The sequence below is a fragment of the Tenrec ecaudatus genome, chromosome 10 (assembly GCF_050624435.1).
Source record: "Tenrec ecaudatus isolate mTenEca1 chromosome 10, mTenEca1.hap1, whole genome shotgun sequence".
Classification (NCBI taxonomy): Eukaryota; Metazoa; Chordata; class Mammalia; order Afrosoricida; family Tenrecidae; genus Tenrec; species Tenrec ecaudatus.
The window spans coordinates 79,319,820-79,556,400 of NC_134539.1; the positions used below are offsets into that span (position 1 = coordinate 79,319,820).

General features: G+C 52.0%; 7 protein-coding genes, 1 non-coding gene and 2 pseudogenes across 10 annotated transcripts; 5 read left to right on the forward strand and 5 right to left on the reverse strand.

Moving 5' to 3' along the window:
- Positions 1-19,382: 19,382 nt before the first annotated feature.
- CDK9 (cyclin dependent kinase 9) lies at positions 19,383-23,956 on the reverse strand. Its single transcript, XM_075560750.1, has 7 exons — positions 23,392-23,956; positions 22,857-22,938; positions 21,812-21,902; positions 21,237-21,403; positions 20,957-21,128; positions 20,661-20,809; positions 19,383-20,259 (listed from the first exon to the last, which is right to left on the reverse strand). Exons 1-7 carry the CDS (start codon positions 23,829-23,831, stop codon positions 19,894-19,896), a joined length of 1,467 nt encoding a protein of 488 aa, XP_075416865.1. The 5' UTR covers positions 23,832-23,956; the 3' UTR covers positions 19,383-19,893.
- A 6,498-nt stretch (positions 23,957-30,454) lies between these two features.
- Positions 30,455-61,323, forward strand: SH2D3C (SH2 domain containing 3C). Its single transcript, XM_075559099.1, has 12 exons — positions 30,455-30,689; positions 32,506-32,980; positions 44,477-44,516; positions 51,662-51,790; positions 52,762-53,216; positions 54,681-54,805; positions 56,215-56,750; positions 57,527-57,642; positions 58,061-58,232; positions 58,882-58,993; positions 59,225-59,431; positions 60,715-61,323. Exons 1-12 carry the CDS (start codon positions 30,653-30,655, stop codon positions 60,888-60,890), a joined length of 2,580 nt encoding a protein of 859 aa, XP_075415214.1. The 5' UTR covers positions 30,455-30,652; the 3' UTR covers positions 60,891-61,323.
- A 2,601-nt stretch (positions 61,324-63,924) lies between these two features.
- Positions 63,925-69,150, forward strand: TOR2A (torsin family 2 member A). 2 transcript variants are annotated; one of them, XM_075560753.1, is made up of 5 exons: positions 63,927-64,137; positions 64,841-65,106; positions 66,134-66,309; positions 68,035-68,162; positions 68,428-68,819. In XM_075560753.1, the coding sequence occupies exons 1-5, from the start codon at positions 63,987-63,989 to the stop codon at positions 68,670-68,672; spliced, it is 966 nt and encodes a 321-aa protein (XP_075416868.1). In that variant the 5' UTR covers positions 63,927-63,986; the 3' UTR covers positions 68,673-68,819. The 2 variants fall into 2 exon arrangements, with proteins under 2 accessions (XP_075416869.1, XP_075416868.1); XM_075560754.1 differs by lacking the exon at positions 68,035-68,162 and having other exon boundaries at positions 63,925-64,137; positions 68,428-69,150.
- TTC16 (tetratricopeptide repeat domain 16) lies at positions 68,606-87,603 on the reverse strand. Its single transcript, XM_075559557.1, has 14 exons — positions 87,247-87,603; positions 86,134-86,306; positions 85,154-85,244; positions 84,849-84,992; positions 82,808-82,908; positions 82,597-82,726; positions 80,371-80,585; positions 79,065-79,309; positions 78,541-78,682; positions 73,352-73,517; positions 72,257-72,399; positions 71,906-72,144; positions 70,947-71,105; positions 68,606-70,047 (listed from the first exon to the last, which is right to left on the reverse strand). Exons 1-14 carry the CDS (start codon positions 87,268-87,270, stop codon positions 69,230-69,232), a joined length of 2,790 nt encoding a protein of 929 aa, XP_075415672.1. The 5' UTR covers positions 87,271-87,603; the 3' UTR covers positions 68,606-69,229.
- Positions 87,604-87,726: 123 nt separating this feature from the next.
- PTRH1 (peptidyl-tRNA hydrolase 1 homolog) lies at positions 87,727-91,986 on the forward strand. Its single transcript, XM_075560755.1, has 5 exons — positions 87,727-87,880; positions 88,205-88,424; positions 88,831-88,930; positions 89,060-89,105; positions 89,226-91,986. Exons 1-5 carry the CDS (start codon positions 87,785-87,787, stop codon positions 89,409-89,411), a joined length of 648 nt encoding a protein of 215 aa, XP_075416870.1. The 5' UTR covers positions 87,727-87,784; the 3' UTR covers positions 89,412-91,986.
- Positions 89,624-95,164, reverse strand: CFAP157 (cilia and flagella associated protein 157). The gene is made up of 9 exons (XM_075560751.1): positions 95,001-95,164; positions 92,788-93,059; positions 92,206-92,359; positions 91,536-91,803; positions 91,035-91,165; positions 90,694-90,841; positions 90,250-90,416; positions 89,892-90,092; positions 89,624-89,669 (listed from the first exon to the last, which is right to left on the reverse strand). The coding sequence occupies exons 1-9, from the start codon at positions 95,162-95,164 to the stop codon at positions 89,624-89,626; spliced, it is 1,551 nt and encodes a 516-aa protein (XP_075416866.1).
- A 10,348-nt stretch (positions 95,165-105,512) lies between these two features.
- LOC142460650 (small nucleolar RNA SNORA79) lies at positions 105,513-105,651 on the forward strand. Its single transcript, XR_012786818.1, has one exon. It is a non-coding gene; the product is annotated as a small nucleolar RNA SNORA79 (small nucleolar RNA).
- Positions 105,652-112,481: 6,830 nt separating this feature from the next.
- Positions 112,482-196,843, reverse strand: STXBP1 (syntaxin binding protein 1). Of its 2 annotated transcripts, XM_075560756.1 has the most exons (19): positions 196,662-196,842; positions 145,244-145,293; positions 143,141-143,222; positions 141,287-141,363; positions 140,235-140,313; positions 139,047-139,150; positions 137,604-137,752; positions 135,934-136,018; positions 135,396-135,526; positions 133,879-133,986; positions 132,582-132,642; positions 131,264-131,329; positions 130,369-130,449; positions 128,122-128,260; positions 127,352-127,461; positions 126,295-126,396; positions 124,801-124,886; positions 121,586-121,740; positions 112,482-114,314 (listed from the first exon to the last, which is right to left on the reverse strand). In XM_075560756.1, the coding sequence occupies exons 1-19, from the start codon at positions 196,696-196,698 to the stop codon at positions 114,232-114,234; spliced, it is 1,785 nt and encodes a 594-aa protein (XP_075416871.1). In that variant the 5' UTR covers positions 196,699-196,842; the 3' UTR covers positions 112,482-114,231. The 2 variants fall into 2 exon arrangements, with proteins under 2 accessions (XP_075416871.1, XP_075416873.1); XM_075560758.1 differs by lacking the exon at positions 121,586-121,740 and having other exon boundaries at positions 196,662-196,843.
- LOC142458040 (tRNA (cytidine(32)/guanosine(34)-2'-O)-methyltransferase pseudogene) lies at positions 169,247-170,047 on the reverse strand (annotated as a pseudogene).
- A 24,480-nt stretch (positions 196,844-221,323) lies between the features above and the next one.
- On the forward strand, positions 221,324-222,233 carry LOC142458572 (small ribosomal subunit protein uS5 pseudogene; annotated as a pseudogene).
- The last annotated feature ends 14,348 nt before the right edge of the window (positions 222,234-236,581 follow it).

Consider the following 236,581-nt stretch of genomic DNA (forward strand, 5'->3'; position numbering starts at 1 on the left):
AAGGGAAAGGATGCTGTCTATTCATTCATCCCATGAAAAATGTCTCCATGCCAGACCCTGTACTGGGCGCCAGGAACATTATGGGAAACAGATGGCCAGTCCCTGCCCGTGGAGGGCCTGGTCAAGCTGACGAGAGCGCTGCCAAGCCGTAAACTCACCAAAGGCACCACAGCCTGCACCCCCTGATCAGAAGCAGGACACTGAGGTCCAGCGACCAACTGGGGTCACACAGTGAGTCCTCCGAGTTGGCTTCCTACACTCAGGCTGGTCCCAGGTACTGCCCAGCTCCCTCCAACACGCCCTCGAGATAAATAAAGCCCTGATGAAAAATATAAAAAATAATAAAGCCCTGATGTCCACCAGGGCCTAGCCCATGCTCACCTCCTGACTCACCCACCTCCACCTCCGTAGGGACGGGATTGGCCAGGGCCCCTCCCACCTCCAAACTTTTGCTGACAACTTAAGCCTCTGCAGACAACACCCTTTTCCTCTTTCTTTGCTTTTCTGGGTATGTGTTTGCATTGTGGTGAGATATACTGAGGCCGCAGTGTGTTCTTTTGAGCATTTTAAAGTGGCATCAAGTACCTTCACCCTGCTGTGCCCCCCTCGCTGCTGTTTGGGTATGGGTGGATTGCTTTTTTTTTTTTTTTAAACATTTTATTAGGGACTCATACAACTCTTATCACAAGCCATACGGTGGATTGCTTTTAGCGCCCCTTTAGTCCAGCAAGCATCCCTGTGCTTTTCATCCTCACGAGAACACGGTGTGAATTAGATGAACCCCATTCCACACGGGGATAAGTGCAGGCTCAGAGAGGGCAAGGGACTCACCCGGGGTGACCCCGCGGGAAGTTTGCTCACTCGGAAATATGCTGTTCTCACCTAATCGTTCCCCAAGGGGAAAAGTAACCTGTGGAACTGGTCCTGCAGAGGTTCCAGCCTAGAAAACCCTGGTGGGGCGGTCCCACTGTGTCCCAGGCGTGACTGGGCGTTCTACTCAATAGCACCAAGCCACAGCCAGAGCCAAGCCTGCGCCCACCTACTCCTTAGCACCACTTGCTCTCAGACACCAGAACAACTTGTTTCACCTCTCTGACCTGCAGAGTCCCTCTCAGTGGTGTGAGGGTCGACACGAATCATACCTCTGGTGATCTCTAAGGGACTCTTAAGGGAGGGCAACCGTCCCCGAAGGCCACCATGCCTGGAAGACCCAGAGCTAGATGGGCCCAGCTTATCGATGGTGTGTGGAGACCAGAAACCAGTTTGTGAAGAAGCCCGTCATGTGGGATGAGACCCATTTCTGGTGGCCATTTGGGAGCTCTCACCCTGCGATGCAGACGAGGACTCTTTCCCCCTAAATAGGTGTTTGCGCCCAGTGACCCACACAAAAACACTTGTCTGAAATTGGGCCAGAAGACAGGGGATCTCGGGGCTGAGGGATGCGGGGTGGTGGAGGGGTCTCTCGCTCCGTCTCACTGTGATCCAGGTGGTGCCTACTCATAGTGAGCCTGTCACACAGGGTAGAACCGTCCCTGTGGGTTTCCAAGACGTACTCTTTAAACACGTGTTTTTGTAAGAACAGCATTTTCATTGCTCGCAGACTTCTCACTGGCCATGACATGCTTGTGGCTGCACTACTTTCCGTCTTCAGGGGGTACAGAGAGCCCCGGATCCCGAAGTCAGTAAGCAAAATACAGACTGGGGAAGGAGAAAAATAACCTTCATAGAGAAAGTCCTGGCAACATAAACTTGGGAACGGAATTCAGTTATTTCATGCTAGAGATTCAAATCATAGAACTTCCCCGACATCTTTCCTGCTGATAACAGATGGGGGGCAATTCTGACCAGTTGCAACATGTAACCTCAGTTGTTCTCATACATGTTTCTTTGCGGAGCACCTGGATATATTAACTTTATCACAAGTTATTTCAGACAAATGTCAAAAATGCTGTCAACAAATCTAAACATATCCCAATCCCAAACCACTTCTAAGTGTCACTTTAAGATAAACAAAAATAAAGCCATCAATGTTGTTTCTAGACTCCAGAAGTTGAAATAGGATAAACACTAAAAATCATCATGGTTCTGCGGGTCTTTCTTTTACCACTTGATTCATATAGGACAATTTCAAAGTTAACTTTTCAGACTAATTTGAATTTGAATCATGAATTATTCATGATGGTCATACAAACAATTTAGTTGCTAAGTTACTAAAGAAATTAATTTGGGGAGGGTTTCCTGCTTAGCGGAGGCCAGGGCATGTAGACCAACATGCGTAAAATTCCTTAAGTAGTCGATGAAGATGATGACATTAAGATGCTGGGTGTAAGGTTTGCCAGCTATAAATTTTGAAATTTTTAAAATATGAAAGCATGACTTGGTGACATGACGTGAGTAATGTTACATGTCAGCAGAGAAAATAGACGAACTGGCAAACAATGTTTTTTCATAAATGTTGGGTCTTTTGAAAATCATATACTATTTTTGGTCTTTGTTTAAATGTTGACTAATTAGCCACATAGTAAACAAGGCTTTTTTTTCCCTTTTAGCTCATTTCAATTCAGCCTCACATGGCATTAATTCCTTATATATCCTTTCCTGGTGGTACATGGTCCCATTCCCACGGTAGCCTGCTGCTTAGTTTTCCACTGGAAGGTTAACAATTGTTGAACGAACCGGCAGCTTCTGATTCTAACAAGACCTGCAGAATGCAATCAGAGCTTTGCTCCGTGACCCACGTGCTGGTGATTGCCCTCAGTCTCATGTGGCAGGTGACGTGTGGCTGGTGACATCTGCTCTCAGACACCCTTTCTTCTCTGGATATCCAGACCCCTCTCTCTCCAGGTCCCCCTCCTCCCTGTGGCTGTACCTTCTCCCCAGCATTCCCTCCGACACTGGCAGGGCCCAGGCTCATGCCTCTCTGCAGGTCAGCCACCTGCCATCTGACGACTGTGACCATGTCTGACTTCAGATGTGCCTTTGTGCTCTGGGCCCTTCCCCCCGCCCCCTGAGCTGCTACAGACACAGCATCTGATGGCCTCCTGGCCTCCCCTTGCCCCAGGATGACCCACACACACACACACACACACACACACACACACACAACACTGCCACCAAGTCAAGGCCAACTCCTAACGACCTTATAGGCCAGGTGTGGCAGCCACTTAATCTGGTGTCACTCTGGAGCTAGCCAATGAGACCTCTGTGTGGGCCTGGTCTTCTCCTGAGAATTCTGGGAAATCCAGTGTTCCTTCTTGGAGGTGGGAGACCCAGTCTCTCTGTCACTTCACTCCCTTGGAGACTCTACTGACAAGGCTGACTTTCCTGGGAGACACTGCAGCTGACAGGACACATGGAACTACCCGAGTACCCTGAGCTGGAGGAGCCACATGGACCTGCCCTGATGCCACCAGACCTCTCAAGCCGGAGGAACCACACAGAGGCCCCTGCCAGCGCTGAGATACTTACAACGCCACTGGATCCAAAGACTTTCTACCCACTGGCTTGTGATCGTCCTGAATTTGGCTTCGTTGCATGTGTTTCACGAGTTTGAAGAGGACTTTATAAATTGGTATTGGACCTATGGGCTAATATCAGACTTATGGCCTTGAACTGGGCTGGGTTGGGATGTTTTCTTAATGTACAATTGCTCTTTTATATAAGCCTCTTCCTTATACACATGTGTGTGTCCATGGATTTGTTTCTTAGTCTACCCAGACTCACACACCAGGGTAGACCGGTTCCCGTGGGTTTCTGATACTGTAACTCTACTTGAGTAGAAAGCCCTGGCTTTCTCCCTGGCTTCAAACTGCTGACCTTGCCCTTAGCAGCCCAACTCGTAACCACTAGGCCACCAGGGCTCCCTCCTCACAGGCGTCCTAGACTGCCCACGTCCACAAGTATTTTCCTGAGCCCCCGCCCTGAAATCAGCTCAGGAAATGGCTCCATCCTCCCATGTAGCTACCCCAGTTTGCAGTGAGGCCTCTCCCTGGGGTGCCCTTTGCCTCACAGCACATGCACCCACCCACCCATGCTACCCCCAAACTCTGCGGCAGCCCTCCCTGCTCTCCAGGAGACGCTGGTCCAGGCCACCATTGCCGGCCCACCTTACTGTCGACTCCTCCGGCCATTTCCCTCATTTAAAGCAACGCGGACGTTGTTGCTCTTCTGCTCCACACCCACCAGGCCGTCCCATCGCAGGCAGGATGAAATGTGAACACTTGGCCACAGTCGGCCAGGTCCCTGTGTGGTGGTCTGTTCTGTCACATGAGCTCACTGTGAGCTAGAAGGGACTCAGTGCACCTGACCTGGATGGGGACACAGCGCCACACAACACACTGATGGGGAAATGGAGGCACACAGGTGACATGCATGACAGAGCCTCCGGGGCTTGGCCTGGGCTGGCACACCCCTCCCCCACTCTGCTCACGTGTCATCATCTCACCGTGTTATTGTCACCTTTGGAATCGGGGACCACGTGGTTTCACCAACATTTCAAAACACATATTTAAAAACAAAAACACAAGTGACTTGAATCACAACATGTAAAACGGTGGGGGTGGGGAAGATACATTCTATTTTAGAAAATAGGCCGGAAGTTAGTCCCTAAGTGGTAACTGTGTGGCGAGAACTAGGGGTAGCTTCGATCTTTTTCGCTCACTTGTATCCTATCACCCTCCCCCTTCGATCATAATTATGAGAAAACGAATGAACTGATTCCTACCCCATTGACCAAGGCAGACTGGTGGTGCAGGCATGAGGCTGCTAACCTCCAGGTGGACAGTTCAAACCTACCAGGCGATCTGTGGGGGAAGGTGACGCTGTTTGCTCCTATAAAGACTGATTTGGGGAGAGATGAATCAGAATCGACTCCGCAGAGGTGGGTGTGGGTGTGGGTCTAGTCTGTGGTGCAGTGGAGGCCTCTGAGCCCTTCTTGACCAGCAATGGAAGCATGGAAGGCCGAATAAAGGACCAAGGGGCCAGAACTGACATGGAGCCGGGCACGGCCCCCTAGGCTCGGGCTCAAGGGCTTCCTCAGGTGGCCAGACCACAGAGACCTTGCTTCAGTTCTGCCTCTCTTGCTGGGGGCCTGAATGGCCTTGGAACTCATGGAGGCTTCTCTGCCAAAACTAGGAAGCAGCTCTTGCTAGTTTCCAGAGAGAAAAAGAAAGGTGTCATTTTGTTTTATTGATTTTTTCCCCTAGTTTTTAAAATCACACTATAACCATGGACCTCCTTTGGCCCCTGAACCTGGAGCTAAGATGTACGGATGCTTGGGTGGTAGGTGCTGTGCTGGGCCCCAGGAAGGAGCGGCAGGCACCATTACCCCCATTGTACAGGTGAGGAAACCAAGGACCAGAGGAGGGATGTCACTTACTAAGGTCACCACCTAGCAAGAAGCAGAGCAAAGATTCTGTTCAAACCAGCCCCAGTGGATTCGATCCTCACCACAACCCGCAGAGTGCTATGCAGATTGGAAACTGAAGCTTGACTTAGAAGATGACCGATTTTGGTTGTGTGGTGCGCTCCGGTGGCACGGTGGTTACGCACCAGATCAACTGCTAACCACCAGATCAGCAGTTCGAAACCACCAGCTGCTCTGAGGGAGAAAGGCAGGGCTTTGCACATGCGTAAAGAGTTACGAGTTACAGTCTCAGAAGCTCATGAGGGCAGGTCTACCCTCTCCTATGGGGTCGCTAGAAATCTCCGCAGTGGGAAGCAGTGAGTCTCGCCTGGTGACTGTGGTGGGTTGGTATGTGTGTGCCAGAGACAGAGACAGAGAGAGAGAGAAAGAGAGAGAGAGAGAGAGAGAGAGAGAGAGAGAGAGAGAGAGAGAGAGAGAGAGAGAGAGAGAGAGAGAGAGATCAGATGTGGATGCTGACGGAGTTCCCCGATTTGGGAAATCCTGGCTACTCTTTTAAGGCGTGCTGACAGTGTGGTGGGCTACCTGTAGACCTGCTCAACTCCAGGTTGACGGTTCAAACCTAACAGCTGCCCCAAGAAAGAAAGACGAGGCTCCGTTCCCCTGAAGGTTTATAGTCTTGGAAACGCACATAGCAGCTCTGCTCTTCCCTCCGGGGTCGCTCTGAGTTGGGATTGAGGCAATCGCAGGGGGGTTGTTGTGTTTTCGCTTTGGTTTTCTTAACCAAGGGTTAACCTAAGTTCTTTCTAGACCTCAGCATTGCGCCAAGACTCAACTTAAACTGTGTCCTTTCATTTCACCCCACAACCACACCGCGGGAAGCCCAGCACGCCACTCCTGAGGCCCGTCTGATTAATGGCCAGGTCAGTCACCCAGTCGCTGCTACTAGTCTGAATGCTGCCACGCATATCCCCAGGTCAGGTCTGCTCTCATCTTCCTGTAAACATGTCTCGAATCAGCCCATTGGTCACCTACCTGGCTGCTCCAAGATCCAGGGGGCCACAGGTAGTAATCAGGTGGGCGACGTTGGCCTGATCGTGTTGTTATAAAAGTAGGGACAATGGTGTGCATAGTCTTGCTATCACACGAGAGCATTGTAAAGCTCATGGGGGCAGGTGTCGCTGGGTAACATGCAGTCCTCTTGCAATTCGATCTCCCCTTTGACCCTTCTTAAAGTGAGCTCAGTTTCTCATATTTTCGGCTTTCCTTTCGATGGAAGTTCTTCCTACTCTGTGCACTCACGGTTGCTGGGTGTTGGTTTGCTTTGTGCAGTGCTGAATCCCTGTGTTTGGAAGATTGTCTGTCTATGAGACCCAGGATCGGCAGGTAGATCTGTGGAGGCGGGGACTGGATGGGGTGCAAATGGGGCGCTAATGGCAATGAGTGGTGGGGGGGAGAAAATGGTCTGAAATGGATTACAGCTATGACTGAACAACTCTTCCTAATGGGATCGAGAGATTCAACTGTGTGAACTGGGAAGCATATGCCAATAAGACTATTGAAAAAAACCAAAGTGGGGCTAACAACCCCTCTTAGGGACTGGCGGGCAGGCAGTCCTGAGAGTTAACTTAGACAAAGGCTGACCTGCCACAGAAAGACCCCTGGGTGACCTCCGCCACCTCCCACTCCTGCTCTCAAGACCCCTCCTCAAGGAATTCCCCAACCACACTGGACAGGGGCTTCTGACGGGTGGGACCCTTTGAGCCACCTCAGGCCTCTGCAGCAAGCCTGCTGGCTTATTCGGCCTTTCTCTTGAAGCCCCACAAATGCATGGGGTTCTTACCATCACTGAAGGCCTTTGAATCCCCTAGAGATTATTCACACCCGCTGTACGAAAGAGAAAAGAAACTGAGGCTCTGAGAGAGGAGGTCACCCATCAAAGGTCACTCGGTTCTCCTACCTGGAAGGAGGCAGTGTTAGCCCTGAGAGGACACCCTGGTGGGCCCTGCCGGGCCATGCTGGCTTCCCACCGGAACCTCTCAGCCGCTGGCCGGGCGGTGGCCAAAGACCTGCCACCTCTCATCCCCAGGCTTCCTGCTCTTCCCCAGGCGGGCCTGCGGGGACTCAGGACCCAGCTCCTCTGCCCAGCCAGGTGGGTCCTGGGCTTCATGCTGGGCCAGGGAGGGGAGGGAGAGCTGGGGGAGGTTCCCAAGGCCTGGCCTTCCGCCCTGACAGGGACCCTGGGGCAAAGTCCTAACCTCCCATTGCAGGAAGGAAGATCTTACCTAATAGGTGCCCGCCCCCATCCTGGTACGCCCAGGGACCTCTTGGCCCTTTCCCTGGCAGGTTTCCGACTGCAAGTCTAGGCAGAGCTGCCCTCTGGAGTTAAATAACAACTGAGCCAAGGTGAAAGGTGGGCTGGCAGGGGCGTATTTGGGAAGTGTCCAGTCCTTGGGGCAGATTTCCTGGCAGGCAGGGCTGGCTTTCTCTGGCCTCTCTTCCAGCTTCCCTTTTCCCGCCCCTCCCCCGACAGGTGAGGTGGGGGTGGAGGTGTTAGGGGTCCTGGAGTTGCTCATAGCAACTGGAAGGCACAACAGAACATCTCCTCCCCATGATCCTTCTGTAAGGGGATCTCCAGTGGCCTACAAATGGGCTTTGGGTCCCCAATCCGCACTCACCCCCTCATTGATGTGATAAGAGTTGTATGAGCCCCTAATAAAACAATATAAAAAAATAAAAAAACAATTCATTAAAGTGAAAAAAAAGTTACTTGCATTTACAAAAGTGCTTCCGCCCCGTGCATTCTTTCAGGGTTGAGGAGCAAGAACCGGGGAGCCGCCCCAGAAAGCTAACACATGTATGAATTGGCAAAGCAGCAGGACTTTTTAAAGTGGCCACATATTTGATAGCTTCTTCTTGTCCCTTGGGAGGAAGATGAGGTGCTCGCGCTCTTAAAGATGTGCGATCCTGTGAAATCTACGTAGGGTCGCTGTGAGTCGGCATGGATTTGACAGCAGTCGGTTTGGGGCTTTCTCTCCACCGGTTCCATCAAAGAATGTCTTTCTCAGAAAATCAAGCTAAGACCAGGGGAGGGGAGCATCGACCTCTCAAAGGAGACACAGACAGTTCTGCTGGCGAGGCTGGTGGGTGATGGGGGAGAAGTGTGGGAAACTGGGACATGCCCTGCTTCCAGCACTCAGGGCTGCAGGGCTTGGCACCCGACCCTAGTGCGAGGTACACCGCCACAGTGCACACATTCCAGGAAGGGTGTTTCTCCATGTCACATCGATGCATGCTAATATAACGAGGTCTCCTGCAGGAGCCTGGCTCCCCCGAACACCGTTCAAGGCCACTTCTCTAAGCATTCTTACCTTCAACAGCGGTTTGCACTTCTGTCTCTTGCATGCCTGGTACTCCCTTTGAAGCATCCCCCTTGAGGGCTTGGAATAGTCTAGATTGATTAGTACATTGCCCATGTGTTTGATGTGTGTGTTTGACAAGAGGCTTGCATGCCTCAAGACCAGCGGTTCTCAACCTGTGGGTCGTGACCCTTTGGGGTCAAATGACCCTTTTGGGGTCAAATGACCCTTTCACAGGGGTCGCCCGATTCATAACAGTAGCAAAATGACAGTGATGAAATATTTTTTGTCTTCTTTAATTGCTCACATCACTGCAGGACCATTTGACTGTGGGGTTGGACCCCGCAGAGAAGTAACCTCACATCAGAAAGAGATGCTAAACAATGATTGTAGGGGACCTAGGGGCACAATGGACAATATTTTATGTTCCTGGGTAGATACTTTTCTACCCAACCTTGGTGAACCACACCATGGACTAAGCACCATGATGACCTTGGAGGCAGCAGGGCATAACTCAGGGGCTACACCAGAAGGACTTACCATCGAGGTCCGGCTGAATGAGCTGAGCCCTGCCCCAAAGTTGCCTGTACCATTGGACTGAGGACGGGGATAATCGGATGGAAGAGGAAACAGAGTGGGCGCCCCAGGACAGTGGCAGTGGCAGTCACTGGATCTTAGAGTGGGGATCCCCAGGCTTGGTGGGTGTCCAGTGTAAAGGGGCCCAGAATCACCCTGTACTTAGTGCCTAGATGCCCCCCTCACAGTGACGCAATGGGTTTTTGATCTGTCGGGCTGGGTCTGCACTTGACATAATTGATCCAGGAAGTTTCCCTGGCACCAACCCCATTCGTAAGGGTAAACAGAGCTCAATCGAGAGGCGATCCGACTGTGTAGGCCATTCACTCAGGGGTTGCAGCTCATGGTGAAATTGAACTTGCATAGACTCCTCCTCCTGCCAGTGTCCAGAGTGCTGTGTCATTGAACAAATTGATGAGGTTATCCGTGCAATCACCTTATACCCCAGGGGGGTGATTGAGCAGGTTTTACTCAGCCAAAGAGACCTGAGTGGTGCATGTCCCATGGACAAGCAGATGGATTCTGGACTCCCACTTGACTCTAGTCCAGCGGTTTTCAATCTGTGGGTCTTGGCCCCCTTGCGGGTGGAGCGAACCTTTCACACATATTTCCGATGGTCTTAGGAACCGAGAGGGCGAGTTCGCCGCATTGCAGTTACGCCCACATAAGGACACCGGTGTGAAGACTGTTATCCACGCTACACTGTGCTTCAAGACAAAAAGGGGCCATGGCCCACAGGTTGAGAACCTGCTCTAGACCCAACCTGCCTTTGTTCTAGGTGGCAGGGTCTCTTGCTCGATCCTGGCTTTGGGGATATTGAAGGACGTCTCTTTCTGCTCACGTCGGTCGTCGTTTTATCTCTATATTGCTATTGCTTTGTCCTGACCCCTTCATTTTGGTCTGTTCTCCATTGTTTGTGTTGTGAAGCAAAGAAGGAGTGGCTGCGTAGAGATCAGAACTGATGCGAGGAGCGAGGATCGGTAGGGGATGCAGGGTGGGTAGGGGAGATGAGGGGATCGCAGGGAGTAAACGGTGAGGGGAGGGCGCACTAGAGCTGAATGCAATTACACAGCTCATTGTAAAGGTGATTTAGTCATGAGAGGAAAAAAAGAGAAAATGTTCTGAAACTGACAGTGGTGATGATTGTACAATTCTTCTTGATGTGATTAAACGATCGAGTGTATGATGCGGATTATATGCCAATAAACTGAAAAAAATTAACAAGTACTATGCAATGAAATCGGAGCTAGAACAGATGCACTAAATATGTTATGAGGCCTATTAACTGAGATGTACCATGAAGCCAGACCCTCAACCTCTAAACCAGCAGTTCTCAACCTGTGGGCTGTGACCCCTTTGGAGGTTGAATGACCCTTTCACAGGGGTCGCCCAATTCATAACAGCAGCAAAATTAAAGTTATGAAGTAGCAACAAAAATAATTTTATGGTTGGGGGGGTCACCACCCCATGAGGAAGGGTATGACAGGGTCGCAGTGGCATCAGGAAGGTGGGAACCACTGTTCTGACCAAGGAGCCAAATGCATGAGACATTTGGCCGTGCAGATAGGAGCCTCGGCAGTTTCTTTTCTTTTTCATGTCACTGCTATAAATACGCTGCACTGGTGCCAGTTCAACTTGTTATAGGTGTGCACGTTATTGACAGCAGTTACCATAGGCAATGGGGAAACATAACATTTTCCATCAAGGTTGACCCCACCCCCCTCTGCCCTCCCCTCCCCATACCCTGCAGCCACTATTAAACTTTGCTCTGTGTACATTTACCTTTTCTTGTCTTTTTATGTAAGTGAGGTCATACAATATTTGTTCTTTTATAATCGGCTAAGTTTTGCTCAGCGTGATGTCTTTAAGTGTCAAGACTTCATTTAGACATGGACAGGGATTACCATCAAGATGTTTTTCAACTTAAACTTCTTCAATTGGGTGACTCAAGCATGATTTGTCCCAGTAGGAACAACAACCGCTCACATAAGTGATTCCTGTTTGGTGTCAGGCCAGAGAGGCTGGTGCTTGCTCCAGAATAACGAGGCTCAAGGGAGTCCTTTGATCCCCAGGAAGAAGTCGAGTACTGCTCCTTGTAGCACAGGGCACGGAGACATGATCTCCCGGAGCAGCACCGGCAAGACCAGCTGTCTACTGAGTAATGCCCTACAACCGCCTGGCACGTTCTTCATGTTCCTTTCCCAGACCTGCCCGTTCTTTTGCTTCTGGAATTTATTTTTAATCATTTTATTGGGGCTCACACAGCTCTCATCACAATCTATACATCCATTGTGTGAAGCACATTTGGACATATGTTGTCATCATCATTCTCAAAACATTTTCTTGGGGAGGAGAAGAGCCAGTCAGGGTGAGATGTAGCAACAATTAAACATACACCTTTCCTCTAGTTCCTAAATGCTTCCTCCTCCCCCACTATCATGACCCCAATTCTACCTTACAAATCTGGCTAGATCAGAGGACGGACACTGGTACAGATAGCAACTGAAACACAGGGAATCCAGGGAAGATGATTCCTTCAGGACCAGTGGCGATACTGGGAGGGTAGAGGGAAGGTAGGTTGGAAAGGGGGAACTGATTACAAGGATCTACATATAACCTCCTCCCTGGGGGATGGACAACAGAAAAGTGGGTGAAGGAGACGTCGGACAGTGCAAGCTATGACAAAATAATAATTTATAAATTATCAAGGGTTCATGAGGGAGGGGAGAGTAAGGAGGGAGGGGGAAAATGAGGAGCTTATGCCAGAGCCTTAATGTGGAGAGCAAATGTTTTGAGGATGATGAGGGCAATCAATGTACAAATGTGCTTTACACAATGGATGTATGTATGGATTGTGATGAGTTATATGAGCCCCTAATAAAATTATTTAAAAATTTTTTTTCTTTCTCCTTGAGCCCTTGGTATCACCTTATTTCCCCCCTCCCCCTCCCTCCCTCATGAACCCTTGATAATTAATTTTTTTTCATGTCTTACACTGGCCGATGTCTCCCTTCACTCACTTTTTTGTTGTCTGTCCCCCTGGGAAGGGGTTCTATGTCGATCATTTGATCGGTTCTCCCCGTCTCCCCACTGCTTTCGCTACTCTCATGATTGGTCCTGGGGGGTTTAGCTGTCCTGGATTGCCTGTGTTCCCAGCTCTGATCTGCACCTGCTCTGGTCTAGCTGGGTTTGTAGGTAGCAACGGGGTCATTTTTTGAAGTAGATAACAATCCTCTCCTGTTTCCTTTGGGAAGACAGTCACAGGAGTGCTCTTCTTGTGCCCGTGGGTCATGAATTTGGCCATGAGACTTCCTCCTTACCCAGAGCCGAGGGAGAGCATTTGGGCTTAGCTTCGGCAGAGAGCCGGTTTTTCCAGCTCCCTTATCTCCTACCAGGTTAATCTTTCATTGTATGAAGGCACCACCGTTTTTTTACCCAGCGATAGGCATTAGGTTGTTTCCACCTCTGGTCCTTTGAGCAGGCTGCTTTGCACTGTGCTGAGCACGGTCAGTGAGCAGTCTTTCTCTTCTTCTCACTCTCCCGTCAAGGACTGGGGCACATGCCTCAGAGTGGAGGGGGTTCCTGTTTTGCATACTGTTTTGCACAGTGGCTGTAGCATTTTGTCTTTCTGCCAGAAATGGCTAAGGGTTCTAATTTCTTCATATCCTCCCCAACATTTGTTACTTTCTGTTTGTTTAATCCTAGCTATTCAAGTGGGAATGAAATTGTATCTCATCGAAGTTTTTGTTTGCACCTCTGATAAGCACCTGCAATGTGTGTGGAACCCACCAGCCACGCTGTGGGAGGAAGACGAGGCTGTCTGCTCCGTCATGGGTGATAGCGCCAGACACCTTACACAGGGTCCCTGTTAGAATCTACTTGATGCCAGTGGGTGGGGTGGGCCATGACGCTGTGCCCATCTGAATGTCCTCTTTGGTGAAATGTATATTCAAGTCGTTTTCCCCTTTTATGATGGAGTTGTCTTTAAGTTGAAGTTCTGTTTAATTATATATTTTTGGTTACTAGATTCTTGTCAAATATACGAGGGGTCTTCAAAAAGTTCATCAAGTGTATTGTGAAAAACCTCGGCAGGGATTTAAAATGTTTGTACCAAAAGAACTTGGACTAACTTTCCATGTGTGACCAGGACCCAGTCCGAGGCACTAGGAGGACATGGCATCAGTGGGCAAAGAGCCCTCATGAGGGGCACAGATTCTGCTAAACGTGAAGCCAGAACCAGTTTCACGTGTGTACGCAAGCTTGAGGGGAGAGACAGTGACATCGTGTGTAAGACGCTTCTGGGGGCAAGGTCCGGAACAAATCCACGGTTTCCATGGGGATGACTTCTCTTAAGAAGGGGTGATGCTGAAAATGAAGCCCAGTGGAAGACCCCTCGCATCAATTTGTGCTTTGTTGCAGACAACTGACGAGGATAGGAGACATGACAGGAACACTGCCAGACACCACAAATGGTTCCACGTACATAGATTCTCACTGGAAAGTTAAAGTTGAGGTAACATGCCACGCACGACCTGTGCAAACTTTTGCTCACAGATGAGCTTGCAGGTTTTCCACGGAGACTTTGACCAAGGGAAACAAGATCGCAAGCATCTCCTTGAAGAATTATAACAGGAATCAGGAGAAAGGGGAGGAGACATGGCTTTAGCAGTGCGATCCTGAAGACAAACACAATGACAGCAATGGCCACCACGCGGTAGGAGTGGCCCAGTCACAGCAAACGCAGACTGCTCAGGAACAAGGGGATTACTGGCCTTGGGGAGTTTGGACGCTCGCGCCCCTTTGCTTATTGGTTGCCGGAGGGCCACAGTAGGACATCCTCTGTTGAGGCTCCTCTTCCTCCCGCAGTGTGGCTGGTGGGTTCAAAGTGACCCTGTGGCTCGCAGCGAGCTGCGGGTTCAACTGTGGCTCATCACGCTGTCAGGGCTCCTTACAAACAAAAAATGTGCCTGCTCCCCCTCGCCCTTCTCTTCCATTGGTTGCAGCCGTGTGGAGCCTTTTGCTTTTCGGTAATGGAGCACTGCTGGTGCTGGGGGCTCGGCACTGGGCTGCTGGCTGTAAGGTCAGCCAGCAGCCCAAACCAGCAGCCATGCCGCAGGAGAAAGAGGATGCTTTCTGCGAGGCGTCTCAAGCTGATGCCCAAGTAGCACCCACAGGACACGCTGCAGAGACCAGCAGAGAGGGCCACAGGAAGGGGTACATGGTATGTGAATCTGTATCAGGAAAACTTTCTGTTTCTTAAAGAAAGACGAGGCTTTCTCCTCCTGCGAGATTTGGTCTCACCCCTGTATTGGCTGCTGGGGGTTGTAGTCAGCTCCGTGGCAGCGGCTTCCTTGGGTTTACCTTTCCTTTTTAAAAATCATGTTATTGGGGCTTGTACAGCTCCTACCACAATCCATCCATCCTTCCACTGTACCAAGCACACTTATACCTTTGTTGCCATCATCACTCTCAAAACATTTGCTTTCTACCTGAGCCCTTGATATCAGCTCATTTTCCCCCTCATGAACATTTGATAATTTATAGATTATTAACACTGACCTATGTCTCCCTTCACCCACTTTTCTGTTGCCCATCCCCCAGGGAGGTTATATGTACATCCTCATAATCGGCTCCTCCTTTCTACCCCACCCTCCCTCCACCCTCCAGGTATTGCCACTCTCAGCACTGGTCCTGAAGGGATCATCTGTCCTGGATTCCCTGTGTTTCCAGTTCCTATCTGTATCAGTGTGCATCCTCTGGTCTAGCCAGATTTGTAAGGTAGAATTGGGATCATGATAGTGGGGGGGGGGGAGTGAGAAGCATTTAAGAAATAGAGGAAAGTTGTATGCTTCATCATTGTTACCTTGCACCCTGACTGGCTCGTCAACTCCCCACGACCCAATTGTAAGGGAATGTCCAGTTGCCTACAGATGGGCTTTGGGTCTCCACTCTGCACTCACCCTCATTCACAATGATATGATTTTTTTGTTCTTTGATGTCTGATACCTGGTCCGTTCTACACCTCATGGTCACACAGGCTGGTGTGCTCCTTCCATGTGGGCTCTGTTGTTTCTGAACTAGATGGCCGCTTGTTTACCTGAAAGCCTTTAAGACCCCAGATGCTATATCTTTTGATAGCCAGGCACCATTAGCTTTCTTCACCTCATTTGCTTATGCACACATTTGTCTTCAGTGATCGTGTTGGGAAGGTGAGCATCATGGACTGCCAATTTAATAGAACAAAGTGTTCTTATATTAAGTACTTGAGTGGAGGTCCAAGGTCCATCTGCTGCCTTAATACTAAACCTATAAATATATGCACGTAGATCTATTTCCCCACCATCCTGTAGAAATATATTTACAAATGTACATGGCTGTATTTAGACCTCTATAAATGCCCTTTGCCTCCTAGTTCTTTCCTCTATTTCCTCTTGTCCCACTATCATGCTCAGCCTTCATTTGGGTTACATTGCTCTTGCTGAGTTCCTACCAGGCCTCTCACACCCTCCTTGCCACTAATTTTTGGATCACTTGTCCCTGGGTTGGTCAATACCACCTCCTTTATCCCTACCTCCCCCTCTCCCATGTCCCCCTGGAATCATCAGTCCCGCTGTTTTCTTCTCCAGCCTGCTCATCCAGTCTACCTTATCTAGACAGATCTACAGAGATAATACTATGCACCAAAAAACAAGGCATTGGAAGACAAAGTGACAAAAGAGAACACAACGATGACAAAAAAAAGAAAACCACTGACCCAGAAAAGAATAATTAAAATCGATCAAGGTCTGACTTTTGACCTCTAGGCATGTCCTCCAGTCGAGTGCGATGGGGTGCCATGCTCTGGCCCCAAAGTCTATTCTTTGCACTCCCTCGGGAGCTCCCTGCTCTGCTCCCCCTGTAGCTCTGCCACAAGCCCTTGGTTTACCTTTTCATACAAAGTCGAGAATTTGGTTTTGTTTCTGCAGTAAAACTTAGAATTCTGACCAGGCCGGTTCAGGGCATGAACGTGGCTCATCTTTCCACTTAGTTGCTCTCTTTCAGCAGCGTTTTGAAGTTTTCTTTGTGTAAGTCTTCTACGTCCCTAGTTGGATTCATTCCTGGGGATGTTATGCTGAGGTGCTACTGTAAGTGCAATTGCCTTTCTAATTTCCCTTTCAGAATCCTCATGTACAGGTGAGTACACAGAAACCCCACGGATTTTTGTGTGATCTTGTACCTGCAACTTCTCTAAACTCCTCCATCGGCGCTAGACTCTCTGGGACCCTTCCTCTATACAGGATCCTATCATCCACAAAGAGAAATCTTTTTTTTTGAAATCATCATACCTGGACAATGTGTTCTCTTTTTGCTTGCTCTAGTGAAACCCAAGAATTGGTGAAAGCAGGAGCCCTGTCTTATCCCCGGCTTCAAGGGGCAAGTTCCAAAGCCTGCGGCACAATGCTGGCTGTCTGGTGCGCACACGCCTTTGATCATGTTGGAGGGCTTCCATTCTAGTCCAATCTCCTCTTGGATTTTAAGAAAGGGTCTGAATCTTGCCCAAGGCCTTTTCTGCATGGGCTGATCCCTTCGTCCTCCGACTAGATTATGTCGACTGGTTTTGTTAAGCCCTTCCTGCATCCCTAGAATGAATCCCACTTGGTCATGATGTGGTTTTCTTTTACCAAATTGCTGGGATCACACACTAGCATTTTGTTGAGGATTTTCACATCACTACCCTAGAGATACAGGCCCTGGTCTGTCTGGCTTCGTAAAATTTATCGGTGAGTAGTCCTCCTGTATCTCTTGGAAACATTTATATGGTATTAAAGACTTATCTAAATGTTTGGTAGAATCCCCCAGTGAAGTCTTCCGGCTCCCTGAGAGGTTGTTAACCACTGACTAGATCTACTTGTTATGGGTCCTTAAGACTTTTGATTTCCTCCTGAGTGTATTAGAACCTCCAACCTTTAGGTTATAGTTGAGACAGCCAAGTACACATGCTACCTAAGAGCTTTAAAACATTGTTGGCAACTACCAAAGATGTCTGCAACTCTTAACTTTGGGGCCCATACACACTCCCAATTAAACATGGGTGCCCCTCTGGCTCCTGAAACCCAACCCATCCACGAAGCCAAGCCCAAGCCAACGGCAGCCTTCCTCTTACGAGGGGAGGCCAAGCCCTTTCTCCTTTCACCATTTCAACTCCTAAGTCCTCTCCTTCATAGCGCACACGCCCGCAGCAAGCCTAAGCTGCTGTCGGTTGACCTCGACTCGCTGCTGTAATGCAGAACTGTTCCATAAAGCTTTCAACGCCGCGACCTTGTGTAAGCAGGTTGGCATCTTTCAATCACAGCACTTCCAGGTGGGTCCCAATTGCTGGTCATGGTAACTAGTCAAGCACTTAACCATGATGTTGGCATGCAACTTGAAAGGTTGCCCTCCGCTTGTCCATTAATGCCAACCCCCGCCCCAGCCAGCACCACCACTGCCAGCTCAGCCTAGCCCATCGCCATCGCACACCAGGAAGACTGCAACGGCCTCTACTGAGGTTGTGCTTCCCGTCACACGAGACGCGCGGTTCATGAAAGCCATCAGATTACGTCCCTTCTCTGCACAAAACAGAAGGCGTCCTCACTCTAGAGCTTAGCCCCCGTCCTTGACTCCCCACACAGCCATACTCCTTCCTTGGTCCACTGGCTCCGAGCTGAGAGCTGGCGTTCCACAGGGCTGCGTGGGCCTCGGTTTCAGCTTGCGGACATAGCGCATCTGGGACATCTGATAAACACAGTGTGTCCACATGAAGTCATCAAGTTTTACTAGGGATTCAGTGAGATAGCACACTGCACTGCCCGAGCCCTCGTAAAGACATTTCTGTATGGGGAATTGTTGGGTCAAAGAACATTAACCTTTGGGATATGTTTTAAATCCTTCAGGACAAAAACCCTTTTTAACAGGCTATCTATGTAGTTTTCCCATCAGGTATTTGCCAGCCATTCCAACCACAATGTTGTTTAACCTAGATTTGATTACGAATGGGACCGGGTTGAAGCGGCCTCCAAAGTTCATGTCTAACGGGAGCCTGAGCAGGGAACCTCATTTGGAAATAGGATCTTTGTGAAAGTCATGAATTATGATGAGGGGATGCTGGGTTAGGGCGGGCCCGAAACCCAATGATGGGTGTCCTTCTCTCTGTCTCTCTCTCTCACGGAAGAGGACTGAGCGAAGACAGATGGAGACGATGTACCCACAAGTCTAGGGACACCAAACAAGATCAATTCCACCCTACCTACAGAGCTTGGATTACCACTCCCATGCCTCTAGACTAGAAGAGAATCGATTTCTGTTTGGTGTAAACTTTATCCTTCACAGCAGCCCAATAAACACACTACTTTTGAGTTTTTGTAAAGTTGCGATCCGGGGCAACATTCTCCAACGAAGAGCAGCAGTTCCCGTAGATGATGCCAGCCTTCCCTCTGGCCCCTTTGATAAGGGGCTCTGCCTGTCACAGAACATAGACCCTTCCCCTCCAACGTGCCTGGTTCTGACTTCAGGGCCCTAGGAAATGGACCCATTAGAACGTGCTGCTCAGAGCCCCAGCTGGGCCTCTGCTGACCACACCACCAGGACCCAAGCTACTGTCCCCAGCCTAGTCTCCCCCTCCCGCAGCCACGTCCTGGTCCTCCTCTGCACCCAGCAGCCTGAGGGACGTTCCTAAGACACCTCTTTCCTCATCGTCGCTAAGGCCCATCTGCAGTGTCCCTAGTTACACTCACACGTGTACTGACCCTTGTCAGGCAGTGGACCGTTCCCCTCTGGGTCACCGTGGCAGACCTTCCCAGCCACCGCCTCACCTGACCTGCCTTCCCTCGCCTCCGAGACTGATCAGACGCAAGATAGGGAGAGTGAGTGTGTAAAAGGTCCCCAATTTGAGGGGGAAAGACCACAGCGCCCTGCAACAGTGGAAGGGAACACGAATAGGGATAAAGAAGAGAATCAGGGCCACCAGTGATGTGACAAAAATCAAAGCACAGCCGTCATGCCCAACCTGCTGGCTGCAGGGAGATGAGCTTGGGATCCGAAGGCAAAACACTTGAGCAGAAGCGGTTAAAAAAAACTACAGCCAACTTTTAATTGTAACTGACCAAATTCTGTCTAGAAATGTCCCCAAGTGAACAAACCAACTGAACAGAAGAAACATGATATAAAGTCTTGTACTGAAGAAACCAAGAGCTTTCCCCAACCCCATGCTTCTGAGGATCAGGCCAAGAACCGCCCACTCCCAAGGTGGGTTCTGTTCCCTGTACAAGTTTCTCATCCCAAGACCAGCGTTGGGATGGGCCAAGGACCGCCCTCTCCTCCCATTCTGGGAACTCTCAGAAAGCCATTGGTGGGGTGAGACCTCCCTCCCACCCCTTATCCTGTCCTAAGGGAAATGGAGGCCCCCAAGGGGCCATCCAGAAAGTCAGGAGAGTGGAGGGAGGCAGCCGCAGGGCCCTCGACCAAACTTTGTCCTGTCTGCTCAGCCGGGTGTGCCCAAGGTAGACATGAAACTGTGCACTAGCGAGAAACCTCTGCAGTGCAAGTCACACAGCGCAAGTCCCCACGCAAGCCCGGCCCTCAGAAGACACGCTCGAACTCCGTCTGGTTGGTGGTGGCTGGGTTGCGGCTCTGGTTGGTGGTCTGCTGGGTGATTTGGCTGCCCTTCCGGCGTGGCGGCGCCAGGTACTCGAACATGGACGTCAGGTGGGTGGACAGCATGTTCTTCAAGTCTGAGGGCATGGGGTCGGACCAGAAGAAGTCGTGGTTGAGAGCGTCGTCGCTGTCGATGCGCTGCGTGGGGTCCAGCACCAGCAGCTTGTCGATGAGGTCCAGCGCGTAGGGGTCACGCACGTAGGCCTTCAGCCTGTCTTTCACCTTTCGCTTCTGGCCCTTGGGCAGGTCCACCTTCTCAAACAGCTCGTACTTGTCCACATTGGGCCACACCTTGGGAAGGAGGAACAGTCCAATGGGATGGCCTTAGTGTAGCTTAGTGGCTATGTGACTTTTCTGTTACTCAGGCGTCTCCAAGCACCTGCTACTCGAGTGCCCCTCACACAGGCCTGGGGGGACACTCACCTTCCCGAGGTCAAGGGGGATGTTTGCAGCTAGCACCAAGAACTCAGGGACCGGTGCCAGACTCTATCCAAATCACCTCAAGTTCAAGTTGTGCCAAACCCGACAGGCCTGCCTTTGTTTTACAGAAACAACAGCTCTTAGATGAGCGGTTCAAATGGCTTGCCCAGGACTCCAGAGTTAACAAGCTCCAGGGTCAGGTCTCGAACACAGGCTGTGTGGCTCTTGCCCTCTTACTGCCTGCCTCTTCAGGGGAGTTTTTGGCTACGTACCTCAGGGGTGATGGAGCCACAGAGCTGGCTGATGAGGGCAAGCTGGTGCTGTTCGGTGTTGCCCTGCATGATAGGGCTGCGGGTCCACATCTCTGCCATGATGCACCCAGCACCCCACAGATCAATGGGGGGGCCGTAGTCTCGCTCCCCTGAGAACACACCGGGAGGGCCCGAGTCAGAGGGCCCCTGAGATTCACGGTCCTGGGGTCAACGGCTCAGGAAGCCCTAGCAGGGGAGGTTGGGGTGGGGAAGGTGCCTGGATCCCAGCCCACCCCGGCCCGCTTGGGAATCCTCACCAAGCAACAGCTCCGGGGGCCTGTACCAGAGTGTCACCACACGGTTGGTATAGCGGTTGGGCTGGCTATTTTTGGCCAAACTGAAGGCCCGGGCCAGCCCAAAGTCAGCCAGCTTCAGGACCCCGTCGCGGGTGATGAGCACGTTGGCTGCCTTCATGTCCCTGTGCAGGATCTATAGGCAGGGCAGGAGTCAGGGCTCAACCAGGCTCCTGTGGACCCCCTGGCCATGCCCAGCCTGCAGCGGGCACCGAGGCCAGCCCAAGTCGTCTCCGGCCCCTACCTTGTTCCTGTGGATGTAGTACAGGCCATTAAGCAGCATCTGCATGACCTTCTTGATCTCCGACAGGGTGAACTTGACTAAGACATTACTCAGCAGCCCAGCAAGGTCATGCTCGCAGAAGTCAAACACCAGGTATATACTGCCCTTGCAGCGGTTATAGGGGGACGCTGAGGAGGGAAGGCCGGGAAGGAAAGATAAGGAAAATTCCCCACATAACCCACTTTCCCACCATCCACTCCAAACCCCTCTAATCCATGTGCCACCCATGCCCTCCCCTCCACTGTGTCCACTTCCTGTTCTTTCACTGGTAAAATACGTCCTGGGTGTCTAGCTCGTGCCCTCACGTGGATTCCCACTCACAGCGACCCTGGCGGGCAGAGTAAAGGACTCTGTTACTTAGGTGTCTAATCCGTCAAAGGAGTAGAAATATCACCTTTCCTGAGGAACGATCCTGCGGTTAGCGGCCCCAACAATCGGCCTCCAGCCATTTAAGTTTCACCAGTTCCAACTTTGCCATGCACCCATTTTCTAGGCATCTGAAAGCGGGAGACAAAGTCCCCAAACTGAAGACTTACCTTTGGTTCGGCAGATCTCAATCAAGTTGACCACATTCTCATGTTTTAGAAGCTGGAGGATCTTGATTTCCCGTAAGGCAGTGATGGGAAACTGTGTGGAGTGAAAGACCGAGAGGGTCAAAAGTGGGTGTGAGGGCCGCAGACCAAGGGATCCAGACTATGGCACACAGGCTGGGAGAGAGAGTAAGGACAAGCAAAACCAAACTGAGGCCAATGCCGCCAGGTGGATTCCGACTGCTAGGGCCCCTAGGGGACAGAACGGAACTGCTCCCTAGTGCTTCCAAGACCGTATATCCAATGACAGCAGACAGCCTCATCTTTCTCCCGGGGAGCAGCTGGGCACATGAACTGCAGCCCAAAGCTGAAGCCACTCCACCTTTGGACTAAGCTGCCTCGGGTCCCTCAAGCTGCATAAGGTCTCCAATAGAGAAACTATCATTGTAGCCTGTACACCTCAGAGTTGGGTCCAGACAATGACTGGCCAGCTTTACTCATCACAAAGTTGTTACTATTATCATACACTACAGGCTCCGCTTTCCATCAACCTTCAAATCGAAGCTCTACACCTTTGCTAACTTGCTGTGTGGCAACAAAGACGTTTAAATGTCCTTACTAAGAAATAGCTGTCCAGAGAGCTGGAGTCGAGCTATAGAGTGGGCTAGGGGGAGGGCCTGTTTCTCTTCAATGCAACCTCTTGAACCTTATTCACTTCCTAAAGCCCTGGGCATGCATCTATTTATTTATTTTTACGTAAGAAGATGACATGCTGAACCATGCCATTTTAAAGGACTGCTACAGCTGTGACCGGGAGTGCATTTGGTGCGGTCAGGAGGAATAAAGTCATGTCAGTTACAAGACTTTGGGAGCCAACTACCCTCACTCACTGCCACGGAATCAATTCAGACTCATTCTCACCCTAATACCCTGGAAGGTGGGGATTCCAAGGGGACAACCAAGAAACGGGTAACCTCGCGGAGTCAGACTCCTAGGAAAAGCACTGGGTGCCCAGGGCAGCTGCTGGGCCTGCCCCGTGACCCATACTTACCCCCTCTTTCTCGTTTTCCATCAGCACCTTCTTCAGAGCCACCTTCTTGCCCGTCTTGCGGTGCTTAGCCTTAAAGACTTCCCTAGAGACGGAGAGGGGACCCGTGAGGGCGCAGGAGGCCGTTTTCGCCAGGCTCGCCCCTCCCCCACCACGGGAGGCGGAGCAGGAAAGCAGAGACTCCCGGGAGGGGCTCGGCCGGGTACCGGGGCACTCGGCCACTTCACCACCCTGGGTCTTCCGTCCCACTCTAGGGGCCTCTGCTTCCTTCGCTCTCAGTTCCTCCTCTGCACTCAGGAGTCTCACTGTCCTCCTCAGCTTCCCTGCAATCTCTCCCCATCCCTACCACAGGCCTCAGGCTCCTCCCCGCCACCAGCTCCTTCAGGCCCCGGCGGGATGCAACGCGCCCTTGCGAGACTAGGGGACACGCCCGGGGCCCGGCAGCTTCCCTGCGCCTTGGGGCCGGCTCCGGACGCTCCGACGTCGGCTTTGGAGGCTGCAGGCCCAGAGACTCCAGCCCCTCGGGGCCCAGTCTTACCCAAAGGTGCCTTGGCCGATCTTGGCGAGCTTCTCATATTTGGTCACCTCATCACAAAAGGGACATTCCACTGAGTCGTACTGCTTTGCCATGGCCGCCTCCAGCGCGCCTCCGCCTCCACCACCGCCAGCCGCCGCTGCTCCTGCTCCCGGTCCCGCTGCCGTGCTCCAAGCTCCTCCGCGGCCGCGCCACTTCCGCCTCCAAGGCCACTTCCGGCCCCGAGGCGCCGATCCCGCCTCTTCCGCCCGCCGCCCGCCGCTAGGCCCCCTGGGACTTGTAGTTCCCGGGAGGCCAGAGGGAGCCGGAGCTGCAGAGGCGCCTCCGCCGCCGCCACTGGCCCCGCCGCCGCCGCCGCCGCCACTGCCGCCGGCGGCCCCGATCGGGGGCGCGGGGAGCCGGGGCGCCGAGGCTGAGGTTCGGGGCGGTGCGTCCCGCTGCATCTGCCCGGACTGCCGCTGCTGCCGAAGCTGCTTGACGCTCTGGCGCCCGATCCCGGGCCAGCCGCAGTGCCCTGCTCCTCCTCCTCCGACGGCACCGCCTCCGCCGGGCTGCGCGGGGCCGTGAGCGGGGGGGGGGCGGGGGGGCGGTCCCCGAGTCGCGGCCTGGGGGCTCCCTGGCCGGGCCCCGGCCGGGGGCGTCCGGGTTAGGGGGCGAGACGGGAAGATCCGACACGGCGGCGGCCCGAGAGCCCGGGAGGGGGCGCGTTATAAAGGGGGAGGTGCCCGGCCTCGCCCTCCCTTCCCCCTCCGCCTCCCCCCTCCCTCCTCCCTCCCACCCTCAGCGGCCGCACCTGCCGCCGCCGCCGCTGTCGCCGCCCGCCGGCCCGCGGCCCGCCGGCCGCCCTCGGCGCGTCACCGCCCGCGGCCCCTCCCCCGCCTTCGGAGGTGGGGCTCGGCGCCCGGCACCTGGCCGCGGGGCGCCCCGCTGCGTGCCTCAGTTTACCACCCCGGCCGACTGCAGCGGCGAGGCCCTTCCTCCGCTGCGCAGAGGTCCCCGCCAGAGGCGAAGGCGGGCGGCGCCGAGGGAGCAGCCTCCGGCCCTGGGAGGAGAGAACGGCCCCGCCGCCTCCCCCGGTCCCCTCCACCCGTCGTTGACATGGCAACCGACGGCCGCCAGGGGGCGCGGCGACACTGGAGGCAGTGAGCCAGCAACGTCCGGGCCTCGGGCGGCCGCGGACCCCGGCTTTTGGAAGCCTGGGACGGGAATCACAGCGCCGGCACACCCCTCTGCACAGCGCCCCAGCCGATGGTTGGACCCTTGGAAATAGCTAACATTTGCCAAGCCCTCCCTTTGTGCCCCAGAACGGCCGGGCGCGCCCTCTGAATCCTCAAAACAGGCCCCCAAACCCATTTTACAGATGCGGAGGCTGGGGGGTCGGTGAGGTCATTTGCTCAAGGTCAAAGCTGGGACTTGAACGGGGGCCTTTCTGAATCTACAGAGGATTCTTGTGGCTCAGTCCGCTCAGGGCACGAGTGTCCTTGTGGCCTGCTGTCCTTGTGGCAACCACTGGGCCCCTTAGTCACCCACCATCTCCCTCCAGGCAACTCCCACCTCCCCATCCACCTGTGCCTTTCCCAACATTTTCCTGGTGTTAACTTCCTTGTTTCCCATCTGCCCACCTGCTGAGAATCTGGGTCCTCCACCCCCCTGCCCAGGAGCCCCGGAGCCTGGTGGCTCAGTGGATTTCCCGTTGGGCTACTTAACCTCAAAGTCTACAGTTTGAAACCTCCAGCTATTGGGTGGGAGAAAGATGAGGCTTTCCACTTCTGTAAGGAATTTGTCTCAGAAGCCCACAGGGGCAGCCCTGCCTTACATCAGGACAGTGAGAGTTTCCACACTCCTTCAAACCCCACCCCCTGCCCCCTGCCCCCCTCTGCAGAGGAGTCGAGTCCTGGCCCACCCCATCTGGCCTCTCTGCAAGCTCCTCACAGAACCCACCAGCTTGTTCTAAAGTGGGTTCTGGATGTATTACTTGCCTTCCCGAACCCCTCCACTGTCTTGCGACATTTGAGGCTCTTTCCTGCTTACCTCCCCAGATTGTGGTCACAGGAATCTCCTGCCATTTCCTAACTTCAGGGCTGTGCCCCCTGCTCCTATCACCTTGACACCCCCCCAGTGCCCGCTATGCCTGCAGAAAGCCCTCTGGACTATTCCTCAGATCTTACTGCGGGCCTTGAAGCCTCTTTGTGGCAGGCAGGAGTAGGTTTGCTGATTCTGGTGCACCAAGAAGCCCCGTTGTGGCACAAGGCCTTGTCAGAGAGGGCCTTCAGGGGCAGTGAGGGTGGAGAGGCCGCACTTGAAGCCGGTGTGGCCAGCCTGTCAAGGGTTTTAGGCAGTCAAGGGATGTTTCAGGGAGTGATGGGCCAACATTGGAAGCAGGGAGCCCATTGGCTAATTTGAGGGTGGAGGAGGGCAGGGAGGGCAAAGATAATAATTATAGTAATTACCATTTATTGAGGGAAAATAAGTGGGCCAAGCCCTACACTTAGCACTATGTGAGAGCCCTGTCCATTCTCACACACCAGATGAAGTGCGGACTCTTCAATGCCACCGCACACACTAGGACACAGAGGTGACATCACTGACCAGGGTCAAACAACTGGCCAGTGACCAAGCTGGTATCTGACCCAGGCCTATGTGGCTTAAAGGCCAAGTCCTTTGCCATGGCAGAGCCTAGCCATCAGAATCAGAGCAAAGCCCAGACACAGGCAAGCTGGCCGGGAGGGAGGCCAAGAGGTGGGGCACGCGGCACACGGGGAGGTCTGCATGGGTGCCTGCCACCCTCAGACGTTTCACGGTCCACCTTCTGTTTCCCACGAGGCCAGCCCTGCACCACGTCCTGTGGGCAGAGTATCCGGTAGTGTCATCACCTCGTCGTCCCTAGCCCGAACCCCAACATCCGCCAGCTACTTCCCCTTAGAGCTTTGAGCCTGCATGAGCTCCCGGGGGGAGGAAGGTGGGCAAGTGGGTGGAAGGTACCACAAGTGATTGACTTTAACCAAACTCTGTTCTCTCAGAGTTCAGGGAGCTGGACATCTGCATTCAGGGCACAGCGCGGGGGAGGTTTTACTGTCAGTAGCAAGGTCCTTATCTACTTGGAACGTTTGTGGGCTCAGGGTCCCTCAGAGGTCTCCATGCATCCTGGCAACAATCTTCTGAGTCTAGACGATCCTCAGGATCAGAGCCCTGGGTCCAAGGAGTCACCTTGCTCCCACTGACTCCCCTCAGCTCCCCCAGACTTCTGCTGGTTTGTTTAATCTCCTGTCTCAAAAGAGATAGACTCAAAATACAATTGAATCCTGTAGATTGTAGCCTGCCTCATGACCCTCATAGAAGTTAGGATTTAGAGCACAAAGGATAATCACGTCAGATCACAAAAGAAATGGAGGCTGGTTACAGGATACGGAGACTAGTGGCCTGGCCTAGCTGCTGCTTATCCGGGCCGTGGCAGTGCGTGGCAGGGAGTCAAAGCCCTTCTGAAGGCTGTAGCCCATTACAGCAGGCAAACCCAGGTAGAAGGAGAAGAAATTAGGTTCCAGCTGATTCCAGCGGACCTTGGCTTCGATGTTGCTGGCTTCCTGCATCCCGCGGATAGGCTAAGCTGGCAAGACTGAGCATGTGGCTGGTACCCAATAACAGTCTGCTGGCTGACCTGTTGACCAGGCTCTGAGAGGGTCCCTGGCCTTAACAGTTTGGGCGATGGTTTGGGAAACACTGGCCAACTGTGTGACCTTGGCCTGGGCCCTCTGTTTCCCACCCCGGAGCAGGCAGAGGGTGGAGCTATGTGGAAGGAAAGAAAAGAGGCTCCGGGGCCAGCTGCTTTGGGCTGCTTGTGGGGCCAGGAAGACAAGGGGTGCCTGGGTCGAGAGACAGGACAGAGAGTGGCCGGTGATGTCCACAGCCCTGCAGGACCATAGCACTACATAGCACCTCTCTTGGGAAGGACTCTTATTGGGCCCAGGTGACAGAAGAGGAAACGGTCTGAGGCGTGACGTGGCCTTCCCCAAGACCACTCAGCCAGGAAGCAGTCGAGCTGGGCTTCAAAGCCAGGCCTCTGTGCTCTTCAAGCCCAGGGTCTATACCGCTCCCAATACCAGGACAACGAGGCCAGCACAGGGCCAAAGCCTCACTGAGTGCCGATGGTGCAGGAAGCTCGAGTTCCATGTGGAACATGCAAATGAAGACACGGGGGATGTAGCAAGAAGGATGACCTCAGAATTGGAGTTTTGTTTCACAGTCACGAGATCATGTTGCATTTGCTCCAGTCAATGAAGGGGACACAGAGGCTCAGGCATGGCTGGCCCAAGGTCACACAGGTGGGGACTTATCCTTTTGGTGACAGGTGGGGTTTACCAAATTCTAATATCTTTGACTATAAAGTTTTAAGTCTCCAATTCCTGGCCAGCCATTGACTCATCAAGGGGCAAGGAAAGGGGACAGTGCTCAGAGCAGGGCTCCTGGGGCTTGGGCCGGCCCTGGAGGGTCTTACTTCCTGCCAGGGAGTCAATGCCAACTCACAGTGACTTGATAGGACAGAGTTGAACTGCCCCTCTGGGCTTCCCAGAGTGTCACTACGGGAGTGGAAAACCTGTCTCCCAAGGATTGGCTGGTGGCTTTGAACTGCTGAGCCCCATCCATAACCATGACCCCATTAGGGCTCCCCCAGGAAGGGACTTGAAGGGTGCAAATGCCTGGGCCAGTGGAAAGGGCAGCAGGTCTAGGCGTGGGGCCAGGCTGAGCAAAGGATTGGAGGCTAGAGAGCAGTCAGTTTGTGTGTTTAGAGCTTCAAAGTGTGAAGCAGGCTGGCCTCCAACGGACTGAGGAGGGCCTGTGGGACAGCCACCCGCCAGCAGGTCCCCAGTCACACTCCCAACGGCCACTCAAGGCAGCACAAAGGGGGCTCTGAGCCTGGCGGAGCCACCACAGTGGGCTCCATTCATTCAGAGACACCAGCAACGGTCGGTCGGCCCTGGTGCTGAGGCACCTCTGCCAAGGCTACACACCCCTTAGAGGCTCACCCCCCCACGCACACATACCCAGGGTTTTCCTGGCCCGTGCCAAGGTGTTCCCCGCCTGACTCCCCCAATGTCGCAATAAAACAGCCAGCCATGCTGAGCCCCACAGCAGCCTAGCACTTGCTAGCCCCCCATCCTCCTGACAGCCCCCAGTGGTGGGACTTAGGGTGACCTTGTGGCTGGAGGCCCAGGGCAGGAAGTCACAGAGCAAGTCAGGAGTAGACTGAGCTGGGATGTCAACACCGGCTGCTGCCACAGCCTGGCAGTAAGCCCAGGCCATGGTGGAACGGAGCCGAGGGCCCTGCCAGCAAGACCTCCAGGCTTCTGCCAAGGCAGGGGCCCTTCTCCATCTTCTGAAATCAACTTGAGACAGGAAGGGCAGCTGGCCCCCGGAAGGACAGATGCCTGGATGACGGTGTCTCTCACCTGTGCTCGTCCTCAGCTTCAGTCTCCTCATCTGTGCACTGTGGACGGTCCCAGGATAGGCCTCAGGTCTGCGGCAAAGATTCACAAAGACGTACACCTGGCACGCTGACGGTGCTCTGTGGAAGGCGCTGGAAAGGCTCTTTCTTCTCAGAAGCACCTTTTCAGTTGGTCTCAGGACTGTCATAAACAGGCCCCTGCGGCCTGAGCCTTGTGGGCTTTGCCCCTGGCCCTGTCAGGGCCCCCGTTCACCCTCACACCATCAAGAAGCTCCACCCAGGCCCTGCTCCCACCAAGGCCATGGCCAAGCTGACACAGTCGGGGAGGGGACAGGCCAAGGTCCCAACAGTTAATGACTCAGGCTCTGTCTGAGGCTGGACCAAGCAGGTTCCCTTCCAGAGAACATCACTTCTCTGGGCCTCTGTTTCCAGGTTGGCTGAAGGGGACACAGCAATACCATGGCCGTGTGAGGGTGCAGGCCTGCAGCCTGGGCTGGGATAGAGCAGGTGAGGAGGAAACACGCGTGTCCGCCATTGCTGTTATGGAGAATGCAAGCACTACTCCCAGCTGGCCTCGGCCGCTCCGCCCCCTCCCAAGTCCTGGTGGGCAGCCTGGGCCCAGAGCAGCCGCAAGCAGTGCCAGAACCTCCCAGTGCTGACGCTGTGGCCCGCCCCCTCATTAGGGATGAGATGAATCTTGGGAGCCCTGGTGGTGGTGCTGGGGGCTCGCTGTTGGGCCACCAAGTGCAAGTTTGGTGGTTCAAATCCACTAGCCACTCCATAGGAGCAAGGGGAGGCTGTGGGCTCCTATGAAGGTTCACGGTCTTGGAAAAACCCTACATAGGGCTGCCACGAGCCAGGGCAGACTGGGGCACAGCCAGAGGTTTCAGCGGTATGGCTGCGGCGCTGGAGGTAGAAGTAACCCTCTGCACGTGCAGAGCTGAGATCTGAAAGTCCTGCGTTTGCTGGGGCCCCAATCCGAGCAGGTGCCGGGCTTCCTCATCCCTGTTCTGCTCACGGGCAAAGGCACCAGGCTCCGGTTAAGGGGCCCAGAAGGGCAAATTGGAACCCAATCTGTGCCCCTACCAATTGAATGGCCAGAGTAATCCCCCTGCTGCCCTGTCCCTTGGTTTCCCCACTGCGTACAGCAGCGACGGTGGACCAAGTCCTGCCATGTCCCTGCCAGCTTAAAAACAAGTCAGGCTCTGTGCCAAGCTGTGGACCCTGAAGGGTGAGTGATGCTCACAGAGAGGGGGCAGGCTCAGGGAATGGACACCCCAGACCAAATCACTGGCCAGCCAAGAGTTGACCTTTGGTCCCAGTGAGCCCAGAGCCACCAGGCCGGGCTGCAGACCTTCCCACCACAGCTGCCAGTCCATCACTGGGGAACCCAAACCCCTAACAACTGCCCTGCACTCAGACCTCATTCCACATACCCTCCCGTCCCTCTGGCCAGGCCCCCTGAGAGCTGCCGGAGGCCCCCAGAGGCCCCCTGGCCCATTGGGCTCCGTTCCCAGAACCTGTGGTTGGCGGCCCAGACCTTCCAGGTCCTATGGGTTTTCAGCCCCCCCACCTGCCCTCTGCTGCTGAGGCCAAGGAGGAGACCCCGAGGGGCCCGGCGGGGGGAGGCCGCAGGCCCCCGCCCCCTGCGGAGAGGATGGGGAGGGTGGGGCTGTGGGAGTTTCGCTGGTTTAAAAATACACAGAGGAAGCCAGTGAGGGCCTGAGAAAGGGGAAGGGAGGTGGGGAGGCACCTCCTTATCGATGTCCACGGCCTCGACCGGTCACTAGCCGCTGCCCCGGGGGCTCTGCAGGACTCGCCAGGATGACGGAGGGGCCGAAGAAAACCAGCAAAAAGTTCAGTGAGTGAAGGAGCCACCTGCCTCCATCCATCCCTCCGACTGTCCGTCTGTCTGCCTGCCCACCTGGGCTGCACACTGCCTGTTTCTTTGTCTCCCTTCGCGTCCAGCCATGTCTTCCTCTGCTTCTGGGCCTCCGAGCTGTGCTGGCCGGGTCGCTCCCGCCCTGTGCAGTGGAACTCCACCTCTGTGCCACTCTTTGCCCGCCCGACACTGCCACCCCGCCTCTTGGCTCTTGGCTCTTGGCTCTCCATCTCTCCATCCCTCCCCGTCTCTGGGTGGTTCTGGCTGTCTGACTCCATGCTGGGCAGGGGGACGGGTCAGGCCAGCCTGGGTCCACACGGATCTCAAGTTGGGGCTGAGTGAGGCAGCAGGGCCCACGGTGCTGTTGAGACCCAGCGCTTGGTCGGGACTGAGCCCAGAGGGACTAACTAGTCTTTGGGGGCCCGGGGCCACACCTACCCTTCCCTCTGCTGGCACAGCTGGATCCCCCTCCTGGTCTCCATGAGCTTTTCTACCTGACAGCAGCAGGCTTCGAGGTGGGAATACTGAGGCTCAGAGAGAGCCAGACCTGCCTGCGCTGCTACTAGGGAGTACAGAGCCCGACTAGAGCCTGTACCCCTTGACTCTGGGCCTCAGTTTCCCTCCGAGCCAACATGCCTGTCTCTGCCCCAAGACAGGACACAAGCACATCATGCTGTAGGGGGATAGGTGGTGGCTGTCTTGCAGCCAGGAGCCCAATTTCTGCCTGGGCTGCAGCTGGCTGAGCTCAGAGTATCTGAAGGCAGCGTGGAGGTCGGGGTGGGGGGTGGGCAGGGCAGGGAGGGAAGCTCTGTCCCAGGGATCTAGAGCCTGAGTCTCAGTCTCCCTCAGCCATGGCCTTGCTGTGTGACCCTGGGTACATCTCTTCCCCTTTGTGCTCTTCCTGTTGAGGGGGGTGTCTTGCCTCTTTACCTCTATGGGGACCGGAGGGGGTGGGCGTGGCCCCTTGCTCCATTTGGCTTCTCGAAGGGCTACAGGGAACTCAGATGGTGGAGGCTGAGGGGAGGGGTAGCCCCTCAGCATTGGGGGGGGGGTTTGAGGAGGAGGGAGCTCATACATACCCCTGCGGAAGTGGGGAGATGGTATCACCCGAACTTTGCCAAATGAGTCAGAAATGAAGGCTCAGCTGACAGGAAGCAGAAAACCACAGAATGCGACCCTTGGCCTTGTCCCCCCGCCATGCCCCCCTCGAGCTATCCCCCGCCCCCCCACACACACTCGTGTGCCCACTTTCTCTCTCTCTCTCACACACACACTCACACACACACACACACAAGCACACACTTCACCTGGTGACTGAGCGACCTGGTCTGGAAAATGGGGCTCAGGTCAGCGGGTGGTGCTGTGGATTCAGCATGCAGCCTGCTCAGCAGAGACCCAGCCTTTTGTCACAAGAACGAGCACTGTCAGCAGCCCAGGCCAGTGGCCCATCATGCTCTGCACTTCACGCGGTCCCCTGGGACTGGTGTTTGCATGCTTTTCATCTGTCCTCCCATCGCCCTTAGGGTGGAGGTAAGTACTGTTAAGTCCCATTTTAATGATGTGGAGAATGAGGCTCAGCAAAGTCGGGTGACTTGCCTGAGGTCACACAGTCAGAAGTGGAAGAGCAGGGATTCGAACCCAGGGTCATGAGGCTCCAAAGTCAGAGCACTAGACCCCCTCCTGGGTGACTGATCACCCTCCACCTCTTAGGTCCTCAGCAAGCCGTGTGTATATTTGATTGCTACCATTTCATTCTCGCTAATCCCTTCCCATCACTTCCTCCCACCTCCTCCAGAATTCTTCAAGTTCAAAGGCTTTGGGAGTCTCTCCAACATTTCTCGGTCCTTCACTCTGAGACGGTCCTCAACCTTCATAAGTACTCAATCCCATCTGGAGCACACCTTCCAAGCCACCCAAGATGACATGGAGACAATCCCCAAGAGCCCTCCGGCCTATGCCCGCTCAAGTGACATGTACAGCCACATGGGCACCATGCCTCGTCCCACTGTCAAGAGGGCTCAAGACCGACAGGCTGCCCGGCAGGCCCGGCAGCAGTCCAAGCCTCACCTGGCATCCCGAAGTCTACCAGAACCCCCGGGTTTGGAGTCAGCCAAGAAGGAGGTGGTGCAGGCCGATGTCCCCCTGGAGGATGACACCCTAACAGTGGGCCCCCCTCCTCCAGCAGTGGAGGCAGACCCCACGAGAAAGCCTGACGATCCTGGCACACACATGGAAGAGGAGAGAGCTCCCAGGGATATGCCCTTAGAAAGGTAGGTGCCCCAGGTGTGGGTGGAATGGGGCATGGTCTCCAGCTTCCTGCCCATATAACTCAACCCACCAGTGTCCACATAAGAATTCACTTCCACATGACAGATTCGGGAGCCCTGGTGGAGTAGTGGTTACGAGTTGGGCCAGGTCTGCAAGGTCAGCAGTTTGAGATCACCAGCCATGACGGGAGGGTGGCAGAGCTTTCTACCTCTGTGAGGAATCACCGTCTCATAAACTCACGGGGCTAGGTCTACCCTATCCTACAGGACCATTATGACTCGGCACCGACTTGATGGCAGGGAGTTTGTTTTGGTTTATTACTATTTCTTAATGACAGATCCAGAAACTGAGACTCAGAGAGGGGAAGTCACCTTCCCTAAGCAGGCTGGATGCATGCCGAGCCAATGACCAGGCTAGAATTTGAACGGAAGCCCATCGGACTGCATAGTCATCAGTGGCCCCAGCACAGGCCTTCAGTCCATGGTCAGGCCTAAAGCTACTCACTGGATGCCTCTCAGCCCCAGGCCCAGCTTCCACACACTGGACTCACCAGCTTTAGTTCTACTAGAAAAGACGACATCATTTCTAATGAACACAAGGACTTGTGCACTTAATTTGGTTTTACAGTGTATCTGTTACGTAGGACTGCAGTGGTACACTCCCAGCATGGGTGGCTGAGAGGGACAAGAATGCACAGCTTCACAGTCTGCAGAGGGTCATCAGGTGCTGAGGGCTGTGTGCGAGTGTAATCAGGGTGTCAGTCGTGCTGATGGCTGTGTGCGAGTGTAATCAGGGCGTCAGTCGTGCTGATGGCTGTGTGCGAGTGTACTCAGGGCATCAGTCGTGTTGATGGCTGTGTGTGAGTGTAATCAGGGCGTCAGTCATGCTGATGGCTGTGTGCGAGTGTACTCAGGGCATCAGCCGTGTTGATGGCTGTGTGTGAGTGTAATCAGGGTGTCAGTCGTGCTGATGGCTGTGTGCGAGTGTACTCAGGGCATCAGCCATGTTGATGGCTGTGTGTGAGTGTAATCAGGGTGTCAGTCGTGCTGATGGCTGTGTGTGAGTGAAATCAGGGTATCAGTCGTGTTGATGGCTGTGTGCAAGTGTACTCAGGGCATCAGCCGTGTTGATGGCTGTGTGTGAGTGTAATCAGGGCATCAGTCGTGCTGATGGATGTGTGCGAGTGTAATCAGCTCATCAGTCGTGTTGATGGCTGTGTGCGAGTGTAATCAGGGCATCAGTCGTGCTGATGGCTGTGTGCGAGTGTAATCAGGGCGTCAGTTGTGTTGATGGCTGTGTGTGAGTATAATCAGGTGCTGATGGCTGTGTGCAAGTGTAATCAGGGCGTCAGTCGTGCTGATGGCTGTGTGCGAGTGAACTCAGGGCATCAGTCATGTTGATGGCTGTGTGTGAGTGTAATCAGGGTGTCAGTTGTGCTGATGGCTGTGTGCGAGTGTACTCAGGGCATCAGCTGTGTTGATGGCTGTGTGCGAGTGTAATCAGGGCGTCAGTTGTGTTGATGGCTGTGTGTGAGTGTAATCAGCGTGTCAGTCGTGCTGATGGCTGTGTGTGAGTGTACTCAGGGCATCAGCCGTGTTGATGGCTGTGTGTGAGTGTAATCAGGGTGTCAGTCGTGCTGATGGCTGTGTGCGAGTGTACTCAGGGCATCAGCTGTGTTGATGGCTGTGTGCGAGTGTAATCAGGGCGTCAGTCGTGCTGATGGATGTGTGTGAGTGTACTCAGGGCATCAGCCGTGTTGATGGCTGTGTGCGAGTGTAATCAGGGCATCAGTCGTGCTGATGGCTGTGTGCGAGTGTAATCAGGGAGTCAGTTGTGTTGATGGCTGTGTGTGAGTGTAATCAGGTGCTGATGGCTGTGTGCAAGTGTAATCAGGGCGTCAGTCGTGCTGATGGCTGTGTACGAGTGTAATCAGGGCATCAGTCATGTTGATGGATGTGTGTGAGTGTAACGGGGTATCAGTCGTGCTGATGGATGTGTGCGAGTGTAATCAGGGTGTTAGGTGTGTTGATGGCTGTATGTGAGTGCAATGAGGGTGTCAGTCATGGTTATGGCTGTGTGTGAGTGCAATCAGGGTGTCAGTTGTGTTGATGGCTGTGTGCGTATGTAATCAGGGCATCAGTTGTGTTGATGGCTGTGTGTGAGTGTAATCAGGTGTCAGTTGTGTTGATGGGCTAATCCACCGCAGTCAAAGTGCTTGACGAAATGAGGGAAACCCTGAGCTAAGCAAAGGTCACACGCGGGGATGGTCTTTTGAGTGGGTTTCCCAAGACATCAGACGGCTTTTTTGTACTGGGCTGTAGTCCACTTCGGTGGGGAGCAGAATCTCGTCCACAGCTCGACAGTGTATGCAGTTTACTCTCTTCCTCTCACTGATGTTCAACTGACTTCTCTCTTAGCCTGTCTCCTCATATAGAAAATGGGCATACTAGTATCAACTATCTCGTAGGGCTGTGGTGAAGAAGATCCAATGATAATATACCTCCAAATCCTAGCATGGTGCCTGGCATGCCCAGAAGCTCAGTACATGAGAATGCTGATGATTAAGAAACAAAACGATCCCTGGTGCCCTGACTACCCCAGTTGCTATTCTCCTGCCAAACCCCAAACCCGCTGCCATTCCGATTCACAGCCACCCTGTAGGGCCCAGTAAAACTGCTCCTTGGCGTTTCTGAGGCTCACAATCTTTAGGGGAGCAGCGGATGGCTTGGTTCAGAGAGCTCCCAACCCAATGCTTAGCTTACTGCACCACCAGGGATTCTTCCCTCGTCTACTCTCCAGAATCCGGCGCATCTGGGCGTGGAGGAGCGAACCTTGTGCATTTAGACTACATTTTGGAGTGATCTGAGGTAACCCCAGGTCTGAGAAGTGCCCTGGGAGCCCAGGTCCGCCCACCCAGGAACGCCTACTGCCTGGAGCGAGCGGGGCGGGGCGGGGCAGGAAGGAGGGGCGTGTCCTCCCGCCCCGCCCACCCCGACGTCCCTGCACACTGTTGCGGCGGGGCGGAGCGAGGCGGGGGGCGTGTGTGAGGGTTTACGATTTGGGGGCGTGGCTTTCACACGGGTTGTGGGCGGAGCCACCTGGAGGCCGAGGGGCGTGTTCGGGGCGCGGCCTTCTCTGCTGAGTGGCGGGCGGTAGAGCGGAACCCTGCAGAGGGGTGTGTTGTGGGCGTGGCCCACACGGGCCACACCCCCAGGAGCCGGGCTCACACTCCGAAGCGGGGTGGCCAGAGAAAGGCGGGAGCCGCCTGGCTGAGGAGGTCCCCGGTGCTGCTGGCGGCGACCTGGGGGAATCATGACTGCCGTGGGCAGGAGATGCCCCACGCTGAGGCCCCGAGGGTAAGTGACCAGTCGGGCCGGAGGAGAGCCCGAGGGAATGGTCTGAGGGGGGAATCAGAGTCCCTAGGACAACTGACAAACCCAGGGACCAGTTGAGCATGGGTGAGTTTTCTAAGCCGTATTTCTTTGAATGTAACCCGGTCCCCGTTCTGCTCTGGCGCCCATTGGACATTAGCTGGTCTATTGGCAAAGGCCCTAGGAGAGGTACTATCACCATTCCCATTTTATAGTTGAGTGGTCAGTTTCACGCAGTTGCTGACAGGCTGTATCGTCAGTGCCTGGGCAGCACTGCTTCCTTGCCCAGGGTCAGGTCCTATGAGAAGCCAGCCTGGAGAAACCTTGAGCAGGCCAAGCTTGGACCCAACCCAGGCCTTCTCCCCTCTTGAGCAGGGGCTGGGAGAGCCACTGGCCTGGAGCTGACTGCTGACCGTGGTAATGGAGAGACCGCCTCACCCTGTGTCACCCTGAGTGTACAGGCACCCTGAGAGTGGTTGGCTTAGCAGGACTAGAGACCCAGGGTCTCACCTGCCCTCCAAGCCAGGCACTTCCTGGAGCCCCTGAGCCTCAGGCCTGCTCCCAGGAATGGCCTCCTCTCAGCCTTGTCCTGCCATTCTGTCCTCAGTCTCCTCAGCTTTCAGAGGGGTCTGATAGGGTCTCTGAAGATCCAGCCAGCTCAGGGAAAAGGGCTTTGTGAGAATCCCCCCTGAGCAAGAATGGGGGTCCCCTTTCCTGATGACCTGAGAGGTCATCCTAGTGGCCACTCAGGGAGCCACCCAAGCTGAGAGAGATGATGTCATCCTCCCTATCCCCTGGGAAGCAGGGTGCACCTGGAGCCACAGGAAGGAAGGGGAAGGGGAAGAGGTGAAGCTGCAGAAGTTTCCTGGTGCCCCACTCCCTGATGAGGTCATGGGGGATGGGGAGGAGGAAGAGGGAAAGAGGAGGGGCCAACAGCACAAGGATGAAGGGCCTTTAGCTAAGAAAAAGGAGAGCACCCCCCCTTGAGCTCCCTGACCTTCAAGCTCCCTCAGCCTTCTTAGGGAAATGGTGAGAGCCACCCCCAGACTCCCTGCTAGTCCGTGCCAGAGGAGGACACAGAAACCCAGAGAGGGAAGGGAGGTCCCTCAAGTTGTACCCCTGCAGGGACCAGGCCTCACTCAGAGATGGCCAGCCTACCCAGAATGCACTGCCTGACACATGGCCCCTGGCCACTCCTGTGAGGTGGGGGCCTTTGTTCCTCCACTACCAGTGAGGAAACTGAGGCTCAGAAAGGGGAAGGGACTTTCCTGGGGCCACAGAGCAATTGAGTGTCAGAGCCTGAATCTGATCCCACTTGTCCCACTTCCATGTCCAAGCTGATAACTTTCTGCGTGTTAAAAATCCCAAAGCTCTTTCTATCATTACTTCAAGCGACTTCCCCTGTCTGGGAAGGAGGTGATAGGGGCCCCACTCGCCGATGAAATCATTGGCGTTTTGCGATGTTAACAACTGGCTTGATATTACATAAGTGACCTGGAATTTCATCCCAAAGAGATGCAGCTATGTAGCCCCAGGCACCATTCTAGGCCCCGGGGAGACAGCCGTGAACAAGACAGACAAAACCCTGCCCTCGTGGGGCCCCATCCCAGTGTGGAGGAGACAGATGAGGAGCAGGATATAGGCAACTGGGAGGGAAAGCCCACGGAGCAACAAATGCAAGTTAAATGGAGGGTGGGTCATGCCAGGACGAGAGGGCTGGTGGGGCTTTCGGAAAGTAAGCCAGGGGAAAGAGACTCCCCGAGAAAGTGACCCTGGGGCGAAGGAGAAAATCAAACCAAATGCACTGCCACCGACCGAGTTAATGGCAACCCTTAGCGACTCTGTAAGACAGGGTGAAACTGCCCTTGTGGGCTTCCGAGACTCTCACTCTTTACAGGAGCAGAGAGCCTCCTCTTTCTCCTGCGGGGTGACAGGTGGTTTCAAACTGCTGATCTTTACGTTAGAGCCTGACACCTAACCACCACACCACCAGGACGAAGGAGAGGAGTGAATAAATCCTCTTTGCTATCTGGGGATGTGTGTGCCCGGCTGAGCAACAGCATGTGCCAAGGCACTGAGGCGGGGCCTCCTTGGGGTGCGTAAGGATCTGCCGAGAGCAGGTGGTGGATAGGAGGTGAGCACAGAGAAGAAATGGACTCAGACAATGTGGGCCTGGAAGGCCCCGTAAGGCCCTGGCTTCTCCTCAGAGTGAGGCTAGAGTCCTGCTCTGACTTGGGTTTGAAGAGACCTCTCCTTTTGGGAGAATCTGAACCCAATTCTGTTCACACCCAGGAGTCTTGCCCACGTGTGCTCTGTCTCCCACAAGAGACTCAGGTCCCTCCCCACGTGCTGTCTCGCTGTTTGGAAGAAAGCTGGAACTTGGAGATGACGGGGGGGGGGGTGGGGGGGCCACCTGTGTTGCCACTGCTCCAGCCCTGCTACAAGGCACTCGGAAGAGGCTCTGAGCCCCCTCCCATTTTTCCTGGAATGTTGACACTGGTCCAAGAACTCCCAACTCTCCCCAGAGTCCCACGACCCTCTTGGCCCCACAGAGTGACGTCAGCTGCTGGGCATCTGGTAGCGATTACACACCAGGGGAGGGGGCTGCATTGGGCTCCCCCGTTCGGTCTTCCCAGGCTCCAGGCAGCTGGTCCTTGTCTTCAGAGGGGGGCCAGCTGCTCCTGGCTCTCATTTCCTGTGAAGACTTTCTCACAGTCCCCAAGACCCCTGGATGCCTTGGGCTGTGGGAACTGAGCAGGCTGGGGGTGGAGGGATGGACTAGTTTTTCTCCTCAGTTGGAGCCACAGGGACCCCCAAACCTGCAGGGACCCTATTGGCCTCATTGGAGCTGCCTCTTTCACCTGCGTGGGCTGAGGGCTGAGGAGGACAGAGCTAAGGTACACCTACGCACGCTGTGTGTCCCCTCCTCTGGGAGCCTTGCTTTTCCCATCTGTAAATTGGGGTCAGTGATGCACCAGCTTCACATGGTGGCTGTGAGGACTGGATGGGATGCAGCAGATGGAAAATGTACCCAAGGTGGCTACGTGATGGTGCGGTGGTTCCACATTGGACTGCGATCTGCATGCGCGGCAGTTCGAAACCACAGGCAGCTCCAAGGGAGAGAGATTGAGCTTTCTACTCCCGTAAAGAGTTACCATCTCAGAAACCCACAGGGGGTCGCTGGTCAGCACTGACTGGCTGGCAGTGAGTTTGGGGTCCAAAAGAAGCCCACACAAGTAGGAGCTGCCCCTGGGGTTAGCCCCCCCCCCAAGTTCTAGAAGGTTCTGAGGCTGCACTAGGGGAGGCTGGTTCCCAGCCAAGGGCTCTCTCCAGAGCCCCAGAGGGGCTTCTCTGTTTCCAGTCACCCACTCCACTTTCTCTCCTTGTCATTGGTTCCCAGCCTGGGGTCTTCTTTCTCTTGGCATCCCCCTCCCCAGCTTCTCCCCTACATCCCTACATAGAAGCAGGGCCCATTTTCTTTGGTGCCCCACACCAAGGAGCCGAGCATGACTCTGATGTCAGGCCAACCTGGGGGAGCAGCTTCATGCCCTTGGGCCAGTCATCAGGCTGTCTTCCCCCCTGTGGAGTGGGGCTTGGAGATAACAGCCATTCAGCTGGCACTCAGGAAATGCTCTTCCCGGAGAGGGTTTGAGCCAGCACTCCGCTCTGCCCACTCCTCACAGGATGCAGTTTCCTGAGCTTCTTCCTACTGACCAGCTCACCCCAGCAGGAAGGCTGAAGCCTAGCAGGTGGAGAGTGAACAGGGGTGTCTCCCGGACAAGGGGGACCCAGCTTAAAGGGGGTGAGCAGGACAGGAGCTAAAGCCAAGAGCCTTCCCCGCAGGGAGTCCCCCAGGCTCTGTCTCTGGAGAGAAAGGGCTCTCTAGCCCAGTTTTTCTCTAACTCAGAGCAGGCGCTGGGAGTTTCTCTGCTGAGTGGGTGAAGGAAGCGAAGAAGCTTCAGCCCCTGAAGGGCAGGATAGGAATCTTCTTGGAGGGGTGGGATGCTAAGGTTATCGAGGAAAAGCCCACACAGGTTATGGAACCCGGCACTCCCTCCTTCCATCCCGTCTGGGGAGATGGTTGTAATATCGCAGGCCTTCAGAACGTTTGTGGGGAAACACTTAAATGGCAATGGAAATTTCCGTGGGATTTTGAAAGCCTGGGATTCCCACTTCCCGGATAGGGAAGTTGAGCCTCAGAGAGGGGAAGCCTGCTGGAGAGCAGGAGAACTAAGGAGCAGGGGGAATAACTTTGGGGAGGTCTCCCATGAAAGTTACACGGCCAGACCGTGAAGTCCAAGGGGAACAAATTTGGTTGAGGACAGAGAGAGGACAGGCTTCAGCCCGCATGAGGCCCAAAGTGGGATCCAACAGTAGCCTCACCCTCTCCTCTAGGAAGCCCACCCCTTCTTTCTGAGCCAGGATCGAGACCCTGAAGGTAAAGCTCAGATTTAAATATGCACTGGGGAAAGTAAGGTTAATGGGTTCTAATTACTGCTCATTAATCCAATTAATTAAGCTAATGTATGCAGTAAGTGGTAACACTTATCAGAACGAATCAGCGAACACATACAATTAAAGGGGTTGACTATTTAAATAATTAATGCAGCTGATTAAAGGGACTGATTTAGCTGAACTGTCACGACTAGTTATTAATTGATTTTACCATTGATATTAGAGAGAAAGTCCAGAAAATAAGGGATACATGGAGCTGAGGGTTTGGTTTCCGGATCTGATCATCATGATGAAAGGGAGAATTTTCTAGCACTCTCCCAGCAAATGGAGTATTGAGATCTGAAGACCGAGTAGGAATGGTCATAAGGGAGAGAGAAGATTCCAGACAGGGAACAGCCTGGACAGAGGCTGGAGGGCGTGCCAGTGGCCAGAGCAAATGGAGGGAGAGGAATGACCTTAGCAGAGGGCCAAAGACAAGAAGACTCGACTTTGTCCTCAGAATGTCAGGGGACCACAGTAGTGGCCATTTGTTCAAAAAGCACTTAGGGAGTTGCTCGGTGGCAGAGTGGGTTATGCATTGAGATGCTAGCCATCAGGTTGGTGGTTCAAAGCCACCTGCCGCTCCTCAAGGGAGAATAGGCAGAGCTTTTTCTAAAGAGTTAAGGTCTCAGAACCCCCAGGGGAAGTTCTACTTGGTCCTAGCGGGCTACTATGAGCCAGAATTGACTTGATGGCGGTGTGGTTTGGAGTCCTGGTGACTAGTGGATTAAGCATCAAGCGGCTAACCGAAAGGTGGGAAGTTCTAAGCCACCAACTGCTCTGTGGGAGAAAGAGGGAGCAGTCTGCTTCTGTAAAGACTCACCGTCTCAGAAATCCTAAGAAACCAGTTCCACTCGGTTCTAGCAGGTTGCTAAAGTGGAAACAGAAAATGTAAAGAGCCCTGTGTGTGTGTGTGTGGGGGGGGGTTAACAGCAAAAAGTCCAGCCTGCCAGGAGCAGCGAGAGGGAGGGGGATGGACGGCGAGGCGGTGAGGGCCCAGTGTGCACAGGCTGCGAGGAGGACTTCGGCTCTTACTGGGCTGCGTGACATGGGTACCGCCCCCGTGGGTTTTGAGCTGAGGAAGGATGTCATCTGACTTTCATTTGAACAGAACCGCTTTGGCTACTGAGGCCAGAGCAGGCTATAGGGAGCTGGCTCGGGGGGAGGGAGGCCAGTGATGGCGTAGTGGCAGTAGTCCAGATGAATGACCGCAGTGGCTTGTAGGTGGTCACGGTCATCTCACGTCTCAGGAAGCACCCCAAGAGTTGTAGGGGGAAACGTTGTAGGGTGCTCTGCTTACCCCATCCCACCCCGACCTGATTTGTGTTGCAGCCAACCCTTCCCCAAGGCTCTGCTTCTGCTCTGGGAGCCCAAAGGGAAGTGGACAGGAAGCCAGAGGAAGTACTGGGACGATCCCAGGACCCTGGCCAATCTGTTCCCATCATTGGGAGGATTTCCTGGCCTAAATGGCCGGAAACGCTGGGATGGGTCACCCCACCCGGGAAGAATAGGTAGAGATGGGCAGAGGGAGGGTCCCCACTCCACCCCTCCCGCATAGCTCTTTCACTGAGAGAAGCTCAGTGTGGTTAGGGGGCACTAAAGGCTTTCCAGGTGAGAAGGGGAGCAGCAATGGCCGTGGATGTCAGAACCAGGAAGTCTGTCAGCTAGCTTCCCAATGGAAAACGCCTGGTCTCAGGAGCTTGGGGGCTTCCAGGTGGAATTCTGCCCTAAGAATACATGCCTTACTCATTTATTTTTTTATCTCAACTCTCTTTGGTTTTAAATATTGGGCTTCCGTATTCAAAGAATCAATTCCCCATGCATTCTAAGCTCCCTTCCCGTGTTTTGCAGCTGGGAAGACTACGGGCTGTCTTGGCTAGAGAACCAGGCCCCAGCCTAGACAGAATGATTGATCTTGGTAGTGGTTAATAGCACTTGAGTGTCTGCTGTCTGTGCATTCATTTAAGCAGTATGGACTGGGTTCTTAACGGTGTACCAGGCACTGTGCCTGGTGCATAGGTGTTTGATGGTGGATGAGACAAAGTCTCATGGAGGCATCAGGTAACAGTACATAAACAGACGTGCGGTGGTCATTCCAGGTGCAGGTAAGCAACATTAGAGAAAATAAAGCAGGTCTTTTTGTAAGGAAGAGGGAGGGGCTATTAGAGGCAGGGTGGTCCGAGAAAGCTTCTCAGAGGAATGGTACGACGCAGAGCCTTGACTGAAGCGATTCAATGCGTGACCGTTCACTGAGAGACAGGCTGTCTGAGCCCTCCAGAGAAGAGGTGGGTCTTGGAACCGGCTGAGTTTCCTTGCTCTGTCTGACGGGGTACTGTGAGTTTGAATGAGGTGGGAGAAGGGACTGATGTCTGGGTGGAAAGCATTCCAGGCAGAGGGAACCGGACGTTGGAAGGGTCTGGGGCAGGAATAAGCAAATCAAGAAAGCCCAGCATGGCTCAGGAAGGGGGAGCAGGACGCGTTGGGGAATGGCAGGCTGTTACGCATGGAGCATACCCGTGCTGTATACCTGTCATGGCGTGACAGTAATGACAGCCTAGTTCCTGACCAGGAGAGAACAACGCCGCTTTGGCAGGCCAGGCACATGACCAGTCATTTGCAGGCCGTGGAAAGCTTGGAAGCCCCTGGCAGGTTGGGATGTGTGGGCCGTGAGTGACCTCTCAGGCTTTGGTCTTAGGCACAGTTTGGCTGGAGCTCGGCAGAGCAGACGCAGGGAGCCTGCTGGGCTCCAAGGGGTAGCTGGGATGGCTGACACTTGGAGAGGAGTGGTCAGGATCTACTCTGAAAGCCCAGCAGCGAGACTCCCTGGTGGTTTGGATGTGGAAGGTGAGCCAGAGAAAGGAGGAAAGGAGGACCACGAGGCTTCGGGCCTGAGTGATCGGAAGGATGATGCTGACATCCATGGAGATGGGGAGACAGTGTAGGGGTGGGGACGTGGGCCTAGGAAGATGGACATTCCTGTCTTCAACACACACGGCAGGCTCAAGGGTCAGGAGCAGGCTGTGTCAGAGTCAATGACGTTGAAGACCATGTCGTATGAAGTAGCTCACAGAACCCACACACCTGGAGAATGATATATGTTTGGCATGTATTCTGGGGGAACAGAGAAGGTGGCTGGCAGCAGCCACCTCTCAGGCTTCCCCGGCTTCAATTCTAGCCCTTCTGCAGGCAGAGGACCATTCCCAATCTCCCTAAGCAGCGGTGGCTTCCACCCTGTGCTCTGGGAATACTGAGCCCCAGCCTGGAGCCCTCCAGAAACAGGGAGAGGAAGGGGAGTGGGAAGGCAGAGGGAACACAGGAAGGAGAGCCTGGAACCCTGAAGGCAGGTGAAGATCCAGGAAGCAGGTGCCAGGTGAAGCGTGAAGCCCACATTCACTGGTTCCCCAAGTCCTGGTCCCCTGCTGAAACTTCCAGTGACTCTCAGATGAGGGAATGGGAAGGGCTTTCCAGGAGGCCCACAGCTAGAGCGTGGAGGAGCAGGGGCCACCTGGACTAGCCCACTCTGAAAAGCTGCAGTGCCCAGAGGACCAGCAGTGGCCCCAGGCAGGTGGGCAGGGGCTGGCAGCCAGGGAGCCAGCTGGGCTGAGGACACTCACGCCTCCTCTCTCCTTGCAGGGCTGCTGGGGAGCCAGAGACTGGCGGGGACTATGTGAAGGTAAGATGGGCTGGGCTGGGAGTGGGGCTTGGTCTGGCAGCACTACAGGGTTTGGTGTTTTGGGGGACCTTGTTAAGAAGACCTTGTTAAGAGGCAGACCCCACTGCTTGTTCCCAAGAGGAGAGGGTCTAGGGGCTTGGGCAGTGCTGGGGTCTGGCTCTCCCCTAGCCTGTGATCTGTCTCTCCACTCCAATCAAGGGTGTCCACCTACAGCAGCTGTGACCCTCGAATCCCGCCCAGTCCTTGCCCACTTGCCTTGTGCTGGAGGTTGGGACTTGGGAGCAGGTAGGGAGGGATGAGTTTTTCACCGACAGCTGTCATCAGCTCATACCCAGCTCACATTCATTGAAAGCCAGATGCTTCCTTGGCAGTGGGAAGGTTGAAAAGGTGGTCTGGGAATAACATTGATCACCACAGTGATCCTGTCACATTTCGAGTGTCTGCCAGGTACAGAAGCAGCCTCGGTGGCACCATGCTTAAGCCATTTGCTGCTAACTGAAATTTCTGTCAGTACTTGGAATGCTCCAGCCACCCCCCAGGCCCAGTGGCTTCCTGGGGGAATGACCTGATGATTCGTTTCCATAAAGACTCCAGCCTTGGAAACCCTGTGGGGCAGTTCTACTCTGTCCTAAATGAGCTGAAATGGGCACTGGGGCACACAGCAAGCCTGTATGCAGAGCTCGCTGCTGGCTGCTGGGCATTGGAGGGACACTCTAAACTTTCCATGACTTTGTCACTTACCAGTTGGCATGCGAGGTGTGCTGATGTGGATTTACAGATGGGAAACTTTGCTGATGGCTGTTGCTCCTTTGGTGTTGTGTGGTTGGCTCTTCCTGGCAGCGCCTGTCTCACTGGCATTATTGTTTACTCCATAACAAAACCCACTGCTGTCGAGTCGATTCTGACTTATCGTGGCCCTGTAGGGCAGGGTAGAAATGCTCCATAGGGTTCTGCGACTGTAAATCTTTATAGGAGCAGACGACCTCATCTGTCTCCCAAGCAGTAGGGAGTGGTTTTGAACCATCAACCTTAGCAGTCCAACACAACCCACGGCACCATTCAGGCTCTTTGTTTCTGCCATAGACCAGCCTGAGAGATGGCCTCTAGGAATGCCTTCTTCTCCACATTAGCAGGTGACTTAGGCCATCCTGTCCCGGGTACCTCCCACCCCTTATCGGATCAGGAAGTCTGGTCTTTTGTATGAATTTGACTTTGGGTCTACATTTTTCTCTCATCCTAACCAGGATCAGAATGGTCAGTAGAGGCAGCTAGGCACCATCTAGTGTTCTGGTCTCAGGCTAAAGGAGGTCATGGTTTATGTGGGCCAGCAGTCTTCTGGACGAATTGCTTCCTTGAGACTTTGGTTTTCCTCCCTTCCTTGACTCCGGGTGCAAAGACACCCACCATTATATCTTAGATGGCTAATCACTTTTTAGGACCCTAGATGGGTACCATTAAAAAAAACATTATAAAAGAACTAAAACCACTGAAGTGGATTCAAGTCACCCCCCCCAACAAACGACAAAGACCTTGTTTGTTTGAGTTTGAAGCCTCAGATGGAATTTGGAATCAAAACTCAGTTCCCAAAAGTCCATCCTTGCCCTCCAGTACTCATCTTTGAAGAATCCCACACTCCAGGATTCTAGGATCAGGATGTGAATCCTTTTGATTCAAAGGCAAAGATTCTAGAATTCCAAGGCTCTAAAATTCCAAGCTCCATGCTTATAGGTAGTTACAGAGAAAAGAAAGAAAAGCAACAACAACAAACAAACAAAAAACAACAACCCTTGTGAGACCCCAAATGGTGGCTGCATCTGCTTGAGGTCATACACAGTCTGTGAGAAGCATCTGCCCAGACCAATGCACAGTCCACAGCCCTGGTGTTGCGGTGGGTTAGGTATTAAACTACTAGCCACAAGATCAGCAGTTCAAATTCACAAGCCCCTTCTCAGGAGAAAGATGAGGCTGTCTGTTTCCATGAAGACGTATGAGCTTCAGAAACAGCAAATCACACGCAGGCCACCCTGAGTCTGAATGGACTCAGTGGTAGTGGGCTTGGTTCTTTGGTTTAACACAAAGTCAGGTTGGCTCCTATTGTATTGAAAAGCCCATGATACTTGGGTGGAAATAAAAATTCACAATCTCAGACAGTAGATAATGTTGCTTTCTTTTTGCTCACTGCCATCGTGGCAATGCTGACTCATAGTGACCCCGTGTGGGTTTCCTAGGCTGTAGCTGTAACTATTGATGGCAGTAGAAAACCCAGTCTTTCTCCCGCAGAGCTGCTGGTGGTTTTGAACTACCAACCATGTGGACCTCACCCCAACTCTGTAACCACGACACCACGTAGATAGCAAGAGCTTGTGTTTATTGAGGATGTACTTTATGTCTGGCAACTGGCATGCACCAGCCATCCAACCTGCCCTCCTAAGGTCCTATGAGGTCATCTCAGGTAGTCGCTGCATTTCTCTGGCAGGCTTCTCACATGAGGACGTTGGGGCTCCAGTAGAAGAGATTGGGGCGGGGGTGGGGCTAGTTCGTGGGAGAAGCCCAGCGGTCCATCCTAGTGGCCTTCCGTCAGCAGTGAGCTTACCGACTCCTGGTCTGTCCGAGGAACATCTGCACCATCTCGAGATCCCAGCAGAGCCCCGATTCCACGTCACGGATGAGAAATATTAGGCTCTGGGTGATGTTGGGAGACCACAAAGGATTTGGTCACACACACACCAGGGTTGCTCAGCTTCAGACGCGATTTAATTCCAAACTCTCGCCCGTTGCTGTTCAGTGAGGGGCGCAGTGAATGGGGGAGGAAAGTCCACCCTGGCCGGTTCAGGGGTCCCCACCCCTCCCCATCCCACCGCTCCACAAGACGACCCCTTTTGCAGGGTCTTCTCTGCGTGCCCACCGCCTGGGGCAGCGGGAGCGCCTGGTGCAGGAGCGTGGGGGGCAGGGGGCGGGGAGGGGGGCGGGCAGAGGGAGGAACAATGGCCCCCTCCCCTCCCCGGCCGGCTGGAGGGTGGGGTCTCCCCGCCCCGCCTCCCCGCTCCTCCCCTGACAAGGCGATGAGGTAATCGCGCCGCCAAGAGGCACGCGCAGCCGGTGCCCAGCCTGGTCGGTCCCGCGCCCCTGTCCCGTCCCGCGGCCCCCGGCCCCGGTCTCGCGGCCCCACCATGACAGAGCGGTGCAGCCTGTGGAGCGCCCTGTCCGCCGCCGCCTGCTGCTTCTACCGCGGCTCCTTCGTACAGGTGCAGGTGAGGGGGCGGCGCGGCCACCACCGCGCGTGCCACTCGGACCCCTGGCCGCTGGGCTCGGGTCTGCGGGCCAGGGAACCGCAACCCCGCCGGTGCTCGGCGGGGTGGGTCGGGCCAGGGCGGCGGGCAGAGGCAGGGGGCGGGGTCGCCCCGGCTTCACCTGAGGGCGCCCGGACGCCCCGCAGGCTGAGGGTCCAGCTGCCACTCCCGGACTCGGGGTGTCCGGGTGGGGGGTGCCGTTCTGGTACCACCTCGCTGGCAGGCGGGAGCTGTGCGGGGGTCCTGAGTGCGGAGAGATGGGTCCCCGGCATCCTGCCGGTCCTTCAACTAGCACGCCAGCCCCTGCCGCTGACCCGGGCAGCCGGGACGCCCATTGTACCGGGGTCTCTGGGCTGGGATCTGAGACTGAGTGAGGCTGGGCGATGAGGGCATGACACAGGGGCCATGACTGGGACCACAGCGCCCTCCACCCCCTCGCCCCCTAGGTGGGCTCGGGCACACCTGGGGCGCCGGTTCCACAGCCCAGCTGGCCAGGCACTGCAGAACGGCCCGTGGTGGTGAGAGGGTTAAACGGAAGGGGGTGGAGGGGAGGACCCGGACCCCGCCTCTCTGCGGAGCGTCCACTGAAGGTGGCTTTGCTTGGGGTAAGGATGCCAGGGGGCCGAGCGGGGACTTGCCGGTCTCAGAGTGGTGGGAAGGGGTTAAGACCTTGTTCGGGGGTCTGGTCGCTTTTGCCTCCCGAGCTCCCCGGGGGACGCCGGGCGCGTCACCTCTGCGCTCCCGGGGCTCACAGACACGCTCCGAGCCCGCCTGAAAGACGGCCCCGCCGGCGGAGCGCAGCATCCCCACACTGGCCAATCAGGCGTGCGCAGGCCGGGAGGCGGTGAGATCATCTCTGGCCAATAGCAGCGCGCTGAGCGCAGGGATGCTGCATTAGCGCCCCAGCCCCCTTCCCCTCCCCACTCCTGGGACCTGGGGACCCTCGGACAAGGGTGAGGAGGAGGAGGGCACAAGGACCCTGGGGTTTCCCATCCTCCTAGCCCTCTGAAGCGCTGGACTGAGTCTGGAGGCCAAGTTGGTCCCCCTCCCCAATTTCTCTGATCCTTGCTGAGGGCTGGGGCAAAAAGCCCAAATCCCTCCTCTCCTTAGCGGAGAAGGTTACCCAGGTCGGAGAGGCGAAGTGACTGACTCACTGTCCTACAGTGGCAAACTCTTGGGGCCTAGTTCTTTCCCACACAGCCCCCACCCCTTCTCTGCCCCATGCCCCTCTTGCCCCTAGCTGTGGAACTGGTGGGGGTTCTAAGATGCTTGCTGTTTGTCAGGAAGGACTCAAGGGACCACCCTTTTCCCTGTGACACCTTCCATCCTCCCTTCCCAGGGCTGGTGTGATGTGGAGTCAAGGAGGTCCCGGGGCTATGGAGACCAGGGATTCCCCAAGAACAGGGGCTCCTTGGAGAAGTGCAGCTATAAAAACGACAACGACAATAACAACTCAACCCACAGCCACTGGATAGCTAAGAAGTCCCAAATGTCAGCCCAGCTGGCCCTCCCTACCATCAGTTTCTACCTCTGAATACCCACCCCAACTCCTACCTTACCCTGATCACCTCCCCTCACCCCTAGATGTCTGCATCTCCCTCCCTCCACCTGGGCCCAGAGCCCCTGCAGACCTCACACAGCCCACTTTTCTTGGGCTCACTACTAAGCTGCTCCTGCCCCAGCCCTGCCCAGCTCAGACAAAGTCTCCCCACCCCAGGATCGCAACCTGGGAGTGCTCCCTAACCTCTAAATCCTCTCTCCTCCCCAAGCTAATCAATACTCATCTGAATGCCCTGCTCCCTATCTCATGACTTGCCCTGCCCGATCATTGCCTGGGAAGCATTGCACACTCAATACAGAGCAAATCGAACTCTGCCCTCAACACTTAAGAACCTTCTGCCACTCTGTTCTAGTCCCCTGGGTAAATCCCAGTTCCCCATAGCAGGCAGCCTCCCTCAAGCGCTGCCACACCTGCCCCTGCCATCCCTCCTCCCTGCCCCTTTGAAACTTCCAACCCACCTATCTCCTTCCCCCCTGACTGTCTGCCCTGGCCAGGCTCAGGCTTTGTCAGGGCCCTCCCAGAGCTCTTCACAGCCTTCTCTCCTCACCCCCCATGAGGTTCCTGGGCTAGTCCCCCTTCTGGCCTCAGCAGGAATGTCATAGCCCTCCCTGGCCCTGCCTCCTGGTTAAGTGGGGGCAGGAGGCAGAAGGGCGTTCTAAGCTGGGTACCTCAGGCCTCTCCAAAAATCTGGAGTTGCTTGTGAGTATGTGTCCTGCTCTTGCACGAGGCACCTTGGGGGCCTGGTCACTAGCAGAGGACCTGTCTCTGATTCTGGATTGCCCTGAAGCTAGAATCCGAGGATCTTGGGGCACACTGAGGCAGGATGTGAGCAGAGGGGGGAGGGAGGGAGCTACAGAATTGGGACCTGAGATTTGTGGATGAGCTGAGGAGGCAGGGACTAGACCAAAGGACCCCCAGACTCTGGGGACTCTGGAGAGAATGGCTACGTGGGCTGAAATTGGTCTCTTTACTCCTTGCTCAATCTGTATAGCCTCCTGACCAGCTCTGAGATCTGCCTGTCCTGGGTAGCCCAGAGTGGGTTCGGTCCAGGTTGAGTACTCTTTGGAAACCTGAGGTGGACAGAGGAGAAGAAGGATAGATGTTTGCATGCTAGGCTGCGAGAACCAGGAAATGAGAAATAGCCCCTCTTGGGCTGATGAGTGGGTGAAGCCCTGGATTCTCCCTAGTGGGTCCAGTCCCTGCCTGAGATGGCAAAACAGCAGGAGCCTGGAGAATCGTGAAGGCCAATGCAGATGACATTTGACTGGGCTGAGGGACCTCTGTGGTCCTCCCCACCTCTACCGTGTACTTCACCTTCCCAGAAGAACAATTGTGAGGCTGGTGTAGGAATGGGCATGCATGGGGCCGCTAGGAGGAGGGACCGTGTCCATAGCACCTAACAACAGACCGTATCCTTGTCCACCCAGCCCATGCCCTGCTGCCCTGCTGCTCAGTCCACCTCTAGGAATCCTCCCCACTCTGCTTTCAAGATCAGTTATGGAGGTGGTGGCCCTGGTACACAGGGAAATGCTATTCCCACCTCCTGGAGGACGTCTTTCCTCACCCCTCCACCACCTCAAGACTTTGGCTGCTGCTTCTTAAAGCAGCAGTTCTCAACCTCTGGGTCGCGACCCCTTTGGGGGAGTTGAGTGACCCTTTCACAGGGGTCGCCTAAGACCATCGGAAAACACAAATATTTCACAATATAGAATTACATATTGTTTTGTGATTAATCACTATGCTTCAATTTTTAACAATGTAAATACATCCTGCATATCAGATATTTACATGACGATTTATAACCGTAGCAAAATTACAGTTGTGAAGTAGCAGCGAAAATAATTTTATGGTTGGGGGGGTCACCACATGAGGAACTGTATAAAAGGGTTGCGGCATGAGGAAGGTTGAGAACCAGTCTTAAAGGGACCCTGCTCTTCTTTGCCGCTGTCCAGTGCTGTGGTGCTGACGTCAGCCTGTCTGACGCTGAAGTCAGCCTTGCCTACTTTCTGAACAATGAAGTGTTGCTTGAGGCCAGGGTCTGGGCTTATTTACAGCACAGGGCCTGGCATCTTGTGGGCACCGTGGGTCGCCATGCCTATTTCTTTCCTCCTGCTTGTCTAGGGAGCCAGGAGAGCAGGGTCTCAACAAGCCATTGAGTGAGGGCCTTGCTGGCACCTGTGCCCCAGGGTCCCTAGAGACCTGAGGTGGAAGGCATTCACTTGAGAGGGTGAGGTAATGAAGGGGAAAAGGAGGGACCTCTGATTGGATGCCAACTCTCACTGCCTCCCCCCCAGTTCTCCAAGGAGAAGTACATTCTGGACTCCTCGCCAGAGAAACTGCACAAGGAGCTGGAGGAGGAACTCAAACTCAGCAGTACAGACCTCCGCAGCCATGCCTGGTACCACGGCCGAATCCCCCGGGAGGTGAGTGGGCCCCGAGCTGGGCCTCAGGACGACCTTCCACCTGGCCCTAGCTACCACGGGGTTTTGGCCTATTGCTCAGAAGGTCCAGTCATTATAAACTCTGCCATCTACTGACCGTGAACAAGTCATCTCTCTGAACCTCAACGTCCTCCTCTGTAAAATGGGTGCATTTGGGGTACCTTTGACGATGTCAACGTGCTTCACATAAGGCCTGACCTCCAAAAAGCTCAAGTGAATGTTGGCCTGTGCTGTTTTGTTGTTTCCAGTCCGAGCCTCATTCTCTTGTGTTTGTCCAGGGAGTTTGGGTCCTTGGGCTACTCCTGTTCTGATGAAGTTGAGTGTTCCGAGGGAAGTGACTGCACAGGTGCAGACTTGGACCAGTGGCTTACACCACCTCTTCACTTATTCACACAGCAAACCTTGGTCAAGTGGTCACTCTGGGCAGGCCCCCTGTTGGGCAAGAGGATAGAGAGAGGAAAGGTTTCATGGTTCCTTGGAGGCCTTGTGGGTCAGGGTGGGAGCTGACCGCAGGCCTGAAAGGGGCACAAAGGAGGGGGCCCAGGAGAGTCAGAAAGGAGCTGGTGTGGGGGGTGGGGCAGGAAGGGCTCTTTAGGCACAGAGGACACCAGAGGATATGCAGGTTCCGAGGCAGCCAGAGTCCCTGGGGATAGGAAATGTGGAGTCTGCACTGCCCAATGGGAGTCTGGAAGAAGTGGGGCTGAGACATGGGTCTCAGATCCCAGAGACACCCCATCTCCACCCAGACTCCCTGGGACCCCTTCCCAAGATATTGATGTCTTCCCATTCTGGACCTTCTGGCTGAGGTGCCTCTGGGAATCTGAGTCGCCATTTCCCTCTCAGGTCTCAGAGGTCTCTCAGTACCCCTGGGTCACTGTGTCCCCAGGCCTGGCTCCCTGGTCCCCCCTGCGCCTGCCCTACCCCAGCCTCACCAGGCCACGCCCCCTTTCCAGGTCTCTGAGACCCTGGTGCAGCGCAACGGTGATTTCCTCATCCGGGACTCGCTCACCAGCCTGGGTGACTACGTGCTCACGTGCCGGTGGCGCAACCAGGCCCTGCACTTCAAGATCAACAAGGTGGTGGTGAAGGCCGGTGAAAGCTACACCCACATCCAGTACCTGTTCGAGCAGGAGAGCTTTGACCACGTGCCCGCCCTGGTGCGTTACCACGTGGGCAGCCGCAAGGCCGTGTCGGAGCAGAGCGGCGCCATCATCTACTGCCCAGTCAACCGGACCTTCCCCCTGCGCTACCTGGAGGCCAGCTACGGCCTGAGCCAGGGCGGTGGCAAGGCGGGCAGCCCTGCCAGCCCCTCGGGCGCCAAGGGTAGCCACATGAAGCGACGCAGCGTCACCATGACCGATGGACTCACCACGGACAAGCTCACCCGTGGTGACAGCTGCCCCACCAGGTAAGCCAGGAGCCCGCACTTGGCTTGTGCTCCCTGGGGGTGAAGTGAGGGTATTGGGAACTTGAGCGGTGGTGAAAAAGGGGAGCCCCCATTCACTCTGAATGGGGGGTATGAAGCTATTCTTTGGGGACATCTGTGTGGGGAAGCACGGACGGTCAGGAACTGAGGCAAGAAGTCCCTTTGACTGTCCCTTCTACTCGCTGACCCTCATGCTCTTATTGGTAAAGGGCTCTCCCTCCAGCAGCCCTCCCTGTCTTAGGGGGCTGCTGTGCTAGTCTCCGAGGGACCCTGGGCCCTGCCACCCATCTCCACCCAACCCGCTCTAGTCGGCAGTGTGGAATGCATGTTCTCTGCAGCGCTGAAAGAGATGAGCACCCAGTAGCGGAGTGCGACCAGGGCGTCAGAGGCCAGGCTGTGCTGAGAGCTTTTCACGCCTGGTCTTAGCTACTCTCTCCTTCTGCCCTGGAAGGGAGGGGGAGGGCCCACCACTACCACTCTCATAGATAGGTCAGCAGGTGAATGGAGGGAAATGCACTTGCTGCAGAATGACATGACCAAGATTCAGACTTGGAAGTCTGGGCCCTAGTTGTATGGGCCCCTCTGCCCAGCTCTTTGCAGAGAGACCCCACGACCTGTGCCTCCCAGACCTGGGGAAGCCCCCACAGCCCCATCTCCCTGGACCTCGGCTGGCTATTGTCGCCGGCAGCAGAAGAATTGATGGACATTGGCCAGCAGCCACTTGGTCTGTGGTTTGGAACCAGTGGCTGTGATGATGCCAGGCGCCACAGCCATGTGTGCACAAGGTGTCCTGAGCATGTGTGCAAGCAGAGGGGAGGGCCCGGGCGAGCCAGCCACTAGCTAGCTGTTGACCCCAGGCAGGGAAGGGAACAGGTGTGCAGGTTGTGGACTATACAAGAGATTGTTGCCCAGGGACAGAACAGAGCTGAAACCCAGCCCACCCACCTGTTCATCAAGCCGGGGCACCAGAGGACAGTGTCATGGACTCATCTGCACGAAAGCACCAATGTGGGCTAGTCAGGTTGCTGGCTGTCACCCTGTACCTCTGGGGATGCTGTGCTGAACCGCAGACTCTCAGACTTCCATGTCCCTCCTGCCCAGGGCATCCCCAGACAAGCTTCTTAGGCTGCTCTCAGCCTTCTAGGAGAGAAATGCTTGCAGGGGGCAGGTGGCGTTGGGGGTGGGGGTGTGCCGGACCAAAGAGACAACAGGTGAGTGAAAGCAAACACTAGACCATGCCGGCTTAAGGCCTGCTGGGTTCCCACCTCTGCTCTGAACTTGCCGGGGGCCTCAGTTAAGCCCTTCCTCCTTTTTGTTTTTTCACCTGCCAGTTGCAAGGTAGGACTTGGTGTCCTCATTCCTTCCTGGCTCCAAAGTTCACGGGATTGAGGTTCTCCCTGCCCCGCCCTGCTCCCCACTCATGAAGGTGTCTGCTCTGCTCCACAGCACGTCACTGCCCCACCCCCGGGAATCCATCCGCAACTGTGCCCTCAGCATGGACCAGATCCCAGACCTGCACTCGCCCATGTCCCCCATCTCCGAGAGCCCCAGCTCCCCTGCCTACAGCACTGGTATGGCCCAGGGAGTGGGGAAGGGCAGGGCGGGCTTGTTCAGGTGCACAGGCAGGTGTGCATGTGTGCGTGTGTGCCCTTTGATGACTTCTGTAGCTGGTGTGACGCAGTGGTTTTGCAGTGGGCTGCTAACCCCAAGGTCAGCAGTCAGAAACCATAAGCCGCTGCTCTGAAGTAGAAAGATGAGGCCCATAAAGAGTGACGGTCTCAGAAACCCACAGGAGACCTTCTACACCGCCTGACAGGGTCGCTCTGAGTCAGAATCGACTCCATGGCAGTGAGTCTTATTAGCTGGTGCATGGTAATTTTGTGGCCCAACTTCATCATGCCCTACAAGAATCTATTAGCAATCAGCTCGTGGAACTCTTGTCAAGCTGGAGCGATCCCTGAGCCTTGTTCATTCCGCCCTGCCTTGCTGAGCTCTTTTGGGTACCAGGCACTGTGAGTTCCGTGTGTGCTCTAGAATGCGGCCAGGCTGGAGCCGGAGCCCGGTGCTGCCAGCCTGCACTCAGATGTGGTGCATTTCACCTGTGTAACTAACCTCCGCCCCCATCGATCAGGCTCTGACTGAGCGCAGGCTCCTGGCAGGGCCCTGCATTGGCTGGGATGCCAGCGACACGGCTTCATGGGTCCACAAGACCAGCTCAGGCCAAATGAGTTGGGCTGTGCTTTTATTGTCATTTTTGTTTAATTACGATACGTTTCTATTGTAGAAACAAACCACTCGCTCACTGCTGGGGAAAAAAGAAAATGGTTCTCCACCAGCCATCTTGCCCCGTGGCAGGCAAAGTGCCTCCCGAGAGGGGGGACCCCAAGGCCACCGTTCTGTTGCAATGGTGTTGCCACAAATCCTTCTCTGGACGTAGGGCCCCAAACTCAGACAAAACTACAGCCATGCCCTCAAAGCAGCCAGCCCCCTGATGGTGACACACTTGGCAGGCATTATTAATTTCTAAGCAATGTGGGCTAACAAAGGAGCCCGGCTGGCCTAGTGGTAACGCAGGGTCAGCAGTTTGAAGCTACCAGCCTGCTCCTTGGGAGAAAGACCACGCTTTCTTCTCCCGTTATGAGTTACAGCCACAAAAACTCCCAGGGGAAGTTCCACCCTGTCTTTCCAGGGTCGCTATGAGTCAGCATTGGCTCGATGGCAGTTAGTTTGGTTTCCTTTGACGGGATACTAACAGAGCTCTTACCTGCTGTGAAACCTCAGCTCCACCACTTGCTGTGGGGCCCAAGTTATCCTGGACTATCACTATTGTCCAGTTGATTTGCCAGCGGCAGGCTTGGCGCCTACCTTCTTTCTGAGGGGAGCAGGGGTGCTCCCGTGTAAAGGTGGAACTTGTCTTTTGGGGGCTTGGGGACCTCATGAATGAGAAGCCCAATAACCAATTTCCTCCCTCTCTGTGCAGTGACCCGTGTCCATGCCACTCCCGTGGCCCCCTCTGCCACAGCACTTCCTGCCTCGCCTGTCACCCGCCGATCCAGCGAGCCCCAACTGTGCCCCGGAAGTGCCCCAAAGCCTCATGGGGAGTTGGACAAGGGCCCCCATGCCAGCCCCTCTCACAGCCTCTGCAAGGCTTCCCCATCGCCATCACTCAGCAGCTACAGTGACCCGGACTCTGGCCATTACTGCCAGCTCCAGCCGCCCAGCCAGGGGAGCCGAGAGTGGGCAATGGCGGAGGCCTCCAGCCGGCAGGCCCGGAGCTATGGAGAGAAGCTGAAGGACCTGTCAGAAAGTGGGGTTCCCGAAGGGGACTGGGGCAGGACCTTCACAGCCCCCATAGTGGAAGTCACATCTTCCTTCAACCCAGCCACCTTCCAGTCCCTTCTGATCCCCAAGGACAACCGGCCACTAGAGGTGGGCCTCCTTCGCAAGGTCAAGGAGCTGCTGGCGGAGGTGGATGCCCGGACGCTGGCCCGGCATGTCACCAAGGTGGACTGCCTGGTACGTGTTGGGTGCACTGAGTAGGGAGGGGCAGCTCTCTGGGGGGCTTTGGGACAGGAGTCAGAGTGATGAGGGGCTGACCTGAGCCACATTGCCTGAGTCACTTTGCCTCTCTGGGCCGCCATTTTCTCCTTTCTAAAAGCAAAATACGAGAAAGTCTTGGTTCCTCCTTGTTCCTCCCATGGACACTCTTGGGGTACTTCCCTGGGCATCTCAGAACGTAACTGCTGAGAGCAAGTCATGGGGACCAGATGAGGGCCGACTGCCCGCCCCCACGCCCCCTAGTGGGGCGATAAGGAAATACGACTTGGGTCCCGCATGACTGTGCCATTGCTTTTGTGTGCGTCTTTGGCATCCAAGGAGCCCAACCAACCCTTGCCTCAGTTTCTGCCTTGTGGCCCGGGAGTGCTGGTTTCCTGGTCTCGAAGACCCCAGGGTGCAAGAAACAAGAGGCAGGGTAGACACGCTGCTTCGCGAGCCCTTTCTCTCCCTGGTCCTCGCGTTTGCCTTAGGGAACAAGGGTGCTTTGGACCTTACCCTAAGTGGGTATTTCACTTGCCTGGCACTGCTAGGCATTTCCCCATTTATGTCCTATTCACAGGTGGGAAAACTGAGGCTCACTCAGAGAGGTAGAATCCCTTGTCGGCGGGTTGGCAGCGGAGATGAGATTGAAACCATACCTTCCAGGGGGTTGTCCTTGAAAATAAACTCTGACTCCCAGACGGCTTGGACCATTCCTGACAGGTTATTAATCAGCCCTCTGGGCGTCCTTGCAGGTTGCTAGGATACTGGGCGTTACCAAGGAGATGCAGACCCTAATGGGTGTCCGCTGGGGCATGGAGCTGCTCACCCTCCCCCACGGCCGGCAGCTGCGCTTAGACCTGCTGGAAAGGTAAGGCAAACAGCAGCACGTGGAGACCCGCAGGGAACCCCCGCAGGCTCCCCCACTTCCCTTTTGCTGTGGCTGGGTGACCAATCACAGTCCCTCAGCCCGCCTCCCAGGGCGCTGACCCCGCCTCCTAATTACATCGACCAATCACAACTTCTCAATAGCCGACCCTCCGCGACCTGGTTTCCCAAAGGGAATCCTCCCCAGTTATTTTGTATCTCTTTAACCAGTCGCAGCCCATCCGCCCCGCCCCTTAGGCTTGCGGAATAGTAGGGCATCATCACAGGCCCCGCCCCTGGATCGCACGGACCAATCATGAACTCTCAGGGCCCCGGCCACCCTTTCGCCTTTTGGCTTTGCACCGCCCAACAACGAGAAGGGCCCGCCCCCGGCCCCGCCCCCTGACGGTTCGCTCCAACAGGTTCCACACCATGTCCATCATGCTGGCCGTGGACATCCTGGGCTGCACGGGCTCCGCCGAGGAGCGGGCGGCGCTGCTGCACAAGACCATCCAGTTGGCGGCCGAGCTGCGGGGGACCATGGGCAACATGTTCAGCTTCGCTGCCGTCATGGGCGCTCTGGACATGGCCCAGGTACTGACTGGGGGGCCGCGTGAGCGGGGAGGGCATCCAACCTGGGATGCGTGCCTTTGCGGTCTAGCGAGTGGGGGGTAGCTTTGTGCTTTTCTCGACAGCATTGGGCAACTGGACAAACCACGTCCTTTCCTCCTCTGGCCCTCTCCCTCCTCCTGGGTGACAAGAAAGAGGAACATTACGGACATTTTGAGAGGAAAACTAGCAGGAGCATTGTTACCACCTGCTAGATGCTAACCTCAGCCATCCCTCCAAACACCTTCTCAGGAGCTGCTTCTTTGTCCCCATTTTCCAGTTGGAGGCACTGAAGACAGTAACTTGCCAAAAGAGTTAGACACGGAGCCAAGTGTTTACTTGAGTCTGAACCTTACCCACACGACACGGACGCTCCAATGCCTAATGAATAGTAACAGGATCCCAGACACCGTGCCTTGGGTTCCACATCCAGCAGGCTACTCCTTAGTTTCCTCATCTGTCAAATGGGGTGTTCTGAGGGCATCCTGGGATGCATTTGGAAAGCAGCCAGCCACCTGTCTGGTGCCTGAGTGGGGACCACAAGAATGAGGGCTCGGGTGCTGGCTTTCCACGCAGTGGAGTTGCAGGCGCCCCAGTGGCCCCTGGCTGCCTGCTCACAGTCCGGTTTTTCCAGATCACCCGGCTGGAGCAGACCTGGGTGACCCTGCGGCAGCGCCACACAGAGGGCGCCATCCTGTACGAGAAGAAGCTCAAGCCATTCCTCAAAAGCCTCAACGAGGGCAAAGGTACGCTCCCCATCTGGCTGGGTGACTGGGTGGCTGGCAGCCCTCTCTGTGGGTGGCGGAGATATGGGCTGGACTGGCACATGGGTACACAGAGCCCCAGGGAAGGGTTGTTCCAGGAGTCAGGAGCGCTGGAAGCTCGCTGGGGGCCTTTTGAAGGGCCCCTTCTCCTCCCACGTCTTGCTTCTGGGGCCCTTGAAGCCCTCTAAGCACCTGTTGTCTCCCGCCCTGCAGAAGGCCCTCCGCTAAGTAACACCACGGTTCCCCACGTGCTTCCCCTCCTCACCCTCCTGGAGTGGGACTCCGCCCCAGCGGAGGGGCCTGAGCCCTGGGGCAGCACGGAACATGGCGTGGAGGTGGTGCTGGCGCATCTAGAGGCCGCCCGCACGGTGGCGCATCATGGAGGCCTGTACCACACCAATGCTGAGGTCAAGCTGCAGGGTGAGTGACGACGGGTCACATCTGGCAGGAGGTGGGAAGAAGGGGGAAGAAGTCACTGATCCCGGGGTCTGGGCTTCTCTCCACCTGACTTGCTGCCCCCACCCCACCCCCACTTCCTTTTCTCCATATGCCCACCCGCATCTCCCCACTCCTCTTTCCCAGCCTGCCGCCCATCTCCTTTCTCTCCTCCTCTCCCTTCACTCCCTGGTTAGTTCACCAGCGTCTAGGAGTGGCAGGCGCCATGCTGGGGTGGGGGGCACACAGAGGGTTCCGAGAGCACCTCAGTTGTGTCTTGGTTTCCCTGAGCCTCCAATTCCTCTTGTACCCGCTTGTCGGCAAAGCATGTGGGGACCCGGTGCACAGACCAATCTCCCCTGTCTCAAAACTCCGGGATGTGAGTCGATGCCGCCTGAAAGCAGCCCTAAGGGACAGGGCGGCACTGCCCCTGGGGGTTTCGGAGACTGCCCCTCTCTCTGGAAGTGGAAAGCCTCAGCCTCCCCATGGACCCTGGCTAGTCCAAAGGGGGACCATCCCCTCATGAAAGAAGCAGAGAGAGCCCGGGCTTCAGACAGTCCTCTGTTGCCCTAGAATGCTTACGTCCTAACAACCACGCCGGACACACTGGAAGTTACAGCCGAGCAAACACGTGGTTACAAAAAAAAAGCTACTCACAATGTAATTACCCAGAAGCAAATGCGTAAATGATCTGAGCATTCTGCTCTGCGTCCTTTTGCCTTTCCCCAGAGGGTGGGAGTTTTTAACACTTATTGGCATCGTTGATACATTTTAAAAATCATAACCCATAGGAAAATACTATGAAAAGAAAAACCACCCACGATGTCAGAAAAATTGTTAACATTACCATTTAATTTTCTAGTCATTTTGAAAGGCTATGTTCTAAATAGTAGGTCTGCAAAAGCCACAGCCGAGTCAAGCTCTCTGCCGCCTAGGGACTCCTGTGCCCAGAGCTGAACTGCCCCCGAGGTTTCCTAGGCGCTGGTGTTTAGGGGCGCGGGTCCCCAGGTCTTCTGTCCCAAGCAGAGGCTGTGGGATTCGAACCAGAAACCTTTGATTAACAGCCGAATGCTTAACCACTGTGCCCCAGGGCTCCTCAGGCCAGAGGGCAAGTGCTAAGCAATGCAGTTATGCTCATTCAACACCTTCTGGGAACCCTGAAGGGGCTGGGGAAAGTTCTTGGAAAAGGAGGCCTGAGGGACTTGGTGGTTCGGGACAGGTGCCGGTGCCGGTGGTGGGCCTCTGACCTTTGTGCCCTCTCCCTGCAGGGTTCCAAGCCCGGCCCGAGCTCCTGGAGGTGTTCAGTACCGAGTTCCAGATGCGCCTCCTCTGGGGCAGCCAGGGCGCCAGCAGCAGCCAGGCCCGGCGCTATGAGAAGTTCGACAAGGTGCTCTCGGCCTTGTCCCACAGACTGGAGCCTGCCGTCCGCTCCAGCGAGCTGTGACCTCCAGGGACCTCCCTGCTCTGCAGCTGCGGGCAGCACCAGGGGCAGAGAGGGGCACTGACTTTCACAGCACCCCCCAGGACACTGTGACCAGTGAGAGAATACGCTGGGTTCAATTCCAAGGCCCCCCTTGCACCCCCAGGGCCCTGCATGGATGCTGGGCTCTGTTCCACCGCCTACAAAGCTCATCACGTCTTCCTCCAGGAAGAACCAGAGTCTCCGATCCTCCCCACAGCCTCTGCTTCACTTCCTGCCCAAGTTCCCTTCTTTGAGCCATGTGAGGCTCCACGCCTCCTCACACCTGTCCAGGCATCTGCTCCCTCATCCATCCCACTGCCACCAAGGCCTCCATCATGCTGTAAATAACTTGTTCTGTAAATAAGCTGTACAGAAGCCATGGTTTTTTTTCATATAATAAACTTTTATGACTCTTTCTCTATCTCACGGAGGGCCCTTGGGTGGAAGGACACAACTTAGGTGAAAAGCAGAAATAATTATTCAGCAAGTATTTATTTAGCACCTGAGGCATTTCTGGCTGCCAGGATCCAGGATTCCAGCAAGTACTAAAATCTCAAGGAGCTCACAGACCAGCTGGGGAGGTAAAACAAGCAGGTACAACCCAGAGGGAGAGACGCCGGCCTGACTCCTCATTCCTACCCCGTCCCTTGTCCCTGGAAGCCACACTGACAGTTTCCACAAAAGCACCACCGAGCAACTGAGATGTCTCTGGTAGAAGGGCTCTTTGAAAACCAAGGACTGCAGGGGAGAGGGGGAAACACTGAAGTTCTTCCAGTTTCTCTCCTCCATCCTGTGAGCTGTTGCCATCTTTCCAGCCTTTGAAATGTGGCCCTGGAAGTCTGTGTGTGTTTACAGGCATGAGGATGAAGGAGGAATTTCTGAAGTGGGCTAAGAAGACAGTCGTCTTTTAGGGGAGTAGGTAACTCAATCCCAGAACAGGGGAGAGGCATGAGGAACCAGTTCACTGACTTTTAAATCTCTAAGGCTCTTTGTTTACAAGTACTTTGACCAAGATAGACTGGAGAACATAACTTGTATTCGATCTTTGCTGGCAACGAGACCTGGGTTCCATTCCATTCATTAGCTGTGACTTTGGATAGAGGTTTACCTCGTTACTCCCCAATTTCCTCAGTAAAATGGGCACACAGCACAGATCTCCTAAGGTTGATTTTAAAGCACTTGGCACAGAGTTGCAGCCAGATTTTTTTCATACGCATGGGTTGGCAGTGAATATTTTTGTTACCTTTTGAGGCCGAACACTAATTGAAATAGCGCCATTTCTCTGCATGGCAGGTACCATATACATACATAGGGCACACCATACACTCCAGGCACCTAATGCTAACAGTGAGGCCCTGGTGGCACTAGTGGTTAAGCACGGGAGAGCTAGGGAACTGTGAAATCCCAGGGGCTGAGAGGGATCCCTGAGTAGGACCTCGGGCCCCAGGGCCCAAGCAGGAAAGAATCCCAACCAGCCAAGCAACGCCTCAGAGAGAGAGAGAGAGAGAGAGAGAGAGAGAGAGAGAGAGAGAGAGAGAGAGAGAGAGAGAGAGAGAGATGAACTACTTTTACTCCTACTGGCTGGGGAGGTGTGGGTGATCCTAACACTGAGTTTAAGCCCACCTGTATGATGTCATGACTGGGCCTAGTCCTTGCGCCCAGGTGGACCTCCCACCTGGGCCCAAGGGGCTTGTGTGTGAGCATGCTCAGTTTGGATCTTTCCCTAGGTGTCTAATGGGTGCATGGTTTCTTTCCAACCCCTATGCGGGCATTGGGGAGACAACCCCCCTTAGTCCCTCTTCTGGCTGCCTAGCACTATGAGTCAGAATCCACCAGATGTCGGTGAGTGAGTAATGGAGATCAGTTCTCCTCCTTATGAGTCAGAATAAACTCCATGGGAACCAGCAAACATTACCGTGTTTTCCGGAAAATAAAACAATCCCATACAATAAGCCGTAGCAGGATTTCTAAGCATTTGTGCAATATAAGCCATTCCCCAAGAATAAGATGTTTAGTGAAAGGTGTGGCTCTGAGCGTACTGGTGAGGAGTGGTCACAAAGATGGGCATCCCTTCTCATCTGCCCCATCGTGACAGCTGCTGTCTCGGAGGTGACGGGACAGGTGCGGGCAGTCCCATCCACAAGGTCGGCTCCCCTGTCCGGTCGCGGTCGTTCTGTGCAAGCTGCAAGCTGAGGCAGAGAGGGAGACATGGACAGTGAGAGTCAGTCTCCGTGAAGTGAGAAGCAGGACGCTCTGCTTTAGGTGTTACTGTCCTCAGGGGGAAGAAGGAAAGCTGTGGCTGCAGTTTGACTCAGCACTGTGGGTTGGTGTTCCAGAAGACTATAATTGAGTAAATGTAGACTGTTGTACCATACTTAATAAAAATAAGGCATCCCCTGAAAATAAGCCATAGTGTGTCTTCTTCTTGAGGAAATATAAGGCAGTGTCTTATTTTCGGGGAAATGCAGTAATAGCAGTAGTAGGTCCTCAGAGGCCTCGTTGTGTTGTGGTTACACGTTGGGCTGCTGGCTCCAAGGTCATCAGTTCGAAACCACTGCTTTCTACGCCGGTGACGTTACAGTCTCAGAAACCCACCGGGGCAGTCCTACCCTGCCCTATAGGGTTGCTACCAGTATGGTGAGGTGTTTTTGTTTTTGTTTTTGTTTTTGGGGGGGTTGTTTGAAGTAGGTGCTCAACAAAGCTATTAGTGAGCACTTCTTTGTTTAGGGAAAAAGAAGCAAGAAAAAGGCGTTTTGCACGCTATAAAGTGCCGCACACGTTTTTGCTATAATTGTTATGTCACCTTTTGCGGTCCAATCCTCCATTACGTCAGAGCGACTGCGCTGGCCTCCTAGTTACTGTCGCTATGGAAACGCGGTCCGCAGCCCATGATTGGACGATTCCAGGGCTCCCCCTGGAGGCTGCCTTCCGGTTGCGGCGGGGCTAAGGGGCGGGCCTTAGAGCAAGAGGGTCGCCGGGAATTGTAGGCCGTGGCTGCCGTGGAGCGATGTACGCCGGGAGTTGTAGTTTTCGGGAGACGCGGTTGGTGGCCCTGGACCAAGTTGGGGCTTCACCTGGATGGCGGCTGCCACGCGCGGCTGCTGGCCTTGGGGCTCGTTCCTCGGGCTACTCGGGTTGGTCTCGGCGGCAGTCGCCGCCTGGGACTTAGCTTCTCTGCGCTGCAACTTCGGCGACTTCTGCGATTGCGACTTCCGGCCCGACTTCCCGGGTAAGCAGCGCTGGAGTCCCGATCCGAGGGGCTGCCCCAGGCGAGAGCACGGCCCCGGCGTCCGGGACAGCTGTGGCCCCTGAGAGAAGGACCGCCAGGGCCAGGTCTCCAGACCTGAGAGCTAGCGTGAGAGCTTGGGGTGACATGCTGGGGTCTGAGCCGAGCCCGGCCAGCCTGCAGCCCTGCTGTTGTTGCCTTGGACAACGTAGCGCTTGAGGGATGCTCTAGGCCAACTTGCAGTGGACTGCTCCTCAAGAGAGTAGCCTGGCTTGGGGATGGGCAGGGGCCTGGGGCCAGTCGGTGGACATCGCAAACCGGGCTGATTGCAAACCGAATCCCTGGTTGGTAGGGCCGCTGCCCGGCTGATCCAGGTCCTGAAGGTGGTCCTGTAGCCCCAACCTCTAAAAGACCACACTTCCAAAATGAGCTGATTCCAGGAACCCAAGCGGAAGGTGAATTTTGAGAATGATGAGGGCAACGAATGTATAAGGGTGCTTTACTCAATTGATGTATGTATGGATTGTGATAAGAGTTGTATGAGCCCCAGTAAAATGATTTTTAAAAAAGACCCCACTTCCTTTCTATAAACAACACGTGAAATAAAGCCCCAGAATGTAGGAGTACCTAGACCAGGCTGCCCCGTGAAAACCTCTTCCTTGGTGAAGGTGTGCTCATGGCTGATTCTGCCCTTCTGTGGCCCTAGGTCTGGAGTGTGATCTGGCCCAGCATCTGGCCGGCCAGCACCTAGCCAAGGCACTGGTGGTGAAGGCGCTGAAGGCGTTCGCTCGGGACCCGGCCCCTACCAAGCCTCTGGTCCTCTCCCTGCATGGCTGGACAGGCACTGGCAAGTCCTATGTCAGCTCCCTGCTGGCACACTACCTCTTCCGGGGCGGCCTCCGCAGCCCCCACGTACACCATTTTTCCCCGGTCATCCACTTCCCCCATCCCGGCCACATTGACCGTTACAAGGTAGGCTGGGTGGTCTGGTACCACCATTCCTCCCTACTTTGGGTTACAGATTCTAGAGTGGGCCCCGAGCCTGGGGGAGGGATTGGGAGGCGGGGGGTGGGGTGGTGGTGGTGGGAAGGGTGGGGGGGGGGGAGCCTCTTGCTTCAGTCCGCATAGCCAGTTGGAGGCTCAGCCCTCAGGACCCACCCTGAGCACCATTCTACCTGGATGCTCGCTGTTTCATTTCGGGAGGTAAATAATGATATCAGTGTGTAGTACTGGAAAGGCACTTGTAATTCCTATGAAGGCATCGTGTATCTTGCACTTCCGTGTGCCAGTCTGCTTTGGCCTGCCCTGGAAATCACTTGGCCCCATTGTGGCCCAGTAACCACTCAGATTGCATTAGCTCCGGTCATCGGTCGGTCTGTTTCAACTGCCCACATCATGAGGATGGTTTATGGGCAGGGAAGCACTTTCCCCTTTGGTTGAAAGTAATAGGTGCCCTGCGAGGAGCCCTGAACATGGAGATGGGAGTCCTGGTTTTGAACCCTGTTCTCCTGTGACCTTGGGCAAGTTCCTGCCCTTCTCTGGGCCACCACGAAAGGGTTGGTACTTTCTAGAACAGCGGTTCTCAACTTGTGGGTCGCGACCCCTTGGGGGGTGGTCATACAATCCTTTCACAGGGGTCGCTGAAGACCATTGGAAAACTCATAAATATTTCACAATATATAATTACATATTGTTTTTGTGATTAATCACTATGCTTTAATGATGTTCAATTTGTAACAATGAAAATACATCCTGCATATCAGATATTTCCACGATGATTCATCACAGTAGCAACATTACAGTTATGAAGTAGCAACGAAAATAATTTTATGGTTGGGAGTCACCACAACATGAGGAACTGTATTCCAGGGTCGTGGCATTAGGAAGGTTGAGAACCACTGCTCTAGAAGAACATCGCTGTGTGAAGGCTTAGTTCTTGTCTTGGGAAGAAGTCGGGTACTGTCTCCCGCCCCCTTCAGCTCCTATTTCTACCTCACAGAAGGATCTTAAGAGCTGGGTCCAGGGCAACCTGACCGCCTGTGGCCGCTCTCTCTTCCTCTTCGATGAGATGGACAAGCTGCCTCCCGGCCTGATGCAGGTCCTGCGGCCTTTCCTGGGCCCCTCCTGGGTTGTGTATGGGACCAACTATCGCAAAGCCATCTTCATCTTCATCAGGTGAGGCCCCACTTGGCAGAGGGCACAGTTGGAAGGGCACTCTTTAGAAGTCCCAACTCCATTCTTGGCCTGTGGTCCCACAATGGAAACACTGCCCCCTTGGGCCCAGTCGGGGGTTCCCAAGACTCCTCACATTCTTGCTGGTGGCATGGCCATTTGTAGTGGTTGGGGTCCCCCTTGACCATTTTTAAAAGATACTCTTTTATTTCTATTTAAATTGGATGTGCAAGTATAAGCTCTCTCTACTACCAACTTTTGCTGATAACTACAGTTTTGCTTCACATTAACAAAGATAGCTTGATGAAGATCTAATTACAATAGCAATGTATTATTTTTCTTAAAAAGCCTGAGTGTAGCGAGTGCATTTTTAGTTATAAGAATGTTTATCAGCTATAAATCTTAAAAAAAATAAACCATTTCACTGGGGGCTCTTAAAAAAAAAAAGAATGTTTATCATGCTGCCCCAAGTTCGACTTCATAATTGTCTTTCCTTGAGGATTATGTGTGATTTTGAGGAGCTGCGTACAGGCAAGGGGTGGAATGTGTTGGTCTGTGCGGTATGTCATCCTGCTGTGCTTCCCAGTGGCTTGGCAGCGATCTAACGATGTAGTCATCCTCTAGTTTGTGATCACCCGGGAGGAATAAGGAGGCCTAGTGGCACTGAGAGCTAAGTGTTGGGCCGCTAACTCCAAGGTCAGTGGTTCAAACCCACCAGGAGAAAGATGGGGCTGGCTGCTCCCTAAGAACTAACACTTGGAAGTCCTACCTAGGTTAAGTTGACATCAACTGGAGGGCTGTGGGTTTCCTCAGTAGCATAGTGTGCTGTGATCTGATCACCACTCAGCTGTCTGGGAGGTTCCCCAGGGGTGTGTCCTGTACATACATACACACACACGCACACATACACACACACACACACACACCCTTTAGCAGTGTGTGTGCTTGCTGGCTTTGGGGCCTGCACTTCCCTCATTCTCCTCTGATTGCCTGCCTTTGGGAGCCACCTGCTGATAAAGCCCTGTGGGTGTCCCTTCTTTTGCGGCCAGGAGATCACAGGCCTGGGGAAAGGACAAGGGATCTCATCCCAGCCTCCAGGCATCTTGGCTATTTCCTCAGGCCATCACTTCCCGTCTCTTGGGAGCTTCAGCGCACTCTTCTGAGTAATTCCCCCTCTCCAGAGCCCTGGGGCCACAGTTCAACCCCAGCCAGGGGTTCCACATTAGGAAGACCTGTGACCCACCCATAAGGATCATGGCTCTCTTAGTCCAAAGCAACTTGATGGCACCTGACTGCATCCCTCAGGGCTGGGAGGGAAAGCCAGCACAGGGGCAGCAGGGGTTTTGTGAGCCCTCAGCGGGCCACGTGGTCGCTGTGAGTTACAGTGCTGAGAGAGGTGTGGTTCCCAGGGAGTCCTCAGTGGCTTTGACTCCTGCGGGCACTGTGCTGGGCCTGGGCCTGGGCCTGGGCCTGGGCCTGGCTGTGTTTCGATGGCACCAGGGCAAAGAAACAAACGAAACAAACACAACTCAATCCCTGCCGTCTGGTCGAACTTTTAGGACGGGCAGAACTGTGGGGTAGAAAGTTCTTTTTCCTCCCGAGGAGCAACTGGTGGTTTTGAACTTAGCAGCCCAGTGTGCCACCCGGGTTCCTCATGTGCCAGGGCAACATCCTGTGCCCCATTAGGCCCAGTCTGAGTCCCGCCCCCCTTCCCCACTTGCGCTTTAGCAACACTGGTGGTGAGCAGATCAATCAGGTCGTGTTGGAGGCGTGGCGCAGCCGGCGGGACCGTGAGGACATCCGCCTGCAGGAGCTGGAGCCGGCCATCTCTCGGGCTGTGCTGGACAACCCGCACCGTGAGTGTTCCACCCGCGAGCCCCCTCCCAAGGGCAGCTTCACTCAGGCCGCAGGGGCCAGGCTCCCCAGTATCTCCCGGGGCCTAACTCTCTGCCCGCTGACCAGGTAGTTCATCACTCAGACTCGGGGCTCCCTACTTAACGACCTGGGGCAAATCACACCACTCCCCTGAGCCAGAACCCTCCAAAGCTCACCCCCCACAGCTGAGGGCCGGGGAGCCTGGGCTTTTGCCCTCGTGACCCGGGGACCTCTCCCTGCCTGCAGATGGCTTCTGGCGCTCGGGCATCGTGGAAGAGCACCTCCTGGACGCCGTGGTGCCCTTCCTCCCGCTGCAGCGGCACCACGTGCGGCACTGCGTGCTCAACGAGCTGGCGCAGCTGGGCCTGGAGCCCCGGGAGGAGGTGGTACAGGCCGTGCTGGACAGCAGCACCTTCTTCCCCGAGGACGAGCTGCTCTTTTCCTCCAACGGCTGCAAGACCGTGGCCTCCCGGATCGCTTTCTTCCTCTGAGCCTCGGCGGCCCTTTTGCTCTCTGCCACAGGACTGGGCCGCCTGGGAGAGCCCGCCCCCCGCTTCCTGGACTGTGGGGCCCAGAGCCCAGTGGGAGAAGACCCAGACCAGTGTGGGCTAGGCCACGGCCCAGGACCAGGGTGGGCCCCGGCTCTCAGCTGCTTTTCAGGGCATCTTGACCTTCCTTCTCCCCCAAGTATACCTCTGGTCAGCGCAGAACCTCACTGAGACCTGACCCTTGCCCGTGAGCCTGTCTGTGAACTGTCTGTCACTCAGGGACTGTGGCTGTGGCTGCATCCTCCCGAGTGGGGTTATATCCCCTCCCCCCACCCCACCTGCATCGTGGAAGCAGGCTGGGACTGCTCAGCCCCCCACAGATAAAGTCACTCAAGCGGCCCTTCGGACCTGGTTTGTAAAGTTTTTAACGTTGTCAAAGAAGAGAACAAGTTGAAATAAACTTGGCCTTGGAGCCAGAGAAACGGCACGGGTGTCTGACCCTTGGCCCAGTGGGCGGGCATTTCTCTTCCACAGCAGGCTGTGTGCGGGCCGGTGGCCTGTCAGGGAGCAGGCTTCCTGCTGGCACTGCGGCCCTGGTCCATCTTGGTGGTGCTGGGGCTCTGGTTGCGGGGCTGGGAAGACGTGTTCTTGAGGGGCTGGCTTGGACTCTGCAAGGGCTCCGTCTTGCTGGGGCTTTGGGTAACCTTCGTCTTACCAGCACTTTGGCTCCGGCTCTGGGTAGACTCAGTTCTCTGGGGACTCTGGCTGGGGCCAGATGTGACCTCGGTCCTGCTGAGGCTTGGGCTTCGTCCCTGGGCAGCTTTCTCCTTGCCAGACTTCTGAGTGAACACCTTTCTCTCGCTGGGAATTAGACTTTGTTTCCCACTCTGGTCCTGGGCGGCACTGACCACCAGGGGCCTCTGACTGAGGTCACAGAAATCTTTGGTCTTGCTGGAGCTTCGACTCAGCCCCCAGCTCCGGCCCTGGGCAGGGAGCTTGCTTCGCCCCCAGCTCCGGCTCTGGACAGCCTTGGCCTTCCTGAGCCTCCGCCTTGGGGCCTTGGGGCCCTTGGTCTTGCTGGGCCTCTGACCTGAGGCCTGGGGATCTTCGGTCTTGGTGGCCCTCGAGGCCTGCGGGGCCCTAGTTTTGCTGGGCCTCTGATGTGGGCCCTTGGAGTCCTTACTCGGACCGAGGCTCTGGTTCTGTCCCGGGGCGGGCTTGGTTTTGCTAGCATTCTGCTGTAGACTTGCGTCCTTGTTGACCTCAGAATCTGAGAGTGGACTCTTGGGCAGTGAGGAGTCAGAGGACGTCAGGGCAGTGGACGAAATGCTCCTATAGATGGTGGATGTCTCTGTCTCTGAGAGGGATGTAGCCGTGACTGGAGGGAGGGAGTGCCAAGAGCTCCTGTCAGGTGTGTCTCAGAGTTCAAGGCCCGCCCCTGCTGCCCCTGGACACCTCCGGGAGAAGCAGACCCCAGAACTCATCCTTGCTTTCCTTTGCCTCCCTCCCCATAAGCCAAGGAGCAAGCCTGCCGGGACACACCAGCCCCATCCCACTTCCCTGGGTCACCTGAGCCAAGGGACCCAGGCCCCTCCCCGCCAGTCCCCTGCCCTCGCCTGCCTGGCTTCTAGCTTGTGCACCCCCTAGACTCTTGGCCCTTGCCTGCAGCAGCTCCCCTCGCTTCCCAACTTCCCACATTGACTAACGCCTTTCGAAGCCTCCTTCCTAGACGCCATAAAGCCTCTGGTCTGTCCTCTCTCACACCAGGGGGTTCAGAAAGTTTGGGAAAATGGAACTAAAGGAGGATGGAATTTTCCCGTGAACTTTTTGAAGCCCCTCAGATGTGCTGTCCTTTTGCCCGAGGGCCGGCCTCGCTGTCACTGGCACAGGCCTGGCCAGCACCACTCCCTCCGAGGACAGACACTGAAGGGAGGGAGGAGGCAGGGAGCTGCCCACTGTCCCTGCCATGGACTGCTCTCACCGGCCTGGGGGTCTGCGGAGCCACCTCCCTGAGCCTGGGTCCCCTGGCGTCCTAGACGGGGTGAGGATAAAAGCCCTTATTTTCGTGCCCAGAAGGCGGCAGCCTCTGGGAAGCTTTGGTTCTGCACTGGGCATGGTCTCCCTGGGCCCTCACCATGACCTCCACAGCGAGGACAGGACGATTCTTTGCACAACTACAAGTGGCAGCGCCCGTGTTCGCGCCCACGTGCACGCCCAGCTCAAGCCCGGGCCACTAGCCTTTCCCTCTCTGGCCTGAAAGGGGCACCGGAGACTTACAGCCAAAGATGGAGCCCGAGGAGGTCCGGTCGAGGTAGCCACTGGACAGGGAGGTCTTCCTCTTGGGGGGCAGCGTGGTTCCCTCCTCCTGTGGCAGCAGACAGGCTGGGGGGACTCTGGGCCAGTGGCCACAGCCCTGAAGGACCCTGGGGCCCTCTTCTAGTCATTCCTCAAACTGGGGGTTCCGCAAGGATGAGGCTCGGATGGGGACGGGGAGATGCACCACCACAGGAAGGAGAGTGGCCAGTCCAGCAGGCCTGGGCCTCAGTCTCCCGATCAGCAAAATGAAAATTAGAGCCCCAGCCCTTATGCACCCTGTAAAGTGCTGTGTCCTGGTGAGTGTTGTGAGCAACTGCCGGGTGGCCACCTGCTCTACCGGCCTTCCCCCAGCTTGTCCACGGGGCCTCCTGCTCTGCCCGGGGCACAGGTCAGGAGAGCAGGGCTCTGAGTGCTTACACCGCCTGCTCAAGGTCACTCAGCCAAGGAGAAAGGTTGGCCAGACTCTCAGGGCCACCCTCCCCAGCTGAGTCTCACCCCTGGGGCCCTGCGGGATGCATAGGGGTTAGAGGGCAGGGAGGCAGAGCTCCTGAGGACCAATGTCTTTAATCCTTAGCACACGGATTAGCTTTGTAAAGTGGGCAGTAAGGTGGGGGAGGGTCCCCTGGGATCTGAGACTTGTGGATAAAGGTGTCAGGCTCTAGTCAGCTTGTAAAACTGCACTTTCCTGATCTAGGTTACATTTAACCCAAAGGTAACAGATGAATTTCAGAAGAAATTTCTAGCACAAGTGGCCAGTACGAGACAGCAGAGCATGCAAAGGTGAGTGTGGGCAAGGTGTAGGGAGGCCTTTCTCCCCAGGGTGCCTTTCTCCCCACCGGCTCCTGCACCCTCCCCCAGGGAAGCCCCTTGGTGTTCCCATCTTTATCTCATCTCGTAGCAGGATGTCCCCAACCCATCACCTATGTGAAAGGGGGCTGAGCTGGGGCCTCTCTCTGCACAGCCCTGGGCCCTGAGGGCACGTGGCCCACTCACCTTTCCCTCCTCCTCCTCCTCTTGGGCCTCAGCTCCTTCCTCGGGGCTATTAAGCAGAGCCTGGCCGGTGTCAGCTGGCTCTTTGGAGGGAGGTGGCTGCTCCAGCATCCACGCTTGATGTATGGCACGAGCCTTCTGGCGCTCCGCTTCCCGCTCCCTGAGCAACCTGCAAGCCAGGGCCCCGAGTGCCAGCGACTGCACAGTGGCTCACTCACAGAGGCCTTGGGGGCCACAGGAGCCTTAGGGCCCAGTCGCTGGCCCCTGCCCAGGCAGCTTACCCCACAATGCCTTTTGGGATCCTGAACTGTTGATTGGTCTCCAGCAACTGCTGCAGCTGTAACCTGGCCAGTTGGGCCACCTGGCTACTAAGCACTTCTTCTACCGACATGCCCGGGAAGAGGTTGGTCACCAGTGGGAGCAGCTGCCAAGAAAGGGGGTAACCCAGAGCCAGGCATGGGCACTGGCGGCAGGGGTGCTGCTGCCTCACCCACCTGGATTCCTCCCTTCTCAGAAATAAAGAAGGAAACTAAAAAGAAGACAAAACCAAAAGGCCAAACTCACTACCCGCTAGGACAGGGCAGAACTGCCCCTCTGAGTTTCCCAGACTGTCACTGTTGAAGCGAGTGGAAGTCCCTGCTCTCTCCCACGGAGCTGATGGTGTAGTTGAACTACTAGCTTCACGGTGAGCAGCCTGCTGCGCGATAACCACGCCCCCATCAAAAGAGGGAGGAAGGGATTTGAAAACTGTTTCTAAAGAGCTCGACCCTCTTGCTCCGGAACTGGCAGGGGGCTGGGAGACAGAATTATGATCGCAGGAGGAAGTCTCCGGCTCTGGAGGCAGGTACTGAGGGTTTGACCTCGAAACTGTCACATGAGGCCGGGGAACTGCTTTCTCTGAGCCTGCCTTTTCTTCTTGCAGATGATGAGCAACAGTATTACCTGTCTTTTGGGCAGAGGCCCTGGTGGCCTAGTGCTTATGACATTGCTAGGCTTCTAGCCACAAGGCCAGCAGTTTGAGGCCACCGGTCTCTCCAGAGGAGAAAGGTGAGGCTGTCAGCTCCCTTACGGAGTTAAGCCTCCTACGGGGATGGCTCTGCCCTGCCCGACAGGGTTGCAGTGAGTCCGATGGGCTTGGATGGCATGGAGTGGGTTTCGGGTGGGTCTTTTGGGTGCTGTGGAGGGGAAATAGACTGATGCCAGTGGGAGTGGTTAGAGCAGTCTCTGGCACACACATATAATTCTAGCAGTAGCAGTTCTTGGAGCAATCAGACCAGATTTCTTTGAGGAACAAAGAGCCTCTTTAGGTGACCTCGGGGTCTTGCTCCTGGAGCCCACCCTCGGAGCAAGGCCCACCTGACCCTGCAGGAACCCACCTGTGGTTGGTGAGGTTCAAGGATCAGGGCAGTGGCGACATCCTGGCGGGCTCCAAAAAGCTTCTGCAGCAGCTGTCGGCTCTTGGCCCGCTGTATGTAGTAGCGGCTTTGCTTGGGATTGTGCTCGATGGCCGTTGTGAAGTGGCTCTCTGCCTTATGGAACTGCCTGCAGAAGAGAGCAGGCCCCCCGCTGCCATGCGCTGGCCCACCTGGGGAGTCAGGAAAAGCCAGGCTGGACCCTGGTCCCCTTCTCCACCATGTCTACAACTCTCTCACCACACCAAGGAGAATGTAGGACCCTGGGACCAGGGAGGCCTTTCTGAGACCATCGTCAACCCATCTGTACAAATAACAAGAGAGTAATTTGACTACAAGGTCCAAGTTACTTACTAGCAAAAAACACCCAAAGAGAAGAGGTTCACAGGGAAAATGTATCTACACAGAATTTTTTATATTTAGACTCATGTTCCTAGCCTATAAGAAGTTTTTTTGGGGGGGAGACTAATTAAAACAACTATTCTTCACATTTATGCACCAACCTGTAAAGCCAGTGATAAAGGAATTGAAGCATTCTACCAACTTCTTGAGTCAAAAATGGATGAACCTTGCGATCAAGATGCACTGATGATCAGTGGGGACTGGAATGAAACGCTGGAAACAAAGAAGGACCAAGACTGGAAGATGTGGCCTGGGTGGCAGACACGAAGGTGGGGGTCCCGTGACAGAATTTTGCAAGACCAACAGCAACGTCATCGCAAATACCTTTTCCCGCAGCGACATCCACAGGCACTCTACATGTGGACCTTGTCAGATGGAACACACGGGAATCTGTGGGAGGACATGATGGAGCTCAGTGTCCTTACCCCACGCAAAGCCAGGGGCCAACTTTGGAACAGACCGCAGCTGCACACGTGCTGAAACCAGAGACAGTGAAAGCAAGTCCACAGAACCGAAGCGTGACCTTCAGTACTTCCCACCCGAATGTAGAGACCACTTCAAGGGCAGGTTTGATGCTAGGAACACTCATGACGCAGAAGAGTTGTGGGATGACATCACGAAATCAGGCTCGGGAAGACAAACAAAAACCTCCTCCATGAAGAAAGCGAAAGAAAAGACCAAAGAGGATGTCAGAAGAGACTGCGAAGTGCTCTAACAACAGAAGGATGATGTGAAAGAGCTAAAAGTGGAAAATTTCAGAAGGCAGCTCAAGAAAATGAAGCGTTATAAAGAAACGTGCAAAGGACTGGGGTTCGAAACCTCAAAGGAAGAACACGTTCAGCGCATCCTAAGCTGAAAGACCGAAGGAAAAGCTCCAGCCTTCAGTTGTAGAACTGATGCTTCTATGGGCCAGGGAGACACAGAACGGCTGTACCCCAAAGAATCGGGCGGTGTGCAGCCATTACTGAAGTAAAGATTCAAGCTGCACTACAGGCACCAGCAAAGACGAGGCTCCATGGATTGAAGGAAAGCCTACTGAAGCGTCTCACCAAACGGATGCAGCACTCGAACCCCTCGCGTGTCCGTGCCAAGAAATCTGGGAGACCATCTGGCCAGGAGACTGCAAGAGATCCATATCTGTGCCCATTCCAAAGAAGGGTGACCCAACAGAGAGCACAACTTATTGAACAATATCACTGATATCACATCAGTAGAATTCTGCCGAAGATAATTCAAAATCGGTCACAGTAACACATGCCCAGGGAGCTGCCAGAAACTCAGGCTTCAGAAAAGGATGTGGCATAAAGGACGCCACTGCTCATTCGGATGGCTCTTGTCTGAAAGCAGAGAATGTCAGAAAGATGCGTGCTTGTGTTTGGTTGATGACACAAAGACATTAGACTGGATCGAAACCGACTTTGGATCACGTGGCAAAGAACGGGAAGTTCAGAACCCTTCACTGTGCTCTTTTGGAGCCTGTACATAGGCCAAGAGGTCGTCGGTTAAACCGAGCAAAGGGCACTGTGTTGTTGAAACTCAGGAAAGGGGGGTATCAGGGGTGTCTCCTTTCACCAGACGTTTTCAATCTGTGTGCCGATCTGAGAACCTAAAACACTGGACTAGAAACAGAGAGCAGGATCAGAACCAGAGGCAGCCTTACCAACAACTTATGATACGTACACACAACCCTACGTGCTGAAAGCAGAGGGCCTGAAGCCCTTGCTGACGAAGAGACAACATGACAAACAGAGGAAAAAGATGAAGTTGACCAGCGTTTCATTTTACTTGGCTTCACAAGCTCATGGGAGCAGCAGTCAAGTCTGCTATTGGGCAGATGTGCTGTATAAGCCTCTTCAAAGGGCGGAAGAGCAAGGGTGTCACTCTGAAGGCCTCGGTGCTTGCCCCAAGCTAGAGCAGTTCGGAGGGTCTCCTAAGCATGTGAGCGGTGAACAGCGAACAGAGGAGACTAAAGATGCAGTGGTTTACTTGGGTGGTGGTGCTGGCAAGGAATACCGAAAGTACCTGGACGGCGAGAATGTTCCTTAGAACCAAGGATGGAAAGACGTGGTCTCACGTGCGTTGGGCATATCATCGGGAGAAACCAGGCCCTGGGAAAGAACATCATGCTTGGTAGAGTCGAAGGGTAGTGAGAAAGAGGAAGACCCTCCATGAGATGGGCTGACACAGTGGCTACAACAATTAGCCCCAACATTACACTTGCGAAGATGGTACAGGGCCGTGCAGTGTTTCATTCTGAGTCCGAACTGACTTGGCACCTAACAGCAGTAACACACAGAACTCCTGTGTGTGTGTGTGTGTGTGTGTGTATACACACACACATACATATACACATTTAATATATATTAAATATGTATATTTAATGGGCAACTCGATTGCAAAGTGAGCAAAAAGATCTGTGCAGGCCAGAAACCCAAGCCAAACCCAATGCTGTGAAGTTCATTCTGACTCAGAGCAATCCAAAGATCAGGGTAGAACTGCCTCATGGGGTTTTCAAAACTAATCTTCATGGAGGCTGACTACTACATCTCTATCCCAAAGAATGGCTGCTGGGTTCACACCTCTGACCTTTCGGTTAGCAGTTGAGTGTACTTCAGTCAAACTCACAGGACCCGCAGGGCCCCTCTGGGCAGGCCATGTTGGCCAGTAAAACCCTGAAAGGTGCTATGGGTCATGCTAACAATTTAAATAAACAGTGGGATTTTTAAAAACCTATTAGGTTAGCAGAATTGGAAAACTGTTGTAAACCCTCTGCAGGGAGGCTGGGTATTCTGTGTTTCTTTTTTTAAAAAAATCCTTTTATTGGGGGCTCATACAACTTATCACAATCCATCCATCCATCCATCCACTGTGTCAAGCACATTCGTACACATGTTGCCATCATCATTCTCAAAACATTTGCTTTCTACTCGAGCCCTTGGTATCAGCTCCTCATTTTACCCCCTCCCCCTGTATGTTTCTTTTTTTTTTTTTAATTTTAACAATTTATTGGGGCTCATACAATTCTTTTCACAGTTCATGCATATACATACATCAATTGTATAAAGCACATCTGTACAGTCTTTGCCCTAATCATTTTTTTCTCTTTTCTTCTTTTACATTTTATTAGGGACTCATACAACTCTTACCACAATCCATACATATACATACATCAATTGTATAAAGCACATCCATACATTCCCTGCCCCAATCATTCTCAAGGCATTTGCTCTCCACTTAAGCCCCTTGCAGCAGGTCCTCTTTCCCCTCCCCCCCTCCCCATTCCCCCCTCCCTCATATGCCCTTGGTAATTTATACATCGTTGTTTTGTCATATCTTGCCCTATCCGGAGTCTCCCTTCCCCCCTTCTCTACTGTCCCTCTCCCAGGGAAGAGGTCACATGTGGATCCTTGTAATCAGTTCCCCAACCCTGTATGTTTCTTTAACCATCTCAAACCCCCAAAGGTAGGTCACTGTTCTGTGTGTATATAGACATACTAAGCATATATATGTGTATATATACATATACACATACACTGAGCACTCATATGAACTTAGAAATAGGTCTATCCTTGTGAGGCTGTCTACTACCATTGACTATAAGTCATTAGAAACCTGTAAGTCGCGGGGCACTTCCTTAGGAAATGGCTGAACGTAGACACAGAAGCGGGTGACGACGACTAAAGAGCCCCTAGGTTCATCCTGACCCAGCATGCAGAGCCCATCTCTCCGCAGCCTCCCTCCTCTGGCCTGCTCTAGCCCCTGGAGAAAAGACATGGCATGCTGGTCTTTGAGGCACCCTGGCCCTTGTTGTGTGGAGCCCAGATGGAACATCCATGTGGGTGCCCTGCCTTTCTGCTCCCTCCCTGAGATTCCGTCGGCAGCTGCTGGCTTCCGACCCCCTTCCCCAAGGGGCCTCTGTCTTTAACCTTGGGTTAAAGGTAAAAGCTTAAAGTTGAACCGTGTGAACTCTCACCGTTGAGCGAATACTGCCATCATTCATTCCAAGTCTCTGGATTCTAGAAGCTGCTGTGATAACTTCCTTGCCAGCCATGCCTCCCTCAGAATAAACCTAGTGAGGTCACGCATGCCAGACCTGCACCTCTCTGCTGGTTTCGAGTGCCCTACACATGGGGGTCACTGTTTGCAGAGACCGATTCCCTGGTGGCACCGTGAATTAGCTGTTGGGCTGCTAACCTCTCATCAAGGTTGATGGTTCAAAACCACCAGCTACTCCTCGGGAGAAAGACATGGCTGGCTGCTCCCCTTTAGGGAGTTCCGTCTCCCAGGCCCTGGAATCGACTAGGTGGCAGTGGCTTTGGCTTTGGGGGCATTATGAGAAAAGTTTAACACTCGTGAACCTGATTGGGTCGTTTTCCTTCCAGCAGTGTAAGTTCTAGTATTCCAAAGTGTGACTGCACGAGAGAGCAGAGCCTGGCTGCCCTTTATGGCATGACACGTCACTGAGGCAGCACCAGGGAGCAGCCCCGCCCGTCAGGTGGTGGTGCAAGGCAACCCCGTGGCCCAGCCACATGGAGCAGATAATGCACAAGGACACGTCTGGGGGGCCCTGTTGAGGGTTGGGGGCACTTATCCGAGACACACCAGCTTCGTCTTTAAGAAGAAGCATGCATGACTAGAATCAGCAAGAGGAAGCGAGGGATCCTTTACAGCACTTGGGAGAAGAATCCGGAGAACAGGAGCAGTCTGTCCCTGGGGTCCTAGCAGGGCTCCTCGGGCCAGCCCCACCGCACCTGTGGCTCAGCTCCCAGCAGCCCAGCTTCTCCTGCAGCAGGCTCATGCGCAGGTTGGCGCCATGGTCCGAGGGGCTCAGCGCCAGTGCCTGCTGGTAGTCGGCCTCAGCAAAGGTCAGGCTGCCCATCTGGAAGAAGCAATCTGGGGCCCGAGGGCCAGAGCTCAGTGGGCCCCCGCTCCCAGCACCCAGGAACCCCTGCCCACGCCCATGCTGCAGCGTTTGAAACAGGTACGCGTGGGCAGTGTCAGACCCCACGGGGGTGTTCCGTGCATCCGGGCACCTTTTCCCAGCTGTCCGATTCTGGGCCTCTGGAAAATGCGTTTATGATAGGCTCTCGAAGGCTTCCTTTCGTCCCTCCCTGCGCCCCTCCTTCCTTCTTTCTTCCCTTCCATTCGAAGGCCAACTCAGTGGTGGGGAGAAGCATGGACTCAAGTGTCTCTGCCCCCACCCCAAGGAAGCGGCAGGAGGCACCGCAGAGAGAGGGCGAGGCCGGGGCCCTTGGCTGACGCCCACCCCGCTCACCGCCGCGGTTGATGTACAGACTTTTCTCGCCCTGCTCATCCCGGAGCGCTTTGTTCAGCAGCAGCACGCCCTCCTGGTAGGCGCCCTGCCGGTAGCACTGCACCGCGAAGTCATTGTAGGCCAGCAGCAGCTGCCGCTGCACCTGCCGCACCAGGACTTCTTGGTTCTCGGGCACCAGGTCCAGCGCCTTCAGGAAGTCCTCCACAGCACCATCAAAGTCTCGCATCCGCCGGTACATGATGCCCCTGCGGGCAAGGGCATACGGCGGGCGGGGGGGCGTGGGCTCAGGCCCAAAGGCACTCCTCCACCCAACCGGCCGGGGCGCCAGGCAAGTCGCTGCCTGCACACTTGCACCTTGCAAGGTGGGCTCACTTCCTCCTCCTGAGCCAACTCACCCACCATCACGCACACTCTTCACGTCTCTTAGAAATGGCCTCCGCACGAGAAAGATGCGGACAAAACTCAACCTATAGACACGACCTGCCTTACTGGTTGGACAGAGACAGGTGAGGGGGGGGGGAAGGAGAGCTGCCAGACTGTGTGGCCCTGTACCCTCAGGTCTGAAAGGGAACTCACTCCTGGGGTCGAATACCAGCCACTTAAGACCAAAGGGCAGCATTTGCCCAAGGGCAAAGCTTCAGGGGGTTAGGAGAGAAAGGGGTGTGTGTGGGCAAAGCAAGGGTAGGTGAGGGAATTCCAACCAATGGGTCAGCACAGAATGTGTCTGAAACTGACTATCTGCTCGGTGAACCTTCGCCTCCTGCCCAATAGAACACTTGGTCAAAGCTGCCTCCTCTCTCCTGGGAGCCGTGTGTGTATGGGAAGCCCTGATGGGCCCTGACCGACATTTTTGCCCCCACTGTTAGGGAGGCAGGTGACAGATGAGCGCACGGGCTCCCATCAAGATGGACAGTCCCTGAAGGCCCAGGGCGTAGTTCTACTCTGTCCTTCAGGGTCGCTATCAGTCAGAACGGCTTTGATGGCAGTGTGGGTTTTGCTTTGGCGGCTGTAGATGAGAAAAACCCATGCTCAGAGAGGATAGATCGTCCCAATCACAGGAAGGGCTGCATTTCAGGGCCAAGCCTTGCCCACTGAGCTAGGGGCTCAGCAGGCCTGTGGGTCTAGATTTCTCCAAGGACAGTAGCAAAGGCATGCCTTGACCCCTGGGGGAAGGAGGATCGGGTTACTAGAGGCCGGATGGGGAGACGGAGGGCCAGGGAAGAGAAGAGGCTATTCTGAGCCCACAGAGCAGGTCAGTGGCAGGACAGGGCCTGGAGCCCAGGACTGCTCTGAGCCCACCCAGTACCGGAAGAAGAGGAGGCTGGGGTCCAGGGGGTTGTTCTCGATGGCACAGTTTATGCGCTGCAGGGCGCGCTGCATGTTGCCCTGTACTGCGAGGATCCCCGCATCCTGGCGTGCCTGCTGGGCCTGGTCCACCATCACCTTGAGTAGCGCCTTGGCCTGTGGGTTCTGGGGATCCAGCAGCAAGGAACTGTGCAGGTCCCGGTAGCAGAAGCTGGCCTGTGTGGGTGGGGGTGGGATCCAGGGGAACGATGAGAGGGCAAAGGTCAAGATTCACGTGGCAGATGCCTCACACCACCCCTCCTCAAGGCCTCTCCACGTCACTGTTTCACCTATCCCCTCTCTTGAAGGAGGCAGGGGAGCACTGTGGGAAAATCCTACTCCATTAGCTGGTCTCTTCCCAGATGTGGCTTTGGGCAAGCCCGGTCGGTGTTTAGTCTGGACCACTCCTGGCTCAGTGAGCCTCTGTGAGGCTCCCAGGAGGTGTGGCCTCCTGTCAGGATGGCTATGTCCTCAGGATCCCCACCTCCACTCTCCCCCTCGTCCCTGACCTTTAAGAGAAGACAACTCTGATCTAGAATGGACCGAGACAACATCCCCAGGTAAACATCTTTCCCTGATGCACTGGTCAGCAATTCGGCCAACAATTTTAGGACCCTCCCATGTCCTGCAGGGTAAATGGGTGGGGTGTGAGTGCTAGAGTGGGAAGTGTCTGGGAGCTGGGCTCAGCATGGGCAGACCTAGCTTCAAGGCCAGCACCGCATGAGCTGGCTGAGTCTGGACAAGCTGCCCCACCCCCACCCCTCCTTGGTCTGTTTCCTCCACTGTGAAGAGCGAAATGGAGCTTTCCAGACAAACACAATACCATGCTCAGCACATGGAGCAGGGCTCGCAAGGAGGCAGCTAAAGTCGCAACTCCAAGCCTGTTGGTACCGAATGGATTCGGACACCTGTCGCTCTCTGAGAGTCCTCTGGCCCCTAGGGGTCTCCAAGGCAGTCATTGCCAGAGCAGACTGCCTCGTCTTCCTCCTGATGACCAGCTGGTGGGCTGGAACCACTGACCCTCCAGTGAGCAGCTGAGCGCTTAACCACTGTTCCACCAGGGCTCCTTAGTCACAGTACCCTGTGGTAATGACCAATAACTGCTAGTCTCACACCTTTGAAGGAGCCTCCCTCTGAGTCACTGTGGGATGGATACGCAACCCAGCATCTGAAGGTGACACACGGGTGCTCCTGAGGGGCAGTGGTCCCCTCCCTCTGTGATTACAGGGTCACACCTCCAGCTGCCCACACAAGGCCACTCCATATTTGTACTTCACCCTCTGGAATCCTCCTGCTCCCTGTCTACCCAGGCCAAGCCACAAGGCTGGGTGTGGCTCTCAGGGGGAGTGTGGGACGCCAGCTTCTCTCTCACGCCTGCACCTCTGCTCCTGACCTCTAAGGGACTGTGGACCTTGACCTTCGTGGCCACCCTCCAGCTCTCCCCCCTCCTCTCCTGCTGGGCTTCCTCCTGCCCGGCCTCTTCCCAGACCCCTGCTTGTCCCACCCACACCCCCCACAGCAGCTGAGGGGGCTCTCTAAAGTAGCCCTCCTCCTAGCGCCCCAACACTGAGAACACCCTTTTCAAGACTCCTGCTGCTCTTGGGAAGAATTCAGGGGCTCCGGGTTCACGAGACAGGAAGGTTCCTCCAAATGCTCAGGTGAGCCCATGTCCTCTCACACTCAGTCTCCTCCTTCCGCCGGCTCTCCCCCTCCTCCACTACAGCCCCCAGCCACTCCCTGCACCTCTGTCCTCATGCCCCCCAGGCTGGCTGGCCGGGGGTGCTCAGGCAAGGCTCACTGAGGCAAGGGAGGAGGGAGAGATGGGGACGTAAGAAAGGAGGAGGAGGACGGGGAGGATGTTTGTCTCATCCAGTGTTGCCCTGGGGGAGTCCCATGTGGTGACCCGTGGTATGATGCCAATATGACGATGATGCTAGTGTGGTTTCATCACTCTTGGTGCAATTGTCTGCTGAGGGACATAGCTCTCACCCTGTGGCTCCCGCTGCCGCTCCCTCCCCGCCAGCACAGGCTTGATAGAATCAGGGCTGAGGAAAGCTGAGCAGCTGCCTGACTGGATGCCCAATGGTCAGGCCTGACCAGAGGGGCCTCTGCCCCCTGGTGGCTGGCCTCACAGCCCCCTGGGCACTCAGGCTAAGGGAGGGTCCCACACCAGGGCGGCCCGCACTACCTTGCGGAAGAAGTTGTAGATCCTGGCCCGCAGGATGTACATGTCTGCATTGGCCGAGCCTTGCTTCAGCTCCTTGGTGAGGAGCAGCAGGCAGTCCTGATGCCGTCTCAGCGCCAGGAGGCAGGCCATGCTGAGGGAGAGGGGCAGGGGTTTACTATCTGTAGGGCTGGGGGAGGCAGGGCGGGCTTGCAGGAGGCTGGGCACCACTCACCACCGGTAGCGGAAGCAGGCTTTCTGGGGCTGGAGCTCAGAGGCTTGTGAGAAGACGTTCAGGGCATCCTCAAAGGAGCACTGTTCATACAGGCACTGGCCCTGAGGACACAGGAGGCCACCACTTGTGCCTGTGTCTCCAGCCCAGCGACAGCCATGGGCGGAGGGCCCACAATATGGGTGAAGGGGCAGAGAGGCAAGGACAGGGCGGTTTCGACTTGGGGAGAGAGTTTGAGGGGCAGAGAAGCAGAGATGGAAGGAGCCACAGAGCTGGGGAGAGGTAGCAGGGGGCAGTAAGGGATACACAGCAGAGGAGCCAGAGTGATCTAGAGACAGGAAGACACCCAGCAGGGAAGCAGGAGGGCAGAGGTAAGCAGTAGCATTGACAGGCGTGACAGGCTCCAGCTTAGACTGGCCGCGCTCTTGGGAGCTGAGGCCTGTGCTGAGAACCTTGCACTTGCTGCCTCACTGGTACAAGGATGGATTGTGCCTGTTGGAGGGGAGGGATCTAAGGCTCAGAGGGGAAGCCCATTTCTCAAGGTGGCACAGGAAGTAGCAGTGCAGGACTCAGGGCCCCAGTGGTTACATGAAGCACATGGTTGGGGCCCTCAGATCTTTTTAAAAAAGACTTGGCTAGCTGACTTTTTAAAAAAATTGGGAGTTAATACCTATATCATTCCATAGTTCAATCACATCCAGTAGAATCATACAGTCACTACCACAATCAGTGTCCAGACATTCTTTTTCTACACGGACACCTTGACATTGGCTCCCTTTTACCCCCCACCCCCACGGAACTCCCCTCTCTTCGAACCCCTTATTCTACTTGCTGTCCACATAGGTTCATCAGTCCTGGGCTTCATATGCCCCCAGATGGAAAAAACATATAGAACACAACTTCAAGAGGGTGACCTCCTCTGACATAACACCTCTGAGCTGCCTTACTATGAACAAACAAAACCATACAAACCAAAAACACAGAACATTTTGGAAACCAGATCAGGCCCAGGATGCGTCATAGAGGGGATCTACTGACGAAAGTTGTAACTGTTCAGGTCAGATTTCTGCCTTTGATCTTCTCCCCCACTTTCTCCCACTCTGTGTAGTGACCACTTTCCTCCCAGGCCTCCGTTTTAGATAGGTGGGGTTCTCTGGAGGCTGACTGCCTGACGATTATTTAAAAAAAGATACCAGAGTTGTCAACATGGAAACAGAGATGAAGATGTTGGGGCGCTCTGGTTTAATATTGCTCTTATTTAACAGCTCAGTGGGAAGCCCTCCCTGTCCACTCTTTCAGCACTTCAGGCACCTAGGTTCTAGGACTGTGCTGTCCCATCTGACAGGTGACAGGTCTGCAGGGCCATAGCAGGGCCACAGCTCCATGAGTGGAAATGAAGTATCAGTGGAAATGTAGTTCTTCAGCCACACCCCGTGTGTCGAGGGCTCTCAATAGCTGTGGCTAGTGACAAGGGGTCTGGGTGGCACCATGAGGAAGTGCTTGGCTGCTAACCCAGAGGTCAGAGGTTCAAACCCACCAGCTTCCCCTTGGGTCTGCTCCCATCAAGATGAGAGCTCAGCAAAGCCTGTGGGACTGTTCCATGCTGTCCTAAAGAGTGCAAAGTGTGTGTCAGCAATAACTCACTGCCACCAGGTCCAGACCGGCTCAAAGAGACCCTACAGCACAGGGTAGAACTACCCCATGGGCTTCCAAGACCGTACCTCTCTATTACGGGAGCGGAAAGCCTCATCTTTCCAACAGGCGGCCTTGCAGACACAAACAACAGTGACCCCCAGCCCTATGGGGCAGTGCAGAGACTTTCCACACCACAGACAGTACTGTGGGCCTGCACTGCAAGACTTCACCCAGCTCTGCCCGAGCCAGCTCGGGAGGTGGGAGAGGAGATGAGAGGGCTCAGCTGGGTGGGAGCCACACTCGGGAGTGAGGAGGTCCTTAGGGAGAGAGAGCTGGAGCCAAGGACAGGGACTCCACCCAAGACACCGCAGGAGGGAGAGCCACAGGACCCTTGGGCAGCTCCAGGCACCTGTATGTAAAGCACCAAGGTGAGCCGATCCTGGTATTTGGTGTTCTCTGGCTCGAAGGAATATGCCACTCGCAAGTTCTGGGCAGCGGAGGAGAAGTCGCAGAGCTGAATGTAAGCCTCGGCCCGCAAGGCGTAGAATTCCACCTGCAGGCGAGGGGACCCAGGCTGCTGTCCTCGCCTCAGAAATTGGTCTCCCGGAGTCTTGACAGTCAGTTCCTGTTAGGGACTTGGGGGACCCGAGAGTAGCACCAGGTGGTACAGTGAGGTATGCCAGAACCTGCCTGTGCCCATCAGACCCTCCTCACCATCTTGGAGTCCAGGTGGAGGGCACGGGAAAAGAACAGCACAGCCATCTCCCAGCTCTCTTGCTCTAAGTACACCTGGCCTTGGTAATAGCTGCCAGAGAAGAGGAACACAGGCAGAGGGGCTGGCCTTGAACTTGGGGGAGCCCAAGGCATATGGAGAGGGGGGTGTTTGGGTGAAGAGGAAGGAAGGATAGGTAGAGACCCAGGGAGGGCTGGCCAGCATTTTTTTAAAAATTGTTTTATTAGGGGCTCATACAACTCTTATCACAATCCACACATACATCAAGTGTGTAAAGCACATTCGTACATTCATTGCCCTCATCATTCTCAAAACATCTGCTCTCCACTTAAGCCCCTGGCATCAGCTCCTCATTTTCCCCTCCCTCCCCACTCCCCCCTCCCTCATGAACGCTTGATAATTTATAAATTATTGTTTTGACATATCTTGCCCTGTCTGACGTCTCCCTTCACCCTTTTCTGTTGTCCGATCCCCAGGGAGGAGGTCACATGTAGATCCTTGTAATCGGTTCCCCCTTTCCAATCCACCCTCCCTCTATGCTCCCAGTATCTCCACTCACACCACTGGTCCTGAAGGGATCATTCGCCCTGGATTCCCTGCATTTCCAGTTCCTATCCATACCAGTGTACATCCTCTGATCTAGCCAGACTTGCAAGGGAGAATTCAGACCATGGGGGGGGGGCGGGGGAAGCATTTAGGAACTAGAGGAAAGTTCTATTTTTCATTGTTGCTACATCACACCCTGACTGGCTCATCTCCTCCCCGAGACTCCTTTGCAAGGTGGCTGGCATTCTTGGGGCTCACCCAAGTCAGCAGCCTTTTATCTGCTGAGATGGAAGAACCCCATGATGCTGATTTCACTGAAGCACAGAGAGGGAGAGTTAATGGCCCAATGCTGCAAAGCATTGTCAACAGCTGGACAAGCCCAGAAGCTGGACCCTGGAGTAAGGCGGTCACTCACTACTCTCGGACTTTGAGAGGCACTGCTAAGCCCTTGGGCTTTGATCTGAATTCATCGAGGCACTGGAACACCTGGCTGGTTCCAAAGATATACTTCACTGGGTCCTTTGGGACTGAAATCACGGGGGGCTTTTTGGTGTACGCTGAAGAGTCCTCTTCCAGCTCCAGGGCATCCTACAACCAAGGGACAGTGGCAAGGCTGTAGCAGCCCTCACAGACAAGTGGACCCCCACCCCACTCACACACACTCCCAGGTATTTTATAGGAGGGTGAGTGGGTGATCTTGAACCGAGACCAGGTAGATGCCATCTGGGACCTGGTGGCACAATTCCCCTTCAGAGTGGTTCAGCCCAGCTTCCCCTTCTCACATGCAGTTAAGCCTCTCTGGCCTGCCCTCTCCCTTTGCTACAGCCAGAGCCAGGGCCTTCCTGATCCATCTTATCTCTCCCCCTCTGCACCCCTCCCTATATCCCTTAGACTCCCCCAAGTAAAGGCTATCCCCTCTGCCTGTGTTCCCCTTCCCTGGCAGTTACTTCCAAGGCTGGACATGCTTAGAGCAAGAGGACTGGGAGATGGCCGAGCTGGTCTTCTCCCACGCCCTCCACCTAGATTCCAAACTGGTGAGGAGGAAGGTCTAATGGGCACAGGCAGGTGCTGGCATACACTTCCCCCTCACCAGGCCCAGCCCAAGCCACAGATCTCAGGGTCCTGCAGCCCCTCAGAGAGTCTGTGGAGCCCTCACCCCTGGCCGGCCCAGACTGACCAGCTCATCAGACATCTGGCCTCCCACCTGATGGAGACATGTCCTATCAGTGCTAGCCATTGAGCCCAGTGTCCTATGTCCCCTTCAGACCTTGAGTCCTGTCTGTTCCATTTCCTAAAATTTCTCAGGTTCCGGCTTCTTCCCTCTCCTAGTCCCCTCGACTGGGCAATGCCATCTCCTCGGAGCAGCCTTCTCCTGGCCTAATGCCTCCATCCTCTGCATCTCAGCCTAGACCTTTTCTGAAGGCTCCCTGCCGCTGCATCCTCTACTTCAAGTCTTCCCTGCCAAACCAGACTTAAGTTCTCAACCCCCTGGCCCTCTTTCCTCGCTTCAGCCTCTCCTAGTCCATACCTCGACCTCGCTGGTGTCGGTCATGATGTCCTCTCCAGGAGGACCCCGCGGGCTGGGCCAGCCTCCTCGCAGCCCCTTCGCCTCGCACAGCCTGGACCTCTGACGTTGCTAGGGGCCATCTCCAGGACGCCCAGAGGCTCCGCCTCCCTGGCCACGCCCCCCGGGGAAATCCAAGCGCTGTCCCAACAGTTAGGTTAGAACAACTTGTGTAAACAGCGGAGGCTGAACCCTGGGGGGGAAAGGACTTGCTCGGCTCCCCCAGAAGCAGGGTGCAGGTGAGGGTCAGGACAAGGTTCGCGCTTCCCACGCTTGAGGTCAAACAAGGGCTCTGCGATTCTGACAACCAACCCCGCCGGAACCCGATGACGCCGCCCCGCGGAATGCGCGACGGCGCCCCGACGGGGGCACCGCCCAGCCACTTCCGCCCCCGTAGCCCGCCGGGGATTGGACGCTGGCGGCCGCCTCTGTACGGGCGACGACTCCTATTGGCTGCAGGCCCGTGACGTCAGGGGCAGAGGCCAGGCCGGCGTGGGGCAGCATGCCGCCGCCGGGCCTCTTGGGCGCTGGGCTGTGGACGAGCAGGGCCATGAACTGGCGTGTTTTGGAGCCTCGACCCGCGGGGAAGCGGTGGCTGGTGAGTGGAGTCGGCGGGCGGTGACGTAGGAGCGCCGGGTGCTCCAGTTCTGCCATTGCCTCCCGTGCAAAGTCCCCCAAATTCCTTGTCTTATTTTTTAATCCGGAAAATGGGTCGAGTACCACACTATTCACGTTCGCCTTCTGTCTCAGAGCGCCCTGCCCGCGTTCGGGGCACCACTTAGCCTTTTTGAGCTCCTGGATGTTTGGGGCCTCTCCGGTCCCTTCCTCCCCCCCCCCCCCTCCGCCCACGTCGTCCTCTCCTTTGCCCCAGGGAGTGGGGTGGGGGTGGTGCGGTGGTCTCATTCCCTGGTACCGCCCGTAGGTGGCCGGCCTGGGGAACCCCGGACTGCCAGGTACGCGGCACAGCGTGGGCATGGCAGTCCTGGGGCAGCTGGCACGGCGGCTAGGTGTGGCGGAGAGCTGGGCCCGCGACCGTCGCTGCGCCGCCGACCTCGCTCTGGCCCCACTCGGGGATGCCCAGGTGGTCCTGCTCCGGCCGCGGCGGCTTATGAACGTCAACGGGCGAAGCGTGGCCCGAGCTGGTGAGTGAAGGCACAGGGTTCAGGGACTAGAGAAGGGGGCACTGGGCTGTAGCACCCCTCCCTACCCACCCCCAAGTGCCGCATGGCCTTGGGTACTTGTAAGGGCCTCCGTTTCCTCGTCTGTGAAGTGGGGCTTCTTCCATCTCCTTCACTGCCATTGACTCGATTCCAACTCTTAGTTTACCGTATAGGACAAAAAACCATCTAGAACTGCTGTGGGTTCCGAGACTTTACCTCTTTAGGAGAGCAGAAAGCCTCATCTTTCTATTGAATGGCTAATGATTTTGAACTGGTGACCTATGGTTAGCAGCCCATGAGGTAACCCTCCTTATGGGAGCCCAGAGTGGGGTCCGGGCCCTGATGGGTGATGGTGATGTAACCAGGGTCACTGTTCCCCTGTGTCCAGCGGAGCTGTTTGGGCTGACCGCTGAGGAAGTCTACCTGGTGCACGATGAGCTGGACAAGCCCCTGGGGAAACTGGCCCTGAAGCTGGGGGGCAGCGCCAGGTGAGACCCAGCGCCAGTGAGGGTGGGGGAGGCATGCTGAACCCAGTCTGGGCAGGGGGACAGGGAGGGAGGGGCGGAAGGGCCCTGCCCCTGGGAGACACTAATTACTTTCCACCCTCTCTCTTGAAGGGGCCACAATGGTGTCCGCTCCTGCATTAGCTGCCTGAACTCCAGCGTGAGTCTGGACCCCCTCCCCACACTGTCCTGAACTGGGACTTGGGGGAGGGGGGCGGTCTCCATGGCCCCACCCCACCCCACACTGAGTTCACACTCTCGTCCTCTGGCTCCCCCACAGGCCATGCCTCGGCTGCGGGTGGGAATCGGCCGCCCTACGAACCCAGCGGCGGTGCAGGCTTATGTACTAGGCTGCTTTTCCCCAGCTGAGCAGGAGCTGCTGCCTCCGCTGTTGGAGCGTGCCACAGATCTGCTCCTGGACCACATCCGCGAGCGCAGCCAGGGGCGGTCCATGCTGAGCCCCTGACGACGGGGACGTGGCTGCTCGCCCAATCACAGTGCGTGTGCTCAGCCTGTCCACAGACCACAGCGCGGCCACGCCCAGCTTGCAGTGTACTCTCTTTATAGAAAGAACTACTTTCCTCTGAGCTGCCTCAGGCAGCCTATGAAATAAAGGTGGGGGTGGGGGTCAGTGGCCAGAACAGTCCATTTCTGGAGCAAGGGCTCAGTCGTCTTCTCTCACTTGGGACGCAGGTACGTTTCCGGAAGACTGAACCTTTTGAGCCTTTTCGGAGAACCAAGGCCATAAGCCTGTAAGAGGAGGAAAGGCAGGCTTGGAAGCTGAGGGCCCTCAGGATGCCCACTCACCTTCCCCGGCCTGTGGTGCAGCAGCCCCACTCCCAGGTGAAGCCTGAGTTGGCTGAGACCTGCCACACCTTTCTTCGGAGCAGCCCACTCATAGCCCCAAGGCCACACCATTGCGGTGTGGCAGAGCCCTGATGCACACCTAGGGTTGGCGGCCCCTGGCACCCTCACCGCAGGGTTGCTGGTGGCTGGGAGACTTCCCACTCGGGTGGTGTGTGACAGCAGCCGAAGGTCCTGGGAGTTGAGTGCGAAGTGTGTGGGGCGCGGCACCAGGCCCAAGTCCCCCGGCTGGTAGCGTGTGATGCCAGACAGCTGCTGTAGGAGAGGTGCCACCTTGGGCCGGCTGTGGGTGGGTGGGGGGCTGGTGTTATCACTTCCCATTTCACAGACGAGGAGACTGAGGCTCAGAGAGGCTTTGGGAGTCAGGCTTCTGGCCCACAGTTGGTTGGGGACCTTGGCCGTGCTCCCCAGAACTGCCCTTTCTGAGGCCACCTGCTCACCTCATCTTAGGTGGGTCTTTGGGAAGGGACTTCCGATGGGGATGTACAGCCTCTTGGGGGATCAGGGATATAGCTGAACTGAGCATGACCAGTAGCTGCTCCAGCATCTCTTTGTGCTGCAGCTGGGAGACCACATTGAAGTCCACATCCTGCTCTTGGGAGTGCATCTGTCGGAAGGGGCAGGGTGTGCTGTGGGATCGGAGCCCCAGCCCCAGTGCTCCCTGGCTCTGGTGCAATATCTGGCCTTTAAATGGGAGGCCGGAAACCACAGGGGTCCTCAGAGAAAGAGTGCAGCTATTTTGAGACTTTGAAGGGCTTGCCAGGAACCCTCGGCAGAAGAGGGAGCCTCAGACCCGCATCCCACCTCCTCCACGAGCTCCTAAGTGAGCAGCTTCAGAGCCTGGCTGGCCAGCCAGCACCCCCCTTTCACCACGTGCTGCTCACCTGAATGGCCTGTAGGAAGGAGGTGGCCTGGGTCAGCGTCATTTCCAGGCTAGCCCGAACCTTCTGCTCTTCGGTCAGCTGCTGCTGCAGGGACTGTGCCTTGGCCCGCTCTTGCTCCAGCTGCAGGTGCAGCTGTTCATTCTGGCTCCTGGAGTTGGGCCATGACAGGAAGCAGCTCTCCCAGCCTCCTTTGGGCCCTGCTACTTCTCTGCAGTCCACAGGGGCTACCACGCAGCCCTGGGCCTCAGACTGTCTCACAGGGAAAGCCACGGACCCTTGTCACGTGGCAAACAGCCTGGAATCCATTGTGCCCCCCACCCCACAGCCCCCTCCGGTCCCACCTCAGTGCCTGCTCATCTTTCTGCAGTTGCTGGAATTGCTGCTCCACGTGGTCCTGTAGCTGGCGCAGCTGCTCCGCCTCTAAGGTGCACTGCCGCTGCTGGTGGCACTTCTCCGTCAGCATGAGGATGAGCTGTGGGGGCAGCAGGGGCCTTCAGCCAGCCCTGCTTCCCTAGCCCTGGGCAGAGCGCCTTGCCCAAATGCACCAAGGCCAGTCAAAACCCCATAAGGAAACGGCCACAGCTGGGCAGAGCCCCAACGTTCCCAGGGGTGGGCTCCACTCCAGGAAGCTAGGGATGTCTAAAGCAAATGAAAGCACAGAGCAGGGCCCAGCACCCTGCAGCTGCCCCACCTCCCCGCCAGGGAAGGCCATTCCTCTCCCTGCCACTTCCCCACTATTACTTTTCCAGCCCAGGCTCCACCCTTCTGGTAGGGCAGGGCCCCAAGGGGCCCCTCCTGCTTCGTGTGCCAGATGCCCGGTCTCGGGGGCCAGGCAGGCGTACCTTATGGTGGCTACTGCTGTGCTTGGTCATGAACTTGTACGTGTTCTCCAACAGCGCTAGCTGTTGATGCAACTTGCAGTGGGCGCCATGGAGCTGCTCGTTCTCCTGCAGCAGCTGCAGGCCTTGCTGGGACAGCTTGGCCAGCTGCAGGGTCACCGTGTGGTTTTCCTGGATGGCTCGCTTCGTGGTGTCCCACATCTGGTTACTGGCCACCCTGCGGAACTCGCTAGCCACTAGGTTCACACGCTGAATGATCTCCTTCTTCAGTCTGGGTGGGAGTGAGGTGGGAACTGGGTAGTGTGGGCACGGGCCCCGGGCACCCCTGGCCTTCTGGGCCGGCGGGAGCAGGGCCCCCAGGAAGGAGTTGTTTCATTGTAGCCCCTTTGGTACCTTTTGAATTGTGAACCTCATCAACACGTTACCTGTTACCTATTAAATAGCATTTCACTCATTCAGTGTCTGGAGGTTCTGTAACGCCAGGGTGAGATTGGGGGCTTAGCTCCCCTCCCTACACCCCACCCTCATCCCCATCTCCATACATCTATCAGGATTCTGGAAAGCACTCAGCCCATGAGGGACCTGAACAATCCCAGCCCCCCCACAGTTGAAAGCCGAGGCCCGAGGGCTGGGATGTGCCAGGGCACAGCGATCAAGCCCCTGGCCTGCCCACCTGTCCTTGTCCAGCACAGACTTCTTCTCCAGGTTGTACACGTAGTCCTTGTAGAGGTTCTCCTGCTTATGCAGTTGGCTCTCCAGCGTCTCAAACTTGCCCATGAGCTCCTCTTTCTGCAGCCGGAACTCCTCCAGAGCTGCCAGCTTCCCCCCTGCCCACATCCAGGTACAAGGCCTGGTGATACCTCAGGTCTCTGCCCTTCCCTCCCTCCCTCCAAATCCTCCTGACTTCCTGTGTTCCCTCCCTCTGTCCCCTCCAAGAAGTCACCCTCAACACTGCCCCCTTCAGGAGAGGCACCAGAACCATCTGGGGCAGGCACTGATAACCTTGTTCCAGCCTCCCAAGTACCCTTGCCAGCTGGGTGGCCTCAGGCAAGCCATTGCCTCTTTGAGGCGCTTCTCCTTTGCGAAAGGAGTGGGAGCACCCGCGGAATCACGGGAGCAACTAGGGGAGAGGATGTGTGGGAGGCAACCAAGACCTGTTATTTCCCAGGGGTGGTCATCCCTATCTCCCAGGGCATGAGCTCAAGGCCACACAGACAGGTCGTGGCGGGGCTGGGATTGGCGCAGGGCCCCTCACCAAGGATGATGTTCTCCGAAGTGAGCTGGTCCTTGGTCTCCTGAAACTCATGACGCACCTGGGCCAGCTGGGCCTCAAATGCGTCCTTCTCCATCTCCTTGGCCAGCTGCAGGCTCTGCAGCTGCTCGTTGAGGTCAGCGATCTCGTCCACCCGTTGGTTGAGCGTGCGCTTGAGGAAGGCCACGATCTCCTTCTTGTTGGCGGCCAGCTGCTCAAACTCCTGGCGGAACAGCTTCTCCTGCACTGAGAGTTCATCCCACTTACGCTGGTACCTGGGGTGGGCAGGGCACAGGTCTTGGGGGCGGAGCCTCAGGGGGAGGCCAGACGAGCCAGGCCTCTGGTACAGCTGGGCCCCACCCCTTCGAAGGAGCATTTGAGGTTCCTGCCCTCTCTGGTCCCAGACCCTCCCAACATTGCCCCCCAATGGGCCACCCGTTTGGAGCCTCACCACGCGCCCCATGGGGGCTCGTCAGAGCACTGGAATGTACATTCCTGGAGGACAAAGTCTCTGTTACGGTCCAGCTGTGTCCCCAGCAGCCGAGAAAGTGCCTGCTGCGTATGGGCGTGCAGTGTGTTTGTGGAATCTTTAAAAGCCACCCACAGCAAAGGAGGTAAGCCCGTTTCACAGTCAAGGACCAGAGGCTCAGGGATGTGACAGGAGCCAACCCCTAGTTAGTGACAGAACAAGAACTTGAACCCAAGTAAGTCTGACTCTAAAGCCCAGATCCTTAACCACAGCACTGCTGACTGCCAGCCAGGGCCAGCTCTGCACCCCTCCTGAACCCTCCGCCACTTCCCACTTCCAAGCCTCTGCCGCAACCGATCTCGCCCTTAGCCATGGAATGAACCCCGATGTTGCCGCATCTGCCCTGTCTCGGATGCCCTCCTTCGCAGTGGCCCTGTCCCACCAGGATGGGAGGTGTTTGCACCCACCCCCAGGTGGCAGCTATGTGTCCTCTGCTGCTACGTCAGCATTCTAGGGGCAGAGGGCTCGGCAAATAGCATGGAATAACTGTCAACTGCACTTTCTCCAAATATACCCCATCTGTTCCCAACTGGGAGTAAGCTTCAGCGTTGAAAGGGCACTGCATCGACCTCTGCCGGCTGTCGACGGAACCACTGGTAAAAGTTGCAGTGCTGGCTGCTCCGTAATGTACTCACGCCCCTGCGTGCTGGGCGCTACTGCCATGGGGATGAATGGCCTGCTTTCTGGCGCACAGAGATGGCCTGACACTTTGACGAGTCTGGCTAGGGGGGGCGGTGGCTGTATGTATGTGTGTAACCGGGAGGCCAGTGCTCCCAAGTTTGAGCCGCCTCCTCTCTGCGTCTCCGTCCCTCACCTGTGCAATGGGGATGACGACCTGTCTGCAGTGAGGACGCAGCCGGCACCAGCCCCACACCCACGTGGCGCACCTGAGGGTCCTGCTCAATCATATTGGCTGTGCATGTGCGCCACGTCATGTAGGGAAGAGCAGCTGTCGATTTGCCCCCAAAGGGGGCTGGTATTAGTTTGCTCTCCTTGGGAGGAAACCTTCAGACTAAAAACAGATGAAGAGTCACGGGGTCCAATGGCTGTGGAAGTCGGTGGGCAGGCGGCGGCGGTCCACAGAGTCACCGTGTGGGCCCAGTGGTCCAGGGTGTGGACGGAGGGAATAGGTCCCCCCTCCTGCCCATCCTTCCCGAGTGTTAAATCCTGCCCTTTCACCGAGAGCATGGCCCCAGGGGCAGGTGCAAGACCCAGGGAGATTGGGGCTTGCCTGCTGGGGTGGGGTGCTCAAACACTCTGCCATCAAGTCGATGCCCACTCACAGCGACCCTATAGGGCAGGGTAGAACAGCCCCCGTGGTGTCCAGGACTGCACCTCTTGACAGGGCTAGAAAGTCTTATCGTCCTCCCTTGGAGAGGGCTACTGGTTTTGAACTGTTGACCTTGCGGTTAGCAGCCCAACGCATGACCCTCTGTACTGCCAAGACTCCTAGTGGAGGTGCTAGTGAGCATAGACTCCCAGAACTCTGGAGAGCTGACATGGGATGAGAAATCCAATTTCTCTCCAAATCTTAAAGCCACTTGAGGTTGGGATGACCTATGGGGAAGCAGGCTGGGGGCGGGGGGGGGGGGCACGGTGGGGCCTGGGTACCAAAGGAAAGGTCATGACCGAGCTCAGGTCAGAACACAGAACTCCGTAGCAGGCCCAGCTCCCTTTCCCCACCCACCGGGCCAGCCTGTCCTCCAGGTCTCGGATCTGGATGTGATAGAACTCCCGCGTCTCTGGGTCCAACACCGTATCCGTTGCTGCACCGGAGTCCTTCTTCCCCCCTTTCTTCTTCTTCCCCTCGGGCTCCTTGCCCCCCTTGCCGGCCTTGATTTTGGGAGCCATGGCTGGTAGTGACCACTGCTGGAGGTCCCCTTTAAGAGGCCAGGTGGTTGCTAAGGAAGTTGAGTCTACACATAGCAACAAGCTGAAGGATTGTGGCTGGGCTTAAAGGGACCCTGGCCTCCTCCTAGCTGGTCAGTGGACAGTCTCCCTTTCCAAGGCGGACAACATCACAGTCACCTGGATGCCCTGACCATGTCTAGGGTCAGGATGCTAGCCTCTTGGGGGCACTCTTGGGCTCTGGGGTAACCCTTCTCTCCCTCAAGTAGTTGGGGTGGTGGTGTTGGTTGCCAGCGAGTCGACTGACTCAGAGTGACCTGGGCCCGGTCCTGGGCCGTCTGCACATTGTTTTTGATGCCTGAGCCCATGGTAGGCGCCATGCCAATCCGTCCTTGAGGGCCTGCCTCTTTACCAAGCATAACATCCCTCTCCAGACAACATGTCCAAAGGCTGTGAGAAGCAGCCCTGCCATGCTTGCCTCTAAGGAGCGCTCTGGCCATCCTGCTTCCAAGGTCGACCGGTTTGTCCTTTTAACAGCCCATGGCGTTTTAAATATTCTCCAGTACCACCATTCCAATGCGCCAATTCTTCTGCAGGCTTCCTGATTCAGGGTCTGACTTTCACATGCATGTGAGGTGATTGAAAATATGCCTTGGGTCGGGTGCACCTGTGTTTTCAAAGTAGCATCCTTGCCCTTCAAGACTCTAAAGCAGCGGTTCTCAACCTGTGGGTCGCGATCCCTTTGGGAGTGAATGACCCTTTCACAGGGGTTGCCCGATTCATAACAATAGCAAAATGACAGTGATGAAGTAGCAACAAAATAGATTTTATGGTTGGGGGTCACCACAACATGAGACACTGTATGAAAGGGTGGCAGCCTGAGGAAGCTTGAGAACCGCTGCCCTGCAGCCTTCTTGTGCAGCAGATTGACCTAAAGCAACACGTCTTTGCGTCTCTCGAGTGCTGCGTCCATGATGAGCCTTGATTATGGATCCAAACAAGACAAAATCCGCAACGTCAACCCTTCCTCCATCGGTCCTGATGGTAGACTTTGGGCCCAGGTGTGGGGTGTTGGCCTGCTTTACGCTGAGTTGTAATCCACACTGAAAGCTGCGATCCTTGATCTTTCTTCCCCAGCAAGTGCTTCCAGGCCTCCTCACTTGCAGCAAGCCAGGTTGTGTTGTCTGTATATTGCAGGGTGGTAGTAAGCCCAGATAGTAAGGAGTGGAAATAAGCCACAAGGGGACACTCAGCTCCATTCCCCTTGGGCATATCAAGAGGTTGGAGGCACATCTGCCCAGCCCTACCTCTGGCCAGACTCCCTTTCTGTAGCTCCCAGCCGGGTGGTAGCAGCCTGGGGCGTGGGATAGTGAGGGTGGGAGGTGTTCACTGGCCAGATTCCCTGGTTAGCAGCTGTTGCGCCCCAACCAGACTCTGCCCCTTCCTCTCTCTCTCACTGCTGGACACCTGTTTGCGTGCTTGCCCGCCCCAAGCCCAGGTGCTTCTGGGACAGCGGCCAGTGCGCACCGCAGTCCCACCTGTGAGTCAGTGCGTGGCTACGGCTCTGTCCCGAGTCTGGTGACTAGGGCAGGGTGAATTTCATGTTCCCAAGCAAATGGGGTTTGTTTGAGGGCCGGATCTTGTGGAGGAGAGGACCTTCAGGTGGGAGGAGGGGCTGAGAGGGGATGGTGAGGGCGGGTACTCACTACTGGCCAGTGAGGTCCACGGAGCAGTGGTTGGTTTAAGTGGGCTCAAGTTTGAGCACCGTGTCTCACAGCTAGTGTGGCCTTGGGCCAGTGGCCTGACCTCTCTGAGCTATAAAGCATGGAGAGTAACAGTACCTGCTCCCACAGACTGTTCTGTGGTCTCAGCGAGACCTTGCCTATAAGTCCCTGCACAGCGGGGCGGCCCCGCACGCAGTAGGCACTCAGTAAGTGGTGGCCAGTGCTGCCGTCAGCTGTGCCAGTACATGAAGCTCCAGCCTGCTTTGTGGGTGGGTAGCTTCTGGAATTTCCAATACCTCTGTGCCCCCAGCCCGGGCCGGGCTCTTTCCTAGGGTATGTGCGTGCCAGCTGGGGCAGAGACGGGACTGGCTGAGGCCAAGAACACCCCTCGCTCCTGTGCTCAGGCTTGCACCAGTATTCTTAGGTAGATCCTCCAGGCAGTGCGGTGAACTCTGTGTTCCTGGCGTGTGTGGTGACATAGGCCCCAAAGGATAGCAGCCTGGCTCAGTGCCCAGCACCCGGGGGCTGGCAGCAGTGCTACTCAATCCCCCCAAAAGAATGTTCCTCCTGCCCCCCACTCCCACTCCTCTGCCCTGTCACCACCCCAGTAGGCAAAACAACTCTCCTGACAGGAGTCTAGTTCAGCAGGGGTTCCCCATGGTGTTTCCTAGCTGCTTTTCTCCCTCTGCGCACCCCCCTTCCAGCTTCCACCTTCATTTACCCATCTCAGGGCAAAATTTCCAGCCTGGCTGGGTATTGGAGTTGCAGGCGACCACGAGCCCCCAAAGGATGTCAGCTCTGAGATCCGAACCAGCCTGGGTCTGAGCACCAGGCTTGCTCCCCAGGGTCGGGTCAGGGGCGTTTGTGTGGCTGCAGTCACGTGGATGGCACCAGTGACCTGCGGGACTTCTAGGGCAGTCTGCATGGGGTGGGGACAGGTTGGAGCGAGATCCTTTTCTGAGATCGGCTTGCTCCCTGTTCCCAAGCCCTAGGCCATCAGCCTCACCCCCATAGCCCCCGAACACACACACACCTCACTTTGGCTTCTCTTCTCGAGCTGTCCTCTGCACCCTTTTGGAGATGGTGAGGACAGGCATGGAACGGCTAGGCTTCATGGGTCTCGAAGGCTGTGTGTCAGGGCCAATCAGAACCAAGCAGAGGCATCTGAGAGGATTCCCCAAGCCACTTACAGACTGAGCAGCACAGAGTTTGGGCATCTTGTCCCGGGGACTCAAACACCTTGAGCAAACACAGAACAGTATGCTGAATCTGACCTTGGGGTGACTCCTGGTCAACCAGGCCTAAAGATAACATCACAGTTAACCTCCTGTGCATGCCTAAGGCCTCACCCTTCCCAGAAGGTTCCCCTGGGGAATATCCAACATCCTACTCCCTGGCTGAATGGGGGACAAAACCAAACCCATGAACTCCCTGAGCCTCCTGCTGCGTGCAAACCCAGTTGTAAAGGGTAAAACTCCAACAGTAAGTGGATGGGGCCACAGACTAGGATCATTCAGTGCCTGAAGCTGACCCGGGAGTAATCCCTAGAGGTAAAAAGCCTGAGCTGGGGGCTCCTACAACTCTTATCACCATCCATCCATCCATTGTGTCAAGCACATTTGTACATTTGTTGCCCAGGGAGGGGGTTATATGTAGATCCTTGTGATTGGTTCCCCCTTTCTACCCCACCCTCCCGGTATCGCCACTCTCACCACTGGTCCTGAGAGGTTCATCTGTCCTGGATTCCCTGTTTCCAGTTCCTATCTGTACCAGTGTCCATCCTCTGGTCTAGCCAGATTTGTAAGGTAGAATTGGGATCATGATCGTGGTGGGGGGTGGGTGTGGGTGGGGAAGCATTAAAGAACTGGAGGAAAGTTATATGTTTCATCATTGCTATACTGCACCCTGACTGGCTCCTCTCCTCCCTGCGACCCTTCTATAAAGGCTTTGGGTCCCCACTCCACACGCCCCCTCATTCACAATGATATGATTTTTTTGTTCTTTGATGCCTGATACCTGATCCCATTGACACCTCGTGATCACACGGGCTGGTGTGCTTCTTCCATGTGGGTTTCGTTGCTTCTCAGCTAGATGGCCGCTTGTTTACCTTCAAGCCTTTAAGACCCCAGATGCTATATCTTTTGATAACCGGGCACCATCAGCTTTCTTCACCACATAAGCTTATAAACCCATTTTGTCTTCAGTGATCGTGTCAGGAAGGTGAGCATCTCAGAATGCCAGGTTATTAGAACAACGTGTTCTTGTGTTCAAGGAGTACTTGAGTAGAGGCCCAATGTCAGTCTGCTACCTTGATACTTAACCTATAAATGTATGTACATAGACCTATATCCCTATCGTTATTATTAATATATTTACATATGTACATACCTATGTTTATACCTCTATAAATGTCTTTTGCCTCCTAGTTCTTTCCTCTCTTTCCTTTTACTTTCCTCCTGCCCCAGTATCATGTTTGACCTTCATTTGTCTCTCAGTAATTCCTCTCACCTTCATTGCACTTGATCAACTCCCACCAGGCTTTCTACACCCTCCTCGCCATTGATTTTAGATCACTTGTTGTTCCTTGTCCCTGGGTCTGTTGGCTCCCACTCCCTTTCCCCCTACTCCTGCTTTCCCCTGTCCCCCCCAGAACCATGGATCCCATTGCTTTCTTTTCAGGATTGTTTATCTTGCCTATCTTATATATAGATAGACATGAAAAAAAAGGGGGGGCGGCTATATATAGTTCCAGGTCTGTCTGCCGACCCTTCTGTTTTCTGATGGCGTCTGATGAGGTGCCAAGCCCTGCCCTCTGAGTCTATTTCCGGGATTCCTCGGGGACTTTGTTGCTTTGTACTCCTTGCTGCTCTGTTGCACTCGGGGAGGTGGGCAGGCTGCCTGGGCACAATTCCCAAACTGTTTCTCCAATGCTGTCCCCAGCAGTGCTGTCTGTGAGGGGCTGTTGTGTCTCTTTGTGAGACCAGCCCTAATGTCCTCTCTGTGCCTTGGCTGCTCCGAGCAGGAGTGTCTGCTTAGTGGACCACATGGCGGTGTTCTCTCTCTCTCTCTCGTTCCCTCTTAGTTTGCTCCCATGGAAGTTTTTTTTTTTTTAAAGTAACTTAACAAGTAAGCAACTGAGCAAACCATGTTGTTGCCAAAGCCAGACAAATGGGATTTAAAAATAGAAATGTTTTATGCCTCAAAGGACAGCAGCGACATGCAATGACAAGCCACACAATGGGAGGAAGAGGTTGTAAACGATGTGTCTTGTAAGGGTTGCATCACTGAGTTCCTTATAGGGCCCCTTCAGCCAGTCTTAGCCACTCCCACAAATGGCCACGGGGACATGCAAACCGGTCGTGTCTCCTCATTTCCTGTGGGGTCTGGGTAAGAGAGGGTGAGGACAGATACTAGTCGGATTATCTGATTCGATTGTGAGTGACGTTTACAGGGTTAATTGTGATGGTAAAAACTTGGAAATCTAGCGATGGGATTAGTCAATTTTGCCACCCTCAAACTCACTGCTATTGAGTGGGTGCCGACTCATAGTGACCCTATAGGACAGGGTAGAACTGTCCCAGTGGGTTCCAGAGACTAACTCTCTATGGGGAGTAGTGGCGAGCAGTGAAATTGGTAGCCACTAGGCCACCAGGGCTCCTTTAGCCACCCTTCTGGGTTTCAAGTGAGCCATCTCAGGGCGGCAGGGAGGGAGAAACAGGGAGAGACAGGATCGGAGGTGCATCCTTGGGACCCTGAGAGCCTCCACACCTACCTGCTTACTGCGGGGATGGAAGGCTCTGACTGCAGAGAACCAAGAGCATGAGACGCTCAGTGACTTGCAGGCCCACAGAGCCAGTAAAGGGGCAGGAGGCCAGCTTAGTCAGGGAAGCCAGGTTGTCTGAGGGCCGGGCGGGTGGGCAGGTGGGGGTTGCGGGGGCTGGAGGTAGGGGTGCCTCATTGAGCACTTGCCAACTGCACTGAAAGAGTAGAAGCCAAGGGTGCGGCTGAGAGACCACGGGCCAGAGTGAGGCATGCCTGGGAGCGCCCGTGAGAAGAGGCTGTCCTGACGGAATAATTGTACACTTTTCCGTTGCTAGATTAATCCCATAATCACGAGTATTGCCATTTCTGTGAGTTATTGACCCCAGCTGAGCAGCGGTGCGCTGTGGGCGGGACGGTTGCCGTCAATGGATAAAGCAGGTTGGAGGTTGGTGGCTTGTCTGACTTCTGCCTCTTAGGAGCTGCCCTCGGGCTAACATCCCTCCCGCTGGTGAAGCCAGAAGAGAGCAGATGCCATCCGCCATCTCTACATGTTCTTTAAAACCGATGCACTCAGATCTGGGAGGATGACGAGGGAGTGCCGGTCTGAGAGACTCACAGGGGCCGGTTCCACCCTGCCTGTAGGGTCGCTGTGAGGCTTTCTTGTCTCAATGGCAGTGAGAGAGAGACCACACAAAGACAAAGCAAAGCTCTCCCCACTCATGATTAGAGTAACACATTCAAACTGAGGGTGTGCAAAGGCTCTGAAAAGACGTTTCTCCGGAGAAGATATCAATCAGCACACGGAAAGACATTCACCTTCCTTTCCGTGTGGGAGAGCAAATGCAAATCACACCGATAGCGAGCCAGCCGCTACTTGACATCAGCCAGCATGGCTGTCGTGTTAAAAAGACAATGAGCAGGTGCTGGCAAGGACACTGGGAACGGGAACCTCACTGCCCTGCTTCAAAACAGCAGCCAACTCTTTTTTTTTCAATGATTCTTTTTCCAGGTAGGGAATATCCACAGCAGGACATACATTAATGTGGATAAACCTTGAAAAGGTACTCAGTGAATGAAGCCAGTTCCCAAAGAGCCATGTGTTGCATGATTCTATTTGTAGGAAACCCCAGGAGGGGCTCCCCTAGAGGCGGGCAGAGGCTGGGAGGATGGGCAGATGGGAGACGCCACTGGAGAGCTAATGGGCACGAGACTGCTTGGGGGTTGGTGAAAATGGTCTAGGATTTGGTGGTGCGTCCCTCGCACCCTGTGAACAAGCTCCAAGATGCGCGGCGTGCTTTAAACGGTGAGCTGGATGTTCGGTAACTGCTACCCGATGACGTTCTTAAAAAAGGAGATGGTTATGTAGTCTGGGCTTGGATCCCAGTCTCAGCCCCATCCCTTTGCAGCTCAGGCACCTTGGCAGGCAGATCCAGCTCAGGAGCCTCAGTTTTCCAGTTGGGAAAGCGAGGGTTATAAACAGTGCTGGTTCGCAGGGTCCTTTGAGAAACGCAAGTGAGCAACGGGCCAGGTGGAAGGCACCTGGTGGGTCACCAATCAGCGGTGGCCGTGATGAGAATCATGAGGACGACTGGAGCATTGAAGCGAAGATCTAACCCCCCTGTGGGCTGTACAAGGGGAATGAGTTGGCGGTGGGGGTGGGGTGGGGCGGGCTTGGGTTCTTCAATTCTGGGATAAAGAGCCCAGGCCCATTTTCTAGGAGGGCCGACACTCAAAACACCCAACTCTCTTAAAACTTATAATTGTCTATTTGAGATACACACCGCTGAACCTCCAACCATCGACCAACTCGCCGACACTGATAATATGCGTCCCTCTTACCCTCTTTGCCACACTCTTCTCCCGCATGAACACCGGCTCACCGCCCCCCAGTTTTCTTACCTACTCTCCTGAGTTGCTGGTGTTAATTTGATCTCATCTAGGCAGCTTTTAGGGAGCCCCGGTGGCACATTGGGCTGCTAACGGCAAGGTCACCAGCCGCTCCCGGGAGAGTGACGTCTAGAAGTTCCCAGGGACAGTTCTCCCTGGTCCCATGGGGTCGCTGAGCGCTGGCACTGACTCCGATGGCAGGGAGCTTGTTGAGCATGACGCAGTTTTCAGGAGAACACAATGCTCAAGTCTCACATTCTTTACTAATCAAGCTAAACGGTTGAAATCGCCAACTCTAGGTTGGGTTGGGGGTGAGGTGTTTCCATGATTAAATGCTCCATTCAGTCATGCTATTTCTTGATTCAGCTAATGGGCCCCTAGCCGTGTGCCCGTCAGAAGTTGAGCAGGGCTCTGCACACCCACGGAGTGGCATGTGGCGTGGTTTGGTGCTAGGAGGGGTCAGTACAGAGCAAGTGGGGGAGGGGCAGAAAGTGCTCCTATCATGGACTCCTTCCTGGGGGGATGGAGGGCACTAGGTTTGAAGGAGAAGAGATTGCCGGATGCTGCCAGCGTATGGATGGAAGGTGGGAGAGAATGCCGTGGCCGAAGGCAGGGCATCTCCAGTTTGGTCCAGCAGGGAGGTTGCTGTTTAAAGCAGCAGCTAGGTTAGACCACACAAGTCTCCCCGGCCAAAGAAAGAGCTGACTTTGGGTGTAAGTAACATTGGGAACACAGCTTCCAAATGGCCTTGTGCAGGGCACCCTAGTGCACAAGGTGAAAGGTGTGAGTGAAGCCAGAGCTGCCACCTGCAGTGAGCATTCTAGAACCAGGTCTCCACCTCAATGGTTACATTGAATCCTCACCGAAGTCTTAGATGGGAGACACCCATCTCATGCCTGTCACACTGGCCCCGGGAAACCAGCTGTCAAAACCAGGCTCCCCTCCAACCCTGTGCTCAACCACAACGCAGGAGGCAAATACTGGGAACATGAGTGCCCATTCTCTTTGGAAACAGCTAGTCTGTGGCCATATTATCAGGTAACCCCCAGATCCGGATGATGGCAGTGAGGGGCCAGAACCAGGTCTAAACATGGTGAAACAATGGTGCATCATTTCATCAACTCACTGCCTCACTCAAGTGACCACAGCCAACGAGAACCAATCCCTAAAGAGCCCAGCTTGAGAAGACCCTGATCCTAGGGCTTCCGCTTCCCTAGTGCTTAGCAGGGAAACCGTGTCTTAACCCCCAAACCCTGGCCAACCATGAAAGAAGCTCAGCTTTTGTTTTTCGAACCCTGAACTGGCTTTTTCTAAGTATCAGTGTTAGACACACAAAACTCTCCCGTGGAGACTCGCAGGTTCACTTGTAGGCCTTGAAACTGGCTTCCTCCTTAGCTGACAGGAGCAAGGAGCCTGCCAGGACGAAGGCGCTTCACCAAGGACTTCCTCAGACTTGGTGGCTTCTGTGGGTCTCCTCTCAGTTGATGCTGTGCCGTGGGGCAGCTCTGGGAGGGGCTAGTTTAGCTGTGGAGACACACAACTGAGGTGGGTTCTTTGGTCCATGTCTCTCGTGCCGGTGGTTCTCTTACTCATCTGAGATACTGCTCCGGGCTGGGTATTGGAGGCTGCCAGGGCCAGGCTCTGGAGGAGGCAAGCGGCCATCTCTCCCTCCTTCCTGGGTCTTCTGTTATCTGCAAGGAGTGCTTCCACAGCCCCTGCATCTGGGAAATGGTCCGCTAAGGTGGGCACCAGTCGACCACGAATAGGGGTGTAGGTAGAAGGGACTAGCTTGTGGGGAGGTGGCTGCACACCGGGGCACCATGGACTGCTCACAGGAATCGAGGGAGTGGCTTCTTGTAATGCCAGCGAGAGGAGGGCGATGGGGAAGGAGCGCATCCATATCTCAGCCCACTGACTGTATCTAAATCTGGAAAAGCACAGATTCCGTTTCATTAGCACGTCAAACATGTCCCACAATTCAATCATTCCATCATGTCAAGGAGAGTTGTACAATGGCGGCCACGTTCCATTCTAAAACATTTTCTTCTTCCTTGGAGTCATTGTGGCAAACAGATACACAACAGAACATTCTCCAATTCCACAGCTTCCACTTGTGTGATGCAGTGTCATCGCTTATAATCTTCGTGTTGTCCCACCATTATTGGTATCGGTTTCCAAATTAATCTACCCCATTGACATATACTCAGTGCCTCCTACGGGACAACTCCTTCCCCGCCACCCCCGGTGACCATGGGTCCAGCCTGGGAATAACTGAAGGAAGGCTGGTTGAACCCTTGAAAGACTGCCTTGTGATCATCTTTCACACTTAAACCAAAACATCCCCAGAAGTCTTCTTAAAACTAACCGAATTTTGCCTAACTAGTAAAAAAGTCTGCCTTAAGCATTCTGTTGTCTTTTTTAAATAAAAAAACATTTAAATATGTTTCTTAGCATTCTGTTCTTTTAAGAACTATCTATATGAGATCAAAGAGACAAAGGCAATTGGAAAGGTGGCGTAGGAGCCTTAGGGGGCAGGTTTATGTTAATGAAATCGGGAGGAGTGATTCAGAAAGGGAGGCTGAGGACAGTCAGGCAATGGATATAATTGTTGGATGGCTGTTCCTCTCGTTGCTGGAAGCGAGCTGTGTTAGTCCGGGTAGGCTAGAGAAACAAATCCAGGGAGGCTCATATATCAAAAAGTAATTATATCTTAAGGAAACTTCCCGCCGAGTCCAGCTCAAGTCTGTAAATCTGATATTAGCCCATATGTCCAATACCAGTCCATAAATTCCTCTTCAGACTCACACAGCACATGCAATGATGCTGAGTGCAGGAAGCTTACAGACCAGTGGGTGGAAAGTCCCTCTTCCAGGGAGGAAGAGGGGAAGCCCAGAATCTTCATGAATGGGCCACGCCCACAACAAGGACCTGATTGACAGCCTCAACTCCACCCCTGCACTCAATTTATCAAGGTGACATGAAATGATGTGACTGTCACACTCAGGCAATGAGAATTTAGTCCTTCAGAGAGCAAACCTGACTTGCCTTCACTCAGACCACCATGGGTTGGGTGGCCTGTCCTCTGGTGCTTCTGATTTTTTGCAGAGTCAAACAATTATAAAGAAAAAAAAGAATTTAATTGATGTCACTAAACTGCATGTGGAAATGGCTGAATTGGTGTATATTTTGCCGTGCTTTGTTCTCAACAATAACAATGTTTTAAAAGAAAACAATTTAAAAAATAATTTTAAAGTACACATAAAACTAAATTAGAGTAGTTTCCCACCAATGAGAGAGAAGACATTGTTTGCAGCAATTCAATCAGGGCAGGGAATTCATGTGGATCAGTGGGTCAAACGTCAAGGCACTGACATTTGGTTGTGTCACTATTAATTTATACCGATTTGGCGCATCTTACTTAATTCATGGAATGGCAGCATATGCCAGGTGGTTTTCTGTCTTGCTCTTTTTTAAATAGTGGTTTGGGTGATGAAAGTTTCCAGAGCAAACTAGTTTTCCGTTCAACCATTTATACACATTTTGTTTCGCAATGTTCATGTGATAGTTAAGTTTATTGTGCTAACCTGGTCAATAGGAACATGTGGGGTTAATCAGTGGCAGGTCTAAGAGATAAATGGCTCTGTAAGGCCCATCCCTGTCTCTCTTGCTCTGGTGATCTGACCAGCATGCTGCTGCTTTAGCTAGTTCTCTGTCTCAACCTGTGTGCTACACTACCTGTGGGCCAAGCCAACCGTGGATCCTGTAGCTAGAGCTTGAGGCTCCTTAGAGACCTGGTTCACCAAGCTGCTGTTCATCACTTGAGCTTGAGGCTGGTGGATCCTGTTGCCTTGTATTGCTTGAGTTTGACATCCCACTTGGATATCCCAGCTTGCTTTGCTAAACTGCTGAGCTAGGGACTGTTGTTGATGCACCCAGCTGTGTGCTGCCTGTGGGCAGACTCCGCTGTCTGCTTCCTTGATCAGGGGCCTGGCAGCCCAGGTGAGTTGAAGGACTTACAGTATATTAACTATTCCATGTACGTGAGTTGAACTGGGCCTTCTGTACTGAGGTGTAGACTAATTAGCTGTTAGATTACTCCTCGCTGTATAAACCTATCCACCATATATATATATCTTGGTTTTGTTTCTCTAGGGAAGTCTGTCTAACACAGTTAATGATTCAAGTCAAACATGAGTAGATTTGGCCACTTACTGAGATAATCCTCTGCTCTACCACATACTGGGTTTTGATAAGTATGTCACATGCCCAAATGTTGGAAGGGAGAATGTTTGAGTTGAGAGAGGATAGCAATAAATAAATCCTTGTCACTGAGAGAGACTTGTATTTGTGCCTTCCAAATAAAACAAATCCAACAGGAGGCAGAGATTACTGAACAGGATCATCCACAAGTAAACTTTTGCTGATGATAACTTACAAACGGTTGCAGCAGCCTGTGAACAGAGGAGCTGCCAAATGTTGGTGCTGATCAGAAGGAGACATGGAGCAAGGGCTAGCACTGGTGATGTCAGGCTGTTGTCTGGAAGCAGAGTAACTGAGTAATGCCGAGCCGTTGAGAATCATGGCTCAGCGAAGTTGATCCACATTTGGGGGAAACACAATTTAATCCACAACGTCATTTATCCCAGTGGGTGTGACGTGGTATCTCATTTGCTTTTTTTTCCCCAATCATTTTTTGGGGGCGTGTACAACTCTTATCACAATCTATATATACATCCATGTATCAAGCACATTTGTACATTTATTGCCATCATCATTCTCAAAACATTTGCTTTCTACTTGAGCCCTTGGGATCAGCTCATTTAAAAAAAATCATTTTATTAGGGGCATCAGGTCCTCATTTTTCCCCTTCCTCCTCCTCCCCCCTCCCTCCTCCCTCATGAACCCTTGATAATTTATAAATCATTATTTTGTCATATCTTGCTCTGTCCCACATCTCCCTTCACCCACTTTTCTGTTGTCTGTCCCGCTGGGAGGAGGTCAAAGTAGATCCTTGAAATAGGTTCCCCCTTTCCAACCCACCTTCCCTAAGCTCTCCCAGTATTGCTACTCACACCTCTGGTCCTGAGGGTATCATCCGCCCTGGATTCCCTGTGTTTCCAGTTCCTATCTGTACCAGTGTACATCCTCTGGTCTAGTCAGACTTGCAAGGTAGGATTCGGATCATGACAGTGGGAGGTCGGGGGGAGGGGAGAAAGCATTTAGGAACTAGAGGAAAGTTGTATGTTTCATCGTTGCTACATCGCACCCTGACTGTCTCGTCTCCTCCCCAAGACCCTTCTGTAAGGGGATGTCCAGTGGCCTACAAATGGGCTTTGGGTCCCCACTCTGCTCACCCCCTCTCATTCACAATGATATGAATTTTGTTCTTTGATGCCTCATACCTGACCCCTTCAACACCTTGTGATCACACAGGCTGGTGTGCTTCTTCCATGTGGGCTTTGTTGCTTCTGAGCCCGATGGCCGCTTGTTTACCTTCAAGCCATTAAGACCCCAGATGCTATCTCTTTTGATAGCTGGGCACCATTAGTTTTCTTCACAACCTTTAGTTGTTCACCCACTTTGTTTTCAGTGGTTGTGTAGGGGAGGTGAGCATCATGGAATTCCAATTTAATAGAAGAAAGTGTTCTTGCATTGAGGGAGTACTTGAATGGAGGTCCAATGTCCCTCTGGTTCCTTAATACTAACCTTATAAATATAGGCACATAGATCTATTTCCCCACCCTCATGTATAAATATATTTGCATATGTACATGTCTTTATCTAGACCTCTATAAATGCCCTCTGCCTCCCAGCTTTTTCCTGTTTCCTTTGACTTCCCTCCTGTCCCACTATCATGCTCAGTCCCCCAGGGTTTCAGCAATTCCTCTTATTTACATTACCCTTGATCATTCCCAACCAGGCCTCCTACACCCTCCTCACCACCAATTTGGATCGCTTGTTGTTCCCTTGTCCCTGGGTTTGTTAACACCACTTCCTTTCCCCCCACCTCCCCCTATCCTATGTCCCCACGGAACTATCAGTCCCGTTGTTTTCTCCTCCAGATTGTTCAGCCAGCCTATCTTATTTAGACAGATATGCGGAGATAATAACATGCACAAAAACAAGACAGAGCACAACCAAGCAGCAATATACAAGAAAACAAACCAATGACAAAAACAAAACACAACAAGAAAGAAAAGCTTGTAGTTAGTTCCAGGATCGTTTGTTGGCCTTTAGGTGTGATTTCCAGTCCAGTCTGTTGGGGCACCAAGCCCTGGCCCCAAAGTCCACCTTCAGCATTCCCTGGGGACCTCGCCGCTCCATTCCTTTGCTGTTCTGTTGCATCCCTTAGTGTTTTGCATCGGTGTGGCGGGATCTGATCGGGTGCAATTCCCTCACCGTGTCTCTGGTATTGTCACCTTTAAGGCTATGGGTCAGTGAGGGATCTCATTTGCTTTTGATGTGTCATTTCCCTGATGGCTAGTGATGGGTTTTTATTTGCTTATTTACCAATTGTATATTTTCTTTGGAGGAAATGCTTATTTGTGTTTGGTGCATTTTAAAATTTGGTTTTTGTGGCAAGTGTTCTTTAGTGAGGGCGGTGCCGTGGTTGAGGGCTCCCCTGCTAACGGGAAGGTCAGCAGTTTGACCCCCAGGTGCGCTGAAGGAGGAAGCTGAGGCAGTCTGCGCTAGTGAAGATCCACAGCCCTGGAACCCCTTGGGGCAATTCTACTCGGTCCGATGGGGTTGCTGAGTGGAAATTGAGTTGATGGCAGCTGTTTTCTGTTTGTCACTCCCCTCCCCCCGTTACTTGTTATTGTGGTTTGGGTTAACGTTTATAAAGAAAGTTTACAGAGCAAGTTAGTTTCCACGTTTTTGATTTCTTGACACTGGTTGTGATCCCACAATGCACCAGTGCTTTTCCCACCTCTCCCTTGTGTTTCCTGTTCCCATTGGTCCTTGTGTTTTTGTTTTAAATATAGTCTAGATAAAAACTCATCAAACATTCCAAAATTGCCTACATCCCTCCCATTTTGTGGGCTCCCCTCTATCATCCTTCACGGCCTCCTTTGAAGCGGCGGCGGTGTGTTTCCTTGCAACGGTGTCCAGTGCGCTCTGTTCGGTGTGCGTTTGTTGTCCTGCCGAATGAACAACGGTCGAACTCGGCCATGCAGGCTTACGCCCATCTCGTCTCGCTTTGGTCCATGCTGAGTGGATTCTTGTGTATGTTGTAGGGTAAGACTCGAACACCACTCTTTTGCCTCAACCCATGGAGTCGCTGCGTGGCCTGCGCATTGGACAAACTAGTCTATCTCCAGTGAGTGGACGTGTCACTTCTATCATCAGTTGACTGTCACTTTGAGACAGGATTTCTGGATTTTCCATCCTAGTCCGTCAGAGCGTTTGTCCGTCTGTCCCTGAGGAGCCCTGGTGGCTAGAGCAGCCCACTGAGCGCGAGGTCAGCTGCCCTCCGGGAGGAAGAGCCTTCCTGCGCTTGTGAACACTGACGGCGCCAGGAACCCCAAGGGGCTTCTCGGTTCCTGGGAGCCAGTCGACTTGATGGCAGTAAGCTTGGCTTGGTTCGGGTAGTCTTATATTGCCTCGGTAACTGTAGCTTTGTATTCAATTTAGCCCCCCCTTTCCCACCATTTCATGGCCCCACCTTGATCTTTGGATCGCGTGCTTACTAGGCCACACTCGATGCTGCGGTAAGTTGAGCGCTCTCTGCCCCTGCGCGAGTTTACCATCAATGGAGGCTTTGGGGAGGACTTCTTGACCCACCGCTCCTCGGTGCTGGGTGCCACAGGGAACCGGGGCTCCGGCCGGGAGCTAAAAGGTCCACTGCTGGATGGGCCAGTGACTGATAGACGCAACCAGGGAGAGCTCTGGGATACACCCACGGGCCTGGGGGACCGGGGGTCCTGGGAAGGAGGAGGAAGCAGTTTACTTGACGGCGCTTAATGAACATTTGGTTCGAAATCATTTCGAATTTTAGAATTCCGATCTTGATCCCATTCCCAGGCATTCTGATAGAAGGGAGTCAGTCTTGCTGTTCCCCCCGCCCGGCTGCAATTACCTTTATGACTCACTGCACCTCCGTGAGCCTCAGCCTCCTCATCCATAAAATGGGGACGGGCCCCCCACTATAGACAAGGCACGGGAGGGGTCTGCACGGAGCAAGAGCTCAGTAAACAGTCACTGCCACCATTACCTCCTTAAAACAAGGCTCACGAGACTGTAGCGGGGCGGGGTGGTACAAATTCACCAGCTGGCTTTCAGTTAGGGTCCTTAATGCTCTTCAGGCGATTGGGATTGAAAGAGACAACAACCATGCAGAAACAGCGATTCCTACACAGACTCATTGCCCTGTGGCCATCATTCTCGTAGTTTCCACTGTGTCTTCAGTCCCAGCAGAAGGACCACTCCCCAAGCTGGACCAGTTTTCTTTTTTTTTAAAAACATTTTATTAGGGGCTCATATAACTCTTATCACAATCCATACATAAGCTGGACCAATTTTCGTTTCTCCGGTTCTTGAATAGTCTGAAGCCCAGCAGGACAGCCACCGGCTCCCACTGTGGAAACGCCAGTGCCTGTGTGCCGGGTGTTGTGGTTGCAGGCACGGAGCAGGTGAGCAGTGGACACTGATGGTGGCCTGATGGCATGACCAGAACGCACTGCCACATGTCTGAGTAGAGATCGACCCCCTCAGCCTCTGGGGTGGAAGCACGGGGTTGACCCAGAGCCACTGCATGTACAGGTACTGCCCAGGCTGCTGGAGGCACAAGACAAACTTTGTGGACTGTCCCTAAATGTGAGCGAAGCCTAGTGAGCTAATTTATTGTGCCAACCTGGCCGATAAATACATGTGGGGCTAATTGAAGGGCGGAGGGATAAATGGCTCGGTGAGCCTCACTTTTGGAGTTCTTGGGTCTCTTGCTTTGTGGTGGTCGCAACAGGGTGCAGCTGCCTTAGCCAGTTCCCTGCTTCAGCTTGCAAGGCTCACTTCCTGCAAGACATCCCTGAGGAGAAGCCACATGGACCTACCCCGATGCAGCCCTGGGTGCTGGAGCAGCCGTGTGGAGACCCCTGTCAGCTCTGAGATGCTTAAATGCTTACTGATTCAGCTTTCCTCCTGCAGTCGGCATCATTGCGTGTGTTCTGTGAGATGGAGGAGGACTTTGTGGATTGGTGTCGGACATATGGGTTAATGTTGGACTTGTGGGCTTGGGCAGCACTGGGTTGGGATGTTTTCTTGATGCACACTCAACCTTTATAGAAAACCCTCTCTTATGCATGAGTTTCTGCGGATTTCTTTCTCTAAAGTACCTAGACTATTACACCAGGTGATGCTGTGGGTTCTGTTGGGCTGCTAGTCAAAAGGTCGGCAGTTCAAACCCACAGACCGATTAGAGGGAAAGAGATGAGACTGAGCAGCCACCCTGTGAGCACCCAGTTTCCCCGTCTGCTGCCATTCCCCTGTAGCTCCGTGAGTGTGAGAGGGCCTGGCTAGCACTGGCTCTATAGCCTGGGCTGGGTCATCTTCCTGAGGTAAAGCTGCTTAATAACAAGTTATTTCGTGTACATAGATGAGTGTTGTCTGTCTAGATGACCGGGCCTAACAGTGGTGAAGTGGATTAGGCTGCTAGCTAAAAGCTTGGCAGCTCAAACCACCTGCAGCAGAAAGGTAAGGCAGTTTGCTCTGTACAGGTTTCTAGCCTGGCACAGCCTAGGGAGTAGTTCAGTAGGCTCACCATGAGTCGTAACCAACTCAACAGCAGAGGTGGTTTCTTCTGGGCGACCATACTGCAAATCACAGTGACCTGGGTCCCGGAGATCCTGGGCCTGGGCCAGATGTGGCCCACCTCCTCTGCCGTGGGCCCCGACGCCTTTCCCCTCCCACCCTCCCCGAGTCAAACCGAACCAGGAGCCACCTTGGACACGGCGGAGGGCGCTGAGTGTTGATTTATTAGACTCCAGTGCTTTAGTACAGAGATGATACATGTTTGTGCTTCAATACTTTCAAACATCGAGATTCGGAGAGTTTCAAGGTAAACAAGTTTCAAGACAGACTAGCTTTTTTTTTTTTTAAATATCCTTTTGTTAAATTATTTTTATATAAATAACAGAAAGGAAAACCAACATGTTTAACAACAAGGTCCTGAAGCATGAGCATCGTTTGGGCACAGGGAGGGGACAAAACAGGCAGCTGACAGGTCAGAAACTGAATCAGTGCAAATATCTACAGTTCTGTTCTAGGGAAATAAGGTATCTTAAGGGGGAGAAGGAAGACAGAGAGAAGAGACCTGAAAACTAATCTTGAGCCAAAAAGGGGGTGGTGGGGGGCGGGGGGCAAAGCCTGGAGGAGAGACCACCACACTGCATCTAACGGGGCGGGGTGTCTTCAGAGGGAAGTGGGCATTGAGCTGGCATACACCACGTTTGCAACAACGTCACGAGACAGTAATATACACATGGTCTGCGGGAGTTCAAGGGGAGAGGGGCGGGCGGGGGACATTTGTTTGTGACGTCCACTGTCAGTATAGTTCACGACCGCAGCAGCAGCAGCAGCAGAACTAGTGTGCTCACTACCGGAGAGTCGCTCCGGCTGGGGGTTAGCCAGGCACCTGCGTTTGCATCGCTAAGTTTTGCTTTAGAGCTATGTGTTAGTACAGCTAAACTTTCACACGGAGCCAGCCTACAGCGGTCCTTTTCTCTTCCAAGCACAGAGACATATGACCTCCACAGACAAAAAATAAAGTGACAGGAAGTATCTGAAACGGAGGATAATCTGACAGGAGCAGTGACTGAAGGGATCTCAGGGACCATCCTCGTGGTTTGGGGTCTTAGGGCCGAGAGCTCATCTCTACGGGCAAGGGCCCTCTGCCCGGGGCTCCCGACCCCACTGTTGCTGTCCACCCTGCCCCTGGAGCTGGAGCCGGCTGCCCACGCTGCACAGGAGCCCGCTAAGGAAAGGCTGGGGAAGGGGGTCCGCTCACCAGGACGCTTCTCCAGGAGATGGACGCCTTGGGCTGGGAGCTTGCTCTTCACTCGTCTGGGCACCTCCGGTGGATCCCAGAGTGACTTGCTGCAGGACCACAGGCCAGGGAGAGTGCGTGACCTGACACCCAGCACCCGTCCTCGGCCACCCCGCCCAGAGCACGAGTCACTGTGAAAGGCCAAAGCTCTCTTCCACCTCTAACCTCCCAAGACATCACTGCGCTTCTCTGGGTGTCAGCAGGCGCCCAGGGGCAGGGACAGGCGTAAGGACAGCAGATGGACGCTCAGTTTGAAATACTCCCAGAACACAGACACGGCTGATCCCCAACAAGGACCGGGACAAACCCAGACAAGGTTGTCCCAGCACGTGGAGGTCCACCACTCCACTCCTGCCAGGGCGATGGGCCAGGGGACAGAGTCACGCACGATAGGGAGAAGACATCCACTCATTCCTAACGGAGTTCCCACACCACGCCGGCAGCGTGTCACTCCCACACGGATTTCTCTGTCTGAGATACATACAGAAGATACTCTTGAAAACACAATGCATGGTTCCTTTAAGGGCGTCATCAAACACCAGAAGGCGGTGCGTGCGTGCGTGCAGAGCTGTGGGGGGGGGCAGTAAAGTAAGGGGTGCGAGGGGGCCGCGGAGCGAGAGGGGAAGAGGCTGCATTGCACGGAGGGGCGGCTTAGTATTTTAACTGCTTATTTCTTCATCTGTTTTGTTCAGCTTCTTCAGCGTGTCCAGCAGTTTCTGTGGAGTGAGAATGTGCGTGGATCCTGCGGGAGGCAGAAAAGAGAGTGAGCTTGGGGGGACTCGGTCCAAATCGCCTTTTGGTCGCGTCCAGATCCCAGACCTGTAGCCCTGCCTCCCCCACCCGGGTCTAGGTCTCGTGACGAAAGGGCCGGGGCCTGGGCGCTCTATCCAGAGAGGCCAAGGGGAGACTTAGGGATTACGGGGGACCACGCACACCCCCAGTTTAGGCAAGAAGGGAGGAGCGGGGCTCAGTGCCATCGTCCAGCTGACAAGGCAGCCCCGCTGCCAGTCCTCCCTTGAACCTTGACGTGAAGCCAGGGAGAGAATTCCACACGGTTGGGAATGGGGCCGAGGCTGCTAAGGGTGTGTATGTGGAAGAATGGAGCCCGGGAGGGAGGAAGTGGGGAGGCAGCACGCCCTGGGGTGGCCGGAAGTGCCGTGGTGGGTGGGACCTCAGGTGAGACAGGGAGAGGGTTGGGGGTACCTGAGGCCTTACCTTGCAGTGACCGCGCATTGTAAGAGATCAGAAATGCTTGCAAAAAGTTAAGCTAATGGAATTGGATAGATTTCTACCGCAAAAACAGAAAGTTAAAAAAAACCAACCAAAGAAAACAAATGGAGGCCTTTTTTGTAAGGGAGAGAGACGTCTAGGAAGTGCAGTAACAAAGGATGCATGGATCGTGCGGTCTGGACATGGACCGTCAAACAGAACAGTGACCGTGGCGTGAGCATGAGGACCCCACGCATGCGCGTCAAAGAAAGCTCCTGGTGGGAGGGAAGAACTGAACAAAAGAGGTCCGTACTTGAAAATGTGCCTCCCCGGAGACCTGGGCGAGGGAGCGGGCCTTCGTGGGGAGGGCCGAGAACCCACTGGATGCCAGATTCCCACCCCAGGGGGGGCACAAGAACGCTCTGGCCGACTTGTTGGGGTCCCTATATGCCTTTGACCGCTACTTGCTCAGCTGACCCGTGACTGAGGGACTGCGGTGTGGGGCCAGAGGTGTGTACGCTAACTTTTCTGGTCAGTCCAGGTGAGACAGAAAACTTGCTGTGCCCTCCCTAGGCAGAGGGGCTCTGCCCAGCGCCCCGCTTTCTGTGGTCTGAGCCGCAGCCGCCAGCCCCTGCTCTGAGAGAAACCCGTCCTGGCTACTGCCCAGGCGGAGCCTTAATCAAGGGCCTGGGGCTCTCAGGAGTGAGTCGGCTCCCTTCAGCCTGCCCCGGGGGCTGCTTTGGCTGCTGGGCGAGGTCCAGCAGAGGCTGGCGTGGTGGCTCTCCGGGGCATTGTCCTTCTCACGCACGAGCAAGCAGTCAGTTACCCAGTGCCCGATGAGTCCTACAAGAGGTCAAAGGGGGCGCTACAGATTCGACACGGGTGCAAACTGGAGGAGACCTGGGAACAGGGCACCACTGCAAGAAGGCAGGCCTTCCGAAACTCATCTCGGCGCTGCCGGGGCGGCCCATACACTGCACAGCCGCCTCTGGACGCGCAGTGCCCTTCGAGGTTACAATAATGAGCTCATGGCCGGGGAGACCACTTTGCACACCCACCTGCCCAGCCAGCCCTCCTGGGTTCCTAGAAACCAGCAGGCAGACCCGGGCTACATGACACGTCAAAAGTGGATCCTCTGGTCAGATGCCTGTCCTCAGAGTGCTCCAAGATGCCAAATTGGAGGTGAGGGACTCCACGCGCTAGACTTTTCTATCATCTGATCACTGACCGTCTGCTGTTGGCGGTCTTGACTGAAGAAAGAGTGCTAGGGACAGTCGAGAGGCCTCCAAGTTCCTGGGCTCAGCTCACCTGCTCTCGTTAAATGAACAAGCCCAGCGCTGTGAGTCCACATCACCTGCAAGCCAGCTCTTGCCGCCAGACAATCTACTGTCTAGCAGTAGCGGGCCAGGCTCTCCTCGTTGTTATAAGCACAAAGATCTGCTTTCTGGAGCTGTTCTTCTTTGGCACCTGCAGGGGCTGGGCCTCCAGCACAGAGCAAGAGGGTTCTGCTACTGGAGGCTCGGGGGTCCTCTTGTCACCGAAATGGGAACACCGGGGGTAGTTATATAATTGTCCATTGGAGAGGATTCAGAGTGAAGGGGTGGAGTCTGGCCTGTCAGTCAGGTCATAGCCACTGAGGCCTCTGTGGGGGCCTGGCCTTCTGAGGATTCTGGGAACTTCTGTCTTCCTTCCTGGAGGCGGGAGACATACTCTCTCTCTGCTCACTCTCTGGGAGACGTTGCAGCTGACAAGACACATGGAACTATGCTAGTGTCCTGAGCTGGAGAAGCCACATGGAGACCCTGCCAGCACTGATGCTTACAACGCCATTGGAGCCACAGGACTTCCCACCTACTGGCCTGTGGTTTTCCTGCATTCGGTGTCATTGCATGCGTTTGAGTCTGAAGAGGACTTTATAGATTGGTATAAGACACATGGGCTAATATCAGACTTATGGACTTGGCCGGGATGTTTTCTTAATGTTCAATTGCTCTTGTACATAAAGCTCTTTCCTACATACCTGTGTGTCTAAGAATTTGTTTCTCTAGTCTACCTGGACTGACATAACAGCAGTCAACAAAAACCGAGCTGACGCCCATCGGCAGGACAGTGGCCGTGCTCTGGAGGAACAGAACCCTTCTACATCGATCGTCCAGCGGATGCCGACTCACAGCGACCCACTGGGGCAGGGTGGGACTGCCGCTGTGAGTTTCTCAGACTGTGACTGCTTACGGGGGTAGAAAACCCCATCTTTCTCCCTCAAGGTGGCTGGTGCCTTTGAACTGCTGACCCTGTGGATCACAGGCCAATGCGTAATCACTAAGCCATTAGGGCTAGTCATTTACAGGATCTTAAAATCTAAAGTTTTTACAGCCTAGCTGGTCTAGAGCTTGGCGGAAACAGATCAATGGACTCAGAAAGTCCAAGGGGGCACATATATTTAAGAGCAACCCAGACAAGTCTAGGGGTCAGCTGCTCCTGGACCATGGAGCTGGCCCACTCTCAGTTCACAAAGCCCACAGGGTACAGAGTTTACTCAATGGTTGGTGATAAAGCCAGGTCTAAAAGGTATGCCTCTGGTCTCCCAACTCAGGGCACCCTACTCCCTCCTGGTCCTGGGAGGGGATCTGCAGTGGACCCTTCAATTTCAACAGCCTGACAATGGGCCGGCTCCAAATGCAGATTCAAATTTCACCAAAAAATTGAATGAAACCTGACCTCAGTCTGGGATCAAGCAAAAACGCCTCACATAAACCAACAAGGGCTTCTTCCTGGTGGTAAGTGTGGTGTTACCCTCCAGCCTTAGATCCCTCCTCCATCTGCCTGTTTCGGCCTCTTGGGTGGCTCTCTAACGATAAACAAGGTCAACATAAATCAGAGCGCCCCATGGCGGGGTGGGTCAGGCAGTGGTGATTTAAACCCGCCAGCCGTTCCCGGAGGGGAGGATGAAGCATCTGCTCCCCTAAAGGTCTACAGCCTCAGACACCCTACGGGCAGTCCTGCTTCATCCTGCAGGGCTTCTGTGAGGCAACTATGTGGCCATAGGATTAGTGTCTCTTTGGCTTCTTATCAAGTTCCGGAGAAGTAAAAATGCAATCCAAAGGCTCTGCTTCCTAGGAATCATGAACTGGGGGGGGGGGGGAAAGGGGGGGAAACGGGGTGGTGGTGGTGGTACAGTAAGCACGTGGGCTTCCGCTGTCCCTGCTGGCTCGGGAAGGGCGCGCACGGCTCACTCAGCACAGCACAGGGCCGAGCTGGAAGACGCCCCTGAAAAGGGAAGTCATTGCAGAGACTGGTGTTTAGGCAGCGAAACACCAGGCTCCGTCACTCCCCACTCTCTTATTCCTGGGTCACCTGGATCCTCATGTTATCTGACCTCACTGGCCTTACGGGCTTGGTGTCTTGCTTTGTCTTAAGTGGATCCTCTCAAGCCCAACACTACCAACAAGCCATTTTAGACCCCAAGAATGTACAACAGCCTCTCTGGTCTGTCCTTGCTCACGGCAGTGCAGCACCCCACCCCCACCGGGCTCCATCGAGTACAGAACAATGGAAAACACTGCCAAAGACAGACCTCTGAAGCTGGGACTTTAGAATGAACCGGCCGGGAGGCTGTCCAGGGCCTGACATCTGGACAGGGAGCTGCCATTGCTAGAATTTCTCCTGAACGCTGGCTGGTCTGGAAGCCTTAAAAATACTCCTCGGCACAAATGCCGTCCGCCTACCTGCCATCTGCACTCAGAAGCAGATGTCTCTGATGAACAACTTCTCAAGAATGCTTTTAACAACACCCGTTCTTATCTACCACTCATTCACCTTGCTGTCTAGGGGGAGGGGAGCCAGGGCAGGTGAGAGCCATTGCCTGGGCCACCACCAGCCCCACGCCCCTGGATGACAATGACTGCCCCAAGGGAGAGGAGAGAAACAGGCTCCCCTCCACCAGCCTTCTCTTTAGAACAAGCCCAGCCCCCTTCACTTACACCAGCAGGACCCCTGCCCCAGGCTCATCAGAAAGCAAGCGGGTAGGGGGACTTTGGTTTGAGTCACACATTTGCATTGCTGCATTACAAACATCTGCATTACAGGCTGGCAGAGCTTGGAGCCTCTGCCCTCCAGACACTGGCCTGGCAGGTGGCATTGGCCTACAGGTCACACTGGGTGCCTGTGGCCAGCTGGAGGCAAGCCCAGGCTTCCTGGCTCCTAGCCCGAGTCTCTCTCTGTGTCTCAGCAGGCCACGGCCCGGGGTGCAAGGGCCATCACTGGTGGCCCACACTGTCAGGAGTATAAAACGTGCCCTCAGACGGCAGAGTGCACGCAGGAATTCAGGGGCTCCTCGTGCTGTGGTGCCTGGGGACGTTGTTCAGTATCAACTGCCGTTTGCACCCCCGAGAGGAGGTTCCCAGCACATAGGATGGAGAGAGAAGGAACAAGGAAGGAACAGGATCGAGAGATCGTACCAAACAGGCAGTGGGCTCCTGGGACCCGAGCGCTGGGCAGAGAGGCACAAACTGGGTGGCGAGCTGAGAGCAAACTTCTCCCGACGGGCTCTCGCTCTCACCGAGAGTCTGCCGTGGGGATTGATGGCGGTCACTCTTGGAAGGCCCTCATAGGAGGGTTACAATCCAAGCCATTCAGAGGGCTAACAGCCAAACATGCTCAGGGTTCTTTGCCAAGTTCACGGTCACGCCTTCGACACCGCCCCAGGACAGAGGCTTCCCCACCCCTTCACTACCACTGACTGCAAGTGAGCGGCCCAGGCAGCCCCCTGCCAGCGGTCTTCCCAACCAGGCGCTGGTGGGCAGCTGTTGAGTTTCTGTCTTCTTGGACTTGACCATCCCTGAACACCCACTGGTCTCAAGGTCCCACCCCACCGCGGCCAGGACGCTGCATGTGCCCTGCGCGGTGCCCACGAGTCCACGGCTGGCGGGCGTGGGCCCGGGGCTTCCCCCTCCCCTCAAGACTGTGCTCAGGGGTTACTGTTTTCCATGTGGCACCCAGTGGGCTGCACCTGTCTGGCCGAGCAGCGGGGAACCCAAGGCCCGAGGGAGCCGGCAAGTCGGGGGGAGCCCAGAGAGTTCAGGGGGGGTCTGCAAAGGCAGCACCGGACACATTTTCAATCGGCGTGAAGAACCGCAAGCATTGTCTCGTTAGAAAGGAAATCAAATAAATAATAAACTAAAAAGGGGGGAAGAAATCATAGGAAGAAAGAGTGACGGAGTAATCAAAGAAAGCCCTTCGGAGCAGAAGAGTTTCTTTTCTGTAACAAAGCTGCTTTTACGTTTTACTTTGTGTCTTTGGCTCTCACTCCATTGTTGGAGCCTGATCCTCAAAAGATACCCTAGAGGACTCCCTGAAGTCGGGGTGTCTCAGGTCCATGAGAAATTTGGTGGGAGTAAGAATATGAGTAGAACCTGTGGGAGAACAGAGGCCAGCTGACTGCTTGAACAAAGGTACGCGACAGGAACATGCCAACTTAGGCCTACAGTTTGCACGGCCAGCCAGGTATGAGAAAGCGAGGTGCATGCAACACACACACACACACGCAGCACGGAGGGCATGCAGGAGATGAGGGCACCCAGTGGACACTGACTATCCATGCGAGGCCTCTCTGTCCGTCCATCTGCATAGGCAACTTTATTACAAGCCCCCCCCCCCGACCCCTGTGTCCACCTCCTGATGGGGAACCTCAAATCAGGCCCAGAGATGAAGAGGGGCATTGGACCCCAAAGCCTCGCGGTGACAGCGTCTGTCCAGGAAAGCTGTGCAGGAGCTCAGAATTACCCAGGCGCGTTCATGCAACGTGTGTGTGTGAGCAGGGAGCAGAGCTTTATCCTGGGCCTCTGTGACAAAAGGTAACACTGGACACGAGAAGGAGTGGGGACCCGATGGGGGAAGCTTCCTGAGGTGTGGCCGGGGAGGAGGAGGGATGCACAATCCCCCCACTGGACTGTGGCTGCACCGCCAGGCTGTCCTGATGTGTCCAGGGCTGGTCTGCAGAAGCTGCGGGCTCTGACTGGGGCAGGGGGCGGGCGGGTACTCCATCTACCCCAAACTGACACTTCTTCCTGAGCTGGTGACTGTGCCTGCGGCCATGATTGACGGTGGCCACCCACTGCAAGGTGGGGAGGGAGGGGTTGACAAAGAGGTGTCCCTAGCTGGGGCAACCCAGTGCCTTCCCTCTGCTGCATTTATGTGAAAATGGTGTGTGGCGCAGTTTAGACCTGGGAGCCCTTTCCCTCGGGGGGCGGAGCACCCCTCTTGCTAAGAGGGATAAGGATCCAGCCCCTCCCTGACTCAGCATGAGCACATGCCCACTGAGGGAGAGCGAGGTGAGCACCTCCGACAACCAATGTCAAAAAGCACGCAGGGCAGGTTTACCTATTAAAGCTCTGAAGACAAAAATAAATGGGAGGAAATTTTTTTTAAATCCCCTGCATGAAACTGCTCCTTGGAGTTGCCTCCTGTTTTTTGGAAAACTGCAGAAGGGGCAGGACAGACTTAGACCATGGCAGGAAGTGGTCAGGGGACCCTGGCCGCGGTGGAGCAGGCGTGTCAGCCTGGGCCTGGTGGACTCTGAGCCCGGGCCCTGGCGCCTCGTGGTGCTGCTTCTCGACCAGAGACTCGCGGCAGCAGACATGAGCGAGGAAGCCCGCGCCCCGAGTGTCTGCCGTGCACACTGATCTAGAGACCACGCTGCATGGGGCGGTGAGAACGGAGACAGGATGAAACACCCAAGCATGGAATGGAGTTCAAGTGCAAGGAAGCAGCCCCTTCCTTCCCTCTAGAAAGCAGCCTCCTACTCACCTATCAGCACCTCCCACTTCCCGTTGGCTTGGGTCACCTCGTAAGCACACCGCATCTCGTTCAGGCTCACGCCCCCGAGGATGAAGATAATGAGGCGGGGGCCGCTGCGGTACTCCCCCGGGGCCTTGTTCTTATGCCAGTGACCATAGCGAGCACTAGGACAGGGGAGGGAGGGAGAGAGACACCGATGGACCCGTCGATTATGCTTTCTGGACTGGTCGTGTTTATTGCTCGATAATTCAGGGGCTTTCCCGAAACAAAGTAGATGCTTAGTCAGTGCCCGCGGAATTGCTGGGCCATGCAAATTATCCAGGAGGAGGGCTGCCAGCAAGGCGCTCCGGCGGCACTGTGGTGAAGGCACTTGCCCGCTAACAGAAGGGTCAGTGGTTCGAACCCACGCTGCTCTGTAGGAGAGAGACTGTGGCTTCTGGGAAGACTGACAGCTTCGGAAATCTTTTAGGGTTGCTACAACGGGTAAGAAGCCCCCCCATAGCAATGGGTTATGGGCCTGGGATTTTAAACAATTTTTTCTTTTTTATGGTTGCCTGGGGAACAATCACAGGGAGCATCTGCTGGGCCCTGTCATTCTCTAAATCACATGCAGGCAACAGACCGGCCTCCGGGACACAGTTATTTAGTGCGCATACACGTACTGAGCGCCACCCGGGCCAGGCCCCGTGCTACCTGGAGGAAGCACATAGTTTGACCGGAGCCCGGGCGGGGAAGACGAGGAATTCACCCTGCACTGGTGAGCTACTGCTGGAGGAGAGCCCAGTGCTAGGGGACAAGGAGGACAAGGAACCCAGCCCACTATCACTGGAGTCCCCGATGCCTCCCAGGACAGTGGCAGAGACCCCCTCCCGTGAGGCCTTGCCCCTATGGCTAGGCCAGGGAGGGGACACTGTGCTGCCTGTGATGGACACGCAGGAGCAGCCATTTCTGTGGTGGAGAGAGTTCCTCTGGGACGCCTCTGGCTCGCCCTGGGCCATGTGCTACTTCCAGGTTGAGAAAATGGGAAAAATGAAACAAAACCAATGACCAGCCCAAGCCTACGGGTCGCCAGTCTCGCCTGGTGGTGAGAGGCTTCGCCCTTCCCCCTGAGTCAGAGGACATGACAGCCACTCCCCATATCTAGAAGGCACTGTGGGGCTCGCCGGGCCCACCAAGAGACCGTCCACCATTTTCTCGGCCTGCGCTAGCATTTGATGATCTGGAACCATCCGGGATCTGGTTCTTCCCCGCGACACTGGCAGCAGCCCTTGGCCTCCACAGCCATCAGCAAGGCCGCACGGTGACACTGGAGGACTCTGGGTCCAGCTCAACGTTCTCGAACTCCATGCAGGCTGGTAGCACGTTTGCCCTCCCTCCGCCCTTTCTCATGGCAAACAACATTCCGCGGCCCGGACATGCCACATTTCGTTTGCTCATCCATCTGCCGAGGGACCTCTGGGTTGTTCCCACCTTTGACTGTTACGGATGTGGCTGCCGGGCGCACTGTTAGGGGCCGACGCATTGGTTCCAACCCACGGTGGCCAGATGCACACTGCTGCCCCGCCCCCCTCACAACGGCTGGAATAGTGGAGCCCATTGTTGCAACCGCCGTGTCCATCAGCTCCTTAAGGATCTTCCTACCCTGTCCCTTTGCTTTACCCAGCACGATGTCCTCCTCCAGGACTTGGCTCTCCCACTAACAACCTACGCAGCCCAAGTCTCACCACCCTTGCTTCTAAGGCGCATGCTGGCTCCACTTCTGCCAAATCACATCTGTTTCTCCCGCAGTCCGCCCACACCCACACTCACTGCCATCCAGTCCATTCTGGTCACAGGTGCTTGCAATACGCGCCACCAGACCATGAGTCAGACGCACCCGCTCTTCTGTCCAGCCCCCATGTGCACAGGCGGCCGTGGAGACCGCCATGGCCTGGGGCAGGCGCACCTGAGTCTTCAAAGTGACATCCCTGGGCAGATGTTCCCGGTGCAATGCTCCGTTTGGTTTCTTGCCTGCTGCTTTCACAAGCACTGATTATGGGTCTGAGCAAGACGACATCCTTGGCCACTTCAGTCTCTTCTGTGTTTATCATGATGGTGCTCTCGCTCCAGTTGTGAGGATGTTTTTTTCTTTACCTTGAGTTGTGATTGATACCGAAGGCGGCAGTCCTTGATTTTCACCAGCAAGGGCTTCAAGTCCCCCTCACTTTCAGCGAGGAGGGTTGGGGTACCCGCGTAATGTGGGTTGTTCGTAAGCCTTCCTCGAATGCTCAGGCGCTCTTCTTCTTCACGGACTCAGTCTCTCAGATGCTCGCTCATCTTACAGGCTGAATTAGCATGGTGAAAAGCTGCAGCCTGGACGCACACCTCTCCTGGTTCTAAGCCATGCACTATTCTGCTCTCTTCCAACGACGGTCTCTTAGCGTGTGCACAGGTGTTCTGGAAGTCCCCTTCTCCCCAACATTATCCACAGCTCGTTAAACCACACAGTCGAATGTCTTTGCAGAGTCGATTTTACTGGTACACGACATTAACCTGCTGCCGAGCTATTGCAAGTAAAGCTGTCCCGTGCTTGCAGGTTTACAAAGTACACACACTAACAGTAAGTGACCGGTCAGCGATGTGTAATGATACTGCTTGATAATGTCCACATTCTGTTGGGCCACCTTTCTCGGAGTGGACACAAATGGAGCCGTCTTCCAGATTCCTTGGGAGAGACGAGCGAGTGCTTCCACGCTTCATCAGCTGAGACATGTCAAATGGCGTCAGCTCCCGCAGCCTTGTCTGCCCCTCAGGGCAGCTCGCGCGTCCTCCTTCAGCACCAGTTGGTCAGATGCTACCTCGTGGGTGCAGTGACTGTGTGTTCCGTGAGCATGCGCATTCTGTCAGGTGCACCCGGGGTTAGGAAGGGCTGGGGGTTAGGAGGCAAAGAGGAGGGCCAGGCAGCTCTAGGCAGGGACGGTAACTCAGGCTCAGGGACGGCAAGGTCCCGAGGCGCAGTGGGCCAGGTGCTCCAGCGAGAGAGCAGAGCGGGCGTGAGGGAGGGCAGGAGGCGCCCAGGCTGCAGGGAGCCCGAGGGCGACTGAGAAGACTCAGCCTGCAGTCCGGGTGCGGCGAGGCACACAGACGGGGTTTCTGGCAGGCGGAACTGGCACATGGCTGGAACACAACCAGCCCTCAGGGGCAGCACTCAGGCGCCCCTGGTCTGCCCGGGGACTTTCACCCACCTGACAGCCGTGGTGCTGAACGAGGCGGAGGAGCGGGTAGAGATATAAGGATAGTGCTTGGTGTCAAGTTTGTCCTCAATCGTGTCCTGGAAAAGAAAGACATGGGGATTAGGCCTGCCTTCAGTCTGGAAAGGGGTGATGGAAACCCAGACGAGACAATCCCAGGCACAGGTCAGCAAAAGCCACGGCGCGGTTTCCAACAACCAGCACGCCGCCGGCCCCGCTGCCGGGGGTGGGAGAAAAAGACCCATCCTACAAAGAAATGAGTGTGTGGGCCTGGTACACTCATAAAAGAACAAACCCCTTTCCCCCCGGTTTCTCTTCCAACTCCTCCTTTTGTGCCCCTTCTTTGACATCCTACGTGAGGTCAAAGGTTGCATTCTGTCCAATGAACCCGACCCTTGCATTTGCATGGCGGGGTGTCTCACGAAGAGCGCCTTACACCCTCAGTTTCCCAGGGTCGAGTTAGCTGGTGGGTGGGGTCCAGCTACCCACCTCCTGGCTGTCTAGAAATTGCCACTCCTCTGCCAGCTGCCATGGCTCTGTAGGGCTCGAGGAGGAGGCAGCCACGTGGGGAGAGGATAAAGGAGAGGTGAGGCAGAGGGCTCGCCACCTGCCCTTTGGGTTGTGGGTTTTCAAATAGAAAACACCTGGGCCCTCCCCGCAGCCGGCCACAAACTAACTGAGGGATCATTCTCCGGACTCTAGCTTTGCTCCCTGGTCAAGTGAGGGGTCTGGACAGCGTTCCTCTACCTCCCGGCACATTGCAAGGACAGAAGGAGGGCCACTAGGAGGCACTGCAATGAAGCCCTGCTCCACACAGGACACTGGGCGTGGAGGGACGGGCACCGCAGCACACGTGCCCACACAGGCCTCCTGGGAGAGGCCGCAGGTGTTCAGAGGCGGGCTGCTGGGGCAGAAACGGTGAACGCTCATGTTGACTCTCAAGGAATGGAGGCCTCAGGAAGTGAAAAGGAAGGGCAAGATTGTTCTGGGCAAGGGACCAAGTTTGAAGCAAAGAGCAGATGAAGAAAGAGGCGTGGCAGGGAGGGGAGGAGCAGCCGCAGAGGGGGAGGTCCACTGCAGGCCTTGCACACCACGGGTGCTGCTGCTGCTCCCTCGGAGCTAAAGCACCACTGTGCGCACCACGTGCCTCCTCTCTAAGTCAAGCCTTCGTGGCACCGGGGCGTGCCAGCTCCTCTGGAGGCAGGTCTCCACCAAGGGGTCGTTAGAATACAGGCTCGCTCCTCAAAGACACGGGTCATGGACAGACCCTGGGGTCTGCCCCTGGCAATCTCTTGGAGCTGCTCTGCATAGTACACTGTGCACGAGGTGGGGGCTTCTCTGAGGCTGAGAGAGCTCTGGAGGCAAATCCTCCATGAAAGAGGGAAATCCCTGGGCGGGAGGGATTAGCGCAGAGGACGCGGGCTGGGTGTGCTCTGAACCACAGCTTCTCGCCCCCACCCCCCGCCCAGTGCTCCCCCTCCCACTGACCTCCATGATATCCTTAATGATGGGTGTCCACCGGGAGAGCTGGTAGGTCTGCTCACTGATGCGCTCCTTCCGCTCGGGCTTGCTCCTGCGGCGCAGAGTCGACTGAAGGCAAACACACAGTTGGACCGAGCGGGAGACACCTGGGAACCCACCTCCCAAGGACACTCTTCCCAGTTTGCAGGGTCAGATTCAGAGGAATAAGCAGGCAGGGTTTCCTTAGAATAGCCCCAGGGGCCCCTTTGAGGAGCCTGGAGCAATCCTGATTCTTTAAAATTGTGGAAATGACAAATGTAGGTCAGATGTACATGTGCCATTTAGTGTGTGTGTGTGTGTTTAAAGCAGGTTTGCTGCCTATTATGGGATAGCGTATTCCTTTGAGTGTGATGTAATCTCCCATTTCGTCTCAACAGCCTGAGTTGGACTGGATGAAATCATCTCCATCCTCCTTTGGAACAAGGACGGAAAACACCCAGCTTCTGCCAGGCCCAGTCTGTGGCCCGGTGGCTCTGGGCCCAAGTTTCTTCCCTGAAGATTCTAAAAGAAGCCCTTTGCCAGCTTGCGCATGGGCAGCACCTTCTGTGAATGAAGGCCCTACAGAAAGCAGCTCACAGGTGGGCTCCTCTGTGTGAGGGCCAGAGCAGAGTGCCAACTTTCTTCTAGAGAGCTCTGTGTGCGTGATCTCACCTCCCAGGAAATCAGCCCTGACTTTGCCCGGAATCGCCAGCACCAGAGCCGGAGATGGAAAGGTAGCAAAACTGCTTGATGCTACCTGTACAATTCCCAGTCCACAGAGATGGTTTGCCCAAGAGGCCAGGCCAGCGCGAGCTGAGGCTGTGGGGAAGGAAGCAGCCTGCGGCTCGGAGAACAGCTTGGCTTCCGAGACTGTCTAGCTGCTTCTACCCGAGTCCCCCCCGATTCTGACTTCCTCTCTTGGTGCCGAGGGGGGCTTGTGTGCACATCATAAACTGCCCAGAATCCACCAGTGCACAAGCCACGCGCACGCGCCCGCTGCTCCTGCGTCTCTCCCACGGGAACGCTGGCCGGGAGAAGCCCTTACGTCCGTGACGATGGGCACGCCGAGGTGGGCCATGTTGGTGATGATCTCGCTGTCCTCGGGCGGGATCTGGGCGTGCTGGATCAGTTTGTTCAGGTTTTCCTCAGTGATGCCTGTGGGCACAGAAAGACCCAATCACCTAAACCCAGCCCGGGTCTCAGGGAGCACCCAAAGCGGGGGGCCCTTCTCCTCTTAGGGCTGGTGGGGCGCATTCTGCTTGCCACAGCAGCTGTCCTGCCAGCTGAACACACACGGGGACAGTCATTCTGACAAGCCAAAAACTCGAGCCGAAGCAGCTCGTCGAGAGGGGAAGACCAACAGAGAAACACACCTCCCGCCCCGGGTCCTACCAGCTCGTCTGGCCACTCTGTCTGAGCGGTGACCGCTAGCCGCTGCCCACCCCATGGTCCCCACCATCTGGCCCCACGTATCCAAGTCCAATTGGACCCGGAGAGCCTGCGTCTCCATCTTTTACACCGCGGACACTTCTGAGTAACTAAGATCAGGGTTGAAAGGCACAGATTACGCTCGAGATGCACGTTCCGAATCCCTGGCTCTAACACATTCCTGCAGCCAGTCCGCTTTCCACCCCATCTCGTACCTCCAGAACCGCTCCCTGGGAGATCGCCAGCCCCAGGCGGTGACCCGTGGGCCTGCAAGACCTTCCCCCTCTGCACGGGCCCTGGCTCTTCTTACGGGCTCCCCTTCCCACGCCTCTTACACTACTGCTCCTCCTTCTCAGTCCCTCTCTCCCGGCTGCCCAGTGTTCCCACCGTTCTTCAGGAAGATGTAGAGGAGGATGATGCGGATCTTGTCGTAAGTGGTGACATTTGCGTCCAGTAGGATGGGGACGATGGCTCTCATGGGGTCTTTGATCTTCTCCCCTTCAGCATCTGTGCCCATTGCCAGGTCCTGCAGAGAACACACTTTGTTGGACCCCATTTCCAGGGAGTCATCAGGAAAGCGGTGACCCGGAAGCCTTGGGGGATGTGAAGCCTGTGAGAGGAAGATCTTCAAACACACCCGCCTGCTTGCACAGCGCACTGGAAGTAGGGCTGGCGCCAACAGCACAATGTTCTGTGGGAATCGATCAAAGTCCCAGGGCTTCACTTTACAAAAGCAACAACCTGCTGTTTGGTTTCAAGACGGGCTGTTCCCTTCAGGTGAGTGTACCTGTGCACTGCTGCCCTTCCTCAGGGGCAGCCTCGGCCTTGGCAGCCCCGCCCGAGGCAGAGTTGTGCTGGGAATCAGGGCGGAAGGGCTGTGCGCCGTACGCATGAAATGCTTTTGACATTTTAAGGTGTCGTGTCTTGGCCTGGCTGGATTCTGTCTGCTCTGCTTTGGGCATTTTAATTATTCCAGGAACGCCCACACCCCCAGTCCCCCTTTCAAATCTGCCTATCATCCTTTTTTCCCCTTTGAATGAGGAGAACAATGCGCTACAAACCTACAAATCTAAGCCGAGAGAGTGGATGGAAGGAAGGGAAGAGGGCTGACAAAGAATTACAGATAGAAGTGTGAAGCCAGCCCAGTCCCACTGGCCACTGTTTCAGGAGTCATGAAGGGGCAGATCTCCACAGGCCAGAGAAAGCAGTGCATTCTTCTCAGCCCACGGAGAAACCATCTGACCTTGTCCTCAGAGAGAGAGACACCCACACACCCCAATCCTTCCTTTGTAGCTTCGATCGAGATGGCCAGAAGACTCCCTTGTTTCTCTCAAGATCCCAGGAGTCCATCAACATATGACCTTGAGTTCATGGTCTTTTTCCCCTAGCCTGGGTGGAGGAGAGACTGGACACCTCTCGTAGGCCCCTCACCTCTCAGTGCCCGCTGCCCGGCTTCATATGTGTGGGCAACAGGACTTGATTCTAATACTGTCTCTCTACCACGGGAAATGTGACGGTGAAATACATCTGAGCATCTCTGAGACAGTTCAAACCTCCAAGGATCAAACCCAAATTCTCTGTTTTAACTGATCTAGGGGACAATCAAGCCAGCTTTCTGGATGGGGAAGTTCTTTTGGAGAGGGCATTCTGTGGGTCTCAGTAAGGCTATTTTCTCTTATTCAATCGTCAGTGTCACGGGCTGGGCTTGCAAACCCAAGAGAAGGCTGCGACAGCAAACCAGACGATCTACATCTTTGCTTCAAGCTAAGAACCCGAGATGGCTTTTCTTTTTCATTTTTTTCCTGTGAAGAGAGAGCTACGGCTAAGGCTTCAGAATCCTCTCAACATTCTGCTCCGCCCTTAATGCCTGGGCTCACTGCCACTGTCCCGCCTGAAGATGGCAGGGCCAGGAGTGGTGGCAACGCCTCTGAAAACAGGAGTCAGCTCTGTCATCTCCACTTTGCAGCCGAGGACAATAGAAACCCAAACCCAAACCCACTGCCATTGAGTGGGCTCCGACTCACAGCGACCCTACATGGCATGACGGCGGGGCACTGGCTGCCAGCCGCAAGGGCAGCAGTTTGAAACCACCAGCTGCTCTGTGGGAGAGAGGCTGACGGCCCCGGCACCCCACAGGGGCGGTTCTACTCTGTCCGACAGGGTTGCCATGGTGCAAACAGAGCAGAAAGAGGCACAGCAAATGAATTAGTGACAGAGACAGGATTCACACCTCAAGTCCTAATGGAGATCTGTAAGGTCCCTAGGTTTTCTGACCGTTACCTCACCGTCCACACCTGCCTCAGGTCTCTGAAGCTGGCCCGTCACAGCAGCAGGGTGAAAACACATCCAGGATGCAAAATCTAGCCCCCGGAGGGCTTAGCACCCCATAACCCCCCCTTCAGCTATTCCCGGAAAGATGGAGCCTTTGGAAGGAGGCCGACGTGCAAAGGTCAAAGGGCATACAGCACTCCAGACCAGTCTAGTCCCTACCCTTGGGGCAGAACCGCTGGGCCAGAAGGCTTTCTCATCTCTACTTCCTACTCATTCTGCTAGATGTTCAAGGTCAGGAGGTTAAAACTCAGCAGAGTAAATGGGCACAGCCGAAGCCTGGCCCAGGGGAAGAACAAGTCTTACCTGCTCCACCCGGCAGAGTTTATCTACGGTGCCTTGGTAATGCTTCATGCAGTCCTCAGCAAGGTGTAGGTGCGTGGAGTACTAGGAGAAAGCATGAGAGAGCTGGTGAGCAAGGGGCTGATCGGGTCACCGATCCAGCACTGCCCCTCGGCAGCACACCATGGTGGACGCCAAGGCGCCTCTGGCCTCACAAAGCAGTGGTGCGGTGTGTGCAAGCAGGTGCACACCATCACGAGGTCGAACACGGTAGGCGTCAGCAGAGAGTGAAAACCACATTTAAAACTGCTACGAGGAGGGAGAACGGATTTATGGGGTGGTATGATGCCCACGAATCCTTAGACTCCCGAGCTCCCCTCTTGAGGACGGGCTGGCTGTGGTATGCAGGAAGCATAGGGTGTGAGGTGTGAGCTCAGGGACCCAAAAGGCACTGCGGCTTCTTCCTGGTGTGTGTGAGCTCGCGCTCCCTCCCGCCATGTGGAGAGGCCACTCAAGCAGTCCAGTGGAGAGGCCCGAGTGGTGAGAGCTGAGGCCTCCTGCCAACAGCAGGAGAACCCTCTACTCCCTGCGGGCAGAGGGCTGTTCCTTAGGTTTCCAAGGCTGTCAGCCTTCATGGGAGCAGACAGCCGCATCTGGGGGTTCGAACTGCAGACCTTGGCATCAGCAGCCTAACATGTAACCTACTATGCCACCCCAGCTCCTGACAGGAGGCCAGGAGGGATCGGGGAAAGACCAACAGGAGAAAGGAAAGTGACAAGAAATGAGCTGGACACTCCGGTCTTTTTTCCCCCTAATAACAACTGAAGGTGACTTAAAACTCTGAGGATTCTGATGAATACAGTAGTGCAGTGAGACGTTGGGAAGTCTTTCTGAAAACAATCATTCTGCAGCGCCATACCTTGCTGAGCTCCTTCTGGTACTGGGGCATCTTCTTCAGCATCTGGGACAGGTCCCGCATGGTGGTCTACAAGGAAATTAAAGCATCGGTCATGGGCTCCGCTCTAACACAGCTGAACGAGGTGATAGGGCTAGACAGGATAACAGCTCTCACCAGATGTCCCAAGTACACGCTCAACGTGGTGCTAAACACAAGAGCAAGTATGTGGCGTGTGGAGATAGCTCTCTGAGGCCCTGGCTCAAAAAAGACTTGCTCAAACACCATCCTCAGCTGATAGACGGGGGCCACAGGTGCTTTACTCATCGGGAGCACCCCGGTGGCCAGGAAGACACATTTTCCTTGTACATGCTTGCTTCTCTGCAGACTCAGCTCAAGCCATCTTAGCACGAAGCCCACATTTCCTCCAGCAGAAAGGCTGCTCTGGGGCGAGGGCCAGGAGAAGGTCAGAGAAGCCGGGCTCTGAAGGCAACCTGATTGAAAGTGTCTGTTTTCTTTCCAACTGTGGGATCTACCTCTTCCCACTCACCTCTTCAACCAAATGTACCGAGGGAGCACAACAGGCCGGTACCATTAGGTGATGTAACTATAAGGGCAACAGTAATACTTTGTTTCCATGGAGCGCAGCATCTAGCCAAGGAACCAAATCAGCAAGCTACCAGAGTAGAGTGGCACGAGGACCAGGCAAAGGGAATCACCAGTGTGTATAGGGCACATCGCAAAGGCACTCAGTCTAGAGAGGTGGTCAGGGAAGGCCAGGGAGCGATGCCTAAGTCAAAGAACCGGGACTTAGCAAGGCAAGGAAGGACCAGAGGTAAGAGAAACCTGCATGGCCAGGGTCGAGGGGAGCCGGGACAAGGAGGAGGGAGGCTGAGGCCGGAAAGAAGGTTGTGGGGCCTGATGAGCTAGCTCTCCTAAGGGCTGTTTATGAACAGAGCTTCGTTCTAAGGACGTGGGAAGTCGCTACGTGGTATTAAGCAGGGAAGTAAGCCATTCAGGGGTGCACTTTGGAACGTTCACTTCCCTTGGACTTGAATTGGGTCTGCAACTCTGACACAAACTCAAAAGGAGAGGCATGGCCAAGTTATTATGAGTTTTAATTCTACTGTCGTCTTTAAAAAGGCAAATATTAATCCTCAAAATAACAAAAAGAGACTCTGTACTATCCAAAGATGGGGGCTTCCGATCTGAATCTGGAATCAGGACCAGGGAAAAGTGACATTCCACGAAGAGGAGGTGCTCTCCTGACCCCCGAGTCCTCCCTGCTCATGGCGAGGGCAGGGGCGAGCGGGAGGGCGTGCGAGCGCGAGGATGGGCTTACCTTTTCTCCGGTATTCATTCTCTTGCTAGAAGAGAAATCTTTCAAAGACCGGGTGACCTCCCTGCAAATAGGAGGAGAGAGCTGCAGTTTCAAAGCAACGTCAAGTGTCGCTGCAAGGACGCAGTCCCCTTCCTTTCCAGCCAGCCAACTGTGCGTTTAAAGTGCTTCTCTGCGAGAAGAGGAGGGACGGCGGGCGTCCGTCTTTAATATTCCAAACCAGGGGCGGGCCGGGCACACCAGAAGATTCAGGGCGGCCGAGAGAAGACCTCACCCCGTACCTCCCTGCACCTCCCGGATGCCGCGGCTTCTTCACACTGTCGGTGGCTTTGCCCGACAGCACGTGATCACTTCATGTCTGCATGCCCGTTCTGGAAACTGCCATCATAACTTGAACTTTTCATAATATTAGCGCACACTCAACAGACTACAATATAGTGTCCGCACAACATTCACGTGCACTGGGCGGCAAAAAAGGTGTGCAGCCTGCTCTGTTGAGATTCTCACTCTCTTGCTTCATAAAGCGGTCTGAAACGGAAGCTGTATGACCTCTGAGGCATGCCAATCCTCATCTGTATCTTATCTTAGCCTTTTCACATCACGTGTCTGTGGATGCTGTAACGTACAAACACGACTGCAGAGGAGGTTACAAAACACACATACTACTGCAGTAGAGCACACCGTTAACGCCCACCGATGGACGTATTGGAAACATAGGTCAGACACAGGCTTCGCGACCTTTCTCTAAACCACAGAACCGTCCTCAGCTCTCCCTATGACTGTCCTGAGGAGGTCACCACGCGGTGCCGGAGTGTGTCTTTTGGCAAAAGCAGAGCTGTTTTCCATGTAGTAGAATGCATTGCTCTTAGAACCGTTTGGAAATGGTGTTTTCAAAGTGGGTGATACCACCCCTGGGGCAGTGGGGCATGGCTCAGGTGGCAGCTTTGGCTCGGAACTTTCAGGTGGGGCAGCAGGGGAGGAAGATGAAATGCCAGCTACATAAACAAACCAAAAGGCACCCCGAGGCCAGTGACCCGATCCCGATTCCATCCACCTCGAGGACAGAGTAGAACTGCTCCCTAGGTGTCCACGCTGTCCATCTACAGCAGGTTTCTTCACCTTCCCCTGCACTACGGGCGGTCGGCTGAAACCAATCCGCAGCCCACGGCATCACAGGATAGATGAGAGAAGGTCGACTTGTAAGTCACGGGGTTTAACCGATTGGTGTTGACAAAGAAGCTCCACCAAAGCAAAAGACCGGCTGCCCGGTGGGCGCCGAGGCAGGAGGAGGGGCTCTTACTGGGACACCTCGGCGATGTGCTTGTGGCGCAGGGCGATCCACAGGTCATCGTCCTCATCCAGCAGCACCTCCTTCACGCGCGCCTCTCCGATGCCGCTGGTCTCATACCTGCGGGGGCATGGGGCTCAGACAGGGGGCACTGTCCCCACCAAAGGCACCTGCTCCCCAGGGTCACCTGAGTGCTTCCAACAATGGCCACCTGACGGTCACTCGGGCCTCTGGTGGCAGCACTCACGGGCAGCAATCCCTTCGGCAGAGAGATACAAAGTTTTAATCAAGGCCAACCAGCTTGACATTTCGTTGTAAAATCCTCGGGGCTGGCTCAATAGGAACTCCTCCTGAACCACCTAGTACACCATATAGTTAGGAGGAGGCTTCAAAAAGTTCATGGAGAAATTTCATTCCCTTTTAACTCTGCTTTTCCATGAACTTTTTAAAGCCCCTTGGCAGTTAAAATCAACCACCGTGGATTGTTCCAGCATCTCCCCCGACCCCAGGTCATCCGCCCCCACACCCCTGCCCCACGGGTGGTATCACCCACTTTGAAAGCACTGATCTAGAAGACAGCAAGAACTGAAATTACTGAGGAGAGGTACTGAGAGTCACTCACATTTTCAGAACCTTCGATCTGAGACCATCACCGTCTTTATGATCAACAGCATGACATAAATGACACGGGGACAGTCCGGTCTGTGCCCATTTTAGAACCTCCGTTTACAACAATTGCTACCAAGGAAAATGTCCTTTACAACGAAGATGTAAACAGCTCCTTTGCAGAGGAGGTTCAGAAAGATACTCCCGATGATATCTTATTGGCATCGTAATTTGGGATTTGTCGGTAAGAAGTGTGGCCTGTGTGGAAGTAAGCGAGCGAGCCTCAAACAACTTCTGCCAGTCAGTCCGTTCCAACCTCGAGCGACCTTCTCTGGGATTGCCAAGACTACGAATCTTTACGGGAGCAAATTGCCCCGTCTTTCTCCTCAGGAGGAGCCCTGGTAGCGTGCTGGTTATGTGATGGGCTGCTAACCTGGAGGTCCGCAGTTCTAAACCACCAGCCGCTCCATGAGAGAAGACGGAGCTTCCTGCTCTCGTAAAGAGCGGAGTCTCGGAAACCGAGAGGGGCAGTTCTGCGTTGTCCTGTAGTGCCCTTGTGAGTCAGAGCTGACTTGATGGTAGTGAGTTTTGTTTTTTCCTACTAAGGGACGAATGGTGGGTTTGAACTTGTAACCTTGTGAGAGACCAGAGGGTGAAAATCAACATGGAAGCACATCGCACCTGGCCATGAACGGATGTGCCCTGAAGTGTGAACTAAAGAGCTAACATCTTTGCTTTTCCTCTGTGAGGGGCATGAGTTCCTTGCTAGAAATGCTGTGTGGATTTTGGGAACTCACAGACAAGTCTGGAGCCGAATCGTGAAGCCCCCATCAGTGCATCTGCTTTTCCTGGGAGAAAAGCGTCCTTCTCAAGTGAGAGCGAACGACTGGGGCTGTTCGCTGGACCTGCGCCAACATACTTACTTGTACACGTCGTTTTCGATAGGCAGCAGGTCGTAACTCATCGCCTGGAAAGTCAGTTCGTGGAGCACTGGGGAGCTGGGGTCGAAGCCGCGGTCCAGGATCAGGAGCTGGGAGCGCGCCTTGTCTGGGCCCTGGAGGGGGACAGGGAGACGCTCTCAAGCCACAGCCATGGTCCTCGGGACGGAGGGCAGCGGGGAACAGGACACGAACTCTGAGGTGTGAACGTACAAGTCCACTGCACGACCAGAGTGCCAATGAAAGCCCACTGGGAGCGGTGGCCCAGCCTGTGCTCTATGGTGGGGCCCCTCAGGCAGACAGGGCTCAAAGCGGGTACACGCAGGGCGACCTGGCACTGTCCCCAGCCTGGGGCTGCGAGGGCCTCCCTCCCAGGCACACGGCGCGCCCGTGGACATGGGCACTGCTGAGGCAGGGCTGGAGACAGTCCCAGCGCCCATTTCCTGCTTTGGCTACTGCGCTCCCGAGAGGCTTCCTGGGACTCGGCTGCCCACGTCTCGGTACGGTGTTTGACAAGACTCACCTCCCCCATGGTCGGGTCGTCGGCTTTGTAGGCGTCAAGCTTGTCCTGGATCAGCTGAGCCAGCAAGGCGTTGTCTTTGTATTCCCTGGCAAAGGGGGTGCTGAGGGTGAGCGGCCTGCATGCCCCGCGGTGGCTCGCAGCACCCAGGGGAGGAAGGCGGCACCATGCAGAGGGGTCAAGGGCAGGGCTTCCCGGGGCGACCCCCGGTTGAGTGCCTCTCCACTGCAGACACACTGGAACCAGATGCTTCTGTGATGGGTGTGGAACCCAAGGGAAATGGGGTCCTGCCAGCCTCGTCAGAGTGCTCAGTGAGAACCTCTCAACTCTGCCCGTGTGCCCTGGGCCTCCACCCGACTCCCTATTGCTCGGTGGCCGCCCGGCACCCCCGCTCCCTGGAACCAGCTCCGGATCCCTCCCATGCTACGCTTCTGTTTCTCTGTCAGGAGGGAGACCATGCCTCGGCTCCCATTTCCCAACATCCACCAGGCTATGAGATCCTCAGGGTCCACCAACAAAGAGGGGGGCCAGGCACTGGGGCCACGTCGAGGGAGGTGCTTCTTTCAGGTTCAAAGCCAGACAGCATCGAGGCAAACTTGACAAGAGTAGCTCAAGATCGCTGGCACTGCCCACCCTGCTCCAGCCTGAACTCCTTCCTGACCTGCCCCCATCAATCAGCAGGGCCTGAGTGCCACTGAGCCCCTGCTCTGAGCAAGGTGACAGGGCCCAGCTGCCTGCCCCCTTCCCACCCTGCTCACTGCGGGCCCGCCTTCCTCAGGCCCTGGCCACCTGCTTAGCACTCCTCCGACCCCCTGCCCCCCAGTCTTGTTTCTCCTTGCTCAGACCTTCCTCACCACTCCATCTCTGGGCTCCCACGGTCTGCAACCCCCAGGCCCAGGTTTCCCACGGAGGACACCGTGGAACACTCAGTTCCGTGTGCTGGACAACAGAGGCCCCAACAGCGTGACCCACGTTTCCCCCACTCCACACGGCTGCTCAAACCAATGTCAAGGGCACATCTCCACACAAAATGCTGCCCTGCTGCCCGCCATTTTGGTTTATTGAAATCCCAACTTATTTGGGGAGACCTAACCCAAACAGTGCTCTCTAGCCTGAAACTGTTATGCTATTGACCCTCCCAGCTCCCAGGGCCCTCGCCAGACTCTGGACCCCCCACCTTAAGTGGCATGGTCCTAAGGGACTGGTCTCACGGGGCCCACGTCACAGCTGCCTGAGTGTGTGTCTAACGTCCTCCGGAAGGGCAGAGACTATGCCCTCCACATCATGACTTCCTATAAGGGAGGACCATCTCCTTTGGAGACTGAGTCTCCGGTTCTGTGTTTCACTTGGAACATCTGCTACAAAGCTACCTTGTTTTCACACAAGGTGAAAGAGCCTGGAAACGGAAGGGAACCTGGCTGGCGGCTTTTGAGGGCTCCACCTTCTAGCGATTCACCACGCCAAGACCACACAGGGTTTGCTCTTCTCTACGAGGTCTGTTTCACCGCAAACAAGTTAAAACACCAAGAATCCTGGAAGCATCCTTGTCAGTGAGAGAAGCTCAGCGCTTGCCCCAATTTCAACAGCTGCCAGGGGAGCCTCCAGGGCAGGGCCAGTGGCAGAGACCGGCCGGGGGCTTTGAGGCGCTCCCGGCAGGGGAGGGCGCGCCTTACCCCCGATACCGCACGGCGGGGTACTCCTTCAGGGTGGCACACAAGGTTGCGATCTGCTCCGCCAAGCGCTCCAGAATGGGGTTCTTCATCTGAGCCTTGTGGGGGCTGTAGAAGCTTTGGAAAGAATCAGCGGAGTCCAAAGAATACACCTGAGGAAGCCGGGAAACAGACAGGGTGCTGACATCCAGAAGGGTAGCCTGCAGTCTTTCCTACCTTTCCCCGTCTTCTTCAAGCGTGTGCTGAGCATCTACTACATGCCTGGTGCTCAACGAACACGTGGGAGCCGCCAGGGACCTTACACACACACACACACACACGCACACACACGCACACACACCCCACCCCCACTGCCCTGGAGGAACTTGAGATCTTGTAGGGGAGAGTGAACAAGAAGCCCAATGAAAAAGAGTGAGGAATGGATTACAGGCTCCAGGAACTGCCCAAGCAGGGAAGACAGTGGAAAGGCAGGGCAGGGAGGAGTCTCAGCTTCACTGAGAAGAGGAAGGCCGGGCAGGAGCAAGGGGTAGACCACCAGCAGGGGGCCAGGACCAAGGCCAGGGACAGAGGTGTGCCCCAGTGAACAGGACAGGAGAGGAGGTCGTGAGACCACATAGGTCACTGCAAGCGCCCTCTCAAAAACAATGGAAAGCCAGACTTGTGCTTTTTAAAAACAATCTTCTCCTCAGCATTATGTGCTAAGTGCTTTTTTCCCTTGCTGGTATAGGGGAGGGGCGCTGCCTGGGAATGAGAGTCCTTTGAGCCCCCCTCCTTCTCTAAGACCCTCTGGTACCTAGAAGCTGGGGTAGAAAGAACCAATCTGCCTATATCATCTGTTAAACGCATAAAAGTCCTGCTGCTTTTGTTTGTTGGGGTGAGGCCTTTGAACAAGTCTTAAAGTAAACAGGACCTACAGCTGATAAAGTCTCTGATGTTTGGTTACACCTTTACCGGTTTCAGAATGGTTTCTCTGCAGGCGGGTGGCTTTGGCAATGGAAGTGTTAATGGCCAATGACAAGGCCACCATCTGTTCTTTCAGCATGTGACAGTGACAAGGGGGGGGGGTTTCTTGCTACATAAAAACAGTCTCCTTTTCAGGTTGGTTTTTGTCTGGTGCATCCCTCCCCTCGTTCTTCCTATGCTCTGCTCCGATTGGCTTTTTGGGGGTACTATTCAAGAAGCCAGGCAATAGGGGGACCTGCTGTGGGCAGGGATAAAATAAAAGGCACAAGAAGAAAGGGCTCCAGGCTGCCCCCCATTTTGTAAATAAGCTGAGGGTGAGAGGGAAGCCCAGGGCAGATCCTTGGGGGATCATTTCCATTGCGGAAGCATCCCCTCACGAAAGTCACTGGGGATGCTTAGAACAGGATCCCTCTCTCCTGAGCTCCCATGGGCACCACCCCACCCCAACTCTGAGGCGGTGCTTTACTCCCTCCTGGGACTCACCTGGGATTCATAGGGGAGAAATGCAATGTTGATTTCAGTCAGAGTCTTGATGACCTTGGCGGCTCGAGATTTTACCAGCTCATTAAACAGGGCATCCGGACAAGCTGCCAGGATGACAAAAGACAGTCGGTTTTCCCGTCAACCTTCAGGCTTGTTTCGAGGGTGTGCTTAGCCGGCAGACCCTCTATTTTATAAAGGGCTTTTTAAAGGCAACTAGGACATTCAGCCAATCTCACAATAGCCAATCCCTCCAAGAAGGAAAAGTCGTGTAAATCCACCTGCAGGGCCTTGAACATGTCACAGAAGGGCAACAGCAACAGATAAGATTTAGAGACTGAGAACTAGAGGAATCCATTCTCTGGTCTAAGGGAGCAGGAGAGACCGAGAAAGGACAACGAAAGGGGCTGGAAACAAGCACCTCTAGTGGGTTTTGGACAGATCAATACATTTACGACAAATAAAATAAAACCCCTGGGAAATATGATACAGCTACTTCCCCCAGAATCTCGCAGGGAGACCTACTTGGGGGTGGTGTCCGTGATTTCTGATGACTCTTCTGCCCCCAACAAATGGCTTCAGAGCCCCAGAGAGCACTTTATTGGTGAGAGCACTTTATGGGTGGTAAGTCTGTCTACCCTCTGTCTTTGTTGCTCATGTTCAGAGACTAAGTCAGCGTTTTTGGCTTTAAATGTACATTTTCTTGATGGTGAGTTCTCTGTGTGTTTGGGGGGAGGGTGCCCCTAGAGAAAGAACATTCTAGACATTACAAGAGGGGGTGGGTGTGCTACTTTTTTTTTTTAACCAGGAAGGACTACATGGCCTAGTATAGGGGTTCCTCAACCTGTGGGTCATGACCCCTCTGGGGGTCAAACAACCCTTTCACAGGGGTCACTCGAGTCATGGCAGTAGGAAAATGATGATGATGGAAGTAGCAACGAGAATAATGTTCTGGTTGGGGGGTCACCTCCACACAAGGACTGTATCATCAGGAAGGCTGAGAACCACTGGCCTTGGGGGTGGGGGGCTTTATCTGTGTTTATTTTTGTCTCGTAGAACTTTTCTCAGAGAGAAAATAGAGCAGGGCAATCCTATGGAAACAACCTGTTTTGTCCCTACTGATCGGACTTGGTCTGGGTTCAACCTTGCGGAGCAGGACCCGTAACTGAGAACTGCAGAGGGAAAACTTACAGTCAGTGAAGAAGACATGGGCAGCCCGGTATTTAGCAGTCGGCGGGTCTTTAAAGTCACTGATGAGAGAGTGGACAGACTACAGAAAGGGAGAAGAGAGAGACTGAATCCAGTTCTCTAGCAAACGGAACCCATTCCTAAACAGACAAGCTGTCTTCAAACTAACTGCACAGAACACCAGGGGATTTCTATGTAAAATTCTAACGCTCACATTTGGCCATAACTTAGTTTTGGAAGCTGAACGTTAAGACTCTTTTGGCATTTAGATGAACTAGGGGCTGCTTTGTGCATTCCAGAACAATAATGCCAATTCTTTGGGGCTATGTTTCGGGTTCCCAGAGAAGGGGACTGGTCAGAAATCTTCCAGGAAGTTCTCCTGATGAATTCTAGCAACTTAGATGCAGCTGCAGGAACCCACAGGTAAGCCAGCTTCCAAAGTGCAACCACTAAGGGAATTTCTACAGATTAAGAGAGACCTATATTAGCTAGCAAGCAAAAGCAACCAGGTGGACCTTGTTTGGATGCTTATTTAAACAAAGATTCTGTTATGTAAATTTACATATTACAAAATTATGAGGCCATCAGGCACATTTGAACACCAAACTGGATGCTGGTGAAAGCAATCTGAAAGCACGAAACACCCGCGTTCTGGAGGTAAAATAGATTGAGTGCACCTCTGACCTGGAGATTACAAGACGGGTGAGCGAGGGCCGTCGAGGGCCACAGGAAGCCAGCTCTAGAGTTCTGAACAGCTTTGTCTTTCAGGGACGTTAATGCATGCATTAATCCTCGCTACACCCGGACACCCCGCTCACGCACCCCCTGCCCGGCCCTCCCAGTGTGGGGGTTGTAATGCGCTAACACATCACAAACCCACAGGGTAGGGTCGACCCTGCTCCTGTGAGTTTGCAGGACTGTAACTCTCCACGGGAGGGGAGAGCCCGTCTTTCTCCCATGCTCTAACACAGCAGCATATTAAGTGTGCGCTTCATCTCAAAGGTCAGGCCCTGCTGATACGGAGCCGGCTAATGCTCGTCAGGTGGACGACTTACCTTCTCAGAAGGGGTGATGAGATACACAGCCTCCAGACTGGGGAGAGGTTCTCGGCGCTTGTTGATATCTTCCACAACTAGACAACACAGTACCAGCCCATAGTGAGTGAGAGCAGGCAACCGGTGATAGTAAAGTTTGAAACAATGTAGACAGGCCACCTTTGGCCTGCGGGAGAAAAATCTACGTGGCTCAGGCAGGAGGGCCTTCCTTCAAGTCACCACATCCCTCGAAAGGTGAACCCCACTGTCTCGCCATACTCAGAATGTTGGAAAATCTGGCAAAGCGTACAGCCCTAAATCCGTGCCACTGGCTACTTAGTTTAATTAAATCCCTGATCTCCTCTGAGTGAAGATGAAAAGTGCTACACCGTTCCGTAAGAACAGTTCTTGTGCCTTGTCCTCCCAGCTTTTCCGCCCTGCCCCCAATACACCCAGTTCATTTACAATGGCCGTGCTGGGTCGTTTGCTCGATTCACTCCGGGTAGTAAATGAATCTGTTCCAAACACACCCTCCTTATAGTACAGTTCCTGGAAATCGTTGAAGATGAAACATTGTATTTTGTTAAAGCAAGTCGTGGGGCTTCTGGCTGTTCCTTCCCCTTCAGGCCACCTGGCCAGGTGAGCTTTGGGGATAGTGGTCATCTTGATAACCACAGGAGGAAGCGTAGGCTGCTTAACCTATGCTGCGCACTGTCTGCCGGCGAGGAAAGAGCAACGGGCCTGTGGGATATGTGCTCCTGCAAACCCATTATTTCAGGAGACTCTATTGCAACGCTGTCAGGCTTTTCCCTCCAAAGAATGCTCGGTGGGTATAGCACTTGTTGCCTTAGAGACGTGTCTCGGAATTGTTAACGCTCATCTGGCAGAGTGTGGACATCTTAAAAAGCTTTCCCTGAGCCCAAGCGGAAAGTACATGTTTTGAAAATGATGAGGGCTTGTGGAGTGGGTGGCTCTAGGCACTTAATTGGGGACCTGGCTTGCTGACTCATGTAGGTGGAAGCTTACTGGAGTCGGGTGCCTGCGGGCACTTAATTTCGGGAGCTCAGTCCGTTGAGGCATGGAACTTGAGCTGGATGCCTTGGGGTTGAGGCTTACAGTAGGGTGACGTGCTTTGGGGAATTTATTAGCAGCCTTGAAAGAACTCCGTAACACATCGGATTGAGTATCTGTATCCCAGGCCTTTCTCACCTGCATTGGAACCTGCTAGGTCCCTTCATAAATCCTATCACTAGAAGCACTGCCTGAGTCCTGTGTGGTCCCTGCAATGACTTACAGAATCTAGATAGAAAAGTAAGATTGTGGTGGCAGAACACACCTGGACACACACACCTGAGGTTCTCGAGGATACTGACAACTGTAGCCTTGATGGCCCATCGGACAGGCACGCCTTCAACCTTTTTAGCTGCGGACAGGTCACTATGTCCGCTGATTCTCTACCAGCTAGGAATTCCTATCAACCCACATCATCACTGACACTTGACATTAAGCTTTAAATATCCCAATATGAGGCATGCACTGCGGCACCTCACTCTGGTTTTAATTTGTATCTCCCTGACTACAAGCACACTGTTCATGTTTGGATGCCTCCCCTGTTCAGCGGAGCGGTCTCGTCTCCCTTTGGGCACCCCTTTCACAAGTGTTTAACGAGCATCGAGCACTATCTGAGCCGGGAGGGATCCAGTGCCAAACGAGCTCGCCTCGGGTCTCTCTCAGGAGCTTACGGCCCTCCACGCAGGGCGCGGCGAGACTCTAAAGCCCAGGCGCTCGGGACGGACAGGAGGCAAGTGCGCTGCAGAGCAGAGCCCTGGACCGGGGGCAGGCGCGCGCACCGCTCCAGCAGGACCCCGTGCTCACTCGTTATCCCCTCCGTCATGATGTCCGTCATCTTGCAGCAGGAGGACAGCATCCTCATGCTGAGCTGATCGACCACCAACACCTGCGGGCGAGAGGCCAGATGACAGTTGGCATGAGCCCGCCTACACATGCCCCCACGGGCCCACGACACCAGGCTCCACAAGGGACCCTGGGCACACAGGCGGCGGCCCGGACGCTCTTTCCCACAGACGGACGCTTGACGAAACACATGCTCACGTTTATCTCCCACACCAAGCCTCGTCTTCTCAGAATGAGAATTTACCCTCAAGGGTTTAATTATATAAACTTCAATCGGTTTTCCTGTTCCATGAGAATCACTCAGAAAAATACAAAAATAAACAATGTAACACCAGCACCCACCCAACGGGGGAAGGAAGGATTCAGTGCGATGCAGTGAATCATACCCGGGAGTATTTTCTCAGGGCATGTGGGAGTTAGATGATTTTGTGTCCTGGCCAGGGGTGGACTCATCCCTGTCCATCAGGCCGCAGCCCAATGACACCTCCTTGATGGCTTAAGCCTGCGGAGACACTAGGAACCACCCCCTCTCTGCCCTGCCACCTTCCTGCTGGCTGGAACCCTGAGAGCAGCCAGGTTCCCAGCGACTTAGCTCCGTATGCCGGCATCCGCTGGCCTGTGATCTTCTTGCGTCCTGTGGCATCGCATGTGGCCGCAACAGGAGTGTGGAGAGAGACGTGTGGGCGAGTATTGCACTTAGTGCGTTGGCTTAACCTGGGCTGGGGCCGCCTTCATGATATACAATTACTTCTTAATACTAAGCTCTTTCTTACACATAGATGAGTGTCACTGGATTTCTCTAGACAACTCGGCCCAACACAGTGCATCAACTTTTTAAAGGGGAGAATGATGCTGAGGCCTCCATGTCTGGTCTGGAACGTAAGGACTGTCCAACCTTCGTCAGCACGCACACGCATCCTCTAATGTGGTGTACCTCAGCCCGAAAGGAAAACACTGCAGGCCCGGTCTAAGCACTCGAAACCTGCCATTCCTTCACCTTTCCTCTCCCCACTCAGCCCCCAGGGAGAGCGGAAGCTGTCAGTTAAAATAGGACGATCTGTCTTCTCGGATAGAAGCCCAGCAGGAGGTAACAGGTGATTCGCACGTCAGGGTACAGAGTGGACCTGTGAAAGGTTTCCACTTCAGTACCAGAGCCAATTCAATCTCATTTTATGAGACGGTTTTCACAGGTCTACAAATCCGTCACTGAGGAGGAAGGTGAGAACTGCCTGACGCAGTCCCACCAGAGGGCCCATCCTTCTGAGTGAGGAGTATACGTGTTGGTGGAAACCTGACACGCCCAGGCTTCAGCATCTTACTCTCCCGGGGACATGGGTGGGTCTGGTCTGCAGGAGGACTTGAGTGGGGGTGGGGAGAAGAATGGGTGGAATAAGTCCTTTAACAAGGAAGTTCAAGCGCAACTGCATGCTCTCCTGGCATAAAGCCCATCCCTCCACGACTCCTCATTAGCCTCAAGGAGCCCCGAAAGGGTCAAGTCCACCGTTCAACCACGCCTCCCATCCCCCATGCTAGGAACCAAGCCACAGTCAATCTGGTTGACTTGAAATATTTATTGCATAAGCATTCATTTCTTCCCCAGCATGGCTCCCAATGTTATATCAATAAACACGCTTACATCTGTGTTTTATTTAGCTCCAGGTCAATGTGGGCCGGCCAGACCAGGGCCTTTCAAACTCTTGCGTTTTAAGGCCACAAAGGAGTCAATGGGTCTCTCCTCCAACCCCCTGCGCCCCTTCCCCCAACTGCAGCAAGCAGAATAATGTCACCTTCTCCTTTTAACAGGTTCCAGGTGCGTCAGAGTCCCACTGCCCAACTAGGTCATCTCTAAGAGGGGCTTTATGACCAAGAGATTGCATAACCAAGGTCGCAGCACGAGCGAGGCATGGATTACCTTTCTCCAGTCCCGAAGCTCGTTTGTCTTCTGGACACAGCAAAATCCCTCATCCTCTGCCTGCATGTCTCCCCCCCTCATCCCCCCCCAGCCCCACCTCACTCTTCATGTGAGCTCACCTCTAAGACCATCAACTGTCACCTTTTACTCACCTTCCACTCCCCCTTCTTCTTCACCTTCTTTATCACGTCATGCATGATCTCTAAAAGGGGAGAGAGAGAGAGGAAAGGAGGGAGGGAGGGAGAAAGGAAAGATGACAGGGAGACAAACCATTTATTACAGACTCAAGGATTTCCATCACCTGCTGAATGGTTTCCCCCCCCTCCTGGGTCTCTGTGCATTTTAAGCAACTTTTCTGAACCTAGTCCTCCACCCCCAGAAGGCTAGCTCTTTTTCTGTTTCCTTAATTCAGTGATTCTCAAAACATTTTTGTTATCTCAAGTCCCCTTTACGCGCTTAAAAATGGGAGATCTCAAAAGTCTTGGTTTATATGGATAACACCTGCTGATACGCTTCCACATTAGAAACGACATTGGAATTTTATAAAGTCTTAATCCATTTAGAATGTTAATAACTCCATCCCATATTAATATAAGCAACATTGTAATGACGAGTAACTATTTTCCCTGTACAAGAAAAGTTTGATGGGAATTCTGGCATCATTTTATAATTTGGCAAGTCTCGCCTGTCTGGATTCATAGAGGACAGCTAGATTCTCGCATCCGCCGCACACTCCATCTGTTGTAATGTCACACCTCACACAGCGCCTGGAGAACTCCACTGTGCGCCAAGAGGACAGGAGAGAAAGCCTTCCGACGAGGCGATTACAATACCTCCCCCTCGTGGAATCCGCAAAATATCTCAACTTTGACAGTAAATGACTGTGACACCTTAGGCCACCCAACCCCTCCTCCAGCTCCACAGACAGATGTGAGGAGCTATGATTTCTTTCCAAATGCCACACCTGTGGCTACTGGCATTCGAAATGATCATTTTGGTAAAACCCCATTTCTACAACACCGCAACCCCCTATACGTCCTTTAAGGGGTCACAGGGAAGCACACTCGTGCCCTTCTTTCGGAGCCAAAGTCAGTGCGCAGGCCTGTCACGGGCACCAAGGCTGTTGCTAGCAAGCAATTAGCTTTTCCACGGTGTAGGGCAACGGTTCCTCACTCTGCTCGCGCCATCTGCAGTGATCACGGCGTTATTCTAAAAAGGTCAGTCTTCTCCCTTGGTTAGTAACAAGCCGCTTACTGCAGTTAACTTGGACCACAGAAGGTATAAATTTACCAGTGTCACGTATCCCTATGTACTTACAAAAACCATCAGAAACACCCTCCTTCATCTGCCAATTTAAAATGGCTAACTTTTCCAATTACTCCTCATGTGTAGTCAAGATCATGCGCTCTATAATCTTGCAATCTATTTTTTTTCTTAACCTACATATGTCCCCATATGAACAAAAATGTTTCCTAGGATTTTTAATGCCTTGTTCATCATTTAGCTAACTGTTTTCTCAATCGCCATTCGGATTATTTCCTGTGTGTCAGTGTGGCAAAAATTAGACAGAGACACATCCAAGTATAGGATGCTGGTAAGGTAAATTAGGTTATATTTGTAAAATGGGGAGGGTGGCAGTACTTGTTCATTCAATCATTCAGCCAAGCTACAACACAGGGCAAAAATATTCCCAATAAATGGCTAAGAAGGGGGAAAGAGCATACTAAAGCCCTATTTTTAAAGCAGATAAGCAGAGGGAAATTAGAAAGCCTAATGACCAAGGTGTTATTTTTGTTTCTGCAGACACACAGAATGTCACGTAAAAGACAGAGCAAGCAGAACCTCATCTCTGGAGCGGGACGGGGAACTTGCCCGGGGCCCGTGCGAGGCTCCTGCAGTGTGCAGACTGCTGTGCACGGTTGCTCGGAGCCGAGGCGGGTTGGCGGCAGCGCTTTGGTCCTCCCGAGTTTTCTGCAGTGAGCACATACTATTTTCTGTTATGGGAAATGCTCCAAAGAGAATGTTTGTGCCCTGAGCTTTTCTTTGCACAAAGCACCCTCTCTGGGGAGTTTTCTGGGGATGGACTCAATGAGTGAAAAGGTAGACATGTTTAAGGGCTCTTGATCAATCTGCTGAATGATTTTCTGAAAAGCCCAGCTCACACTCCCACCAGAACTGTATATAATGGGCCAACTTACCTACTCAGTAGTAAAATAATACATCCTATTAAGATATCAGAAAATTATAAATTTCACTCTTTGTTTGAATTTATTATATTATAGAGAATGTTTTTCTTCTTTTGGCCACTAAATAAAATTAATTTAAACTCACTTTGGAAAAACTCCCTCAAGTCACTTTTTGATGGGAAGAGGCAGAGATAGTCAGGACAGCAAACCAAGAAGCACACGTGTTAAAAGACCAGACTATCCACAGCAGAAGGAAACCCTGCCTGCTGCTGGGCCGTCCTCATGGCCATCAGGTGTGAGCCCACGGTTGCAGCCACTGTGATTGGGGAGCGCTATTCAAACACGGTGCAGGTAGCCCACCCACAGGATCAGACAGCTGGCTAATCATACAAGTGGGGTGTGGGAAACCCCCCTGCGGGTGGAGCTATGCAAGTGAGGTTGATAGAGCCCTAGGGAGAGGACAGGCCAGCTCTGCCATCCTGCGAGGTTTAATGGGATCTAATCCCAGAAGCGGAGTGTGTCCTTGGGCTCTGTGAGAGGGTCCCTGTGCTGGCACGTTCCTAGAGCCTGCAGAAAGACAGACACAGTTGTAACACGGGAGACAGACACATGAATGGGGAGAAGTGGTGGCCGCGGAGCGGCAGCAGAACCCTGGGATTGGTGTGGGATGACAAGCTCCGGGCTGCGGAGTGAGTAGGGATGGTGGGTGTGCTGACACACGAAGCCTGACAGCTGAGCGCATTCTCCACTGAAGACGTGCATCCAGAGTGTTCTTCAACCTGCCACTTCTCTCGTAAGCGCCGTGATTGAACTGTACGATTCCTTTCCTGCTCAGACCTCACTAACAGTTTCTGCTTCCGAGCCCCAGCCTTCAACAGAATTGTTAACCCATCTGTGGACAATGAGACATCCATCTCCTCACAGAAGGGTCTCCAGGAAGGGATGGGTCCAGCAGGGCGCAGTAGAGCACCGAGGAAACACACAATATTCCTCTGGTTCCGTGAGGCTTCCTCACCCCCCACTATCATGACCCCAGTCCTGCCTTTCAGTTCTGGCTACACCGGAGCATGTGCACAGGTACAGATGAGAGCTCACGACACACGGAATCCAGGTCAGATAAGCGGATCGCAGTGATCAACACATAACCACCCTGCTCCCCTAGGGGGGTGAAGCAACATGGGTAAAGAAAGACAGCGGTCGGTGTAAGATATGAAAATAACAATTTATCAGGGGGTCAAGAGAGTAGGGTGGGGGCTGATACCACAAGGGCTCAAATTGAAAGCAAGTGTTTAGAAAATGATGACGGCAACATATATACAGCTATGCCTGATACAGTTGATGTGTGGAATGTTATGAGAGCTGTAGAGCCCCCCAGAAAATGATCTTCAAAAACAAAAGGAGGAAAATAGGACTGTTTTCTGATTTTTCCTTCGTTAACGACAAGCTTTCAATTGTGCATAAAAATAAACCTGTTGTGAGAAAAACCTTGAGTTTTGTGTGGCCACTGCATGAAGAAGCTAACACAGCAGAGTAGCAGAGAGCACCATGGGAGGTCAGTTGGTCAAAAGACTGACCAGCACCTCACAGGAATCAGCCTGGGGCCCTTCCTCTCTCGAGAGGCTCAAAGACCACTGATGCCACCAGGCTATCTTTACAAGTCCTTAAACTTCACTAGAAATAAAGTCTATTTAAAAACAAACAAACTGGGGATTTCACAGGTTTTATTGTATAATGTGCTAAAAACCTCCTGAAACCTAGACTGCATACATAAACACTGCCCGTCCCCAAGCACGGAAAAAGAAAGAGATTGGGAATGATTGCAGGGACCGCAATCCCTCCCAGCCATCCCTTTCCAAAACTGTCGGGGCATATATGTATCTGTCCTGGGGATTGTTAATAGCCGGTTCTAACCCTGCCCTACAGTTTTCTAATCCACCACTGAAAAGGAGACAAGGATTAGAGCCCATTTTAGCATTGAGAGTCAAGTAGAGCTTGGGCTATTTCTGCACAAATAATCCCTGGCAATCACATTTTGCTTGTAAATCTTCCCTGGGTGGAGGGAAGCAGTGGGCCTCTGAGGCGGGGCTCATCTTGTCAACAGCCAAGATGCTGCCTTACCAACCACCACGGTTTCGGGAGATGTGCTGTAAAGACCAGAGGCAGCTACGTCTCTCCATCATGGTCAAGGACCAGCCTTCAGGGGACCTGGCTTCCCCCATGGCCAAAGGGCTGTGAAAGTAGGTCTCTCCTCAAACACATCTTCTCCGTCAGCGGGTCTCAACCTGCAGGTCGAGACCCCTTCGGGGGGGTTGAACAATCCTTTCACCGGGGTCACCCAATTCATAACAGTATCAAAATGACAGTGATGAAGTAGCAATGACAATAGTTTTATGGTTGGGGGTGGTCCCCACAACATGAGGAATGGTATGAAAGGGTCGCGGCATGAGGAAGGTTGAGAACCACTGTCTCCATAATTCCACACTCCTGGAAAGCTCCGGTATCAGTGAATCCTTCTTGAAGTCTTGAGAAATCAGCCAGTGGTCTAAGCTTATCTGGAACATCGCCACACCAACCATGGAGCGTCCCAGAATGCAGGTGGAAGGGCAACTACAGGGACCATGTATGCTCAAAGCCTTTCCAGGCCTGGGCCTCACCAAGAAGCCTGTGCAACAACATGCTCCGGGGTACTCCGGGGTGCAGCTGGCAGAGCATGCCCGATGGTAGCTGAAGAAGCCTGGCGGCACACAGGTGAAGCGTTTGCTGCTAACCGAGATGCCAGCCACCCTGCGGAAGCAGGAGTGACGAGACGGCCGGGGAAGCTGTGCAGGGCAGCTCTACTCAGCACAATGGGGTGGCAATGAGTTGGAAATACCTTCATGGTAACGGGCACGATATGCTTGGGTCTGAATCTTGGGAGAAACGTGAACGCAGGCAAAGTCCTCAAAACTGAGGGGAAACACACCTTCTACAGCTCTGTAGCCCCAGGGCCCTCACTGCCAGGAACAGCTACTCCAAGGGCCGGGGTTCCCCTGGCTGGAAGGAGAGTGAAAGCCTTTTTGACGGTGGCTTCACGGAGTCTAAACTCCATACGAGGAGTTTATTGGTGGCACAGTGGTTACAAGATTGGTTGCTAATTGGAGGTCGGCAGTACCAATCCACTAGTCTCACCTAAGGGACAAAGATGTGGCACCCCCGTCGGTATGTTCCACTCTGTTCTTTAGGATCATGGTGAGTTGGAATTGACTCCATCGCAATAAGTTTGGTTGGTTTGGGTTAAACAAGTTACTAGTCCCACTCAAAACTCTGCTGTCTCGTTGATTCTGAGTCCTCGCCACCCTGCAGGACAGGGCAGAACTGCCCTCTGTGGGTTTCCGAGACTGTAGCTCTTTACAGGGTACGGAGCCTGCCTTTCTTCGGAGGACTGTCAGGGGTTTTAAATGCCGACTTCTAAGTCAGCAGCTCCCAGGGCTCGACTCCACCTGGGCAGGGAAATACCACATGGATCCCAGCTCCGTCGTGCACGTCATCTCTAGCACCCCAGGGCTGCGCCTGAGTAAGCCTGGTCATTCAGGCAAGGCTCCCTCCACTGCTCATGGTGAAGGTGCAAGTGAAAGCAGGGTTCACATTCAAGGTCAGGCATTTACTGGGTGAAATCACCCTGTACACATGTAACACTAGCCGTGCCTCAGGTGTTTCCACCTGCAAACATTAAAGAGGTAAATAAAACCTGAGACAAATCCTTTGAAAGCCAGAACTGGGTAAGGAGGAAACCTGTCCGAGAAGGGAAATCCACTATCTTCTACTAAAGTTAGTGATACAGTGGTAAGACTGCTCCCTGTCAACAGGGGGAAAGACAGTGCTGGTGAGTTCTGGCTCTCACGGGTTTCATGTGCCTCAGTGGCCTGTCTTCCAAAATGTTTTTTAAAACCTATTTACCTGAACCAATGTTATAGCAGCAATTGGAAATTAGATCAGAAATGTCGAGAGCAGCAAGCTTATGTGGGAGCTAGGGATGGCTGCACACTGAGAACTTAATCAATGTCACTGAACAGGCAGAAACTGCATATTCTCAACAACAGCAACTAAGTCACAGGTTTAAAAATGTCCGTCTAGTCCAGTGCTTGGCACATGTGGTACCTATTGTGATGTCACTATAAACCACAGGTTTCCAAACTTCTTTGGCTTGCCACCCCTTTTCAGGAAAAAAAAGTTACACAGTACCATTCTGACAATTAAAAACGTCTGTGCTGACGTCCATAATGCAGGATAAAATGTAGGTTTCTGCTTCTCCAGCCCTGCTGCCCTCCACCCCGCCCCCCCTCCAAACATTCCAGCATCCGCTAGGAGCGGTATTGCCCACTTTGGGAACCGTTGCAAGTGGCCCATGGTTCCACCGTTTTATTCCTAAATCTGTAAGTCAAATTTGTACTTAAGTAGGAACACCTAGGTACAGTTCATATTTGATGTCAGTTAATCCTAGCATATAGTATAAAGTGTTCCTATGTATAAGACATTAAGGAACTACACTAAAACATTTTCAGCATAATAGAGTAGTAAGAATAATATTTTGATATGTTACAAAATAATGCCTGTTTGAGGAAAGATCTAGGAAGCAAAGCTATGGATAGAGGTATAAACATAGGTGTGCATTTATGTAAATATACTAATTCATTAAAATATAGGCATTAGCCTAAATACATATATTTATATGGCAATACATTGAGGAAGTGGAGACTTTGGGCCTCTGTGCAAACCCGCCCTCCAAGCAAGAACACTTTGTTCTAACAACCTGGCACTCTGTGATGCTCACCATCCTGACACAATCGCTGAAACAAAATGGGTGCATAAGCAAATGGGGTGAAGAAAGAGGATGGTGCACAGCTATCAAAAGACATAGCATTTGGGGTCTTAAAGGCTTGAAGTTAAACAAGCAGCCATCTAGCAGGGAAGCCAATAAGCCCACATGGAAGAAGCACACCAGCCTGTGTTGTCATGAGGTATCAAAAGAATCAGGCACCAGACGACCCCAAACAAAGAAACAAAATATTGTTGACAATGAAGGGGGCCAGGGCAGAGACCCAAAGCCCATCTGTAGGCAATAGGACATCCCCTCACAGAAGGGTCACCAGGAAGAAGAGTCAGCCAGGGTACAGTGTAGCTATAGCATCAGTGAAACACACAATATTCCTCTGGCTCTTTGGGCTTCCTCACCGCCCCCCCCCACCCCGTCCTCCACTATCATGACCCCAGTCCTGCCTTCAAATCTGACTAGATTGGAGCATGTACACTGGTACAGATAAGAGCTCATGACACAGGGAATCCAGGTCAGATAAGCCCTCAGGTACAGGAATGGGAGTAGCGAGAGCAGGCGGGTAGGGAGAAAGTGGAGAGCGGAGGGAGAAAGATTGCAATGATCGACATATATCCACCCCAACCCCCGCATCCCCCAGAGGGATGAACAACAGAAATGTGGGTGAAAGGAGACAGCGGTGAGTGTAAGATATGAAAACAATAATAATTTATAATTTATCAAGGGGTCATGAGGGTGGGGCCAGGGGAGGAAGGGAAAGAAGAAGAGCTGATACCAAGGGCTCAATTAGAAAGTAAATGTTCAGAAAATGATGGTGGCAACATATGTACAAATATGCTTGATACAACTGATGTATGGAATATTATAAGAGCTGTAAGGACCCCCAATAAAATGATTTTCAAAATAATAATGCCTGTTTGCTATTATAAATTATTGTACATTCTTAACAATGTAAAAGTCCTCTTAAAAGAAATAGAGCAAACAAGTAGGAGGCAAAAGCGATTTGAAAAGGTATAGCTATAGGCATGTATATATGTAAACATACTAATTTATAATGAAAGGGGTAGAAGCCAATGGACATAAATCTATATGTTATGTATTAAGACAGCAGATGGACTTTGGGCCTCTACTCAAGGCCTCTCTTAGTACAAGAACACTTTGTTCTTTTTTTTTTTTTTCAGTAAGTCTCTTGATTTATTGTGGAAATGTTTTGTTTTTTTAAATCTTTTTATTGGGCTCATAAGGCTCTTATCACAGTCTGTACATACATCAATTGAGCAAAGCACCCTTATACATTCATTGCACTCGTCATTCTCATAATTCAACTTCCACTTGGGTTCCTGGAATCAGTTCGGTTTCCCTGAACACTTTGTTCTAATAACCTGGCACTCTTGGATACTCACCTTCCTGACACAATCACTGAAGACAAGTGGGTGCATAAGCAAATGTGGTGAAGAAAGTGGATGGTGCCTGGCTATCAAAAGATGTTGTGTCTGAGGTCTTTTTTTCCTTCTTCTTTGACTCACCAGAATAAGTTTTCATTTGTTTCTTGAGGGGTAATCGATATACAGCCAACTTCACATTTTTAAAATACAAAATTTAACCAGCACAGTTTTTAAGTGACATAAAATGCTCAAGTGACCATATACAATGTTATTCAGATGAACAACCCAGGTAAAATGTGCAAGCTAGTAATGAAGACTGTTCTCTCCATGAATGGTTTTATAAAGATGATATTTGTGGGTAACATCAAGAGCATAGCACCTCCTCATAAGTCATAAGGTACTATTTATAGTTTATGCCATTTAAAATATTTCCTCCTGTTTTTATATTTTAGTAGGCTGTCTCTTCTGGTGGGAGTCCCCAAAGCAGACACGACTCAGCCTGGGATTGCAGAAGGAGGGCAAGTTCTCATATGCGACTGGTCCTCTAACCGCCGGTGCCAGCCAGTTGAATTTGATACAACAGTTTATGCATTAGTCAGTTTCCTTCACTTATACAATTTGATTGTTTTTGGGTTTTTCTTAATTCATTTTATTAGGGACTCATACACCTCTCATAACAATCCATACATACATCAATTGTGTAAAGCACTTTGTACATTTGTTGCCCTCATCATTTTCAAAACATTTGCTCTCCACCCAAGCCCCTGGCATCAGGTCCTCATTTTTTCCCCTCCCTCCCCACTCCCTCATGAACGCCTGATAATTTATCAATTATTATTTTGTCATATCTGGCTCTGTCCCACGTCTCCCTTCCCCCATTTTCCTGTTGTATGTCCCCCAGGAAGGAGGTCCCATGTAGATCCTTGAAATAGGTTTCCCCTTTCCAGCCCACCCTACCTGTGCCCTCCCAGTATCGCCACTCACACCACTGGTCCTGAGGGGATCATCCACCCTGGCTTCCCTGTTTCCAGTTCCCATCTGTACCAGTGTACATCCTCTGGTCTAGTCAGGCTTGCAAGGTAGGATTCAGATCATGACAGTGTATGTGTGTGTGTGTGGGGGGGGAGGAAGCATTTAGGAACTAGAGGAAAGTTGGATTTTTTAAATCATTGCTATGTCGCACCCTGACTGTCTCGTCTCCTCTCTAAGACCCTTCTGTAAGGGGATGTCCAGTGGCCTACAAATGGGTTTTGGGTCTCCACTCCGCACTCCCCTGCTCATTCACTATGGTAAGATTTTTGTTCTGATGATGCCTGATACCTTGACACCTTGTGATCGCACAGGCTGGTGTGCTTCTTCCATGTGGGCTTTGTTGCTTCTGAGCTAGATGGCCGCTTGCTTATCTTCAAGCCTTTAAGACCCCAGTCACTATCTCTTTTGATAGCCGGGCACCATCAACTTTCTTCACCACATTTGCTTATGCACCCATTTGTCTTCAGCGATCATATCAGGAGGTGGGCACAAAATGATACGAATTTTTTTGTTCTTTGATGCCTGATAACTGATCCCTTCAGCACCTCATGGTCACACAGGCTGGTGTGCTTCTTCCATGAGGGCTTTATTGCTTCTGAGCCAGATGGTCGCTTGTTTACCTTCAAGCCTTTAAGACCATGTCTGGGGTTTTAAAGGCTGGAAGTTAAACAAGCAGCCATGTAACAGGGAAGCAAACAAACCCACATGGGAGAAGCACATCAGCCTGTGTGATCATGAGGTGTCGATGGGATCAGGTAGCAGGTATCAAAAGAGCCAAAACAAACTATTATATCGATGTGAAAGAGGGAGACCCAAAGCCCATCTGTAGACAATTGGACATCCCCCTCACAGAGGGGTTACAAGGGACGATTCAACCAGGGTGCAGTACAGCTCCGACGAAACACACATCATTCCTCTAGTTCCTGAATGCTTCCTCCCCCCAATACTATGACCCAGTTCTACCTTACAAATCCAGCTAGACCTGAGTACACACATTGGCACAGATAAGAGCTCTGGACACATGGAATTCGGGACAGAGAAACCCTCGGGAAAAGTAGTGGGAGTAGTGATATCATGAGGGTAGGGGGATGTGGGGGTGATGGGGGAGGGTGAGAAAGGGGGAACCCATCACAAAGTTGGATATATAACCCCCCTTGGGAGATGAATAATAGAAAGGTGGGTAAAAGGAGACAATGGACAGTGTATGACATGAAAGAGCAATAATAATAATTATATATATATAATTGATCAAGGTTTCACGAAGATGGGAGGGTTGGGGAGGGAGGGGAAAAAGTTGCTGATATCAAGGACTCAAGTAGAAAGAAATTGTTTTGGAAATGTTGATGGCAACATATGTACAAATGTGCTTAATGTTATTGAATGATGGATTGTTGCAAGATTTGTAAAAGCCCCCCAGTAAAATGATTTTTTTAAATCCCCTTAAAAATACATTTTAAAAAATCAATCTTTTTATTGTTAATTGGGTGAAGCACATCCGTTTTCCATTTAGCAGTCCACACCACGTTGTCTCACGTCATTGATTGCAATCCCCATACTGTGTCATTTATCCCACTTCCTCCCTGTGCTCCCAGTTTTCACCCTTCCTTTCCAAACCATTCTGAAACTTGTCCTCCAGTAAATGCTGCCATTTTTATCTCAAATGGTTCATTATACCAAGGAATGTGTATCACACTAGGGTTCGTGTTTCCCTTATAAACCAAAAGCCACGTTCACTGCCATCAAGTTGATTCTGACACACACCAACCCGATAGGACAGGGTGAAACTGCCCCCGTGGGTTTCCAAGGCGGTAGCTCTTTATGGGAGTAGAAAGCCTCTTAATTCTCCCGTGGAGTGGTTGGTGGTTTCAAACTGCTGACCTTGCAGTTAGTAGTACATCATGTAACCACTATGCCACCAGGGTTTCTGTTTCTCTTCCAGACCTGAAGGGTTACTAAAGGCCATTGTCTCAGCGGTCCCTCCAGCCTCTATCAGACCAGTTAGCCTGGTCTTTCTATGATTTTGGTTTTGTTCCACATTTTTCGCCCACTGTATCCAGTACCTTATAACATGATCCTTTCAGAACAGTTGGCAGCGGAAGCAGCTACCCGGCACCATCTAGTTCTTGTCTCAGGATCATGGGGACAGGATTCATATGGTCCACTGATGCACTGGACTCGCTGGTTCCATGCATCTTCAATTGTATCCACGCTCCTTTCCTTTGGAGGAGAGGCTCCAGTTGCACCTTCGATGGCCATTCATGAGCTTCCAAGGTCCCAGTCACTGCTCACCAGGGGTTGTTGAACGCTGCTTCTGTGGGCTGTCACTGCAGTGGACCTTGGTGTCCCTTGAGAACATCATCTTGAGCCCCCAGACCCAGGGACTCAATCCCTTAAGGCAGTGGTTCTCAACCTTCCTCAGGCCGCACCCTTTTATACAGCTCCTCATATTGTGGTGACCCCCAACCATAACATTATTTTTGTTGCTACTTCATAACTCTAATTTTGCTATGGTTATGAATCGGGTGACCCTGTGAAAGGGCCATTTGACCCCCAAAGGGGTAGAAATCCACATGTTGAGAACCACTGCCTTAAGGTGTTTAGCTATGTCTAAGGAGTTCTCATAATTTTGTCCCCTATCTGCTTCACATAGGTCATAAAGTAAATATACATGTAGAAATCTCCTATGGAAACTATATGTCCCCATAGATACAGTCACAATCTCATGTTTGTTTGTTTTTTAGATCATTTTTGGAGGCTTGTACAAGTCCTTTTTTTAAAAAAAAATCATTTTATTAGGGGGCTCAAACAACTCTTATCACAATCCATATATACAGCAATTGTATAAAGCACATTTGTACATTCATTGACCTCATCAATCTCAAAACATTTGCTTTCCACTTAAGCCCCTGGCATCAGCTCCTAAGATTTTCCCCTCCCTCCCAGCTCCCCTCTCCCTTATAAACCCTTGATAATTTATAAATTATTATTTTGTCCTATCTTGCCCTGACCGACGTCTCCCTTCACCCACTTTTCTGTTGTCTGTCCCCCAGGGAGGAGGTCACATGTAGATCCCCTTTCCAGCCCACCCTCCTTCTACCCTCCCAGTATCGCCACTCACACCACTGGTGCCTTCACCACTGGCCCTGAAGGGATCATTGGCCCTGGATTCCCTGTGTTTCCAGTTCCTATCTGTACCAGTGTACATCCTCTGGTCTAGCCAGATTTGAAAGGTAGAATTGGGATCAAAATAGTGGGGGAGGAGGAAGCATTTAGGAACTAGAAGAAAGTTGGAAGTTTCATCGTTGCTACATTGCACCCTGACTGGCTCGTCTCCTCCCCGAGATCCTTCTGTAAGGTGCTGTCATACCAGTGAGAAGTGTTCAGGGCTGAGTTGCTTATCAGGACGTGATACAAAGTTCTGTCAAGTCTGCTAATAAACGCCCAAAGGACAGACCACTCCAATAAGCCTCAACCCGAAGGCGTTCCGCTTAGGCTGAGTGGATCAGCAGACCCAGCTCTATGAGTAGCATCCCCAGAGACACCCACTCTGTACGTCTCAGCCCCAAGGCACTCAGGCCCTCTTCCGAGGCTCAGCGAGCCCAACTTCCCCAACTAAGTCCAGAGGGTATCCACAGACACACCGCTCTGTGAGCCAGTCTCCGCACCAAAGCAGCCAGCTTCGCTTACTCTGGGCTCGGGAGTCCATCACGTTGGTCCCTGCTCTAGCTCCTCACTCTGTTGCAGCCCCTCCGATGTTACAGCTTTCATTTGGATCCAGGAGGCTCACTATGTAGGGATTTTGGGTCTAGAGGATACACTCCAGTCTTGACCTTGCTGGTAATGAGATCCCTCCTCCTGCTTCTCAGAGGACTCGTGTGCACAGCAGGATTGCAATTCAGTGAATGCTGTTCCCTGTCATCCCCCACCTTCTTACCTGCTCCGTGCAGGGCAAGGCCGTTTGCTGGGAGGTGGAGACTTTAGCTGGGATGTCCAATTGCCTACAGATGGGCTTTGGGTCTCCACCCCACACTCCCCCTCATATGTTTTTTTGTTCTGATGATGCCTGATATCTGATCCCTTCAACACCTTGTGATTGCACAGGCTGGTGTGCTTCTTCCATGTGGGCTTTGTTGCTTCTGAGCTACATGGCCGCTTGTTTATCTTCAAGCCTTTAAGACCCCAGACGCTATATCTTTTGATAGCCGGGTACCATCAACTTTCTTCACCACATTTGCTTATGCACCCGCTTTGTCTTCAGCGATGGTGTTGGGAACACCCTTGTAGTTCAGGAAGAGGCGTGTGAGCGAGTTCAAGAAGACCCCACTGGGGAGGCGCTTACTCTGCTGTGGGCGGGCAAGGCGGCTAGTAAACAACAACTAAAGTGACTTCAGAGAGGGACACAGCGCTCAAAGAGAAGGGTAACCCACTGCGGGGTGTGGGGGGCTCGGGAGAAGGGGTGTCAAGAAGAAGCCAACCCTGTGAAGATCCGGGGAAGAATCCCCACAGCCGGATCGAGGCCAGTGCAGGCGGGGAACGGCTCGAAGACCATGTGCTGCAGCTTGGCGAGGTCCCGAGAGAGCGAGGCCACCCCGAGGCCCCCTGAATGGGAAGCAGTTCAACTTGCTGGGGATTCCCAGCAGCCACCGCTCTCTTCTGCTCCGTGATCACAAATCCTCACCGACTCGCTTTCAAAACGGCCATCTGTCCTCCCACGGCACGCACCCTGCCCTCTGCACTCGACACACAATAAGCGGCCTTAGCAGGCCCTGTGGAATGACAGACACACTGACAGTGCTTGCTGGGTGTGGACCCAGCGATCTGTCCCAGGTGTACCCCCGGCTGAGTAAGCCGTCCACACCTTCCCCACAGAGGTGCCCCTCTCCTGACATGCAGGGCTCCCAGTTCAAAGCTCGTGCTTGCACGGGGACTGCGGGGACTGCGAGGCAGAGAGCGAGCGAGCGAGGGAGCGAGCGTGATTCTTTGCTGAGCACTGCACTGGGAGTGCATTAACACCCCACAACTCCACCACAGCTACCGCAACCCAGTGTCAGGACATTTCTTTCCTCTTGCACCCCTTGATGTCAGCTCCCCTTTACCACCCCCGCCCCAGGAGCCCTCACTATGACTTTGCCATCCAGACATCCATTCACAGTGCTGTTGTTCGGTCCCCGAGGGGGTCATGCGGTCATGAATGCTATCAGCCCCCCCCACACACACCCCTGTCCTCTGGGGGACCCATTACTCCTGTTTCTGAAGTGTCTTAATTATACAAATGCACATATGCAAGTCCAACACGATTAATGAGGTTAAACAAAAACCGTGATAGTAAAGGGAGGAAATGTGAAAGAACTAGAGAATAATGAGGTCTATACCACACCCTGGGTTTATGGGACCTTTATTCTTGAAGCCTAGGACAAGGAAGCAATTAGTCTCCTCGTCACCAGAACTTCCACACCTGACAGACTTGACAGCCTTCTCGCTAACTGCCCTCAGTCAAATTCGAGCTGGCGTGGAATGTGGTGTCCTGTGAACGTGTGCAGCAACTGCTGGGAGTCACGGCAGATCCTTACGTCGACCAAATTTCCCCGGAGAGGACACTCAAGGGGCCACCGAACGCACGGAAAAGATGCTTACATAATCAGCCTTCAGCGGGGTGGGTGCGAATCAAAACCACTAAGAAATGTCATTTCATTCCCACTAGGATGGCGAATACTTAGAAAACATACGGAGAAAACCAGGAAATAATGAATGTTGGTGAAGATTTCGGGAAACTGGTACCCTTCCTCGTCCATCACTGGTGCAAAAGGGACACGCCTGTGTCCACTGCATCATGGTGACAATGGAAGCGTGTGGGGTCATTGGGGAAAAGAAACAGTCTTCAGAAGAGTATATTCCGAGATGGAGGCTCTACAGAGAAACTAGCTTCCCATTTTTATCTTTGGTGTAAATGAGGATTTCTATGATCTAGAAAGTACTGGAGAACCAGGTGTCACCTGGAGGACTAAGGTGTGCCAGACCCAAGCCAGGCGCTTTCAATGGCCTCCGAGTGCATGTGGAAGCCAGAGCGTGCACACGGGCACAGAGAGAGCTTGAACGCGGATAGATGAACCCCTCAGGACCAATAAGGGCAGGAGTAAGGAAAGGGGCAGGGCAGAGTAAGGGGGAATCTATCACCATGATCGCTGTATGGCCTCCTCCCAGGGAGACAGACAACAGTAAAGTGGGTGAAGGGAGACAGCAGTTGGTGTAAGGCATGGGGAAAAAAAGGATAAATTATCAAGGGTTCATGGGGGAGAGAGGTTGAAAAAGAGTGGGCACACAGGGCTCAAGTAGAAAGAAAACGTTGTGAAAGACGTTGAATAAGGAAGCCGGGAGAGGAATGGATGCATTCGGGTGATTGTGCTGGCCGAGAATATTGAGAGTACCGTGGCTGGCCGACAGAACCAACAGACCTGTCTAGAAAGAGGCACCACCAGAATGCTCCTTGGCAGCCTGGACGATGCAACTCTGTGTCAGGAACTTTAGAGACGTCATCCGGAGGGACCTGCTTCTGGAGAAGGGCGCCATGCCCGGAAGAGTAAAAGGGTAACAAACGCATTGCCCGCACCTGCTTCCCACAGCAGAAACCTCATCACCTGTTCATGTCCCCACATAGTGGCCTGCCAGCCTGTGTCTGATTCTCTGGGGAAACCCTGCCCTCCTCCTGATACAAACGGCAACTACAGCGATTTCCTCCGTGAAGAACAGGCACTTTGATATGGGAAGAACCCCAAGACGTGGCCAACGTCTGAAACTGGTAGATGGCGTATTTCATGGTCCCTGTGTACGTGTTTCCTTGACTTAGGTGGGAGCTTCCCTGAGGGGGACAGTGCAGAAGAACACACTTCAGAAAGAGGGGTGAAGGTAGATGTTCTGCATCAGCCCAGGAACCCAGAGCAGACAGGATAGAAAGATCATCTAGTCCGATGGTTCTCGACAGGGAGCACTTTCCCCCCAGGAGATCGCTGGGCAAGGTCTGCAGACACTGTTGCTGGTCATGACTGTTCGGAAGTGCTACACTCACCTCGCAGGGAGAGGCCGGGACACGGCAGGATCACCAGGCCAAAAATTCAATAGTAGCAAGGTTGAGAAGCCCTAATCTGGTCAGCTCCCTTGTTTTATTTTTTCAAATACCTGAACGCCAGAGGTATAAAGTGACTTGTCAACAGCAGAAGACAAACTAGATGACGGAGGCCTCTTAAAATTAAGACTTTTAAATACATCCAAAGATTTCACCAAAAGAGTAAAAGGGAACCCACTGACTGGGGGGAGCGGGGGGCAGGGACTGGCAGTGACATATTTGACAAGGGACTAATCTCCAACATGTATAGGAAACTTCAAAACCTCAATGACAACAAGACAAACAATCCAATTAAACGAAACAGAACACAGCAACTGCTGCGAGGGCGTGGAGCGCCTGGGGCCCTCATGCACCCTTGGTGTGTACGGTGAGACTCGGAAATAGTGCAAACACTCTGGAAAGTGGCATGGCACTCCCTCAAAGAACTGGGAATAGAAATGCCAGATGACCCAGCAGCCCCTCTACTTGATGTTCATTCTACCGAACCAAGAGCCATGACACAAACGGACAGACGCACACTGATGCTCATCTCAGCACTTGCCTTAATGGCAAGAAAGACAGAAATAACCCAAGTTCCTAGTCCATGGAAGACTGGACAGACAGACGTTAGTGTATACACACGCAATGGGAGACTATGCAATGCTAATGATGAATAATTCCACAAAACACCCCAGAAAAGGGATGCATCTGGAAGGCATTGTGCTGAGTGAAATTAGTCAGTCACAAAAGGATAAATATTATGAGATCACTATTGTAAAAAGTCAAGAAGAGGTCTTCACACTGAAAGAAACACTCTTAGATCATTACCAAGGGCGAGAGGGAATTTGGCCAAAATGAGAGAGGCAGGGGAAGACGGGCCATGCGCGAGTCAAAGGCAAGTAAGGTGAGCCTCATTGCGTCCAGTCCTGCAATAACGGTGATCTACGAGTAAATGCAGGACAGACACGTACGCTGAACGGATGTGGAACGGAGAGCAGAGGTATACTTATGTATGGAAGAACATGTTTGTCCCTTTATTACAGATGCATTCAGGAGTGTGGTGGAGCATACAGGGGTCAAGGTTATGGAGACTTCGTAGCCATAGCAAACACCTTGAGGGAATGAGTTGCTGGCCTCAGGGGCTCAGGTTCATAAACTAGTAGGTTGATGATTAGGAAACATTTGCAAAGATTTCATTAGATATAATTCAGATAAAAAGGATATTTTCTTACAGTTAAGGGTGGATTTAAGGCATTCCAGTAGCTGAGGTATCTAAACAAATGGTCCTTGGCATAGAAAGAGGCTGGATCCCACGTGCCTGGCCTCAAAGCAATTCACACAGCTTAAGTTCCAGCCTGACCGTGCTGTTTATTCATAATTGGGATGCACGCAGTCTTGTGTCGCTTCTATAGGAAGCCAAGGGATATAAAGAAAAACCATGTTGCCTCCATGACACTGTTAAATCTTAAGCAGGGGAAATGTGGGATACTAGCACTAAGGGAAATAAAACTGGGACTTAATCCCTGATGTGTAGAGAAAATCTAAAAAGCCAGTGTTCCATGGTTAAAAAAAAAGCCGCCACTCTGGTAGTTGGAGATATAGTCCAAGTACATTTTCCTGCGGTAGTCTATCATTTTCACAGTTTCTCCCCTAAACCTGTGCTGCCTTAAGGTGAGCACATGGTTGATTCAATCTCCCAGTAGACATTCCTATTTAGGCCCATTTCTTCCCACTGCAGCCTCCAGCCCCTCTCATACCTTCCTCCAATAGCAGATGTGCATAGTGGGACTTTATCCCCATGCCTAAATTCAAAACGTTTACCATAAGCCTAAATTTTTGGCGATATTAATTGGATCATGAAGTTTTGTCTTGACAGCTTTCAAAGTATAGAAAATAACCATGTCGCCACTGTGGCTCTTTTGAATTTTATGTATAAAACAAAAGGGGGGATTGTGAGAAACAGACGGATTTCTCCCAAGTGGTCTCCCCCAAGTATATGCCAAACTTAGCTGCTTGCGAATGACTATACATTTGGAGGTCATCAGAAGTAGGTCAAGGGTTATTCTCCCTAAGGGCTATCAGCCATCTAGAGGAGGCAGACACCACTGTTTATCCCACAACAAGTAGGGCCCACTCCCTTCTGATAAGGAGATCCCAGAGAGGTCAAGCCCACCCAAGGGTGACCAAGGTTAGGGCGCCATCATGAATCTAGGGTCCACCCTTGTCACAGTTCCTCCCCTCCCTATCACGTGTACAGCCCTAGCCCATCCCCTGTTAAGCCTATGCCCATTGTACATCCCCTTCCTATAAAGTGTATGCCTATTATACTGCCCCTTGCTGTGACGTGTGGTTACCTGTAATCATGCCCCCCCTAAGTAGATATAACCCTGGGTTAGCAATTAACGGGGTCTTCCAACCTCCTGCCGGGTACTCGAGCATCCTGCTGGGTCCCTGCCCCACCTAGCATTGGCCCACGCTGTGCGTGGACCTGGCTGGTAAGATCATGACCATCCAAGAGGTGAGCATGCTACCATGAAATGTGTCTGACTCCATTATGCCAATCTCTCTTCTCTTTCATGCTCTTGATGATTTTAATATCTTTATATATCTCAACCGTACAATTGTGTTTACTGAACCCGTGATTAGTGGTGGGGGGCTGGCACCCCTCCAACCACACTCTACTCCTGTCGTAGAATAACCAGCCATTCAGACCAAAAGGGCGCTTACCCAAGGGCAAAGTTCAGAAGGGATAGGAAAGGAGGAGGAACGGAAACAGGAAACCCAGGAAGGAATTAGGATGAGTACAACGAGGGGGGATTACAAGGAATGAGATGAAATAAAATGCATATGAATTGTTTACTGTAGGGGGGGGGAAAGAGGACCTGATGCAAGGGGTTTAAGTGGAGAGCAAATGCCTTGAGAATGATTGGGGCAGGGAATGTATGGATGTGCTTTATACAATTGATGTATGTATATGTATGGATTGTGGTAAGAGTTGTTTGAGTCCCTAATAAAATGTAAAAGAAGAAAAGAGAAAAAAATGATTAGGGCAAAGACTGTACAGATGTGCTTTATACAATTGATGTATGTATATGTATGAACTGTGAAAAGAATTGTATCAGCCCCAATAAATTGTTAAAATAAAAAAAAATTTTAAAAAAAGAATTGTTTACTGTAAAAATTCTGCTTTGTAAACCTCTACCTAATTCACAATAAAAAGTTTTAAAATCAACGGGTTGATTAAATTATACTTTCATATGTGTGTGGGGGTGGGTGGGTGTTATTTATCAATGGTAGTGATAAGATCACCTATTTTCACGTTCAAGATTCTGAACAGCCAAATTTGTTCCGCTCTAAGAATTCAACTGCGTTAGAGCTACAGGCCTGAGATGTGGGCAATGCTTAGTCCCAGACGAGCTCCAGCCCCATCTGGAACCTTCGAGAGTCATTCCATAGGTGCAAAAACCTCAGGGAAACTTCCAGAAGGCAAGAAATGCCTCCTCTGTTCACACTTACAAAGGCCCAATTTCAGATTCCTGTAACTCATTATAATATGCCAGAAACAGAAAACATCCTGCTGGGATTTAGGCCCAGAACCAAGCACAGGAAGAAGGTGGAGCGCCTAAAAGAAATGAGATTCCAAAATAAATGGCCACGTTTGCACGAGCTTTCCTGAATATGCTTTCTCTTTGAACATTTATTTTTAATCACTTTAAACTAGTATACACGCACACATTGATCAGACAAAACTTTCAGATACAGAAATAAGGTAAACATCTCCTGAGATGCCATTTTCCAGAAATAAATTTGCATGGGTTTTAATAAAATATAATCATTGCAAACCTAAAGCCCTACGGTTCAGGTTTTCCACTTAATGTATACTGGATATTGATTGACTGAATGACTTCAAAAATCTCTTGACATAAGGCTGCAGCCCTGAGGAATTGGCTGCTGCTCAGGAATCAAGACCCACCTGAATTTTCACTTGTAGATAATACACTTTTCCTACCTGGATGCTGGTATGCTTTGTCCATGATCCCTGAATTCAGAACATTTATCAAGGTGGGTTCTGAAGGATTCTGTGCCCCTGAAAGTAAGACCTTTGTGACTGCAGATTCGGTTTCCCCTGGATTCAGAAAAGGCTGTGTTGAGAGTAGAAGTTGGCCATACTCCCTTTATTTAGTTTGCCATCTCTGGCATGCACAGTGCACGGGTGTTGGATCTTTTCTGTCCATTCCCTCCATCAACATTCCCTAATTACTTTAAATCTTTGTCTTTCCCCCCCTCAGTGATTTTCTTAATCACTTATTCCACTTTCTATAGAGAAGACTCGGCTTCTTATATTTTAAAAGCTGTTTGTTAATAATGCTAGTATTTTTTTCTTCTCTCTTTTGTTAGCTCGGTAGCTTTAGTCACCTCGTATTGCTACTGTAGAAATACCACAACTGAGTGATGTTAATGAACAGAAACTTGGTTTTTCACAGGTGAGAGCCTGAATTTAGAGCATCAGCTTGAGGAGACGCTGCTGGCTGTGGGAGAAGGTCCTTGTCTCTTTGCAGCTTGTCCCTCGACTCTCAGGCGATCTTCATGTGGTCTGGCGCCTATCTTCCTCCATCTGTGCTTTCTCCCCTTTGCGGTTAACCCACTCTTCTGAAAATCTCAAAGGTTTGTGACACACTCTACACTGATACTGCTTCATAAAGATAAAGAAAACCCTATTCCCAAATGGGATTATATTTGCAGATAACAAGGCTTAGTATTCCAACACACATTTCTTTTTTGCGGGGGGTGGGGGGATCTACAATGCAATCTATAATGCTCAAATTAGCCTTTTTTTAACTTCAGCTATTTTACATACTTCATATTTGAGCTCTTGCTGGTAGGTGCCATAAGCCGGCTACAGCCCACAGCTCTGTGCTGTCCTTGCACCTGAGCCATTGATGCAGCCAGTGTCGTCCGTCTCCTGGAGGGCCCTCCTCTTCCTCACTGCCCCCACTTTACCAAGCCAGATGTCCTCTCCAGGGACTGGTCTCTCCTGACAGCATGTCCAAGGATGACTGGCCATACTTCTTCCAAGACAGAACGGTGTGTCCTTTGAGCAGTCCATGGCACTTTCCATCTTCGTCTCCAGCTCCACGGTGCAAAGGCATCGATTTGCCTTCATGCTTCCTGATTCCATGTCCAACTCTCACAAGCGGATGAGACAACTGAAAACACCATAGCTCGGGTCAGGTGCACCTTAGTCCTCGAAGTAACAGCCTTCCTTTCCAATTCTCTAAAAGGTCTTTTGCCGCAGATTGACCTAATGCAACCCATCTTTTGACCTCTTGACTGCTGTTCCATGAGCATTGATTGTGGGTCCAAACAAGACAAAATCCTTGACCACTTCAACCTTTTCTCTATGGATCATGTTGCCTGTTGGTGCAGTTGGGTGAATTCTGGTCCTTACACTGAGTTGTAATCTATACTGAAAGTTGCAATTCTGGATCTTCATCAGCAAGTACTTCGGGTAATCAAGAAATCAAGCAAGGCTGTGTCACCTGCCTATCGAAGGTTGTTAATAAGCCTTCCTCCAATCCGGGGGCCACATTTTTCCTCATACAAGCCGGCTTCTCAGATTACTGGCTCAGCACACAGACTGAACAAGCAGTCAGAGGGTACACGCCTGACACACGCCTTTCCTGATCTTCAGCCACGCAGCATTGCCTCGTTCTGTTTGCACAGCTGCCTCTCGGTCCACATATAAGTTCCAAATGAGCTTCTCCTCAAGGTTATCCTTAATTTATTACGGTCCACCAGTTGAGTGCCTTTACATCGTCAATACAGCAAAGGAAAACATCTTTCCGGTGTTCTCTGCTTTGACATCAGCAATGGTATTCCTTGTTCCCGAGCTTCTGGCAGCTCCCTGTCAATGGACTGCTGAGATCGTTGCTGGGTGATCGTTAGAAAAATGTTACCAGCGAGTGATAGCAATAACAGTGATGTTGTTCTACAGTCAGAACCTTATGTTGGGTCATCTTTCTTTGGAATAAGCACAAATATGGATTTCTTCCAGTCAGCTGACGGAGGAGCTGTCTTCCAAAGTTCCTAGCACAGACATGCGCTCCCGGTGGTGCCAGCTTGCTGAAACGTTTCAATTGGCACTGCAGCAGCAGCTATCACTGGAGCGTAGTCCATCCTATTTACTAAACATTTCATTGTTTTCCTCTAACCTTCTTCTGATAGAGTGGTGGAGTCGAGCCACTCACCTTTCAGTCATAGCAGCCAAGCACTTAAACCACTGTTACCGGGGAATCTTCCAGTGAAACACTCAGACTCATGGCCACCGTTGAGTGAGTCCACACTCAGTGACCCTGTAGGACAGGGTGGAACTGTAGCTGTGCGTTCGTGTGAAAGTGGAACGCCTCGCCTTTCTCCCACAGAGAAGCGAGTGGCTTCACGCTGTGAAACCCAATGTGCTACCAGCGCTCTGTTCCAGTGGGAAAAAAAGACTAAAATAAACAGCTAAAAATTTTTTTGGAGAAAACAGGCACTAAGCAGAAAGTTTAAAAAATGTTTTTAATAAAAAAGAGACATACATGAGGATACTTCATCCATGCGATAGGAATATCAAAAACAAGCCCACTGCAATCAAGTTGATTCTGATTCCTAGTGACCCCATACGACAGAGTACAACTGGCCCTTTGCGTTTCCAAGACTTTAAGTCTTCCAAGAGTAGACAGCCTCATCTTTCTCCCAAGGAGCAACTGGGGGAATCAAACTGCTTACCTTGCAGTTAGCAACTCGATGTAAAATCCACTACATCAGGTAGCGTTCTTTTGAGACAGAATAGGGGCTGTAAAATAATTCTTTTCTATAAATCATTTTATTGGGGGCTCTAACAGCTAAAAAATAAAATTTTAATGAGCTGTTAAAATATTTTGTGTGTGCCAGCAGAAATTTAAAATTTAATTAAAATGCTGGAAGGTAAAGTTGAAAAATTTCCACCCTCTAAACACACACACACACACACACACACACACACACACAGCATAAAGTCAAGCACAGCAGCTGACGAGTAGAAATTCCATATTCCATACAGAAAAGGATAAGGGCAAAAATCATTAGTGAAATAATCGAAGAACTTTCTAGAAGCAAACAGCTTAAGTTGCTCTGTTTACCAGGCCCACTGAGTGTCTAGCTTAGGGGTTGGTAAATTATGGCCCATAGACTAAATCTAGACGCGGAGTACTTTTTTCAATAGTAATATCTGGGCTTCTTTATTAGTGTATTAAGTTACAAGGTCCACAGTGATTCAAAGTAGTAGTATCGGATCGTAAGCTACCCGCCACACCTATAACGCAACATAGAAAACCCTTGATTTGTGTAGGTGAGAAAGTTGCAGGTAACACACTTTGATGACTGTGATTTATTGCCGGCATCCAAAACTGGGAGCGCAATGGGATTCAGTTATTAGTGAAAATCAAGATGTAATATTTTTCTTCATCCAGTTCATGAATACCTGATTCCTATGCTGGTTCAGAAGCCCTACTTTAGGGGTAAATTCTGGACATGATTAGGACACACCTGGAAAGGTTTATCCAGAGCAGAGGCAAGCCCTCACCCTAGATTTCCCACCATCGTGTCATACTTCCCCCGATGTTTCTTTGTTGTTTACATGGTCATTGGAGGGTCCCACTGGAGCTTCAAGGCACGTTCAGGCGTGTGGCTGAGAGGAAGGTATCGGGAAACAAGCTCATCCGTGCCGATTCTGGCTCTCCTGAGAGCAAACGGATTCTGAGTGCCATCAGCTTAATGTGTGAAGGCGAGCAACTGATATCACTGTCTTCCACCTCAGAGGCCAGCAGGGCGTGGCATGGGTCAGCCAGGGGATGGGGCAACACGTCCACTGTGCTGATAGGGGCCTCGTGGGGGGCGACTCTCCTAGGCCAGCTGCCCTTCTTCAGGCCTCCTGGTACAGGGCAGAGATGGGAGGCTGCGTGGGTGAAGCCATCCTCCAGATCCAGTGGGTAACTGCAGTCGGAATCACAGGTGCTCAGGTCCCACAGGTCACAAATGTCGCGATGATGCGGGTGGGGCCATCCAGCTGGTTGAAATCTGAGTCATACGTGTGTCCATCAGGGATCTGGTGTGAACCCCACAGGAGGGTCAGAACCCTAACAGTCAGTGAAGGCCTCAAAGCTGGAGCTGTGGCTGCTCCTGGGCTTGGCACACACCACATGAGCGAAGAAGACACGTAGCTTGCTGTAGAGCAGCATCACATCACGGCCTCGGAAGATCTTGGCCTCAAAGCAGCCCCCTGCTTTCAAAACATGGGCAGCAATGTTCAGAGCAGCTAGGAGGAGCTGGACCTGCATGTCCTCATCCACACCGTGGAGGCCAGTCACATGGGGAGTTCCTTCACACGCTACCAGGTCTGCAGGGCAGCCCTCAAAGTGCTTACTGGATCACAGGTCAACAGCCCGCACCACACCTCCCCAACACAATAACTGAAGACAAAGCAGGTGCATAAGCAAATGTAGTGAAGAAAGCTGATGGTGCCCGGCTATCAGAAGATATAGTGTCAGGGGTCCTAAAGCTTGCAGGTAAACAAGCGGCCATCCAGCTGAGAAGCTTTAACAAAGCCCACGTGGAAGAAGCACACCAGCCCCTTTTAGTAGCTCCCAGATGAATGCAAACCCAGGTGCCAACTTGCTGGGACTACAGCCGCCAAGGCCCAGGACTGACTGCTTTTCTACCCCCTTTTCCGGCCCCCAGCCGACTCAGAGTACTTTTGTGCAGTCCTCAAACTAAGAATAGTTTTCACATTTTCAAAGGACTGGAGAGAAAAAAAAGAAACAAAGAAAATGAACACGAAGAAGGGACTGTATCTGTGCCTTTTTGGGAAAAGATGCCCATCTGTAAACTCAATGGATGAGGACAACTATGATTATCTCAGAAATACTGAAACAAACGAAAATTTCAGAGGGGACGATAAAGGATCAGGAAAGAAAATGATTTCTCAAAAGCAACCTGGAAATCAGAACACTGTGGATTTCCAAATTCTGAAGGAAAATAATGTCTGATACCTTGGAATTCTGTGTCCTGCCAAACTATTAATTAAGTATGAGCGTGAAATAAAGATATTCTTATACATGCTAGTCTGAAAGGTCTTTAACAATCGGCCCCTTTGTTATAGAAGCCACTGGCAGACGCACTCTACGGAAGGAGGAGAATACACCAAGAAAGGAAGACATGAACTACTGGAAGTGGAGAAGGGGGATGTTACGGAAATGGAGGAGGAGAGGGGGAACCGCCGAAGGTGGCGGTGGTGCGCTAGAGAAAGGCACCCGAGGCTTGTTGCAGCGGTATGGCTGACTTTATACTCACTCATTCGTTACTTCTGCGATCTTCATTCCTTTGGGCAGCTCCCGGTTTCCAGGTGACACCATTTTCCTCTGGATTGAAGCACTTCCTTTAACATTTCCTGTAGGGTTGGTGTACTGCTAATGGTGTTTGTTTGCGTGTTTGAAGTCCTTTATTTTGCTCATTATTAAAGGACAGGTGCATCTGAAAGTTCTTTAAAGAAGCTGCTCCACGGCTACCTAGTTACATGGCTTCTGACAAGAAATCTCTCGTCCTTATTTTTGTTCTTCTGCACATCATGAGTCTTTTTCTGTCTGACTAATTTTAAAGTTTTCTTTTTAGCACTGGTTTAAAGCAATATGGCGCCCTGGTGCATATTTCCTCATGTTTCTTGTGCTTGGGATTTTTTTGGATGTCTTAGATCTGAAAGTATATAGTTTTCATCAAACTTGGAAGCTGTCAAGTCCATGTTTCTTCAAATGTATTTTCTGAGCACACCACCCCACGCACCCCAATTTCTTCTTTCCTCTAGGGCCTCCAATTATATTTATGCAAAGCGATTTCACAGATCATTGAGTTTTTTTTTTCAGTTCATCTTTCCAGTGCTTAATTTTAGGTAGTTTGTACTGCTGGGTCTTGAAGTTCACTCATTTTTTCTTCTGGCATGTCTATTCTGACATCCCATCCAGTATATTTTTCATCTCAGACACTGTTATGTTCATCTCTAGACGTTTAACTTGAATCTTTTTATAGCTTTTATACCTCTGCTTAATATGTTCAATCCTTCCTCTTCTTAAAATTTGAAATACAACTGTTAACACATAATGTTACCTACTAATTCTGCATGAGTTCTCGGTTAATGCTAATTGGTATTGCCTCTTTATGGTTTCTACTTTGCCTGCCTGGTCATTTTTAATTAGATGGCAGACACGCATCTTAACCTTTTTTCAGTGCTAGCTAGTTTTACATGTCTGTAAATACTCTTGAGCTCTGTTCTGGGATGCATTTAAGTTACTTGAAAACAATTTCATCCTTTTGTGGTGCCGTGGGCTATCCATTGTGCTGTTAACACAAGGCCAGCAGTTTGAAACTCTCAGTTGCCCCACAAGGGAAAGATGAGGCTCCTGCGCCCATGAAGGCTTATAGCCTCAGAAACCCGCAGGGGCAGTTGCACTCTGTCCTACAGTCGCTGTGTGTTGGAATTGACTCAAGGGCAGTGAATGTGTCTGTTTTATTTTATATTTGTCTAGGGCAGCGGTTCTCAACCTGTGGGTCACGACGCTTTTGGGGGCTGAACGACCCTTTCACAGGGGTCGCCTGATTCATTAACAGTAGCAAAATTAACAGTAGCAACAAAAATAATGTTATGGTTGGGGGGTCACCACCACATGAGGAGCTGTATTAGAGGGTCGCAGCCTGAGGGAAGGTTGAGAACCACTGGTCTAGGGCTAATTTTGCGATACTACTGAGGAAACACCCTCAGTGTTTCCCTGATGTCTCCTATATTGTCAGGCTTTTCTTCTCTGGTTGGTAAGAGAAGAAAAGGAAGTATTCCTGGCCTGAGCTCTGGGGACTGTCCCCTAATTTTTTGGGGTGGCTTTCCCCCAGTCTCAGGTTATGTTCTCAGAGAACTGCTATGCTCCAGGGGGACCTCAGCAGGTCCCTGGCACTCATGCTTTGTGAAGCTCTCTCCTCTCCAGAATTCTTTCCTGAGAATGCCAGCCATGCTAGCCATCCCAGCCTCCCCAGACTCCCAGCTTTGTCTCCTCTGCTCAAAGGCACCTCTGAACTTGACCTGGGGTTCCCCCCCTCAGCACCGCAGCCTGTAAACACTCTCCTTTGCTGCTTGATGTCCAAGATCCTGAACTCTGTTATTTCATAGATTTTGTCTGATTTCTGTAGTTGTTTTAGGCGGTAGGGAAAATCTAGCTCCCGTTACTTCCTGTTGGCCAGAACAGGAAATCTATAAAGTGACTTCAGGCAGCAAATACTGCCATCAGTGTAGTTCTGTCTGTAGCCTGGAGGAGCCGAGCCCAGATTCCAGAGAGCCCTCATGTCACCCTGCAGAATTACTATTTTCCATTCTTATCCTTATTATCATCTTTTATTATATAATATTCTTATTTTATTATATTCTTTTATTATTGCTCTTGAGAACTCAAGGAGGTCGTGTTGAGTTTAGAAGTACAAAGCATAGAGCAATCGATTTGTTCACCTATATGCCTAAAAAATGAAGCCCCATCAGAAACCCCAGTGGTAACGAAGCCTAAGTTCCCCGGATTCAGTCACGACCTTGCCCACTGAGCTCCTCTGAAGGAGCTGTTGAGAGCTCTCTAAGACGTTGAAATCAGACTCTAACCTAGAAACTATTCAACTGGTCTTCTTTGTCGGAGACCCCATGTAAGAGTGGCTTTCCGTCCTCTTCTGCACAGCTAACATTGCGTTTGAGACACATCTTTCCAAATAATAAAGGACAAACAGGGGTTCCAAAGTAAGCGCTGAGGATGGAGTTATTGATTCTTTAAACTGTATGTATGTTATATATATATTCTTATCTATGATAAAACTTACAGCCAGCTAAGTCTGCACAGAAGCATAGCAACCAGTGTGATCAAAGAATTATTAACAATAAAATCCAAGATCAGAGAGGGAGATGGTATCAGAGTTTGCAGAAGGCTGTGGATGACAGTGACAGCTCCAATCCCTTTCACGAGGCTTCCTCATGGACTAGGTTTCCATTGAATTCTCTACGTCCATTGATCAAGAATATGAATGGTCTTGCTCCCAAAGAATGTGTATTACTGCAGATAGAGTTATGGAAAATTTAACATCTTACCATTTGCTTTTCCTCTTAACCCATTTTCAACTTATTCTAGTTTTTATTATATTCTGCTATCTTTTGGAGTAAGCTTTTATTCTGTGGCAATTGCTGGGTTTTTTGTTGTTGCCTTTTTTATATCTGAATGATGTTCTTTATATGAAATTCTGATGAATTCACAGAGATGGCAACTAGATGAGTAATTCCTTAGGATTAAGATGGGAAGATTGGGAGGATGTGAGTAGTCAATACTAATGGATACAAGAATGAAGAAAATGCTCTAGAAATAGATTGGGGTGATGAATGTGCAACTCTTTAGTATACTAAAACATGATACATGAATTATATGTCCATAAACTGCTAAAAATCAAATAAAATCAGAATTCACTTTTAAAAAAACCTACAAAAAATTTAAAGGATAACTGGAAAAGCAAAAATCCCAAACACAACCAAACAAGACTTCACTGCCATCAAGCCAAGTCTCATAGCAACCATACAGGACAGAGTAGACCTGCCCTCTGGGCTTCCAAGATTGCAGCTCTTTATGGGAGTAGAAAGCCTCGTCTTTGAGTTTATCTATACAATTGAAAAGATCAATTACGATAGCTAAGGCAGTGTTATTGAGAGCTCTTTCACAAGCAATATACAATTTTTAAGACCTCTAATTATGGCTTTATAAAATGTTCATGGTTCTCTCTCACCAAAATTCACCGCCTCAAGTCAATTTGGACTCAAAGCAAATGTGGGTGGAGGGAAAGGAGCTGATTCCAAGGGCTCTTGCAGAAAGAAAATGTTCGGAAAATGATGATGGCAACATATGTATAAATGTGCTTGGTACAATTGATATATGACTTGTTCTAAAAGCTGTAAGAGCCCCCAATAAAATGATTTATTTAAAAGAAGGAATCCTGTCGGATGGTGTTTCCAAGGCTCGCAGTCTCTCTCGGGAAGCAGACTGCCACCTCTTTTTCCCACGGAGTGACTGGCGGGTCCCAACCTCTGACTTCCACCACCAGGGCTCCCTCACCGGCCTCTGTAAGGCGCAAGGCAATTAATTCACTCAGCCCATCTTCCAATGACTATGGGATGCACCTGCCAAGTTAATTAGCTTGATTTAATCACTCTGCTGCTCCTTAAAGCAGTGGTTTTCAACCTTCCTAAGGCCACGACCCTTTCATACAGTTCCTCATGTTGCGGTGACACCCCCCTCAACCATAAAATTATTTCTGTTGCTATTTCGTATCTGTCATTTTGCTACTGTTCTGAATCGGGCCACCCCTGTGAAAGGGTCGTTTGATCCCCAAAAGGGCCTCAACCCACAGGTTGAGAACCGCTGCCTTAAAGGGAGAAATTATTCCTTAATTAGCAGACAGGCAATTAGTATCCAACATTGCCCAAGAATGAATTATTGTCAGTGTGAGGGGTCTCCTACTGGCCAGGCATGGGTCAATTTGAGGATCGAAACTGATAGTGGGTGAAGGGAGACAGTGGATGGTGTAAAATATGAAAATAATTTATAAATTATCAAGGGTTCACTAGGGTGGAGGGAGGGGACAAAAGAGGAGCTGAGACCAAGGGATCACGTAAGAAAGAAAATGTTTTGGTAATGATGAAGGCAACAGATGTACAAATGTGCTTGATACAATTAATATATGGATTGCTATGAGAGTTGTAAGAGCCCCCAATAAAATGATTAAAATTTTAAAAACCAAAATGATAAAAAATAATTAATTTAAAATAGTTAATAATGGTTATGTTTCAATAATTTAAGACAAATTAATTTTGAAGACCACTTTCTATAACAGTGGTCTCATGATGATTTATTTAAAAGGGAGCAAACAGAGGGAGCGGGAATTAAAGGTCTCATTACAGAAGAATGCAGTCGAAAGTATCATAACATTAGAATCATAAAAATATCATTTGCAAACCCCAGGAGGATAAGTGACTTGAACAAAGACCATACTGCTGCTACTATTGATGGGTTACAGGACGTTCCTGTAATCTGAAGTTTACACACCATTAGCTGAATCTCTCTATGCATTGAAACCTTCCTAACTTGCAGCTTACAGGAAATGCAGGGACTAGGGACTCAACAGAGTTGGTTTCCAACACATACAGGCTGCCGGCTCTTCTAAGAGACCAGTCTCGGCCTTCAAATGGCACTGAGGATTTCAAGAGTAAGAGTGGGAGAGTAAGAGAGACCACGGAAACACAGTAACCAAGCACAGGGCTTGAGTCTCATTCAAGTCCAGCCTTAAAAAACAAAACACAACTTGCAAAAGGCATGTGAAACAGGAAATGGTGTGTGGAAAAGCTTTTCCCTGACTTTCTACAGGGAATATTTGCCCTTGTGCGATTGACTAATTTTTTTTTTTAATTCAGCATAATGTCCTCCAGATTGGTCCATGTTATGAGGTAACAGGGAGAGAATTTCAAATGCAAGCTGAGAATAGGAGCTTATGGAGGAAAATAACCTTATTCTTAGGGAACATGGCTGAAGAATTTAGGGGAGAAGTCAGAAACCGTTGACGTCCAAATAACCACCAATGTGGCCCCGAGATTAGCCGCAGTTCAATCAATGGAAAGGATAGGAGGTGATAGGCACGTGATCCCACTGTTCTTTCAAATGTTCAGGCTGTTGGGACACTTTTCTTAATAAGAGATCGAGGACAGTACTACTCTATGAGAAACTGATCAGATCATTACATCTTAGTGAAACCTGAAGAGAACCAAGTAACTTAAATCCCTAAATTCCCTGCAGGATAAATATAAATAAATAGAAACAAACAGCCACACAAGCAAACAGCCAAGTGCAGGGCAATCCACCCTAGGGTTATCTAAAGCAGGGGTGTCAAACTGGCTGCATGCCGCCTGAGGTAAATTTTTTGTGGCACACATTGCTCTAAAATAAAATGAAAATAGAAAATATTGTTATGACGAAAATAGCGCTTAGGGGAGATTGAGGCAATACTGTACACACAATTCCCTCGTTACATTTTATTTCAGATTCTAAAGGATGGTAAACTGCAAGACTCTCCAGATACCCTCTTGCCTGCCTTCTGTTGAAATTGAGAATTAGAGCTTTTCCCCAGACTCCGAGGCGCTCGGCAGCCTGCTTGACTTTGAAAGAGTAGGTCTATTGTTTGGAGTCCGCAGTGTGAAATTAACACAGAAAGGAGGGAGTCTGCTTCAGCTCCAGTCTTTTATTTTCAAGTCCCCAGCAGCTCCGGTTAACGCCACTGATGTCTTCAACGAGTGGGCTTCTTCTCCTGGCTGCGCCAACTCTCCTGAAGACGTTTGTGTGGGGTGCTGTTGCGTCTGCTTCAATGCCCACCGGCCCTGGAACAGAGTAGAGCTTCCCCATAGGGTTTTCTAGGCTGTAACTTTACAGAGGAGCCCTGGTGGCGTAATGGGTTATGCGTTAGTTAGCAGTTCAAAACCACTAGCCTCTCCAAGGGAGAAAGGTGCATAAAGATTTGTAGTCTTGGAAACACCCAGTTTCATCTTCAGCAACCTCTTTTTTTCCCATGGAGCCACTGGGTGGGTGTGAACTACCAACCTCTTGGCTAGGAGCAGTGCTTAACCATTTCACCACCAAGGCGCCTTATCAAGATGGTCACGCACCTCCAGAGTTGATGCCCACTCACAGTGACCCAATAGCTCAGAGTCAAGCTGCTCCCTAGGGCTTTGAGACCATAAATCTTTACAGGCGCCATCACCTTTACCCCTCGAGCCATTGGTAGGTTTGAACTGCTGACCTCGTAATTAGCAGCCCAACATTTACCCCACAGAGCCACCAGGGCTCCTTTTTCAAGATGATAAACCAAAGTCAAACCCACAGGCATCACGTTGATGGCTCATAGCACCTACCTATGAGAATCATAGAGAACTGGCCCTTCGGATTTCCCAGACTTTAAATCTAGAAAGGTAGACTGCTTTGTCTTTCTTTCTCATAGCCAATGGTGGATTTGAACTCCTGACTTTACAGTTAATAATTCAAGGAATCCACACACTCTTCTCTCTCAGTTTATTGTATACACCCGCCTGTCTTGAATGCACACACAACATCACCAGGAGCTCTATCAAGACAGGGCGTGTGTGTATACAATAAACTATGTGCATGCAAACAGATTAGAATCAACTAGAAAGTCCTAAATGACATCTAAGCACAGTGTAAGCAGCCTTTCTGCCCTCCCTATTGCTATACTTCTAATAGTTTATATTTGCCTTGTGAATCTCTACTAGCAATGGGACAGGATACAATATTGTCTATCCCCAGTGATCACAGAGAAGAGGGTGAGTCTTCCAACAGATTAGCACAATCTGACCTCCTGGTTTGGGTGAAAGTATGGACTAAATGCTTCTAAGATTTCCTCCAGAGCCAAGATCCTATACTTTGATGTCTATTTGTTCCTCAAAACAATCACGAACAGTTAAATCAATACAGTCAAGGACTGGATTTTAAGATACCAAGGTCAACTGTCGTAACACAGGTCACAAAGACAATGTTCTCCATCCTAATTGGGTGGGCAGCCTCGGAGGTCTTAAAAGCTCATGAGCTCTAAGGCACAATGGTTGATCTCTCCCAGCCAGAGGGAGTAAGAGTGAGGAAAATTGAAACATACATAGAAACAACTTAGCCCACAGGAACATCAGTCTCCACAACCCTGAGACCAGAAGAACTAGATGGTGCCCGACTACCACTGCCAGTTGTTCTGAAAAGAACTGTACTAGATGATCCTGGTTAAGAGTGGAAGAAAACGTAGAACAAAATCCAAATCTTTGTAAAAGAGACCAAGCTTACTCATCAGGTAGAGACCACCTTTAGGTCTTGAACTTAACCATTTAAGATCAAAGGGACAGTATTTATCCAAAGGTAATGTTTAGAGGGCTAGGAAAGGAGGAGGAATAGAAACAGGAAACACAGGGAGGAAGTGGGATAAGTGATGGTCCATTGAGGGGAGTGCAATTGATGAGCTGAGTCAGAATATGTATGAATTCGTGAATGTCAACTTGATGATCTACCCTGTAAACCTTCACCCAATTCACAAAGACAATGAAAACATTTTTAAAAGACACTAGATTTCTAAAAGGAGGGAAAGGAAGAAAATTTAAAACTCAAATAGAAACCAGACTTACTAGAGCCACTGAGTCTGGAAGAATTCCTGAATCTAATGCTTGGAAATTACCTTTAAAGCTTGAATGTAAACTAGCCTATAAAGCTTTAATTAAAACTAGACAACAATTTTGCCTAATTAATAAAGAACATTTGCTTAATTAATCAAAGCATACTGATCTCATAAAGGATTATTTATAGGATTGTAAACTGACAACAGTTCATTTAAATCACAGATGGTAATTTTATTTTTTTTAAACGTTTTATTAGGGGCTCATACAACTCTTATCACAACCCATACATACATTGATTGTGTAAAGCACATCTGTACATTCATGGCCCTCATCATTCTCAAAGCATTTGCTTTCCACTTAAACCCTTGGCATCAGGTCCTCTTTTTTTTCCCCTCCCTCCCCACTACTCCCTCCCTCATGAGCCCTTGATAATTTATAATCTAGAAATTATTATTTTGTCATATCTTGCCCTGTCCGATGCCTCCCTTCACCCCCTTTTCTGTTGTCCGTCCCCCAGGGAGGAGGTCACATATAATCGGTTCCCTCTTTCCAGGCCTCTCTCCCTCTACCCTCCCAGTATCGCCCCTCACACCCCTGGTCCTGAAGGTATTATCCGCCCTGGATTCCCTGTGCCTCCAGCTTCTATCTGCACCAGTGTACAACCTCTGCTCTATCCAGACTTGCAAGGTATTCAGATCATGATTGTGAGGTGGGGCGGGGGGTGTGTGCATTTAGGAACTAGAGGAAAGCTGTATTCATCGCTGTTAGATCACACCCTGGCTGACTCATCTCCTCCCCTAGACCCCTGTGTGAGGGGATGTCCAGTGGCCGACAAATAGGCTTTGGGTCTCCACTCTGCACTCCCCCTTCATTCACTATGGTAAGATTTTTTGTTCTGATGATGCCTTAAACCCAATCCCTTCGACACCTTGTGGTCACGCAGGCTGGTGTGCTTCTTCCATGTGGGCTTTGTTGCTTCTCAGCTAGATGGCCGCTTTTTTACCTTCAAGCCTTTAAGATCCCAGACGGTATACCTTTTGATAGCCGGGCACCATCAGCTTCCTTCTCCACATTTGCTTATGCACCCGTTTGTCCTCAGCAGTCGTACACAGGTGGTAATTTTAAAAAGGCAAAAAACGCCACCCTGTTCTGACTCGCAAGCCCAAGTCTAGGCTTCTTTTGCCCATGCTTCAGTGTCAGTGTTCTGGGCCCCTTCTCCTCTTACTCCCCCTTCTCTCCTGCATCACCTGACGACCCTCACTCATCTGATGACCCAGCCCAAATCTCCAGTCCTGACCTGAGGCTTACCTTGAGCACTTACGCTTATCCACGCTTGATCGTCTTCGTTTGCCTAGTCCACAGGCACCTTTCCACATAATCCCTTAGCAAACCGGCCTCATCCTGTCAACTCAGTGAATGGCAAAGCCTCCAAACCAGAAAAAAAAAATCTTTCCTAACTCCTCCCTTCCTTGTCCTGCAAACCACACCAGTCACTTGACCTGATACTTCCACTCCTAAGACTCCCTCTAGTTAGTCTCCACTCTACAACTGCTTCTCTATCTCTGGCATCGATCGCCATTCTCCCACTGTGGTTTCCAGCCTGCACTACCACAACAACCTCCTAACTGAAGTCTCTGCCCTCAGCGTCCTTCCCTCCATCCGTATCCCACAGAGCAACCAGCTATCATTCTAAATGAAATCATAACCAGGTCTCTCCATGACCTAACCTTCCATGGCTCCCTGTTGCTCACAATGAAGTCGGAAGTCCTACCAAAGCTAACAGAGCCTGCGCACCTTACCAATTCCTCTCTGCCAACACCCCTTTCCCTCCCAGCACCAGCCCATAGTGTGCCTTTCCCTGCCTCGCCAAGCTTGAATTGACTTACTTTCTCCCGGCCCCAACGGAAACCATCAGTTTCCAACTAAGCGCCCCCCATCCCACCCCTTGCTTGAATATCACAGGACAGGACAGAAATTACACTTGACCGTTAATGGTATGTCCTCACACCTTTAATGGTATAGTTGAACCAGGCCTTATTCAAAAACGAACAACAAAATACCCACTGCCATTGAGTCAGCCCTGACTCAGAGTGACCCTAATTTATTTATATCATATAGGGTTCTGAAGCTGTAACTCTTTAGGGGAGGAGCTAGCCCCATTTTCTCCTGTGGCGTGGTTGTGGGTTTGAATCACAAACTTTCTGGTTCATAGCTCAATGCCTGGCCCGCAGCCCATCAGGACAACGCTCTGGACCAGCTCAAATCAAAACCAAACACCAATTTGATTCTGACTCGTGCGGCCCCGTAGAACAGAGCAGGACTACCCCTTTGGGTTTCTGACACTGCATCTCGGTACCAGAGTAGAGACCCTCACCTTTCTCCCCTGGAGCAGCTCGCGGTTTCCAACTGCTGACCTTACAGTTAGCAGCCCAACAGGAAGGCTAGATAAGAACCAAATACACCTGTTCCACCTTATCTATACATGGACTTAAAGATAAACTTATAAACAGATCACATTCATAGCCCAGGGGCTGCCTGGATGCAAACCACTGTATTACAATTGCCTGCCTGCCTGAGTCCTATGCCTACCCACTGATACACGATTCCATCTGCTGCCCTCGGCACGGCTCTGGGCACGTAGGAGGGATTGCATAAATATCCGTTAAATGAATTAAAACATTGGTCCCAGCACCCTCTGAGGCATGCTGAAATGGAAACTAGCTGTCACATAAGGTCCTGGCGTTTTCTGACGTCTCAGAAGTCTACCAAACAAAGAAGGGCTGCTAGCGACTCTCAAATCTCTATTTCACAGCCGCGCTCATATATGTATTTATTATATATTGTTGGTGATGGGACGTTTTTACTACTTTCCTCCACCTCTCTAATTTTTTTCTTCCCAAGAATAAAATAAGCTTTCTTACTGTGATAATTAATACTAATATCCACTTCCTACAAGGTAAGCTCATTAGATAAAACAACGAGGAGACATTTAAAGTGAAATGCCAGTGACATATAAGGACATTGGAAATATGCCCGAGAGCTTGCAATTTTAGCCATCAATAGGACTCCTTTTTTTCAGCGCCCCCAGAGATGTATGTATGTTACAGTCAGATCCGTATCCGTCAGGACAAAATTGCTTTAAGCAACGCAAATTTCTCCAAAGATATATCTGAGTGAGAAGCAGGTAGCTGTTCTTCAGGGAACACGTGTCTAATGACTTAGTAACCTTGAGCAGGTGTACGTGATTCTGTAATTACACCTGTAAAATAATAGCAATCTCAGACGTAAGGGCTTCATTGCTTTCCATGCAATTTTTTAGTATATTGTGTAATGTGAGCCTAACAAGCATTCTGTGGTGCTGGGATTAGTATGCCCAGTAAAACGGGGTTTGCATAGCACATCCAGGTCACTCAGCCCCTGCAACTTAGACTGGGACTGTCTGTCCTGTGGGCGTTCTGACTTCTGTCCAGAATTTCTCCCACTGGCTCACAGTTTCCCACTGATAAGCAAATCTCGCCTTGTTTCATGTCGAACAATGTGTGTTGGGACGGGGGGGCGGGGGCGGATGGAGGAGGTGAAACTCGCATTTGCTGCAATGAGAACGGAGTCGCAGACCACTTCACCCTTTACTCCAGCAACCACCCTGCACAGCAGCGACCGACTGGGGCAATCAGCTAGGGAAGTGCAAGCTGGGCATCCCCAAAGCCCAGGCACAGGATCAGGGGTCAAGATTCATAGCTGCTGAATTGCCAGGGAGCGCCATCACATTTGGCCTGACAGCACTGAAGGAAAGACCTGTGATCGGCAACCAAACATGTGCTTGTCTAAGAGGCGCTACATGCTCCAAAAGGCAGAGGGAAAACTTCTCAGTGCACATTCACAACACTCTGTGTGTCTGGGATTTTCTTTTTGGAAGATACGTACGTACCCTCTTAACACAAACCAGAATGCAGAGAATGAAGCTGGAAGGGCAAGCCCTGCATCCACTGTTCAGGGCACTTCACGGGTTTAGTGCTCACCCTCGTCTCACAGTGGAGGACACCGAGGCCAAAGGCGGACATTGGGATGACCGCTGGGTGACGCAGGAAGTCGCCATACTCATTTCAGTAGCTGGACGTCACACGTGCCTTACACAGGTACCTTGTCCAGCGCTCACAATAAAGTCCCCACAAGAGGCACTGGTATATTGTTACCTCACTTCACATCTGGAACACTGGCCGGTGGCTTGCTTCGGGTCCCACCGCTCCTAAGAGGCAGAGGTAGGACGTGCACCCACGGTCTGACTAGAGTAGACAATCTTACATTCAATATTCTGCTGCCAAGGATTTAGGCTCTGGCTCACAGCCAGTTCTCTAATTCTAACTCCTGTTCCTGGGTCTTGACAGTTCAAAATATTTTTTTTCTTAAGTTAGTTCAAGAATTTACTGGATCCACATGGGCCCCTGGGTTCTATTTCCAGCACTGTCTGACGCAAGAGTGACAATGGCTAAGTAGGTCGCAACGCTGTTAACAGACAATATGAGGGGACTTCAAAAAGTTCATGGAAATATTCCATTCCACTTCCATAAACTTTTTGAAGCCATTTTCCTACCATTTAAGAATTTAATAGACTTATCCTCCTTGATTCTGTGTACGAGTAAATGTTAATTTTGAAAAAGAAGTGACTTCAGTTGGCAATACCTCAAAGGTGAAGCACAGAGTTACCATACGACCAGTCACTCTGCGACTCGGCTTATACGCAAGCGAACTGGAAACACATGTCCACCCAGACACCTGCGCAGGGACGCTCCCAGTGGCGAGTGGGAACAGCCCTCAGTGCAACACACGATGAACGAGCAAACGATGTGGTGTACAAGGGCCTTCAAAACCAAACAACTGAACAAAGGAATTTTCCTACAAGCTTTTAAAGCCTGTTGTTAAGGTTTTATGTCCACTTGGCCAGGCCAGGATGTTCAGTGGTTTGGCAATTAGCACCTGGCAATCTCCCATGACCTCACCTAAGACGGTGTAATCCCAGCCAGTCAGCTGTAAGCCGCCACAGAGGGATAAGCTTGCTCAGGTCATAGCCCTGATGCAAAACACAGCCCCAGGGAGTGGGGCAGAGGTGGCCTGCTTGAATATAAGTAGACAACGTGGGAAAACATCTTTGCTTTTCGATGGGTCTGACAGCCTGCATCTGGCTTAACAGCCTCCAGTGCTGAGCTAACAGCTTGTCCTATCAGCTGCCCATCCTGGGAGTCTTTAGTAGCCTGGCATCTGACCTTCGAACCATGGAGTCAATTGCCTCTGCAGTCACCAGCCTGCTGTCTTCCCACCGATCGTGGGTGCTTCAGCCCCCGCAGGTAGGAGAGTCAGGAGAAACCTCCAGCCTAACATCTGACCCAGGACTTGGGCTTTCCTGCTTCGACAACTGTGCCAGCCACTTTCTTGATCTCCGCCTCTTTCTAAACACCCATAGCCTAGCACGCCCCACATTATTGAAACAACGGAGTATTTTTCAGTTATAAAAAGGAAACAGTTCCAATCGTGGACTCGTCAACATGGATGAACTTTGGAATGAAAGCCGTCCAAAGGTCACGTATTCTACGACTCCATTGATAGGCAGTGTCCAGACAGGCAAGTCCACGGAGGCAGGAAGCGGATCCGTGGTTGCCAGGAGATGACGGAAGGGCAGCTAAGGAGGAAGTACAAGCTTCCTGATGCACAGAAGATGGAAATGTTCTAGAATTAGAGTGGGGATGACTGTATATATTATAATTTAACGAGTGCTAAAATACTGAAACCCCTTCATACCTGCAAGTAAATAGTTGTTGCCCTGGGCTCCTTATCCCTTGGGCGCCCATGTCCTTCTGGGACCCCCTGGGTCTTACTTGCGAGTCTCTCTAAGGCAATGCCCAGGCAAGTCAAATATGCTAATTCCACAAAATGAGTGTAGTGGCCAAAAGTCACAAACAGGATCCCGCGTCTGTGTGTAGCAACAGGTCCGGTTAGATGGGATGGTGATGTATTGTCTAGTTCAGTGTTTTAAATACCACCTTAGCTTCTGCCTGCCCTACCTCCCTAAGGAGTCCTGGGGGGCAGCAGTCACGCACTGGGCTGCTCACTGGAGGAAGGCAGCAGTTCAAATCCACCCAGTGCCTCTAGAAGAAATGCCTAGTGATCTCTACCTGGGCAGATGACCGCCTGGAAAACCCACTCTGTCACTGGGGGTCTCTGTGAGTCGTAGTCCGTACACTGCTCCCAGAAGCAATACCCCCTCTTCCTATTCGGCTCCCAGGGTAGGTGTGACTTCTTTCTCTAGGATACTTTTCTAAGATAGGTAAGTTATGATGTATGACTAAATTTCTTTTTAAAATCCATCTTAAATGACGAGGAGGGCTTTGCAGTCAGACAAACACGAATGTCCATCTGTCAACAGCCACACCCTATCTGTATCATTTTAGACAACGCTACCAAATTCATTTGCAGAATTAGAAGAAGCATATTTAACTTGCCTGGATATTGTATTGGAGAGACTGTCCAGTATATAAATTGGTACTATGTAGTCGTAGGTAATTATTTTAAGTGGCTGTTTTAATTCCTATAGCTTCTATTTGGGCTTGACTAATAAGCCCTGCCATTGACTCTGGTAGCTTTCTACTCTTATAAACAGGTACAGTCTCGGGAACCACAGGGGTGGCTATGAATCAGCACTGACTTGATGATGATGACACAATACAGTTGGCAGTGCTAACATAATACAGAATATTATCAAAACATTTTGTAAAAGTTTCTATTCTGGCTAGGAAAATAGAAGGTGGTTTAGTGAAATACACACACACATGACTTAAAGAATTTTTTTTGGGGGGGGGGTGTTGTCCAGAATGAGAACACTTTACTAGAATCCCTTCAAAAAGTAAGATCCAGAAAAAAAGAACAGAAGATGTCGTCCAGGTAGAATCACCTGCCCGGAGCACCCTCTGTTAGACCAGAAACTTAAGAGATAAGCCTGGGAAGCAAGGCCGAGGAGACAGCAACAGGACCGACAGGACCGACAGTTCCGGAGGGACTTGATAAGAGGAGGCAGGGAAAGGAGCTGCGAGCAGACAATGCCATAGACAGAGGAACAACTAGGGAATTAAAATCAATAATGAGGAGGACAGAGAGATCCTGGGGGTGTTGGAGCAATAGCAATCTAGCTGAGAGGAATTACTATGAGGCAGAAGTAGGGTGAGCGTGATGGTGGGTCAGGAGGAAGGTCAAAGGAAACAGGAAAGATCTAGGAAGCAAAGTTATATGTAAAGGTATAAATATAGGTGTCTACATATGCAGATACACTAATTCATAAAAATAGAGGTATTGACCTGTACACATAAATTTATATGGCAATACACTGAGGTAGTGGACGGACTTTGGGCTTCTGCTCAAATCCTCCCTCAATGCAAGAACATTTTGCTCTAACAATCTGGCATTCCGTGATGCTTACCCTCCCGGATCGCTGAAGACAAAATGTGTGCATAAGCAAATGTGGTGAAGAAAGAGGATGGTGCCGGGCTATCCAAAGATATAGCATCTGGGGTCTTAAAGGCTTCAAGTTAAACAAGAGGCCATCTAGCAGAGAAATAACAAGCCCACATGGAAGAAGCACACCAGCCTGTGAGATCACGAGATGTCAAGGGGATCAGGTAACAGGCACCAGAAGACCCAAAACAAATAAATAAAAAAAAGCACAGTTGAGAATGAGCAGTGGGGAGGTCGGGGGGAGCTAGAGCAGAGACCCCAAACCCATCTGTAGACAATGGGACATCCCCTCACAGAAGGGTGGCAAGGAAGGGATGAGTCAACCAGGGCACAGTAAAGCACTGATGAAACACACAATATTCCTCTGGTTCCTTGAGGCTTCCTCACCCCCCACTATCATGACCCCAGTCCTGCCTTTCAGTTTGGGCTAGACCGGAGCATGTGCACTGGTACAGATAAGAGCTCACAACACACAGAATCCATGTCAGATATTCTGTTCTCTCAGGAACAGAAATGGGAGTAGTGATACCAGGAAGGTAGGTGGAAGGTGAGGAGAGGTGGGGAGGAAGGGAGGAACCACACAAATCCCCTAGGGGGAGGAACAACAGAAACTGGGGGAAAGGAGACTGCGGATGGTGTAAGCTATGAAAATAATAATTATTTATAATTTATCAAGGGGTCACAAGGTGGGGAGTGCAGAGAGAGGGAAAAAAGAGGAGCCAATACCAAGGGCTCAAATAGAAAGTAAATGTTTAGAAAATAATGATGGCAATATATATACAAATAAGCTTGATATAACTGATGTATAGATTGTTTTAAGAGCTGTGGATGTATGTATGGATTGTGATAAGAGCTGTACGAGCCCCCAATAAAATGATCTTGAAAGAAAGAACAAAACACGGGGGGGGGGATGTGAGATCCGGAAGTATGATACTTTTTTAATGAACAAGCAATAAAAACACAGTAAGTCAATGCAATAATAATAGTTACAATTTTTAGATGGAGTGTCTAAAAGGCCATCGATCAGGATCATAAGAAAGTTTTTCATCAAAATTATGCAGAAAAAAGATGACTAGGTAAATGTATTAACATCATACTTATCAGTCACTACAGTTTTCCACATTCATATTTAAAAGAAAGAACACAAAAAATAACATTAAGAATACATTGGTAACCTAATTAAAAAACAGACAGAGTATCTGGATATACATTGCCCCAAACATAGACAAACTGAAAGACCACATGGTACCCACCAGCCCACTGCGATCCAGGAGCTGCTGACTCAGAACAACCCTATGCTGGGTTTCCAAGGCTGCAAATATTTATTAGAGTTGACAGCCCCATCTTTCTCACATGGAGTGGCTGGTGGGTTTGAACTGCCCACCTTGAGGACAGCACTCCAAGTTTCTGCTGAGAGCATCACCAGCTATAAAAAAAACAAAAAACCCTCACAGCCACTGAGTTAATTCTGACTCACAGTGACACTGCAGGGTAGGGTAGAACTGTCCTTGTTGATTTCCAAGGCTGTGACTGTTTGCAGAAATAGATGGATGCACTGAACGCTAATGGCTGAAGACAAGTGGAGGTGTGGGATGACGTCAGGGACACCACACATGAGGAGAACAAGAAGTCATTTAAAAGACAAGACAGAAATAAAGAGACAAAAATGAATGTCAATATAACTCTAAAAGTTGTTCTTGAAAACAAAGTAGCAGCATCCAGAGCAAGAAATGATGAAATACAAGAGCGGAACAGAAAATGTTAAAGGTCGGCTCAAGAGGACAAAGCATCATATACAGTTGTATCTGATGAAATGTGCAAAGACCAAAAGAAAGCCAAAAAAGGAAGAAAGCGCCCAGCGTTTCTCAAGGTAAGAGAAATTAAGAAAAACGTCAAACACCAAGCGGCAATGCTGAAAGATCCCATGGGGAATGGTATGGAAAGCACTCCTCGCTGCGCTGGAGGCATGGTGGAAAACCAGGCCCCGTGAATTGAAGGAGTGCCGACAGAAGTGTTTCCATGCAGTGATGCTCTCAGTGGTCTATGCCAAAACCCTGGAGACAGCTGCCTCGCCAACTGACGGGAAGAGAGCTGTATGTGCACCCATTCCAAAGAAATGCAGAAATCGCCAAACGATATTAACAGCACATGCAAGTACAATTTTGCTGAAGGTAACGGGAAAACAGTTGCCGCAGCGCACCAACAGAGAACTGCCAATCCAAGCAAGATTCAGAGAGGCCGTGAAACAAAGGATGTCATTGCTGATCTCGGGCGGTATTTCAGCAGCGAATACCAGGAAGATGTTTTCCTGTGTCCTATTCACTACACAAAGTCATCCTCCTGCACGGTCATGACAAGTTGTAGATAGCAGTGCACAGAACAAGGGCAACAGGACACTTGATTACGTACCTGTGGGGCCTGTGCGTGACCAGAGGGTGGTGTGAACAGAGCAAGGAGCCATTTCCAGAAAGAATGCGGCGGGGTTGTGTTCCTTCACGGCGCTAAGTCAATCATGAAGATCATCACCTTGACTATCATGAAGAGGATGCAGCATCAGGAGTGAAGGAAGACTCACGAAAAACCCAAAATATGCAGATGGCACAGCCTTGCCTGCTGGAGGTGATGAAACCTGGAACACGGGACTACTGACACCGACCAGAGACTACAGCCCTCAGCACGGGCTCCGCCTCTAGCGCAGTACAAGAAATCCTCACAAGGGGACCAATAAGTAACAGCACAGGAAATGGGAAAAGTTGCCCGGGATTTCAAGCTCCTTGGATTGGCAATCAGTAGCCGTGGACGCGGCACTAAAGAAATCAAAGGATGTTACTTTGTGGACCAACGTACACCTGAACCAAGTTATAGTAGTTTCAATGGTCTTACATGCATGTGGATGCTGGGCAATGACTAAGAAAGACGGAAGGCCAATTGATGCCTCTGAAGTATGGCATTGCCAGAGAAGAGTCAATACAGCACGAAAATGAACACACATGTCGGTCTTGGAAGAAGTCGCCAGAATGTAACCTAGAAGGAAGAGGGCAAGACTTCTTCTCACACACTTCCAGACATGCGATCAGGAGAGGCCGACCTCAGAAGGGCATCCTACTGGGGAAAGGAGGTCAGTGGAAAAGAGAAAGACCGCCAATAAGAGACGGATGCAGGGGCTGAAACAATGTGCTCAACAACAGCAGGGAGGAGGGTGGCACCAGACAAGGCGCTGTTTCTTTTTGTTCGTCACAGGGCTGCTGTGTGAACCAACTCAATGGTACCCAACAAGAACACAGACCCAAGAGAGCGGAAAACATACGAACCCCCACACACGTGTCCACAAATGTTCACACCACCAGACTCACAACAGTACCCACCGTGCAAATATTCTTCACCTGATGAGGTCTTCCACTTTGAACGGGGAAACAAAATGTGGGACAGTCGTTCGATGGAAAATTATTCCGCCATAATAAAGGTTTAAGTACTGATGCACAGTGCAACATGAGAGAAACGTAATAGTATGGGAAAGTGAAAGCAGCCAGACACAAACGCCCATCTGTGATGGGTCCGCTCGCACAGTGTCCACAACAGGCAGGCTCCCAGAGATGAACAGGAAGTGTGTTGGGCTCTGGAGGCTGGCAGAGCCCCTGAAGCTACCGCCCTAAGAACATCTATGCCTTAAACCAAAAATACCCCCTGAAATCTCCTTAAAACCAAACAGCAGTTTAGTGTAACCAGTAAGGAATGTCTGCCTTGAGCATCACAGTATTTTAAGATCTGTTATGAATTGAATTGTATCCCCCAAAATATGTGCTGTAAACCCTAACCCATCTGCTGCCTGTGGTTATGATCCCATTTGGGAATGAGTGGTCTGTGTTATGTGTTAACAAGACCTTATTAGTGCAGGGGGTGCTTTCAGTAGATTTCTTTGGAGACATGAAAGACATTAAGCAAATAATCAAAAGAACAGGAAAGGGAGTGGAGTATGTGGAGCCACAGGAAGACGACCCAGGAGAGACAAGGCCCTTCCTCCAGAGCCCACAAAGAAAGTCTTTCCCAAGCACAGGCTCCCTGAAATCTGACTTCTAACTTGCTAAACTTTCAGAAAAGAAAGTTCTGCTTTAAGCCACCCATTATGGTATTTCTGTTACAGCTGCACGAGATAGCTAATGTGGAAGTGGTTTTAGAATTGGGTAATCGTTAGAGGCTGGGAGAGATTTAAGATACTTAATAAATCAAGTTCACTGCCAGAGTCCATTCTGACTCATAATGACCCTATTAGGTACCTAACAGTGAATCCTATGTTGCCCTGAAATACGTTGTGAACTCTTAACCACAAGGTCAGTGGTTCAAACCCACCAGTCACTCTGCAGGAGAACAATGAAGCTATCTAAACCCATAAACATTTATAGCCTCAGAAACCCTATATAAAGTCGCTATAAGTCAGAGCCAACTTAATGGCAATGATATATTGTCTTGAAAAGGCTTCTGGTAGAATTATAGTCAAAGGCAATTCTGTCTGGTGAGGGTTCAGAGGAAGTAAGAACGCTATAACGAAATTCTCTATCATCTTAGAGCAGTGGTTCTCACCCTTCCTAATGCGGTGACCCTTCAACAGTTCCTCATGCTGTGGTGACCACCCCCCAACCATATAATTATTTTCATTGCTATTTCACAACTGTAATTTTGCTACTGTTATAAGGGATAATGTAAATATCTGATATGCAGGATGTACTTTCATTGTCATAAATTGAACATAATGAAAGCATAGTGATTCACCACAAAACAATATGTAATTATGTGTTGTGAAATATTTATGTGTTTACGATGGTCTTAGGGCGACCCTGTGAAAGGGTCGTTTGACGCCCAAAGGGGTTGCAACCCACAGGTTGAGAACCCTGTCTTAGAGAATACATATGGCACCAGCAACTGAATACTGCTAGAAACATAGATGCTAAATGTGCTTTTGCTGAGACTTTAAAAAAAATGATAAATTTATAATCAGACAATGAAGAAAGGAAGATCCTTTTTATACAGTGCCAAAGAACTTATGTGAATTATACTCAAGTAATTGGTTGGAAGTAGAATTTGCAAGTGATGAACTTGGATGGCTGAGACGTACAGGGCTGCATGGTTTCTCCTTGCCACTTACGCTAAAACGCGAGAGGAGAGAGATGAATTAAAAGGAACTGTGTACAAGGAAAACAGAACCTAAAGATTTGGAAAATTATATTGTACAAGCTTAAGGACTTATGTCCTCAAATGTTAAATAAACAAAGATTGTTTAACAAAACAATCTTTTATTAAAGATATTAAGCCTGTGACTGATCTATGTACTCAACTCCCAGAGCAGGAAAACCAGCAGCTTAGACGGAAGTGGGCAAAGAAGTGAAAGGCAAGAACACTGTCTGTCTCTTGGCACTCTATGGGCAGAAAACAAGGCAAAGGGGGCAGGGATAGCTGGTGTCATCCAAGGAAAGCACCGTCCTGGGGCAGCTCAGCGATCAGAAGGCAGGGCAGGAGCATGGGAAACAGGGCCTTCTCAGTTTCAAAGGGTGGGTCCCAGCCTTGTAAGTTTCAAGGAATTCCATCTTTGCCAACTCAGTTGCGGACTGTGGAGCTGCCTTTAAGGTATGCCCGGGGGATGGGGCCACTGCCCAGAGTAGAGGAGGTGGGGCTGCCATGCCCAAGGGGCAGAGGAAGTGAGGGCCCCACTCAGATGAACTAAGAGAATGAGGCTACCCAAAGCCAAGGGAGCACTGCTGTCCCAGTGCGCATGGCAGGTGGAGCTGAAGCTCAGGTCAGAGGTGCCTCCACTGAGAACCCAGAAAATGTGGCTGACACACAGTTTGGAGATCAAGGCTATTGACTAATTATTTTCAGCTTTAAGAGATGTACATTTTGTTCAGTTTGGACTACGTGGTGGTCCATCATTTTGTCTTACCCTCCGAAGTCTCTCATTTGCAAAGGAATGGACACCTTGTGTCTTGGTGTTTACCACTGTATTTTGGAAGCAGATAACTTGTATTCTAGATTTCACAGTTCTTGGAGGAACACAAATTTTGCCATAGGATGGAATATGCCTAATATCTCACCCATGTTTCATTTCGATGAGTCAGAAGATGGGATTTTGGACTTGAAGTTGATTTAAGCTCTTAGGAATGATGGGATGGGTGAATGTGTCAGGCATGTGGCAAAGACATACATTTTGGAAGGTTAAAGGGTGAAATGTTATGGATTAAATTGTGACTCCAAGAATATGTATTGTAAAGCCTAACCTTTATGTCTTTGGTTATAATTTCTTTTGGGAGTGGGTTTTGTTGTTACTGAGACAGGGTTAACATAAACTTAAAACTCACATTCACCACTGCCATCAAGTGAAATCTGACTCATAGCGACCCTACAGGACAGAGTAGAACTGTCCCATTGTTTTCAAGACTACACGTGTCCACAGGAGTCCACAGCTTCATTTTCCCTCCAGTGGGCAGCTGGTAGGTTCCAGCCACTGATTTTGTGCTCAACAGCTCAGTGATAATCCAATTCACCACTACACAGCCCTTTAGGATTAGTATGGGGCAGTGCTTCCCAAAGAGGACTATACCGCCCCCTGGGGTTCTCTGAACAATCCAGGGGAGCTGCCAAAGCAGATACCTATACTTTATCCAAGGGATGCTTGGTTATGTGTTGGCCTGCGATCCACATGGTCAGCAGTTCAGAACCACCGGCAGCCACTCTGTAGGAGAAAGGTGGGGCTTTCTTGGATCCTTTATCCTGGTTTACGGTCTATAGTACATAAGTTTTTAATTGGGGGAAGGAAGAATTTTTTTTTCTGAAAAGGGAGCAGTTGGTAAAATAAGTTTGAGAACCTATAATGTAGAGCAGGGGTTGGCAAACTTTAGAGATGGAAGAGCCAATCCGATCCATCACAACAATTTAAAAATTATTCACGAGCCACAAATATATTTTTACAAACAAATCACCATTATGAAATCACCAAATGAAATCAATATCCTTTCAAAATCTAATAAATGAAACTGTGAGCTTTCTTTTCATTTTCAATTTTACTTGAGTCAAATGTATGGACCAAAAGAGCAACATATGGCTTGCAATCAGTTTGCTGACCACTGGAAAAAATGTTTATTAATTGTCCAATTTTTAATATTTGTTACAACAGCACTAGATAACGACGACAAGATCTAGCTATGATCATAAGGGATCAAAATGACAACTGTAACTAAGTGATTGATTAGACAAAAATGTAGTAGACAGTGACCTGATGTTAATAGGAGAGAAACAACTGAAAAGAGGGTAGCATAACTAGACTTGGTAGAAATTGTCAAATTGGTGTATGTTCTGTTGTGCATATTCTTAAAAAAACTATGAACAAGTGAGTAAATTCATGGTTGTCAGGAGCTGAGGCATGAGGAGTAACTGCTAATGAGAACAGGGTTTCATCTGGAAATAATCTAAAATTAGAAAATGCTAATAGTTGCACAACCTGGTAAATATACCAGAACCTCTCCTCTGGACAGAATTAAATGGGTGCATGTTGGTTAAATTAATAAATACGAATACTTTTATTTTGTTTTTTTGGGGATTTTTTTGGTTGTTTTTTTGCCTTGTGGTTTATTTTTACAGAAGAAAAGCAAGGCTGGAACACACATCCAAAGTGAAGAGTCAAAATTTCAAACTGTAAGCCTCATTCAGTTGTATGGAATGCTATTTGCACAATTACCGTTTTTATGTAAAACTGTTTGGTCTTATTTTTGTAAGCAGAAAAGACATTTTGGCCATACCAATTTTTCATTGTTTCCTTCTTATTAAGAAGGGCCAGAGGGCAAACAAAGTGACTCACTGAAGGAACAAGGGTTCTGGCAAAATGATGCATGTGAACTCGACTTGTATAACACGTAATTTCTATAACCTTAAAAGTGCAGGACTCACTTTTATATCACATGAAAGAAAGGAGTGCATAATACATTTCATGCTTCCTAAGTACTTTAAAAGGATGGAAATATAAAATAATGAAGAAAGTTGTATTTTGCAGACATTGCAAGAAAATAGATATTATTATTATTTTAAATAATACTGCTCTGGACTATGCTTTATCCTCACCAGTAAAATGAGGGGTTGGGAATTATTTTCATTTCTGTGATTTTTTTAAATTGTGAATAAGGTGGTTGGGGGAGGGTTGACATTTTAGACCATCAACAGTTAAAACCACTCACCCATCAATACCCCCAGAAGACATGTTGGCATCAGAGGGCCTGTTTGCATTTTCCAAGGTACCCTGGGAGTGACATGGTTAACAGCTGAGCTTGGCTGCTGTGGATAGGTTGGTGGGTCAACCCACCCAGGTACTAAATGAGATCTGATGCTCTGCTGCCCTCAGGACCGCAGCCAGGGAAACACATGGGGTCACCAGGAAACACATGGGGTCACCACAAGGGGAAATAGACCTCATGGCCCACCACAACCCCTGGGTCCTCCTGGCACCACCGCCTTCATCTTCGGAAAATAGAAGGCAAGCTTATCAAGGTTTTTACAGCATGAATAAAGCAAGGGGTGCTGCTCCGGACACTTAAAATTTTCTTTTGCTCATTTCGGGTTCAGTTTTTAAAATAATTTTCTTCTGATGTCAGGCAAAATGAAACAAAATTCTTCGGTGGGAATATTTCCGATGGGTCAACGAAAATAACCAAGAGGAAAAGACAGTTTCATGCACAAACGGAAGAATTCCCCCAAGCCAAAATATCTGAGAGACAGATAGATCATAGTGGGGAGAATCATTGGGAAGCAGGCGGCAATTTCCACCATTTTAAGTCTAAGTCTTTGCTTTACCTCTCCGGCAAGGAAAAAGCCCAGTGTTCATTTTCCCTTAGTCCCAAAAGAGGGAGCAAAATCCCTTACACATTTGGGAGTCGGGGCTAGAGAAATAACTCAAATATTGAAGAAGCACTATTTTCCCATCCATAGCTCCAATCTTATTAGGCACCACGGACGCCGTCTTCCATAGAGCACCCTCCATGGGGCCCTCCCTCCGCTGCAGCCCTCATGCATTTGTAAAAATCCATGTCGGTTGCGCCTTTCGCTCAAACCCATACACGATCATTCCCAGGCTGCAACAGTGGTCCCAGCTGCCAGGGCCCAGCGAGACCGGCTGCAGAAGGCAGGGCAGGGCAGGGCCACTCCTCCCGCCGCTGCACTCCGGGAGCTTTTCTCTCCCCGAGAGCGAGAGCGGTTAAGGGATTACCAGGAGAAGACCCCGCCCTGGAAGCCAGACCCTGGAAGGCGCCGGGGGACGCGGGGGTGGCGGATAGGGGGGCAGGAATCCGGAGGCGGCTTGAGCCCTGCAGCACCAGCTCGGGTCCCCAGGTGGCAGGAGGCGCCCGCGCAGCGCGAATGGCGCGTCAGAGTCGGCGTGCGCCGATCCCTTCCCAGGTGGGTCTCCGCAGTCGGGGACCAGAGCTCCCCGGGCTCCCGCGGAGGGAGGGAGGGGAGGAGGGAGGAGGAGGCCGGGATTTGCTCGTCACGATTCAGGAAGGAAGGTGGGGAAAGAAGAAGGTTTAGAGACAGAAAAAGGCGTCGAATCTGGAGCCCGGGGAATAAAGAAGACAAGGCAGGGGGAGAGGGAACATGGGGGGGGGGGCAGGTGGCACCGGGTGGGCGAGGGACCGCAGAGGGGCAGGGGAATGACGGGGAGCAGAAAGGACAGCAAAAAGAAGAGGGGCGGAAGGCAGCGCAAAAGGGCTGGGATTTCCGAGGGTGGTGAAAGGGGGGCTTGGGGTGAAGAGGGGAAGACTGGGGCGAGAAGGAGGAGGGGTGAATAGGGAGGGGCTAAGGAGCGAGACGCTGAGAATGGGTGAAGGAGGATGGTGAAGGGAAGATGGGGATGAAGAGTGGAGCGATGGCGAGAACCGGGAAGGGTGGAAGGAGCGGGGAGGGGTGGGGTGATGGAGGTGAAGTGGGTTGGAGGCCGGGGGAGAAAAAAGGGGTGCTGGGCTGGAGGAGGGGAGGGATGCGCGCAGGCGGCGCGGGGAGGGACCCGGAGGCTGGGTTGGGGAGCGCAGGGAAGCCGGAGCGGGCCGCGGGAGGCTGGGAGGGACTTCCCTCCGGCGAGGGCGGCGCCGGAATAACGGGGTCCTGCCCGGCCTGGAGCTCTGGCCTGGGGAGCTGAGCAGCCGGCCGCCGAGGCCCGGGCGCTGCGGACAGGTACTGCGCCGCGCTCCCCCGGAACACCGCAGCCCCGCCGGACGGAGGACCCCGGCTCCACTTACTCTCTCCGACCACGGCTTTGAGGCCAATGGGGGCCATCGCGCTGCGGTGGTCGCGGGGGCCCGAGCCGCCTCGCGACACGCCAGTGGACACCGCCGCCTTCCCAGGTGGGCGCGCTCCGAGGCTGCAGCTAGCCGCCCTGCAGCTGCGCGCGGGACCGACTGACGCGCGGACTCGACGCGGGGGCGCGGCGCGGGCCAGAGCGAGGCTGCCGACCTGCGGGCGCGCGGGGGGCGGGGCCTCGCGCCTGGCTCGTGACGTCACTCTCGCGTCTCCGCCAATCGCGCTGGAGCGCGGGGGCTCGGCCCCGCCTGCCGAGTTGCGGACCCGCGCGAGGCTACCCCGGGGTGGCCGGAGCGCCGCGCCCTCCCCCTCACCTCATGCCCGGCGCGCGCCCGGACCATCGCGCGCTCCCAGTATGCAGGGTCCTAAAGCCCCCTGCTCCGCCTCCGCAGCCGAACACGCAGTCACGGGCTGCCCTTTGGCTGGTTCCATCTGCCTGAAACTCCGCTATTTTTCTTCCATAATTCCTTTGCCCACAAAGAAACAAAAATAAGCCCACTGTCGCGGAGTGGATTCGATTCATAGAGAGGAGAAGTGTTCCTTCGGGCTTGCGAGAGTAAAAATCTCCTGCTGGTCCGTTTGAACTACCAACTTAGCCATTGGCAGCCCCACAGTTAATCCACTGTTCTACCTGGCCTCCTTATAAAGTAATCCACAGATCTTTCCTCTTAGTAGTAGGACGTAGGCCCGGCTATAACATAGAGTAGATGGACACCATCTTTCTCTGTGAGTACCTATAGCCACACGCGCACCATTAACTGAACGGCTATTACGTAAGCACCTTACATGCATCGTCTCATTAAATCCTCACAATAACTGGGCATTGTTTTTAATCCCCATTTCCAGATTTTAAAAACAAACAAGAACCTGAGGCTCAAAGAGATTGGGAAACGTTCCCATTCCAAACTATACAAATGCTGATTGTTCTCCCACTGCGGTGTGGCCACTAGGATTCCAATGGATGGCTGCCCACAGGACATGGTAGGACTGCCCCATAGGGTTTCCTAGACTGCGACATTGACAGAAAGGAGGCCTGGTGGCGCTGCAGGTTAAGCACTGGGCTGCTAACCAAAAGGCTTAAGTCACTAGCGGCTCTGCTGGAGGAAAACGAGCCAGTGTCCTTCCTGAAAGATTTACAGCCTTCTCCAAAACCCCACGGAGCTACATCCTGTAGAGTGGCTGAGTCTCCATCCACTTCATGGCAGTGGGTGGGTTGGGTTGATCATCGTGTACAGGAACAGAGTGCTAGGTCATTGGTTTTCTCCCACAGAGTGGGTTTGGGCTTGCTTAACCTTTGTGCTCCCCGGATTCCTTCTTTCCCTCACTACTCAAAACAACGACTGCTTGGAGCCCATTTCTCTTGGCTAGAGTAAAGCTGCTCTTTAGGGCTTCTGAGACTGTGAATCTTTACCAGAGAAGACAGCCTCATCTTTCCCCTGAGAAGCAGCCGGCAGGTTTGAACCAACCGCCTTGGAATTAGCAGCTTAAACCACAGTGTCACCATTGGCTCCTGTTCTGTCACTGCTACATGTAAAGTTCTATTCTGACCTTGGATACGGCAGGCAGCGACCCCAGTCTTAAGTCCCATAGAATCTAGCAGTTTCAAAGATCCAAATCTGCTAGGAATATGCTGAGGACTGATTCTAGGCTTGGTACCTCCTTCCTGGCCTCCACATTTACCAGAGTGGTCCCAAGTCAGTTATTGGTAGATTTCCTTTGTGGGTAAGGGATGGTTGTTTTGAAAATATGGGACAGGGCTGGTCTCTGGCTTCAAAGAAAAACATAAATTGAGCTAATTTAGGAGCAAAAGGGTGAGAGGAGTTAACAGAAAAATTGATACAGTCCCTTCACTTAATATTTGTAAGAAGTGCAATCCTAATTGGCAGATAAAGAACCTGAGATTCAGAGAGAATATTTTGCTGCTAAGCAAAGAGCTCTAGGAGCTGACTTCTGAGCCATCACGCGAATACTGAGCAACACAAATATATTTACAAATAACTTTAGAAGACTGCTGTTTTGCAACCTGACATTCACCAGTAAAAATAGTCACCCAAGCAAATTAATTAACAGTTTATTTGGTTATAAAAAACAGTTGTTGGCACATTCTATGTAATATATCTAAATTGAATAATGGTAGCAGATAAAATTACAGATGGAGTTGGAACTTACGTATTATCCATTATCGTGTGTAATCAATGAACAATTTAATCTTGAAAAAAAAACTACTGAGCAACAAGTGAAGCAGCTGAGGGTCTAACAGAGGACATTCCCAAGGTCAAAACGAAATACTGGCCAGAGCAAGTGGTCATATGTCCTATGTGGGCCACTCGCTCCAGGATACGCAGATGTGGCCATCTCCTCACTGCCCACCCAGACCCATCCCACCAGAACCTTCTAATGGTTTCTTACGGAGAAAAAGCATTCACGGCGTCATCTTTTCGTGTCTCAGTTCTGCCTCTTACACAAAGAATGTATTAATAGCCTCTGGGTGCAGCTGAAGAGAGAGAGAGTTTGTAAGTGTGGGGGCACCTGGGATGCACTTGTGATGCCACATGCTCCTTCTTAGGCAGCCTGGCACCTGTCAGCAGACACCCCACAGGTTCTGCATCTGCTGTGAAAACAAAAATCAGAAGCTGGAAAATTCCTTAAAGGACGGCCAGGGAAGCTCTTACCACGCATCCAGCCAGTGAGTCAGCAAGGGTTTGCCGAGTGCTGCCAAGGCCCAGACCCGGTGCTGGAGAGGCGACAGAGACCATTCAGAGCCCAAGGACCCGGCACGTTAGCTGGGGAGACAGAAGGCACTCAAGAAGTTGAGAGTGGCCAAGGAAATGAATACAGATACACAGTGGGTACAAAGGCCCAGAGGAGAAAGGGGTTTGTTCTTGGGGGTAGGAGGGACTGTGTGGAGGGAGGGGCAGTATAGGTGAGGGAGGGTGAGCAGCGGGTAGAGCCTCCAGGAATGAGACTTGTTGCAAGGCACGGAGGCACAGACTTCCTAGATGGTGTGAGGGAGTCTGTGCGCTGGGGACCTCCTCAGAGGTCACCAAGTATAAAATAGAGCGGCGCTTTGCCTTCTTCCGTGTGGAGCTCTGGTGGCATAGTTGTTGGGTCACTTGTTGGCCTTTGATCCGAATGGTCAGCAGAGATAAACCACCAGCAGCTCCGTGGGAGAAAGACTGAGCTTTCTACTCCCATGAATAGGTACCGTGTTGGAAACCCGGGTTAAAGTTAAAGCCTTGGTGTCACTGTGAGTCATTGACTTGATGGCAGTGAGGTACCTATTTTTGTGTTGCTTTTTTGTTTAGTTTCACCTTCTTTCGAAGGATTTAAAAAATGAAAAAGAAACCCCTTTTAATACAGATGTGTATACGAGATGTTTGCTGTTGATGACAAAACCCAGAAAGCATGTAATTTTTAATAGAATGGTTAAAAGAGGAAGTGAGTGACAGACTGTGAGCTCATTCAGGAACCCTAGCTTTGGAGTGTGGGGTTGGAATGGTTCAGCAAAAGGACCTTTCAGGATCTTGGATTCCCCATCCACGACGTGGGAACGGTAACCCCTGACCGACCTCACTGGCAGGCTCACCGAGGAGCCAGGGGGCAGGGGCTGGTCCCCACGCCACCAAAGGGTAAAGTCTTTCCTGGCCATCACCCCACAGTCCAACCTTGACTCTATTGTTTCTTTGCATTTGCTGAGGGCGCTCATGGATTTTCAATCAGTGCCATTCTCCCCTCAAGGTCAGGCGGGCGACTGGCTCATTTCCTGACAGCCAGAGGACAAAGGCCAGCGCTTAGGGCGCAGTCTGGCGCCCTGGCCCCAGGAGAGGATTCTGTGTGTAGACAACTTGCTGGGAGCAAAACCAATCCGCAACCCCCGGGGCCAGTTAGGGTCCACGCTCGACTAACAACGAGCACTAACAACGAGCACCTGCGCGACTGCAGGACCGAGAGGAAGCCCAAGCCTACATCTCGCAAGATGCTCAAGCTCCTCCGTGGCGCAACGCGTCTGGCGCGCAGGTGCGCCCACTGCTGCGCATGCTCATCCTGCAGACTGCAGCGCTCGTTGCTGCCAGCTGCTGTGGGTGGATTTACGCAGGGGGTCACGTGACGGCGGGAGCAGGCTAGGATTGCGGTGGATGCGCCAGGAGACGGGCGAGGGGAAGATTGACCTGAGAAGCAGGCGGAGGTTGGGATGGGAAAGGGCAGAAAGACTAGGAGAACCCAGAGGGAGAGGGGCCAGAAACAGAGCAAAGCAAGGAAGTGACCCCAGGAGAAATAGAAACAACCAGTTGCTATGGCAGCCACCAGACTCTCCTAGTGCCTCCGGATTCCCTGGCTGGTTTGGGTCTCCCAGATAAGCGGGGCCTCTTGGAGAGCCCAGAGCCAGAGTGTGCACCTGTGTCCCTTCTGCTGGCAAGCTGTCGTTTTTGCCATGTTCATTCTGATCTTTATTTTTGGTCCCTGGGACCCTCTGATGGCCTGGGGAGGAGCGGGGGTGGGGAAAGAAAGGAAGCAGGAAATTATCCACACTCCCACCATTCGGACTTCTTACCACATCCCCGTACTTGTGGTAGTTCTGGAGCCAGGAGATAGATGCCGGCTGGGCCACCCAGAGTGGGAGACCTACCCTTGCCGAGACTCCATTCCGTCCTCAGTGAAGTGGGCTTAATAACACACCCATCTCCCAGTGTTGCCCAAAGCCTTGCAGCTCCCAATTCCATCCTAGCCATGGTATGGCCTGGGAACTTGTTAGGGAAACAGAATCACAGGCCTCATCTAGACCTGCTGATGCAGAATCTACCTTGTAATAAGATCCCAGGTAGATTCTTACATGTTGAACACTGAGAAAGCATTTCTAGCGATTTCAATAAAATAATACTTATAAGATTTCAATAAAATAATACTTACAAAATACTTTACCCAGTACTGGCCACCTCATAGGGATTCAATAAATATTAGCTATTAATCTCAATATTCAATAAATATTAGCTATTAAAAATGACACGTCATGAGGTTGAATTAAAGCGGTGCTAAACATGCAGCATAAGAAAGAACATGAGTCATGGGGAAGTCAGTCAGTCTGTGTCCTACATGGTTCAATTACATTATAAAGTAATTGTCAAGAAACGAAAAACAAATATAATTGTCTCTACTTCCATCCCCTTCTAGAGCCTGAAGAACTTGAGGTTGGAGCATCATTGCCCCCAAGAGAGGAGCTTTGGTGGTGCAATGTGTTACACGTTGGGCAGTTTATCCCAAAATCAGCAGTTTGAAACCACCAGCCACTCTTTGGGAGAAAGATGAGGCTTTCTACTCCCATAAACAGTTACAGTGTTGGGAACCCACAAGGGTGGTTCTGCCCTGTCCTGTAAGGTTGCTATGAGTCAGAATCGACTCAGTGGCAGTGGGTTTGGCTTGGTGGCACTCCCAAGAGTAGGTAACAGTTTTTGTGTTTGGAATCAGGATATAAAATTAACCAGGGTTTGTTTTCCAAAGCCTGGGCCCGTGACTCAGACTCAAATGGCTTTGGGAGCCAGGCAGACATGTTTAATAGGACCAGGGCATGCCTTGCCCACAGAAGCAATTCATATTTTGTGATAGGTTTGTTTGATTTTTTAAACATCCTATCACACTGTCCAAAGAAAACACATCGGAGGGCCACATTTGCTAACCACTTGCAAACCCTGGGAAAATGAAATCCCACCTCCCAAAAGAGGATGGTCCATCTCTCCCAAGGTCAAGGAGGAGGAGGAGCAGAGTGCCAAAAAGGCATCCACTACACGCCACTCACTCACGCGGTGGCCCTGCTGCCAGGGCTTCTAACAGAGGTGACTGTGCTATCAGTGCGGGGGCACCAAACATCAGGCCCCTCCCCTCCACCGGAGGAGCAGGGATGGAGGCCTTCCCTCTGGTCAGCCTGGCTCTGGGGGAGCAGATTTGGCCAGTGCAGCTATATACAGCTATTAGTAATTTAAAGGTTATTCCAATGATCATGCAGCTTCTTCTGATTCTGAGGTAGTAGCACCTGCCGTACTCCTGAGTCCATTCCGGAGACAGTCTGTTGTACTTCTCTCTGTCTGCTTTGTAGACCATGCAATGGCTGGCCATTGGTGGCCTCTTAGGTTCACATCACATACCAAAAACAGGAAACAAATTCTTTGCTATTGAGTAGACTTTGACTCCCAGTGACCCGACTGGACAGAGCAGAACTGCTCCTGTGGGCTTCCAAGACTGCAACTCTTGATAGGAGTAGAAATCCTCATCTTTCTCCCATGGAGTGGCTGTGGTTTTGAACTGCTAACCTTGAGTTTAGCAACCCAATTCATAATCCACTACTCTCCACTCCACTCAGGTCACATAGCAGTGAACAACGGGGGAAAATAGAAACCTTTAGAGCCAGTTAAAGCTGTGGTTTTAGAATATTGAGACGCATAGTGTGGTCCACTGGTGAACAGGCATGTACTGGAATCCAGTGAAGACAGCTGTTGTGAGCAGCTCAATCTTGCCTGGACCACGTAAGGAGCCAGTCCTGGTGCAGCCCCATAAATCCGGAGAGAGAAACTCCAAAGCACAACATTAGAAGTCGCAGTGCCCCCAGCCAGCAAGGACTTACAGCAAGCTTGATTACATTTTGATAATTTTTCAGATGAGGAAATGGAGACCTAATGCATTCTGGGACACAGTTTCTTTTCTTTTTATTTATTTATTATTAAAAATAATTTTACTGGGGGTTCATACAACTCTTATCACAATCCATACATACATCAATTGTGTAAAGTACATTTATACGTTCATTGCCCTCATCATTCTTAAAACACTTGCTCTCCAATTAAGCCCCTGGCATCGGCTCCTCACTTTTTCCCCTCCTTCCCCGCTCCCCGTTCCCTCCCCACTCCTCCCTCCCCCCTCCCTCATGAACCCTTGATAATTCGTAAAATTATTATTTTGTCATATCTTACTCTGCCCCGATGTCTCCCTTTACCCAGTTTTCTATTGTACGTCCCTCAGGGAGGAAGTTATACGTAGATCCTTTTTTTTTTTAATGTAGATCCTTATAATCAGTTCCCACTTTCTACCCTACCCTCCCTCCACCCTCCAGGTGTTGCCACTCTCAACACTGGTCCTGAAGGGACCATCTGCCCTAGGTTCCCTGTGTTTCCAGTTCCTATCTGTACCAGTGCCCATCCTCTGGTCTAGCCAGATTTGTAAGGTAGGATTGGGATCATGATAGTGGTGGGGGGAGGAGAGGAAGCATTTAGGAACTAGAGGAAAGTTGTATGTTTCATCATTGCTACACTGCACCCTGACTGGCTCCTTTCCTCCCCACCACCCTTCCATAAAGGAATTTCCAGTTACCTACAAATTGGCTTTGGGTCCCCACTCCATACTCCCCCTCATTCACAATGATATGATTTTTTGTTCTTTAATACCTGATCCCTTCGACAGCTCATGATCACACAGGCTGGTGTGCTTCTTCCATGTGGGCTTTGTTGCTTCTGAGCTAGATGACCGCTTGTTTACCTTCAAGCCTTTAAGACCCCAGATGCTTTATCTTTTGATAGCCGGGTACCATAAGCTTTCTTATTCACCCACTTTGTCTTCAGCAGTTGTATCTGGAAGGTGAGCATCATGGAATGCCAGTTTAATAGAACAAAGTATTCTTGCATTGAGGGAGTACTTGAGTGGGGGCCCAATGTCCATCCGCTACCTTAATACTAAACCTATAAATATATGCACATAAATCGATGTCTCCATCCTCATATCTAAATATATTTACATATGTACATGCCTTTATTTAGACCTCTATAAATGCCCTTTGCCTCCTAGCTTTTTCCTCTACTTCCTTGGACTTTCCTCTTGCCTGGGACACATAGTTAATTACTGGCAGAACCAAGATCTGAACCAGATGTGTCTGAGCTCAAAGACTGAGCTCTTCCTAACCGCGCAGCTCTCTCCTGCCGCCCCAGATTTTGTCGGTTAAGAGAGGCTTTTTGAACTGGACACAAAAGTGTACATTGATTCCATGGATGTGAGGTTTCATTTGCAGTCTAAACTAATCTGTGATGACAGAATCAGGATAACGGTTATCTGTGGGGTTGAAGGTGAGGAATATAAACTAGGAAGAGTGATGAGGGAGGCCTGATCTAGAAACATTCTGCATCATGATCTGGGTGGAGGTAACACGGATGCAATATTATTAAATCCTTTATTACTCTTTTTAGAAAACAAAGACACTAATAAACTCTGCACAGCAAAATAATAAAGAATAAAATAAAACTGGAAGTCACCTTGGTTGATTAGTTTGATCTTATATTGTTTATGACATCAGACATGCCACTTATTGAACACTTAGGATGAGCTTGGTACTGTGTTATGTCCTATTCTCTGATTTTATCTTACAGTTGGCTGAGGGAGTAGATAACCATGTATATTTTAACTGTAAACCACTTATCATCTTAGACCAGAAAAATACAAACCATGCAGGTGAAGGAGGCCATCGGCATGAGGCCATGCTAGTGTCTGCGGGGCACCCAGGCATGTGACTTAATTCTAGCTCGTCGAAAACAAAGGAATGATGGCAGCTAAGGATGCATCACCGTTTCAGGCAGGACTACAGAAGCAGGAAAGGACCGTGGCTGCAGATTGGAAATGCTCCCAGGACTGGGTCTGACCCTACCTATTGACAGTAGGAGGTATGACTTGTGACCACGTAGCCTTGGCCCCTGAATTCCAGTAAAGGCATGGCCAAGCAAGTTGAGAGTGAAAAATATTGTGGATTGAATTATGCTCCCAGAACGAGGTGTCCACTTGGCTGCAGGAGGAGCCTCGGGATTATTGACGCACTTACTTTACATTTTCATCACCTCTTATGATGTGAATGAGGATTCAAGGCAGTTTTGTGTTAAATGAGGCAGGCTGTGATCTAGTGGATTCAGGCTATAGGAGATGAAACAAGAGCACTCAGAGCTGTCTCTGAGCAGACAGATGCAGCTGTACACTGATGTTGTGTTAGAGAGTCCCTGAAATTGTCTAAGCTTCCAACCCCACAAACCTGAAGCCACCCAGTCTCAGAGGGTGCCTGGGAGGATGGCATCCCCATCATTAGAGTCAAAGAGCACCCCTGGGGAGCTGGAAGGGGCAGAGGTTCCTGTTACATGGTAACATGTGATCCCCACTCCAGTCTCTGGATGCCCTCATCACAGGCCACCCCCACCCCACGCCCCGTGGCCTGTCACGCGGGCCCAGAACAGCTCTCAGCGGCCTCACAAAGGCAGCGGTGCCAACCTTCCATCTCAGCATTAAACACAGGCTGTCTTTCCAGCTTCCTGCCTCCTCCCACACCCCTCCTCCCTGCTTCTGTGTTTATATATATATATAGCGTCTTCCCACCTCTGCTTCCCCCACTCCCTGCTCCCCTCGACAGACAGCAGCGCATCCCCTCCACCCCGCCCCACAGAAAGTCACCCCCAGAGCCTTTCCCCTCAGGACTGAGCAGGAGTCATCGTTGAGGGGGGCAGGAGTCCAGAGCTGTGGCCCTGTCTTGTGCCTGGCCGGCCACTTGGACATCAGTCTACCTGTGTCCAATCTCTGCCTGAGCCGCTTGACTTGAGCCCCACAGAGAGCTAGAGCTCCCCCCTGAGTCAGGAAGGAGGTAGACCAGGAAATCCGCCCTCACTCTTCTTGCGTGCTCTGGGACATTCGGTCGCCTTGCAGGTGAGCAGGGCAGGTAGGCTTTGGATGCCCGATTGATGGTCCACAAACCCAGTCCACTGTTCAGACCTTTGGGGCATGCTCCTGTGGGGTCCTGCATGGGACACCCTCCCCCTTCTGAGAGTTTCTACCTCTCTTTCTTCCAGGCTGTGACGCCCCCCAAACTGTGGAGAAGTCCCTTTTGGACACCCGAGAGCCACAAAGCATGTGCACAGAAGGAGCTGTCTGAGCAGCTCTTGAATGAACAAATGATCGGTTATCCTGACCAGTGAACCCCAACAATCTGGAGGCAGCGATTTGTGACAACCCACTGTGGGGTCTGGAAAGACGTGCAGTAGGACAACATATTGGTAACATATTTAAACATATTGGTAGGCGCTTCCCTGCCACATCTCCTTGAGAAGCTGCAGATACACCCCCTGCACCTGCAGTCCCTCTGCCAGGGAGCCCGGTGGAGGAGGAGAGGAGGCAGGGCATTGCATTCTGGGTTACAGCTTGCTTCTCCGCCTGGGTGTTTCCATCAGTTGCATCTGTATTACAAATCAGACTTCTCTCACTGCAAAGGCGTAGCTCCTGTCCTTTGTCCTCTCTGCAGAAGATCCATATTCCACCTCCCCACCTTCAGCAGCCCCTCCGCGGGCCCAGCTTTTGAAGCTCATCCTGCCCAAAGAGGTCTGTCTCAGGCCCAGCCTTGAGAGGCAGGACCAAGTCCTTTACGGTTGCTAGGCTCCTCTCGTTTCTGCTGTTAGCTGCCTTCCCCACCCTGATGGGAACTCCATGTACCAGGAGATCAGATGGTTGTTATCCACTGGCTTTACATTGGTTGCTTTTCTAAAGTATGTTGCTGAACTACATTGTCTATCTGCTTCACTGAATCCTAGTTCACAACATGACGACACAAGCCTTTCCTGACAGGCAAGGAATGCCTGCTCTTGATTGTTGGCCCAGGATCAGACATTCAACCTGTGTCTCCCACAGGAAAGGAGAATTCTAACCACGGAATGACCACTGCCATGTGCCCTGATGTCTGCCATCAAGCAGGAAGCCCAGGTAGCTTCCCTGTCCAGGGTTTTCATTGGAAGTCCCATCGAAACTCCAGCTCCTCTTCCTTGGAAAAACAGGACAAAACAAACCCAGTGACTCCTCGTGACCCTACAAGACTCACTGGAGCTGGTCCAGTGAGTTTCCGAGAGTCTAACTCTTCATGGGACATAGCTTCACCTGCCTCTCATGGAGTGGCTCGTGGATTTGAACTGCTGAACTTGTGGTTTGCAGCCCAACTCATAACCCGCTACCCTACCAGGGCTTCCCTCTCCTCTGAGATTAAACAATGTCAGAGGCGATCGTGAGACTGGTATGCTTTCGGTCTTTCTGGCCTGGTCAGCCCCTCCAGAACTCACCTCATCAGCATAAGCTGTTTAGGCCCTCTCTGGTCTGGAGCAAGCACTAGCGAAGTCATTTAAGATTAGTGGGGGAAATTCAAGATTTTAGAGAATTTTAAATTTTTTTATTTTAGAGGTTATCTCATAGGAAACAACAACAAAAAACAAATTCATTCAGTTAAATTCATGTAAACCCCACAGTGTAACAGGCACAAGGCTCGGATGGTCTGCAGGTGGGCTTTCTCTAGCCTTTACAGGAAAAGATGGCATGTCCGTTGTCAATTTTACTAACATAACTTTATGATGTTTGTTAGAAATGAACAAAGCCATCTTACAAATAAAGTTACGTTAGAAATGAGCAAAATGTAGTTTCACATCGAGGTGTCCTCCCCACCCACCTTCCCTCAGAATAAGACAATATCACCAGGGATATATATAGTCAACTCGATACACGACACAGGAGCCCTGGAGGCGTGGTGGTTATGCATTGGGTTGCTGACCACAGGATCACCAGCTGCTCTGAGGAGGAAAGACGGGGCTTTCTGGTCCCATAAAGCTAGCTAGCAGTCTCAGGTTCAGCTGGATGCCAGTGCGTCGTATTGAAAATGCAGCGATGATGGTGCGATACGGAATTCACTTAGCATCCAGAATATGCGTTCATTGGCCATTGACGTGATCAGGCTTCCTGTCCGCAGTAGGCTATGAGTAGTTAACTTTGGGGGCTGGTCAAAAGTTGCATGTGGATTTTCAACTGTGAGGGGGCCAGCACCCCTCACCCACAGTGCTGTCTAGGGTTCACTGTAGAGTGCAGATGGTGGGCATGAATTGTAAGCATGAATGAGCCCTAAATGAAGTGAGAGCCCCCAGTCCCTTACAGATAAGAAAACTGAGCCCCGGAGAAAAAGAAGGGACAGAACGTCCGTCCACACCAAGCCAACATCTATCTGCTTTAAAGAATCCCACGCTCCTGAAAGCAAAGGCTGGTTTCCCAAAACTAGGCTGACCCCGCCACCTGCAGGTTGCTGGGAGAACAGCAGGTGCCTGCAGCCTAGGACAGGGGTCCCAAGAAGCGCCCCACCCTGGGCAGCACCAAGGATTCAGGACTGGCACTTGGCAGTGCAGACCCTTTCACGAGGGCTTTTTACAAGTCAGCATTTTCCAAAAGCTCACCGTCTGCAGCAGTTCTACTCACGGCCCCCATGAGTCACAACTGGCTGGACGGCCACTACTGATGACACCCAGGTGACCTTCCCGGTCGTTTCTATTGACTCATGGTGACACTGCCTGGTTACTGTTGCTATTTTCTTATTTCCTTCATTTTGATATTTTGTTCGTCATGGATTTTTTCCCCTAGGAATTAAAAAAAGTACTTTGCTTTGCGCTTCCTTCTGACCCATTTGAAAGTTGTTTCTGTTGAAAGGCAGGGGAACTGAAAGTGGGCTGAGCCGCTGGTGAACGTGACTAGGCTTGCAATCATGCAGAATGCACTTAGGTTACAATGTAACACTTGGTGGTGACCTGAGCAAAGGTCTTCTTACTCTTCTTACAATTGCTTGATTTCTAATAATAGGTCTCATAATGAACGTGATTACATTATGTTAGGTCACATCATAGAGATTTACTGGGCCTGAATTGCCAAATCACTAAAAATTTTGGCGTAGTCAAATTGACATAAAACCTAACTATCACAGATTTCTACCTAGACCAATAAGCCGAATGGTATGGAAAAGAATGCTGGTGCAAAATTGAGGGCGGAAATAAGAAAATATCAAATAAGAAGGCAACATTATATCAACTATACTGATGATGATACTGGCTTGTTTTTTTTAGCTTAAAATAACCAAACCCCTAAACTTTGGTTTAATAAAATGGCAACATACACAATAAAATAAAATAAAATGTAACACCTTACCATTCCATCTCCCCTTTGATTCATTTGCTTTGCTTTGTTATTGACGTTTGTTTGTAATGTGTTTCTGTGTTTGAAATCCAGGGTAGGCAAGTCTATAGAGACCATCACTGGATGAGTGCGTCCTCGGGGGGGATGGCAGGGGGATGGCAGGGGATGGGGGGACATGGGAAGCTAATAACAATAAGTACAAGAAAGGAGAGAATGTTCTAAAATGGGTTGTACAGGTCTGCTTGAGGTGATTGAGCTATGGAGTTGTATGATATGTGTATCATATGCCAATAAAATTGTTTTAAAAGAAGAGTGTTGCATTAAACCTTTTTAATTAAAAGATCATTTTATAGGGGGCTCTGATAACTCTTATAACAATCCATACATCAGTTGCATCAAGCTCATTTGTACAGATGTTGCCATCATTATTTTCTAAACATTTACATTCTATTTGAGCCCTTGGTATCAACTCCTCTTTTTCCCCTCCCTCCCATCCTCATGACACCTTGATAAATTATAAATTATTGTTTATTTTCATCTTGTGGTAGTTACATAATCTGTTGTCCATTTGGGACTTGAGAGGATTAAGAGTGAAGGATGGAGTTTAGTCTGTCAATCAGGTCATAGCCAATGAGGCCTCTGTGGCCTTCTCCTGAGGATTCTGGGAACTCCTTCCATGGAGGTGGGAGACACTCTCTCTCCTCACTCCCTGAGACATGCTGACAAGACACATGGCACTATGCTGACAGACCTGGTGCCCTGGGAACTGGAGGAGCCACATGGAGACCCCTGCCAGTGCTAACATGGTTCTACCACCACTGGATCCACAAGACTTTCCACCCACTGGCCTGTGATCTTCCTGCATTCGGCATCATTGCGTGTGTTTTGTGTGTTTGAAGAGGACTTTACAGATTGGTATCAGACATATGGGCTAATATGAGACTTATGGACTTGGTCGGGATGGTTTCTCAATATTCAGTTGCTCTTATATATACACTTCTTTCTTATACACATACAAGTCTCCCTGAATTTGGTTCTCTAGCCTACCCAGACTAACATACATGTCTTACACGGACTTCCCCCATGGTTTCTGTTGTTCATCACCTTGGGAGAATGGGGGATTTTGTGTCTATCATTGCGATTGGTTCCCCCTTCCCCCTCCTCTTCACTCACCTTTCTCCCCCCTCCCCTTACCATCCTGGTATTGCTACTCCCATTCCTGTTCCTACATCCTATGTGTCGTGAGCTCTTATCTCTTATCTGTACCAGTGTACATGCTCCGGTCTAGCCAGAACTGAAAGGTAGGACTGGAGTCATGATAGTGGGGGGTGAGGAAGCCTCATGGAACCAGAGGAATATTGTGTGTTTCATCAGAGCTATACTGCACCCTGGTTGACTCATCCCTTCCTTGTGATCCTTCTGTGAGGGGATGTCCCATTGTCTACAGATGGGTTTGGGGTCTTTGCTCCAATCCACCTCATTCTCACAATATAGTTTTGTTTGTTTAGGGTCTTCTGATGCCTGTTACCTGATCCCATATACACCACATGATCGCACAGGCTGGTATGCTTCTTCCATGTGGGCTTGTTGCTCCTCTGCTAGATGGCCTCTTGTTTAACTTCAAGCCGTTAAGGCCCCTGGTGCTATATCTTTGGATAGCCGGGCACCATCCACTTTCTGTACCACATTTGCTTATGCACCCATTTTTGTCTTCAGCCATCATGTTAGAAGGGGGAGCACCACGGAATGACAAGTTGTTAGAACAAAGTGTTCTTGCATTGAGGCAGGGCTTGAGCAGAGGCTCAAAATCCGTCCACTTCCTAAATGTGTTGCCATATAAATATGCCTCTATTTTTACTAATTACCTCTATTTTTATGAATTAATGTATCTGCATATGTAGACACATATATTTATACCTCTACACATAGCTTTGCTTCCTAGATCTTTCCTGTTTCCTTTTACCTTCCTCCTGCCCCGCCATCATGCTCACCCTTCTTATGCCTCTTAGTGCTTCCTCTGAGCTAGACTGTTGCCCCAGTGCCCTCGGGATCTCTCTGCCCTCCTAGCATTCATTCTGGGGAGGAAAGACAAGCGATACAGGTGCGATTTGACAAGCAGGATCTTTTCAGATCGCCAAAGGTATTGTGAGACAGACAGGGCAATGGGATGGAGCCTCCACCACCCGGGCACGAAGCCTCTCTGAAGAAGAGGTATGGGGTGAGCCCTGAAGGACAAGGACAGAGGAAATATCCTACACCTGACCGTGGGGATAGAATCCAACGAACGAGCTGCATGAGAGGTGAGTGGCATGCCAATGCAACTGTTGAGGGGAAAAAGAAAAAAATCTTCCAGGGGACTATCTGGGCTGAGGCTATTCTAGATCTCAGGAACAGGGAGTGCAGAGACCCTGGGGTAGAAGCAAGCCGGAGACATGTGCATGGATAGACAGAAGGCTCCTGTGTCAGTCTGGGTGGACTAGAGGAACAAATCTACCGAAACTTATATGTGGCTAAGAGAGAGTTTGATATAAAGGGTAAGTGTACATTCAGAAAGCATCCAAGCCCAGCCCAGTGCAAGCCCATAAGTCCGACATTAGCCCATATGTCCAACACCAATCCACAAAGTCCTCCTCCATCTCACAAAACACATGCAATGATGCCGCCTGCAGGAGGATCACAGGCCAGTGGGTGGAAAGTATTTGAAACCAGCGGTGGGGTAAGCATCTCAGCGCTGGCAGGGTCTCCAGCACCCAGGGCTGCACTGGGGTAGGTCCGTGTGGCTCCTCCTCAGGGATGTCTTGCAGGAAGTCAGCCTGGCCAGCTGCAGCAGGGAACTGCTAAGGTAGCCGCACCCTGGTCTGACCATCAGAGAACTCGAAAGGCGAGGCTCACTGAGCCATTTATCTCTCCACCCTTCAATTAACCCCACATGTGTTCATCAGCCAGGTTGGCACAATAAACCTTCACTACCTCAGTTCCTGAGAAGAGAGAGGATGGCAAGACTTTGTCTCATAGTTTGGAGATGTCAGCGGGAGAGCCCAGCTCTCGGAGAAGGCCAGCATGCTTAGTAAAGTCCCAGGAAAAACGAAGCAGCCCTGTGTGTTAGCCTGACCGAGTGGCCACAACGGGCTGAGCGCAGCACCAGTTGTGAGGGCGGGGCAGGGGCAGGCAGCGGTCACACGGGTTGACCACAGGGTGGCTGTGAGCTGGAACGGCTTGATGGCACACCGAACAACAGCGGGTATGACTTACACACGGTGACTTACACATCTTGAGTGTCAGGCTCACACACGTGTCCACTTTGACATGCAATAATAACACGTCTAAGACATGCCTTGATCAAGGTACAGAATATTGTGAGCCCCAGAAACCACTTCATTTCCTCTCTCACTTAATACCTATCTCAATTCGGACCCCCAAATGGTCTGGGGATGTTGTGGATGGCCCGACAGGTGCAGCACCAGAAAGTGGGACTCTTGCAAGAAAGCCAGAAAACAAACAAAATTCAGGACGCCCACATCCCAAAGAGGAAAGACGCTCTGGAGCACCTCAAACTAGGGCCGCACTGGGAGGCCAATGTGTGGGATTCGGGTTCGTGCATCTGAAGTCTTACTGGCCGGGTTAAAGGTTTCTAGGGCTGTAGCACGGAAAGGGGGAGAGATGTTTTATTATTATTATTAGGAACCACATGAAACAAGGCTGAAGCACCAGGAGTAACCACAGCTGTAAGGGGCTGTGGTGCATGGTAGCAACCAGGCTCCATTATGGGAAACCATACGGCGACAGCACGGCTGCGGAGGCTACTTAGATTGACAACTGCTGAGAGATGGCGGGACTAGCTAGGCATGGTCGTGATGTCAGAACTAGGCAAAAGGGGTGTCCGCAAATTGTATAGGTCACAATTTGGCTTTATAAATAAGGGAGCTATAGCAGAATGTGGTGGAGACCCTGGATGTGGGCTGCCTCACAGAAAGAACAGTTATCGGGGGGAGCGGGGAGGGAGGGGAAAAAAAAGAGGACCTGATGCAAGGGGCTTAAGTGGAGAGCAAATGCTTTAAGAATGATTGGGGCAGGGAATGTATGGATGTGCTTTATACAATTGATGTATGTATATGTATGGATTGTGATAAGAGTTGTATGAGTCCCTAATAAAACGTTTAAAAATAAAATAAAATAAAATTTAAAAAGAAAGAATAGTTATCTGGGGTCTTAAAAGATTGTTTCCAAACAAGCAGCCCTCTAAGTGAGGGGTGAATTAAGTCCACATGGAAGAAGCACACCAACGTGTGTGATCCAAGGATTGTAAACAATAGCATCCAATACTGAAGGAGGGAATGGCATCAGAGCTTAAATTGTGAGCACCTGGTTTGCAGTTGGTCACGGATGGCAGTGGACACCCCAAAATCCATGTTCAGGGTCCACACATGGATTAAGCCCCCAGTGAATTCCCTCTGATCACGGATGAGAATGTGAGGAGCCCTGTATCCAGATATGGAGCTTTATGAAGTCTCTTAGAGCAAACATAGTCAGGTCAAAATGTAATAGCGTATCTTCTGATCTCCCTCTTGACCCACTTTAAAGCTGTTTCAGTTAAACAAAGAAAGGAAGGGTAATCCATGTGGATTAATCCCCCCGAAGAATCCCCTTTGACCGCTGACCAGGGGTGTGAATGCACTGGGAGCGGGTCATTGCAGATGCAGTCAGGCTCAACGTTAGCACCCTGTCATTGGTCTTCCTGATGAGCCATTTACATTTGCTCTTGTTTTTAATGCTTTCTGCCTTTTTCTTGAGGTTTTCATTTGTTTTACTTTGTTACCATTATTAGTTTTGCTTTTGTTTTTATGCTTTTCTGTATATGGAATTTAGGATAGGTAAATCTATACAGACAGTAACTGGATTAATGGCTCCTTGGGGGCATGGTTGGGGAGGTTGTGGGAAAATGGGGAGTTAATGACCATGAGCACAAGAATGAAGAAAGAGTTCTTAAATGGATTGTGGTGATATTGCATAACTCTTCTTGATGGGATTGAACTATTGAATTGTATGATATGTGAATTATATGCCAATAAAATTGTTGGCAACAAAACAAAATGGCTTCATGACAAGGTTCCTTCAGTGGTAAACAGTGTGGCAATCTTATGCCTGCTTTTAATCTTATGCCTTGCCTGCTTTTGGATGTCAAATACGTGAAATAAATTGTATGATGTGCTGTCTTCTGAGTCTAGCTCGTCATGCTCAGCATTCTTCTTTTTTCTTTCATTTCTTTTTTTTTTTCCTTAGAATTTTATTTCTTTTCTTTCATTTCTATTGGGAATTTTGTAATTGTTTACAGAGCAGATCATAGGTGTTTTTTTAAAAAAAACATTTTATTGGAAAATAAGAAAGGAACCAGATTTCAACCTGGGCACTCAGCCTTGGGGGCAACAGCGAACTCACAGAAAGGTCTGCGGAGCCGGCCCCCAGGCCCAGCTACCTCGGCCCCTCCCCAGAAGAATGCACTACACAGGACAGCACTGAAGATACAGCCTGGAGATCACAAGGGAGCAAACTGAGAGGGAGAGAGAGAGAACCACATTCTGGCCCAACAAGCCTGAGGATGACATTCCTGCTCAGAGAAGCCAGTGCACAGAGGGGAGCGTGGGGTGGGGTTGCCCCAGCAGGAGACAGACTCGGTGTCCCTCACTGACCCACAGTGCGACAGAGTGCAGGGATTGTGTCCAGTCTGACTCCCACACACCAGAGCGAAACACAAAGGGAGCGCAACAGAGCAGCAAGGGGAGCAAAGCAACGAAATCCCCAAAGAACCCTGAAAATAGACTTCGGAATTGGTGGGCAGGGCTTGGCACTTTACCAGACTCAATCAGAAAACATTCATAAGGGTCAGCAGACAGACCTGGAACTATTATAAGCTCCCCCCACCTTTTTTCTTTCTTTTCCTCATGTCTATCCATATAAGATCGGCAGGATAACCAATCCCGAGGAGAAAATAACTGGGCCGATGGCTCCTGGGAGACCTGGGAGAGGAGGAGGTGGGAGAAAGGAGCCAACAAACCCAGGGACACGGGAACAATAAGAGGTCTAAAAATCGATAGGTGAGGAGGGTGTAGAATGCCCAGTGGGGCTTGATCACGTGCAATGTAGCCGAGAGAAAATACTGAGAGCAAAATGGAAGTCAAATATGATAGTGGGACAGGAGGAAATAAAAAATAAATAGAGGAAAAAAACTAGGAGGCAAAGATATTTATAGAAGTATAAATATAGGTATGTACATATGTAATACATTAATAGATGATGATAGGGATATAGGTCTATGTACATATATTTATATGTTAAATATCAAGGTAGCAAATGGGCAATGGGTCTCTATCAAGTACTCCCTCAATGCAAGAACATTCTATTCTAATAACCCGGCATTCTGTGATGCTCACCTTCCTGACACAATCGCTGAAGTCAAAATGGGTGCATAAGCAAATGTGGTGAAGAAAACTGATGGTGCCCGGTTATTAAAAGATATAGCTTCTGGGATCTTAAAGGGTGAAGTTAAGCAAGCCGGCATCTAGCAGGGAAGCAAAAAAATCCCACACGGCAGAAGCACACCAGCCTGTGTGATCATGAGGTGTCCATAGGATCAGGTATCAGGCATCAGAAGACCCCAAACAAATATACCAATGCAAATGATGGGGGTTGGAGTGGAGACCCACTGGCCATCTGTAGACAATTGGACATTCCCTCACAGAAGGGTCACAAGGAAGGAACGAGTCATCCAGGGGGCAGCATAGCACCGACGGAACACACAACATCACATCCCTCTAGTACTTCAATGCCCCCCTCCCCCACCCCCCACTATCATGACCCCAGTTCTACCTGACAAATCCAGCTAGACCAGAAGACCGGAGCATGCACACTGGTACAGATAAGAGCTCTTGACACATGGAATCCATGACAGATAAACCCCTCAGGAGCAGTAATGGGAGTAGTGATACCCCGAAGGTAGGTAGGGGGAGAAATGGGGAACCAACTACAATGGTCACCATATAACAGCCCTCCCTCGCCCAGAAACTTGGGCGAAGGGAGACAGTGGATGGTGTAAGATATGAAAATAATAATAATTTATAATTTATCAGGGGTCCATGGGGGTATGAGGGTGGGGAGGGAGGGTGGGGGAAGAGGAGCTGATACCAAGGACTCAAGCAGAAAGAAAATGTTTTGAAAATGATGATGGCAACAAATGTCCAAATGTGCTCCATACAACTGATGTATGGATTGTGATGAGAGCTATAAGAACCCCAGTAAAATGATCTATTAATAAAGAAACCATGTTATTGGGAGCTCTTATAGGTATTATAACAATCCATCATTTCATCAGACCAAGTATACTTGTACAGTTCATGCCACCATCACTGTCAAAACGTCTCATTTCTTCTAGAACTCTTTGATATCAGCTCCCCTGTATCCCCTCCCCCACTCCCCTCCCACCGGGACCCTATTCCTATGTTATAACTATCGATTGCCATTGAGATCATAGTTTTTCCCATTCCACAATCCATACGCATGCTGACTCAACACGTCCACCGTCACTTATCTCACCTCCTCCTCAGCAGCCTGATGTGAGAGTTATCCATGGTGTTGTGTGTGTCCATAGCGTGTGCGTTTATTGGGTACCACTGGGGCTGTCACATGAACTCAAACATAGCAACTGTCATCAGGATGACACAGGACCACACGGTGTTGTGGGTAAGGTCGCCCTGGGTCAGAAGCTACTCAGGGCAGCTAACAACAACAACAACAACATTCCATTGTGTGAACATGTTGCCACTTGTCATCCGGCCTCCTCCTGAGGACATTTGGTCCTTTCTAGCTCGGGGCGGGGAGCACCACCTGCCCTTGACGTTCCGGGACAAGTCTTCTCATGGTGGCTCTGATGCTCTTGTCCTGAGTCGGCTCTGGGACACAGCGGCCCCTGCACAGCAGGAGGAAACCCCACCCGGTCCCATGCCATCCTCACAAGTCCTGTGCCCGGGCCGTGCATGCAGCCACCGTGTCAGTCCAGTCCAGGGCTTCCTCCGTTTTGCCACCACTCCAAGTTACCAAACACAATGTCCTTCTGCAGGGACTGACTGGCGGGACCTTCCCGACAATAGCCCGAGCGAAGCTAAAGGGAAGGCCTGCCAGCCTTGCCTCTGAGGAGCACTCTGGCCTTCCTGGTGATAGAAGCACTTGTTTATGTTCAGGGGTGGAACTACTGGGTGACAGGGTAGGCAGATGTGATCTTTAGCGGATACTGCCTACTCGTGATCTGAAGTGGTTGTGCCACCTTCCAGGCCACCAGGAAAGTATGAGGGTTGGAAATAACATCCAGCCTGGAGGAAAGTGGCAAAATGAAGCTGCACTGCACAGAGAATACAGTCGTCGTATGCCCCCTTCTAAGATTGACCTGGGGCTTTAGAGCGTGGGACTCTAGACTTCTTCCAAGACAGTGAAATGTTCTTGGATTCTCTTTCTTCCAAATGTCGGCCAGAATGTACGGCTCACCTGTCGCAAGCCTTTGCATAGCCAGCAAAGCACAGGTGAGCAAACTCAGTCACCTGGCTGGCTGTGTGACACTCTAGTAGGGGTCCAAAGAGACACCAGAGAAATAATTTGGGAGAATGTGGCAAAAATATAGGGTAGAGCTGTGGGGTGGGTATAGACAATCTAGGGGAACGTCTGAGAGGGGGAAGATGGGCAGATTGGGGATTCACCGCAAAGATGCATTTCCTGAAGAAAGAGGAAAGAGGGTGAGCCCTGATTGACCATCGGGCAGATGCTGGTCCCGTGGGCTGAGATGGGAGGTTTACAGGCGAGGCAGAGCCTCCGGGCCCCTGCAGGGCTCCAATTTCCCGCCTGTGTGCTCAACTACCACCAGGAGGCGGCGGTGGGTTTTCTGTCGACCTGCAGGACAGCCTGAATCATCCAACAGGGGACTGGGCTGGAGGACAGTCAAGGGCTCCCACGGGCCAGGCCAGGCCAGGGGGACATCTACCCCTACGGGTACCTATAGAGCATGGGGCCAGCACAGAACGCCATGCTCCTTGGAGAGAAATCTGGTAGGATGAGGAGGGAAGGAAAGGAGATTCCAAATCCTGGGATCTGAGAATTGTCCCTTTATGCCCAGGAGGGAGCCAGGCTCCCTACCTTGGTCACAAGGCCCTGCTACTGTCACCCTGTGACCTCACCGCCTCCCATCAACACATGTTATTTCCCTGCTGGACACACTCACCCTTCTCTTCCCACCACCGTCCCTGGGTGAACCAGACACACCCTTCCAAGAGAAGCTGAGCTGTCCCTACTCTGGGACCCAGGTCAGGCCTACCCCCACCCCCCTGTCCTTCTCCCATCATACCCACTCAATCAGGTAACCAGCCTCCCTGCCTGGTCTCTCAGCACCTCCATGACTCTGGGAAGGCAGTGCTGAACCTGGAATGGGGCGATTTGTTAAACGAACTGAGAAAACAATCCCAAGTGAATGAGTGAATGGGCCTAGAGTTTGGGGAGGTCGCAGCCCGGAGTCTGTAGACAGGAGAGTGGGTTTCAAGCACGAGGAGCTGTGTGACCTTGGTCATTGTCTTGACCTCTCTACGCCCCAGGCTCTCCACGCAGGTGTTGCACAGGTTTAATGACAGGAAAACGCTGTGTGTTCTCTATGAGGATAGGAGTTCTGTTGGTTTGTTTGGTACATGTCATGTTCATGAGCACCCAGTTCCATTCCAGGGGGCTTCGGGACGTCTGTGGGGAAACGGAATTGAAAGAATAATGGGGAGAAAAAGATGATGAAAAACTGCTGTGAGCTCTCACTTCATCATGACTAATCAAGAAGTCTCAAAACCCATCGAGTCACTGCCAGCTCACGGTGACCCTACAGGAGAACCACCCCCTGTGGGTTTCCCAGACAGTCTCTCTTGACCGGAGTAGAAAACCTCATCTTTCCTTCTTGGAACAGCCGATGGTTTTGAACTGCCGACCTCGTAGTGAGCAGCCCAATGCATAACCACCATGCCACTAGAGTTCCTACCACTAAGGAACACAGGGAGAAAGAAAAAAGATCATGGGAAAGTTTCACAAACGTTTGACGTCCCCTCATATGTATGTAGACCATGCTGGCCTATGAGGCTGCTGCTGAGTCACAGTCGCTCCAGGGCAGTGTGTGTTTTTGTTTGTACACATTTCCTGCTAGTTAATCCTAGGGGGCAAAATAGGAATAAGGCAAACATTTTTCGTTTTGTAATACATTGAGTCTACCTTACTTTTGTAATAAATAGCACAAAGTCGAAAAGAAAGTAAGGTCCACATACCAATGTGAATGGAGGTGGCGGGGGTGGGGATGAGGAGTGGAGACACAAAGCCCATCTGTAGACAATTGGACATCCCCTCACAGAAGGGTCACAGGGAAGAGATGAGTCAGTCAGGGTGCAGTATAGCACTGATGAAACATATGACTTCCCTCTAGTTCTTTGGTGCTCCCCCCCGCCCCACTATCATGACCTCAATTCTACCTTACAAATCAGATTACACCAGAGCATGCACGCTGCTACAGATAAGAGCCCACAACACAGGGAATTCAGGATAGATAGACCCCTCAGGGCCAACAACGAGAATAGAGATACCGGGAGGATAAGAGGAGGTGTGTATGGGGGGGGGGGGGTTGGGGGAGAAAGAGGAATCGATCACAATCACAAGGATCGACATATAACTCCCTCCCAGGGGGACGAACAATAGAAAAGTGAGTGAAGGGTGACAGAGGGCAATGTAAGATATGAAAATAATAATCTATAACTTATCAAGGATTCATGAGGGAAGGAGGGCTAGGGAGGGAGGGGGAATAAATGGGGCTCAAGTCGAAAGAAAATGCTTTGGAAAGGATGATGGCTACTTATATACAAATGTGCTCGACACAATGGATGAATGTATGGATTGTGATAAGAGATGTAAGAGCCCCCAATAGAAGTATTTAATTAAAAAAGGAAATAAGATCCACTAATCATATGGGCAGATTCTTAGTATCATTAGTCATAAAAGAAATGCCAATCAAAACTACGAGACGCCACTGCTCACCACCAGAAATGCTGACCACACGCCTGATAGCACCAGATGCCGGCAAGAATGTGGAGGAACTGGGACTCTCGGACACTGCGGACAAGGTGTCGTGTGGGACAACCATTTTGAAAAAATGTTTCTCCTCTGACCTTGAAAGTTCCCTCCTAGGTACTTACTCAGGATGTGAGAGAGAGAGAGAGAGAGAGAGAGAGAGAGAGAGAGAGGACATACTGTACACTCCTGTTTCTATAAAATTCTAGAAAATGCAAACTAACTTGCAGTGATGGGAATCAGATCAGTGTTTGCCTGGAGACGTGTGTCAGGTGCGGGGTGGAGGGAGGGGTTGTCAAGGACACAAGGAAACGTTCAGGGGTGATGAATACGTTTATCATCTCCGTTGTAGCGGTGGGCTCATGGGTGTGTGTGTATGCTTCAAACTGTGCACTGTAAATACGTGCACTTTGTCATGCCTCAAAGATGTCTCAGTGACGTAGTAAAAACACAACAGTGGCTTCTTTTGCCGAGAAAACACCAAATGGCGGATGACGCCGGTGCAGCCAGAGGACCTAGAGGACCTGGAGGCCCCCGGGGCCCGGGAGCCAGAGCTCGTGGCGGCGGCTTCTGCGGCTTCGGCAGCGGCTTGCGAGGATGTGGTCATGGCCATGGACGAGCCCGCGGAGCTCACGGGGGCAAAGCCGAAGACAAGGAGTGGCTCCCTGTCACCAAGCTGGGTCGTCTGGTCAAGGATATGAAGATCAAGTCCCTGGAGGAGATCTGTCTGTTCTCCCTGCCCATCAAGGGGTCTGAGATCACTGTCTTCTTCCTGGGGATGGCTCTCAAGGACGAGGTCCTAAAGATCATGCCTGTGCAGAAGCAGACCCCAGCCGGCCAGCGCACCAGGTTCAAGGCCTTCGTTGCCATCGGGGACTACAATGGGCATGTGGGCCTGGGTGTCAAGTGCTCCAAGGAAGTCGCCACCGCCATCCGAGGGCCCATCATCCTGGCCAAGCTGTCCATTGTCCCCGTGCAGCGAGGCTACTGGGGCAACAAGATTGGCAAGCCCCACACGGTCCCCTGCAAGGTGACCGGCCACTGTGGGTCTGTGCTGGTGCGACTCATCCCTGCCCCCGGGGGCACTGGCATGTCTCAGCCCCTGTGCCCAAGAAGCTGCTGGTGATGGCAGGGATTGATGACTGCTACACGTCGGCTAGGGGCTGCACAGCCACCCTGGGCAACTTCGCCAAAGCCACCTTTGATGCCCTCTCCAAGACCTACAGCTATCTGACCCCTGACCTCTGGAAAGAGACCGTGTTCACCAAGCCTCCCTTCCAGGAATTCACTGCCCATCTTGTGAAGAGCCAACCAGAGTCTCCGTGCAGAGGACCCAGGCTCCAGCGGTAGCTACACACAGTCCATTTTATACAAAATGTCATAAAGTGAATTGAGCCTGAAAAAACAAACACACCAGTGACAGCAAACGTACCAGATTGCTCTCTTGTAAGTTGTGCCATTTACTCTATGTCAAATCTACTTCAATAAGGTTGCAAAACATACAGTATTCTCTTTTTTTGTTTTAAACTCACACTGAGGAGCCTCCCATCTTCGCAAAGTCTGCTCATAAGACTTTCAAGAGATCAAGAGATTCCTGACCAACAAACAAAAGCAGAATCGTGTCATTCCCTCAGTGGATTCAGATAAAAGCTAGTCCTGAGATCAGACGCTGGAGAAGAACCAAGCTGGGTCTGTGAGAAGTCACATGGTGGCGACACACAGCGTGTCCCTAGGTTCACGAGCATTCTGGGGTGGCGAGTTGGCAACGTTGGCACCACACGCTCAATTGCACCTGTATTTGCAAACATCTAGTTTCTTCCTTGGTTTTTTGGCTCCCAACATAAAGAGGCTGACAGATACTGACTCTGTGAAACCTTTGGTTTGAAACAAACAAAGTCCTTGTGACTTGTGCATGTGACCCTATGTAAACTCGGTTTCAACAAGGTAAAGCAAGACGTGGTATGCTTTCTCCCTGCTCCCCAAATTGTACTTCCTGCCTGACCCAGGCCCCAGGGCATCCTTCTTTCTCCTGGGAGCACACCCTAGAGAATTCCCACACGGCAGCACTCCCACACTGCAGCCCTGTTGACCTACCTGGGCCACGTGGCTTCTTTACCGGCAAACTCAGCCCATCTTCTTTGGGGGGCCCAGCTCAGACAGCATCCTTCTCTCTCCCGGCATAGAGCTCCCAGGGCTCACGGCCGACTCGCTAGACACTGGCAACAATCATCAAGGCAGCTGGCACTTGGCGTTACCTACTTGTGCCAGGCCCTGCTGTATAAGGATCATCTCATTGCATCCCCACAACCAGAACTCAAAACTCTGCCATGGAGTCGCTGCCGGCTCGTGGGACAGTGGTGCCCTCCACAAACCCGAGGCCTAGGGTGGCGAGAGCCACACAGAGGCGCATAGCCGTCGGAGGGGTGAAGAGCATCCGCAGCCCACTTCCTACTCCCCCAAGATGTGGCATCTTTGGAGTTCCTAAAAGGCCAGGATACCTGAAAGACAGAAAGCAGGCCCACCTGAAGGATTTCCAGAGCAGGAAACAGCTGGAGAAGGTAGACAGCAGAGGTAGGTGAACAGGCTCCAGGAAAACTGTTGCCGAGGGCTTTTTATTCTCATTATAAAACAGCCCCACATTTGCAAGCTGGACCCCTTAGGAGAAAGAGCAGGTCGACAGACTCAGACTGCTTAGTTTGGGCCCACTAACCACAAGATGAGCAGTTTGAAACCACCAGCTGCTCCCCAGGAGAGACATGAGGCAGAGTGGCAGTCTTGGAAACCCACCGTGGGCAGTTCTCACTGCCCTCAAGGCACACTGTGAGTCAAGATGGACATAATGGCAGTGAGCTTGGGCTTTTTTGCTTCTGAGTTTAGCCAGTGACCAGTTGAGGGGACCTGCCCACTGCCAGCTAAGTGCTGAGCTGCTGACCACAAGGTTGGAGGTTGAAACCCACCAGTCATTCTGCGGCAGGAAGATGAGGCTGTCTTGCTGCCGTCAACAGTTACCCTACAGAGAGTCACTGCGAGTCAGAATGAACTAGATGGCAGGGAACAGTTGGGAACCACTTGGCTGCTAGTGAAAGGTTGAGGGTTTGAATCCACGAAGAAGCTCCTTTGGTGATCTAGTCCCCAAAGGTCGCAGTCATTGAAAGCCCCATGCGCAGTCCTGCTCCCAATCACTTGGAGTGGCCGTGAGTCAGACTACGTTCCTTAGCTAGGTTGTTAACAAGTCTGTGGGGCAGTGTCCCCCCGCCCCCCATCCGATGAAAGGACCAGGTTTTGTGCTCCCTGCAGAAGGGCGTGGTACTCGGGAGGGAAGCGGATCCAGGTGGGAAAACTGGCTTCTCCACTTTCCGCCCTTGTGACTGACCTCACCTCTCTGAGCTTCGGTTTCCTCATCTGCAACGTGCAGGGATAATAATAGTGTGGCTCTCACCAGGCTGCTGCGAAGATTGTATGTCCGGAGGCCTGATCCCGGGCCCATCAGGAGAAGCCGCTGCCAGTCGCGTCCTGCAGGGCGTGTGCAGAGCATCGGGGACAAGCCCCAGCCAGGGAGGTCCCAGGTCCCAGTCTAGGGAATAACGTCTGGAGAAAACACTCATCACATCACATTAGCAGGCATTTCACAAGGTTACAATCAGCCTGATCTTCACAATGTAACTGCGCTGTAAAGAGGCAACACAGAGAGCTTGGCCCTGGATCTTATGGGGGAGGACGGGGGCTTGTTTATGAGCAGGTCCCTGGTTCGTCCGGCAGGAGCTTTAGCTTCCCTGAGCTCCAGGATGTTAGGAGCATCCCACCCACACAGTGACATAAAACAAACCCCGGCCAAACTCACTGCCATCAAGAAGTCGAATCCTACTGAGGTAGTTAGTTTATTGTGCCAACCTGGCCGATAAACACATGTGGGGTTAATTGAAAGGCAGAGGGATAAATGGCTTGGTGAGCCTCGCCTTTGGAGTTTTCAGGTCTCTTGCTTTCTGATGGTTGAACCAGGGTACAGCTGCCTTAGCAGTTCCCTGCTTTAGCTTGCAAGGCTGACTTCCTGCAAGACGTCCCCAAGGAGAAGCCACATGGACCTACTCCGGTGTAGCCCTGGGTGCTGGAGCAGCCGTGTGGACACTCCTACCAGCGCTGAGATGCTTACACGTTCACTGATTCGGCTTTCCTCCTGCAGTCGGCATCATTGCGTCTGTTTTTTGAGATGTAGGAGGACTTGTGGATTGGTGTCAGACATATGGGTTAATATTGGACTTGTGGGCTTGGGCAGCACTGGGTTGGGATGTTTTCTTGATGCACACTTAAACTTTACATAAAACTCTCTTATACATGAGTTGCTGTGGATTTGTTTCTCCAAAGTACCCAGACTAACTCACCGACTCAGAGCAATGTGGCTTCTTGCAGAGGACACATCTGTACACCTGTGTACACACAAGAGCTCTGAGCATCAGGCGGTCACAAGACAGGCCTTCTTCCGAGGGGTCATATGGAAAAGGGTGTGGGGAGGGAATTTTTATTGTCGAGCTGTCACATGGGCCTAAAGCTCCTCCACGTTGCATTTGCCAAGCCAGTTGTACCCTGGTGCGGCGCTGCCTCATACTGCTGTTCCCGATTTTCCTAACTCCTGGAAGTGCCTGTGGGCTCCGTGGCCCAGTCCTTGAATGTTCCCTGTTCCAGGTCCTTGGCCTGTCCTGACTCACAGTGGCCAATGACTGCCCAGCTCTGAGCGAACCCTACCATGTGTCCACCTGCTCCTCCCTCCCCTCCCCCCTTCCCTTTGGCCTCCCTCTGCTCTTCCCTATGAAGTCGTTCTGTCTGCCAGACCGTGGCCCCCTGAGCCCTAAAGGATGGGAGCCAAGCCTCTCACCGAGGCCTATGGCAGGCACTCGGGCATTAACGATTACTCTTTTAAGAAAGCCCAGGAGCCCTGGCGGTGCAGTGGTGACACCGTGGGCTGCTGACCTCAAGGTCAGCAGTTGGAAACCACCAGCCATACCACGGGAGAAAGATGGGGCTTTGTGTCAGCATCGACTCGATGGTAGCGAGTTTGTGGGGTCTTTCTGGTTTGGGGTGGTTTTAAGAAAGTCAAGGAGCCCTCGTGGGGCTGCTGCGTCAGTGCTGGCCTGCTAACTGCGAGGTTAGCAGTTCAAACCTACCGGCCGCTGCTTAGGAGAAAGCTGAGCCGTCTGCTCCCTTAAAGATGCACAGGCTTGGAAACCCTTCATAGGGGCTCAGTGAATCAGCACCAACTGGATAGCAGTGGGTTTGGGCTTTATGTGTTGGCTCAATGGGCTCAAACATAAGACGAATGGTGGTCATCATGCAGGAGGGCAGTGCTCCATGGTATTGTGCATAGGGGCGCTGTGGGTCGGAACCGGGACCCACTGCACGGTACCTAGCCACAACCGCTGAAGAGAAAACTAGTTGACGGTAGTGGGCTTGGTTTGGTTTGTGGTTATCTAGGACGACAGAAATCAGCTGAGCTCCGGGAGCCTGGAAGCAGGAGCCCCACCCCGCAAAGCCCGGCCCACCTTCACCACAGCTTAGTCACTCGGCAGGCGGCAGGCGGGGTGGGCCCAGCAGCACTGCTGTCTTGGGCAGACTCTGAGTCACCAGTTGGTGAGGGGCAGCTGCGGCTGAGCAGGAAGCCAGGGCTGACACGGAATGTTGGGCAGGAGCTGGTGAGCCTGAAACCCTCCCGCCGGCTCTGGCAGAGCATGGGGGGGATTTGCTAGGACTGGGGGGTAAGAGGAGACTTGGCCACAGGTAACCACGACACAAGGGTTCTTGACAAGGGGCACATGACAGACATGTGCCAAGTGCCAGGACGATTTCTGGCTGCTCTAATCATTTCAGCCGGGCCGTCCTTTGTTACCATGCATCAAAAGCCTCAAAAGGGCATCTCTCCCAGCAATTCCACTTCAAGGTAACAAATGTCCAGCTTAACGGAGCCATAAGCCAAAGCCATTGCTGGTGAGTCCACTCCGACTCCTGGTGACTCCCGATGTGCCCTAGGGTTTTCTTGGCTGGAGTCTTTATGAAGACAGCACCAGGCCTTTCTTGCGCAGCTCCACCGAGTGTGTTCAAACAGCCATCACTTAGGTTCCTAGATGAGCGAGGGACCGCACAGAGCTGTGCAATAAAATATTATACAACCATTAAAAATTAGTAGGGTGAGCAGAGCGGCCAGGCAACCCAGCTGCGAGAAATCCCTTGGTGCCTCATGGACTGCAGGCATCCAGCTAGCACCCTCTCCCACAGCCAGGATGCCCAAAAGGAAGTCAGCTCAGCCGAAGGGGTGGTGAAGGAGGAGCCCAAGAGGAGATGGCGGGCGAGGATGTCAGCGAAACCTGTGCCTGCAAAAGTGGAGACGAAACCAAACTCGGCAGCAGGAAGGGATGAAGCCTCAGCCCAACCGGGCCAGCCCCAGGGGGAGGGGAGCCAAGGGCAAGCAGGCTGAAGCCGCGCCCCAAGAAACAATAGACAGTCACCTGCCGAAAATGAAAATGGGAAAACCTGGAGAGTCCAGCTTCTGGGGTGAAGCAGGAGACAAGGAAACCGAGTCTGAGGAAGGTCTAGCTACCATGTCTTATCAGTGGGCCCTGGTTTCTCCCTTCTTGTACAATCCAGAGAAATATTTTTATCAATTGTTTTGTAAATGCAAGTTTTTTTTAGTAGCTCTAAAAACCTCTTTAAGAAGGAGGAAATCCACTTCACTTCTTTTTTTTCAAGTGAAAATGCTCTTTTTGAAAGACATGAAATCATTTACTGGGTGTTTATTTTTCCTTTTTTTTTTTTTAAATTGGGGCCTCTTACAGCTTTTGTAACAATCCAGACATCAACTGTATCAAACATATTTCTACATATGTTGCCATCATCAATTTCTAAGCATTCACTTTTGTATTTTGAGCCCTTGGTGTTAGCTCCTCTTTTTCCCTCCTTCCCCCTCTCCCACGCTTGCGACTCCTTGATAAATTATTAATTATTGTTATTTTCCTATTTTGCACCGGCCACTGTCTCCCTTCACCCATGTTTCTGTTATTCGGCCTCCTCGGCAGTGGTGGGTGTTTATTTTTGGTACAACCAGAAAATTGAAGGATATTGAATGTGGGAAGATCTGATGATCTTGGAGGTCAATGTAGCATTCCATGGGATGGGCGGAGTTATTAAGTAACACACTTAATGGCAATGTGGAGTCATTGTCATACATTTGTATGACTTGAGCGTTTAGAACATTGTTTCCATGTTGTTGCTTTGAGTAGGATTGGGTCTGAAAACCATTCCATTAAGGAGGCTTTCGACATGCAGGCTCTGCTTTCCCCATCACCTTGTGAGGTGCTGTGAAGGGCGGCCCATGTAGGGGTGCAGGGTGTGGTACGGTTCATTGTGAGTTAGTGGGACTTAAATGCTGATCGCTTATCAACATTTAAAGATAAGGGTACTTGATGACCTCTTTTAAAAAGTGCCTCCCAATGTAAAGCTGTACCGATCTCCAAGGAACCAATAAGATGCAGTCGATGCTTAAAAGACCATCAGCGAATGATTGTTCGTTGTCCCTGGAAGACACCGTGAAAAGCCGGAACCAGGGGCCCGGCGCATCTCAGGTGTGCTCAGGTGGATGGATGCACAGGACTGGGCGTGGAAGAGTAGTGGTGGCGGGGCAGGGGCACAGCTCTGAAGGAGGCCGAGTTGGAGGGAGGGGGCCTTATCTTCCTTTCACTTGCTGTGCAAGTTAGACACGTGAACTCACCGTTCTGAGGAGCCCTGCCCAAAGGGGCCTTCTTCCCCTCACCGAGTTGTGGTGAAGGCTGAAGGAGGTGGTGGCTGGAAAGGTCGTAGCTGGGCCCAGCCTAGGCTGGCAGTGAATGGGAGTGTTTGTGATCTCTGCCATCCTTACCCACTGCTGGGTCCACCCATAGAATGCCGAGCCGGGGAGGTGGTGGGCACCCTCCCCTTCCCTGGAGATACGCAAGTACAAACTCCGCCAGGCCGAGAGATGATAGAAGGGCTTTGCTGGGGCCTGAGTATGGGCATAATCTATGAATACACCTGGACTAGGGGGTTACATACTGGGCTGCTAGTCCCAAGGTCAAACCCACCAGCTGCCCCCAGGGATAAAGATGAGCCTATCAGCTCCGGTCAAGGTTTACAGCCAGAGAAACCCACAGGGGCATTTCTAGGTGGTCCATAGGGTCACTATGGGTCAGAATAGATCCGTTGGCTGCGAGTGTGTTTTTGTGTTGGTATGAATACCTCTGCTCAGGCCAGCGCTTTGCACACCCGAGGTGCCCTCCCAAGCGCCTGTCATTCATCATAAATGAGGGCAGTCCTTCTGGGAGAGGAAGGGCTAGTCGAGCAAATCACTATCTGAGGTGGTTAGTTTATTGTGCCAGCCTGGCCGATAAACACAGGTGGGGTTAATTAAAGGGCAGAGGGATAAATGGCTCAGTGAGCCTCACCTTTCTAGTTCTCCGGTCTCTTGCTTTCTGATGGTGGGACCAGGGTACAGCTGCCTTAGCCAGTTCCCTGCTTCAGCTGGCAAGGCTCACTTCCTGCAAGACATTCCTGAGGAGAAGCTGCAGGGACCTACCCCGATGCAGCCCTGGGTGCTGGAGCAGCCATGTGGAGACCCCTGCCAGTGCTGAGATGATTACACGTTCACTGACTCGGCTTTCCTCCTGCAGTTGGCTTCATAGTGTATGTTTTTAGAGATGGAGGAGGATTTTGTGCATTGGTGTCAGACATATGGGTTAATGGATTAATGTTGAGCTTGTGGGCTTGGGCAGCACTGGGTAGGGATGTTTTCTTGATATGCACATGCCCTTTATGTATAAAACTATCTCTTATACATATGAGTTTCTGTGGATTTGTTTCTTTGAAGTACCCAGACTAATACAGATGAGCCTTTCAGCTCCTGTCATGGTTTACAGCCTGAGAAACCCACAGGGGCATTTCTACGCGGTCCGTTGGGCCACTGTGGGTCAGAATAGATCCATTGGCTGCGAGTGTGTTTTTGTGTTGGTATGAATACCTCTGCCCAGGCCAGCGCTTTGCACACCCGAGGTGCCCTCCCAAGCTCCTGTCATTCATCATAAATGAGGGCAGTCCTTCTGGGAGAGGAAGGGCTAGTGAAGCAAATCACCATCCACTCAAATATAATGGCGGCGTTAGACACGGCTGATCGTCACGGAGGAGGTCTGGAGGGGTCAGGCACCTGACCCAGTCTGGAGCACAGGGCATTCAAGAGGGAGGTGCAGGGAGGCTGTAGCTGACTTGGTGGGGCGAGATGGGGAAATGAGCTCAGCCTCTGCGAGGGTCAGTGTGTGCAGAGGTGCTGACGTCCGAAGGAGCATGGCCGTTTGAGGATGTGAAAGAAGACCAGGGGCACTGGCAGGGGGTGGGGGTGGGGTGGAGAGGGGCAAAAAGGAGGCTGGCAGAAGCCTCAAATGCCAGCTCAGGGTCTAGCATTATCTCAAGGACAATGGGGACTCTTAGAAAGTCTGAAGCATGTACACTGGTACAGACAAGATCTGGAAACACAGGGAATCCAGGACAGATGAACCACTCAGGACTAATAATGAAAGTAGCGATACTGGAAGGGTGAGGGAAAGGTGGGGGGAGAAGGGGGAACCGATCACAATGATCTACATATAACCCCCTCCCTGGGGGAAGGACAACAGAAAAGTGGGTGAAGGGAGACATTGGTCAGTGTAAGACATGAAAAAACAATAATTTATAAATTATCAAGGATTCATGAGGAAAGGAGTGGGAAAAATGAGGAGCTGATACCAAAGACTTAAGTAGAAAGAAAATGCTTTGAAAACGATGATGGCAACATATGTACAAATGTGTTTGAGACAATGGGTAGATGGATGGATGGATGGATGGATGGTGATAAGAGTTGTACGAGCCCCCAATAAAATGATTTTAAAAAGAAAATCCAAATCCAAAGGAGGAAATGGTATCAAAGCTTAAATTATAACAAACATTTGCAGAAGCCTCTGGGTAACTGTGGAAGTCCAAAATTCATCTGCAGGGCAGACGCATGGACCGTGTCCGGTGAATCCCCTGTGATGATCGTGGAAGGATGTGACGAGCCTTGTTATCAGACAAGGAACATTGTAACAGCATTGGCAGATGTCCTTAGATTAAAATGTAACAGCTGATAAAAAAAAGCTTGGCTGTGATATAGATGATGCTCTGTTAAGTTCATGTTTTACACAGAAAGTTTGAGTAAAGGTTCTTAAGAAAGTGAAAATGTTTTCAATAGCAACAGCAACAAGAATCTGAAGCGAGAGAATGACATGGTTGTTTTTGTGTGGTGGAACATTCTAGCCGACCACCCAGTGAGAAATAATTGGGAGGTGGGGCAAGGAGGCCTGTGAAGCCCTGGACAGCCAACCTAGATGGGAGTGAGAGGCCTTGGCCTTGGGTGTGGTGGTGGAGCTGGGAGAAGGCGAAGAGTTGACCAGCGGAAGAGCAAGAAGGGGCTTTGGCAACCGGAGGCCAGGTGGCAGATGGGCTAGGCTGTGAGCTGTATGCAGCCCCTTCTACCTTCCAACAGTTCAATAAGAGGGGCAGTCCAGGCTGGGCACCAGGGTCCTTTCCACACATGGGTCCATGTCAACTGGGTAAACAGAGGTGGACACATGAGAGTCCTTAAAAACAAAATCCTGATTCATTCACACACCCTGCTGTTTACAGAGGTGTTTATTTTTTTTCTCCAGGGCTATTTCAGGTCTGACAGGTTTGTAGAGAGAGCAGAGCTGGGGCTGGAGGCCAGCTGGGAGGGAGAAGGGGTGTTGGGGGAGGGACTCCTCCTCTTCCCACAGGACAAGGAAAGGGCCTGGCCTGAGGCTCCCACTGAAGGATCTTGCACATCCCTCCCCTACTCAGGGCCTCTGTCCAAGCTCAGGCTCAGACCTCCTAGACCTGCTCTTTCAACACAAGGTACTAACAGGCACTTCCTGGTCATAAATGGCCCACTTACACATACCCCACAGTTACTTAGGAACCAACCTCTAGAAAAACAAAGAAAAAATTGAGGCACGTACAATGGTTCATGTGACAAATGGGCGTCACGTGGTGATGCGCACACAAGCTTGCTATTATTGTTACTATAAGGTGGTATGATGCATCTGGAGGTGTTTCTTTGATTTTTTTAATGCATACGGAGGTACATGTTATATTATTTACTGGGACAAACAATTGTCTAAGTGATGTTTGCTATAAACCAAACCTAACTGTTCTGACTTACATAGAGATTCTGCTTTCAGGCAGATTTAGGAATAAATGTTCGTGATCTGAGGACTGGCTGTGGATTGTTCTTCAATGTCAGATCCCTTGCTCTAAGCCTGCTTGAGGGTGGGGCAGGCCTCTGGGGAGCTGTTTTGGCATCAGCCACTTCCTGACAAAGGGCTGATGAGTCATGAGCTGTAGGTGGCATTGGGCGAGGTGGGTAAGGAAGAAGTCTTCCCTCTCTGCTGGGACCATCCCTACCTTTTGTTCACAGCCCTGGCATCGTCCACTAGGCTCCAGAGCCTGAGCTGAGAGGCATGCGGGTGGGAGGGGGTGATGGAGAGAGGAGGTCATTCGGAGTCCTGGAAAGGCAGAGAAGCCTCCTTCCGAGAAGCCTGGCAGAGTTGAGAAATAATTGCTAGAGAAAGAACGTGTATAAATCTGTGACGAAAAAGACAGACACCCCAACAGAACCCCAGACAAAGGACATGAACACAAAATCCAGAGAGCCAATTATGGTGTGGACGCATATTTTGGTGTATTCAGAATCACAAAGCCATTGTCCATACAACCTCAAGAGGAAGGGCAGGAATTCACTAGAAGTGGGAATCGACGGGACGGCCGCGAGTCTGGCGTCTGAGTTGAGAAATCCTCCTGATGCCTAATTTCCTGCAATCTCTTCTTCTTCCTCACATGCGGATGACTATTAATTTTCCTTTTCTTAAGTGCACGCTCAGGAGCCCTAATAGGTCAGTGGTTGAGTACTCGGCTGCTAACCACAAGAAGCCCCCAAAGGCCTCGCTCCCATAGGGATGGACAGCATGGCAAACCAGGTAGGGCAGTTCACTCCGCCCTATAGCATTCTCATGGGGTCCACTCAAAGGCCAGGGGTTTGGCTTTTGAGAGAGAGAGAGAGAGAGAGAGAGAGAGAGAGAGAGAGAGAGAGAGAGAGAGAGAGAGAGAGGGAGAGAGAGAGAGAGACACACACACACACACACACACACACACGAGTTTCATTTCCTCTCCCACCCAAAGATTATAACTGACGTGTCAGAAACATAAAGTGGTAAAGAACTAAAAACTTTAAAAGAACCTTACATCTTCCCAGGACAGAGGAAGAAAACCAAAAGCCTGGATGCTCAAGGGGCCTCCCTTCCTGGTCCCACCGATCCACAGCAGGGCCCTCCCTCCTCTCCCGTGGGGAGATCTCGGCCAGCCGTCTGCCCAGGGGGCCAGAGGAGGAGTCTGTGATCTTGCCTTTGCTCACCCTGGGACCTTCACCTGGCAGGCCCTCTCCAGACCCCCACCTCCCGAAGTTGAAATAACGACGGCATATGCTGACGACGAAGTACCACTCTTACAATCTTCACGGCAGTTTGTTCTACGGTCACATGGGTGTGACAGCTCCAACCACAGAAGTTGCCATGAGGCCAGCAGGGGAGGAGGGGCGGAAAGCCCTGGGCAGACGTGCCTGCTCCATCAGTGGACATGCCACCACAGAAGACAGAGTGCTAAGCAAGGGCACCACGTTTGATAGACTCAAAACTCCAAGCCAACCGCTCTGCCGTGGAGCCGGATGCAAAGCGTGGCGACTGTCTAGACCGAGCAGCACTGTCTCTATGACAGACACGGTTTCTGGGGAGTAGAAAGCTTCATCCTTCTGCTGGACGAAAGCGGGTGGTGGATTCTAACTGCTGACCTTGTGGCTCACAGGCCAAAGGGTAAACCCTTGCAGGGTGATGGATCACTTTTATCTCCCCTTTCTCAAAATGACCTCTAATGTGCATCAAATGACTGCAATGGACTATGCCAGGAAGTGCTGCGGCCCACCAAGGAGATTGGATAATATGCTAATCATGCAAATAAGGTGCATGGCACCCTGGTAGGGGTGGGAGCATGTAAATAAAGTATATGGAACCTCATGCCATCCCAGAGGTAGATGGGGGTGGGGCTGGGTGGGGGGGGTTGCCTGACTACCACCAAGAAGAAGAAGTAGAGGTGAAGCACATCCTTTGGAACTGGGGTCCCTGTGCTTAGAACCTCCTAAACCCAGGAGACAGAAAGCTTGTGGTAGTTGCATGATTTTATGCCAACTTGAAGATCTATAAAAAACATGTCACTCAGGTCACAGCCTGATGGTGCCTCCTGGTGGGTGTGGCCTTCTCATAAGGAGGATCAGAGGAACTGCCCTGTCTCTCTGCCTTGACCTTCCTACTGGTTAACCCCGAGAGATGCCGGAGGGATGCCATGTTTCAGCTGACATTGGATCCACACGACTCCGTACCCACCGGCCTGTGATCTTCCTGCATTCTGCATCATTGCATGTGGCTGCTTGAGACTGAAGCGGGACTCATGGACTAGTAGCAGACCTATGGGCTTGAGTTGGACTGGGTTGGGATGTGTTCTTGGTGTATAATTGCTTCTGGATATAAAACTCTTTTTTGCACATGTGTGTCACTGGATTTGTTTCTCTAGTCGCCCTGGCCTCACACACAGTTGTAACACAGAAGGGAGGCAGAGAAAAGGGATGGCAGAGGCAACAGTACCAACAGACTGGCAGGAGATGGTTCAGTGAACTTCCCAGCCCATGGAGCCAGGAAGCGGAGAGCCAGGAGGCTGGCAGGTGGAGTGGCAGCCTCTGGGTACTTGTTGGCAAACCTAGAGAGTGCTTTGTGACACTTGCCCTAGCCGGGCGGAGGCTGGGCCAGCCCAAGAGGTCCAAGGTCAGGGAAAGGTTTTATCCTGAGTCTTTCCTAATCCTGAATTGCACCTGCTACTTCACACTGTGTGGGTGGTTTGGGAGTTGTATGCCCACTGCAACGAACCCCGTCCAGCAGAAGAGAGAGAAGAACGTGGGAGGGACTGTCAGTCGCGGAGCTGGTGAAAAGGTTGAGGATGGAGGTATGTATGTCTGATCTTAGCTTTAGAGGAATCAACCTTAGGCTATTGATCTGGATTCGAACACTGCCCTTGTCTCCGGGACAAGGGTCACAACCATGTACTCAGACATACCAAGGATCAGGAAGATAAGGCCTGTGAGAACTGGACCTTCCCAGACAGTTCCTCTGAGAAGCCTTCTCTGACTCCTGTATCCAAGGCACCTCCCCCCCACCTGTAATCCTGTTCCATCTCCTTTGATCTGAAGTCACCGCATGCACTTACTGTCTTTCTCTCCCTCCCTCTGCCCCTGAAGCCTTTGGCAGGAGAATAAACCTCCCCGAGGACAGGCGCTGCGGGTCAAACTTGCCAGTTTTCAATCAGCTTGATTGAAATATAACTTGCACAGAAGAAAATGCATCCATTTGAAGTGGCCAGTTCGATGTGTTTTGACAGATACTTGTGTGTAAACCTGCCCCCTCCCACCCACACACACTCCAAATCTAGGTCCCTACCCATTTCCATCCCTCATAAATTGTTCTCCCGATTTTTGAAATTCAATGTATTTCATTCCCTTCATTGAGTGTAGCCACAGCAAACGCCAGGGGTCCTCAAACTTTATAAACAGGGCCAGTTCACTGTCCCTCAGACCATTGGAGGGCCGGATAAATGTCCTCAGCAGGCTGCATGTGGCCCACGGGCCGCAGTCTGAGGAGCTCTGGCAAGTGTGATGATTTCTACATGTACAACTCAGTAACAGTGGCTATCCCCTGATTTGTTGCAGTCAATTTCCCTCCTTCCCCAGCCCTAAACAAATCTTGAGTCTGGAAGTGGAAGGGGGAGGACCCCAAGGTATGGGCCCCCAGGTGCCTTTTCACTTTACAGTTTCCCATGCCTTTTCACTTTACAGTTTCATCTGCCCCTCCCACTCGGAGCTATGGCTGCTCAGATAGGCTCCATGACCTAGGTCAGGTCTCCCCTGGTGCTCGCGCACTGTCCCTGTGGGGTGTTTGGGGTGTCTCCTGGGGCCTGGGAAGTCTATTTGCAGCCCATCTTTACCCTCTGGCCCAGGTTTCCGTTTAGGTTAGGCTGAGACACCTGAAGGCATCTGGATACAGGGTAGTTCTAGCCAGGCAGGCCGGCAGCTCTCCATCCCCTTCCTGAGCAGAGCAGGCCTTTCTGGTCCCTACACATTCCTGTCACTCTGGGCCCTGGGAAAAATGAAGTGATGTTACCAGCCTCACTTGCCCCCGGTTGCTTGGCTTCTGGCTGACTTGTACCTTTACTCTGCTGTGCAAACTTGGCAAGTCACTCTCCCTCTCTGGGCCTGAGCCTCTACCTCAGGAACAGGAAACCAGTCCTCCTTGCCAGCTTGACTCCCAATCCACCTGGTGACTCTGCCCTAAGAGGCCATGCCTTTGCCTCTGTGGTCCCCACCGCCCCATGGCCACGCCCAGTATCTGCTGCCAAGATCTGGCCTTTCCACTTCCAGCCTGTGATCTCCCTCAGACAGAGTACCCATTCCTTCTTCTGCCTGGTTCTGCTCCTGAGGGCAGGGACAGGGGTGACTAATGCAATGACAGGTTCTTTGTGTTGAGAGATGACCGACTGTGTGCCAGGCACT

Bases quoted from the DNA above. Each gene is read 5' to 3' on its own strand.
- STXBP1 (XM_075560756.1), bottom strand. From the start codon at position 196,698: ATGGCCCCCATTGGCCTCAAAGCCGTGGTCGGAGAGA. The intron at 141,364-143,140 runs GTGAGCACGGGG...TGTGTTGTCTAG, and splicing joins CATGACGGAGGGGATAACGA to TTGTGGAAGATATCAACAAG. The intron at 124,887-126,294 runs GTCAGTGGGAGG...TTTCTTTTCCAG, and splicing joins TCATTAAGGATATCATGGAG to GACACGATTGAGGACAAACT.
- CFAP157 (XM_075560751.1), bottom strand. From the start codon at position 95,164: ATGGCTCCCAAAATCAAGGCCGGCAAGGGGGGCAAGGAGCCCGAGGGG. The intron at 93,060-95,000 runs GTGGGTGGGGAA...TGCCCACCCCAG, and splicing joins CTGGAGGACAGGCTGGCCCG to GTACCAGCGTAAGTGGGATG. The intron at 89,670-89,891 runs GTGTGCATCAGG...TTCTCCGAAAAG, and splicing joins CCAGGGGCCGCCAACCCTAG to GCTCAAAAGGTTCAGTCTTC.
- PTRH1 (XM_075560755.1), top strand. From the start codon at position 87,785: ATGCCGCCGCCGGGCCTCTTGGGCGCTGGGCTGTGGACGAGCAGGGCC. The intron at 88,425-88,830 runs GTGAGTGAAGGC...CCCTGTGTCCAG, and splicing joins GCGAAGCGTGGCCCGAGCTG to CGGAGCTGTTTGGGCTGACC. The intron at 89,106-89,225 runs GTGAGTCTGGAC...GCTCCCCCACAG, and splicing joins TTAGCTGCCTGAACTCCAGC to GCCATGCCTCGGCTGCGGGT.
- CDK9 (XM_075560750.1), bottom strand. From the start codon at position 23,831: ATGCAGCGGGACGCACCGCCCCGAACCTCAGCCTCGGCGCCCCGGCTC. The intron at 21,129-21,236 runs GTAGGGGCCGGA...CCCTGCCTATAG, and splicing joins ACTACATCCACAGGAACAAG to ATCCTGCACAGGGACATGAA. The intron at 20,810-20,956 runs GTGAGGATTCCC...GTGTGTTCTCAG, and splicing joins GCCCCCGGAGCTGTTGCTTG to GGGAGCGAGACTACGGCCCC.
- TOR2A (XM_075560754.1), top strand. From the start codon at position 63,987: ATGGCGGCTGCCACGCGCGGCTGCTGGCCTTGGGGCTCGTTCCTCGGG. The intron at 64,138-64,840 runs GTAAGCAGCGCT...CTGTGGCCCTAG, and splicing joins CTTCCGGCCCGACTTCCCGG to GTCTGGAGTGTGATCTGGCC. The intron at 66,310-68,427 runs GTGAGGCCCCAC...CCCTGCCTGCAG, and splicing joins GCCATCTTCATCTTCATCAG to ATGGCTTCTGGCGCTCGGGC.
- SH2D3C (XM_075559099.1), top strand. From the start codon at position 30,653: ATGACGGAGGGGCCGAAGAAAACCAGCAAAAAGTTCA. The intron at 54,806-56,214 runs GTATGGCCCAGG...CTCTCTGTGCAG, and splicing joins CTCCCCTGCCTACAGCACTG to TGACCCGTGTCCATGCCACT. The intron at 58,233-58,881 runs GTACTGACTGGG...CGGTTTTTCCAG, and splicing joins GCGCTCTGGACATGGCCCAG to ATCACCCGGCTGGAGCAGAC.
- TTC16 (XM_075559557.1), bottom strand. From the start codon at position 87,270: ATGACCGACACCAGCGAGGTCGAG. The intron at 82,727-82,807 runs GTGAGTGGTGCC...CCTCTCCCTCAG, and splicing joins GCCTGCTTCCGCTACCGGTG to CATGGCCTGCCTCCTGGCGC. The intron at 72,400-73,351 runs GTGGGTTCCTGC...CTTTCTTGGCAG, and splicing joins TTGAACCTCACCAACCACAG to CTGCTCCCACTGGTGACCAA.